Source organism: Monodelphis domestica, chromosome 5 (genome assembly GCF_027887165.1).
Source record: "Monodelphis domestica isolate mMonDom1 chromosome 5, mMonDom1.pri, whole genome shotgun sequence".
Classification (NCBI taxonomy): domain Eukaryota; kingdom Metazoa; phylum Chordata; class Mammalia; order Didelphimorphia; family Didelphidae; genus Monodelphis; species Monodelphis domestica.
The window spans coordinates 87172569-87459170 of record NC_077231.1 but is presented as its reverse complement, the minus strand read 5'-3'; the positions used below and the strand labels follow the sequence as shown (position 1 = coordinate 87459170).

The window sequence follows — 286602 nt, the reverse complement described above, 5'->3', positions numbered from 1 at the left end:
GATACACTGTGTTACAATCAAAGGTAATGGACTCCTCCACTCGGGACAATGCAATGTCTCTGAACAATCTGCAGGGGTCTAAAAAACACTATCCACAAGCAAAGGATAAACTGCTGGAGTAAAAACACTGATGAAAAGCAACTGCTTGACTACAGTAGCTGAGAGGAAATGACTGAGGGGAGACTCTAAATGAACACTCTAGTGCAAATATCAACAACATGGAAATGGGTTCCAACCAAGAACACATCTGAAACCCAGTGGAATTGTGAGCCGAATATGGGAGAAGTGGTGGGAAGGGGGCGGGGAGAGGAAAAGATAATGATCAGTGTTTCCATTGAATAATGTTTGTAAATAACCAAATAAAATAATATTTAAAAAAAAAAAGAACGCAGGAGTCACAATCATGATCTCTGACAAAGACAAAGAAAAACTATATCGAGTTAAAAGTCATAAGGAAGTTAATTACATCCTAATAAAAGGCAGTATAGATAATGAGGAAAATATCTGTACTCAACATGTATGCACGAAATGGCATAGCATCCAAATTTCTAAAGGAGAAACTAGTGAAGCTCAAGGATGAAATAGATAGAAAAAAATATATTGATGGGAGACCTGAAACTTCCTCTATCAGAACTAGATGAATTAAACCAAAAAATAAATAAGAAAGAGGTAAGAGAAGTGAAAGAAATTTTATAAAAATTAGAGTTAGTAGACATGTGAGAAAAATAAATAGGGACAAAAAGGAATACACCTTCTTTTCAACAGCACATGGTACATTCATAAAGACTGACCTTTTACTAGGGTATAAAAATATTACAAAAAACTGCAAAAGAGGAGAAATAATGAATGGAACTTTCTCAGGCACATTGCAATGAAAATTATAATTAGTAAAGATACATGGAGAGGCAGATGGAAAAAAATTAAATGGAAATTAAACAATACAATTCTCCAAAATCAGTTAGTTAAAGAACAAGTCATAGAAACAATAATTTCACTGAAGAAAATGACAATGAAGAAAACATTCTTTCAAAATCTATGGGATCCTGCCAAAGAGTTACTCAGGGGGAAATATATATCCTTAAATTCATATAGTAACAAATTAGTGAGGGCAGAGGTCAATAAATTGGGCATGCACATTAAAAAACTAGAAAGTGAACAAATTAAAAATCCTCAGATGAGGACTAAATTAAAGATTCTACAAAACAAAGGAGAAATTAATAAAATTGAAAGTCAAAAAACTGTTGATTTAATAAATAAGACTAGAAGCTGGTACTTTGAAAAAAGAAATAAAATACACAAAGTGCGAGTCAATCTAATTTAAAAAAGGAAAGAATAAAACCAAATTGACAGTGTCCAAGATGAAAAGGGAGACCTCACTTCTAATGAAAAGGAAATTAAGGCAAACATTAAAAATTATTATGCCCAATTATATGGCAATCTAGGTGACATGGATGAATATTTATAAAAATATAAATTGCCTTGACTAAATAGGGAAGAAACAGACTACCTAATACAACCCCATATCAGAAAAAGAAATTGTACAAGCCATCAAAGAATTCCCTAAGAAAAATTCCCTAGGAGCAGATGGATTCACAAATGAATTCTATCAAACATTCAAAGAACAAGTAATGCCAATATTAAACAAACTATTTGACAGAATAAACAAAGAAGGAATTCTACCAAATTCCTTTCATGACAGAAATATGGTACTGATTCCAAAGCCAGGCAGGTTAGAAACAGAGAATGAAAACTACAGACCAAAATCTCCTTAATGAATATTGATGCAAAAGTCTTAAATAGGATACGTGCAAAAAGACTCCAGCAAGTGATCACAAGGGTTATTCAATATGACCAGTTAGGATTTATACCTGGAATGCAAGGATGGTTCAATATTAAGAAAACCATCCATATAATTGACCATATTAACAAGAAAACCAACAAAAATCACTTGATCATTTCAAAAGATGGAGAAAAAGGCTTTGTCAAAATACAACACTCATTCCTATTGAAAACACTAGAAAGCATAGGAATGGAAGGGCCTTTCCTAAAAATAATAAACAGTATATATCTTAAACCATCAACAAATAAATATCATCTGCAATGGGGATAAACCAAAAGCCTTCCCAATAAGACCAGGAGTTAAACAAGGATGCCCTTTATCACCTCAATTATTTAACATTGTACTAGAAAAACTAGCAGTAGGAATTAAAGAAAAGGAAATTGAAGGTATTAAAATAGGCAATGAGGAGACCAAGCTATCATTCTTTGTTGATGATATGATGGTCTATTTAAAGAATCCTAGAGAATCAAATAAAAAGCTAGTTGAAATAATCAACAACTTTAGCAAAGTTGAAGAACATAAAATAAACCCACATAAGTCATCAGCATTTCTATATATTTCCAACATGTCTCTGCAGCAAGAATTAGAAAGAGAAATTCCATTTAAAATCATCCTAGACAATATAAAATACTTAGGAATCTATCTGCCTAGAAAAAAATAGGAACTATATGAACACAATTACAAAACACTCTCCACATAATTAAAACTAGATCTAAAGAATTCTAAAAATATGAATTGCTCATGGGAAGTATGAGCTAACATCATAAAAATGACCATCCTACCCAAATTAATTTACTTATTTAGTGCCATACCCATTGAACTAACAAAAAACTTTTTTCTGAACTATTTAAAAAAATAACAAAGTTCATTTGGAAGAACAAAAGATTAAAGCTATCCAGGGAAATCATGGGGTAAGTGACCTCAGCAAAACAGTCTATGATAAATGAAAAGATCCCAGCTTTTGTGATCAAAATCAACGACTTGATAAAATCTACCGGGAAAATTGGAAGACAGTATGGGTGAGATTATGTTTGGATCAACGTACCACACCTTACACGAAGATAAACTCAGAAATGGTGAAAGACTTCAGTATAAGGAAGGAAACTATAAGCAAATTAGGTGAACACCGAATAGCATACATGTCAGATCTATGGGAAAGGAAAAAATTTTAAAACCAAGCAAGATTTAGAAAAAAAATCACAAAATGTAAAATAAACAATTTTGATTACATCAAATTAAAAATGTTTTGTACCAACAAAACCAATGCAACCCAAATTAGAAGAGAAGCAAAAATTGGGAAACAATCTTCAAAACAAAAACCTCTGAAAAGGTCTAATTACTCAAATTTATGAAAAGCTAGCTAAATCAATTTTACAGAACATCAAGCCATTCTCTAATTGATAAATGGGCAAGGGACATGAATAGGCAGTGTTCAGCCAAAGAAATCAAAACTATTAATAAGCACATGAAAAAGTGTTCTAAATCTCTTATAATCATATTGATGCAAATCAAAACAACTCTGAGGTATCACCTCATACCTAGCATATTGGCTAATATAGCAATGGAAAGTAATGAATGCTGGAGGGGATGTGGCAAAGGGAGGGCATTAATGCACTGCTGGTGGAGTTGTGAATTGATTCAACCATTCTGGAGGGCAATTTGGAACTATACTCAAAGGGTGCTAAAAGACTGTCTTCCGTTTGATCCAGCCATGACACTGCTGGGTTGGTACTCCAAAGAGATAGTAAGGAAAGAGACCTCTACAAGAATATTCCTAGCTACATTCTTTGTGGTGGCAAAAAATTGTAAAATGAGGTAATGCTCTTCAATTGGGGAATGACTGAACAAATTCTGGTATACGTTGTTGATGGAATAACATAGTGCTCAAAGGTATAACAAACTGGAGGAATTCCAAGAGAACTGGAATGACCTCCAGGAACTGATGCAGAGTGAAAGTAGCAGAACCAGGAGAACTTTGTACACAGAGACTGACACAGTGTGGTACAATACAATTGAGGGTAATGGATTTATCCATTAGTGGCAATGCAGCCCGAGCCCCTGAGATATTTTAATTCCATCCATCCCATCGATAACTGGCTTAATGTCCCCAGAATCATCTTTAAGGCTGTTGTGTTTCCAGGTTGAGGGAACATAAGCGAGTCCATCATTTTCTTCGGAGGGAAGGTCAACTTTATCATTTTTATCCTCTACTTGAGGTTCTTCGGATGGCATCATCAAATCCATATGCCTTTTGCAGGTCCGTGGTACAAAAATATGACAACCTTTATGGACCAGTAATTTGCACTTGATACACTTGTAGCCTTGCCTTCCGAGACACCATATCCTTTCACTGCACTGGCCACAGTAGGCTCTTCTGTTAAAACGTTTGGATTGAAACAGATGCCCATTCATTTGGTAGACTTTCCTCCATCTTCTGGACCCATGGTGGTAGACTGATTCTAGAAAGGATATAAAGACAGAAAGGAGGATCAGTGGAATAGAGTAGGGGAAAATGACCTCAGCAAAACAATCTATGATAAGCCCAAAGATCCCAGTTTTGGGGACCAAAACACACTATTTGATAAAAACTACTGGGCAAATTGGAAGACAGTATGGGAGAGATTAGGTTTGGATCAACATCTCACACCCTACAACATTTGCCATAAGTGCCAAATTAATTTGGGTAGGATTGTCATTTTTATTATGTTAGTTCATCCCACCCATGAGCAATCAATGTTTTTCCAATTGTTTAGATCTAGTTTTAACTTTGTGGAAAGTGTTTTGTAGTTGTGTTCATATACTTCCTGTGTTTGTCTAATTACACAAATTTATAAAGAACTAAACCAATCATACAAAAAAAGCAAGCCATTCTCCAATTTGATAAATGGGCAAGGGATATGAATAGGCAATTTTCAGTTAAGGAAATCAAAACTATTAATAAGCATATGAAAAAGTGCTTTAAATTTCTAATAATCAGAGAAATACAAATCAAAACAACTCTAAGATATCACCTCACGCCTAGCAGATTGGTTAACATGACAGCTGGAAGAGGTGTTGGTAAAGACTGGACATTAATGCATTGCTGGTGAAGTTGTGAATTGATCCAACCATTCTGGAGGGAAATTTGGAACTATGCCCACAAAGGGCACTTTCTGTCCTTTGATCCAGCCATAGCACTGCTGGCTTTGTACCCCAAAGAGATAATAAGGAAAAATACATATACAAAAATATTCATAGCTGGCCTCATTGTGGTGGCAAAAAATTGGAAAATGAGGGGATGCCCTTCAATTGGGAAATGACTGAACAAATTATGGCATATGTTGGTGATGGAATACTATTGTGCTCAAAGGAATAACAATAAAGTTGAAGAATTCCATGGCGACTGGAACAACCTCCAGGAATTGAAGCAGAATGAGAGGAGCCGAAACAGGAAAATATTGTACACAGAGCCTGACACTGTGGTACAATCAAACGTAATGGACTACTCCATTAGTGTCAATGCAATGACCCTGAGCAACTCTGAGGAACCTACGAGGAAAACCAGTATCCAGATTCAGAGGAAACACTGTGGGAGTAAAAACATGAAAGAAAAAGAACTGCTTTAAATACATGGGTCGAAGGGATATGGTTAGGAATGTAGAATCTAAATGAACATCCTAATGCAAACAAGAACATGGAAATAGGTTCTGATCAAGGACACAAGTAATACTGAATGAAATTGCAATTTGGCTGCTGGAAAAGGGTGGTTGGAGGGGAGGGAGGGAAATAAAGTGAGTATTGCAACAACAAAAAAATTAAATTAAATTAAAAAAAAAAAAGAAAACCATTGGCCAACATTACTGAATGAAGATCATAGAGGACGGGCACAAGTCTCCCTGAAATCCTTGGAGATGCCTTCTTTGTACCAGGGTTACAAAGACCACAAGGTTTGACTAAATATTGAATGAGAAGGGGATAGGGGTAACCTGCTTTCCACGTCCTATGGGATTAATTTTTACCCTTTTGCACAATTTATATATGTTTTGAGTAGCAAAATAACCCCCATAGATATATGAGTAAAGAAGGGCTCTACATTGGCCATTTCTAACAGTACACTTCATTCTGAACCCCCCAAACCCATTTCCCCTCTTCCCTATTCCCCTCCTTCCAAAAAAAGGTCAAAATATAGAGAAATTAATAAATTGAAAACTCACCTTTTGTGTAGGGGGGTGGCATCATCCGAGGGTTATACCCTATAGTTGGGAAGGGGAGAAGAAAAAGAGGAGGAAGAAATTCAGAGGGAAGGAGAGAAGGAGAGATTCGGGGGAGGGAAGGGAAGAAGGGAGGGAAAGAAGGCAGGGAAACAGAGATGAAAGGAGGGGAGAGGAGAGGAGAAGGGAACAGAATTAAGAGAATTGGACAGAAGGGAAGTGAAGACAAGAGGAGAGGGGAAATAGAGAAAAGAGAAGAATAAAAAAAGGGAGAAAAGATGAAGGAGAAATGAAATGAGAAGGAAAAGTAATGGTTGAGGGAAGAGGAGAGAGAGGAGCAGGGAGGGTTGGAGAGAGAGAGTAAACATTAATGTTTCAGTAGGGTATCTGGGCAAACGTTGAAGGAAGCAATGGAGAGATGTTCTGGGGCCCACAGGGTTGGTAAAATGGCACTTTATCATTCAAGGCACTTCCTCAATCAAGAGGAAGGGAGATTGATGGCATATATCTTTGTTTAAGGAGCCTAAGAAAAATCCAGCCACTTATGATCTTTAGAAGTAAACCCCCATATCTCTATATTTTGTCACCACTTTGAGGGCCAGCATCCCAGGAGGGATAGAAAAAGAAAACCATGAAAGAAGTATTTGCGATAGGTGGGTTGTTTTCTGGAAATGGAATCACCTAGAGAAATAAAAATGTATGTCCCAATTTGGGCTACTCACCATCCACATAGAGGCTTTTCTTATCTAGAATATAATGTCCAAGCCTTGTTATTCCATTAGTCTCTTGACTCAGCTCTTGGTAAATCTTCTTCTTGTCCAAGACGGGGACAGAGAAAACTTCCTCATAAAAACATATAACCTCCACTCCTGTTGCTGCCCCATTTTTCATAGACCTAGAAATTGATGATTTAGACAAGAGATATCAAACATGGCCCTTCCTGAAAATCACTTGAACAAGACTATAGTGTAGTACTGTTCCTCTATAATTTTAAAGTGTTGATGATGGAATATATAAATATGCATAATTTTCTGAGTCAACATGCAGGGGACAGGGATGTTGTTTCCTTTTGAGTTTGACACCTTTGGTTTAATTAATGAAATTTAATTATTCAGAAAACACTCTTGAAAGAAGTGACCCACTTTGAACAATGGTTTGGACAGAATTATAGTTTGAGAGTTGAAAAGGACATTAGAAGGCATCAAAACCAACCTTATCATTTTAAAGATGAAGGAATTGAGGCTAAGACAAATGATGTGACTTGCTGAGGGTCACGCAGCTGCTAAGAGTCTCAGAGAGAATTTGAACTAAGGTGTTCCTGATTTCAAGCTCAGCACTCTGATCTGCTGCAATGAAATTGGCAGTGCTGTGTAAATTCACTCACATCTATGTTTACAAGTGTGTATGGGATCAGATTGTTTTCAGTAGTTTCTTTAGAGTAGTACAAAGACCACTGGATTTAAAATCAAATGGCCTGTGTTCAAAGTCTGGATCTGACAGTATCTTTGATCTTGGAAAAGTCACTGGAATCTCCTTGGGTCTTCATTTTTTCATCTGTAAATGAAGAGAGTGGTCCATATGGCCTCTACTATCTCTTTAAGCTTCCATTCTATAATCCTATGATTCTAGAGACAGTGAATGTTGATATGTTCTAATCAATTATTTTCTAAGCACTCTATTGGTGCCTCCTATGTTATTTCTTTCACATGGAGTTATAAAGTTCAAGTGATTAAAGTTACAACCTTGTCTTTGGAAGACTTGTGGAAAAAGAAGTTTTTCTCCACCAGGGAAAAGGTAGAAGGTGCCCACAATATTTCTAATGGCTTGTTGGTTGGGGGGGTGGGGGTGGGGGTGGTGGTGAATCCATTACAGCTTGTGAAAGAAGGAATTGCTATTGGGAAGCAGCAGCAGCCTGTGTGTGATCTTTGTCAAATGGGAATGTTATGGTCCCTGCTATTTGAGCTCATGGCTTTCAAGATTCTCACCTCAAGAAGATCACATTGCATCCACAATACTGAGAGCCAAGGCTGCTTCTTTCAAACAATACCTTGAACTGGAAACAAAAAGAGAGAAGGGAACTTCTGAGTACCTGGCTAGAGGAAGTCTGTATATCCAGGGATGAGGAAGGAAGCATGGATGCAAGGAGGAAGAGGGGTGTGGAGGGGTTGAGTCTCACCATGCGCTGCAGGAAACATTCAGGGAGACAGAATGTGCTGGAATCCCTTTGAGCCATCTTGGTTGTATAAAACATGTTGGTGATGGTGAAGTTAAGGGTGAAGCTCTTCCAGTTGTATCTCCCTGCTGCTGTACAGAAGGGAAAGATACCCAATTGTCTGAGCCTTACAAATGTTATTCAAATGAGAGAAAATGCTTTGTAAACCTTAAAGATCTCTCTAAATGCTAGTTACTGTGGTGACCATTATCATGATCATGACCATTATTCTAGGTGGCACTATTCTAGTCCTTCCTCAGAGGAAAACTGAGGATACCTCTACTATACTTTTTTCTGGCAGTATTAAAAATTGTGGACTTGGGAGTCAGAAGACCTGGATTCAAATCATGGTCCTGCCATATCCTATGTTTTTGCCTTAGTTTCCTCACACATAAAATGAGGAGGTTAATCCAGTTTCAAGAGTAAGAACTCATTACTTAACAAAAATTGCTTGTAATACTGAAAATTAGTCCAGGAGAACTAGGGATAGACCGATATTCTTGCTTGACATAACAAAGTAAACTCCAAATGGGTATATGAGCAAGCTACCTAAAAGTTGATGTAAAAAAATGAGTTATCAGGAAAATTGTATCTTTCATTTTAATGGACAGAGGGACAGTTCATGTGCACATGAGGGATAGATAGGACAGCAAGATAAGATGGAGAGTGTTGCTAACTTAAAATTGGGTTTTCCTCCAGAACAAGACCAATGTAGGTAAAATGAGAAGGGAATTGGCTAACTGGAGAGAAAAAAATCTTTGCTTCATATTCTTCTGATAAGGGTCTCATTTCCAATTTCCAATAATTCAAATGTATAAGAATAGAAGCCAAGGGCAGAGTCTCACCAAGTTGGTGGAGAAGATACACATCCCCCATCTGATCTCTATCAAATTACCACCCCAAAACCTGATACAATGTCCTAAAATGAATTCTGGAGGAGTATATCACAAAAAAAGACAAACAAATCATTTTCCAGCACAAAACGACTTTGAAGACCTGCAGGACAGATGATGTGTACAGAGGTGGAGGTGGAAGTAAAGCAGTGTACCAGGGCAGACCCCATCAAGCCAAAAGGACTTGTCCACAACTGAAGCAACAGGAAAGGCTTCTAGAGCATTCATCCCCAGTCAATAAGGGGTTGAGGGATCAGAGAGTGGCTCAGAAGGAGATTACAGGAATCCCTTTGCTGATAGTGAAGGCAATTCTCCTGCTGCATTGCTCATATTCAGAAAGGGACCCTAATCTGTGGGGGAGATCTCAAGGTGGAGGAGTGAGAGCAGACAGGAGTACTTGTAGCCACTGGGGTGGGGGGGTGGCAGCAGACTCTCCCTGGTCACATTTCAAAGTGGGGGGAAATGGCTGGGGTTACTCAGAAACCAGAATTTAGATCAGAAGGTATTAAAAACACCTTTGTTTGCATGATACCACATTTGAAGAACTGAAAGAAGATAGATCCCCAGAGAGTATACTGTAGTTGCACAAAGAATCTGAAACTGAGAACAGCGCTCCATTCACCACAGGTACAGATTCCAAGTTTAACTGTCTCTTTTTATTTTTTATATTTAATTTAATTAGTTAATTTAGAATATTTTTCCCTGGTTACATGAATCATGTTCTTTCCCTCACCTCCCTCACTCCTCCCCCTTCCCCCCCTTCCGCCGAGCCAGCGTGAAATTCCACTGGGTTTTACAGGTGTCCTTGATCAAAATCTATTTCCATATTATTGATGTTTATAATACTAGGGTGATAATTTAGAGTCTACATCCCCAATCATATTCCCATTGACCCATATGGTCAAATAATTGTTTTGCTTCTGTGTTTCTGCTCCCAGAGTTTTTCCTCTGAACGTGGATAGTGTTTTTTCTCATAAATCCCTCCAAATTCTTCTAGATCATTTCATTGCGACTAATAGAGTGGTCCATTATATTTGATTTTACCACAGTGTATCAGTCTCCTGGTTCTGTACAATGTTCTCCTGGTTCTGTTCCCATCCCTCTACATCAATCCTGGAGGCTGTACCAGTTCACATGGAATTCCTCCAGTTCACTATACCTTTGAGCACAATAGCTCATCTTCTTTGCCTTGTTTTCCAGCTGATTAATTTTGGCTTTCAAGACACTGTTTTCTGTTTCCAGATGACTTATCTTGCTATTAAAATTGTCATCAGCCTCTCTTAATTGTGTTTTGAATTGCATTTTGAGTTCTTCCAAAGCCTGTATCCAATTCACTGGGATTTCTGATTTATCGATTGTTGATCCCTCCCCCTCTGCTCCATTCGCTGTGTAGAAGCTGTCTACTGTAATTTCTTTCTTCTTTTTCTGTTCTTTGCTCATATTCACCCCTTCTTTGCTCCCTATATTTGTCTGTGATCTTGATCCTCTCATTTTGGGGGGATTTCGGGGCTTCTGTCAGTCTCCCCTCTTGGAGCTGTGACAGAAGATCTCTTGGTGCAGTCTGTTGGGGAGGGTTGTTGGGGGTTTGAGCTTCCCTGTCCTCTGGAGTCTTTTGATTGGATTAAAGTCCAGCAGTCAATGAGGAAGGGGTGTGGACCGTGGACTTCCCTGAGTTCTGAAGACTTTTGATGAGATTAAGTTCAGATTGGTTGGGCTGGGTGTGCTCTGAGGCCATCACCTCTTGTAAGGCTGGAGCAAATATGGAGGACCTACACAGCTCTGGCCAGGCAGCCAGCTTTATGTTCTCTCTCTACTTCCTTCTCTGATGTCTGTTCATATATTAACAAATTAAGAAGGGCAGAGGGTCAATGAATTGGGAATGCAAATTAAAAATCTAGAAAGCAAACAAATTAAAAATCCTCAGATGGAGACTAAATTAGAGATCCAAAAAATCAAAGCAGAAATCAATAAAATCGAAAGTCAAAGAACTATTGATTTAATAAGTAAGACTAGAAACTGGTACTTTGAAAGAAAAACAAATAAAATATACAAAATACTAGTCAGTCTAATTAAAAAAAGGAAAGAAAAAAATCTAATTGACAGTATCCAAGATGAATAGGGAGACCACCTCAAATGAAGAGGGAGGTAGGGAAATAATGTGATTATTGTAAACAAGTACTAATGTTCTAAATTGACTAAATAAACTAATTCAAATCGGGGTAAAATCACAATAGACAAAGTGGTAAGAGATGCATAAACATTCAAAGGAGAGAGGAACTCTTTTGAAAAGCAGAATTGGCCATATGGAACAAGATATACAAAAATGCACAGAAGAAGAACTTCTAGAACGGCAAAATTGGAGCTATATAAAAAAGTGGTATAAGAACTCACTGATGAAAAGAACACTTAATCTTGTATTTTCAAAATATATTTATATATTAATTTTTAAATGTTAATGTTAACATGCCTTTTATTTATTTTTTCCATTTGAATTAGTATATTTAGTCAATTTACAACATTATTCCTTGGTTACAATAATCACATTGTTTCCCTCCCTCCACTCCACCTACCCTTCCCACAGCCAACCCGCAATTTCATGAGGTATTACTTGTGTCCTTGATCAGAACCTATTTCCATGTTGTTGTTTACAGTAGGATATTCATTTAGAGTCTGCATCCCCAACCATATCCCTTCGACCCAGGCATTCAAGCAGTTCTTTTTCTTTGGTGTTTTTTCTCCCAAAGTGTTTCCTCTGGATGTGGATTCCAGTTTTTCTCGTAGATTCCTCTCCAGGTTGTTCGGGGTCATTGCATTGCCACTAATGGAGAAGTCCATTACGTTTGATTGTACCACAGTGTATCAGGCTCTGTGTATAGTGTTCTCCTGGTTCTGCTCCTCTCCCTCTGCATCATTTCTTGGAGGTTGTTCCAGCCGCCATGGAATTCTTCAACTTTATTGTTATTCCTTTGAGCACAATAGTATTCCATCACCAACATATACCACAATTTGTTCAGCCATTCCCCAATTGAAGGGCATCCCCTCATATTCCAATTTTTTGCCACCACAAAGAGCCCAGCTATGAATATTTTTGTACATGTCCTTTTCTATATTATCTCTTTGGGGTACAAACCCAGCAGTGCTATGGCTGGATCAAAGGGCAGACAGTCTTTTAGCACCTTTTGGGGGTATAGTTCCAAATTTCCTTGAAGAATGGATGGATCAATTCACAACTCCACCAGCAATGAATTAATGTCCAGACTTTGCCACACCCCCTCTAGCATTCATTACTTTCCTTTGCTATCATGTTAGCCAATCTGCTAGGTGTGAGGTGATAATGTCAGAGTTGTTTTGATTTGTATTTCTCTGATTATAAGAGATTTAGAACACTTTTTCATGTGCTTATTTACTAGTTTTGATTTCTTTAACTTAAAATTGCCTATTCATGTCCCTTGCACATTTATCAATTGGAGAATGGCTTGGTTTTTTGGTACAATTGGCTGTAGTTCTTTATAAATTTGGATGATTTGACCTTTGTCAGAGGTTTTGGTAATGAAGATTGTTTCCCAGTTTGTTGCTTCCCGTCTAATTTTGGATCCATTAGGTTTGTTTGTACAAAAGCTTTTGAATTTGATGTAATCAAAATGATTGATTTTACATTTGGTGATTGTTTTAGCTCTTCCTTGGTTTTAAAAGTCTTTCCTTTCCCAAAGATCTGACAAGTATACCATTCTGTATTCACATAATTTGCTTATACTTTCCTTCTTTCTATTCAGGTCATTCACCCATTCTGAGTTTATCTTGGTGTAGGGTGTCACACTACAAGAAATTACCAAAGAAACTCCTGAGATATCGTCAGACACAAAAATAAAATTGAAATTCAAAGAATTCACAGATCACCTCTAGAAAGAAATGCTCAAATGACAATTTCCAAGAATGTAATAGATTCAAGAGCCATCAAGATAAAAAGAAAATACTGTAATACTGTAAGCAGCCATAAAAACCAATTCAAATACCATGAAACTGAAAATCAGGATCACACAGGATCTAGCAGCTTCTACACTGAAGGATTGAGTGTTATGGAATAGGATATTCAGGAAGGAAAAAGATCTGGGTTTGTAAGCCAGAGTCACCTATCCAGCAAAACTGAGTACATTTTTTCAGGGGAGAAATGGAAATTCAATAATATAGAAGATTTCCAAGTATTCCTGTGGAATAAATCAGACCAAAATAAAACATTTTATGTCCAAACATGATACAGAAGAGAAGCCCAAAATGGTAAATCAAAAAGAGAAAATTGAATGGACTCATTAAAGAGTTAAAATGTTTATATATCGAAATGGAAAGAGGATATTTGTAATTGTCAAAAATTATTCTTTGGAGCAGAGAATATGGAAGAAACTTTGTTAGAAAGAGGATTAGGGAGTGTCCAGGGGTCCTTTGGGTTCCGCGGCCAGGGCCATGAGCAGGCCTGCTACAGCGCTCTGGGGGAAGCCATGCCGGTGGGTGGGGGAGCTTCAAGGCCATCGCCACCGCCGCTGCTGTTACTGATGCTCCCTCTGCCCTGCTTGTTTTTCTGGTGCTTGGCTCTACTCTTGGCATCAGCTGGACCCATCCTCTGCAAGGCCAGGTGGTAAGGAGCTGTGGCTGCTGAGGAGGCAAAGTCTCCATGCTGGTAGAGACAGTTCAGGTTGTGCCTCTATTGGGATTGCTCCCTCAAGAGGACTGAGTGGGCCTGAGCTAGTGGTCTGAGCAGCATTGCTGCTTTACCTAGGGCTTTTGGACTACCCAGACCCAGCTTTGGTCAGCCATCTCTCTCAGTACCCCTACTGGAGATATTTCACTAGAACTACCTGAAGAATCCCTAAACCTTTTTCTAGTATTGTTTCTAGATGCAATAGATTCAGAGGGTAAAGGAAATCACATCAATGAAATATCACCCGCTATCCCTGAAGGTTTATGGGCCACCAATTCTATAGATGTTGGGTAATTGAAATCAGCAGTCCCTGTTAAGATAAAGAACTAAAGAAGGTTCACCACAAGAAATCCCACAATACCCACTAAGCAAAGAAGCAATTGATGAGATAACCCCATAATAGAGTCCCTATTACAGCGAGGAATACTAGTACCCTGTATCTCCAAATAAAACACCCTCATATTCACTGTGAAAAAGCCCAAGTTAGATGCAAAGAGCAATGTGGTCTATATAATTGTTCAAGATCTGAGAGCAGTCAATGACCATATGATAAAAAACCACTGTGTTGTACCAAGTCCTGCAATGATAATTTATGCAATTCCCACTCATGCAAAATGTTTCACAGTAGTTGATTTATTTACTGCTTTTGTCTCCATCCCAATACACGAGGAATCCCAAAAGATTTTTGCATTCATATGAAAAGGAATCCAGCTGACCTCTTTCTGCCTGTCCCAAGGGTTCTGTGAAAAGTTCGTGATTATTTTCCCAAATTTTGATGAAAGACCTTACAAACATCCACTATAAGGAAAGTAGATTGATATATTTTGTGCATGATCAGCCATTGCAAAAAAAAAGTGCAGGTCAGGACTCCTCACTGAGTCATGAACTGAGGAGAGGCTTACAATTCTAAAAGACTGTGCCAATTAATTCTGGGGTAACCCTCTTATCTCTCAATAGGGGAAACCTTCCCCTAACTTACTTACACTACCACATCACCCAGGATCACCATTTCCCAGAGATATTCCTCAGCTATCATAGACCAGGAAAAGAGAGTGAGAGAGTACAACATGAGCCATTCCACCTTGACTACTACCTTTCCTCACTCATCTATCTATCTATCTATCTATCTATCTATCTATCTATCTATCTATCTATCTATCTATCTTTAACAGCTCTCTAGAGATCAATAATTACTAGGCAGACAATAACCATGACAAGACCAAACAAGAAACAGAGAGTATTATAAGATATAACATGAATAATTTTGAATTTAATTTAAAGGGGAGCATGCTTTGATCTGCATTTGATCAACTGTGAAAGTTGTAGCTACTCTCAGAAAGACAGCAATCTGGAACAGTTCTGAAGGACTTTTGACCAAGAATGTTTTACGCTTCTAGAGAAAGAAATGTGGGAGTCAGCTGCAGTTCAAAGCATACTCCCTTTCACATCATTTTATGTACAGTTTATGTGGCTCTGGTTTGATATGAGTGTTCTCTTATAAAAATGACCAATATGGAATTATGTTTTACATGATAATATATGTATAATCCATTTCAAATTACTTACCATCTCTCCAAGAGGGGGACCGAAGGAAAGGGGGAACAATATTTGGACCTAATAATTTCAGAAAACATATATTGAAAATTCTTACTAGATTTAATTAGCCAAATATCATATCTTTAAATAAAATTATTTTAATTAAAGTCAAATTTTAAAAGATAAAGAGCATCAGAGATTATTAAGCAACATGCTAATCAGATATGGCTTGATTTCTCAACAGCAATGCTGAATGACATACAGCTTCTCTAATAGCATAGGTGATTTTCTATTGGAAATAGATGTCTGAACAAGGATTATTAACAAAAGAAATAAATAAATTGAGAGGAATATCAGTCACAACTTAATAAGAGGATGCTTTAGGGATTTTATGGTACATGGGACACACTTCCCTTCCTTGAAGTTTCTTATCCAGAAAATGGCTTGATGGTCTGCCTCCAATCCTCACCTAAGATCACCTAGGGCAGTGGTTCTCCACCTTTCTAATGCCATGACCCCGCAATACAGTTCCTCATGTTGCAGTGACCCCAAACCAAAAAATTATTTTGGTGGCTACTTCAAAACTGTAATTTTGCTACAGTTATGATTAGGAATGCAAATACCTGATATGCATTATGTATTCTCATTGCTACATATTGAGACATTGAGAAACACTGATCTAGAGACACTTGTCTCCTCATCTTCATCTCCCACTGTGAACCTTAAAATTTCTCAGACCCTACTTCATAAGATTGGGTTAAGACCATACCCCATTTGGACCATTCACCATTTGGGCAGTGAAGGTACTTAAAACAGGAATGTGGGAACTCCACTTCACCATACTTAAGCATGCCTTAGGGGAAGATGAAGTTGTAAACTCTTTGCTGAAACAATGAAAGATACTTTTGATACAAGATACTTTTACATACAAAGTATGTCAACCCATACTTATAGTAAGACAAAAAGTTCTTAAGCCATGCCTATTTTTAGAACTAATACAAAGGGGTGCTAAGTACCTATAAAGGTCAGGCAGCTTGTGAATTTACAAGGAGCAAAGAGATGAAAACTTACTCAGAGATTCTACTCTACTCAGGTGTGAACTAAGAATGGTCTGTCCTTTGAAAAATGTCTACTGTGATTGGTAGATGTGAGAACTTAGGGGAGGAGACATAGTAGAAAATTCCCTTTAAATAGGAGCTCAGATTCATTCACAAGACATTCAGATTCAGGATTGAGCTGGTGGAATCAGCTGAGATGAAGCTGGCCGGGTGTCACTAGAATCCTTGCTTGGACAGATCTTGTGATGAGTGATTAAGGACTGACTGATCTTTCTCTTAAGGCTTAGGCCTAGGTTGGCCAGGGCTGCCCTGGGCCAGCCTATCCTTTTCTCATTATTCCACTTTTCTCTCTCTCTTTCTTAATTCCTCATTGTATTAATTAAAATCTCTATAAAACATAGTTTACTTGGGTATATTCTAATAATTGGGAATTTTTCCCTGGCGACCACCTTATATTTGATTTAAAACAAGACACTGTCTTAAAAACATATTTTCTGCGGTCACAACTTACTCATCCACTCTTTTATCTACTACAATTTAAGTCTTCCACTATTTTAATCACTACAGTTTAAGACAAACAACTATTTTAACTATTACATCATCACACCTAGAACTCCAAATTTGACCTTGTCCACCAGGCTGAAGGGCTGCCAGAAGCCATGTGGAGACAATGACATCAGAGAGGTCCAGTTTTTCAGTTCTGACCTCTGACCAATCTAGGATCTCCTGGCTACAGAAGTTCTTGGAAACACTCAGAGGCCATAGTAGAGTAGGACCAGGTCACAGGAATCACAGAGCTAATGTGTAGGAATCAATCCATAAACTAGTGACCAAGAGGCATCCCTGGTTCAAGAACTTCTCAGAAAGGACAAAACCTAGAGGCAAATTCTTGGGATTCAGTATTAAATGGGTGGGCCAAGTGCAATCAATCACCAAAGGTCCAAGTGAACTATTAAGCTAAGATGAGGGAGAAGGTCATGAAATCATACCTTAAAGGGAAGGTCCCAGAACCATTCTTTTCCTCTTTGGCAAGTCAAGGCTGATAGAAATAAAGTGATTTGCCCATATCTGCAGGATCCACCTTCCCCAAGTTCACTGCTAAAGAGCACAGCCTTTGGATCTGTCTCCATTCCTGACTCTTGACACCAGGAACTCTGTGGCTCAGACCATATAAGCAATTAGTTGGCACAGTGGAGATAGTGCTGAGCCTGGAGTCAGGAAGACCTGAGTTCAAATGTGACCTAAGAACTCATTAGCTGTATGACCCTGGGAAAGTCAAGCAGTCATTGCTTGCATCATTTTCTCATCTGAAAAATGGGGCTAACTATAAAGCCCAACACTTAGGGTTGTTCTGTGGATCAAATGAGATACTATTTCTATAAAAAATGCTTAGTCAAAGTGCCTGGCACATAGTAGGTGTTACATAATTGCTTATTCCATTCTCCTTCACTTTTCCATAGGCAAGTTCAGTTGGTAGGTGTATAAGATACATTTTGAAGACAAATTTTTTTAATAAACTGAATCTCACAAATCTACTCATTAGATCAAAGCAATCAATTAGTTTCCATTAATTAAGTATTTATCATGTGCCCAGCTCTATCCTAAATACTAAAGATGTAAATAAAAATGTTAAAACACATTCTCTGCTATGAACTTGGGAGAGTTCATAGAAGGAATCTTTCCCAAAGTGGAAGCCATTCAATGTGAGGTGTTAGGGCTGACTTCTCCTCTTGACCTTGAAATACAGCATAATAGAGTCCTAGGTTCAAATCTCACCTCTGATGCTTTCTACTTTTGTGTCATAGGGCATGTCACTTAACTTCTTTCCACCCCAATTTTCCAATATGTAAAAAGATGGGATCCAGCTAGATGACTTTTAAGGGTCCCTTCCAGTCATATCCGGTTACCCTGAGCTAATTACTTTACTTCTCTAAACCTCAGTATCCACATCAGTAAAATGAGAGGCTATCCATAATACCTGATGGTTCAAAGTTTCCTTCCAACTTTATACCTATGGTTGCTTATATAAAAGACCTTAGCAGTGGGAATCTCACTCCTACCTCTAAAACTTCTCTTCTCTAGGCTATACATAAAAAGGAATCAGAGGTTCAGAAGAGTTCTTGAGGATTTATCTCTAAAATAATTTCATGTTTCCTCTGTAAGATTGGGAAACAAGGTCCTAAAAAGGATAAACCTCCAACACAGAGACAGAGAGGAGGTACCTACTTACCTGAGGGAATAATAGTAGACACAGGGGTGAGGGAGCTCTTTATTGGTGCTACTGTGCTTCCTGGTGCATCATGGCCTTGGGCATGTGTGACTGGCACCACACCAGCATCACCTCCTACAGGATGAGAGGAGGGGAGAAACCAGAGCTCAGTCAAGTCTGTATTAGTGGACTCCCAAAGGAAAGTACATTGTTGCTACTAACTGCTGAGACCAAAAATACATGGCTTCTCTGACTTTTCCCCACAGGATAAATAATCAAATTTTCCCCTTCAAAGCATGGACTCACTGATGGACAATCCCCATCTATGTTAAATCATGAGGTTCCACTAAATCAAGTGGAATCAGAATCCCATCAATAAGAAGAGGAGAATCACTTTAGCACAGGGACTGTGAAACTATCCTTGCATGGAGTTGAGGAAGCCTGGAGAGATGACACTAATTCAACAGATATGGAACCAAGAAAATGTCCCTACAGTGGCTCAATGGAAGGCTAAAGAGAGGAAGGACCTGGGAGGAAGACCCTTCCCCTTAAAAAGGTACAAACTAACCCTCCCTGGACAGACACTCTCCATTCCCTCCAAGACCACATCCCAATTCCCTCCCTGGGAAGTTTATTTAAAATATGCTTACTTGGGAAGAGGCTGGAAGTGGAAGGCACTTGATCAGAAGCAGAGGCTGTCCCTGCCTGGACACTGCTGCCCTCTGTGTTTGTGTCAGGAGGACTGGGAGATGCTGTTGTGCAAACTTCCTGTGTGCTGGCTGGAGGCAGGGTGATAGCTGGAGTTGGTGTTGCCTGTGGGTTTCTCTCAGTTTCTGGAGTCAGGCCGGCTGGCCCTGGGTCCTCCAATGAAGTAGCAGGCTCAAGGGAAGCTGTTCTTGTGCAGGCTGTGGGAGTACTTAAGGCAGGAAAGGAGCCTGTTCTTGGGCTCAGAGACTGGTGGATGGCATTGTGAGGTTCTGTTCCCAGGGAGGGTCCATCTCCTGTGGTGGCAACCAGATTAGGAGGACTCACTTCTACTTGTGATGAGGAGCTGGCTGTCCAGGAAGCTAATCCTGACACCATTTCTGTGTCTATATCCATGCTGCTAGAAGCAATGGCGCTCAGTAGTGGAGAGTTAAAGGTCACAGCAGAGGCCAAGCTATTCTGTAAAAGTCCACTTTCCCTGCTGCTAAATTCAGTCACTGGTCCAACACAGAGTGAACCCTCAGCAGGGGTGGGCTTCTTGGGCTCTGGAGTGAGAGGTTCAGCTGGGCTTGTCCAGACTCCAATCATGGCAGTGGTTTTCCTCCTCTCTAAAGAGGGTGAGGGGACAGTTCTGGAGTAACTGGTCCCTTCACGTAAATTGGGCAGAGAAGTAGAGGCCCTACCAGGTGTGAATTTTAAAAGTCTCCATCTTGGTCTAGCACCCAAAAATTGTGCACACCCACACTACACGGGCATGTGCTAGTCAATGACAAATCAGAAATAACTAACTGCCCACCTGGGCTGTCCTAAGCCAAGCTAGAGCCAACCATTGGATTTTGTGAGACACAGGAAGTGAGGTAGGGAACAGCCTCTGGAATTCGCTCACTTCCTGTGGAGAGAGCTAGAAGGGAGTTGGTGTTAGGAGCTTGGAGAGAGAGGACGCCCGCAGACATCTTTCCTTCAGATCGGTCACGTGAATTAAGGACTGATTCTTTCCACCTGGGCCTTTGGGCCTAAAACTCCCTCTGCCTTGGTCAGAGGTTGAGTAGCCCCTTTCCCTTTTCTCTTCTCTCCTTCGCTCCCTATCCTTTTCCCTACTCCCAGTGTGATTAAACCTCCATAAACTCCATTCTGACTTGAGTGTTTCATTTTTAGGAATTTCATAAGTAAATTCCTTGGCGGCCATTGTTCAATATTACATAAATCCTGTAGCCACATTCTTAACCATTACAATATTATAACCTCTCCCAAAAGCCTAAAATTTCTACCATTACACAGGTTGAAAAGTTACTCCAGGACCTCTGAAGAAGTGCTCCCGTTGAGTGATACCAGGGGTGTCTGCATTTGCTGGGAAGGTGCTGGATACTGTTTTATCTTCTGTTGGTCCTTCTATAGACAACAATGGGGTGTTTGTGTCTTCTCCAGACGGTGTTGGAATGATGCGGGGAGCAGTGGAAGTTAGGGCAGCTGAGCCTGGCTCTAGTGTGGTAGGTCTCACTGACAAATCAGGATTTGGTATGGTTTCTGTGGTACTTGAGGCTCTTGGAATTTAAGATAGAAGCACTATGGAGGTGATTACAGCTCCTGGGGCTGAGACAGCAATAGTCAAAAAATCAACTGGAGTGGGCCATGGAGAAAGGGGGATACTGGAACTCTCTCCAATAGTTATTTCAGCTACAGGTATGTCTGCAAGGGGTATAAAAAAATTGTCCCCAAAAGGCTGATGTTTAAGGGAGCACTGGAGCCGGGCCTAGCTGTGATTTCTACTGGAGTCATGGAGAGTGAGGTCCTTGCAATGGCAATGGTGACTCCAGAGGATATCTCAGATGGAACTGAGGTTTCGGTGGGAGAGGACACCATTCTCCTGTGCATCCCAGGGATGAGGTCACCTGCTCCAGTGGGCATAGTGAGAAGTGGGTCTTGAGTGGCTGTGGCTCTTGGAGTTGTCTCCATGACAGTTATGTCCGTTTCAGTGTCAGCAATGGAATCTCTCCCGATAAAGCCAGTCATAGGGATACTGGTGGAGTTTGTTCGTTCTCTTCCCTGGTCAGATCCACTCACTTTCTTCAGTGTCCCTGAAGTCTCAGTAGAGAATCCTGTGACCAAAGCAGTTAGTTGAAGTATGCCTAAGGGTTGATGGGGGAAGTTTGGAGTCATTTGGACAGAGATCCCCAGAGCCTGTGAGGATTTTGAACTTCCTGAGAAGAGCAACCAATCCCCAACCCCTCACATTAGCACCTTCTCCCTGACAAGCCCTTTCAAAACAAAAAGACTGTGACAGGAATTAGGATCTACTTGTGCTCTAGGGTGCATGGCCACCATTAGAAAGTATTAAATAAGCTGAGACTGATATATAGATGGATCTGTCCTGTCATCTTGCCCTCAGATGAGATAAGGCGCATGGCTCAGACAAACTGCCTGATAGATATCTGCTCAGGTTAAATGGAAAATGAAGCAGTAATCATTTGTTAAGAATCAGGTACCCCATTCAGGGTTTTAGGTGCTGGGCATAGAAAAGCCTGTCCTCCAGTAGCTGACTTTTATCCTAGTAAATTATATCTATACACACAAACTAACACAAGAAATGGACAAAATCCTCCATGAGCTCTTCATCCAAAGGCTGCCATCACAGTATACATCTGGGCAGACAGTAATGGGACAGAGGAACTTGCCAGGTCTTACAACCTAATCACAAACTCCCCCATCAGTGAGCCTCCTGTTCTCAGACTATGAAGATGAGTCCATATCATATCTCAAACCTGGAAAATAAGGGCCCAGAGCAAGGATGAATACCAATATAATAGAAAAAGAAATCGTTTCTTACCCATGGCACATACAGTAGATTCACTGGTCACTGATGTCATGTCTCCTGGTGCTCCATGTTCTGGGATATGGGTGAAGGGCCCTACACCAATGTCACTCTCTAGAAGAATAGGTGAGAACATAAATCTCAGCCACAGGACTCGGGGTAGAAAGGACAATATGTTGTTCCCTTATATTTTGAAGGAAACTCCAAAATATGCTCTTTTTTCTTCATCATTCATCGAGCAGAGAATCTCTCTAGTACTTCCATATTCTCATTTTTTCAAACTCTTCTAATCTAATGACAGCTTTATTACTTCCCCATCTGGAAAAACCCTTCATTTTATCCACCTGTCCCTGAGAGCTATATTCTCCTGTCTCTCTTCTCTTTTCTGACTGAAATCCTTGAGGATGCTCATAAAAGGTGCTTCTACTTTCCTTCTTTCTATTCTCTTTTTAACTATACAGTCTGGTTTAGAAGCTGCTTTTTGAAGAAGAAACGTAAGACTAATAACAGAGACAAACATAATGCAGAAATAGATACAAGAAATCTACTTACTGTTCACACTGCAAGTTAAAGTCCTCACAGCAAGCTCCTGATTTGAGTGAAATACAAAATGCTATAACAACTGGAGCAAAGCCAAAGTATTCAGATGTGTTTAGAAGAGAATTATGAAGCCAGGCACATAGGGTGACACTTGGAGGTAGAAAAAGTAGTAATAATGAGGCTACAGATAAAAATAATAGAAAAAGCTTGGGAAATAGTGAAATTGGTATAAGAAAATGCTCTCTGAATGATAGCCATTTCAATAAAGCAAGAGAAAGGCAGAGCCAGATTAAAGAAAATGAGGCAGAGATTAATGAAATAACATCTCCAATTGCAAATGAGATGAGAGACTTTGATAAGACCTATAGTAACCACACAGGAAAAGTCTGTAAAGGAAATCAGATCGTTCCTTAAGAAATTTTTCCAGGGTAGAATAGATAATAGTATTGAATTATGCAAAAGAAAAAGAAAGAGTCACAAGAACTCAAGTTAAAGTTAGTGACTAATACCAAAAATCATAATATTTCAATTCCCTAAAGTTTACTGTTGCTAAATATGACAAGGCTCTAGAAACATTCACAGATGAAGTCCCATTTAACTTAGTTAATTCTCCCAAGAGCTTTATGGCAGATATACCCTCAGAAATGACATCTAATTGGAATAGAGAAGCTAGTAACTTTCATCCAGTACTGAGTGATTTAGTTAAGTAACAACTAACTGATAATGAAGCTGAAATTACTTTTGAAAATAATTATCATATTCAAAGTAGTGGAGGTGACATTTCAGTTAAATTTGAAAAGCAGGATGGAATGGAATTCTTCTCAATTGGAATAACCACCAAGAATTCAAAAGGCAGGCTTGAAGTCAGCATTCTACGTGGCAAAGGGATATCCAGCCAAAGCTACTGTGATGGTTTAGTTTCATGTACCATTGAAGACTACATTGGGAATGGATCAAATCAAAAATAATTAACTGAGTTACATATGCAGCTGGCAGAGGGTAGCAAAGACAGGAGTACTAATTCGGTGGCAATAAACTCTTTACCTACACACAGGCCAGAAGCATAGGTATGGATTAAGGTGGGGAAGAAAAACCTTAAGGCTCTCTTGGATACTGGTGCTTCAAAGTCTGTCCTAAAGACAAGTCCAGGGGATACCGACATAGGGGGTATGGCTTCTGTAGCTGGAGCAATGGGACAAAGACAATAGGTCCCTGAGCTCAAAAGCACTATGTTTAAACTAGGTCCTCTCACCATAGATCATAACTTCTTGTTGATTCCATCATGCCTAGCCAATCTTTTGGACGAGATGTTTTGTGCAAGATACAGGCAACATTACCATGTGAAAAATATGGGGTAATTTCTTTGCATCTACCCAAGAATTCACTGAAGCATTATCCGTTGTTACTAAGAACAACTTGAGGAAGAACCTGAAAAAATTCAAGTTGTGACTTCTAAATATGACATACCCACAGATATGCCACAGGGGGTGTTTGCAAAACACCAAAATGATGTGGGTCGGATTAAATCGATTACTCCTGTTAGGATTGAGGTCAGGGAAGGGATACCACCTAAGATACCACAATACAAGTTGAGTAGAGAAGCAAGAGAAGGGATAATACCCATTATAAATAGCTTGCTTCAGCAAGGTATATTGAGACCTACGGTATCTGAATACAATAACCGAATATTAGCCATTAAAAAGAATAAGCTGAATGAAGATGGCACTCCTGCATGGAGATTTCTGATGATTTGAGGGCTGTGAATAATTTCATTAGGAAGAGATATACTGTAACATCATCTCCAAATGATATTATAACTCAGATACCTGCAGAAGCTAGGAGGTGTACAGTGTTGGACCTGAGCAATGCTTACTTCACTATACCGTTGCACCCTGATTCTCAAAATATTTTTGCTTTCCAATGGCAACAAACCCAGCTGTGCTATCCTAGATTAGTGCAAGATTGTTGGGAGTCGGCTTCAATATTTTCTCAACTGTTGCAAAGAGATCAAACATAGCAAATTGATACACTGTGTGGATGATTTGTTGCTAGCATCTCCTGACCCTAAAATTTGTTTAGAAGATTGAAAGAAATTGTTAATAGAACTTTATCAAGGGGACATAAAGTTTCTAAAAAGAAGATTCAATGGGTCCTACCAATAGTTGAATATTAGGATTTGTCCTGGAGGGGGGCACCAGGAAAATTTCAAATAAAAAGATAGCAGATATACAGAAGCTAGGCATCCCTCGAACTAAGAAAGAACTGAGAGCTTTTCTGGGGGTTGCTGGTTTCTGGAGGCAGTACATAGTGGGTTATTCTCATATATCCAAGTACTTGACTGATTTGACAAAGAAAGACTTCAAAGAACCATTGCAAATGAATAAGGAACATTTGCATGCTTTGTCTCAGTTGAAGGGAGATATTCTATCAGCTCCAGCTTTGGGAATACCTAATTATAAGAAAGAATTCCACTTGTAAGTCCATCAAGCAAAAGGCATTGCTTCTGGAATGTTAGCACAGTATTTTCAGTTGAATCTGAGGGCTATTGTATTTTACAGTTCTATCCTCGACACGGTTGTACAGGGCATAGTACATTGCCTCAGGAGTGTAGTAGCTACAAGTCTAATGGTCAAGAAGTCCTATGACGTAGTACTGGGATGTAAATTGCAGGTGTATTCTGCACACGAAATTGAAAAACTGTTACGGTCACAGAGTACATATTCATTCACCAATGCAAGAATATCCCAGTATGAAGTCATTTTGTTAGGCGATGATAACATCACAATTCATAGATGTGCACCGGTGAACCCAGCAACTCTGGTCCCTGATTTGCCAATGGGTGGAGAAGTATTGCATGATTGTGATCAGATAGTAGAACTCATGCATAGGCCAAATGAACACCTGAAAGATACACCTCTTATCAATTCAGAAATGGAGTTATACACAGATGGGTCCTCCTATGTTCGTGATGGGAGAGACATTCTCAGGGGCAGCGGTTGTTGACAATGACAAAATGCTTTGGCATGTGTCGTTGCCAAGTCATGTCAGCATCCAGGGAGCCACGCTTAAGGCTATGCTCATGGCCCTGGAATTAGCTAGGGGGAAAAAAGCTAATATATTTCTGGATTCACACTACGCTTTCTCCACTGTGCATTGGTCATCATACATATGGCAAAACAAAGGTTATAAAACTTCAGCTGGGAAACCAATTGCATATGGCAATCTTATACAACATAGGATTGAAGAACTAAGGAAACTGGGTTTGCTTGTGCAAAGAATACCACCAGATTTTTCATTGCACAAGATAAAACCAGGTGATAAAGTTTATGTCAAGAACTTTAATAGAGAATCTCCTATAGAACCAAGATGGATTGGACCTACTATGGTCATAATGACAACCCCAATAGCTATAAAAGTTGATCAAAGAGATCCATGGTTCCATGCTTCACATGTGAAATTGCATCACACCCATAATATTGAGTAGCCCTAGGAAAATAATTGATAAGCAAATGCAGTCCCTACCAGAAACACAGGAAAGCACATGAATACTTGCCACCAGAATACAGTAGAGAGAGCCCTGCACAAGTTAAAATAATGAAAGGATAGAACCCTGAAAATATACAGACAGTAACACAGTAATATGAAAGTAAAACCTTGCATGAGAAAGATTAGCAGCCACAAAGCCTCAATATAAGATATAAAAGTCTCTGCCTGACATAGTAACAAAACAAAAAGAACTATCTCCAAATTCTACATACAGTAACCATCCTAGAACTACATGCAGTAACCATATGATAAACCTCCTTGAAAGAAAAAAAAATTGATGTCATTATTCTTACCAAAGACTTGAAAACCTATGCATAACGCTTACCCCCTTGCATGAGGAAAAACACAAGTTGACCTAACTTGTAAACACGAAGATGTACAAATGCAAAAAGCTTACCCCCATTCATGAAGAAAATCATGTTATCTTACTTGCACACACAAAAAATTGATACATTCTGTTACTGAAAAATTTCATCTCACTTCCATGCAAAAGTAACTTTTCACATTTACTTGCACACATATGTAAAAAACTAACTTGCACACATGTTCGTGGTTTGTTTGTGTGTTCCCAGGTTCCTGATTATTGCAGTGGATCCTGACTTGAAGAACACAAGTCTTCAATCAAGTGATGGAAGACAGAAGAGTGATATGTTGAGCAGAAAGGATGGAAGAGTTTCGACAGGCAACATGAATGGACATGGAAGGACTTTGGAACTTTGAAATTTTGGCCATGAATAAGTGTAAGACTGTGTCATACATGTAAACACCACATATATGCATGCACATCCTACATAGCAAAATAAGATATCCATGGAATGGGTAATTACATGACATGCATGATAACAAAGACACACTGATGAGAAATTTCTGTGGGAAATTCAAACAGAAAGTAATATCCTTTTCTGCATGAGTTTGCACAGAAATTTAGAATGATGTATATATTTAAATCTGTACTAAACTTACTAATTGACTAACGAGCTAACTTTTCAGAGTAAGTTTATTAATAGTCTAACTACTAACATTAGTAATAGCCTATTGAATTTGTTTAAGGCTTAAGAAAGTAGAGACATAGAAGTTCTGAAGCATGGAAGTTATATTTTTATGATTGTAGGTTAGCATTTATTAGTGATAGGAAATTTTACTTAGTGAATTTATAGACATTAGGAATTAGAATATTTGCATATTCTTAATGATAGGGGAATTGTTGAGATGATTTGGAAATTGTTATTTGCTTTGTTATGTGAAACTATGTTCATGTAACCATTTTCCTATAACCCATTCTTAGCTTAGCATTTCGATAGAACAGCTAAGATGAGTTTAGCATTTTGTAATGGGGGGGTTAGAGTATATTTCAGATAGCAAAGAGTTAAGATAGATAAAATTATTAAGGTAAGTATCATTGAAAAATGAAAGTTACATTTTTTGCTAATAAAAGGGGGGATTTGCGGTAGAGACATGGAGAGAGAGAGAGAGGACTTGTAAGCCAAGATGCAAGAAACAAGCTGGGGACCTAACCTGCCTGTCAATCAAGAGGAAGGTTCCAAATGGAATGTTCCCAGGAGTGGCAGTTGGGGGTTTCTGGCCACAGAGAGGAGAAGGAGAAACTTGGCTTTAACTTTGGCTCTCTGACTCAGGCAGTTAAGCTGGCCAGGAGAAACTATGACAGAGAGAGGAGAAGAAGGAGAAATTAGCTTTTGGAGTTGGTTGTCTCTTTGAGAGTTGAGCTGGCCACGAGAAACTGGGAGACTTTGGACTTTGTTTTCTGTCTGGGGTTAATTAAGCTTAGAGACCTTGCTGACTTTGTGAAGTAAAATAAGATTTTAAACAGCTGTTGTCCTTCATCTCTCTGTCTTAGAGTCACAGTTTGTGAATGGACTACTCTCTCAAACTCTCAAATTCTCCCTCATTATAGATGAGGGAAATCCTCATCCCTCTTACCTCAGTTTCCTATCCTGTTATCCCAATAAACCCCTTGACTTGAAAAAGGAAAAGAAAAGAGTATCTTTATACTTTATTCAAGGGAGGAGGGAAGAAGCCAAAAGCTTAAAGAAGAACTGGGAGGTGAGGGAGGCAGGAAGGAGAGTGTTGGAGTAGGGAGGGAGTGAAGGGGAGGAGGAAGTTAGAAACAGATACTGATCCACAAGCCATCAGTAGGGATCAGTAGGCAAACCTCAGAGCATTCCCCAGGGCAGTTCCCCTGTGTGGTAGCATCCCTGTACTAGCATCCCTCAGCATTTCTCATTACTACCTCCATTACTCCCAAGCAGTTTTCAAGTTTCCCTCTAGCAACTCTGTCTAGTCATAAGCCAGCCAGAGTAGTCATTGCAAAAGAAATAATTTCCTCAGTTTATATTTCTCTATTTCAGCATGTGTATCAGTCTATGATATTGGAATGATTTCCAAAAAAGAATGAAGGGATGATAAAGAGGGAAGCACTGGAAGAAGAGGGATGGAAGAGTTAGAATGGGGGAGATTTTTCACATAAGGAACAAAGAAAATATTTCTACATTGGAGGGGACAATTATAAATTTTATGTGTCCTATATAATATTTAATACACATTATGAATGTATATGTTTTATAAATTAACAAAATCATTTTTAAAAGAGTCATTTCCCAGTTGAGAAATGATCAAAGAAAAAGAATAGGCGATTATATGTATACACCCAAGCAAACAAAAGAAATAGCAAAATCCCCCATGAGATCTTCATCCAAAGGCTGCTATCACAGCAAATTTTAGGGCAGAAAGCAATAGGACAGAGGAAATTGTCAAATCTTACAACCTAATGACAAACTTCCCCCATAAGTGATTGTCCTGTTCTCAGACTATGAAGGTCACTCCATATCTAAAAATTGAAAACAAGTGCCCAAAGCAAAGATAAATGCCAGTATAAAAGAAAGAAAATATATTTTCTTACCTATAGCATTTACAGGGGATTCACAGATCAGGAGGCCACTAGTCAGTGATGTCATGATTTTTCCTGGTTCTCCATGGTCTGGGATATGGGTGACAGGTCCTACAGCAACCTCACTTCCTAGAACAACAGATGAGAACATATATCTCAACCACAGGAGTGGGTGTAGAAAGGACAATATGTTGTCCCCATATATTCTGAAGGAAATGCCAAAATATGTGCTCTCTTTACTTCATCCTTCACCCAGCAGAGAATCTCTCTAGTATTCCCATTGTTTCATTTTGTTTTCAAACTCTCCACATCTACTGGCAGCTTTCCTTCAACCCCAAATGAAAAACAGCCTTCATTTTATCCATCTATCCCTGATAGCTATCATTTCCTATCTCTCTCTTCCCTTTGGGATTGAAATTTTTGAAAATGCTATCTATGAAAGGTGCTTCTACTTCCCTTCTTCCTACTCTTTTTTTTTAACTACAGTCTGGTTTTCAACTTCATCATTCAAATGAAATTGCAAAAATCTCTTAATGGCCTTCTTCTTAATCCTCATTCTTCTTAAGCTCTCTGCACTCCTTGATACCCAAATTCTCTAATTTTCATAACAAAACTCTCCTGGTTGTCCTAGGACTTTTCTGATTATCCTGTTTTAGTCTCCTTTGCTGGATTCTTACTTAATTAAGTCCTTCCTGTAGATGCCCTACAAGGTTTTGAACTGGGCTCTTCTTCTCTTCTTCTATGGGATTTCACTCAAGTGCTCATAAACTCACATAAATTTATCTATCATCTCTTTTCTGATGAGTCTCAAATCTGAGAGCAACCGAGCAAGACACTGGTTTGAGAGAGTGTAGTTATTGAAGGAGCAGAGAATAAAAACATTATTAATGAAAACTATTGGGCAACTTTGGTGAATGAAGAATATAAGGGAGAGCCACAAGTCTCTCTGGAATGTTGGGAGATCCCCTCAATGTATCAGAAGATTACAAAGACCACAAGGTCTGACTCTTAATTTTGAACAAGAAAGAGATAGGGACAGCCTGCTTTCCCAGGCCCATGGGATAATTTTCCCTTTTGAACTATTTATATATATTTTGAGTAGCAAAAAGAGAATAGACAAATGAGTAAATGAAGTCTAAACTTTGGCCATATCTAATAGTGTATCTAATTCTAAGAATCCCTAACACCACTTTTAATCCTCTGCCCTACATTACTCCCAAAAAGATAAACAAAAATCTTTCATTGTAGTGTCTCATTAAAGAGAATGATATAAATATAGATACAGACAAAAAAGAAATCTAAAACTTACTCTTTGTGGATCTGATTCCTGGCAGCTTATGTTGATACCCTGTAGTTTGAGAAGGGAAAAGAAAAGAAGAAAGAAAAATTCAGAGGGAACAAGTTTTGGAGAGAAGATGAGGGCAGGGAAGGATGAGGCAAGGGACAGCAGATGAAAGGAGGGAAGACAAGAAGAGAATAGCAGAGGAAAAAAGAGAATGGGACAGAAGAGACATAAACACAAGATTTTGGGAAAGGTACAGAAAAGAAGGCCAAAAAAGAAAGAGAAAAGAGAGGGAGAAAAGATAGAAGAAATAAAGAAAGTTGAGAGACAGAGAGATAGAGAGAGACAGAGACAGAGACAGAGACAGAGAGAGAGAGAGAGAGAGAGAGAGAGAGAGAGAGAGAGAGAGAGAGAGAGAGAGAAGGAGAGAGAGAGTAAGAAGGAGAGAGAAGGAGAGAGGGAAGTAAAGATAGAGGGGGGAGAGAGGGAGGAAGAGAATTTGAGTAGGGTATCTCTTTGTGGGCAAAAAAGTTAAAGGAGTAATGGAGAGGAGTTGGTTTGGGGCCCATAGGGGAAAAATGGTGCTTCAGCATTCAAGAAGGCATTCAAGGCATACTTCTTTGTTGAAGGAGTCTAAAAATAATCCAGTCTCTTCTGATCTTGAGAAGTGAGCTCACCATGTCTTCATAGTTTGTCACCACTTTGAGGGCCAGTGCTCCCAGGAGTGAGAGAGAAACCATGAAAACAAAGGAGACCCGAAAGGAAAGAAGAATTTGGGGCAGGTGAGTTGTTTTCTGGAAAGGGAACCTACCCAGAGAAAGAGAGGCACATATCCCAAAAGTCAAGCTAGTTACCATTCACAATGAGGCTATCATTGTCTATAACCAGGTGTTTTAGCTCTCTTCTACAGAGCTGTTCAGTCAGCTCCCAGGAAACCACCTTTTTGTCCAGGACAAGGTTGGAGGAGTCCTTCTTGAAAGTGCAGAGTATATCTACTCCAGTTGCTATGCTGTTCTTCAGAGACCTGGAAATTAATGTTTCAGACAAGTGGTTTCAAACAGCCCTTCCTAGGAGTCACATGAGCTATATTAAGGGTAGTGCCAATCTAATTTTAATGTGTTAGCTTATTAATTTATAAAGTAATACATATATATATGTATATGTATATATATATATAAATGTATATGTTTTTCTGAGCCAAAATGCAGGCTATAGGGACCTTGCTGATGTATAATTTAGTGGCTTTAGAAATTTCCTTTTGAGTTTGACACCACTGGTTTAGTTTCTGAAATTTAGTTATTCAGAGAACACTCTTGAGAGAAGTGGCTGACTTGGAATAAAGGTTTAGAGATGATTGTAGATTTAAAGTTGAAAAGGACATTGGAAGCCATCAAATATAGCCCTCTCAGTTTATAGAGGAAAGAAATGGAGGCTAAGGCAGATTATGTGACTTGCATAGCATCACACATCTGGTAAGTGAGAGAAAATTTGAACTCTGTTCTTTCTGATTCCACACTTACCACCTTATCCACGACAACAGAATTGGCAGTGCTCTGTAACATCACTTATTTGTATGTTTACAAGTGTCTGTGGGGTCTGATTATTTTCAGTAGTTTCTTTAGAGTAGTGGAAAGAACAATGAATTTAAAATCAAAGATCAAGTGTTCAAACTCTGACTATTTTTGACCTGGGGAAAGTTATTGGGATCTCCTTGGGTCTTCATTTTTTCATCTGTAAATGAAGAGAATGGTCCAGGTTACCTCTACTGTCCCTTCCAGCTTGGAGCCTATATATGATTCTAGAGAAAGGTAATGTTGATATGTATTTATTAATCAATCATTTTCTAAGCACTCATTTGATGCCTCCTAGGTTATTCCTTTCATGTGGAGTTATAAAGTGAAAACAGTTGCAAACTTATCTTTGGAAAGAATAATGGGGAATGAATATTTTTCTACCTGAGAAAGAGAATAAGGAGTCTAAAATATTTTAATGGCTTCTTGGTTGGAAGATTTTATCCATTACAGCTTGGGAAAGAAGGAATTTCTATTAAGAAGCAGAAGAAACAGCCTGGGCAACATCTGAGTGAAATGGAAATTGCTGGTCCCTAATATCTGAGCTGATGATGTCTTGAAGGAATCTCACCTCAGTGAAAGGCCACTGCATCCACAATACTGAGAGCCAAGCTTGCTGCTTCCAAACAATACCTTGAGCTGGAAACAAAAAGAGAGAAGGGAACTTCTGTATACCTGGCTAGAGCATGCCTAAATACACAGGGCTATGGAAGGTAGCATGGGACAGAGGAGGTAGAAGGGAATGGGAGTAGAATCTCACCAAGATTTGTAGGATATGCTCAGCAGCCTTGAATGTTCTGGAGTCCTTTTGATTCATCTTTGTTGTGTAAAACATGTTGGTAATAGTGAAGCTGAGTTTGAAGGTTTTGTAGCAAGAGCTCCATGATACTGTACAAAAGGAAAGGTATCCCATTGGCTGAGACTTGCAAATGTCATTCAAATGAGAGGAAATGCTTTGTAAACCTTCAAGTTCTATCTAAAAGCTAGTTATTGTGATGATCATTACAATGATCATCATCATTATTCCAGGTGGCACTGTTCAAGTCCTTCCTCAGAGGAAATCTCAGCAGAATGAACCCACTAATGAAATTCTGAGGATCCCTCCAGCCATACACAATTTTTTTAGCAGTGTTAAAAATTGTGGACTTGGAGTTAGAAGACTGAGGGAAGCTGACAAATCCTTACTGTCTGGCAAAGTCACAGTTTGGGAGATGGGAGCCTGGCAAGGCAGCTCCCTGAAAATGAGGTTCCCACTGATCCCTCTCAGTGACTTCTCTATCTCTCCAACATCCCTTACTACAATGGTCTCGTTAAGATGATTGTCTCCTCCCCAATACAGGAGAAGTACTATGAGAGCAAATACTTATAGGATTAACACACATATACATCCCATACCTTAATCCTCCCAGATTATTACCCTAAAAGTTTACATTCACAGAATTAAACATAAAGATCATTATCCCCCTTCTTTTTCCTCTCCAGTGTTACATTCACTTTTTTTACAAGCCAGGGAAGCCAAGAACATCAATAACCTTCAAGACACACTCCACTGCAGATAGAAACCAGGCAACATTGCCAGGTGCTTTAAAGTAACACCAAAAAAAATTGAACATGTAAATTGAAGGAAATCTGGTCTGTCTCAAATTAACCTTCTAATCATGCACCTAGGTATAAAATGTTTTGTTATCCATATCCTAAGTAATTGTGATTGATTGTGAAAGCTTACCAAAAGTAACAATGACTATCCTAAGATCAGGGATAACTAACATCTAGATCACACTCTTGTTATGTCATTCATCTATAGCAACAATGTTTCATTGAGTATTTACTTAGGCTTGGTGTTTGCTGTTAAGTTGCATGGAAACATATATGTATAAAATTGACTGTGTGCCAAAGAAGTATGTGATCTCTAAACTATGTAATAAACAAGCCTCCATGCAATGGCAGACTGCTATGTGACTCCTAGGCATGTGGGACTGAGCACATAGCAGGTCTCAACTCTATTTCTCAACTGATTCATTACACAAAGGAGGAGTAACACCTCACATTGTGAGAGACCATGGAACATATCTTGAAAGAAGACCTGGGTTCAAATTGTGGCCCTGCTACGTCCTATGTTTTTGCCTTAGTTTCCTCACAAGTAAAATGAGGAAGTTAACCCATTTTCAATGTTAAGTACTGATTACATAACAAAAATTGCTGAAAATACTGAAAATTCGTTTTGCAGAATCTAGGAATGGACCAATATTCTTGCATCACATAACAAAATAAATTCCAAATGGGTTCATGATTTAGATACAAAAGTTGATATAAAGAAAAGAGAGTAACGGGGAAATTTTTGACTCACATATTAATGGACAGGGGAGAGTTCATGATCACATGAGGGATATATAGGACAGCAAGGTAAAATGGATAATGTTGCTTACATGAAATTAAATTGTTTTCCCCTCAAAACAAAACCAATGTAGTAAAATTAGAAGGGAATCAGGTATTTGAGGGGGAAAATATTTGCTTCAAATTCTTCTGATAGGGGTCTCATTTCTAATTCAAATTTATAAGAATAAAAGCCACGTGCAGAGTCAAATTGATAGAGAATATAGAGATCTCTCACCTGATCTCTATCAAATTACCCTTTAAAATCCTGATAAAATGTCTTACAATGAATTCTGGAGTAGTATTATGACACAAAAAAGACAACTGATTTTCCAGCACAAAACAACTTAGAAAAGCTAGCAGGACAGATGGAATGGACTGTGGTAGAGGTAGAAGTGGAACACATTGCACCAGGGCAGGACCACCAAGCCAGCAGGCCTTGACCACAACTGAAGTAACAGGAAAGGCTTCTAGAGCATTAAGCCCCAGATAATAAATGAGTGGGGGGATCAAACAATTGCTTAGAAGGAGATTACATGGGGTCCCTTCACTCACTCTTTTTTTTTTTTGAGGCTGACTGGTCTATCCACTGCATTTTTATTTATCATTTTTCTATTTTTGTTGTTGCAATAGTGTTTACAAGTCAAATAATCTGCTCATATCTAAGCTTCTATCACCTTCAAATGTCTCTATTTTACTGAATTGATTATTCTTTTATCATTGATGATTAGGCTAAGGCTTATAAGGTGTGTCCTTTTGAGTTGCATCTTGAGCTCCTTTGCTTTTTGGAATATATTATTCCATTTGCTCCTGAGATTTCTGGTGAATACAAAGTAGTCTTGTGCTGTTCTAATTTTCTTTTCTTTTTATTAGAAGGTTTTTCTCCTGGTCACTTGCAGCAGGTGTTTTTGCTAAGTTTAAGTACCTAAAATTGTTGAGTTTAACTACTATATATCTTGGAGTTTAAAACAAAATTTCCCCTTAAGATGTCAATTGGTGCATTTTTCCTGTGTTCAAAATTTCTGGGATGTTTTAGTAGATTATTTCTTGCAGTCAAGTATTTAGATGTTTGGTTACGTTTTGCTTGAAATGTTTTGAGAGGACTGTGGTTGTTCTAGACTCCACACATCCTGCTTTCAAGATGAGGGGATTTTGCTTCTATACAAAGAGACCATTTCTTTCAGACTATTCTTCACTTATATTTTATTTCTGGTCAGTTGTTGTTCTTCCTCTTCTCCTCCTCCTCCTTCACCTTCTTCCTTCTCCTCCTCTCTTCTTCCTCTCCTTCTTTCTCTTCCTCCTCTCCTCCTCCTTCTTCTGCTTTTTCTTCTCCTTCCTCTCCTCCTTCTGCTTCTTTTTCTTCTCCTTTCTCTCCTCTTTCTTCTTCCTTTTCTTGCTTTTTTCTTCTCCTTCCTTTTCCTCTCCTTTTTCTTCCTCCTCTCCTTTTTCTTCCTCCTCCTTCCTCTTCTTTCTTTTTTCTCCTCCCTCTTTCTCTTCATCCTCTTCTCCTCCTTCCTCTTCTTCTGCTTCTCTTTCTTCTCCTTCCTCTTCCTCTCCTTCTTCTCCCTCTTCTTCTTCCCAGGCCATCCTGCTCCCATGCTCTAGTTCCATTCTTTCGTCCTCTGACTGGGCTAAGTGAGGATGTGTGGCCTTAGAGGGGTTGGGCTACTGCCCTAAGCAGAATCTCTGCCTCTTTGGCCTTTGGCTAGGCAGAGCTGAGGTCGGTCTGGGCATGGGCAGGGGCAGGGGCGGAAGCTGCACCAGCAGGACTATTCTGGCGGGGTTGTGTGCAGTGCCCACAGCTATTCCTTTCTCGCCAGCTCTTTCCTCTGGGGAGAGCCTATGCTCAGGCCCAGTAGTCTGCAGAGAGGGAGAGGGAGGCCAGACAGATCAGGAAACTTGCCCAAAGCCACACCTGCAGGATTCAAATCCAGATGGGGAGGCTCTTCAGCGGGATGGAGTCTCGGGGGTCCCTCCAGGCCAAGCCAGGGTGACGGCCATGGCCCATCGGTGTCCCTCCGCTCTGCTCCCCTCAGAGAGAAGAGGCTCCAGCCGGTGAGCTGCCTAGCCCGCTTCGGAGCCTTCTTCACGGCACCGGTGGTGATCTTCCACCTGAACATCCTGTCCTACTTCACCTTCCTCTGGCTCTTCGCCTACGTGCTCATGGTCGACTTCCAGCCCCTGCCATCCTGGCGGGAGCTCGTCATCTACTTCTGGCTCTTCTCCCTGGTGTGCGAGGAGACGCGGCAGGTAGGGCCCAGGAGAGCCCCTTCCCTCAGGGCCTTCAGGGGGGCGGTCGCGAGCAGGCCGATGAGGGCTTCCGGAGGCCCAGGAGGGAGCTGGAGGCTGCCGGCTGCCAGGCGCCTCCACGTCGGCCCTCTTGAGCAGTGTTCGGCCTCAGCAATGGCCATAAGGGCCCCCCGAAGGGTTGGGAGCAGAAGGCGGAAGGAGGAAAAACTGTCCTTCCCGGCCCCCCCCCCCCCCCCGCCATGCCGAGGCCGAGGGGCGGGGCGAGGGCGGGGCAGGTGCTCCTTCCGGAAGCCCCTTCACTCACTCTTAAGGCAATTCTTGTTGCTTTACTCATATTCACATCCCAGTCTGTGGGAGAGATTCTCAGGGTGGAGAGGGCTAGCAGAGACCAGTGCTTGTAGCCACAGGAGAGAATCAGACTCTCCCTGGTCACAGTTCCAGGGGAGAAAAGGGTGCTTAAGGTTACTCACAAGGCAGATATAGACCAGAAGGGTATTGAAAACACCATTGCTTTCATGATTCCAAATTTGAAGGGCTGAAAGCAGATTGATCCCCAGATTTAACTCTGAGGGCAGCTGTACAAAGAACCTTAAACTTGGAGCAGTACTCAAGTCACCACAGGTACAGATTCAATTTTAACTGTCATTTCTAAATGGAAAGGAAAGGGCTGGAAATGAGCAAAAAGATGAAAAAGAAATTCAACACAGAGAGATATTTTGGTGACAGAGAAAACCAAAACACAAACTCAGTAGAAGACTACACAAAATCAATGCCGCTGCATGCAAACTTTGCAATAAAAATAAGAATTGCTCTCAAGCCTAAAAAAAAGAATTGATGAAAGAAGCTCAAAAAAGAGATTTAATGATCCAGTAGGAGAGGTAGAAGAAAATTCAGGAGAAGTGATGACAGTGATATAGGATATTCATGTAAAAAGTCAACACCTTATTAAAGAAGGCACAAACAATATTGAAGAATTGAACATCTTTCAAATCAGAATATACGAAATGGTAAAAGACATTTTATAAAAATTCAATGAAGAGATGAACTCTTTCAAAAAGTAGAATTGGCCATATGGAACAAGATACACAAAAATACACTGAAGAATTTCTTGAAAGGCAAAATTAACACGAGGAGAAAAAAAGAGGTATAAAAATTTGCCGAGGAAAACAACTTTAGATAGTACAATTGGCCAAAGGGAATATGAACTACAAAACCTCACTCAAGAAAATCATCTCCTGTTGTCCATCAATGGGAAAATTGCTGGAAAATGGTGGTATCTGATGGTGATGGAATAGTATTGTGTTGAAAGGATTGTTGAACTGAAGGAATTCCATGTGAATCAGTAAGACACCTTCAGAAAGATGCAGAGAGAAATGATCAGAAGTGGAACATGGTACACAGAGACTGATTCCTTGTGCCATAATCAAATGTAATGAACTTCTCTACTAGTAGCAATGCAAGGTTCTAGGACAATCTATAGGGACTTATAAGAGAATGCTACCTACATCCAGAGAAAGAGGGGTGATTGCAGAAATGCTTAAGAAAAACTTATGATTCATCATAAGGTCTGATTGGGAAAATGATTGGGGATTTTGACTTTTGGACATTATATTTTTTACATTGAAATGAAAAAAATTCATTTAATTAATTAATTTAGAAGATTTTCCCATGGTTACATGGTTCGTGTTCTTTCCCTCCTCTCCTCCTCCCCCATAGCCACCACACAATTCCACTGCATTTTACTTGTGTCATTGATTTATCAAGGAAAGATAAGGACTACAAAATGATTCTAAGTCACATGTATTAAGGAAATATATAGTGATGAATACCTGTTTCCAAATTTTGATTGCACTATGGTGATTATTCGGAGTCTACATCCCCAGTCATATCCCCAACAACCCATGTAATCAAACAGATGTTTTTCTTTTGTGTTTCTATTCCCACAGTTCTTCCTCTGAATGTGGATAGCTATCTTTCCCAAAAGTTCCTCAGAATTCTCTTGGATCATTGCATTACTGCTAATAGAGAAGTCCATTGCATTCAATTGAACCACAGTGTATCAGTTTCTGTGTATAATGTTCTCCTGGTTCTGCTCTTTTCACTCTGCATCACTTCCTGGAGGTTGTTCAGTTCACATGGAATCCTTCCAGTTCATAATTCTTTATAGCACAATACTATTCCATCAACAACAGATACCACAATTTGTTAAACCATTCCCCATTTGAAGGGAACACCTTTCATTTTTCACTTTTTTGCCACCACAATGAACACAGCTATAATTATTTTTGTACAAGTCTTTTTCCCTTTGATGTCTTTGGGGAATTATAAACCCAGCAGTTATATGGCTGGATCAAAGGGAAGACAGTCTTTAAAAACCTTTTGGGCATAGTTCCAAATTGCCATCCAAAATGGTTGGATCAATTCACAACTCTACCAGTAATGTATTAATGTCCCAATTTTACCACATCCCCTCCAACATTTGTTATTTTCCTTTGCTTTCATGTTAGCTAATCTGCTAGGTGTGAAGTGGTAAATAAGAGTTGTTATGATTTGCATTTCTCTCATTATGAGAGATTTAGAACATTTGTTCATGTGCTTATTGATAGTTGTGATTCCTTTATCTGAAAATTGTCTATTCATGTCCCATCCCTTGCCCATTTATCAATTGGGGAATGGCTTGATTTTTTGTACAATTGGTTAAGGTCTTTATATATTGGATTAGTTAGACCTTTCTCAGTGGTTTCTTATAAAAAATGTTTCCCAATTTTTGCTTCCCATCTAATTTTGGTTGCATTGGTTTGTTTGAACAACCCCTTTTTAATTTAATGTAATCAAAGTTATTTATTTTACATTTTGTGATTTTTTGCTTGGTCTTAAATTATTTCCTTTCCTAAATACTGGCAAGTATACTATTATGTGTTCACCAAATTTATTTATACTTTCCTTCTTTATATTCAAGTCATTCACCCATTCTTTGTTTATCTTGTTGTGGGGTGTGAGATACTGATCTAAACCTAATCTCTCCCATACTATTTTCCCATTTTCCCAGCAGTTTTTGTCAAATAGTGCATTTTTGTTCCAAAAGATGGGACCTTTGATTTTATCATAGACTGTCTTCCTGAGGTCACTTACCCCAAGCCTATTCTACTGATCCTCTCCTTCTGTCTGTTAGCCAGTACCATATTGTTTTGATGACCATTGCTTTATAGTATAAGTTTAAGATCTGGTACTGCTAGGCAACCTTCCTTCACATTTTTTTTCATTATTAACCTTGATATTCTTGATCTTTTGTGCTTCCAAATTAACTTTGTCATAGTTTTTTTTTTCTAATGCAGAAAAAAGTTTTCTTGGTAGGTTGATAGGCATGGCACTAAATAAGTAAATTAATGTGGGTAAGATGATCATTTTTATTAAGTTAGCTAATCCTATGATCAATTAATATTTTTCCAATTGTTTAGATCTACTTTTAGTTTGGTGGAAAGTATTCTGTAGTTGTGTTTGTATAATTCCTCTCTTTGTCTTTGCAAATAGATTCCTAATTATTTTATATTGTCTAGGGTGATTTTAAATGGAATTTCTCTTTCTAATATCTTCTTCCTGGATGTGTTGGAAATATATAGAAATGCTGATGATTTATGTGGGTTCCTTTTGTATGCTGCAACTTTTCTAATGTTGTTGATTTTTTCATCAGCTTTTTAGTGGATTCCCTAGGATTCTTTAAGTAGACCATCATATCTGCAAAGAGTGATAGCTTGTTCTCCCCACTGCCTATTTTAATAAATTTCTTTTTCTTCTTTAATTTCTATAGCTAGTGTTTCTAGTACAATGTTAAATAATAGAGGTTATAAAGGGCACATCCTTGTTTCACTGTTTTTATTATTGGGAATGATTCTAATTTATCCTCATTGCAGATGATACTTATAGATGGTTTTGGATATATTTATACTGTTCATTAGTTTTAGGAAAAGTCCTTCTAGTCCTATACGTTCTAGTGTTTTCAATAGGAATAACATTGTATTTTGTCAAAAGCTTTTTCTGCATCTATTGAGATCATCATGTTTTTCGTTGGTTTGCTTGTTGATATGGTCTATTATATGAATGGTTTTCCTAATACTGAAACATCCTTGCATTCCTGGTATAAATCCCACCTGATCATAATGAATAACCCTCATGATGACTTGCTGGATTCTTTTTTCTAATATTCTATTTAAGATTTTTCATTAGGGAGACTGGTCTGTAGATTTCTTTCTCTGTTTTTGATCTATGTGGCTTTGGAATCAGTAGCATGTTTGTGTCATAAAAGGAATTTGGTAGAAGTCTTTTTCTTTTCTCATTATTTTAAATATTTTCAATAGTATTGGGATTAGTTGTTCTTTGAATGATTGATAGAATTCATTTGTCAATCCATCTGGTCCTGTGGATTTTTTCTCAGGGAGTTCTTTGATTGCTTATTCAATTTCTTTTTCTGCTATGGGATTATTTAAGTGTTCTATGCTTTCTTTTGTTAATCTAGGCAATTGATATTTTTGTAAATATTCATCTATATCACCTAGATTTCCATATTTATATTGCCAGATAATTGAGCAAAATAGTTTTTAATGATTACCTGAATTGCCTCTTCATTAGAGGTGATATATCTCCCTGCTCTATCTCTGTACCCAAGGTACACAAACTTCAGTCTTCTGGAGTTCTAAAAGTTTAGCTGCTTTCTGGGGTAAGAAGTCCCTGGTGGTCTTAATTAGTTCCCAAGGAGCTAGAGTTGATTCAGATTATGATTCGCTGGCTCCGACTGTCATTTCAATGCTGAGTTCTACTGTGGTATCCCTTTTTTCATCTGAACTTGGTTTTTTGTCCTTTTGAGGTATTCTATATTGGTTGGTGGTTTGGAGAGTAAAAGTCCTGCTTAGACACAGCAGCCATCTTAACCCAGAAGTCCTGATTTTGACTTTTAAAAATCACTTTATTAGTAATTGGGAAATAGGTTTTGAAAAATAATAATTGTATAATGCAGTGGAATTGTTTTTCAGCTCTGGGAGGCAGGAGGTAGAAAGAACAGGAATCATGCAACAGTGGAAAAATATTCTTAATTAATTAATTAAAAAATAAAAATGGAAAAAAATCAGACATTAAAAATGAGAATTCTGAAAGTGGAAGATAATGACTCCAATGAGATATCAAGAAATAATCAAAGAAAATCAAAAGATGAAAAAAAAAGCATATGTGTGTGTATTAAAAATCTATTTACCCTGCATTACAGAAGGAAGTGAAGGGAGTAAGAGAAGGGGTTAAGAGAACTGATAGAAAAAGAGCAAAAATTGGGGGAAATGGAGGCCAGAACATAACCAGGAGTAAATAAGATGGAGACTGTCATATTCACTAATCATAATGAAGCAAAAAAAAAATTTACACATCTCTCTAATAAGAGACTTATTTCTCAAATACGTAGAGAAATGAGTAGAGTATACAAGAATACAAATCTTTCCCAAAATGAAAAATGGTCAAAGGAGATGAAGAGGGAATTCTCAAAGTAATTAATGTTCTCTACAGATGTGCAAAATATGTTCTAAACCACTATAATATAGAGTATTGCAAATTAAAACAACTCTAAGTTGTCACTCTACAACTCATCAGAGATTGGCTATTATGGAAGAAAAGGAAAATGACAAAACTTGGAGAGGATATGGAAAAGTTGAGACACTAATGCCCTGTAGTGGAATTTGTTAACTTATTCATCCAATCTGAATGCTGGAGGGGATGTGGCAAAGTTGGTACATTAATGCATTGCTGGTGGAGTTGTAAATTGATCCAACCATTCTGGAAGGCAATTTGGAACTATGACCAAGGGGCTTTAAAAGACTCTCTGCCCTTTGATCACTGCTGGGGTGTGTACACCAAAGAGATAAAAAGGAAAAATACTTGTACAAGAATATTCATAGCTGGGGCTCTTTATTGTGGCAAAAAAAATTGGAAAACGAAGGAATGCCCTTCATTTGGAGGAATGACTGAAGGAATTGTGGTATCTCTTGGTGATGGAATACTATTGTGCTCAAAGGAATAATGAACTGGAGGAATTCCATGGGGACTGGAATGACCTCCAGGAATTGATGCAGAGTGAAAAGAGCAGAACCAGGAGAACATTGTACACAGAGACCCATACACTGTGCTACAATCGAATCTAATGCACTTCTCCATTAGTGGCAAAGTAGTGATCCTGAACAACTTGGAGGGATCTATGAGAAAGAATACTATCCACATTCAGAGTAAAAAACTGTGGGAAAAGAATCACAGAAGAAAAACAATTGCTTGATTACATGGGTCGAGGCGATATGATTGGGGATGAAGATTCTAAATGAACATCCTAATGCAAACACTAACAACATGGAAATGGGGTTTTATCAAGGACTCATGTAATGCTCAGTGGAATTGCATGTCAGCTACTGGAAGGTTGGGGGGAGGGAAAGCAGGGAAAGAATATTATTCTTGTAACCAAGGAATAATGTTCAAAATAGATTAAATAAATTATTTACAATGAAAAAAATATTTCCTATGATGGAAGAAAAGGAAAATGACAAAACTTGGAGGGCAAATGGAAAAGTTGAGACACTAATGCCCTTTTATGGAATATGTGAACTTATTTATCCATTCTAGAGAGCAATTTGGACTTATGCCCAAAGGCAAAGGCCTATAACAGTACATACTCTTTGAGCCAGTAATACCATTATTAGGTTTCTTTACCAAAGAGATGAAAAGGGGGGGAGGGGCAAGACGTTATATGTGCAAAAAATATTTAAAGCAGCTCTTTTTGGGGGATATGAGGGGGATATGAGGGGTATATAATTGGCAAATGAAAGGATATCCATCAATTGGGGAATGACAAGGTTATAATATATGATTGTTATGGAATACTATTGTAATATAAGAAAAAAGAAGGAGGAACTCAGAAAAACCTGGAAAGATTTACAGGAATTAAAGCATAGGGTAATAAACAGAACCAGGAGGACATTGAAGACAGTGACAGTAATGCAGTAAAATGAACAACTGTGAATAACAGTTATTTCTCAGCAATATAATGATCCAAAACTTTCCCTCAGGACTCATGATTTTTTTAAATGCCATCTGCTTCCAGGGAAAAAGAACTGATGAATTCTAAATCCAGAAGAAAACAGGAGCATTTTCACTGTATAATTTTTTTAATTTCAGTTTCATTTCATAAAAGGTTTAATATGGGAAATTTTTATATATTTACATATGTAAAATCTACATCATATTTACTTACTATTTCAAAATGGGTGAGTGGGTGGGGGAATTTGTGTCTCAATGATCCTTAAAAAATTTAGAAACTGTTGTTACATATAACAGAAAAACTTAATTTTGAAAAAATCAAATTGATTCTCCAATACTAGTCAAAGATTATGAATACGGAGTCTCAATGAAGAAACTGTATCTATGTGAAGAAATTGTCCAAATAACTGATAATTATAGAATGAAAATTAAAATAATTTTGATGTTTCACATAAGCCGATAAGATTAGAAATGCTGGAAAAAAGGAAAAGGACCAATATGGGTAATAGAGAAAATGGTCTACTAATATACTATTGGTAGAGCAGTGCTGCACATTGGACTCAAATTTTAAGAAAGTAAACTAGAAATATGCCATGAAATTATGCGTATACCCTTTGATTGAAAAATTATCATTACTAGATTTATATCCCAAAGAGTTCAAAGAAAAAGAACCAGATATCCTAAGGAATATATTCTAAACATTTTTAATGTGGCAAAGATTGGAATGAATGGATACTAAAGAATAGAAGTTGAGGAGATATTCTCATCAGTTGGGGAATGACTGAACAAGTTCTGATGTTCATGAGTGTGATGAAATATTATTTTGCTATAAGAAATTATGGAAGAGGAGCAAAGAACTCCATGGATTGAGAGACACCTCTAGAGTTATGAGGTCCTGGGTTCAAGTGTGGCCTGAAATTCTTCTGGGCTGTGTGACTCTGGGTAAGTCACTTGACCCCAGTTGCCTAGCTTGTAACATTCTTTCTGCCTTGGAATGGATACTTACTACCAGTTTTCAGACAGAAAATCATGGCTTTCTTAAAAATAAATTTTGAGATATTTTCAGAAAAACCTGAGGAGACTTGTGAGTAGCACCAGAAGAACAATGTATACAATAACAACATCATAAAAATGAATAACTTTAAAAGATTTAAGTATTCTGATCACTACCATGACTAATCAGAAGAGAATCATTGATGAAGCATACTTTTGAACAGATTGGTGTTGGATTCAGGGGGCAGAATAGGATATATGCTTTTGAAATGGCTAATGAAATAATTTGTTTTATTAGATTATAAGTATTTCTTACAGTTATAGTTTAAGGGGAGGTAGAAAAGATAGCTTTTTTTCCATTGGAAATTTTTTATTTAATTTTATCATGAGTAGATTGAACGAGATAGCCTGGAAGTTCACTTATAGATGTAAGTCTGTCATCTTATGAGTCTAGGACCAGTAGCTAGCTTTCAACTTCATAAAAAATGCAGCAAAATTTACCAGCATTCATCAAAAATTCAAATGAATGCTACCTGCAGTGAGAGGAACTGAGGATGAAGTCAGAGAGAATGCTAAAGTGATGGTTTTTCTCTGAGGCACTGAGGAAGAAAGATCATGAATGAAAACTATGGACCAGATAAGCATGTATGATCATAGGGAGGGGCTATAAAATACAAGGGAAACTATTTCTGTTTCACATGGTCACAGGGTGACATGTGGGGATTGAAATATGAGAAAGGAACCAGGATTTTCTGTGTCTTTCTCTCTCTTTGGCCCTCCTATCCCAGCTTCTCTTTCCTAAGATGCTATTGGAACAAGGTCAGGATGCACAAACTGTATCCTCTGTTCAGTGCCAGGATAAGAATACTCACTGTTTGTGAAGCAAGGGAAGCTCATTTGATGTTTATAACCTGTAGGGAGAGAAAACATTATATTATGGAAACTTCCTGTAGTCTTGGCTACAAATGTCTAAGTGAAATCCTGTCCTACATACTTGTGGGATAGAAATTACTTTAAACTGGACCTATACAAGGCCTATTTTGAATTTTTCTTATGTTTTTGATTATTTTTCTATTCTTTTGATAATTGACACATACAACCCCATAACTGAACATTGCATTCTGAGCTAAACTTGATATATTTTTTAATACTTACTTCAGGGGGGATTGTATTTTAATTTAAAATCTAAGAATTTTTTTTTAATTTTTTAATTTTTTTTGTTTGTTTGAGATTGTATTTTTATAAAAATCCAAGAATTTTGTTTAAGATTTTACTGTTATAAAAATTCAAAGATTTTGATTCTGTTTGAGAAAAGATCTTCAAGAAAGAAGCTTGAAACTTTCATATCCAGAGAATGAACTGTTGCAGAAAGATGCTGAAAACCTCCACATCATCAAGAAGATCAAGAATGGGGGGCAGCTGGGTAGCTCAGTGGATTGAGAGCCAGGCCTAGAGATGGGAGGTCCTAGGTTCAAATCTGGCCTCAGACACTTCCCAGCTGTGTGACCCTGGGCAAGTCACTTGACCCCCATTGCCTAACCCTTACCACTCTTCTGCCTTGGAGCCAATACATAGTATTGACTCCAGGAAGGAAGGTAAGGGTTATTAAAACAAAAAAAAAAAGAAGATCAAGAATGAACTTTGGATATGATTTGATTGGACTGGACTTTTGATTGAATATTTATTGTAATTGTACACATTTATGCCAAAGGGGACTGCCCCTAATTTGGCTTTCTGTCAATAGGCCTAGCAAAACATTGGTTTTGCTTTCTTTTCTTTTCTATTTCCTCTCTCACTATTCTAATTTGTTTTAGAAAATTGAATATTGTGTATATCTTTAGTTAGAAGTGAATTTAGAACTACAAAATGATTATGTTAAATGATCAATGGGGAGACTAGTCTCCCAATAATCATCAGGGGGGGTTGTTGTAAACCTTAAAATTTCTTAGACTTATAAATGTTGGAAATTTCACCATTGGGAAATTTCATACTTGGAAAATTTCATACTGATAGTGGGAACTCTATTGGAATGTGAACCCCATTGGCAAGGGAGGTTCCTCCTCCTCCCTTCTTAAGATTACTTTAGGACAGGAACCTTTTGCTGAACAATGGAAAGGGCTGCAGCATAGATCAAAATTTAATTATTCCAATCTCCACCCTACTCAGGGTAACAGGATTTAGGAAGGGCTGAAGCAAAGGATCAAGATTTAATTATTTGAGAATATGACCTTCAACAGACATGTGCAAAGCCACAGACCTCTGGGTGGTCCTGGGTTAAGGTAGAGCCTCCATTGGCACAGGGAAGACATGGACAGTGATTGGTAAATGTGAGAACTGAGGGGAGGGAACTTGGATGGTTTCCTTAAAGATAGCGGGGTCTGAGGACTAGGGGTGGTTGGTTGGAGAGGTTGTGCTCTGAGAAGCTTGCTCTGAAGGAAGCTGGAGGTGGAGGCCCCTGAGACTGTTTCTCCATTTTGGTTACGTGAGTGATAGGGACTGATCTGTTTTCTTTGCCTCAGCTATCTAAGGGCTTGGGCCTTTGGCCCAGCCTAAACAGAAGGGGTATTTAAGCCCATTCCCTTCTCCCCTTTCTCTCTCCCTCTCTCTCTCTATCTCTAATTCCTTTCTTTCTCCTGTTTGTAATTAAACTCCTTAAAAGGTTGACTGCTGACTTGAGTTTTCATTTAGGAATTACATAGCTGAATTCCTTGGTGACCTTAAATTAATATATATGAGTCTTTTAAAGTGATTTCCTTGTCACAGTATCTACTAACCTGTATGGTTAAGGTCATGTTTTTAACCCTTACATTCTTCTGCCTTGGAAACAATACATACTATATGTACAAAAGAGTGGTAAGGACTAGGCGATGAGGGTTAAATGCCTTGTACAGGGTCACACGGTCAGGAGACATCTGAGGCCAGATTAGAACTGAGGGTGGCTGAGTGCTAGAAAGCTGTTTGTCAGTTGCTACAGGACCTTCTGCTGCTCTTGGGTTTAGCATTTGTGTGGTGCACACCACATCAGCTACTTTGTCTGCAGGAAGGAATGAGGGAGGGGTCCAGGGATCTCTCATGATTAACTCATAGTGTGCAAGGTAGCAAATGCATGGTACTCACTTCACAGCCTAAGATTGTATGCATTCTGTTATTAATATTTACTCTGACTCCAGGGAAAATCCCCTTACAAAACTATATCTCAGATTTGGATATCCCAGGACCAATAGGACTATTCCGTTTTCACCAACAAGCAGTGGAGCCACACAGACCACTTAGGCAGGCTACCCTCCTATAGAGTGATCTGAGGGAGACAAGACTGATTTAAGAGACATAACTTGGAAATCCAAGCTCCAAAGTAGCCCAAAATAGGCACCCAGAGAGGAAAAAGCCAGGGGAGAGATTTCACCCAGGAGACAACATGGTAAAATGGAAGGAGCTCAAGAAATAGAAGTTACTGTATACCTGGGTTCAATTCCTAACTTGGATACTTACTCCTGCTGTGACTTTGGGCAAACCACATCTGTAAAATGGGGTCTTTGAACTAAATAATCTTGATATTCCCCTCCAGACTTATATATTTTCTAACCCTCTGATGTTCTGCAATGCATTATCTCCTGAAGGGCATTACAGAGTTAATATATATTTTAATTATATTATATAGTAATATAATATACATATAAATTATATATATATATATAATATAGAGCTAATAATGATGTTTCAATAACACTGTATGACAACTACTGTGCTTTTAAAGACTACTATTACTTGATTATTTCATCTTATTTTTTCAGAAATTAACCCTAGGAAATATGTGCTATCCCCATATTATAGATGAGGAAACTGAGGCAGGCAGCAATTAAGGACCATTGATTTGATCAGGGTCATGCAGCTCTAATAAGAGTTTGAGGCTGAATGGAATACATTGCCTATAATAAGTAAATTTGTTTGTGCTCAAACTGATGCCAATAAACAGGTGGTATTCTGGTTGAAAACTCAAGTTATTATCCCAGGGGAAAATATAGAAAAGATATTCAATATTGATGTAATGGAAAAGAAATGGATACTCAAGGAATAGCAGGTAGATCCAACACACCAGTTGGAGAAGTAATCATCTATTCCGATGATCAAAAAACCCTTAGTGATGGATGAGCTACGATGTTGAATTCAAATATTAAGAGTCTTACTACAAAGCCTATACAGAGCATATACTGAAGAAGGCTTCTGAGAAAAACAAACTGTTTGTAATCTTCTTCCAGTGAACTCCGGTCCCTGTGATTAAAACTTTTAACAACCTTCTTCTTCTATCTATTTCATTCTAACATTTTGAAAAATAAAGAGACTTCAGACCACAAATTTTTCCTCCTACTATCTTCATTCAACTGTATCAACCATGTAATTAATATGAGATGAAGGAAAAGCAGTACAAATAATGGTGAAATGGAAAGCCCTTAAAAGAGGAAGGATGACCTGGGAGGAAAGAATTTCTGTCAAACAGAGAAGGCAAAAAGGAGGCTTCTACTGACCTGAAGTATTGTTGGCAGTCATTGTGGACACCGAGGAGTCATCTGATGGGGCGATGGTACCATCAGGCAAAGATGTGTCAAATTTTTTTCTTCCAGAAGCTAGTCTTCTGTTTAACTCTGTGGGAAAAGGAAGTCAGTCAGAAAGTCAATCAAATAACACTTATTAACATTTATTGACTTGAGTACCGTTATGAGGAAGGCAAAGTACAAAAATTACTTAGAAAGATTCAAAATTCAAAATATACTGCCTGTGTCTTCTCTCTCTCTCCTTTACTTCCTTATATTGGCCCCACAGGTCCTTCTTTCTCAAAGTCCATCGAATCACTTAAATCAATTGCCCAAAATAATGACAGTCAATTTGAGCCAATAGGAAGGGAGGAGTGCAGAAGGAGAAAAGATAAGACAAAAAAAGTAAGGAGGGGAAGAAGTTATGTTGAGTGCCAAATGACTCCCTTCCAGACAGTCTGAAAGGGAACTGGATCGACCATGACAGAATATCGTAAAACCCCTGAAGTCAGGTCCACCAATACAGATTATGAAAGGAGAGAGTCAGGAGTGATTCCCATGGACTAACAAAATCCCCAGCAGGAGTTGATGCTTCCTTGTGAATCCACTGGAGGTGGTGGGAACAAGACCTGTCTGCAATGTGCTCTTACTCCCTCCTGGGCTCTAAAGACCACTTCCTCAAATCCTCTTCCTTTGAATGACTCCCCTTGGCAGACTAGTAAATGTCATCTACTGACAAATGTTCACTCTCCTCAAATAGCTTCCTAGACAAGCAGCCGGCAAACTCTTGTTTCTCCTACATCTTCCAAAGGATAAAAAAGGCCATCTACTTTCAATCAAGAAAAATACTTAGGAGAAAGCTCCAAAGAGAGAAACTGAGGAAGAAAGAACAAAAATGTTCCCAGAAATGGAAATTCAAATGCAAATCACCAAGAACCAAGAATAGCACTGTAAATATCCATGAGATGGAGAACTCTCAGAAAGAGGAAACAGAAACTGGGTCCCATGTACATTTGTCCAGCAGAGTCAGCAGAGATTGACTCTTACAAACCTGAAGTACTAGCACTGGTAATGGGCACCAGGGACTCACTGGCTGGAGATATGGTATCTTCCTGTAAGGTTAGGTCTGCCAATGGCAGTGTTGAGACCTAGGCTGTTGCTCATACTTTTAAAAAAGAGAAGTCAGTCAAACCCTTATTCAGCACATACTTATTGAGAATTACTGTATACCAGGCAGAGCCCATTCAGATAAGGATGTTCTAAAGAAGTCCATACAAAAAATCTGAGTATAGTTGATCAATCTATCCCTTTTCTTAACTGCCCCAAGGCACTTACCACAGCCCAATTTTAACTCCTATGGAAAGGCTTTGACCAAAGTGAGGAAAGGAAGGATCATTTGAGACCCAAGGAAGACAAGACGACATTGAAGAAGAGAAGGAGAAACTAAAGTGACCATTAGAATCCAAAATTCTCCAGAGGAGGCTCTATCAGAGAATGGAATGTCTTCATGTTAAATATATATAGTTTCTTCCTACCTTAAAGCAGAAAGTAATCAACCTCCCCAACTCAAACATGACCCTGATCTTCCAGAGAAGAAAAAGAGTTCATGAAGGACCATGAACTGAACCAAAGACTTTACCTGCTTTTTTCTTTTTCCTATGCATATGGGTGCACATTGCACCCATTGTTCAGGGGAGAAAATGAAAAAGGTTAAGGGTTGATGGGGACCTTAGTCCAAGGTAGCCCAACTGAGCTGAGTAAATCTTTTTATAGGGGCCTTCATTGTGATGTCACAATCAACTGAATGTGATGCCTTTGAAATGGGAACATTGCTCATAGAGACTGAGTCAGATGAAAATAGTAAATGTTCAGCTAATGCCTTTCCCTGAAGAAGAGATCTTTTTGTGGAAGCAGTTGAATGGACTAGTTTCAGGATATCTGGTAGTGTTAGGTTCCCACCCTGAAGTTGTGGCTTCACTAGGGGTGCCCATGGGGGAAAGAAAAAAGAGATCCCTTTTGGGCTGATGTCTGAGGAAGGATCAGAGTCTAGCATACCATTAGACTCAACTGATGTGGAATGATGTGGGAGAAAGTTAGTGTCCATAGACTCTCTTGAAGAAGCTTCAGTAGTTCTGGGGATGGGGTGGTCCTTAAAGAAAAGAAATGATTGTTTGGGGGTGCCTCTGGACATTGTATCCCTGTAGCACAATTCATAGTGGGAATTGGTAGACTGAGCAGAGAGCATTGTCAAATGTGAAATGGGGGTAATTTTGAGTGCATTAATTTGAAAAGATTTGGTAGAAATAAAATAGATTCTGTCAATATTAGAAGGAAAGCAGAAAATTGGGAAGACATTTTTATACACTTAAAATGTCAAACATATAGAGATCTTTGCTGTGTTTGTAAGAAAAACAGCCATCCCCAAATTGATAAATGGCCCAAAGTTATAAATAGACAAGTTTTAGATGGAGAAATCAAAGCCATATATAGTTATATCAAAAAAGTGCTCCAAGTCACTAGTTATTAGAGAAATGCCAACTTCTGAGATATTCTTTCATACACATCAGATTGGCTAAACTGACCAAAGGGCAATTATTGGAGGGGATGTGGGAAAAAAGAACAACTACATTGTTGGTGGAACTGTAAACCAGCCAATCCATCCATTGTGAAGAGTTATTCAGACCTACACATATAGTCATAAAATTGTATAGACTCAGGAATCCCATAACTGTGTCTGTTTTCCAAGATGATCAGAGGAAAGGGAAAAGAACTCATATGTTCTAAAAGATTTAAAGTAGCTCACTTTGTGGGGTCAAAGAATTGGCAACTGAAGGGATGCCCATTAATTGGGAATTGGCTATACCAATTGTGGTACATGATTGTGGTTGAACAGTACTATGCTGTAAGTAGTGATGAACCGGGAAATTTTTAAGGAACTGGGAAAGAACTACACAGGCTAATGAATAGTGAAATGAGTAGAACCAAGAGAACACTATACACAATGACAGAATTAATACTAGAAGAATAAAATGTGAATGTTACCCCCAGCATGTAAACTGAAAGGTAAAAACATTAAAGATTTAAATTGTATAAACATACTGGTCTCCCATATAATACTTTCTTTGATGTAAATAGGGTGGGGAGGAGGAAGGATACTTGTGTTCAGAATTTATTATTTATATGTGAAGAAAAGTAAGTTAAACATAGCAGAGATTTGTAACTTCATTTATGTACAATCTTGTTCATTGTGTATAGATATGTTTGTTTTATTGAGTTTTTTAAACTATTGAATAAAATTTAAAAAAGAAAAGCAATGGGCAAAATATTGCTTCCCCTAATTCTTCCAAAGGAAGTTTCCGAATTCACAATCACAAAGAATAGAAATTGGAAAAGGTTTTAAATAGAGAAATCGAGGAAGATAGAATTAAATTTTGTGAGGAATAAAAGTCTCTAAGGCCCAAGAATTATCCATGAAATCTAGACCTTCCAAAAAGAAAGAAAGAGAAACCAAACATTCATGAAGATTTAGCCAGTACATGGGGGACAGGAGAGACTTTTCCTAACTTGAAACACTGACAGTAGTGGTGGACACTAGGGCTGTTTGGCTGTTAACTTGGTATGTTCCTGTAAGGTTGACCCTGTAATGGGGGTGCCAGCACCCAACTTCTCATTGATGCTCGCAAAAAAGGGAATTGCTCAATCTATCCATCAGTATATATTTTCTGACTATTTGCTGTATGCCAGGCAGGGAGTCCCCTCAGATATGAAGCATCATAAAAAGACCTATGATCTCCCATAGGTTCATGCATAATCTCTGTGTCTTTGGTTATTTTGAAGTAAAGGAAAAAGTGCACAGGACCTCCAACCCATCTGATAAATTGCAAACATTTCAGCAGATAGCTGACCGTAGGGTGTTTCAGGACTGTTACAACATTTCAGAGAAATAACTAGCCATAAAGAGCTCTAGGATTTAAACAATCATCCAGACTAAGTAATATTGTGAGGTATATATGTAGGGTCCCAACTCTGGGAGGACAGAACTGCTTTGCTGAGCTTTCCCCTAGCATGCTAGTGATAGTGTGCTAGTAATAAAGGCTTTTCCTTGCTTGAATTGCATTGTCTTTGTGTGTTCCTTGGGTGGTCTGCAACTTGGACCCTAACATTTGGGGGCTCATCCCGGTGACCCCCTGAGGACAAGGGAAGCTCTTTTTCCAGGCCCTGTGACAATTCTCAAGAGGTGAGACTGGGGAAGTGTGAATGGTTGTATGAATGTGTATAGGGAGATTTGGACTCTGGTTGGACATAAGGCTTAGTGGACAAGAGATCCCGTACCCCCGGATTGTAGGGGTTGTCCTATGCCAAGCCCCCAGGGAAAAAATCCTAATCCTCTTGTTTCTGAGTGTGTACCACCAAGTATATGAATTTCCTGTTTTTCCACGAGGAACCACATAGGGAACGGTGGGAAGTGATTGCGGTGAGATGGATGGGGAGAATTGTCAGGTGTCTTGAAATTTCATCCTGAACATAAGGGGGTTTGAGTCCCTCTGCCCTGACATTGTGTCGGGGGCACCAGGGTTCAAGTCTCTGGTGGTCCAGGGTGCAAGTCCCTGAGACTGGGGTTTGAGTCCCCAGCAAGGTAAGTCTCCTAGTGGACGCACTAGGGCACAGATTAAGTGAATGGGCACTGTGCACTGCAGGCACAGGACAAGTAAAAGGAGGGAGTTGAAAGAGAATTCTTCATTGCCTGTTTGTCTCTTTTTCTGTCTTGTTCTCTTTGTTACTGAGCCACAGAAAAATCCTCTGTTTGGCACTCTGCTTAACCTTCTCTGTCTTGTTCTCTTCCTCTTCTTTTTTTGCCCTTGATCCTTTCCTCCATCCCAGTCATGGGCCAGGGGCAGTTAGTCCCCCTGGACTTGGTTCTGAGCCATTATCTGGACTTCAAAGCCCTTGTCCATAAATTGGGAATGAAGGTAAGGTGGGGAATGTAGTGGCTGTTCCTCCACTTCCCACACCTGCATCTCAATGGGCTAGGTTATGGGGGAGGGGCTGTGCTTGCTCTGGCAGCAAGCTCCTAAGCAGGAGAGAGAATCTGAATAGGAGGGGATTTAAAAGTTCCTTCCTTGAGAAAATCAAGCAGACTCAGGAAACAGCTCACTTCCAGCTCAACTGGCCAGATACTCCAAGAGCATTTTGTTAAGAAATCTCAGTCAAAAAGAGTCAGTTTTTTTTTTATATAAGATCAGTTCAGAGAGAGAGAGGAAACAAGAAAGTCAGATCAGCCAATCAGATGGCTTAGCTCATCACAGCTTCCCCAAGTATGCTGAAACTGTTTTAATGAATTTTTCTCCCTGCAAATATTTTTTTCTTAAGAATGGATCGTAAAAAGGCCTATTTTTTCCTCTCAAAGCATGCTTGTCACACCTTTGTATGTTACTGTTTTTCTTTGTCTTTTTCACTGTCTCTTCTCTATGTGAAAAGAAGGGTGGAGTTGCATGCTTGAGCTTTCCACTGTCAAAATTCCTTAGCAGAGGACAAAAGCAAATACCTGTTCAATTATATTTCCCTCTTTCTTCCCTTGGATGGTCCCCCAAAGGAGTGAAAGAGAGAAATTCTGAGCAGAAAAGGGAGATTTTTTACTCCACAGTTAGCAATTTGCATTTAAAATCAATTCTCAACTTGGGAGGATTGCTAATGATTTTGATATGGTGCAAATATAGTGTATTGTGGTGTTTGTCAGTACATGTGAAATGTTAGCCACATTTTTTATTGAGCACAAAAAACTCATGGTTAGAGGGTTGTTTTGTTAGATATTGCAATGCATAATGGTTTCGGTGAATTTTTGAGGATTGTCCAAATGTGATTGCCTGACACAGAGAAGAAATGTTTTATTCTATGAGGACAGAAATCGTATGGCTACTTTATAGATGTAAAAGTCATCCAGAAGAAACTGTTATGTTGTTGAGAAGAACTTATTCTAGGATTTAAAATTGGGGATCTTTCAGATCAGTTTTATTTTAATGCATGTGCTGTAAGAACTAGAAATAATGTAACACAAGAAGTTTTCAAAGTGGGTAATCTGTGCTTAGGATGTAATAATACTAATACTGAGCTAAACAGTATTTTATTTGACTATGGTTATATGAATTATTTTAAAATGCATAGAAAGGAATTTGTGATCTAGAGATGAACATGTATTCATCAAAAATTATGTGTGCATTTGTACTATATTTGTTCCACCTAAAAAGTTAAGGGCTTATGATATGCAAACTGTATGTCCTTAACAAGACAAATTTAAGCAGCCCTGAAATTGAGAGGGCTTGTCATGAGGATTAAATACAGTCTAGTTTCTTTCCTCTACTTACAATAACGGTACAGAAGAGAAGCCAGAAGAAATAATGAAGTAGTCTCCCAATAAGAGAAGACAATTAAATTGAAGTAGAAAAAGTAGATCTATCCCTTCCTACATTCTTCTCAGGAAACAAACCCATTCCCCTTCCCCCCCACCCCCAGGAGGTCAAGCAGGTTAGGCAGGCCAGGGAATGGACTATAATTAGCCAAAGGATAAGAATTAGGAGGGTCGGGAAACAAAAGGAATTTCAGGAATATCAAAGAGGTCAGGCTGGAATGCCAGGTAACATGCAGCTAACTAGAGGAGAAGTGATTAAGTACATGTGAAAGTAACCAACCCCTGAGGACAAACCTAAGGATTGTCCACTCCTCACTGACCTCTAAGCATAACTACGTCTGTGATAAGGTTTGCTTGCCTGCCAAATAAGAACCTGTATGTGAAAGGAAATAACTTTATGTCTTATAACCTATCTATATAAGTTCATAATTGAATTTTGGGGGTGTCTGGATTCATTTTATGAAGTGCTCCACTTCAATAAGAGTAATGAATAGAGATACTAACTGATACTATGAATTCTGGAATGAAATAGATATAATTGGAATAATATTGATGGAATTTAATTAGGAATGCAGCAATATTTTGAGTTAAAAGAAAACTAAATTGAAGGTTCTATTCTACTTTGGACAGGTTTGAGAGAAGTACAGGAAAATGCTTCGCACTTCAGTTTGGTTACACTGAAACATCGCTAAAGGACATAATCAGAGTTATTTGGAAGTTGTGGGGTTCAAACTGAAATCTATTGAGAGTGAATCATTATGAAAAGGGGTTCAATGCATTCAAACTTTTAAATTATAGTGAGCTCACTGGCAAAGAAGGATGGGACAAGGTAGCTAAGTAATAAAATCTAAATCAAGCCAAACAGCCTTAGGATCAATTGCTCAGAAGCTATTAACCCCTTCCTTGCTCACAGGAAAGAGAAAGAGGTTCTTATAATAGTTCCACACTGATACTTAGGGCCTGAAATAGGGACGTCAAAAGGTTGACAATCACTGTGTGATAGAACTTGAAGATGAGTACATTTTAATTGTACATTTTGGAGGTTTTCAGGTGCTCCAGCAAGTGAATGTTGTCAGCCCTGTCTGACCAAGATGCTTGCTTGAAGCTGTGGGATGTTAATGCAAACATTCCATGTCCAGAGTGATAAAATGAGTTGGGTGATATGTAATTGGTGTTACCTCACACAAGTTTTGGGGATTTATTGGCTGACATCTTGATTACATTTTTGATCTGTATAAAGATATTTGTGGCACATAGTAGCCAAAGAGTGGATAGGAAGTTGAAAATGACATATATGTGAAAATGCTTGCTCAGAACTTTACAATTGTTATGGGAGTTGCTGCTAAAATATGTATTTTAAGTATTGTTTGGATGTTAACAAAAGCTCACTGTAAACCTGTGCCACAGATTTTGTTCAATACTCAGTGGTTACCTCAGTTTACCAATTTGTACTATGAACTGAAGTTTATAATGGATGAGCACTATGCTACGGACAGTGTTTCCATGATGTAATCCTTTAAATCAGAATTCGTTTGGGGTACTGATTAGAAATTGAAGTAATACCACCAATGTTTGTTTGATATGAGTTAGTCAGAGAAGGTGGGATAGTGTGTTGGATTTGAATTTGGAAGGAAGGGACTTTGATCTAAAGTCCATAAAGCTTCCTTAGAGAAATTCCTGACTGATCTTGTCTTAATTTCTTCAGATGGCCTAAGGTCAGGATTGGATCTGGCCCTGACTTGTGTTTACTGTAGAGCTCATGAGTTCAACATTCCTGTTCAGGTTTTGTGACTAAATTGTGATAAATTGATCATTGCCAAAATATACAAGAATAATTGCTATGTAGACTCATAGGCTTCAGGGAATCCTTAGAGAGGGCAAATGGTCAGAAAAGCTTGTTTGAAGGTATGGAAATTTGTTTCTGGACTGCAGATAAGCAGCAATTCTATGAAGCTGTATTGGGGTCAGACTTGTCCTTTAAGGAGAACAGAAGAAGGCTCCTGGGATCCAATGGCAAGTGCTCTAAGGAGAAAGACAGTCCTAGGATGGTTAGAGAAGGCAGCCCAAAGCTCACCTTGGACTGGACTTTCCTGACCATCTAGACTGCCAATTGAGTGAAACAATAATGGCAGTGACAGCCTTGCTTGGTACATGAAGTCACTCACTGTGTCCTTTGTGACATGAGGAGATATTTTCCCTTTTTGGGCCTTCTACCTTTGTGACATTCCCATAATCAGCACATAATACAAATTGGAAAATTAAAGTTTCTATTTCCCCAAACAACCTATTAGGTTAATAATTGAACATTCTCAAATTGTTAGGGAACATACTTTGAGAAGTAGGTGAAGTTTATTCATAGATGACTTGTATTTGCAGTCTTAATTTTACCACAGTTGAAGTTTGGATCTTGAGTTTGGAAATATAGCTCAAAGCTTCCTTGAATTTCCCCCGGAATCTGAGGTAAAGGAATACATCTGTAAAGTGTTGTTACTCAAGTGTTTATAGAGGTTATAGTTAATGAGTGTTTTGCAAAAGGATATTCTTTTAACAAAGACATCACATACAAGCTCTGCAAACAACTCAGGAATCCCATTTCCTAAAGGGATCGATTCCTGTCAGAAGATGATTTCTGAAAAAGTCTGTTGGCTAAGATCCGCAAAGACAAATGTGTAATCTGTGTTTCTCTCTGGTGTTCTAGTGTTTGCCCAGATTCCCATCTACCTAGGACCCAGGCACTCACTGAGGTCATGCCCCTAAGACCCTGTGCCCACAGCCTTTCCTTCCCTGCAATCTTAACCCCTTTTACTTTAGCCTTTAACTACGTGGCCATAACTATTTCTTTCCTTCAATTTTGGGTCTTTTTCTATGTTTTAAATCATGCATGCCCAGCCAGCTGGACATATAATTCTCTGATTCAGCTTGGAGAAGCAGCAGCCAAAGTGGGGCCCTCTAACTGTTGGGTCTCTATGTAGCACCCCCAAGGTGGAGAGAACCCCAGGCCTCTAGCCCAAGGTCTCAGTGCCTCTGAGGTATATTCAAGACCTGAGGCCTTAAGGAGATTAGCAACCACTCCATTTTTGACTCCTCCTCTGTGGGGACTGTGGACTTTGTATTTGTAACCCTGTCATCTCCCTAGTTGCTTCTAGGGTAAAAGCACTCATGGGAGTCACCCCAATGCCAGATGCCACCCTAACCAAGGCCACCATCCCAGCCTGAAGCTCTGGACGTGGCCTACAGTCAATACCTCTCTCTCTCCTAACATAGGCAGGGAATACTCTATGCCCATTCTCAGCTGTGAAGAAGTTACAGAAGACAGAGACCGCCATCCCTTTTCCCTTACATATTAGGAGAGGGCGGAGATGACATGGGCATTGTACCCCAAGAAACTCGGGCTGACTATTGTCAGGGAAATTCCTTTGCTCCCTTACATCCTCGTGACTCCTAGCAACACTAAATACCTTCTCCCACCCAAAGGCGCCCAATGGTTGTGCGCATCCTCAGGTTTGACCTCCTGTGTAGCTAAAGACTCCATACACTCAAAGGTCTTAACTGGAGAGGGCTAGATCTTCTATTCTCTGTGCTGCCCTTCGGGAGGGGTGTTGCTTCTACACAGACCATATTGGAGAGTTCCTGGCAGAACTTCAGAAGAGCCTAAGTTCCTGTGACCAGGCTCTGTTCGAATCTCAGGCGTGGTACCTGCAAGTTTTTGAGACATCCCCCAGGCTCACGACTTTGATCTCAGCATTTGTAGGCCCCCTCCTACTACTTCTCTTCCTCTTAACCTTTGGGCCCTGGATCTACCCATGGCTACAGAAGAGGGTTCCCCTGCGATGAGGCCTTTCCCATGAGGATGATTCCTCATGGCGGTCCCTGAAAAAAGTGAGGAATGAAGTAAAGGAAAAGGGACACAGGACCTCCAACCCATTTGATAAACACATCCTCCAGCTATGCTGCCCAGTTGCAAACATTTCAGCAGATAGCTGACGGTAGGGTGTTTCAGAACTGTTGCAACATTTCAGAGAAATAACTAGCCATAAAGTGCTCTAGGGTTTAAACAATCCTCCAGGTTAAGTAATATTGTGAGGTATATATGTAGGGTCCCAACTCTGGGAGGATGGAACTGCTTTGCTGAGCTGTGCCCTAGCATGGTAGTGATAGTGTACTAGTAATAAAGGCTTTTCCTTGCTTGAATTGCATTGTGTTCGCGTGCTCCTTGGGTGGTCTGCAACTCTGACCCTAACAATTTCATCCCTTCCTTAAAGAACCTTCAGGATTATACACATTGCACAGTCCAATTCTGTATCACATCAAAAGTATTTGATAAGAATGAAAAAGTGCAATTTTTACCCAATGGAGAGGGTCATTTTAACCCCAAAGACCGCAAGGCTACACTCATGACCAGTGTGGGGAACTAGAGGGCTCAACAGAGGTCAGGGATCTTGAGTGGATGGAAATAGAGAGCCTGAGGGGGAACTATCAAGGACATGGTTTCCTGTTAAAGACACAGGGATTCATCAAACATCAAGACACAAATGAATCCACCTCCCCCACCTCAAATCTGACCCTCCAGAAAGGAGGGGAGAGGGCACAAATACTCATGAATAGGGTTGCAATGAAAGCATCAAAGCCTGAAGCAGAGATGAGGGAGGGATATCTGCTTGTGAGTGTGGACCCTGAGGGGGAAGAGGCAGATGTCCACTGGGTCTCCTTGTCAATTGAGGATGATGTAAATAACTAATTTCCTTTGTTCTCCTATCTCCCTTGTTCTGCTATCTATCCTTTGTTCTGCTCTGAGACAGTGTGGGTAAAAAATGTTGTTGGGGCCCCAGAGAATGGGGTAATTCCAGGAGAAGAGGTGCTACTCTAGGATGTGGAGTGTGTGACAAGGAAATCACTGTAAAAGACTCTATTGGCACTATTCAGGTTTAGTCTGTGCTCCTTTTTTTTATCCCTTTTCCTGGAATCAGACACAAACATTAATCACAGTCCTATAATATTTTATCAATAAATGGCAGGTTCCCATAGTTTAAAGCTTTTAGGCATATATTGATATTATAGCAAGAGTATATATATATATATATATTAACTTATATTACTGCAGGGGAAAATAATATTAATATTAATTATGTGTACCTTCAGTAAAAAAAATGAGAAAAAAATCAAATATTCTGATCAAAAAAGAAAAGAAAAGAAATAATAAAAATAAGAGAAAAAAATCAGTAATTCAATATATTCTTGAAAAAAAAAACAGCATCCATTTGTCTATGGATCATTATCTCCAATTCATATGATAAGATAGAGTTACAATTTATATGATAGGATACAGTCAATCAGTCTCAGCAGAAGATGCTTTCTTCACATGTGAGCAGTGAATCCAAGAGTCCCTTTCTCCAATCTTTATAGATGTTGGAGTAGTTAATAATATTTGGAATGGTCCTTCCCATGAAGGTTGAGTTGCTCCAGTTCGCTTGAAATTCTTGATATAAACTTTATCTCCTGGGTTCAGGTCATGCAGAGAAAAGTCTAATGGTCCAGCTTGTACTGCAGCTCTGGATTCATGAAGTTCACATAGTTTGTGCTGTTACTCCTGTATATAGGAAGCAATAGTAATATCTCCCCCTAATAGCGATGTATAAGCCAGGGAGAAAGGCTTAGCCTGTATAGGCGGATGTCCAAAAAGCATCTCAAATGGTGAAATATGTAAGTCTCCTCTAGGCCTGCTTCTAAGATAAAATAGGGCCAGAGGGAGAATTTCAGGCCATTTTAAATGGGTCTCAGTGCATAATTTGCCAATCATAGTCTTAAGTTCTTTGTTCATTCTTTCTTACTATTTGGAGAGGAGAAAATAAAACTGAAAAAGGTTAATTAATATCAACAAAATCAATACAATCTAAGAAGAATCATCTTCATTATATTAGGAAGTTCCTTGGGCACCCTCCTGAAGGGCATCTCTCTGAGGGTCATTAGCACCTCGAGTATGTTTTGGACGAGCTCCATTTCTCATATATTGTTGTTGAGCATTATCATTTTCTTCATTTTGAGCATTGTCATTATTTTCCCAATTCCTATTTCTATAATTTTGGTTTCTAAAGTTCTGATTTCTATATTCATTATAGTTATTTCCATAGTCATTATTATAATTTCTAGAATTCTGGTTTCTATAACCATTATCATCATTTCTATAGTTATTATTTCTAAAGCTATTATTAAACTGTGTATTCCTTCCAATCATCTTAAGAAAGGTTCTACATTCCATCATTTTGTGGACCTTCTTCTCACAGAAGTGGCAAGTAATGGATTGATAATTGGATTTCTGGAGAGGGGCAATTGTCGTTGGTTCATTATCATGCACACTTTCTAATTTAGTCATCCTATCTATTAAATATCTCATTTTTTTCTTCATTTCCTCCATGTCATCATTATTTTCTTCCTCCTCTTCCTTGTTTCCCTTTAAAACATATATAGCTGTTTTTCGCAATTCTTCAACGTCCATATCTGACCATCTTGGGCATTGTGTTCTAAAATAATTCTTAATTACTTTGCAAGAGTTATTTACAAAGATTCTTCTAACTTGTCTTAACCTACTCTCTTTAGTTAAGTCCCAATCTAAGTATCTGTCGACAAACTCGATAATTCTATCCATAAATCTGGAGAGTGTTTCTTCTTCCTTTTGCTTAATTTTTTCCAGTTCCATCCACTTATCTGTAATGTCTGCACATTCCTTCATTGCCATGAGGATAGCCTCTCTACAAGGGTATAGTTGTAGATAATCCTCAGGATTGTTATAGTCCCATTCGGGATCCTGAGATGGCCAATGTGCTGCATTACGCCCCCGGGTTTTGTTGACATGAGCAATTATTTTATTTTTTTCACGTTCACTTAAAAAAGCCTGTAGTAAGTTCTCAATGTCCTTGTAAGACGAATTATACTGAAAAAATATGGCTCCCATCTTTTTTGTTACTAGAAAAGGATCTTGTTCATATGTGGGGATATTTTGTGTAAATTCATTTATTTCTTGGGGAGTAAACGGTATCCTATGTCTTAAAGTCACCACATCCCCATTCCGTCCTATTTCAGGTACTTCTCTTAGAGGAAACAGGCCTCTAGTTGAATTTTGTACCTGTGGGTCAGTTTGACAAGGACAGGTTTCTCTAGGAGGACAAGATCTCCTTTGTGTTGGAATTTGGTTTTCTGTAGGAGAGGGAACATGAGAAACTGGGATTGCAGGGGAAGGGTTTTGGGGATTAAATTCAGACAAGATTTGCACTACATGAGAGAAGCAGTCTATTAACTGGGCTATAGGGAAGGTGTTTTCCATCTCTATTTCAGGGAGGGAAATGTCCTCATTCAAAGGTTTAGAAACAGGTCTGTTTCTGGTAGATTGGGTGTTTGCCCATTGATCCTGTAAGAAACATTTTAGATCTTCTAATTGGGCTTGCATTTTATCCTCAATTTTTTCTATTTTATCCTCAATAATTTTTATTTTAGCATCTCTAAATATAGTATTGAGGAGTACAAAAATGACAGTACCTATTAATATAAAAATTTGGAGGTATCCTTCATTCCTCAATGCCCCTAATTCTTCAGCTGCCATATATATTGTAATTTCACAAAACACGTGGGGAGCAGGGCAAAGCAACAAGCTTTCCACAGGTATTTTTTTTCCCTAATCCAGGAAGTTGTTCCTTAAGGGAAAGGAAATTTAGAAACAACTCTTCCAGCCAGGACTTTAGGGTCCTATTGCTGAGATTTAAAACAGCTGTTTTCTGCCTATCAGAGTCACACAGCTGGGAAGTATCCGAGGTCTGATTTGAACCCAGGACCTTCTGTCTCTAGGCCTGGCTCTCAATCTGCTGAGCTACCCAGCTGTCCCTTAAGATTAAAGGGAAGAAAAAGAAAAACTGCTGATTCCAATTTAACTTAAGGAGAAATTAGAAGAGAGAAAAAGTTTTTTATACTCACATGTTCTAGCAGCTGTGTCTTTAAGCCAAGTTTTTTGTTAAAAGGGACTAAGTGGTGAGACGGTATAGAAAAAAGGCAAGGAATTTCAGAAGTTTATTGAGAGAATTCTTTAGACTCCTGTGTGGTCAGCCACAATGTGACAAGGAAATCACTTTAAAAGACTGATATATATTAATTTAAGGTCGCCAAGTAATTCAGCTATGGAATTCCTAAATGAAAACTCAAGTCAGCCGTCAATTACAAACAGGAGGAAGAAAGGAATTAGAGATAGAGAGAGAGAGAGGGAGAGAGAAAGGGGAGAGAAGGGAATAGGGCTTAAATACCCCTTCTGTTTAGGCTGGGCCAAAAGGCCCAAGCCCTTAGATAGCTGGGGCAAAGAAAGGAGATCAATCCCTATTACTCAAGTGACCAAAATGGAGAAACAGTCTCAGAGGCCTCCACCACCAGCTTCCTTCAGAGCAAGCTTCTCAGAGCACCTCTCCAACAACTCAGAGCCAAAACTCTCCAAACACTCCCCTTTAGTCCTCAGACCCCTCTATCTTTAAGGAAACCATCCAAGTTCCCTCCCCTCAGTTCTCACATCTACCAATCACTGTCCATTATTTTCCCTGTGCCAATGGTGGCTATAGTTTAACCCAGGACTGCCCAGAGGTCTGTGGCTTTGCACATGTCTGTTGAAGGTCATATTCTCAAATAATTAAATCTTGATCTTTTGCTACAGCCCTTCCTAAATCCTGTTACCCTGAGTAGGGTAGAGATTGGAATAATTAAATTTTGATCTATGCTGCAGCCCTTCCTAAATTCTGTTAGGACAAAGTAGGGTGGAGATTGCAATTTCCAAGACCTGGTTCTGTCATTCCAAGTATCTCCATTGTATCAATTCTAAAATCAATCATGACTCAAAGAAATCCCTGTTCTATGCTTAAGCATATGTCAAAGCCCTTTCCATTGTTCAGCAAAAGGTTTCTGTCCTAAAGTAATCTTAAGAAGGGAGGAGGAGGAACCTCCCATGCCAAAGGGGTTCACATTCCAATAGAGTTCCACTAACAATAGGAAATTTTTCAAGTATGAAATTTCCAATAGTGAAATTTCCAATAATTATAAGTCTCAGAAATATTAAGGTTTACAAGTGGTTGAACATAGAAGAAGAGTCTAAGGTGAGGTTGGACAGCAAATGCAGCTTGCCAGAGGTACATGACTCTGGGAATGAACAGAAAAAGTCTAGCTGCCTCAGTCAAGGTGGTGACCAGGGTGAGAATGTTGTTGTCTGATGTCATTAGATACCTGATCATAAATCTAGATAAACTTGTTCATGAGTCAGTATGTGTGCAGAAGAAAACTAGAGTCCCTTGTCAGGGGAGAGCTGAAGGGCAGGCCAGTCCCTGATGGTTGTGCCCTAGCCTTGGGGCGTCTGCCTCAGTAGCTGAGCTAATGAAGTTTGGCAGTCTGGTGGGCAGAGGGGCAGTTGACCTGGAATCAATTTCCCATTTGATTTTCCCTGGGAAGGTGAACACAACACTGAAATGGTGGCTGGCCTAGAGATTGAGACATCTGTCCTGAGATTCATGGGGCCTGGAGATATTGTCTTATGAGAAGATCCACTTTGCTCCTCAGATGTAAGCTTGGGGAAATGAAAGAAGAGCTGACCCCCATGACCAAGTATGAGGAAATGAAAGAGTTGACCCCCATGCCTGGGGAAAGAGTAGAATCTGACCTGGCATCTCCAATTCTGACTGTAGGAATTAAATTTTAATACTTTGAATAAAACACGTGAACAGTATAAATAATATGGTGGGCACCAATTTAAAGTAATACTACTCAAGTTGAAATGACTTTTTAATAGCTTTTATTTACAAAAGAGATTGATTGAAAGTAGAGAAATACAGAAAGGTAGAGAAGACATTTAGCCTTTCTATCTGAATATTACTCCAGTGTTTGACTCAGCCAGGACTTGTTGACGTTTAGCTGGGATGAAACCCTCTCCAGATGGCAGGAAAGGAAAGCCAGCTATTCACTCACCCAAGTTCCCTCCAAGAAGAGGGTCAAGACCAAGAAATGAACAAAATCTCCACTGTGGTACTAATTGTGTTTACTGCTGGTTCTAAGAAGACAGGAGACAGGGAGATCTTATTCTTCCTTGAGACGGTAAGTGGTCACATTTTTCCAAGTGTAATGTCACTTCTGACAGAGCCAAGACAATCTCAAGGCTCCATTAAGGGAGCTTGTATGCTACAAGGGCAGTACTCAAAAGGGAGAAAAGCTTTGAGGAGGCAGCAGACTGGGGGATTCCTGCTCATGGAGGAAGGTCAGGCTAGGCAGCATATGGACCTCCTTCTAATTCTTCCCATTCAGTTCCCATCTCAGAATGAGAGCCCAGATCTATATCCACAAGCAGAGAAGGTAGTTATATTAGGTCAAGTTAGGTGGTAAGAGGTTCAATTCTTTCCTTGGCTCTAGTGGGAAATGAACTCTTTGGGTTTAGAGCTGGAAGGGGCATTGTGGTTCATCTAGTTAAACTCTCTCATTTGATAGAATAAGAAACTAAGGATTTGAGTAAATAACTTTCCCAAGTTCACTTAGGTAGTAACAGAGTCAAGATATGAGTCCATTTCTTCTGATTCTAAATCCAACATTCCTTACACTCCCCTCGTAATTCCAGTTTCTCTACTCTACTGTCACAATGTTCAGAAGCAGTTTCATGGATGCTTAAGGACTTCCTTGAGTCCATCCCATAACAAGAGTCCTTTGCCCATCTTGTTCACTTATCACCATGTCCAGCTTTCTATGAGAGGAACCTGGTTGGAGACAACATCTACCTGGTTACTTTTCTTCTATTCCTGCCTTGTGCAAATTCATAACTAAATACAGTTCTTTAGCTCTAAAAATATGGTTCACTGTCTCATTCCATGTTAGACTATGGTCCAGCAGAACTGCACTTATGTCTGAAAGACGGGTTTTTAACATGGTCCATTGGGGTTAAGGGGTATATCGAACCTTATATAGATTTCAGGCAGGCGAGATCATGTAGTTAAGATGAAATTTAAAATACCCCTCTCCCAAACAAAACAGCTTAGGTAAAAGAATTAGAAGGAATGAGGTAATAGGGTGGACCTTTGCTTTCAATTCTTCTGAAACGTGTCTTCTTTCCAGGTTCCACTAATTCAGATTTGTAAGAGGAAATGCATAGCTTGGAGACAAGGTGTTGGAGAAGGTTCAAATTCTCATGTGATCTCTATCAAATTACCCTTCACAAAACTGATATAATACAAGTCATTTCCCAATTGAGGAATGGTCAAAGGATATGAAAAGGGAATTCTCAGGCAAAGTAATTAAAGCTCTCTTTAGACATGTAACTCTAGACATGCAAAAATACTCTAAATCACTATTATTTAGAGAAATTCAAAGTACAACAAACCTGAAGTACTACCTTACAACCTATGAGATTTGCTCTTATGATAGAAAAGTAAAATGACAAAACATGGAGAGGATATGGAAAAGTTGAGACATTAATGCCTCATTGTGGGAGTTGTGAACTGATTCAACCATTCCAAAGAGTAGCTTGGTCTACGTCCAAAGGCCTATAACAGCACATACTCTTTGAGCTAGTAATGCAATTATTTGGTTATTAAATCAAGGAGAAAAAAAAAGGGGGGAAGTATTTGCATATACAAAAAATTTTAAACAGCTCTTTTGTGGGGGAAGGCAAAGAATTAGGAAGTGAGGGAATGGGGAAGAGTAAAGTTGGTGTCTTAGAAGCAGCAAAAGTCAAATCCTCTATGAAAATCCATCCACAGCAATGAAAGACAAAGCTCTTTGAGGTGGTCAGAAAACCAAATACAACAACAGGACAGAGTTATGGTACCCTCCTACTTGATTCAACTTAAAAGGTACACAGAGAAGGTTGAATTCTTAGTTTAAGGAATAGAAAAAGGAAATTTCCAGGTCCCTTACACCACCTACTCTGCTGAGAAGGAGGTGGTTGCTGAGATCCCAGAGCAAGGGCTCCAGCTACCACTGCTACCCTAGGCTCAGGGTTATTACCACAGCTGGCAGAGAGGCAGTGCTGGAGGAGAAGGGCAGAGAGGAGGGAAGCCTGGTCATTGCCTTCCTTCACTCCTCCATCTGGGGCCCCTGCTTGACCTCAGAGCTCACTGAGCTCTGTAGGTCATCTAAACTGGCTTTATCCAATCTATAGATAATGAAGGAAAAAACTCCAGGAGACAGAAAAGCTCAACCTCCAACACTACTCCTCCACCACTCAGCACTTATTGTGCTGAGACCAGCAGTAAGAATCCTGCAGCTGGGGATCCCAAGGAGAAGGCTACAACCATGACAGAGTACCTTTGTACCACCACAGGAAGCTCAGAATTCTGACCAGGCAGCTGGAAGAAAGGAAGTGAGAAGGACAAGGATAACTACCTTCAGCCTCCACAGCTTCAATTTCACCTTCAGATTATGCTAGCAGCAGGGGAAGATCTGCTCTCAGGGATCATTAATACAACAGGTTAATTCCATCAGCCTAATCCAGTTAATCAGAAGATCAGAGAAGTCATCCCTTCATGGCAGAAAAGCCCAAACTCATAGATCCAGGAAATGAAGAGAGCAGCAAGAATATAGCCAATAAGGAGTCAGAAAGAAGGAAAAAATAGAAGTGAAAAAGAAAAAAGTAATTACAAACAACAACTTCTATTCAGGTAATGAAGAAAGAACAAATGGAACAGAGGAGGACAAAAGAACATCAAGCAAAACCTCAGGAACTCCAGCAAATTGGACTCATGCTTTCAAAGAACTCAAAAAATAATTAAGAGAGGCTGAAGAAAATTTGGGGAAAAACCTTAAAAAGCAGAATAGACCATCTGGAAACAGGCACATGAACTGAAACAAGAAAATAACAATCCTAAAAGCCATAATTAATCAGCTTGAAAAGAAGGCAAAGAAAGTGAAAGATGACCTATAAAAAATAGAAGAAACAGAAAAGGATGATAAAAAATTTAGGGATTAAATATAGTCTTTAAAAATAACCATTGAAAAACTGGAATCAAAATATTTCACAAGGCAGCAAGATTCTATAAAACAAAATCAAAAGAATGAAAAAAATTGAGGAAAATATGATACCATGCCTCATTGATAAAACAACAGACCAGGAAACAGATCCAGGAGAGACAATTTAAGAATTATTGGATTACTGGAAAATCAAGACAAAAGGAAAATTATCCAAGAAAACTTCCCTGATATTCTTAAACAAGAGAGTAAATTAGAGCCTGAAAATTGCACAGATCCACTCCTGCATTAAATCCTCAACTGACAACATCCAGAAATGGTATAGTCATGGAACATGATTTGCAGAAAGGTAATAGAGCTGGGTCTTCAACCAAGAATTAGCTATCCAGAAAAACTGACTCTATACTTCCAAGGGAAAGTATGGGCATTCAACAAAATAGAAGATTTCCAACTTTTTGCAAAGAAAAAACCAGAGCTCTTTGGAAAGTTCGATATTGAAAAACAAAGAGCATGGAATACCTGAAAAGGTAAATATGATGGAAAGGGAAAAGGAGAAAATTGTTATCTTTTCATTTATTCAAACTCTCTTCTATAAGGACTACATTTATATCAATCTATATATCTATATTAATATATGGAAAATGTAATGTGAAAATAGGGGGAAAAGAAAAATCAAATAGAATAAACTTTCTCACACAAAGATTCACACGGGAAGGGGAGGGGAAGAAAACTCCTATAAGAAGGAGAGGAAGAGAGTTTTTACTTAAACCTTACTCTCAGGGAAATCAACTCTGAGAGGGAAAAACATCCAGATCCATTGGGATCTTGAATTCTATCTTACCCAACAAGGGTAGGGAGAAGGGAAAACCAAGGGGGGGAGGGAAAACAAAAGGGGAGGGAAGGAGAGGGGAGAGGGGGAGGGAAGAAAAAGGGAGGGGCTAGAAAGGGAAACATATCAAGGGAGGTGACAAGGGGGACTGTTTTAAAGTAAATCACTGGATTAAAAGGTTAGAGCTAAAGAAGAAAGGTTAGAATTAGGGAAGGATATCAAAATGCCAGAGAATTCAAAATTCACAAGTATAACTTTGAATGTGAATGGGATGAACTCACCCATAAAACGTAGACAAATTGCAGAATGGGTTAGAATCCAAAACCCTACCATATGTTGTCTTCAAGAAACAGACATGAGGCGGGTAGACACCCACAAGGTCAGAATTAAAGGATGGAGTAAGACCTTCTGGGCCTCAACTGATAGAAAGAAGGCAGGAGTTGCAATCATGATATCTGATAAAGCCAAAGCAAAAATAGACCTGATTAAAAGGGATCGGGAAGGTAATTATATTTTGTTAAAAGAGACTTTAGATAATGAGGAAATATCACTAATCAACATGTATGCACCAAATAATATAGCACCCAAATTTCTAACGGAGAAACTAGGAGAATTGAAGGAAGAAATAGACAGCAAAACAATATTAGTGGGAGATTTGAACCAACCATTATCAAATTTAGATAAATCAAATCAAAAAATAAATAAGAAAGAGGTAAAAGAAGTGAATGGAATCTTACAAAAATTAGAGTTCATAGACATATGGAGAAAAATAAATAGGGACAAAAAGGAATACACCTTCTTCTCAGCACCATGTGGCACATTCACAAAGATTGACCATACAGTAGGTCACAGAAACATGGCATACAAATGCGGAAAAGCAGAAATAATGCAGACTTTTCAGATCACAAGGCAATAAAAATAATGATCAGTAATGGTACGTGGAAAACCAAATCAAAAATTAATTGGAAATTAAACAATATGATAATCTAAAATTGTTTAGTTAGAGAAGAAATCACAGAAAGAATTAATAATTTCATCTAGGAAAATGACAAAGGAGAGACAACCTTTCAAATTTTTTGGGATGCAGCCAAAGTGGTAATCAGAGGTAAATTCATATCCCTGAGTGCATATGTTGTTATAATTAAAATGTTTGGGAGCCAGGGAAATATATAACAATTATGACCGCTGAAATATGTTTCCTACAGTGTCTTGTTTTAATTAATATAAGATGGCCACCAGGGAATATATTCCCAAATTATGAATATGTCCAAGCCAACTGGGTTTTATAGAGAAATTTAATTCATAATACACTGATTAATTAATAGAAAAAGAGAGAAAGTAAGAAAGGAATAAGTATGAAGGGCCTCAAGCCAATAAGGCCTAGACCTCAGTCCTAAGAGAGAAATCAGTCAGTTTGTTTTATCACTCACCCAAGATCTGTCTAGGTAAAGGTTCTAATGACACCAGGCCAGTGTCCTTCCTCAAAGAGAGAGTCTCCCCAAATCTTTCTCCCAAGACCAACAGAGTCTCCTCCTGACCCCTCCTGAGTTCTCCTTCCAGCCTCTCAATTTCCAGCCTCTCTCCCTGAGTTCTCTGTCAAGCTCCTCCAGAGAAAGACTCCTTCAAGCCTCCCCCTCCTCGCTCAGACCCTGCTATCATTAAAGGAAAAATCTAAGTTCCCTCCCCTCAGTTCTCACATCTACTAATCACTGTAGATGTTTAAAAAAGACAGCCCATTTGAATTCACAGCTGAGTAGATTCAGTCTCTTCAATTGATCTAAACCCTAGAAAACATTCTTGGGTTGTCTTAATTTCATCAAGAGGAAGACTCTGATTAAATCTTTTCCTTTTTTGGTTTAAGCAAGTTTACATACAAGTTGCCCCACCTTTATAGATACTTAGTATCGCATTGTATCAATTTTAAAATCAATCATGACTCAAAGAACTTCCTATTCTATCCATAAGCATAGGTCAAAGCCCTTTCCATTGTTTAGCAAAAGGTTTCTGTCCTAAAGTAGTCTAAAGTAGGGAGGAGAAGGATCCTGCCATATCAAGGAGTTTCACATTCCAATAGAGTTCTTACTATATCAGTAGGTAATTTTTCAAGTATAAGATTCCCCAATGGGGGAAATTTCCAACATTCATAAATCTAAGAAATTTTAAGGTTTACAATATTAACAAACTAGGGAGAGCAGAAATCAATCAATTGGAAATGCAAATAAAAAAACTCGAAAGCGATCAAATTAAAAACCCCCAGCAGAAAACCAAACTAGAAATCCGAAAAATTAAGGGAGAAATTAATAAAATAGAAAGTGATAGAACTATTGATTTAATAAATAAGACTAGCAGCTGGTACTTTGAATAAACAAACAAAATCGACAAAGTACTGGTCAATCTAATTAAAAAAAGGAAAGAAGAAAAGCAAATTAAGAGCATCAAAGATGAAAAGGGGGACCTCACCTCCAATGAAGAGGAAATCAAGGCAATCATTAAAAATTACTTTACTCAATTATATGGCAATAAATACAGCAATCTAGGTGATATGGATGAATATATACAAAAATACAAACTGCCTAGACTAACAGAAGAAGAAATAGAATTCTTAAATAATCCCATATCAGAAAATGAAATCCAACAGGCCATCAAAGAACTCCCTAAGAAAAAATCCCCAGGGCCCGATGGATTCACAAGTGAATTCTATCAAACATTCAGAGAACAGTTAACCCCAATACTATACAAAGTATTTGACATAATAAGCAAAGAGGGAATTCTACTAAATTCCTTTTATGACACAAACATGGTACTGATTCCAAAACCAGGCAGATCAAAAACAGAGAAAGAAAATTATGGATCAATCTCCCTAATGAATATAGATGCAAAAATCTTAAAGAGGATACTAGTAAAAAGACTCCAGCAAGAGATCAGAAGGGTCATCCACCATGATCAAGTAGGATTTATACCAGGGATGCAGGGTTGGTTCAATATTAGGAAAACCATCCACATAATCGACCATATCAACAAGAAAACCAACAAAAATCACATGATTATTTCAATAGATGCAGAAATAGCCTTTGATAAAATCCAACATCCATTCCTATTGAAAACACTAGAAAGCATAGGAAAAGGAGGGTTGTTCCTAAAAATAATAAACAGTATATATCTAAAACCATCAGCCAATATCATCTGCAATGGGGATAAAATAAATGCATTCCCAATAAGATCAGGAGTGAAACAAGGATGCCCATAATCACCTCTACTATTTGACATTGTACTAGAAACACTAGCAGTAGTAATTAGAGAAGATAAAGAAATTGAAGGCATCAAAATAGGCAAGGAGGAGACTAAGCTATCACTCTTTGCAGATGACATGATGGTCTACATAAAGAATCCTAGAGATTCAACCAAAAAGCTAATTGAAATAATCAACAACTTTAGCAAAGTTGCAGGATACAAAATAAAACCGCATAAGTCATCAGCATTTCTATACATCTCCGAAATAGTTCAGCAGCAAAAACTAGAAAGAGAAATCCCATTCAAAATCACCTTAGACAAAATAAAATAGCTAGGAATCTATCTCCCGAGACAAACAGAGGAATGATAGGAACACAACTAGAAAACACTCTCCACACAACTAAAACTAGACTTGAGCAATTGGAAAAACATGAACTGCTCATGGGTAGAAGGAGCCAATATAGTAAAAATGACCATCCTACCCAAACTTATCCATCTATTTAGTGCCATACCCATAGAACTTCCAAAAAATTTCTTTACTGATTTAGAAAAAACCATAAGAAAGTTCATTTGGAAGAACAAAGGATCAACGATATCCAGGGAAATAATGAAAAAAAAAATACAAAGAAAGGGGGCCTTGCAGTCCCAGATCTCAAACTATATTACATAGCAGTAGTCATCAAAACAATTTGGTACTGGCTAAGAAACAGAAAGGAGGATCAGTGGAATAGACTTGGGGCAATTGACCTCAGCAAGACAATATATGATAAACCCAAAGATCCCAGCTTTTGGGTCAAAAATCCACTATTCGATAAAAACTGTTGGGAAAACTGGAAGACAGTGTGGGAGAGATTACGATTAGATCAACACCTCACATCCTACACCAAGATAAATTCAAAATGGGTGACTGACATGAACATAAAGGAGGACACTATGAGTAAATTAGGTAAATACAGAATAGTATACATGTCAGACCTTTGGGAAGGGAAAGACTTTAAAACCAAGAAAGACATAGAAAGAGTCACAAAATGTAAAATAAATAATTTTGACTACATCAAATTAAAAACCTTTTGTAAAAACAAAACCAATGTAACTAAAATTAGAAGGGTAGCAACAAAGTATGAAACAATCTTCATAAAAACCTCTGACAAAGGTTTAATTACTCAAATTTACAAAGAATTAAATCAATTGTACAAAATAATCAAGTCATTCTCCAATTGATAAATGGGCAAGGGATATGACCAGGCAGTTCTCAGCCAAAGAAATCAAAACTATTAATAAATACATGAAAAAGTGTTCTCCATCTCTTATAATCAGAGAATTGCAAATCAAAACAACTCTGAGGTATCAACTCACACCTAGCAGATTGGCTAACATGACAGCTATGGAAAGTAATGACTGCTGGAGGGGATGCGGCAAAGTAGGGTCATTAATTCATTGCTGGTGGAGTTGTGAACTGATCCAACCATTCTGGAGGGCAATTCGGAATTATGTCCAAAGGGTGATAAAAGACTTTCTGCCCTTTGATCCAGCCATAGCACTGCTGGGCTTGTACCCCAAAGAGATAATATGGAAAAAGACTTGTACAAGATTATTCATAGCTGCACTCTTTGTGGTAGCCAAAAATTTGAAAATGAGGGGATGCCTTCAATTGGGAAATGGCTGAACAAATTGTGGTCTATGTTGGTGATGGAATACTATTGTGCTAAAAGGAATAATAATGTGGAGGAATTCCACGGAGACTTGAACAACCTCCAGGAAATGATGCAGAATGAAAGAGCAGATCCAGGAAAATCTTGTACACAGAGACTGATACACTGTGTTACAATCAAAGGTAATGGACTCCTCCACTAGGGACAATGCAATGTCTCTGAACAATCTGCAGGGATCTAAAAAACACTATCCACAAGCAAAGGATAAACTGCTGGAGTAAAAACACTGATGAAAAGCAACTGCTTGACTACAGTAGCTGAGAGGAAATGACTGAGGGGAGACTCTAAATGAACACTCTAGTGCAAATATCAACAACATGGAAATGGGTTCGAACCAAGAACACATCTGAAACCCAGTGGAATTGTGAGCCGACTATGGGAGAAGTGGTGGGAAGGGGGCGGGGAGAGGAAAAGATAACGATCAGTGTTTACATTGAATAATGTTTGTAAATACCCAAATAAAATAATATTTTAAAAAAAAAGAAGGCAGGAGTCACAATCATGATCTCTGACAAAGCCAAAGAAAAACTATATCTAGTTAAAAGTCATAAGGAAGTTAATTACATCCTAATAAAAGGCAGTACAGATAATGAGGAAAATATCTGTATTCAACATGTATGCACCAAATGGCATAGCATCCAAATTTCTAAAGGAGAAACTAGTGAAGCTCAAGGATGAAATAGATAGAAAAAAATATATTGATGGGAGACCTGAAACTTCCTCTATCAGAACTAGATGAATTAAACCAAAAAATAAATAAGAAAGAGGTAAGAGAAGTGAAAGAAATTTTATAAAAATTAGAGTTAGTAGACATGTGGAGAAAAATAAATAGGGACAAAAAGGAATACACCTTCTTTTCAACAGCACATGGTACATTCATAAAGACTGACCTTTTACTAGGGTATAAAAATATTACAAAAAACTGCAAAAGAGGAGAAATAATGAATGGAACTTTCTCAGGCACAATGCAATGAAAATTATAATTAGTAAAGATACATGGAGAGGCAGAGGAAAAAACAAAATTAAATGGAAATTAAACAATACAATTCTCCAAAATCAGTTAGTTAAAGAACAAGTCATAGAAACAATAATTTTACTGAAGAAAATGACAATGAAGAAAACATTCTTTCAAAATCTATGGGATCCTGCCAAAGAGTTACTCAGGGGGAAATATATATCCTTAAATTCATATAGTAACAAATTAGCAAGGGCAGAGGTCAATAAATTGGGCATGCACATTAAAAAACTAGAAAGTGAACAAATTAAAAATCCTCAGATGAGGACTAAATTAAAGATTCTACAAAACAAAGGAGAAATTAATAAAATTGAAAGTCAAAAAACTGTTGATTTAATAAATAAGACTAGAAGCTGGTACTTTGAAAAAAGAAATAAAATACACAAAGTGCGAGTCAATCTAATTTAAAAAAGGAAAGAATAAAACCAAATTGACAGTATCCAAGATGAAAAGGGAGACCTCACTTCTAATGAAAAGGAAATTAAGGCAAACATTAAAAATTATTATGCCCAATTATATGGCAATCTAGGTGACATAGATGAATATTTATAAAAATATAAATTGCCTTGACTAAATAAGGAAGAAATAGACTACCTAATACAACCCCATATCAGAAAAAGAAATTGAACAAGCCATCAAAGAATTCCCTAAGAAAAATTCCCTAGGAGCAGATGGATTCACAAATAAATTCTATCAAACATTCAAAGAATAAGTAATGCCAATATTAAACAAACTATTTGACAGAATAAACAAAGAAGGAATTCTACCAAATTCCTTTCATGACAGAAATATGGTACTGATTCCAAAGCCAGGCAGGTTAGAAACAGAGAATGAAAACTACAGACCAAAATCTCCTTAATGAATATAGATGCAAAAGTCTTAAATAGGATACGAGCAAAAAGACTCCAGCAAGTGATCACAAGGGTTATTCAATATGACCAGTTAGGATTTATACCTGGAATGCAAGAATGGTTCAATATTAAGAAAACCATCCATATAATTGACCATATTAACAAGAAAACCAACAAAAATCACTTGATCATTTCAAAAGATGGAGAAAAAGGCTTTGTCAAAATACAACACTCATTCCTATTGAAAACACTAGAAAGCATAGGAATGGAAGGGCCTTTCCTAAAAATAATAAACAGTATATATCTTAAACCATCAACAAATAAATATCATCTGCAATGGGGATAAACCAAAAGCCTTCCCAATAAGAACAGGAGTTAAACAAGGATGCCCTTTATCACCTCAATTATTTAACATTGTACTAGAAAAACTAGCAGTAGGAATTAAAGAAAAGGAAATTGAAGGTATTAAAATAGGCAATGAGGAGACCAAGCTATCATTCTTTGTTGATGATATGATGATCTATTTAAAGAATCCTAGAGAATCAAATAAAAAGCTAGTTGAAATAATCAACAACTTTAGCAAAGTTGAAGAACATAAAATAAACCCACATAAGTCATCAGCATTTCTATATATTTCCAACATGTCTCTGCAGCAAGAATTAGAAAGAGAAATTCCATTTAAAATCATCCTAGACAATATAAAATACTTAGGAATCTATCTGCCTAGAAAAAAACAGGAACTATATGAACACAATTACAAAACACTCTCCACATAATTAAAACTAGATCTAAAGAATTCTAAAAATATGAATTGCTCATGGGAAGGATGAGCTAACATAATAAAAATGACCATCCTACCCAAATTAATTAACTTATTTAGTGCCATACCCATTGAACTAACAAAAAACTTTTTTCTGAACTATTTAAAAAAATAACAAAGTTCATTTGGAAGAACAAAAGATTAAAGATATCCAGGGAAATCATGGGGTAAGTGACCTCAGCAAAACAGTCTATGATAAACCCAAAGATCCTAGCTTTTGGGATCAAAATCAACGACTTGATAAAATCTACCGGGAAAATTGGAAGACAGTATGGGTGAGATTATGTTTGGATCAACGTATCACACCTTACACGAAGATAAACTCAGAAATGGTGAAAGACTTCAGTATAAGGAAGGAAACTATAAGCAAATTAGGTGAACACAGAATAGCATACATGTCAGATCTATGGGAAAGGAAAAAATTTTAAAACCAAGCAAGATTTAGAAAAAAAATCACAAAATGTAAAATAAACAATTTTGATTACATCAAATTAAAAATGTTTTGTACCAACAAAACCAATGCAACCCAAATTAGAAGAGAAGCAAAAATTGGGAAACAATCTTCAAAACAAAAACCTCTGAAAAGGTCTAATTACTCAAATTTATGAAAAGCTAGCTAAATCAATTTTACAGAACATCAAGCCATTCTCTAATTGATAAATGGGCAAGGGACATGAATAGGCAGTGTTCAGCCAAAGAAATCAAAACTATTAAGAAGCATATGAAAAAGTGTTCTAAATCTCTTATAATCATATTGATGCAAATCAAAACAACTCTGAGGTATCACCTCATACCTAGCATATTGGCTAATATAGCAATGGAAAGTAATGAATGCTGGAGGGGATGTGGCAAAGGGAGGGCATTAATGCACTGCTGGTGGAGTTGTGAATTGATTCAACCATTCTGGAGGGCAATTTGGAACTATACTCAAAGGGTGCTAAAAGACTGTCTTCCGTTTGATCCAGCCATGACACTGCTGGGTTGGTACTCCAAAGAGATAGTAAGGAAAAAGACCTCTACAAGTATATTCCTAGCTACATTCTTTGTGGTGGCAAAAAATTGTAAAATGAGGTAATGCTCTTCAATTGGGGAATGACTGAACAAATTCTGGTATACTTTGGTGATGGAATAACATAGTGCTCAAAGTTATAACAAACTGGAGGAATTCCAAGAGAACTGGAATGACCTCTAGGAACTGATGCAGAGTGAAAGTAGCAGAACCAGGAGAACATTGTACACAGAGACGGACACAGTGTGGTACAATACAATTGAGGGTAATGGATTTATCCATTAGTGGCAATGCAGCCCGAGCCCCTGAGATATTTTAATTCCATCCATCCCATCGATAACTGGCTTAATGTCCCCAGAATCATCTTTAAGGCTGTCCTGTTTCCAGGTTGAGGGAACTTAAGCGAGTCCATCATTTTCTTCGGAGGGAAGGTCAACTTTATCATTTTTATCCTCTACTTGAGTTTCTTGGGATGGCATCATCAAATCCATATGCCTTTTGCAGGTCCGTGGTACAAAAATATGACAACCTTTATGGACCAGTAATTTGCACTTGATACACTTGTAGCCTTGCCTTCCGAGACACCATATCCTTTCACTGCACTGGGCACAGTAGGCTCTTCTGTTAAAACGTTTGGATTGAAACAGATGGCCATTCATTCGGTAGACTTTCCTCCATCTTCTGGACCCATGGTGGTAGACTGATTCTAGAAAGGATATAAAGACAGAAAGGAGGATCAGTGGAATAGAGTAGGGGAAAATGACCTCAGCAAAACAATCTATGATAAGCCCAAAGATCCCAGTTTTGGGGACCAAAACACACTATTTGATAAAAACTACTGGGCAAATTGGAAGACAGTATGGGAGAGATTAGGTTTGGATCAACATCTCACACCCTACACCAAGATAAACTCAGAATGGGTGAATGACCTGAATGTAAAGAAGGAAACTATAAGCAAATTAGGTGAAGACAGAGTAGTATACTTCTCAGAACATTGGGAAAGGAAAGAATTTTAAAACCAAGCAAGAGCTAGAAAAAATCACAAAATGTAAAATCAATCATTTTGATTACATCAAATTAAAGTTTTTATGCAAACAAAGCTAATGCAACCAAAATTAGAAGGGAAGCAACAAACTGGGAAACAATCTTCATTACAAAAACCTCTGACAAAGGTCTAATTACACAAAGTTATTTTTTATTATTATTTAACATCATTTTATTTGGTTATTTCCAAACATTATTCATTGGAAACAAAGAACATTTTCTTTTCTTCCCTCCCCATCCCTCCCACCACCACTCCCATAGCCCACGCGTGATTCCACTGGGTATCACATGTGTTCTTGATTCAAACCCATTTCCATGTTGTTGGTATTTACTTTAGAGTGTTCATTTAGAGTCTCTCATCAGTCATATCCCCTCCACCACTATAGTCAAGCAGTTGCTTTTCATCGGTGTTTTTACTCCCACAGTTTATCCTCTGCTTGTGGGTAGTGTTTTTTAGATCCCTGCAGATTGTTCAGGGACATTGCATTGACACTAATGGAGAAGTCCATTACCTTCGATTGTACCACAGTGTATCAGTCTCTGTGTACAATGTTTTCCTGGTTCTGCTCCGTTCCCTCTGCATCACTTCCTGGAGGTTGTTCCAGTCCCCATGGAATTCCTCCACTTTATTATTCCTTTTAGCACAATAGCATTCCATCACCAACATATACCACAAATTGTTCAGCCATTCCCCAATTGAAGGGCATCGCCTCATTTTCCAATTTTGGCCACCACAAAGAGCGCTGCTATGAATATTCTTGTACAAGCCTTTTTCCTTATTATCTCTTTGGGGTACAAACCCAGCAGTGCCATGGCTGGATCCAAGGGCAGACAGACTTTTATCGCCCTTTGGGCATAGTTCCAAATTGCCCTCCAGAATGGTTGGATCAATTCACAACTCCAGCAGCAATGAATTAATGCCCCTACTTTGCCACATACCCTCCAGCATTCATTACTTTCCATAGCTGTTATGTGAGTCAATCTGCTAGGTGTGTGATGATACCTCAGAGTTGTTTTGATTTGCATCTCTCTGATTATAAGAGATGTAGAACACTTTTTCATGTGTTTATTAATACTTTTGATTTCTTTGGCTGAGAACTGCCTGTTCATGTCCCTTGCCCATTTATCAGTTGGAGAATGGCTTGATTTTTTGTACAATTGATTTAGCTCTTTGTAAATTTGAGTAATTAAACCTTTGTCAGAGGTTTTTATGAAGATTGTTTCCCAATATGTTGCTTCCCTTCTGATTTTAGTTACAGTGGTTTTGTTTGTACAAAACCTTTTTAATTTGATGTAGTCAAAATTATTTATTTTATATTTTGTGACTCTTTCTAAGTCTTGCTTGGTTTTAAAGTCTTTCCCTTCCCAAAGGTCTGACATGTATACTATTCTGTGTTCACCTAATTTACTTATAGTTTCCTTCTTAATGTTCAAGTCATTCACCCATTTTGAATATGAGGTGTTGATCCAAACCTAATCTCTCCCACACTCTCCCAATTTTCCCAGCAGTTTTTATCAAATAGTGGATTTTTGTCCCAAAAGCAGGGGTCTTTGGGTTTGTTATAAACTGTCTTGATGAGATCATTTACGCCAAGTCTATTCCACTGATCCCCTTTCGGTCTCTTAGTCAGTACCAAATTGTTTTTATAACCACTGCTTTATAGTATAGTTTGAGATCTGGGACTGCAAGTTCTCCTTCCTTTGAATTTTCTTTTCATGATTTCCCTGCATCTTTTGTTCTTCCAAATGAAATTAGTTGTTGTTTTTTCTAATTCAGTAAAGAAGTTTTTTGGTAGTTCAATGGGTATGGCACTAAATAAGTGCCATAAGTGCCAAATTAATTTGGGTAGGATTGTCATTTTTATTATGTTAGTTCATCCCACCCATGAGCAATCAATGTTTTTCCAATTGTTTAGATCTAGTTTTAACTTTGTGGAAAGTGTTTTGTAGTTGTGTTCATATACTTCCTGTGTTTGTCTAATTACACAAATTTATAAAGAGCTAAACCAATCATACAAAAAAGCAAGCCATTCTCCAATTGATAAATGGGCAAGGGATATAAATAGGCAATTTTCAGTTAAGGAAATCAAAACTATTAATAAGCATATGAAAAAGTGCTTTAAATCTCTAATAATCAGAGAAATGTAAATCAAAACAACTCTAAGATATCACCTCACACCTAGCAGATTGGTTAACATGACAGCCGGAAGAGGTGTTGGCAAAGACTGGACATTAATGCATTGCTGGTGAAGTTGTGAATTGATCCAACAATTCTGGAGGGAAATTTGGAACTATGACCACAAAGGGCACTTTCTGCCCTTTGATCCAGCCATAGCACTGCTGGCTTTGTACCCCAAAGAGATAATAAGGAAAAATACATATACAAAAATATTCATAGCTGGGCTCGTTGTGGTGGCAAAAAATTGGAAAATGAGATGATGCCCTTCAATTGGGGAATGACTGAACAAATTATGGCATATGTTGGTGATGGAATACTATTGTACTCAAAGGAATAACAATAAAGTTGAAGAATTCCATGGGGACTGGAACAACCTCCAGGAATTGAAGCAGAATGAGAGGAGCCTAAACAGGAAAATATTATACACAGAGCCTGACACTGTGGTACAATCAAACGTAATGGACTACTCCATTAGTGTCAATGCAATGACCCTGAGCAACTCTGAGGAACCTACGAGGAAAACCAGTATCCAGATTCAGAGGAAACACTGTGGGAGTAAAAACACGAAAGAAAAAGAACTGCTTTAAATACATGGGTCGAAGGGATATGGTTGAGGATGTAGAATCTAAATGAACATCCTAATGCAAACAAAAACATGGAAATAGGTTCTGATCAAGGACACAATTAATACCGAATGAAATTGCAATTTGGCTGCTGGAAAAGGGTGGTTGGAGGGGAGGGAGGGAAACAAAGTGAGTATTGCAACAACAAAAAAATTAAATTAAATTAAAAAAAAAAAGAAAAACATTGGCCAATATTACTGAATGAAGATCATAGAGGACGGGCACAAGTCTCCCTGAAATCCTTGGAGATGCCTTCTTTGAACCAGGGTTACAAAGACCACAAGGTTTGACTAAATATTGAATGAGAAGGGGATAGGGGTAACCTGCTTTCCACGTCCTATTGGATTAATTTTTACCCTTTTGAACAATTTGTATATGTTTTGAGTAGCAAAATAACCCCCATAGATATATGAGTAAAGAAGGGCTCTACATTGGCCATTTCTAACAGTACACTTCATTCTGAACCCCCCAAACCCATTTCCCCTCTTCCCTATTCCCCTCCTTCCAAAAAAAGGTCAAAATATAGAGAAATTAATAAATTGAAAACTCACCTTTTGTGTAGGGGGGTGGCATCATCTGAGGGTTATACCCTATAGTTGGGAAGGGGAGAAGAAAAAGAGGAGGAAGAAATTCAGAGGGAAGGAGAGAAGGAGAGATTCGGGGGAGGGAAGGGAAGAAGGGAGGGAAAGAAGGCAGGGAAACAGAGATGAAAGGAGGGGAGAGGAGAGGAGAAGGGAACAAAATGGAAGAGAATTGGACAGAAGGGAAGTGAAGACAAGAGGAGAGGGGAAATAGAGAAAAGAGAAGAATAAAAAAAGGGAGAAAAGATAAAGGAGAAATGAAATGAGAAGGAAAAGTAATGGTTGAGGGAAGAGGAGAGAGAGGAGCAGGGAGGGTGGGAGAGAGAGAGTAAACATTAATGTTTCAGTAGGGTATCTGGGCAAACGTTGAAGGAAGCAATGGAGAGATGTTCTGGGGCCCACAAGGTTGGTAAAATGGCACTTTATCATTCAAGGCACTTCCTCAATCAAGAGGAAGGGAGATTGATGGCATATATCTTTGTTTAAGGATCCTAAGAAAAATCCAGCCACTTATGATCTTTAGAAGTAAACCCCCATATCTCTATATTTTGTCACCACTTTGAGGGCCAGCATCCCAGGAGGGATAGAAAAAAAAACCCATGAAAATAAGGGTGGTCTAAAAAGGTAAGAAGAATTTGGGGTAGGTGGGTTGTTTTCTGGAAATGGAATCACCTAGAGAAATAAAAATGTATGTCCCAATTTGGGCTACTCACCATCCACATAGAGGCTTTTCTTATCTAGAATATAATGTCCAAGCCTTGTTATTCCATTTGTCTCTTGACTCAGCTCTTGGTAAATCTTCTTCTTGTCCAAGACGGGGACAGAGAAAACTTCCTTATAAAAACATATAACCTCCACTCCTGTTGCTGCCCCATTTTTCATAGACCTAGAAATTGATGATTTAGACAAGAGATATCAAACATGGCCCTTCCTGAAAATCACTTGAACAAGACTATAGTGTAGTACTGTTCCTCTATAATTTTAAAGTGTTCATGATGAAATATATAAATATGCATAATTTTCTGAGTCAACATGCAGGGGACAGGGATGTTGTTTCCTTTTGAGTTTGACACCTTTGGTTTAATTAATGAAATTTAATTATTCAGAAAACACTCTTGAAAGAAGTGACCCACTTTGAACAATGGTTTGGAGAGAATTATAATTTGAGAGTTGAAAAGGACATTGGAAGGCATCAAAACCAACCTTATCATTTTAAAGATGAAGGAATTGAGGCTAAGACAAATGATGTGACTTGCTGAGGGTCACGCAGCTGCTAAGAGTCTCAGAGAGAATTTGAACTAAGGTGTTCCTGATTTCAAGCTCAGCACTCTGATCTGCTGCAATGAAATTGGAAGTGCTGTGTAAATTCACTCACATCTATGTTTACAAGTGTGTATGGGATCAGATTATTTTCAGTAGTTTCTTTAGAGTACTACAAAGACCACTGGATTTAAAATCAAATGGCCTGTGTCCAAATTCTGGATCTGACAGTATCTTTGATCTTGGAAAAGTCACTGGAATGTCCTTGGCTCTTCATTTTTTCATCTGTAAATGAAGAGTGGTCCATATGGCCTCTACTATCTCTTTAAGCTTCCATTCTATAATCCTATGATTCTAGAGACAGTGAATGTTGATATGTTCTAATCAATTATTTTCTAAGCACTCTGGTGCCTCCTATGTTATTTCTTTCACATGGAGTTATAAAGTTCAAGTGATTAAACTTACAACCTTGTCTTTGGAAGACTTGTGGAAAAAGAAGTTTTTCTCCACCAGGGAAAAGGTAGAAGGTGCCCACAATATTTCTAATGGCTTGTTGGTTGGGAGGGGTGGGGGTGGTGGTGGTGGTGAATCCATTACAGCTTGTGAAAGAAGGAATTGCTATTGGGAAGCAGCAGCAGCCTGTGTGTGATCTTTGTCAAATGGGAATGTTATGGTCCCTGCTATTTGAGCTCATGGCTTTCAAGATTCTCACCTCAGCAAGATCACATTGCATCCACAATACTGAGAACCAAGGCTGCTTCTTTCAAACAATACCTTGAACTGGAAATAAAAAGAGAGAAGGGAACTTCTGAGTACCTGGCTAGAGGAAGTCTGTATACCCAGGGATGAGGAAGGAAGCATGGATGCAAGGAGGAAGAGGGGTGTGGAGGGGAAGAGTCTCACCATGCGCTGCAGGAAACATTCAGGAAGACGGAATGTGCTGGAATCCCTTTGAGCCATCTTGGTTGTATAAAACATGTTGGTGATGGTGAAGTTAAGGATGAAGCTCTTCCAGTTGTATCTCCCTGCTGCTGTACAGAAGGGAAAGATACCCAATTGTCTGAGCCTTACAAATGTTATTCAAATGAGAGAAAATGCTTAACCTTAAAGATCTCTCTAAATGCTAGTTACTGTGGTGACCATTATCATGATCATGACCATTATTCTAGGTGGCACTATTCTAGTCCTTCCTCAGAGGAAAACTGAGGATACCTCTACTATACTTTTTTCTGGCAGTATTAAAAATTGTGGACTTGGGAGTCAGAAGACCTGGATTCAAATCATGGTCCTGCCATATCCTATGTTTTTGCCTTAGTTTCCTCACACATAAAATGAGGAGGTTAATCCAGTTTCAAGAGTAAGAACTCATTACTTAACAAAAATTGCTGGTAATACTGAAAATTAGTCCAGGAGGACTAGGGATAGACCGATATTCTTGCTTGACATAACAAAGTAAACTCAAATGGGTATATGAGCAAGCTACCTAAAAGGTGATATAAAAAAATGAGTTATCAGGAAAATTGTATCTTTCATTTTAATGGACAGAGGGACAGTTCATGTGCACATGAGGGATAGATAGGACAACAAGATAAGATGGAGAGTGTTGCTAACTTAAAATTGGGTTTTCCTCCAGAACAAGACCAATGTAGGTAAAATGAGAAGGGAATTGGCTAACTGGAGAGAAAAAATCTTTGCTTCATATTCTTCTGATAAGGGTTCTCATTTCCAATTTCCAATAATTCAAATGTATAAGAATAGAAGCCAAGGGCAGAGTCTCACCAAGTTGGTGTAGAAGATACACATCCCCCATCTGATCTCTATCAAATTACCACCCCAAAACCTGATACAATGTCCTAAAATGAATTCTGGAGGAGTATATCACAAAAAAAGACAAACAAATCATTTTCCCGCACAAAACGACTTTGAAGACCTGCAGGACAGATGATGTGTACAGAGGTGGAGGTGGAAGTAAAGCAGTGTACCAGGGCAGACCCCATCAAGCCAAAAGGACTTGTCCACAACTGAAGCAACAGGAAAGGCTTCTGGAGCATTCATCCCCAGTCAATAAGGGGTTGAGGGATCAGAGAGTGGCTCAGAAGGAGATTACAGGAATCCCTTTGCTGACAGTGAAGGCAATTCTCCTGCTGCATTGCTCATATTCAGAATGAGACCCTAATCTGTGGGGGAGATCTCAAGGTGGAGGAGTGCGAGCAGACAGGAGTACTTGTAGCCACGGGGGTGGGGGGGTGGCAGCAGACTCTCCCTGGTCACATTTCAAAGTGGGGGGAAATGGCTGCAGTTACTCAGAAACCAGAATTTAGATCAGAAGGCTATTAAAAACACCTTTGTTTGCATGATACCACATTTGAAGAACTGAAAGAAGATAGATCCCCAGAGAGTATACTGTAGCTGCACAAAGAATCTGAAACTGAGAACAGCTCTCCATTCACCACAGGTACAGATTCCAAGTTTAACTGTCTCTTTTTATTTTTTATATTTAATTTAATTAGTTAATTTAGAATATTTTTCCCTGGTTACATGAATCACGTTCTTTCCCTCACCTCCCTCACTCTTCCCCCTCCCCCTCAACCCCCCCCCCCCCCGAGCCAGTGTGAAATTCCACTGGGTTTTACAGGTGTCCTTGATCAAAATCTATTTCCATATTATTGATGTTTATAATACTAGGGTGATAATTTAGAGTCTACATCCCCAATCATATTCCCATTGACCCATATGGTCAAATAATTGTTTTGCTTCTGTGTTTCTGCTCCCAGAGTTTTTCCTCTGAACGTGGATAGTGTTTTTTCTCATAAATCCCTCCGAATTGGTCTAGATCATTTCATTGCGACTGATAGAGAGGTCCATTATATTTGATTTTACCACAGTGTATCAGTCTCCTGGTTCTGTACAATGTTCTCCTGGTTCTGTTCCCATCCCTCTACATCAATCCTGGAGGCTGTACCAGTTCACATGGAATTCCTCCAGTTCACTATACCTTTGAGCACAATAGCTCATCTTCTTTGCCTTGTTTTCCAGCTGATTAATTTTGGCTTTCAAGACACTGTTTTCTGTTTCCAGATAACTTATCTTGCTATTAAAATTGTCATCAGCCTCTCTTAATTGTGTTTTGAATTGCATTTTGAGTTCTTCCAAAGCCTGTATCCAATTCGCTGGGATTTCTGATTTATCGATTGTTGATCCCTCCCCCTCTGCTCCATTCACTGTGTAGAAGCTGTCTACTGTAATTTCTTTCTTCTTTTTCTGTTCTTTGCTCATATTCACCCTTTCTTTGCTCCCTATATTTGTCTGTGATCTTGATCCTCTCATTTTGGGGGGATTTCGGGGCTTCTGTCAGTCTCCCCTCTTGGAGCTGTGACAGAAGATCTCTTGGTGCAGTCTGTTGGGGAGGGTTGTTGGGGGTTTGTGCTTCCCTGTCCTCTGGAGTCTTTTGATTGGATTAAAGTCCAGCAGTCAATGAGGAAGGGGTGTGGACCCTGGACTTCCCTGAGTTCTGAAGACTTTTGATGAGATTAAGTTCAGATTGGTTGGGCTGGGTGTGCTCTGAGGCCATCACCTCTTGTAAGGCTGGAGCAAATATGAAGGATCTACACAGCTCTGGCCTGGCAGCCAGCTTTATGTTCCCTCTCTAGTTCCTTCTCTGATGTCTGTTCATATATTAACAAATTAAGAAGGGCAGAGGGTCAATGAATTGGGAATGCAAATTAAAAATCTAGAAAGCAAACAAATTAAAAATCCTCAGATGGAGAATAAATTAGAGATCCAAAAAATCAAAGCAGAAATCAATAAAATCGAAAGTCAAAGAACTATTGATTTAATAAATAAGACTAGAAACTGGTACTTTGAAAAAAAACAAATAAAATATACAAAATACTAGTCAGTCTAATTAAAAAAAGGAAAGAAAAAAATCTAATTGACAGTATCCAAGATGAATAGGGAGACCACCTCAAATGAAGAGGGAGGTAGGGAAATAATGTGATTATTGTAAACAAGTACTAATGTTCTAAATTGACTAAATAACCTATTTCAAATGGGGGTAAAATCACAATAGACAAAGTGGTAAGAGATGCATAAACATTCAAAGGAGAGAGGAACTCTTTTGAAAAGCAGAATTGGCCATATGGAACAAGATATACAAAAATGCACAGAAGAAGAACATCTAGAACGGCAAAATTGGAGCTATATTAAAAAGTGGTATGAGAACTCACTAATGAAAAGAACACTTAATCTTGTATTTTCAAAATATATTTATATATTAATTTTTAAATGTTAATGTTAACATGCCTTTTATTTATTTTTTCCATTTGAATTATTATATTTAGTCAATTTACAACATTATTACTTGGTTACAATAATCACATTGTTTCCCTCCCTCCACTCCACCTACCCTTCCCACAGCCAACCCGCAATTTCATGAGGTATTACTTGTGTCCTTGATCAGGACCTATTTTCCATGTTGTTGTTTACACTAGGATATTCATTTAGAGTCTGCATCCCCAACCATATCCCTTCGACCCAGGCATTCAAGCAGTTCTTTTTCTTAGGTGTTTTTTCTCCCAAAGTGTTTCCTCTGGATGTGGATTCCAGTTTTTCTCGTAGATTCCTCCAGGTTGTTCGGGGTCATTGCATTGCCACTAATGGAGAAGTCCATTACGTTTGATTGTACCACAGTGTATCAGGCTCTGTGTATAGTGTTCTCCTGGTTCTGCTCCTCTCCCTCTGCATCATTTCTTGGAGGTTGTTCCAGTCACCATGGAATTCTTCAACTTTATTGTTATTCCTTTGAGCACAATAGTATTCCATCACCAACATATACCACAATTTGTTCAGCCATTCCCCAATTGAAGGGCATCCCCTCATATTCCAATTTTTTGCCACCACAAAGAGCCCAGCTATGAATATGTTTGTACATGTCCTTTTCTATATTATCTCTTTGGGGTACAAAGCCAGCAGTGCTATGGCTGGATCAAAGGGCAGACAGTCTTTTAGCACCTTTTGGGGGTATAGTTCCAAATTTCCTTGAAGAATGGATGGATCAATTCACAACTCCACCAGCAATGAATTAATGTCCAGACTTTGCCACACCCCCTCTAGCATTCATTACTTTCCTTTGCTATCATGTTAGCCAATCTGCTAGGTGTGAGGTGATAATGTCAGAGTTGTTTTGATTTGTATTTCTCTGATTATATGAGATTTAGAACACTTTTTCATGTCCTTATTTACTAGTTTTGATTTCTTTAACTGAAAATTGCCTATTCATGTCCCTTGCACATTTATCAATTGGAGAATGGCTTGGTTTTTTGGTACAATTGGCTGTAGTTCTTTATAAATTTGGATGATTTGACCTTTGTCAGAGGTTTTGGTAATGAAGATTGTTTCCCAGTTTGTTGCTTCCCGTCTAATTTTGGATCCATTAGGTTTGTTTGTACAAAAGCTTTTGAATTTGATGTAATCAAAATGATTGATTTTACATTTGGTGATTTTTTTAGCTCTTCCTTGGTTTTAAAAGTCTTTCCTTTCCCAAAGATCTGACAAGTATACCATTCTGTATTCACATAATTTGCTTATACTTTCCTTCTTTCTATTCAGGTCATTCACCCATTCTGAGTTTATCTTGGTGTAGGGTGTCACACTACAAGAAATTACCAAAGAAACTCCTGAGATATCGTCAGACACAAAAATAAAATTGAAATTCAAAGAATTCACAGATCACCTCTAGAAAGAAATGCTCAAATGACAATTTCCAAGAATGTAATAGATTCAAGAGCCATCAAGATAAAAAGAAAATACTGTAATACTGTAAGCAGCCATAAAAACCAATTCAAATACCATGAAACTGAAAATCAGGATCACACAGGATCTAGCAGCTTCTACACTGAAGGATTGAGTGTTATGGAATAGGATATTCAGGAAGGCAAAAGATATGTGTTTGCAAGCCAGAGTAACCTATCCAGCAAAACTGAGTACATTTTTTCAGGGGAGAAATGGAAATTCAATAATATAGAAGATTTCAAAGTATTCCTGAGGAATAAGTCAGACCAAAATAAAATATTTTATGTCCAAACATGATACAGAAGAGAAGCCCAAAATGGTAAATCAAAAAGAGAAAATTGAATGGACTCATTAAAGAGTTAAAATGTTTATATATCGAAATGGAAAGAGAATATTTGTAATTGTCAAAAATTATTCTTTGGAGCAGAGAATATGGAAGAAACTTAGTTAGAAAGAGGATTAGGGAGTGTCCAGGGGTCCTTTGGGTTCCGAGGCCAGGGCCATGAGCAGGCCTGCTACAGCGCTCTGGGGGGAAGCCATGCTGGTGGATGGGGGAGCTTCAAGGCCGCCGCCACAGCCGCTGCTGTTACTGATGCTCCCTCTGCCCTGCTTGTTTTTCTGGTGCTTGGCTCTACTTTTGGCATCAGCTGGACTCATCCTCTGCAAGGCCAGGTGGTAAGGAGCTGTGGCTGCTGAGGAGGCAAAGTCTCCATGCTGGTAGAGACAGTTCAGGTTGTGCCCCCATTGGGATTGCTCCCTCAAGAGGACTGAGTGGGCCTGAGCTAGTGGTCTGAGCAGCATTGCTGCTTTACCTAGGGCTTTTAGACTACCCAGACCCAGCTTTGGTCAGCCATCTCTCTCAGTACCCCTACTGGAGATATTTCACTAGAACTACCTGAAGAATCCCTAAATCTTTTTCTAGTACTGTTTCAAGATGCAATAGATTCAGAGGGTAATGGAAATCACATCAATGAAATATCACCCGATATCCCTGAAGGTTTATGGGCCACCAATTCTATAGATGTTGGGTAATTGAAATCAGCAGTCCCTGTTAAGATAAAGAACTAGAGAAGGTTCAGCACAAGAAATCCCACAATACCCACTAAGCAAAGAAGCAATTGATGACATAACCCCATAATAGAGTCCCTATTACAGCGAGGAATACTAGTACCCTGTATCTCCAAATAAAACACCCCCATATTCACTGTGAAAAAGCCCAAGTTAGATGCAAAGAGCAATGTGGTCTATATATTTGTTCAAGATCTGAGAGCAGTCAATGACCATATGATAAAAAACCACTGTGTTGTACCAAGTCCTGCAATGATAATTTATGCAATTCCCACTCATGCAAAATGTTTCACAGTAGTTGATTTATTTACTGCTTTTGTCTCCATCCCAATACACGAGGAATCCCAAAAGATTTTTGCATTCATATGAAAAGGAATCCAGCTGACCTCTTTCTGCCTGTCCCAAGGGTTCTGTGAAAGTTCGTGATTATTTTCCCAAATTTTGATGAAAGACCTTACAAACATCCACTATAAGGAAAGTAGATTGATATATTTTGTGCATGATCAGCCATTGCAAAAAAAAAGTGCAGGTCAGGACTCCTCACTGAGTCATGAACTGAGGAGAGGCTTACAATTCTAAAAGACTGTGCCAATTAATTCTGGGGTAACCCTCTTATCTCTCAATAGGGGAAACCTTCCCCTAACTTACTTACACTACCACATCACCCAGGATCACCATTTCCCAGAGATACTCCTCAGCTACCATAGACCAGGAAAAGAGAGTGAGAGAGTACAACATGAGCCATTCCACCTTGACTACTACCTTTCCTCACTCATCTATCTATCTATCTTTAACAGCTCTCTAGAGATCAATAATTACTAGGCAGACAATAACCATGACAAGACCAAACAAGAAACAGAGAGTATTATAAGATATAACATGAATAATTTTGAATTGAATTTAAAGGGGAGCATGCTTTGATCTGCATTTGATCAACTGTGAAAGTTGTAGCTACTCTCAGAAAGACAGCAATCTGGAACAGTTCTGAAGGACTTTTGACCAAGAATGTTTTACGCTTCTAGAGAAAGAAATGTGGGAGTCAGCTGCAGTTCAAAGCATACTCCCTTTCACATCATTTTACGTACAGTTTATGTGGCTCTGGTTTGATATGAGTGTTCTCTTATAAAAATGACCAATATGGAATTATGTTTTACATGATAATATATGTATAATCCATTTCAAATTACTTACCATCTCTCCAAGAGGGGGACCGAAGGAAAGGGGGAACAATATTTGGACCTAATAATTTCAGAAAACATATATTGAAAATTATTACTAGATTTAATTAGCCAAATATCATATCTTTAAATAAAATTATTTTAATTAAAGTCAAATTTTAAAAGATAAAGAGCATCAGAGATTATTAAGCAACATGCTAATCAGATATGGCTTGATTTCTCAACAGCAATGCTGAATGACATACAGCTTCTCTAATAGCATAGGTGATTTTCTATTGGAAATAGATGTCTGAACAAGGATTATTAACAAAAGCAATAAACAAATTGAGAGGAATATCAGTCACAACTTAATAAGAGGATGCTTTAGGGATTTTATAGTACATGGGACACACTTCCCTCCCTTGAAGTTTCTTATCCAGAAAATGGCTTGATGGTCTGCCTCCAATCCTCACCTAAGATCACCTAGAGCAGTGGTTCTCCACCTTTCTAATGCCATGACCCCGCAATACAGTTCCTCATGTTGCAGTGACCCCAAACCAAAAAATTATTTTGGTGGCTACTTCAAAACTGTAATTTTGCTACAGTTATGATTAGGAATGCAAATACCTGATATGCATTATGTATTCTCATTGCTACATATTGAGAGGTTGAGAACCACTGATCTAGAGACACTTGTCTCCTCATCTTCATCTCCCATTGTGAACCTTAAAATTTCTCAGACCCTACTTCATAAGGTTGGGTTAAGACCATACCCCATTTGGACCGTTCACCATTTGGGCAGTGAAGGTACTTAAAACAGGAATGTGGGAACTCCACTTCACCATACTTAAGCATGCCTTAGGGGAAGATGAAGTTGTAAACTCTTCCCTGAAACAATGAAAGATACTTTTAATACAAGATACTTTTACATACAAAGTATGTCAACCCATACTTATAGTAAGACAAAAAGTTCTTAAGCCATGCCTATTTTTAGAACTAATACAAAGGGGTGCTAAGTACCTATAAAGGTCAGGCAGCTTGTGAATTTACAAGGAGCAAAGAGATGAAAACTTACTCAGAGATTCTACTCTACTCAGGTGTGAACTAAGAATGGTCTGTCCTTTGAAAAATGTCTACTGTGATTGGTAGATGTGAGAACTTAGGGGAGGAGACATAGTAGAAAATTCCCTTTAAATAGGAGCTCAGATTCATTCACAAGACATTCAGATTCAGGATTGAGCTGGTGGAATCAGCTGAGATGAAGCTGGCTGGGTGTCACTAGAATCCTTGCTTGGACAGATCTTGTGATGAGTGATTAAGGACTGACTGATCTTTCTCTTAAGGCTTAGGCCTAGGTTGGCCAGGGCTGCCCTGGGCCAGCCTATCCTTTTCTCATTATTCCTCTTTTCTCTCTCTCTTTCTTAATTCCTCATTGTATTAATTAAAATCTCTATAAAACACAGTTTACTTGGGTATATTCTAATAATTGGGAATTTTTCCCTGGCGACCACCTTATATTTGATTTAAAATAAGACACTGTCTTAAAAACATATTTTCTGCAGTCACAACTTACTCATCCACTCTTTTATCTACTACAATTTAAGTCTTCCACTATTTTAATCACTAAGTTTAAGACAAACAACTATTTTAACTATTACATCATCACACCTAGAACTCCAAATTTGACCTTGTCCACCAGGCTGAAGGGCTGCCAGAAGCCATGTGGAGACAATGACATCAGAGAGGTCCAGTTTTTCAGTTCTGACCTCTGACCAATCTAGGATCTCCTGGCTACAGAAGTTCTTGGAAACACTCAGAGGCCATAGTAGAGTAGGACCAGGTCACAGGAATCACAGAGCTAATGTGTAGGAATCAATCCATAAACTAGTGACCAAGAGGCATCCCTGGTTCAAGAACTTCTCAGAAAGGACAAAACTTAGAGGCAAATTCTTGGGATTCAGTATTAAATGGGTGGGCCAAGTGCAATCAATCACCAAAGGTCCAAGTGAACTATTAAGCTAAGATGAGGGAGAAGGTCATGAAATCATACCTTAAAGGGAAGGTCCCAGAACCATTCTTTTCCTCTTTGGCAAGTCAAGGCTGATAGAAATAAAGTGATTTGCCCATATCTGCAGGATCCACCTTCCCCAAGTTCACTGCTAAAGAGCACAGCCTTTGGATCTGTCTCCATTCCTGACTCTTGACACCAGGAACTCTGTGGCTCAGACCATATAAGTAATTAGTTGGCACAGTAGAGATAGTGCTGAGCCTGGAGTCAGGAAGACCTGAGTTCGAATGTGACCTAAGAACTCATTAGCTGTATGACCCTGGGAAAGTCAAGCAGTCATTGCTTGCATCTTTTTCTCATCTGAAAAATGGGGCTAACTATAAAGCCCAACACTTAGGGTTGTTCTGTGGATCAAATGAGATACTATTTCTATAAAAAATGCTTAGTCAAAGTGCCTGGCACATAGTAGGTGTTACATAATTTCTTATTCCATTCTCCTTCACTTTTCCATAGGCAAGTTCAGTTGGTAGGTGTATAAGATACATTTTGAAGACAAATTTTTTTAATAAACTGAATCTCACAAATCTACTCATTAGATCAAATCAATCAATTAGTTTCCATTAATTAAGTATTTATCATGTGCCCAGCTCTATCCTAAATACTGAAGATGTAAATAAAAATGTAAAAACACATTCTCTGCTATGAACTTGGGAGAGTTCATAGAAGGAATCTTTCCCAAAGTGGAAGCCATTCAATGTGAGGTGTTAGGGCTGACTTCTCCTCTTGACCTTGAAATACAGCATAATAGAGTCCTAGGTTCATATCTCACCTCTGCTGCTTTCTACTTTTGTGTCATAGGGCATGTCACTTAACTTCTCTCCACCCCAATTTTCCAATATGTAAAAAGATGGGATCCAGCTAGATGACCTTTAAGGGTCCCTTCCAGTCATATCCGGTCACCCTGAGCTAATTACTTTACTTCTCTAAACCTCAGTATCCACATCAGTAAAATGAGAGGCTATCCATAATACCTGATGGTTCAAAGTTTCCTTCCAACTTTATACCTATGGTTGCTCATATAAAAGACCTTAGCAGTGGGAATCTCACTCCTACCTCTAAAACTTCTCTTCTCTAGGCTATACATAGAAAGGAATCAGAGGTTCAGAAGAGTTCTTGAGGATTGATCTCTAAAATAATTTCATGTTTCCTCTGTAAGATTGGGAAACAAGGCCCTAAAAAGGATAAACCTCCAACACAGAGACAGAGAGGAGGTACCTACTTACCTGAGGGAATAATAGTAGACACAGGGGTCAGGGGGCTACTTATTGGTGCAACTGTGCTTCCTGGTGCATTATGGCCTTGGGCATGTGTGTCTGGCACCACACCAGCATCACCTCCTACAGGATGAGAGGAGGGGAGAAACCAGAGCTCAGTCAAGTCTGTATTAGTGGACTCCCAAAGGAAAGTACATTGTTGCTACTAACTGCTGAGACCAAAAATACATGGCTTCTCTGACTTTTCCCCACAGGATAAATAATCAAATTTTCCCCTTCAAAGCATGGACTCATTGATGGACAATCCCCATATATGTTAAATCATGAGGTTCCACTAAATCAAGTGGAATCAGAATCCCATCAATAAGAAGAGGAGAATCACTTTAGCACAGGGACTGTGAAACTATCCTTGCATGGAGTTGAGGAAGCCTGGAGAGATGACACTAATTCAACAGATATGGAACCAAGAAAATGTCCCTACAGTGGCTCAATGGAAGGCTAAAGAGAGGAAGGACCTGGGAGGAAGACCCTTCCCCTTAGAAAGGCACAAACTAACCCTCCCTGGACAGACACTCTCCATTCCCTCCAAGACCACACCCCAATTTCCTCCCTGGGAAGTTTATTTAAAATATGCTTACTTGGGAAGAGGCTGGAAGTGGAAGGCACCTGATCAGAAACAGAGGCTGTCCCTGCCTGGACACTGCTGCCCTCTGTGGTTGTGTCAGGAGGACTGGGAGATGCTGTTGTGCAAACTTCCTGTGTGCTGGCTGGAGGCAGGGTGATAGCTGGAGTTGGTGTTGCCTGTGGGTTTCTCTCAGTTTCTGGAGGCAGGCCGGCTGGCCCTGGGTCCTCCAACGAAGTAGCAGGCTCAAGGGAAGCTGTTCTTGTGCTTAGGCTGATGTTTAAGGGAGCACTGGAGCCGGGGCTAGCTGTGATTTCTACTGGAGTCATGGAGAGTGAGGTCCTTGCAATGGCAATGGTGACTCCAGAGGATATCTCAGATGGAACTGAGGTTTCGGTGGGAGAGGACACAGTTCTCCTGTGCATCCCAGGGATGAGGTCACCTGCTCCAGTGCAAACAGTGAGAAGTGGGTCTTGAGTGGCTGTGGCTCTTGGAGTTGTCTCCATGACACGTATGTCCTTTTCAGTGTCAGCAATGGAATCTCTCCCGATAAAGCCAGTCATAGGGATACTGGTGGAGTTTGTTGGTTCTCTTCCCTGGTCAGATCCACTCACTTTCTTCAGTGTCCCTGAAGTCTCAGTAGAGAATCCTGTGACCAAAGCAGTTAGTTGAAGTATGCCTAAGAGTTGATGGGGGAAGTTTGGAGTCATTTGGACAGAGATCCCCGGAGCTTGTGAGGATTTTGATCTTCCTGAGAAGAGCAACCAATCCCCAACCCCTCACATTAGCACCTTCTCCCTGACAAGCCCTTTCAAAACAAAAAGACTGTGACAGGAATTAGGATCTCCTTGTGCTCTAGGGTGCATGGCCACCATGAGAAAGTATTAAATAAGCTGAGACTGATATATAGATGGATCTGTCCTGTCATTGTGCCCTCAGATTAGATAAGGCGAGTGGCTCAGAAAAACTGCTTGATAGATATCTGCTCAGGTTAAATGGAAAATGAAGCAGTAATCATTTGTTAAGAATCAGGTACCCCATTCAGGGTTTTAGGTGCTGGGCATAGAAAAGCCTGTCCTCCAGTAGCTGACTTTTATCCTAGTAAATTATATGTATACACACAAACTAACACAAGAAATGGACAAAATCCTCCATGAGCTCTTCATCCAAAGGCTGGCATCACAGTATACATCTGGGCAGACAGTAATGGGACAGAGGAAGTTGCCAGGTCTTACAACCTAATCACAAACTCCCCCATCAGTGAGCCTCCTGTTCTCAGACTATGAAGATGAGTCCATATCATATCTCAAACCTGGAAAACAAGGGCCCAGAGCAAGGATGAATACCAATATAATAGAAAAAGAAATCGTTTCTTACCCATGGCACATACAGTAGATTCACTGGTCACTGATGTCATGTCTCCTGGTGCTCCATGGTCTGGGATATGGGTGAAGGGCCCTATACCAATGTCACTCTCTAGAAGAATAAGTGAGAACATAAATCTCAGCCACAGGACTCGGGGTAGAAAGGACAATATGTTGTTCCCTTATATTTTGAAGGAAACTCCAAAATATGCTCTTTTTTCTTCATCGTTCATCGAGCAGAGAATCTCTCTAGTACTTCCATATTCTCATTTTTTCAAACTCTTCTAATCTAATGACAGCTTTATTACTTCCCCATCTGGAAAAAAACCCTTCATTTTATCCACCTGTCCCTGAGAGCTATAAACTCCTGTCTCTCTTCTCTTTTCTGACTGAAATATTTGAGGATGCTCATAAAAGGTGCTTCTACTTTCCTTCTTTCTATTCTCTTTTTAACTATACAGTCTGGTTTAGAAGCTGCTTTTTGAAGAAGAAACATAAGATTAATAACAGAGACAAACATAATGCAGAAACTAGATACAAGAAATCTACTTACTGTTCACACTGCAAGTTAAAGTCCTCATAGCAAGCTCCTGATTTGAGTGAAATACAAAATGCTATAACAACTGGAGCAAAGCCAAGTATTCAGATGCGGTTAGAAGAGAATTATGAAGCCAGGCACATAGGGTGACACTTGGAGGTAGAGAAAGTAGCAATAATGAGGCTACAGATAAAAATAATAGAAAAAGCTTGGGAAATAGTGAAATTGGTATAAGAAAATGCTCTCTGAATGATAGCCATTTCAATAAAGCAAGAGAAAGGCAGAGCCAGATTAAAGAAAATGAGGCAGAGATTAATGAAATAACATCTCCAATTGCAAATGAGATGAGAGACTTTGATAGGACCTATAGTAACCACAGAGGAAAAGTCTGTAAAGGAAATCAGATCGTTCCTTAAGAAATTTTTCCAGGGTAGAATAGATAATAGTATTGAATTATGCAAAAGAAAAAGAAAGAGTCACAAGAACTCAAGAAAAATTTAGTGACTAATACCAAAAATCATAATTTCAGTTCCCTAAAGTTTACTGTTCCTAAATATGACAAGGCTCTAGAAACATTCACAGATGAAGTCCCATTTAACTTAGTTAATTCTCCCAAGAGCTTTATGGCAGATATACCCTCAGAAATGACATCTAATTGGAATCGAGAAGCTAGTACCTTTCATCCAGTACTGAGTGATTTAGTTAAGTAAAAACTAACTGATAATGAAGCTGAAATTACTTTTGAAAATAATTATCATATTCAAAGTAGTGGAGGTGACATTTCAGTTAAATTTGAAAAGCAGGATGGAATGGAATTCTTCTCAATTGGAATAACCACCAAGAATTCAAAAGGCAGGCTTGAAGTCAGCATTCTACGTGGCAAAAGGATATCCAGCCAAAGCTACTGTGATGGTTTGGTTTCATGTACCATTGAAGACTTCATTGGGAATGGATCAAATCAAAAAGAATTAACTGAGTTACATATGCAGCTGGCAGAGGGTAGCAAAGACAGGAGTACTAATTCGGTGGCAATAAACTCTTTACCTACACACAGGCCAGAACCATAGGTATGGATTAAGGTGGGGAAGAAAAACCTTAAGGCTCTCTTGGATACTGGTGCTTCAAAGTCTGTCCTAAAGACAAGTCCAGGGGATACCGACATAGGGGGTATGGCTTTTGTAGCTGGAGCAATGGGACAAATACAATAGGTCCCTGAGCTCAAAAGCACTATGGTTAAACTAGGTCCTCTCACCATAGATCATAACTTCTTGTTGATTCCATCATGCCTAGCCAATCTTTAGGACGAGATGTTTTGTGCAAGATGCAGGCAACATTACCATGTGAAAAATATGGGGTAATTTCTTTAGATCTACCCAAGAATTCACTGAAGCATTATCCGTTGTTACTAAGAACAACTTGAGGAAGAACCTGAAAAAATTCAAGTTGTGACTTCTAAATATGACATACACACAGATATGCTACAGGGGGTGTTTGCAAAACACCAAAATGATGTGGGTCGGATTAAATCGATTACTCCTGTTAGGACTGAGGTCAGGGAAGGGATACCACCTAAGATACCACAATACAAGTTGAGTAGAGAAGCAAGAGAAGGGATAATACCCATTATAAATAGCTTGCTTGAGCAAGGTATATTGAGACCTAAGGTATCTAAATACAATAACCCAATATTAGCCATTAAAAAGAATAAGCTGAATGAAGATGGCACTCCTGCAGGGAGATTTGTGATGATTTGAGGGCTGTGAATAATTTCATTAGGAAGAGATATACTGTAACACCATCTCCAAATGATATTATAACTCAGATACCTGCAGAAGCTAGGAGGTATACAGTGTTGGACCTGAGCAATGCTTACTTCACTATACCATTGCACCCTTATTCTCAAAATATTTTTGCTTTCCAATGGCAACAAACCCAGCTGTGCTATCCTAGATTAGTGGAAGATTGTTGGGAGTCGGCTTCAATATTTTCTCAACTGTTGCAAAGAGATCAAACATAGCAAATTGATACACTGTGTGGATGATTTGTTGCTAGCATCTCCTGACCCTAAAACTTGTTTAGAAGATTGAAAGAAATTGTTCATAGAACTTTATCAGAGGGGACATAAAGTTTCTAAAAAGAAGATTCAATGGGTCCTACCAATAGTTGAATATTAGGATTTGTCCTGGAGGGGGGCACCAGGAAAATTTCAAATAAAAAGATAGCAGATATACAGAAGCTAGGCATCCCTCGAACTAAGAAAGAACTGAGAGCTTTTCTGGGGGTTGCTGGTTTCTGGAGGCAGTACATAGTGGGTTATTCTCATATATCCAAGTACTTGACTGATTTGACAAAGAAAGACTTCAAAGAACCATTGCAAATGAATAAGGAACATTTGCATGCTTTGTCACAGTTGAAGGGAGATATTCTATCAGCTCCAGCTTTGGGAATACCTAATTATAAGAAAGAATTCCACTTGTAAGTCCATGAAGAAAAAGGCAATGCTTCTGGAATGTTAGCACAGTATTTTCAGTTGAATCTGAGGGCTATTGTATTTTACAGTTCTATCCTCGACACGGTTGTACAGGGCATAGTACATTGCCTCAGGAGTGTAGTAGCTACAACTCTAATGGTCAAGAAGTCCTATGACGTAGTACTGGGATGTAAATTGCAGGTGTATTCTGCACACGAAATTGAAAAACTGTTACGGTCACAGAGTACATATTCATTCACCGATGCAAGAATATCCCAGTATGAAGTCATTTTGTTAGGCAATGATAACATCACAATTCATAGATGTGCACCGGTAAACCCAGCAACTCTGGTCCCTGATTTGCCAATGGGTGGAGAAGTATTGCATGATTGTGATCAGATAGTAGAACTCATGCATAGGCCAAATGAATGCCTGAAAGATGCACCTCTTATCAATTCAGAAATGGAGTTATACACAGATGGGTCCTCCTATGTTCGTGATGGGAGAGACATTCTCAGGGGCAGCGGTTGTTGACAATGACAAAATGCTTTGGTATGTGTCGTTGCCAAGTCATGTCAGCACCCAGGGAGCCATGCTTAAGGCTATGCTCATGGCCCTGGAATTAGCTAGGGTGAAAAAAGCTAATATATTTCTGGATTCACACTACGCTTTCTCCACTGTGCATTGGTCATCATACATATGGCAAAACAAAGGTTATAAAACTTCAGCTGGGAAACCAATTGCATATGGCAATCTTATACATAGTATTATTAATGTTGTAGACTTTCCTAAGGAGGTGGCCATAATTCATTGTAAGGTACACACTCATCCATAGGACAGGATATCCCTAACAATGAAAGAGCAGACATAACATCAAAGTATGCTGTTAGGTTCGGTTCCCACCATGTGCTGCATTTCTCTCTGATCAAAAGGAATAATCTCACTAAAGCCTATGACAGAGAAGAGATACATTCATGGAAAGAGCAGCTACTAAATTGATCAAAGAAAGGCATCTTTATTGCTAATGGGGGCAATCCTATTCTCCCTAAAAAGTTGTATCAACATCTATGCACCGTAATTCATGCAAAGGGACATTACGGAGTACAAGGGATTTTGGATAGCATAAAGAGATATTGGACAGCACCAGGAATGACTACAAATGCCATTAGAACTAGTCAAGGCACGTGAAACATGCAGGAGATAAAATGAAGGACATTTTAAGAGTGTTGCATTGGGAGGCAGACCACTCAGTTATATGCCTTTCCACTGTATTCAAATTGATGATATCAACATGCCTAAGGAAAGGGGATGCAAATATGCATTGGTTATATTGGATAGACTGACTAGATAGGTTGTAACATGTCTGTATAAGAAAAGTGACACTGCTACAGTAGTGAAATTTCTATTGAAGGAGATTATACCTAGACATGGCATTCCCAATACCATTGACTTGGACAAGGGGACCCACTTCACTTCCCGGGTTCTACAAGAAATCTATAAGAACTTGGGGATTAAGTGCAATTACCATTCAGTTTATCGGCCCCAAAGTTCCAGGCTGGTCGAACAGACGATCAAAGAGTTAAAAACACAAATAGGTAAACTCTGTTCAGAAACACATTTAAAATGGGCAGATGTTTTGTCCCTTGCTTTCTTCAACATTAGAACCAGGCCTAGGACTGACCTGCACCTATCACCTTTTGAAATTCTGTATGGTCAGCCCTCTTTGGCATCGTAGGACAGTAAAGCCACCTTACTTGTATCCATGTTAAGAGGTGAATGTGTTCTTCATGAATACTTAAAACAGATACAACATAGGATTGAAGAACTAAGGAAACTGGGTTTGCTTGTGCAAAGAATACCACTAGATTTTTCATTGCCCAAGATAAAACCAGGTGATAAAGTTTATGTCAAGAACTTTAATAGAGAATCTCCTACAAAACCAAGATGGATTGGACCTACTATGGTCATAATGACAACCCCAATAGCTATAAAAGTTGATCAAAGAGATCCATGGTTCCATGCTTCACATGTGAAATTGCATCACACCCATAATATTGAGTAGCCCTAGGAAAATAATTGATAAGCAAATGCAGTCCCTACCAGAAACACAGGAAAGCACATGAATACTTGCCACCAGAATAGAGTAGAGAGACCCCTGCACAAGTTAAAATAATGAAAGGATAGAACCCTGAAAATATACAGACAGTAACACAGTAATATGAAAGTAAAACCTTGCATGAGAAAGATTAGCAGCCACAAAGCCTCAATATAAGATATAAAATCTCTGCCTGACATAGTAACAAAACGAAAAGAACTATCTCCAAATTCTACATATAGTAACCATCCTAGAACTACATGCAGTAACCATATGATAAACCTCCTTGAAAGAAAAAAAAATTGATGTCATTATTCTTACCAAAGACTTGAAAACCTATGCATAACGCTTACCCCCCTGCATGTGGAAAAACACAAGTTGACCTAACTTGTAAACACGAAGATGTACAAATGCAAAAAGCTTACCCCCATTCATGAAGAAAATCATGTTATCTTACTTGCACACACAAAAAATTGATACATTCAGTTACTCAAAAATTTCATCTCACTTCCATGCAAAAGTAACTTTTCACATTTACTTGCACACATATGTAAAAAACTAACTTGCACACATGTTCGTGGTTTGTTTGTGTGTTCCCAGGTTCCTGATTATTGCAGTGGATCCTGACTTGAAGAACACAAGTCTTCAATCAAGTGATGGAAGACAGAAGAGTGATATGTTGAGCAGAAAGGATGGAAGAGTTTCTACAGGCAACATGAATGGACATGGAAGGACTTTGGAACTTTGAAATTTTGGCCATGAATAAGTGTAAGACTGTGTCATACATGTAAACACCACATGTATGCATGTACATCCTACATAGCAAAATAAGATATCCATGGAGTGGGTAATTACATGACATACATGATAACAAAGACACACTGATGAGAAATTTCTGTGGGAAATTCAAACAGAAAGTGATATCCTTTTCTGCATGAGTTTGCACAGAAATTTAGAATGATGTATATATTTAAATCTGTACTAAACTTACTAATTGACTAACGAGCTAACTTTTCAGAGTAAGTTTATTAATAGTCTAACTACTAACATTAGTAATAGCCTATTGAATTTGTTTAAGGCTTAAGAAAGTAGAGACATAGAAGTTCTGAAGCATGGAAGTTATATTGTATTATGATTGTAGGTTAGCATTTATTAGTGATAGGAAATTTTACTTAGTGAATTTATAGACATTAGGAATTAGAATATTTGCATATTCTTAATGATAGGGGAATTGTTGAGATGATTTGGAAATTGTTATTTGCTTTGTTATGTGAAACTATGTTCATGTAACCATTTTCCTATAACCCATTCTTAGCTTAGCATTTAGATAGAACAGCTAAGATGAGTTTAGCATTTTGTAATGGGGGGGGTAGAGTATATTTCAGATAGCAAAGAGTTAAGATAGATAGATAAAATTATTAAGGTAAGTATCATTGAAAAATGAAAGTTACATTTTTTGCTAATAAAAGGGGGGATTTGCGGTAGAGACATGGAGAGAGAGAGAGAGGACTTGTAAGCCAAGATGCAAGAAACAAGCTGGGGACCTAACCTGCCTGTCAATCAAGAGGAAGGTTCCAAATGGAATGTTCCCAGGAGTGGCAGTTGGGGGTTTCTGGCCACAGAGAGGAGAAGGAGAAACTTGGCTTTAACTTTGGCTCTCTGACTCAGGCAGTTAAGCTGGCCAGGAGAAACTATGACAGAGAGAGGAGAAGAAGGAGAAATTGGCTTTTGGAGTTGGTTGTCTCTTTGAGAGTTGAGCTGGCCAGGAGAAACTGGGAGACTTTGGACTTTGTTTTCTGTCTGGGGTTAATTAAGCTGAGAGACCTTGCTGACTTTGTGAAGTAAAAGAAGATTTTAAACAGCTGTTGTCCTTCATCTCTCTGTCTTAGAGTCACAGTTTGTGAATGGACTACTCTCTCAAACCCTCAAATTCTCCCTCATTATAGATGAGGGAAATCCTCATCCCTCTTACCTCAGTTTCCTATCCTGTTATCCCAATAAACCCCTTGACTTGAAAAAGGAAAAGAAAAGAGTATCTTTATACTTTACTCAAGGGAGGAGGGAAGAAGCCAAAAGCTTCAAGAAGAACTGGGAGGTGAGGGAGGCAGGAAGGAGAGTGTTGGAGAAGGGAGGGAGTGAAGGGGAGGAGGAAGTTAGAAACAGATAATGATCCATCAGCCATCAGGAGGGATCAGTAGGCAAACCTCAGAGCATTCCCCAGGGCAGTTCCCCTGTGTGGTAGCATTCCTGTACTAGCATCCCTCAGCATTTCTCATTACTACCTCCATTACTCCAAAGCAGTTTTCAAGTTTCCCTCTAGCAACTCTGTCTAGTCATAAGCCAGCCAGAGTAGTCATTGCAAAAGAAATAATTTCCTCAGTTTATATTTCTCTATTTCAGCATGTGTATCAGTCTATGATATTGGAATGATTTCCAAAAAAGAATGAAGGGATGATAAAGAGGGAAGCACTGGACGAAGAGGGATGGAAGAGTTAGAATGGGGGAGATTTTTCACATAAGGAACAAAGAAAATATTTCTACATTGGAGGGGACAATTATAAATTTTATGTGTCCTATATAATATTTAATACACATTATGAATGTATATGTTTTATAAATTAACAAAATCATTTTTAAAAGAGTCATTTCCCAGTTGAGAAATGATCAAAGAAAAAGAATAGGCGATTATATGTATACACCCAAGCAAACAAAAGAAATAGCAAAATCCCCCATGAGATCTTCATCCAAAGGCTGCTATCACAGCAAATTTTAGGGCAGAAAGCGATAGGACAGAGGAAATTGTCAAATCTTACAACCTAATGACAAACTTCCCCCATAAGTGATTGTCCTGTTCTCAGACTATGAAGGTGACTCCATATCTCAAAATTGAAAACAAGTGCCCAAAGCAAGAATAAATGCCAGTATAAAAGAAAGAAAATATATTTTCTTACCTATAGCATATACAGGGGATTCACGGATCAGGAGGCCACTAGTCAGTGATGTCATGATTTTTCCTGGTTCTCCATGGTCTGGGATATGGGTGACAGGTCCTACACCAACCTCACTTCCTAGAACAACAGATGAGAACATATATCTCAACCACAGGAGTGGGTGTAGAAAGGACAATATGTTGTCCCCATATATTCTGAAGGAAATGCCAAAATATGTGCTCTCTTTACTTCATCCTTCACCCAGCAGAGAATCTCTCTAGTATTCCCGTTGTTTCATTTTGTTTTCAAACTCTCCTCATCTACTGGCAGCTTTCCTTCAACCCCAAATGAAAAACAGCCTTCATTTTATCCATCTATCCCTGATAGCTATCATTTCCTATCTCTCTCTTCCCTTTGGGATTGAAATTTTTGAAAATGCTATCTATAAAAGGTGCTTCTACTTCCCTTCTTCCTACTCTTTTTTTTGAACTACAGTCTGGTTTTCAACTTCATCATTCAAATGAAATTGCAAAAATCTCTTAATGGCCTTCTTCTTAATCCTCATTCTTCTTAAGATCTCTGCACTCCTTGATACCCAAATTCTCTAATTTTCATAACAAAACTATCCTGGTTGTCCTAGGACTTCTCTGATTATCCTGTTTTAGTCTCCTTTGCTGGATTCTTAATTAAGTCCTTCATGTAGGTGCCCTTCAAGGTTTTGAACTGGGCTCTTCTTCTCTTCTTCTATGGGATTTCACTCAAGTGCTCATAAACTCACATAAATTTATCTATCATCTCTTTTCTGATGAGTCTCAAATCTGAGAGCAACCGAGCAAGACACTGGTTTGAGAGAGTGTAGTTATTGAAGGAGCAGAGAATAAAAACATTATTAATGAAAACTATTGGGTAACGTTGGTGAATGAAGAATATAAGGGAGAAACACAAGTCTCTCTGGAATGTTGGGAGATCCCCTCAATGTATCAGAAGATTACAAAGACTACAAGGTCTGACTCTTAATTTTGAACAAGAAAGAGATAGGGACAGCCTGCTTTCCCAGGCCCATGGGATAATTTTCCCTTTTGAACTATTTATATATATTTTGAGTAGCAAAAAGAGAATAGACAAATGAGTAAATGAAGTCTAAACTTTGGCCATATCTAATAGTGTATCTAATTCTAGGAATCCCTAACACCACTTTTAATCCTCTGCCCTACATTAATCCCTTCCAAAAAGATAAAAAAAAAATCTTTCATTGTAGTGTCTCATTAAAGAGAATGATATAAATATAGATACAAACAGACAATAAAGAAATCTAAAACTTACTCTTTGTGGATCTGATTCCTGGCAGCTTATGTTGATACCCTATAGTTTGAGAAGGGAAAAGAAAAGAAGAAAGAAAAATTCAGAGGGAACAAGTTTTGGAGAGAAGGTGAGGGCAGGGAAGGACGAGGCAAGGGACAGCAGATGAAAGGAGGGAAGACAAGAAGAGAATAGAGACTGGGAAGAGAAAAAGAAGAGAAAAGAGAATGGGACAGAAGAGACATAAACACAAGATTTTGGGAAAGGTACAGAAAAGAAGGCCAAAAAAGAAAGAGAAAAGAGAGGGAGAAAAGATAGAAGAAATAAAGAAAGTTGAGAGACAGAGAGATAGAGAGAGACAGAGACAGAGAGAGAGAGAGAGAGAGAGAGAGAGAGAGAGAGAGAGAGAGAGAGAGAGAGAGAGAAGGAGAGAGAGAGTAAGAAGGAGAGAGAAGGAGAGAGGGAAGTAAAGATAGAGGGGGGAGAGAGGGAGGAAGAGAATTTGAGTAGGGTATCTCTTTGTGGGCAAAAAAGTTAAAGGAGTAATGGAGAGGAGTTGGTTTGGGGCCCATAGGGGAAAAATGGTGCTTCAGCATTCAAGAAGGCATTCATGGCATACTTCTTTGTTGAAGGAGTCTAAAAACAATCCAGTCTCTTCTGATCTTGAGAAGTGAGCTCCCCATGTCTTCATAGTTTGTCACCACTTTGAGGGCCAGTGCTCCCAGGAGTGAGAGAGAAACCATGAAAACAAAGGAGACCCGAAAGGAAAGAAGAGTTTGGGGCAGGTGAGTTGTTTTCTGGAAAGGGAACCACCCAGAGAAAGAGAGGCAGATATCCCAAAAGTCAAGCTAGTTACCATTCACAATGACGCTATCATTGTCTATAACCAGGTGTTTTAGCTCTCTTCTACAGAGCTGTTCAGTCAGCTCCCAGGAAACCACCTTTTTGTCCAGGACAAGGTTGGAGGAGTCCTTCTTGAAAGTGCAGAGTATATCTACTCCAGTTGCTATGCTGTTCTTCAGAGACCTGGAAATTAATGTTTCAGACAAGTGGTTTCAAACAGCCCTTCCTAGGAGTCACATGAGCTATATTAAGGGTAGTTCCAATCTAATTTTAATGTGTTAGCTTATTAATTTATAAAGTAATACATATATATGTATATGTATATATATATAAATGTATATGTTTTTCTGAGCCAAAATGCAGGCTATAGGGACTTTGCTTATGTATACTTTAGTGGCTTCAGAAATTTCCTTTTGAGTTTGACACCACTGGTTTAGTTTCTGAAATTTAGTTATTCAGAGAACACTCTTGAGAGAAGTGGCTGACTTGGAATAAAGGTTTAGAGATGATTGTAGATTTAAAGTTGAAAAGGACATTGGAAGCCATCAAATATAGCCCTCTCAGTTTATAGAGGAAAGAAATGGAGGCCAAGGCAGATTATGTGACTTGCATAGCATCACACATCTGGTAAGTGAGAGAAAATTTGAACTCTGTTCTTTCTAATTCCACACTTAGCACCTTATCCACGACAATGAAATTGGCAGTGCTCTGTAACATCACTTATTTGTATGTTTACAAGTGTCTGTGGGGTCTGATTATTTTCAGTAGTTTCTTTAGAGTAGTGGAAAGAACAATGAATTTAAAATCAAAGATCAAGTGTTCAAACTCTGACTATTTTTGACCTGGGGAAAGTTATTGGGATCTCCTTGGGTCTTCATTTTTTCATCTGTAAATGAAGAGAATGGTCCAGGTTACCTCTACTGTCCCTTCCAGCTTGGAGCCTATATATGATTCTAGAGAAAGGTAATGTTGATATGTATTTATTAATCAATCATTTTCTAAGCACTCATTTGATGCCTCCTAGGTTATTCCTTTCATGTGGAGTTATAAAGTGAAAACAGTTGCAAACTTATCTTTGGAAAGAGTAATGGGGAATGAATATTTTTCTACCTGAGAAAGAGAATAAGGAGTCTAAAATATTTTAATGGCTTCTTGGTTGGAAGATTTTATCCATTACATCTTGGGAAAGAAGGAATTTCTATTAAGAAGCAGAAGAAACAGCCTGGGCATCATCTGAGTGAAATGGAAATTGCTGGTCCCTAATATCTGAGCTGATGATGTCTTGAAGGATTCTCACCTCAGTGAAAGGCCACTGCATCCACAATACTGAGAGCCAAGCTTGCTGCTTCCAAACAATACCTTGAGCTGGAAACAAAAAGAGAGAAGGGGACTTCTGTATACCTGGCTAGAGCAAGCCTGAATACACAGGGCTAAGGAAGGTAGCATGGGACAGAGGAGGTAGAAGGGAATGGGAGTAGAATCTCACCAAGATTTGTAGGATATGCTCAGCAGCCTTGAATGTTCTGGAGTCCTTTTGATTCATCTTTGTTGTGTAAAACATGTTGGTAATAGTGAAGCTGAGTTTGAAGGTTTTGTAGCAAGAGCTCCATGATACTGTACAAAAGGAAAGGTATCCCATTGGCTGAGACTTGCAAATGTCATTCAAATGAGAGGAAATGCTTTGTAAACCTTCAAGTTCTATCTAAAAGCTAGTTATTGTGATGATCATTACAATGATCATCATCATTATTCCAGGTGGCACTGTTCAAGTCCTTCCTCAGAGGAAATCTCAGCAGAATGAACCCACTAATGAAATTCTGAGGATCCCTCCAGCCATACACAATTTTTTTAGCAGTGTTAAAAATTGTGGACTTGGAGTTAGAAGACTGAGGGAAGCTGACAAATCCTTACTGTCTGGCAAAGTCACAGTTTGGGAGATGGGAGCCTGGCAAGGCAGCTCCCTGAAAATGAGGTTCCCACTGATCCCTCTCAGTGACTTCTCTCTCTCTCCAACATCCCTTACTACAATGGTCTCGTTAAGATGATTGTCTCCTCCCCAATACAGGAGAAGTACTATGAGAGCAAATACTTATAGGATTAACACACATATACATCCCATACCTTAATCCTCCCAGATTATTACCCTAAAAGTTTACATTCACAGAATTAAACATAAAGATCATTATCCCCCTTCTTTTTCATCTCCACAGTTACATTCATTTTTATTACAAGCCAGGGAAGCCAAGAACATCAATAACCTTCAAGACACACACCACTGCAGATAGAAACCAGGCAACATTGCCAGGTGCTTTAAAGTAACACCAAAAAAAATTGAACATGTAAATTGAAGGAAACCCCAAATCTGGTCTGTCTCAAATTAACCTTCTAATCACGCACCTAGGTATAAAATGTTTTGTTATCCATATCCTAAGTAATTGTGATTGATTGTGAAAGCTGACCAAAAGTAACAATGACTATCCTAAGATCAGGGATAACTAACATCTAGATCACACTCTTGTTATGTCATTCATCTATAGCAACAATGTTTCATTGAGTATTTACTTAGGCTTGGTGTTTGCTGTTAAGTTGCATGGAAACATATATGTATAAAATTGACTGTGTGCCAAAGAAGTATGTGATCTCTAAACTATGTAATAAACAAGCCTCCATGCAATGGCAGACTGCTATGTGACTCCTAGGCATTTGGGACTGAGCACATAGCAGGTCTCAACTCTATTTCTCAACTGATTCATTACACAAAGGAGGAGTAACACCTCACATTGTGAGAGACCATGGAACATATCTTGAAAGAAGACCTGGGTTCAAATTGTGGCCCTGCCACGTCCTCTGTTTTTGCCTTAGTTTCCTCACAAGTAAAATGAGGAAGTTAATCCACTTTCAATGTAAAGTACTGATTACATAACAAAAATTGCTGAAAATACTGAAAATTCGTTTTGCAGAATCTAGGAATGGACCAATATTCTTGCAACACATAACAAAAGAAATTCCAAATGGGTTCATGATTTAGATGCAAAAGTTGATATAAAAGAAATGAGAGTAACGGGGAAATTTTTGACTCACATATTAATGGACAGGGCAGAGTTCATGATCACATGAGGGATATATAGGACAGCAAGGTAAAATGGATAATGTTGCTTACATGAAATTAAATTGTTTTCCCCTCAAAACAAAACCAATGTAGTAAAATTAGAAGGGAATCAGGTATTTGAGGGGAAAAATATTTGCTTCAAATTCTTCTGATAGGGGTCTCATTTCTAATTCAAATTTATAAGAATAAAAGCCAAGTGCAGAGTCAAATTGATAGAGAATATAGAGATCTCTCACCTGATCTCTATCAAATTACCCTTTAAAATCCTGATAAAATGTCTTACAATGAATTCTGGAGCAGTATTATAACACAAAAAAGACAACTGATTTTCCAGCACAAAACAACTTAGAAAAGCTAGCAGGACAGATGGGATGGACTGTGGTAGAGGTAGAAGTGGAACACATTGCACCAGGGCAGGACCACCAAGTCAGCAGGCCTTGACCACAACTGAAGTAACAGGAAAGGCTTCTAGAGCATTAAGCCCCAGATAATAAATGAGTGGGGGGATCAGACAATTGCTTAGAAGGAGATTACATGGGGTCCCTTCACTCACTCTTTTTTTTTTTTTTGAGGCTGACTGGTCTATCCACTGCATTTTTATTTATCATTTTTCTATTTTTGTTGTTGCAATAGTGTTTACAAGTCAAATAATCTGCTCATATCTAAGCTTCTATCACCTTCAAATGTCTCTATTTTACTGAATTGATTATTCTTTTATCATTGATGATTAGGCTAAGGCTTATAAGGTGTGTCCTTTTGAGTTGCATCTTGAGCTCCTTTGCTTTTTGGAATATATTATTCCATTTGCTCCTGAGATTTCTGGTGAATACAAAGTAGTCTTGTGCTGTTCTAATTTTCTTTTCTTTTTATTAGGTTTTTCTCCTGGTCACTTGCAGCAGGTGTTTTTGCTAAGTTTAAGTACCTAAAATTGTTGAGTTTAACTACTATATATCTTGGAGTTTAAAACAAAATTTCCCCTTAAGATGTCAATTGGTGCATTTTTCCTGTGTTCAAAATTTCTGGGATGTTTTAGTAGATTATTTCTTGCAGTCAAGTATTTAGATGTTTGGTTACGTTTTGCTTGAAATGTTTTGAGAGGACTGTGGTTGTTCTAGACTCCACACATCCTGCTTTCAAGATGAGGGGATTTTGCTTCTATACAAAGAGACCATTTCTTTCAGACTATTCTTCACTTATATTTTATTTCTGGTCAGTTGTTGTTCTTCCTTTTCTCCTCCTCCTCCTTCAACTTCTTCCTCCTCCTCCTCTCTTCTTCCTCTCCTTCTTTCTCTTCCTCCTCTCCTCCTCCTTCTTCTGCTTTTTCTTCTCCTTCCTCTCCTCCTTCTGCTTCTTTTTCTTCTCCTTTCTCTCCTCTTTCTTCTTCCTTTTCTTGCTTTTTTCTTCTTCTCCTTCCTTTTCCTCTCCTTTTTCTTCCTCCTCTCCTTTTTCTTCCTCCTCCTTCCTCTTCTTTCTTTTTTCTCCTTCCTCTTCCTCTCCTCCCTCTTTCTCTTCATCCTCTTCTCCTCCTTCCTCTTCTTCTGCTTCTGCTTCTCTTTCTTCTCCTTCCTCTTCCTCTCCTTCTTCTCCCTCTTCTTCTTCCCAGGCCATCCCGCTCCCATGCTCTAGTTCCATTCTTTCGTCCTCTGACTGGGCTAAGCGAGGATGTGTGGCCTTAGAGGGGTTGGGCTACTGCCCTAAGCAGAATCTCTGCCTCTTTGGCCTTTGGCTAGGCAGAGCTGAGGTCGGTCTGGGCAGGGGCAGGGGCAGGGGCAGGGGCAGAAGCTGCACCAGCAGGACTATTCTGGCGGGGTTGTGTGCAGTGCCCACAGCTATTCCTTTCCCGCCAGCTCTTTCCTCAGGGGAGAGCCTATGCTCAGGCCCAGTAGTCTGCAGAGAGGTAGAGGGAGGCCAGACAGACCAGGAAACTTGCCCAAAGCCACACCTGCAGGATTCAAATCCAGATGGGGAGGCTCTTCAGCGGGATGGAGTCTCGGGGGTCCCTCCAGGCCAAGCCAGGGTGACGGCCATGGCCCGTCGGTGTCCCTCTGCTCTGCTCCCCTCAGAGAGAAGAGGCTCCAGCCGGTGAGCTGCCTAGCCCGCTTCCGAGCCTTCTTCACGGCGCCAGTGGTGATCTTCCACCTGAACATCCTGTCCTACTTCACCTTCCTCTGGCTCTTCGCCTACGTGCTCATGGTCGACTTCCAGCCCCTGCCATCCTGGCGGGAGCTCGTCATCTACTTCTGGCTCTTCTCCCTGGTGTGCGAGGAGACGCGGCAGGTAGGGCCCTGGAGAGCCCCTTCCCGCAGGGCCTTCAGGGGGGCGGTCGCGAGCAGGCCGATGAGGGCTTCCGGAGGCTCAGGAGGGAGCTGGAGGCTGCCGGCTGCCAGGCGCCTCCACGCCGGCCCTCTTGAGCAGCGTTCGGCCGCAGCAATGGCCATAAGGGCCCCCCGAAGGGTTGGGAGCAGAAGGCGGAAGGAGGAAAAACTGGCCTACCCGCCCCCCCGCCATGCCGCGGCCGAGGGGCGGGGCGAGGGCGGGGCCGGTGCTCCTTCTGGAAGCCCCTTCACTCACCTTAAGGCAATTCTTGTTGTTTTACTCATATTCAGATCCCAGTCTGTGGGAGAGATTCTCAGGGTGGAGAGGGCTAGCAGAGACCAGTGCTTGTAGCCACAGGAGAGAATCAGACTCTCCTTGGTCACAGTTCCAGGGGAGAAAAGGGTGCTTAAGGTTACTCACAAGGCAGAATATAGACCAGAAGAGTATTGAAAACACCATTGCTTTCATGATTCCAAATTTGAAGGGCTGAAAGCAGATTGATCCCCAGATTTAACTCTGAGGGCAGCTGTACAAAGAACCTTAAACTTGGAGCAGTACTCAACTCACCACAGGTACAGATTCAATTTTAACTGTCATTTTTAAATGGAAAGGAAAGGGCTGGAAATGAGCAAAACGATGAAAAAGAAATTCAACACAGAGAGCTATTTTGGTGACAGAGAAAACCAAAACACAAACTCAGTAGAAGACTACACAAAATCAATACCGCTGCATGCAAACTTTGCAATAAAAATAAGAATTGCTCTCAAGCCTAAAAAAGAATTGATGAAAGAAACTCAAAAAAGAGATTTAATGATCCAGTAGGAGAGGTAAAAGAAAATTCAGGAGAAGTGATGACAGTGATATAGGATATTCATGTAAAAAGTCAACACCTTATTAAAGAAGGCACAAACAATATTGAAGAAATGAACATCTTTCAAATCAGAATATACGAAATGGTAAAAGACATTTTATAAAAATTCAATAAAGAGATGAACTCTTTCAAAAAGTAGAATTGGCCATATGGAACAAGATACACAAAAATACACTGAAGAATTTCTTGAAAGGCAAAATTAACACGAGGAGAAAAAAAGAGGTATAAAAATTTGCCGAGGAAAACAACTTTAGATAGTACAATTGGCCAAAGGGAATATGAACTACAAAACCTCACTCAAGAAAATCATCTCCTGTTGTCCATCAATGGGAAAATTGCTGAAAAATGGTGGTATCTGATGGTGATGGAATAGTATTGTGTTGAAAGGATTGTTGAACTGAAGGAATTCCATGTGAATCAGAAAGACACCTTCAGAAAGATGCAGAGAGAAATGATCAGAAGTGGAACATGGTACACAGAGACTGATTCCTTGTGCCATAATCAAATGTAATGAACTTCTCTACTAGTAGCAATGCAAGGTTCTAGGACAATCTATAGGGACTTATAAGAGAATGCTACCTACATCCAGAGAAAGAGGAGTGGTTGCAGAAATGCTTAAGAAAAACTTATGATTCATCATATGGTCTGATTGGGAAAATGATTGGGGATTTTGACTTTTGGACATTATATTTTTTACATTGAAATGAAAAAAATTCATTTAATTAATTAATTTAGAAGATTTTCCCATGGTTACATGGTTCGTGTTCTTTCCCTCCCCTCCTCCTCCCCCATAGCCACCACACAATTCCACTGCGTTTTACTTGTGTCATTGATTTATCAAGGAAAGATAAGGACTACAAAATGATTCTAAGTCACATGTATTAAGGAAATATATAGTGATGAATACCTGTTTCCGAATTTTGATTGCACTATGGTGATTGTTCGGGGTCTACATCCCCAGTCATATCCCCAACAACCCATGTAATCAAGCAGATGTTTTTCTTTTGTGTTCCTATTCCCACAGTTCTTCCTCTGAATGTGGATAGCTATCTTTCCCAAAAGTTCCTCAGAATTGTCTTGGATCATTGCATTACTGCTAATAGAGAAGTCCATTGCATTCAATTGAACCACAGTGTATCAGTTTCTGTGTACAATGTTCTCCTGGTTCCGCTCTTTTCACTCTGCATCACTTCCTGGAGGTTGTTCAGTTCACATGGAATCCTTCCAGTTCATAATTCTTTATAGCACAATACTATTCCATCAACAATAGATACCACAATTCGTTAAACCATTCCCCATTTGAAGGGAACACCTTTCATTTTTCACTTTTTTGCCACCACAATGAACACAGCTATAATTATTTTTGTACAAGTCTTTTTCCCTTTGATGTCTTTGGGGAATTATAAACCCAGCAGTTATATGGCTGGATCAAAGGGAAGACAGTCTTTAAAAACCTTTCGGGCATAGTTCCAAATTGCCATCCAAAATGGTTGGATCAATTCACAACTCTACCAGTAATGTATTAATGTCCCAATTTTACCACATCCCCTCCAACATTTGTTATTTTCCTTTGCTTTCATGTTACCTAATCTGCTAGGTGTGAAGTGGTAAATAAGAGTTGTTATGATTTGCATTTCTCTCAATATGAGAGATTTAGAACATTTGTTCATGTGCTTATTGATAGTTGTGATTCCTTTATCTGAAAATTGTCTATTCATGTCCCATCCCTTGCCCATTTATCAATTGGGGAATGGCTTGATTTTTTGTACAATTGATTAAGGTCTTCATATATTGGATTAGTTAGACCTTTGTCAGTGGTTTCTTATAAAAAATGTTTCCCAATTTTTGCTTCCCATCTAATTTTGGTTGCATTGGTTTGTTTGAACAAACCCTTTTTAATTTAATGTAATCAAAGTTATTTATTTTACATTTTGTGATTTTATGCTTGGTCTTAAATTATTTCCTTTCCTAAAGACTGGCAAGTATACTATTATGTGTTCACCAAATTTATTTATACTTTCCTTCTTTATATTCAAGTCATTCACCCATTCTTTGTTTATCTTGTTGTGGGGTGTGAGATACTGATCTAAACCTAATGTCTCCCATACTATTTTCCCATTTTCCCAGCAGTTTTTGTCAAATAGTGCATTTTTGTTCCAAAAGCTGGGACCTTTGAGTTTATCATAGACTGTCTTCCTGAGGTCACTTACCCCAAGCCTATTCTACTGATCCTCTCCTTCTGTCTGTTTGCCAGTACCATATTGTTTTGATGACCATTGCTTTATAGTATAAGTTTAAGATGTGGTACTGCTAGGCAACCTTCCTTCACATTTTTTTCATTATTAACCTTGATATTCTTGATATTTTGTGCTTCCAAATTAATTTTGTCATAGTTTTTTTTTTTCTAATGCAGAAAAAAGTTTTCTTGGTAGGTTGATAGGCATGGCACTAAATAAGTAAATTAATGGGGGTAAGATGATCATTTTTATTAAGTTAGCTAATCCTATGATCAATTAATATTTTTCCAATTGTTTAGATCTAATTTTAGTTTGGTAGAAAGTATTTTGTAGTTGTGTTTGTATAATTCCTCTTTTTGTCTTTGCAAATAGATTCCTAATTAATTTATATTGTCTAGGGTGATTTTAAATGGAATTTCTCTTTCTAACATCTGCTGCCTGGGTGTGTTGGAAATATATAGAAATGCTGATGATTTATGTGGGTTCCTTTTGTATGCTGCAACTTTTCTAAAGTTGTTGATTTTTTCATCAGCTTTTTAGTGGATTCCCTAGGATTCTTTAAGTACACCATCATATCATCTGCAAAGAGTGATAGCTTGTTCTCCCCACTGCCTATTTTAATAAATTTCTTTTTCTTCTTTAATTTCTATAGCTAGTGTTTCTAGTACAATGTTAAATAATAGAGGTTATAAAGGGCACATCCTTGTTTCACTATTTTTATTATTGGGAATGATTCTAATTTATCCTCATTGCAGATGATGCTTACTGATGGTTTTGGATATATTTATACTGTTCATTAGTTTTAGGAAAAGTCCTTCTAGTCCTATACGTTCTAGTGTTTTCAATAGGAATAACTGTTGTATTTTGTCAAAAGCTTTTTCTGCATCTATTGAGATAATCATGTTACTTCGTTGGTTTGCTTGTTGATATGGTCTATTATATGAATGGTTTTCCTAATACTGAAACATCCTTGCATTCCTGGTATAAATCCCACCTGATCATAATGAATAACCCTCATGATGACTTGCTGGATTCTTTTTTCTAATATTCTATTTAAGATTTTTCATTAGGGAGACTGGTCTGTAGATTTCTTTCTCTGTTTTTGATCTATGTGGCTTTGGAATCAGTACCATGTTTGTGTTATAAAAGGAATTTGGTAGAACTCTTTTTCTTTTCTCATTATTTTAAATATTTTCAATAGTATTGGGATTAGTTGTTCTTTGAATGATTGATAGAATTCATTTGTCAATCCATCTGGTCCTGTGGATTTTTTTTCAGGGAGTTCTTTGATTGCTTATTCAATTTCTTTTACTGATATGGGATTATTTAAGTATTCTATGCTTTCTTTTGTTAATCTAGGCAATTGATATTTTTGTAAATATTCATCTATATCACCTAGATTTCCATATTTATATTGCCAGATAATTGAGCAAAATAGTTTTTAATGATTACCTGAATTGCCTCTTCATTAGAGGTGATATATCTCCCTGCTCTATCTCTGTACCCAAGGTACACAAACTTCAGTCTTCTGGAGTTCTAAAAGTTTAGCTGCTTTCTGGGGTAAGAAGTCCCTGGTGATCTTAATTAGTTCCCAAGGAGCTAGAGTTGATTCAGATTATGATTTGCTGGCTCCGACTGTCATTTCAATGCTGAGTTCTACTGTGGTATCCCTTTTTTCATCTGAACTTGGTTTTTTGTCCTTTTGAGGTATTCTATATTGGTTGGTGGTTTGGAGAGTAAAAGTCCTGCTTAGACACAGCAGCCATCTTAACCCAAAAGTCCTGATTTTGACTTTTAAAAATCACTTTATTAGTAATTGGGAAATAGGTTTTGAACAATAATAATTGTATAATGCAGTGGAATTGTTTTTCAGCTCTGGGAGGCAGGAGGTAGAAAGAACAGGAATCATGCAACAGTGGAAAAATATTCTTAATTAATTAATTAAAAAATAAAAATGGAAAAAAATCAGACATTAAAAATGAGAATTCTGAAAGTGGAAGATAATGAGTCCAATGAGATCTCAAGAAATAATCAAAGAAAATCAAAAGATGAAAAAAAAAAGCATATGTGTGTGTATTAAAAATCTATTTACCCTGCATTACAGAAGGAAGTGAAGGGAGTAAGAGAAGGGGTTAAGAGAACTGATAGAAAAAGAGCGCAAATTGGGGGAAATGGAGGCCAGAACATAACCAGGAGTAAATAAGATGGAGACTGTCATATTCACTAATCATAATGAAGCAAAAAAAAAAATTTACACATCTCTCTAATAAGAGACTTATTTCTCAAATACGTAGAGAAATGAGTAGAATATACAAGAATAAAAATCTTTCCCAAAATGAAAAATGGTCAAAGGAGATGAAGAGGGAATTCTCAAAGTAATTAATGTTCTCTACAGATGTGCAAAATATGTTCTAAACCACTATAATGTAGAGTATTGCAAATTAAAACAACTCTAAGTTGTCACTCTACAACTCATCAGAGATTGGCTATTATGGAAGAAAAGGAAAATGACAAAACTTGGAGAGGATATGGAAAAGTTGAGACACTAATGCCCTGTAGTGGAATTTGTTAACTTATTCATCCAATCTGAATGCTGGAGGGGATGTGGCAAAGTTGGTACATTAATGCATTGCTGGTGGAGTTGTAAATTGATCCAACCATTCTGGAAGGCAATTTGGAACTATGACCAAGGGGCTTTAAAAGACTCTCTGCCCTTTGATCACTGCTGGGGTGTGTACACCAAAGAGATAAAAAGGAAAAATACTTGTACAAGAATATTCATAGCTGGGGCTCTTTATTGTGGCAAAAAAATTGGAAAACGAAGGAATGCCCTTCATTTGGGGGAATGACTGAAGGAATTGTGGTATCTCTTAGTGATGGAATACTATTGTGCTCAAAGGAATAATGAACTGGAGGAATTCCATGGGGACTGGAATGACCTCCAGGAATTGATGCAGAGTGAAAAGAGCAGAACCAGGAGAACATTGTACACAGAGACCCATACACTGTGCTACAATCGAATCTAATGCACTTCTCCATTAGTGGCAAAGTAGTGATCCTGAACAACTTGGAGGGATCTATGAGAAAGAATACTATCCACATTCAGAGTAAAATACTGTGGGAAAAGAATCACAGAAGAAAAACAATTGCTTGATTACATGGGTCGAGGCAATATGATTGGGGATGAAGATTCTAAATGAACATCCTAATGCAAACACCAACAACATGGAAATGGGGTTTTATCAAGGACTCATGTAATGCTCAGTGGAATTGCATGTCAGCTACTGGAAGGTTGGGGGGAGGGAAAGCAGGGAAAGAATATTATTCTTGTAACCAAGGAATAATGTTCAAAATTGATTAAATAAATAATTTACAATGAAAAAAATATTTCCTATGATGGAAGAAAAGGAAAATGACAAAACTTGGAGGGCAAATGGAAAAGTTGAGACACTAATGCCCTTTTATGGAATATGTGAACTTATTTATCCATTCTAGAGAGCAATTTGGACTTATGCCCAAAGGCAAAGACCTATAACAGTACATACTCTTTGAGCCAGTAATACCATTATTAGGTTTCTTTACCAAAGAGATGAAAAGGGGGGGAGGGGCAAGACATTATATGTGCAAAAAATATTTAAAGCAGCTCTTTTTGGGGGATATGAGGGGGATATGAGGGGTATATAATTGGCAAATGAAAGGATATCCATCAATTGGGGAATGACAAAGTTATAATATATGATTGTTATGGAATACTATTGTGATATAAGAAAAAAGAAGGAGGAACTCAGAAAAACCTGGAAAGATTTACAGGAATTAAATCATAGGGTAATAAACAGAACCAGGAGGACATTGAAGACAGTGACAGTAATGCAGTAAAATGAACAACTGTGAATAACAGTTATTTCTCAGCAATATAATGATCCAAAACTTTCCCTCAGGACTCATGATTTTTTTAAATGCCATCTGCTTCCAGGGAAAAAGAACTGATGAATTCTAAATCCAGAAGAAAACAGGAGCATTTTCAGCTTATAATTTTTTTAATTTCAGTTTCATTTCATAAAAGGTTTAATATGGGAAATTTTTATATATTTACATATGTAAAATCTACATAATATTTACTTACTATTTCAAAATGGGTGAGTGGGTGGGGGAATTTGTGTCTCAATGATCCTTAAAAAATTTAGAAACTGTTGTTACATATAACAGAAAAACTTAATTTTGAAAAAATCAAATTGATTCTCCAATACTAGTCAAAGATTATGAATAGGGAGTCTCAATGAAGAAACTGTGCCTATGTGAAGAAATTGTCCAAATAACTGATAATTATAGAATGAAAATTAAAATAATTTAGATGTTTCACATAAGCCGATAAGATTAGAAATGCTCGAAAAAAGGAAAAGGACCAATATGGGTAATAGAGAAAATGGTCTACTAATATACTATTAGTAGAGCAGTGCTGCACATTGGACTCAAATTTTAAGAAAGTAAACTAGAAATATGCCATGAAACTATGCGTATACCCTTTGACTGAAAAATTATCATTACTAGATTTATATCCCAAAGAGTTCAAAGAAAAAGAACCAGATATCCTAAGGAATATATTCCAAACATTTTTAATGTGGCAAAGATTGGAATGAATGGATACTAAAGAATAGAAGTTGAGGAGAAATTCTCATCAGTTGGGGAATGACTGAACAAGTTCTGATGTTCATGAGTGTGATGAAATATTATTTTGCTATAAGAAATTATGGAAGAGGAGCAAAGAACTCCATGGATTGAGAGACACCTCTAGAGTTATGAGGTCCTGGGTTCAAGTGTGGCCTGAAATTCTTCTGGGCTGTGTGACTCTGGGTAAGTTACTTGACCCCAGTTGCCTAGCTTGTAACATTCTTTCTGCCTTGGAATGGATACTTACTACCAGTTTTCAGACAGAAAATCATGGCTTTCTTAAAAATAAATTTTGAGGTATTTTCAGAAAAACCTGAGGAGACTTGTGAGTAGCACCAGAAAAACAATGTATACAATAACAACATCATAAAAATGAATAACTTTAAAAGATTTAAGTATTCTGATTACTACCATGACTAATCAGAATACCAGAGAATCATTGATGAAGCATACTTTTGAACAGATTGGTGTTGGATTCAGGGGGCAGAATAGGATATATGTTTATGAAATGGCTAATGAAATAATTTGTTTTATTAGATTATAAGTATTTCTTACAGTAATAGTTTAAGGGGAGGTAGAAAAGATAGCTTTTTTTCCATTGGAAATTTTTTATTTAATTTTATCATGAGTAGATTGAACTAGATAGCCTGGAAGTTCACTTATAGATGTAAGTCTGTCATCTTATGAGTCTAGGACCAGTAGCTAGCTTTCAACTTCATAAACAAATGCAGCAAAATTTACCAGCATTCATCAAAAATTCAAATGAATGCTACCTGCAGTGAGAGGAACTGAGGATGAAGTCAGAGAAAATGCTAAAGTGATGGTTTTTCTCTGAGGCACTGAGGAAGAAAGATCATGAATGAAAACTATGGACTATCGATAAGCATGTATGATCATAGGGAGGGGCTATAAAATACAAGGGAAACTATTTCTGTTTCACATGGTCACAGGGTGACATGTGGGGATTGAAATATGAGAAAGGAACCAGGATTTTCTGTGTCTTTCTCTCTCTTTGGCCCTCCTATCCCAGCTTCTCTTTCCTAAGATGCTATTGGAACAAGGTCAGGATGCACAAACTGTATCCTCTGTTCAGTGCCAGGATAAGAATACTCACTGTTTGTGAAGCAAGGGAAGCTCATTTGATGTTTATAACCTGTAGGGAGAGAAAACATTATATTATGGAAACTTCCTGTAGTCTTGGCTACAAATGTCTAAGTGAAATATTACTGCATCCTGTCCTACATACTTGTGGGATAGAACTTACTTTAAACTGGACCTATACAAGGCCTATTTTGAATTTTTCTTATGTTTTTGATTATTTTTCTATTCTTTTGATAATTGACACATACAACCCCATAACTGAACATTGCATTCTGAGCTAAACTTGATATATTTTTTAATACTTACTTCAGGGGGGATTGTATTTTAATTTAAAATCTAAGAATTTTTTTTTAATTTTTGAATTTTTTTTGTTTGTTTGAGATTGTATTTTTATAAAAATCCAAGAATTTTGTTTAAGATTTTACTGTTATAAAAATTCAAAGATTTTGATTCTGTTTGAGAAAAGATCTTCAAGAAAGAAGCTTGAAACTTTCATATCCAGAGAATGAACTGTTGCAGAAAGATGCTGAAAACCTCCACTTCATCAAGAAGATCAAGAATGGGGGGCAGCTGGGTAGCTCAGTGGATTGAGAGCCAGGCCTAGAGATGGGAGGTCCTAGGTTCAAATCTGGCCTCAGACACTTCCCAGCTGTGTTACCCTGGGCAAGTCACTTGACCCCCATTGCCTAACCCTTACCACTCTTCTGCCTTGGAGCCAATACATAGTATTGACTCCAGGAAGGAAGGTAAGGGTTATTAAAACAAAAAAAAAAAGAAGATCAAGAATTAACTTTGGATATGATTTGATTGGACTGGACTTTTGATTGAATATTTATTGTAATTGTACACATTTATGCCAAAGGGGACTGCCCCTAATTTGGCTTTCTGTCAATAGGCCTAGCAAAACATTGGTTTTGCTTTCTTTTCTTTTCTATTTCCTCTCTCACTATTCTAATTTGTTTTAGAAAATTGAATATTGTGTATATCTTTAGTTAGAAGTGAATTTAGAACTACAAAATGATTATGTTAAATGATCAATGGGGAGACTAGTCTCCCAATAATCATCAGGGGGGGGGGTTGTAAACCTTAAAATTTCTTAGACTTATAAATGTTGGAAATTTCACCATTGGGAAATTTCATACTTGGAAAATTTCATACTGATAGTGGGAACTCTATTGGAATGTGAACCCCATTGGCAAGGGAGGTTCCTCCTCCTCCCTTCTTAAGATTACTTTAGGACAGGAACCTTTTGCTGAACAATGGAAAGGGCTGCAGCATAGATCAAAATTTAATTATTCCAATCTCCACCCTACTCAGGGTAACAGGATTTAGGAAGGGCTGCAGCAAAGGATCAAGATTTAATTATTTGAGAATATGACCTTCCAAAGACATGTGCAAAGCCACAGACCTCTGGGTGGTCCTGGGTTAAGGTAGAGCCTCCATTGGCACAGGGAAGACATGGACAGTGATTGGTAAATGTGAGAACTGAGGGGAGGGAACTTGGATGGTTTCCTTAAAGATAGCGGGGTCTGAGGACTAGGGGTGGTTGGTTGGAGAGGTTGTGCTCTGAGAAGCTTGCTCTGAAGGAAGCTGGAGGTGGAGGCCCCTGAGACTCTTTCTCCATTTTGGTTACGTGAGTGATAGGGACTGATCTCTTTTCTTAGCCTCAGCTATCTAAGGGCTTGGGCCTTTGGCCCAGCCTAAACAGAAGGGGTATTTAAGCCCATTCCCTTCTCCCCTTTCTCTCTCCCTCTCTCTCTCTATCTCTAATTCCTTTCTTTCTCCTGTTTGTAATTAAACTCCTTAAAAGGTTGACTGCTGACTTGAGTTTTCATTTAGGAATTACATAGCTGAATTCCTTGGTGACCTAAAATTAATATATATGAGTCTTTTAAAGTGATTTCCTTGTCACAGTATCTACTAACCTGTATGGTTAAGGTCATGTTTTTAACCCTTACATTCTTCTGCCTTGGAAACAATACATACTATATGTATAAAAGAGTGGTAAGGACTAGGCGATGAGGGTTAAATGCCTTGTACAGGGTCACACAGTCAGGAGACATCTGAGGCCAGATTAGAACTGAGGGTGGCTGAGTGTTAGAAAGCTGTTTGTCAGTTGCTACAGGACCTTCTGCTGCTCTTGGGTTTAGCATTTGTGTGGTGCACACCACATCAGCTACTTTGTCTGCAGGAAGGAATGAGGGAGGGGTCTAGGGATCTCTCATGATTAACTCATAGTGTGCAAGGTAGCAAATGCATGGTACTCACTTCACAGCCTAAGATTGTATGCATTCTGTTATTAATATTTACTCTGACTCCAGGGAAAATACAATTACAAAACTATATCTCAGATTTGGATATCCCAGGACCAATAGGACTATTCCGTTTTCACCAACAAGCAGTGGAGCCACACAGACCACTTAGGCAGGCTACCCTCCTATATAGTGATCTGAGGGAGACAAGACTGATTTAAGAGACATAACTTGGAAATCCAAGCTCCAAAGTAGCCCAAAATAGGCACCCAGAGAGGAAAAAGCCAGGGGAGAGATTTCACCCAGGAGACAACATGGTAAAATGGAAGGAGCTCAAGAAATAGAAGGTACTGTATACCTGGGTTCAATTCCTAACTTGGATACTTACTCCTGCTGTGACTTTGGGCAAACCTCATCTGTAAAATGGGGTCTTTGAACTAAATAATCTTGATATTCCCCTCCAGACTTATATATTTTCTAACCCTCTGATGTTCTGCAATGTATTATCTCCTGAAGGGCATTACAGAGTTAATATATATTTTAATTATATTATATAGTAATATAATATACATATAAATTATATATATATATAATATAGAGCTAATAATGATGTTTCAATAACACTGTATGACAACTACTGTGCTTTTAAAGACTACTATTACTTGATTATTTCATCTTATTTTTTCAGAAATTAACCCTAGGAAATATGTGCTATCCCCATATTATAGATGAGGAAACTGAGGCAGGCAGCAATTAAGGACCATTGATTTGATCAGGGTCATGCAGCTCTAATAAGAGTTTGAGGCTGAATGGAATACATTGCCTATAATAAGTAAATTTGTTTGTGCTCAAACTGATGCCAATAAACAGGTGGTATTCTGGTTGAAAACTCAAGTTATTATCCCAGGGGAAAATATAGAAAAGATATTCAATATTGATGTAATGGAAAAGAAATGGATACTCAAGGAATAGCAGGTAGATCCAACACACCAGTTGGAGAAGTAATCATCTATTCCGATGATCAAAAAACCCTTAGTGATGGATGAGCTACGATGTTGAATTCAAATATTAAGAGTCTTACTACAAAGCCTATACAGAGCATATACTGAAGAAGGCTTCTGAGAAAAACAAACTGTTTGTAATCTTCTTCCAGTGAACTCCGGTCCCTGTGATTAAAACTTTTAACAACCTTCTTCTTCTATCTATTTCATTCTAACATTTTGAAAAATAAAGAGACTTCAGACCACAAATTTTTCCTCCTACTATCTTCATTCAACTGTATCAACCATGTAATTAATATGAGATGAAGGAAAAGCAGTACAAATAATGGTGAAATGGAAAGCCCTTAAAAGAGGAAGGATGACCTGGGAGGAAAGAATTTCTGTCAAACAGAGAAGGCAAAAAGGAGGCTTCTACTGACCTGAAGTATTGTTGGCAGTCATTGTGGACACCGAGGAGTCATCTGATGGGGCGATGGTACCATCAGGCAAAGATGTGTCCAATTTTTTTCTTCCAGAAGCTAGTCTTCTGTTTAACTCTGTGGGAAAAGGAAGTCAGTCAGAAAGTCAATCAAATAACACTTATTAACATTTATTGACTTGAGTACCGTTATGAGGAAGGCAAAGTACAAAAATTACTTAGAAAGATTCAAAATTCAAAATATACTGCCTGTGTCTTCTCTCTCTCTCCTTTACTTCCTTATATTGGCCCCACAGGTCCTTCTTTCTCAAAGTCCATCGAATCACTTAAATCAATTGCCCAAAATAATGACAGTCAATTTGAGCCAATAGGAAGGGAGGAGTGCAGAAGGAGAAAAGATAAGACAAAAAAAGTAAGGAGGGGAAGAAGTTATTTTGAGTGCCAAATGACTCCCTTCCAGACAGTCTGAAAGGGAACTGGAGTGACCATGACAGAATATCGTAAAACCCCTGAAGTCAGGTCCACCAATACAGATTATGAAAGGAGAGAGTCAGGAGTGATTCCCATGGACTAACAAAATCCCCAGCAGGAGTTGATGCTTCCTTGTGAATCCACTGGAGGTGGTGGGAACAAGACCTGTCTGCAATGTGCTCTTACTCCCTCCTGGGCTCTAAAGACCACTTCCTCAAATCCTCTTCCTTTGAATGACTCCCCTTGGCAGACTAGTAAATGTCATCTACTGACAAATGTTCACTCTCCTCAAATAGCTTCCTAGACAAGCAGCCGGCAAACTCTTGTTTCTCCTACATCTTCCAAAGGATAAAAAAGGCCATCTACTTTCAATCAAGAAAAATACTTAGGAGAAAGCTCCAAAGAGAGAAACTGAGGAAGAAAGAACAAAAATGTTCCCAGAAATGAAAATTCAAATGCAAATCACCAAGAACCAAGAATAGCACTGTAAATATCCATGAGATGGAGAACTCTCAGAAAGAGGAAACAGAAACTGGGTCCCATGTACATTTGTCCAGCAGAGTCAGCAGAGATTGACTCTTACAAACCTGAAGTACTAGCACTGGTAATGGGCACCAGGGACTCACTGGCTGGAGATATGGTATCTTCCTGTAAGGTTAGGTCTGCCAATGGCAGTGTTGAGACCTAGGCTGTTGCTCATACTTTTAAAAAAGAGAAGTCAGTCAAACCCTTATTCAGCACATACTTATTGAGAATTACTGTATACCAGGCAGAGCCCATTCAGATAAGGATGTTCTAAAGAAGTCCATACAAAAAATCTGAGTATAGTTGATCAATCTATCCCTTTCCTTAACTGCCCCAAGGCACTTACCACAGCCCAATTTTAACTCCTATGGAAAGGCTTTGACCAAAGTGAGGAAAGGAAGGATCATTTGAGGCTCAAGGAAGACAAGATGACATTGAAGAAGAGTAGGAGAAACTAAAGTGACCATTAGAATCCAAAATTCTCCAGGGGAGGCTCTATCAGAGAATGGAATGTCTTCATGTTAAATATATATAGTTTCTTCCTACCTTAAAGCAGAAAGTAATCAACCTCCCCAACTCAAACATGACCCTGATCTTCCAGAGAAGAAAAAGAGTTCATGAAGGACCATGAACTGAACCAAAGACGTTACCTGCTTTTTTCTTTTTCCTATGCATATGGGTGCAATGTGCACCCATTGTTCAGGGGAGAAAATGAAAAAGGTTAAGGGTTGATGGGGACCTTAGTCCAAGGTAGCCCAACTGAGCTGAGTAAATCTTTTTATAGGGGCCTTCATTGTGATGTCACAATCAACTGAATGTGATGCCTTTGAAATGGGAACATTGCTCATAGAGACTGAGTCAGATGAAAATAGTAAATGTTCAGCTAATGCCTTTCCCTGAAGAAGAGATCTTTTTGTGGAAGCAGTTGAATGGACTAGTTTCAGGATATCTGGTAGTGTTAGGTTCCCACCCTGAAGTTGTGGCTTCACTAGGGGTGCCCATGGGGGAAAGAAAAAAGAGATCCCTTTTGGGCTGATGTCTGAGGAAGGATCAGAGTCTAGCATACCATTAGACTCAACTGATTTGGAATGATGTGGGAGAAAGTTAGTGTCCATAGACTCTCTTGAAGAAGCTTCAGTAGTTCTGGGGATGGGGTGGTCCTTAAAGAAAAGAAATGATTGTTTGGGGGTGCCTCTGGACATTGTATCCCTGTAGCACAATTCATAGTGGGAATTGGTAGACTGAGCAGAGAGCATTGTGAAATGTGAAATGGGGGTAGTTTTCAGTGCATTAATTTGAAAAGATTTGGTAGAAATAAAATAAATTCTGTCAATATTAGAAGGAAAGCAGAAAATTGGGAAGACATTTTTATACACTTAAAATGTCAAACATATAGAGATCTTTGCTGTGTTTGTAAGAAAAACAGCCATCCCCAAATTGATAAATGGCCCAAAGTTATAAATAGACAAGTTTTAGATGGAGAAATCAAAGCCATATATAGTTATATCAAAAAAGTGCTCCAAGTCACTAGTTATTAGAGAAATGCCAACTTCTGAGATATTCATTCATACACATCAGATTGGCTAAACTGACCAAAGGGCAATTATTGGAGGGGATGTGGGAGAAAAGAACAACTACATTGTTGGTGGAACTGTAAACCAGCCAATCCATCCATTGTGAAGAGTTATTCAGACCTACACATATAGTCATAAAATTGTATAGACTCAGGAATCCCATAACTGTGTCTGTTTTCCAAGATGATCAGAGGAAAGGGAAAAGAACTCATATGTTCTAAAAGATTTAAAGTAGCTCACTTTGTGGGGTCAAAGAATTGGCAACTGAAGGGATGCCCATTAATTGGGAATTGGCTATACCAATTGTGGTACATGATTGTGGTTGAACAGTACTATGCTGTAAGTAGTGATGAACCGGGAAATTTTTAAGGAACTGGGAAAGAACTACACAGGCTAATGAATAGTGAAATGAGTAGAACCAAGAGAACACTCTACACAATGACAGAATTAATACTAGAAGAATAAAATGTGAATGTTACCTCCAGCATGTAAACTGAAAGGTAAAAACATTAAAGATTTAAATTGTATAAACATACTGGTCTCCCATATAATACTTTCTTTGATGTAAATAGGGTGGGGAGGAGGAAGGATACTTGTGTTCAGAATTTATTATTTATATGTGAAGAAAAGTAAGTTAAACATAGCAGAGATTTGTAACTTCATTTATGTACAATCTTGTTCATTGTGTATAGATATGTTTGTTTTATTGAGTTTTTTAAACTATTGAATAAAATTTAAAAAAGAAAAGCAATGGGCAAAATATTGCTTCCCCTAATTCTTCCAAAGGAAGTTTCCGAATTCACAATCACAAAGAATAGAAATTGGAAAAGGTTTTAAATAGAGAAATCGAGGAAGATAGAATTAAATTTTGTGAGGAATAAAAGTCTCTAAGGCCCAAGAATTATCCATGAAATCTAGACCTTCCAAAAAGAAAGAAAGAGAAACCAAACATTCATGAAGATTTAGCCAGTACATGGGGGACAGGAGAGACTTTTCCTAACTTGAAACACTGACAGTAGTGGTGGACACTAGGGCTGGCTGGCTGTTAACTTGGTATGTTCCTGTAAGGTTGACCCTGTAATGGGGGTGCCAGCACCCAAATTCTCATTGATGCTCGCAAAAAAGGGAATTGCTCAATCTATCCATCAGTATATATTTTCTGACTATTTGCTGTATGCCAGGCAGGGAGTCCCCTCAGATATGAAGCATCATAAAAAGACCTATGATCTCCCATAGGTTCATGCATAATCTCTGTGTCTTTGGTTATTTTGAAGTAAAGGAAAAAGTGCACAGGACCTCCAACCAATCTGATAAATTGCAAACATTTCAGCAGATAGCTGACAGTAGGGTGTTTCAGGACTGTTACAATATTTCAGAGAAATAACTAGCCATAAAGAGCTCTAGGATTTAAACAATCATCCAGGCTAAGTAATATTGTGAGGTATATATGTAGGGTCCCAACTCTGGGAGGACAGAACTGCTTTGCTGAGCTTTCCCCTAGCATGCTAGTGATAGTGTGCTAGTAATAAAGGCTTTTCCTTGCTTGAATTGCATTGTCTTTGTGTGTTCCTTGGGTGGTCTGCAACTTGGACCCTAACATTTGGGGGCTCATCCCGGTGACCCCCTGAGGACCACCGTGACAAGGGAAGCTCTTTTTCCAGGCCCTGTGAAAATTCTCAAGAGGTGAGACTGGGGAAGTGTGAATGGTTGTATGAATGTGTATAGGGGGATTTGGACTCTGGTTGGACATAAGGCTTAGTGGACAAGAGATCCTGTACCCCCGGATTGTAGGGGTTGTCCTATGCCAAGCCCCCAGGGAAAAAAATCCTAATCCTCTTGTTTCTGAGTGTGTACCACCAAGTATATGAATTTCCTGTTTTTCCACGAGGAACCACATAGGGAACGGTGGGAAGTGATTGCGGTGAGATGGATGGGGAGAATTGTCCGGTGTCTTGAAATCTCATCCTGAACATAAGGGGGTTTGAGTCCCTCTGCCCTGACATTGTGTCGGGGCACCAGGGTTCAAGTCTCTGGTGGTCCAGGGTGCAAGTCCCTGAGACTGGGGTTTGAGTCCCCAGCAAGGTAAGTCTCCTAGTGGACGCACTAGGGCACAGATTAAGTGAATGGGCACTGTGCACTGCAGGCACAGGACAAGTAAAAGGAGGGAGTTGAAAGAGAATTCTTCATTGCCTGTTTGTCTCTTTTTCTGTCTTGTTCTCTTTGTTACTGAGCCACAGAAAAATCCTCTGTTTGGCACTCTGCTTAAGGCTTCTCTGTCTTGTTCTCTTCCTCTTCTTTTTTTGCCCTTGATCCTTTCCTCCATCCCAGTCATGGGCCAGGGGCAGTCAGTCCCCCTGGACTTGGTTCTGAGCCATTATCTGGACTTCAAAGCCCTTGTCCATAAATTGGGAATGAAGGTAAGGTGGGGAATGTAGTGGCTGTTCCTCCACTTCCCACACCTGCATCTCAATGGGCTAGGTTATGGGGGAGGGGCTGTGCTTGCTCTGGCAGCAAGCTCCTAAGCAGGAGAGAGAATCTGAATAGGAGGGGATTTAAAAGTTCCTTCCTTGAGAAAATCAAGCAGACTCAGGAAACAGCTCACTTCCAGCTCAACTGGCCAGATACTCCAAGAGCATTTTGTTAAGAAATCTCAGTCAAAAAGAGTCAGTTTTTTTTTTATATAAGATCAGTTCAGAGAGAGAGAGGAAACAAGAAAGTCAGATCAGCCAATCAGATGGCTTAGCTCATCACAGCTTCCCCAAGTATGCTGAAACTATTTTAATGAATTTTTCTCCCTGCAAATATTTTTTTCTTAAGAATGGATCGTAAAAAGGCCTATTTTTTCCTCTCAAAGCATGCTTGTCACACCTTTGTATGTTACTGTTTTTCTTTGTCTTTTTCACTGTCTCTTCTCTATGTGAAAAGAAGGGTGGAGTTGCATGCTTGAGCTTTCCACTGTCAAAATTCCTTAGCAGAGGACAAAAGCAAATACATGTTCAATTATATTTCCCTCTTTCTTCCCTTGGATGGTCCCCCAAAGGTGCGAAAGAGAGAAATTCTGAGCAGAAAAGGGAGATTTTTTACTCCACAGTTAGCAATTTGCATTTAAAATCAATTCTCAACTTGGGAGGATTGCTAATGATTTTGATATGGTGCAAATATAGTGTATTGTGGTGTTTGTCAGTACATGTGAAATGTTAGCCAGATTTTTTATTGAGCACAAAAAACTCATAGTTAGAGGGTTGTTTTGTTAGATATTGCAATGCATAATGGTTTCGGTGAATTTTTGAGGATTGTCCAAATGTGATTGCCTGACACAGAGAAGAAATGTTTTATTCTATGAGGACAGAAATCGTATGGCTACTTTATAGATGTAAAAGTCATCCAGAAGAAACTGTTATGTTGTTGAGAAGAACTTATTCTAGGATTTAAAATTGGGGATCTTTCAGATCAGTTTTATTTTAATGCTTGTGCTGTAAGAACTAGAAATCATGTAACACAAGAAGTTTTCAAAGTGGGTAATCTGTGCTTAGGATTTCATAATACTAATACTGAGCTAAACAGTATTTTATTTGACTACGGTCATAGGAATTATTTTAAAATGCATAGAAAGGAATTTGTGATCTAGAGATGAACATGTATTCAGCAAAAATTATGTGTGCATTTGTACTGTATTTGTTCCACCTAAAAAAGTTAAGGGCTTATGATATGCAAACTGTATGTCCTTAACAAGACAAATTTAAGCAGCCCTGAAATTGAGAGGGCTTGTCATGAGGATTAAATACAGTCTAGTGCCTTTCCTCTACTTACAATAATGGTACAGAAGAGAAGCCAGAAGAAATAATGAAGTAGTCTCCCAATAAGAGAAGACAATTAAATTGAAGTAGAAAAAGTAGATCTATCCCTTCCTACATTCTTCTCAGGAAACAAACCTATTCCCCTTCCCCTCCACCCCCAGGAGGTCAAGCAGTTTAGGCAGGCCAGGGAATGGACTATAATTAGCCAAAGGATAAGAATTAGGAGGGTCGGGAAACAAAAGGAATTTCAGGAATATCAAAGAGGTCAGGCTGGAATGCCAGGTAACATGCAGCTAACTAGAGGAGAAGTGATTAAGTACATGTGAAAGTAACCAACCCCTGAGGACAAACCTAAGGACTGTCCACTCCTCACTTACCTCTAAGCATAACTACGTCTGTGATAAGGTTTGCTTGCCTGCCAAATAAGAACCTGTATGTGAAAGGAAATAACTTTATGTCTTATAACCTATCTATATAAGTTCATAATTGAATTTTTGGGGTGTCTGGATTCATTTTATGAAGTGCTCCACTTCAATAAGAGTAATGAATAGAGATACTAACTGATACTATGAATTCTGGTATGAAATAGATATAATTGGAATAATATTGATGGAATTTAATTAGGAATGCAGCAATATTTTGAGTTAAAAGAAAACTAAATTGAAGGTTCTATTCTACTTTGGACAGGTTTGAGAGTAGTACAGGAAAATGCTTCGCACTTCAGTTTGGTTACACTGAAACATCGCTAAAGGACATAATCAGAGTTATTTGGAAGTTGTGGGGTTCAAACTGAAATCTATTGAGAGTGAATCATTATGAAAAGGGGTTCAATGCATTCAAACTTTTAAATTATAGTGAGCTCACTGGCAAAGAAGGATGGGACAAGGTAGCTAAGTAATAAAATCTAAATCAAGCCAAACAGCCTTAGGATCAATTGCTCAGAAGCTATTAACCCCTTCCTTGCTCACAGGAAAGAGAAAGAGGTTCTTATAATAGTTCCACACTGATACTTAGGGCCTGAAATAGGGACGTCAAAAGGTTGACAATCACTGTGTGATAGAACTTGAAGATGAGTACATTTTAATTGTACATTTTGGAGGTTTTCAGGTGCTCCAGCAAGTGAATGTTGTCAGCCCTGTCTGACCAAGATGCTTGCTTGAAGCTGTGGGATGTTAATGCAAACATTCCATGTCCAGAGTGATAAAATGAGTTGGGTGATATGTAATTGGTGTTACCTCACACAAGTTTTGGGGATTTATTGGCTGACATCTTGATTACATTTTTGATCTGTATAAAGACATTTGTGGCACATAGTAGCCAAAGAGTGGATAGGATGTTGAAAATGACATATATGTGAAAATGCTTGCTCAGAATTTTACAATTGTTATGGGAGTTGCTGCTAAAATATGTATTTTAAGTATTGTTTGGATGTAAACAAAAGCTCATTGTAAACCTGTGCCACAGATTTTGTTCAATACTCAGTGGTTACCTCAGTTTACCAATTTGTACTATGAACTGAAGTTTATAATGGATGAGCACTATGCTACAGACAGTGTTTCCATGATGTAATCCTTTAAATCAGAATTCGTTTGGGTTACTTATTAGAAATTGAAGTAATACCACCAATGTTTGTTTGATATGAGTTAGTCAGAGAAGGTGGGATAGTGTGTTGGATTTGAATTTGGAAGGAAGGGACTTTGATCTAAAGTCCATAAAGCTTCCTTAGAGAAATTCCTGACTGATCTTGTCTTAATTTCTTCAGATGGCCTAAGGTCAGGATTGGATCTGGCCCTGACTTGTGTTTACTGTAGAGCTCATGAGTTCAACATTCCTGTTCAGGTTTTGTGACTAAATTGTGATAAATTAATCATTGCCAAAATATACAAGAATAATTGCTATGTAGACTCATAGGCTTCAGGGAATCCTTAGAGAGGGCAAATGGTCAGAAAAGCTTGTTTGAAGGTATGGAAATTTGTTTCTGGACTGCGGATAAGCAGCAATTCTATGAAGCTGTAATGGGGTCAGACTTGTCCTTTAAGGAGAACAGAAGAAGGCTCCTGGGATCCAATGGCAAGTGCTCTAAGGAGAAAGACAGTCCTAGGATGGTTAGAGAAGGCAGCCCAAAGCTCACCTTGGACTGGACTTTCCTGACCATCTAGACTGCCAATTGAGTGAAACAATAATGGCAGTGACAGCCTTGCTTGGTACATGAAGTCACTCACTGTGTCCTTTGTGACATGAGGAGATATTTTCCCTTTTTGGGCCTTCTACCTTTGTGACATTCCCATAATCAGCACATAATACAAATTGGAAAATTAAAGTTTCCATTTCCCCAAACAACCTATTAGGTTAATAATTGAACATTCTCAAATTGATAGGGAACATACTTTGAGAAGTAGGTGAAGTTTATTCATAGATGACTTGTATTTGCAGTCTTAATTTTACCACAGTTGAGGTTTGGATCTTGAGTTTGGAAATATAGCTCAAAGCTTTCTTGAATTTCCCCCGGAATCTGAGGTAAAGGAATACATCTGTAAAGTGTTGTTACTCAAGTGTTTATAGAGGTTATAGTTAAGGAGTGTTTTGCAAAAGGATATTCTTTTAACAAAGACATCACATACAAGCTCTGCAAACAACTCAGGAATCCCATTTCCTAAAGGGATCTATTCCTGTCAGAAGATGATTTCTGAAAAAGTCTGTTGGCTAAGATCCGCAAAGACAAATGTGTAATCTCTGTTTCTCTCTGGTGTTCTAGTGTTTGCCCAGATTCCCATCTACCTAGGACCCAGGCACTCACTGAGGACATGTCCCTAAGACCCTGTGCCCACAGCCTTTCCCTCTCTGCAATCTTAACCCCTTTTACTTTAGCCTTTAACTTCGTGGCCATAACTATTTCTTTCCTTAAATTTTGGGTCTTCTTCTATGTTTTAAATCATGCATGCCCAGCCAGCTGGACATATAATTCTCTGATTCAGCTTGGAGAAGCAGCAGCCAAAGTGGGGCCCTCTAACTGTTGGGTCTCTATGTAGCACCCCCAAGGTGGAGAGAACCCCAGGCCTCTAGCCCAAGGTCTCAGTGCCTCTGAGGTATATTCAAGACCTGAGGCCTTAAGGAGATTAGCAACCACTCCATTTTTGACTCCTCCTCTGTGGGGACTGTGGACTTTGTATTTGTAACCCTGTCATCTCCCTAGTTGCTTCTAGGGTAAAAGCACTCATGAGAGTCACCCCATTGCCAGATGCCACCCTAACCAAGGCCACCATCCCAGCCTGAAGCTCTGGACGTGGCCTACAGTCAATACCTCTCTCTCTCCTAACATAGGCAGGGAATACTCTATGCCCATTCTCAGCTGTGAAGAAGTTACAGAAGACAGAGACCGCCATCCCTTTTCCCTTACATATTAGGAGAGGGGGGAGATGACATGGGCATTGTACCCCAAGAAACTCGGGCTGACTATTGTCAGGGAAATTCCTTTTCTCCCTTACATCCTCGTGACTCCTAGCAACAGTAAATACCTTCTCCCACCCAAAGGCGCCCAATGGTTGTGCGCATCCTCAGGTTTGACCTCCTGTGTAGCTAAAGACTCCATACACTCAAAGGTCTTAACTGGAGAGGGCTAGATCTTCATTCTCTGTGCTGCCCTTTGGGAGGGGTGTTGCTTCTACACAGACCATATTGGAGAGTTCCTGGCAGAACTTCAGAAGAGCCTAAGTTCCTGCGACCAGGCTCTGTCCGAATCTCAGGCGTGGTACCTGCAAGTTTTTCAGACATCCCCCAGACTCACGACTTTGATCTCAGCATTTGTAGGCCCCCTCCTAGTACTTCTCTTCCTCTTAACCTTTGGGCCCTGGATCTACCTATGGCTACAGAAGAGGGTTCCCCTGGGATGAGGCCTTTCCCATGAGGATGATTCCTCATGGCGGTCCCTGAAAAAAGTGAGGAATGAAGTAAAGGAAAAGGGACACAGGACCTCCAACCCATTTGATAAACACATCCTCCAGCTATGCTGCCCAGTTGCAAACATTTCAGCAGATAGCTGACGGTAGGGTGTTTCAGGACTGTTGCAACATTTCAGAGAAATAACTAGCCATAAAGTGCTCTAGGGTTTAAACAATCCTCCAGGTTAAGTAATATTGTGAGGTATATATGTAGGGTCCCAACACTGGGAGGATGGAACTGCTTTGCTGAGCTGTGCCCTAGCATGGTAGTGATAGTGTACTAGTAATAAAGGCTTTTCCTTGCTTGAATTGCATTGTGTTCGCGTGCTCCTTGGGTGGTCTGCATCTCTGACCCTAACAATTTCATCCCTTCCTTAAAGAACCTTCAGGATTATACACATTGCACAGTCCAATTCTGTATCACATCAAAAGTATTTGATAAGAATGAAAAAGTGCAATTTTTACCCAATGGAGAGGGTCATTTTAACCCCAAAGACCGCAAGGCTACCCTCATGACCAGTGTAGGGAACTAGAGGGCTCAACAGAGGTCAGAGATCTTGAGTGGATGGAAATAGAGAGCCTGAGGGGGAACTATCAAGGAAGGACATGGTTTCCTGTTAAAGACACTGGGATTCATCAAACATCAAGACACAAATGAATCCACCTCCCCCACCTCAAATCTGACCCTCCAGAAAGGAGGGGAGAGGGCACAAATACTCATGAATAGGGTTGAAATGAAAGCATCAAAGCCTGAAGCAGAGATGAGGGAGGGATGTCTGCTTGTGAGTGTGGACCCTGAGGGGGAAGAGGCAGATGTCCACTGGGTCTCCTTGTCAATTGAGGATGATGTAAATAACTAATTTCCTTTGTTCTCCTATCTCCCTTGTTCTACTATCTATCCTTTGTTCTGCTCTGAGACAGTGTAGGTAAAAAATGTTGTTGGGGCCCCAGAGAATGGGGTAATTCCAGGAGAAGAGGTGCTACTCTAGGATGTGGAGTGTGTGACAAGGAAATCACTTTAAAAGACTCTATTGGCACTATTCAGGTTTAGTCTGTGCTCCTTTTTTTTATCCCTTTTCCTGGAATCAGACACAAACATTAATCACAGTCCTATAATATTTTATCAATAAATGGCAGGTTCCCATAGTTTAAAGCTTTTAGGCATATATTGACATTATAGCAAGAGTATATATATATATATATATATATATATATATATATATATTAACTTATATTACTGCAGGGAAAAATAATATTAATATTAATTATGTGTACCTTCAGTAAAAAAAATGAGAAAAAAATCAAATATTCTGATCAAAAAATAATAGAAAAGAAATAATAAAAATAAGAGAAAAAAATCAGTAATTCAATATATTCTTGAAAAAAAAACAGCATCCATTTGTCTATGGATCATTATCTCCAATTCATATGATAAGATAGAGTCACAATTTATATGATAGGATACAGTCAATCAGTCTCAGCAGAAGATGCTTTCTTCACATGTGAGCAGTGAATCCAAGAGTCCCTTTCTCCAATCTTTATAGATGTTGGAGTAGTTAATAATATTTGGAATGGTCCTTCCCATGAAGGTTGAGTTGCTCCAGATCGCTTGAAATTCTTGATATAAACTTTATCTCCTGGGTTCAGGTCATGCAGAGAAAAGTCTAATGGTCCAGCTTGTACTGCAGCTCTTGATTCAGGAAGTTCACGTAGTTTGTGCTGTTACTCCTGTATATAGGAAGCAATAGTAATATCTCCCCCAATAGCGATGTATAAGCCGGGGAGAAAGGCTTAGCCTGTATAGGTGGATGTCCAAAAAGCATCTCAAATGGTGAAATATGTAAGTCTCCTCTAGGCCTGCTTCTAAGATAAAATAGGGCCAGAGGGAGAATTTCAGGCCATTTTAAATGGGTCTCAGTGCATAATTTGCCAATCATAGTTCTTTGTTCATTCTTTCCTACTATTTGGAGAGGAGAAAAAAAAAACTGAAAAAGGTTAATTAATATCAACAAAATCAATACAATCTGAGAAGAATCATCTTCATTATATTAGGAAGTTCCTTGGGCACCCTCCTGAAGGGCACCTCTCTGAGGGTCATTAGCACCTCGAGTATGTTTTGGACGAGCTCCATTTCTCATATATTGTTGTTGAGCATTATCATTTTCTTCATTTTGAGCATTGTCATTATTTTCCCAATTCCTATTTCTATAATTCTGGTTTCTAAAGTTCTGATTTCTATATTCATTATAGTTATTTCCATAGTCATTATTATAATTTCTAGAATTCTGGTTTCTATAACCATTATCATCATTTCTATAGTTATTATTTCTAAAGCTATTATTAATCTGTGTATTCCTTCCAATCATCTTAAGAAAGGTTCTACATTCCATCATTTTGTGGACCTTCTCACAGAAGTGGCAAGTAATGGATTGATAATTGGATTGCTGGAGAGGGGCAATTGTCGTTGGTTCATTATCATGCACACTTTCTAATTTAGTCATCCTATCTATTAAATATCTCATTTTTTTCTTCATTTCCTCCATGTCATCATTATTTTCTTCCTCCTCTTCCTTGTTTCCCTTTAAAACATTTATAACTGTTTTTCGCAATTCTTCAAGGTCCATATCTGACCATCTTGGGCATTGTGTTCTAAAATAATTCTTAATTACTTTGCAAGAGTTATTTACAAAGATTCTTCTAACTTGTCTTAAACTACTCTCTTTAGTTAAGTCCCAATCTAAGTATCTGTCCCCAAACTCGATAATTCTATCCATAAATCTGGAGGGTGTTTCTTCTTCCTTTTGCTTAATTTTTTCCAGTTCCATCCACTTATCTGTAATGTCTGCACATTCCTTCATTGCCATGAGGATAGCCTCTCTACAAGGGTATAGTTGTAGATAATCCTCAGGATTGTTATAGTCCCATTCGGGATCCTGAGATGGCCAATGTGCTGCATTAAGCCCCCGGGTTTTGTTGACATGAGCAATTATTTTATTTTTTTCACGTTCACTTAAAAAAGCCTGTAGTAAGTTCTCAATGTCTTTGTAAGACGAATTATACTGAAAAAATATGTCTCCCATCTTTTTTGTTACTAGAAAAGGATCTTGTTCATATGTGGGGATATTTTGTGTAAATTCATTTATTTCTTGGGGAGTAAACGGTATCCTATGTCTTAAAGTCACCACATCCCCATTCCGTCCTATTTCAGGTACTTCTCTTAGAGGAAACAGGCCTCTAGTTGAATTTTGTACCTCTGGGTCAGTTTGACAAGGACAGGTTTCTCTAGGAGGACAAGATCTCCTTTGTGTTGGAATTTGGTTTTCTGTAGGAGAGGGAACATGAGAAACTGGGATTGCAGGGGAAGGTTTTTGGGGATTAAATTCAGACAAGATTTGCACTACACGAGAGAAGCAGTCTATTAACTGGGCTATAGGGAAGGTGTTTTCCATCTCTATTTCAGGGAGGGAAATATCCTCATTCAAAGGTTCAGAAACAGGTCTGTTTCTGGTAGATTGGGTGTTTGCCCATTGATCCTGTAAGAAACATTTTAGATCTTCTAATTGGGCTTGCATTTTATCCTCAATTTTTTCTATTTTATCCTCAATAATTTTTATTTTAGCATCTCTAAATATAGTATTGAGGAGTACAAAAATGACAGTACCTATTAATATAAAAATTTGGAGGTATCCTTCATTCCTCAATGCCCCTAATTCTTCAGCTGCCATATAATTGTCAAAGAATGTAGTACTCATTTATATATATATATATATATATATATATATATATATATATATATATATATATATATATTGTAATTTCACAAAACACGTGGGGAGCAGGGCAAAGCAACAAGCTTTCCACAGGTTTTTTTTTCCCTAATCCAGGAAGTTGTTCCTTAAGGGAAAGGAAATTTAGAAACAACTCTTCCAGCCAGGACTTTAGGGTCCTATTGCTGAGATTTAAAACAGCTGTTTTCTGCCTATCAGAGTCACACAGCTGGGAAGTATCCGAGGTCTGATTTGAACCCAGGACCTTCTGTCTCTAGGCCTGGCTCTCAATCTGCTGAGCTACCCAGCTGTCCCTTAAGATTAAAGGGAAGAAAAAGAAAAACTGCTGATTCCAATTTAACTTAAGGAGAAATTAGAAGAGAGAAAAAGTTTTTTATACTCACATGTTCTAGCAGCTGTGTCTTTAAGCCAAGTTTTTTGTTAAAAGGGACTAAGTGGTGAGACGGTATAGAAAAAAGGCAAGGAATTTCAGAAGTTTATTGAGAGAATTCTTTAGACTCCTGTGTGGTCTGCCACAATGTGACAAGGAAATCACTTTAAAAGACTGATATATATTAATTTAAGGTCACCAAGTAATTCAGCTATGTAATTCCTAAATGAAAACTCAAGTCAGCCGTCAATTACAAACAGGAGGAAGAAAGGAATTAGAGATAGAGAGAGAGAGGGAGAGAGAAAGGGGAGAGAAGGGAATAGGGCTTAAATACCCCTTCTGTTTAGGCTGGGCCAAAAGGCCCAAGCCCTTAGATAGCTGGGGCAAAGAAAGGAGATCAATCCCTATTACTCAAGTGACCAAAATGGAGAAACAGTCTCAGAGGCCTCCACCACCAGCTTCCTTCAGAGCAAGCTTCTCAGAGCACCTCTCCAACAACTCAGAGCCAAAACTCTCCAAACACTCCCCTTTAGTCCTCAGACCCCTCTATCTTTAAGGAAACCATCCAAGTTCCCTCCCCTCAGTTCTCACATCTACCAATCACTGTCCATTATTTTCCCTGTGCCAATGGTGGCTATAGTTTAACCCAGGACTGCCCAGAGGTCTGTGGCTTTGCACATGTCTGTTGAAGGTCATATTCTCAAATAATTAAATCTTGATCTTTTGGTACAGCCCTTCCTAAATCCTGTTACCCTGAGTAGGGTAGAGATTGGAATAATTAAATTTTGATCTATGCTGCAGCCCTTCCTAAATCCTGTTAGGACAGAGTAGGGTGGAGATTGCAATTTCCAAGACCTGGTTCTGTCATTCCAAGTATCTCCATTGTATCAATTCTAAAATCAATCATGACTCAAAGAAATCCCTGTTCTATGCTTAAGCATAGGTCAAAGCCCTTTCCATTGTTCAGCAAAAGGTTTCTGTCCTAAAGTAATCTTAAGAAGGGAGGAGGAGGAACCTCCCATGCCAATGGGGTTCACATTCCAATAGAGTTCCACTATCAATAGGAAATTTTTCAAGTATGAAATTTCCCAATAGTGAAATTTCCAATAATTATAAGTCTCAGAAATATTAAGGTTTACAAGTGGTTGAACATAGAAGAAGAGTCTAAGGTGAGGTTGGACAGCAAATGCAGCTTGCCAGAGGTACATGCCTCTGGGAATGAACAGAAAAAGTCTAGCTGCCTCAGTCAAGGTGGTGACCAGGGTGAGAATGTTGTTGTCTGATGTCATTAGATACCTGATCATAAATCTAGATAAACTTGTTCATGAGTCAGTATGTGTGCAGAAGAAAACTAGAGTCCCTTGTCAGGGGAGAGCTGAAGGGCAGGCCAGTCCCTGATGGTTGTGCCCTAGCCTTGGGGTGTCTGCCTCAGTAGCTGAGCTAATGAAGTTTGGCAGTCTGGTGGGCAGAGGGGCAGTTGACCTGGAATCAATTTCCCATTTGATTTTCCCTGGGAAGGTGAATACAACCCTGAAATGGTGGCTGGCCTAGAGATTGAGACATCTGTCCTGAGATTCATGGGGCCTGGAGATATTGTCTTATGAGAAGATCCACTTTGCTCCTCAGATGTAAGCTTGGGGAAATGAAAGAAGAGCTGACCCCCATGACCAAGCATGAGGAAATGAAAGAAGAGTTGACCCCATGCCTGGGGAAAGAGTAGAATCTGACCTGGCATCTCCAATTCTGACTGTAGGAATTAAATTTTAATACTTTGAATAAAACACGTGAACAGTATAAATAATATGGTGGGCACCAATTTAAAGTAATACTTACTCAAAGTTGAAATGACTTTTTAATAGCTTTTATTTACAAAAGAGATTGATTGAAAGTACAGAAATACAGAAAGGTAGAGAAGACATTTAGCCTTTCTATCTGAATATTACTCCAGTGTTTGACTCAGCCAGGACTTGTTGACCTTTGGCTGGGATGAAACCCTCTCCAGATGGCAGGAAAGGAAAGCCAGCTATTCACTCACCCAAGTTCCCTCCAAGAAGAAGGTCAAGACCAAGAAATGAACAAAATCTCCACTGTGGTACTAATTGTGTTTACTGCTGGTTCTAAGAAGACAGTAGACAGGGAGATCTTATTCTTCCTTGAGACGGTGAGTGGTCACATTTTTCCAAGTGTAATGTCACTTCTGAGAGAGCCAAGACAATCTCAAGGCTCCATTAAGGGAGCTTGTATGCTACAAGGGCAGTACTCAAAAGGGAGAAAAGCTTTGAGGAGGCAGCAGACTGGGGGATTCCTGCTCATGGAGGAAGGTCAGGCTAGGCAGCATATGGACCCCCTTCTAATTCTTCCCATTCAGTTCCCATCTCAGAATGAGAGCCCAGATCTATATCCACAAGCAGAGAAGGTAGTTATGTTAGGTCAAGTTAGGTGGTAAGAGGTTCAATTCTTTCCTTGGCTCTAGTGGGAAATGAACTCTTTGGGTTTATAGCTAGAAGGGGCATTGTGGTTCATCTAGTTAAACTCTCTCATTTGATAGAATAAGAAACTAAGGATTTGAGTAAATAACTTTCCCAAGTTCACTTAGGTAGTAACAGAGTCAAGATATGAGTCCATTTCTTCTGATTCTAAATCCAACATTCCTTATACTCCCCTCGTAATTCCAGTTTCTCTACTCTACTGTCACAATGTTCAGAAGCAGTTTCATGGATGCTTAAGGACTTCCTTGAGTCCATCCCATAACAAGAGTCCTTTGCCCATCTTGTTCACTTATCACCATGTCCAGCTTTCTATGAGAGGGACCTGGTTGGAGACATCATCTACCTGGTTACTTTTCTTCTATTCCTGCCTTGTGCAAATTCATAACTAAATACAGTTCTTTAGCTCTAAAAATATGGTTCACTGTCTCATTCCATGTTAGACTATGGTCCAGCAGAACTGCACTTATGTCTGAAAGACGGGTTTTTAACATGGTCCATTGGGGTTAAGGGGTATATCGAACCTTATATAGATTTCAGGCAGGCGAGATCATATAGTTAAGATGAAATTTAAAATACCCCTCTCCCAAACAAAACAGCTTAGGTAAAAGAATTAGAAGGAATGAGGTAATAGGGTGGACCTTTGCTTTCAATTCTTCTGAAAAGTGTCTTCTTTCCAGGTTCCACTAATTCAGATTTGTAAGAGTAAAAGCATAGCTTGGAGACAAGGTGTTTGAGAAGGTTCAAATTCTCATGTGATCTCTATCAAATTACCCTTCACAAAACTGATATAATACAAGTCATTTCCCAATTGAGGAATGGTCAAAGGATATGAAAAGGGAATTCTCAGGCAAAGTAATTAAAGCTCTCTTTAGACATGTAACTCTAGACATGCAAAAATACTCTAAATCAATATTATTTAGAGAAATTCAAAGTACAACAAACCTGAAGTACTACCTTACAACCTATGAGATTTGCTCTTATGATAGAAAAGTAAAATGACAAAACATGGAGAGGATATGGAAAAGTTGAGACATTAATGCCTCATTGTGGGAGTTGTGAACTGATTCAACCATTCCAAAGAGTAGCTTGGTCTACGTCCAAAGGCCTATAACAGCACATACTCTTTGAGCTAGTAATGCAATTATTTGGTTATTAAATCAAGGAGAAAAAAAAGGGGGGGAAGTATTTGCATATACAAAAAACTTTAAACAGCTCTTTTGTGGGGGAAGGCAAAGAATTAGGAAGTGAGGGAATGGGGAAGAGTAAAGTTGGTGTCTTAGAAGCAGCAAAAGTCAAATCCTCTATGAAAATCCATCCACAGCAATGAAAGACAAAGCTCTTTGAGGTGGTCAGAAAACCAAATACAACAACAGGACAGAGTTATGGTACCCTCCTACTTGATTCAACTTAAAAGGTACACAGAGAAGGTTGAATTCTTAGTTTAAGGAATAGAAAAAGGAAATTTCCAGTTCCCTTACACCACCTACTCTGCTGAGAAGGAGGTGGTTGCTGAGATCCCAGAGCAAGGGCTCCAGCTACCACTGCTACCCTAGGCTCAGGGTTATTACCACAGCTGGCAGAGAGGCAGTGCTGGAGGAGAAGGGCAGAGAGGAGGGAAGCCTGGTCATTGCCTTCCTTCACTCCTCCATCTGGGGCCCCTGCTTGACCTCAGAGCTCACTGAGCTCTGTAGGTCATCTAAACTGGCTTTATCCAATCTATAGATAATGAAGGAAAAAACTCCAGGAGACAGAAAAGCTCAACCTCCAACACTACAGCAGTAAGAATCCTGCAGCTGGGGATCCCAAGGAGAAGGCTACAACCATGACAGAGTACCTTTGTACCACCACAGGAAGCTCAGGATTCTGACCAGGCAGCTGGAAGAAAGGAAGTGAGAAGGATAAGGATAACTACCTTCAGCCTCCACAGCTTCAATTTCACCTTCAGATTATGCTAGCAGCAGGGGAAGATCTGCTCTCAGGGATCATTAATACAACAGGTTAATTCCATCAGCCTAATCCAGTTAATCAGAAGATCAGAGAAGTCATCCCTTCATGGCAGAAAAGCCCAAACTCATAGATCCAGGAAATGAAGAGAGCAGCAAGAATATAGCCAATAAGGAGTCAGAAAGAAGGAAAAAATAGAAGTGAAAAAGAAAAAAGTAATTACAAACAACAACTTCTATTCAGGTAATGAAGAAAGAACAAATGGAACAGAGGAGGACAAAAGAACATCAAGCAAAACCTCAGGAACTCCAGCAAATTGGACTCATGCTTTCAAAGAACTCAAAAAATAATTAAGAGAGGCTGAAGAAAATTTGGGGAAAAACCTTAAAAAGCAGAATAGACCATCTGGAAAGAGGCACATGAACTGAAACAAGAAAATAACAATCCTCAAAGCCATAATTAATCAGCTTGAAAAGAAGGCAAAGAAAGTGAAAGATGACCTATAAAAAATACAAGAAACAGAAAAGGATGATAAAAAATTTAGGGATTAAATATAGTCTTTAAAAATAACCATTGAAAAACTGGAATCAAAATATTTCACAAGGCAGCAAGATTCTATAAAACAAAATCAAAAGAATGAAAAAAATTGAGGAAAATATGATACCATGCCTCATTGATAAAACAACAGACCAGGAAACAGATCCAGGAGAGACAATTTAAGAATTATTGGATTACTGGAAAATCAAGACAAAAGGAAAATTATCCAAGAAAACTTCCCTAATATTCTTAAACAAGTGAGTAAATTAGAGCCTGAAAATTCCACAGATCCACTCCTGCATTAAATCCTCAACTGACAACATCCAGAAATGGTATAGTCATGGAACATGATTTGCAGAAAGGTAATAGAGCTGGGTCTTCAACCAAGAATCAGCTATCCAGCAAAACTGACTATATACTTCCAAGGGAAAGTATGGGCATTCAACAAAATAGAAGATTTCCAACTTTTTGCAAAGAAAAGACCAGAGCTCTTTGGAAAGTTCGATATTGAAAAACAAAGAGCATGGAATACCTGAAAAGGTAAATATGATGGAAAGGGAAAAGGAGAAAATTATTAACTTTTCATTTATTCAAACTCTCTTCTATTAGGACTACATTTATATGAATCTATATATATATATATATTAATATATGGAAAATGTAATGTGAAAATAGGGGGAAAAGAAAAATCAAATAGAATAAACTTTCTCACACAAAGATTCACACGGGAAGGGGAGGGGAAGAAAACTCCTATAAGAAGGAGAGGAAGAGAGTTTTTACTTAAACCTTACTCTCAGGGAAATCAACTCTGAGAGGGAAAAACATCCAGATCCATTGGGATCTTGAATTCTATCTTACCCAACAAGAGTAGGGAGAAGGGAAAACCAAGGGGGGGGAGGGAAAACAAAAGGGGAGGGAAAGAGAGGGGAGAGGGGGAGGGAATAAAAAGGGAGGGGCTAGAAAGGAAAACATATCAAGGGAGGTGACAAGGGGGACTCTTTTAAAGTAAATCACTGGATTAAAAGGTTAGAGCTAAAGAAGACAGGTTAGAATTAGGGAAGGCAATCAAAATGCCAGAGAATTCAAAATTCAAAAGTATAACTTTGAATGTGAATGGGATGAACTCACCCATAAAATGTAGACAAATTGCAGAATGGGTTAGAATCCAAAACCCTACCATATGTTGTCTTCAAGAAACACACATGAGGCGGGTAGACACCCACAAGGTCAGAATTAAAGGATGGAGTAAGACCCTCTGGGCCTCAACTGATAGAAAGAAGGCAGGAGTTGCAATCATGATATCTGATAAAGCCAAAGCAAAAATAGACCTGATTAAAAGGGATCGGGAAGGTAATTATATTTTGTTAAAAGAGACTTTAGATAATGAGGAAATATCACTAATCAACATGTATGCACCAAATAATATAGCACCCAAATTTCTAACGGAGAAACTAGGAGAATTGAAGGAAGAAATAGACAGCAAAACAATATTAGTGGGAGATTTGAACCAACCATTATCAAATTTAGATAAATCAAATCAAAAAATAAATAAGAAAGAGGTAAAAGAAGTGAATGGAATCTTACAAAAATTAGAGTTCATAGACATATGGAGAAAAATAAATAGGGACAAAAAGGAATACACCTTCTTCTCAGCACCATGTGGCACATTCACAAAGATTGACCATACAGTAGGTCACAGAAACATGGCATACAAATGCGTAAAAGCAGAAATAATGCAGACTTTTCAGATCACAAGGCAATAAAAATGATGATCAGTAATGGTACGTGGAAAACCAAATCAAAAATTAATTGGAAATTAAACAATATGATAATCTAAAATTGTTTAGTTAGAGAAGAAATCACAGAAAGAATTAATAATTTCATCTAGGAAAATGACAAAGGCGAGACATCCTTTCAAATTTTTTGGGATGCAGCCAAAGTGGTAATCAGAGGTAAATTCATATCCCTGAGTGCATATGTTGTTATAATTAAAATGTTTGGGAGCCAGGGAAATATATAACAATTATGACCGCTGAAATATGTTTCCTACAGAGTCTTGTTTTAATTAATATAAGATGGCCGCCAGGGAATATATTCCCAAATTATGAATATGTCCAAGCCAACTGGGTTTTATAGAGAAATTTAATTCATAATACACTGATTAATCAATAGAAAAAGAGAGAAAGTAAGAAAGGAATAAGTATGAAGGGCCTCAAGCCAATAAGGCCTAGACCTCAGTCCTAAGAAAGAAATCAGTCAGTTTGTTTTATCACTCACCCAAGATCTGTCTAGGTAAAGGTTCTAATGACACCAGGCCAGTGTCCTTCCTCAAAGAGAGAGTCTCCCCAAATCCTTCTCCCAAGACCAACAGAGTCTCCTCCTGACCCCTCCTGAGTTCTCCTTCCAGCCTCTCTCCTTCCAGCCTCTCTCCCCGAGTTCTCTGTCAAGCTCCTCCAGAGAAAGACTCCTTCAAGCCTCCCCCTCCTTGCTCAGACCCTGCTATCTTTAAAGGAAAAATCTAAGTTCCCTCCCCTCAGTTCTCACATCTACTAATCACTGTAGATGTTTAAAAAAGACAGCCCATTTGAATTCACAGCTGAGTAGATTCAGTCTCTTCAATTGATCTGAACCCTAGAAAACATTCTTGGGTTGTCTTAATTTCATCAAGAGGAAGACTCTGATTAAATCTTTTCCTTTTTTGGTTTAAGCAAGTTTACATACAAGTTGCCCGACCTTTATAGATACTTAGTATCCCATTGTATCAATTTTAAAATCAATCATGACTCAAAGAACTTCCTGTTCTATCCATAAGCATAGGTCAAAGCCCTTTCCATTGTTTAGCAAAAGGTTTCTGTCCTAAAGTAGTCTAAAGTAGGGAGGAGAAGGATCCTCCCATATCAAGGAGTTTCACATTCCAATAGAGTTCTTACTATATCAGTAGGTAATTTTTCAAGTATAAGATTCCCCAATGGGGGAAATTTCCAACATTCATAAGTCTAAGAAATTTTAAGGTTTACAATATTAACAAACTAGGGAGAGCAGAAATCAATCAATTGGAAATGCAAATAAAAAAACTCGAAAGCGATCAAATTAAAAACCCCCAGCAGAAAACCAAACTAGAAATCCAAAAAATTAAGGGAGAAATTAATAAAATAGAAAGTGATAGAACTATTGATTTAATAAATAAGACTAGAAGCTGGTACTTTGAATAAACAAACAAAATCGACAAAGTAATGGTCAATCTAATTTAAAAAAGGAAAGAAGAAAAGCAAATTAACAGCATCAAAGATGAAAAGGGGGACCTCACCTCCAATGAAGAGGAAATCAAGGCAATCATTAAAAATTACTTTACTCAATTATATGGCAATAAATACAGCAATCTAGGTGATATGGATGAATATATACAAAAATACAAACTGCCTAGACTAACAGAAGAAGAAATAGAATTCTTAAATAATCCCATATCAGAAAATGAAATCCAACAGGCCATCAAAGAACTCCCTAAGAAAAAATCCCCAGGGCCCGATGGATTCACAAGTGAATTCTATCAAACATTCAGAGAACAGTTAACCCCAATACTATACAAACTATTTGGCATAATAAGCAAAGAGGGAATTCTCCTAAATTCCTTTTATGACACAAACATGGTACTGATTCCAAAACCAGGCAGATCAAAAACAGAGAAAGAAAATTATAGATCAATCTCCCTAATGAATATAGATGCAAAAATCTTAAAGAGGATACTAGTAAAAAGACTCCAGCAAGAGATCAGAAGGGTCATCCACCATGATCAAGTAGGATTTATACCAGGGATGCAGGGCTGGTTCAATATTAGGAAAACCATCCACATAATCGACCATATCAACAAGCAAACCAACAAAAATCACATGATTATTTCAATAGACGCAGAAAAAGCCTTTGATAAAATCCAACATCCATTCCTATTGAAAACACTAGAAAGCATAGGAAAAGGAGGGTTGTTCCTAAAAATAATAAACAGTATATATCTAAAACCATCAGCCAATATCATCTGCAATGGGGATAAACTAAATGCATTCCCAATAAGATCAGGAGTGAAACAAGGATGCCCATAATCACCTCTACTATTTGACATTGTACTAGAAACACTAGCAGTAGTAATTAGAGAAGATAAAGAAATTGAAGGCATCAAAATAGGCAAGGAGGAGACTAAGCTTTCGCTCTTTGCAGATGACATGATGGTCTACATAAAGAATCCTAGAGATTCAACCAAAAAGCTAATTGAAATAATCAACACTTTTAGCAAATTTGCAGGATACAAAATAAAACCGCATAAGTCATCAGCATTTCTATACATCTCCGAAATAGTTCAGCAGCAAAAACTAGAAAGAGAAATCCCATTCAAAATCACCTTAGACAAAATAAAATAGCTAGGAATCTATCTCCCAAGACAAACACAGGAACTATATGAACACAACTACAAAACACTCGCCACACAACTAAAACTAGACCTGAACAAATGGAAAAACATGAACTGCTCATGGATAGGACGAGCCAATATAATAAAAATGACCATCCTACCCAAACTTATCCATCTATTTATTGCCATACCCATAGAACTTCCAAAAAATTTCTTAACTGATTTAGAAAAAACCATAACAAAGTTCATTTGGAAGAACAAAGGATCAACGATATCCAGGGAAATAATGAAAAAAAAATACAAAGAAAGGAGGCCTTGCAGTCCCAGATCTCAAACTATATTACATAGCAGTAGTCATCAAAACAATTTGGTACTGGCTAAGAAACAGAAAGGAGGATCAGTGGAACAGACTTGGGGCAACTGACCTCAGCAAGACAATATATGATAAACCCAAAGATCCCAGCTTTTGGGTCAAAAATCCACTATTCGATAAAAACTGTTGGGAAAACTGGAAGACAGTGTGGGAGAGATTACGATTAGATCAACACCTCACACCCTACACCAAGATAAATTCAAAATGGGTAACTGACATGAACATAAAGGAGGACACTATAAGTAAATTAGGTAAATACAGAATAGTATACATGTCAGACCTTTGGGAAGGGAAAGACTTTAAAACCAAGAAAGACAAAGAAAGAGTCACAAAATGTAAAATAAATAATTTTGACTACATCAAATTAAAAACCTTTTGTAAAAACAAAACCAATGTAACTAGAATTAGAAGGGTAGCAACAAAGTATGAAACAATCTTCATAAAAACCTCTGACAAAGGTTTACTTACTCAAATTCAAAGAATTAAATCAATTGTACAAAATAATCAAGTCATTCTCCAATTGATAAATGGGCAAGGGATATGACCAGGCAGTTCTCAGCCAAAGAAATCAAAACTATTAATAAATACATGAAAAAGTGTTCTCCATCTCTTATAATCAGAGAGATGCAAATCAAAACAACTCTGAGGTATCACCTCACACCTAGCAGATTGGCTAACATGACAGCTATGGAAAGTAATGACTGCTAGAGGGGATGCGGCAAAGTAGGGGCATTAATTCATTGCTGGTGGAGTTGTGAACTGATCCAACCATTCTGGAGGGCAATTTGGAATTATGTCCAAAGGGTGATAAAAGACTTTCTGCCCTTTGATCCAGCCATAGCACTGCTGGGCTTGTACCCCAAAGAGATAATATGGAAAAAGACTTGTACAAGAATATTCATAGCTGCACTCTTTGTGGTAGCCAAAATTGGAAAATGAGGCGATGCCCTTCAATTGGGAAATGGCTGAACAATTTGTCGTCTATGTTGGTGATGGAATACTATTGTGCTAAAAGGAATAATAACATGGAGGAATTCCACGGAGACTTGAACAACCTCCAGGAAATGATGCAGAGTGAAAGAGCAGATCCAGGAAAATCTTGTACACAGAGACTGATACACTGTGTTACAATCAAAGGTAATGGACTCCTCCACTAGGGACAATGCAATGTCTCTGAACAATCTCCAGGGATCTAAAAAACACTATCCACAAGCAAAGGATAAATTACTGGAGTAAAAACACTGATGAAAGGCAACTGCTTGACTACAGTAGCTGAGAGGAAATGACTGAGGGGAGACTCTAAATGAACACTCTAGTGCAAATATCAACAACATGGAAATGGGTTCGAACCAAGAACACATCTGAAACCCAGTGGAATTGTGAGCCGACTATGGGAGAAGTGGTGGGAAGGGGGCGGGGAGAGGAAAAGATAACGATCAGTGTTTCCATTGAATAATGTTTGTAAATACCCAAATAAAATAATATTTAAAAAAAAAGAAGGCAGGAGTCACAATCATGATCTCTGACAAAGCCAAAGAAAAACTATATCTAGTTAAAAGTCATAAGGAAGTTAATTACATCCTAATAAAAGGCAGTACAGATAATGAGGAAAATATCTGTTCTCAACATGTATGCACCAAATGGCATAGCATCCAAATTTCTAAAGGAGAAAGTATGAAGCTCAAGGATGAAATAGATAGAAAAAAATATATTGATAGGAGACCTGAAACTTCCTCTATCAGAACTAGATGAATTAAACCAAAAAATAAATAAGAAAGAGGTAAGAAGTGAAAGAAATTTTATAAAAATTAGAGTTAGTAGATATGTGGAGAAAAATAAATAGGGACAAAAAGGAATACACCTTCTTTTCAACAGCACATGGTACATTCATAAAGACTGACCTTTTACTAGGGTATAAAAATATTACAAAAAACTGCAAAAGAGGAGAAATAATGAATGGAACTTTCTCAGGCACAATGCAATGAAAATTATAATTAGTAAAGATACATGGAGAGGCAGAGGGAAAAAAAATTAAATGGAAATTAAACAATACAATTCTCCAAAATCAGTTAGTTAAAGAACAAGTCATAGAAACAATAATTTCACTGAAGAAAATGACAATGAAGAAAACATTCTTTCAAAATCTATGGGATCCCGCCAAAGAGTTACTCAGGGGGAAATATATATCCTTAAATTCATATAGTAACAAATTAGCGAGGGCAGAGGTCAATAAATTGGGCATGCACATTAAAAAACTAGAAAGTGAACAAATTAAAAATCCTCAGATGAGGACTAAATTAAAGATTCTACAAAACAAAGGAGAAATTAATAAAATTGAAAGTCAAAAAACTGTTGATTTAATAAATAAGACTAGAAGCTGGTACTTTGAAAAAAGAAATAAAATACACAAAGTGCGAGTCAATCTAATTTAAAAAAGGAAAGAATAAAACCAAATTGACAGTATCCAAGATGAAAAGGGAGACCTCACTTCTAATGAAAAGGAAATTAAGGCAAACATTAAAAATTATTATGCCCAATTATATGGCAATCTAGGTGACATGGGTGAATATTTATAAAAATATAAATTGCCTTGACTAAATAAGGAAGAAATAGACTACCTAATACAACCCCATATCAGAAAAAGAAATTGAACAAGCCATCAAAGAATTCCCTAAGAAAAATTCCCTAGGAGCAGATGGATTCACAAATAAATTCTATCAAACATTCAAAGAATAAGTAATGCCAATATTAAACAAACTATTTGACAGAATAAACAAAGAAGGAATTCTACCAAATTCCTTTCATGACAGAAATATGGTACTGATTCCAAAGCCAGTCAGGTTAGAAACAGAGAATGAAAACTACAGACCAAAATCTCCTTAATGAATATAGATGCAAAAGTCTTAAATAGGATACGAGCAAAAAGACTCCAGCAAGTGATCACAAGGGTTATTCAATATGACCAGTTAGGATTTATACCTGGAATGCAAGAATGGTTCAATATTAAGAAAACCATCCATATAATTGACCATATTAACAAGAAAACCAACAAAAATCACTTGATCATTTCAAAAGATGGAGAAAAAAGCTTTGTCAAAATACAACACTCATTCTTATTGAAAACACTAGAAAGCATAGGAATGGAAGGGCCTTTCCTAAAAATAATAAACAGTATATATCTTAAACCATCAACAAATAAATATCATCTGCAATGGGGATAAACCAAAAGCCTTCCCAATAAGAACAGGAGTTAAACAAGGATGCCCTTTATCATCTCAATTATTTAACATTGTACTAGAAAAACTAGCAGTAGGAATTAAAGAAAAGGAAATTGAAGGTATTAAAATAGGCAATGAGGAGACCAAGCTATCATTCTTTGTTGATGATATGATGGTCTATTTAAAGAATCCTAGAGAATCAAATAAAAAGCTAGTTGAAATAATCAACAACTTTAGCAAAGTTGAAGAACATAAAATAAACCCACATAAGTCATCAGCATTTCTATATATTTCCGACATGTCTCTGCAGCAAGAATTAGAAAGAGAAATTCCATTTAAAATCATCCTAGACAATATAAAATACTTAGGAATCTATCTGCCTAGAAAAAAACAGGAACTATATGAACACAATTACAAAACACTCTCCACATAATTAAAACTAGATCTAAAGAATTCTAAAAATATGAATTGCTCATGGGAAGGATGAGCTAACATAATAAAAATGACCATCCTACCCAAATTACTTTACTTATTTAGTGCCATACCCATTGAACTAACAAAAACTTCTTTCTGAACTATTTAAAAAAATAACAAAGTTCATTTGAAGAACAAAAGATTAAAGATATCCAGGGAAATCATGGGGTAAGTGACCTCAGCAAAACAGTCTATGATAAAGTCAAAGATCCCAGCTTTTGTGATCAAAATCAACGTCTTGATAAAATCTACCGGGAAAATTGGAAGACAGTATGGGTAAGATTATGTTTGGATCAACGTATCACACCTTACACGAAGATAAACTCAGAAATGGTGAAAGACTTCACTATAAGGAAGGAAACTATAAGCAAATTAGGTGAACACAGAATAGCATACATGTCAGATCTATGGGAAAGGAAAAAAATTTAAAACCAAGCAAGACTTAGAAAAAAAATCACAAAATGTAAAATAAACAATTTTGATTACATCAAATTAAAAATGTTTTGTACCAACAAAACCAATACAACCCAAATTAGAAGAGAAGCAAAAATTGGGAAACAATGTTCAAAACAAAAACCTCTGAAAAGGTTTAATTAGTCTAATTACTCAAATTTATGAAAAGCTAGCTAAATCAATTTTACAGAACATCAAGCCATTCTCTAATTGATAAATGGGCAAGGGACATGAATAGGCAGTGTTCAGCCAAAGAAATCAAAACTATTAATAAGCATATGAAAAAGTGTTCTAAATCTCTTATAATCATATTGATGCAAATCAAAACAACTCTGAGGTATCACCTCATACCTAGCATATTGGCTAATATAGGAATGGAAAGTAATGAATGCTGGAGGGGATGTGGCAAAGTGAGGGCATTAATGCACTGCTGGTGGAGTTGTGAATTGATTCAACCATTCTGGAGGGCAATTTGGAACTATACTCAAAGGGTGCTAAAAGACTGTCTTCCGTTTGATCCAGCCATGACACTGCTGGGTTGGTACTCCAAAGAGATAGTAAAGAAAAAGACCTCTACAAGAATATTCCTAGCTACATTCTTTGTGGTGGCAAAAAATTGTAAAATGAGGTAATGCTCTTCAATTGGGGAATGACTGAACAAATTCTGGTATACTTTGGTGATGGAATAACATAGTGCTCAAAGTTATAACAAACTGGAGGAATTCCAAGTGAACTGGAATGACCTCTAGGAACTGATGCAAAGTGAAAGTAGCAGAACCAGGAGAACATTGTACACAGAGACTGACACAGTGTGGTACAATACAATTGAGGGTAATGGATTTATCCATTAGTGGCAATGCAGCCCGAGCCCCTGAGATATTTTAATTCCATCCATCCCATCGATAACTGGCTTAATGTCCCCAGAATCATCTTTAAGGCTGTCGTGTTTCCAGGTTGAGAGAACTTAAGCGAGTCCATCATTTTCTTCGGAGGGAAGGTCAACATTATCATTTTTATCCTCTACTTGAGTTTCTTGGGATGGCATCATCAAATCCATATGCCTTTTGCAGGTCCGTGGTACAAAAATATGACAACCTTTATGGACCAGTAATTTGCACTTGATACACTTGTAGCCTTGCCTTCCGAGACACCATATCCTTTCACTGCACTGGGCACAGTAGGCTCTTCTGTTAAAACGTTTGGATTGAAACAGATGCCCATTCATTCGGTAGACTTTCCTCCATCTTCTGGACCCATGGTGGTAGACTGATTCTAGAAAGGATATAAAGACAGAAAGGAGGATCAGTGGAATAGAGTAGGGGAAAATGACCTCAGCAAAACAATCTATGATAAGCCCAAAGATCCCAGTTTTGGGGACCAAAACACACTATTTGATAAAAACTACTGGGCAAATTGGAAGACAGTATGGGAGAGATTAGGTTTGGATCAACATCTCACACCCTACACCAAGATAAACTCAGAATGGGTGAATGACCTGAATGTAAAGAAGGAAACTATAAGCAAATTAGGTGAAGACAGAGTAGTATACTTCTCAGAACTTTGGGAAAGGAAAGACTTTTAAAACCAAGCAAGAGCTAGAAAAAATCACAAAATGTAAAATTAATCATTTTGATTACATCAAATTAAAGTTTTTATGCAAACAAAGCTAATGCAACCAAAATTAGAAGGGAAGCAACAAACTGGGAAACAATCTTCATTACAAAAACCTCTGACAAAGGTCTAATTACACAAAGTTATTTTTTATTATTTTTTAACATCATTTTATTTGGTTATTTCCAAACATTATTCATTGGAAACAAAGAACATTTTCTTTTCTTCCCTCCCCATCCCTCCCACCACCACTCCCATAGCCGACGCGTGATTCCACTGGGTATCACATGTGTTCTTGATTCGAACCCATTTCCATGTTGTTGGTATTTACATTAGAGTGTTCATTTAGAGTCTCTCATCAGTCATATCCCCTCCACCACTATAGTCAAGCAGTTGCTTTTCATCGGTGTTTTTACTCCCACAGTTTATCCTCTGCTTGTGGGTAGTGTTTTTTAGATCCCTGCAGATTGTTCAGGGACATTGCATTGACACTAATGGAGAAGTCCATTACCTTCGATGGTACCACAGTGTATCAGTCTCTGTGTACAATGTTTTCCTGGTTCTGCTCCTTTTGCTCTGCATCACTTTCTGGAGGTTGTTCCAGTCCCCATGGAATTCCTCCACTTTATTATTCCTTTTAGCACAATAGCATTCCATCACGAACATATACCACAAATTGTTCAGCCATTCCCCAATTGAAGGGCATCGCCTCATTTTCCAATTTTGGCCACCACAAAGAGCGCTGCTATGAATATTCTTGTACAAGCCTTTTTCCTTATTATCTCTTTGGGGTACAAACCCAGCAGTGCCATAGATGGATCCAAGGGCAGACAGACTTTTATCGCCCTTTGGGCATAGTTCCAAATTGCCCTCCAGAATGGTTGGATCAATTCACAACTCCACCAGCAATGAATTAATGCCCCTACTTTGCCACATACCCTCCAGCATTCATTACTTTCCATAGCTGTTATGTTAGTCAATCTGCTAGGTGTGTGATGATACCTCAGAGTTGTTTTGATTTGCATCTCTCTGATCATAAGAGATGTAGAACACTTTTTCATGTGTTTATTAATACTTTTGATTTCTTTGGCTGAGAACTGCCTGTTCATGTCCCTTGCCCATTTATCAGTTGGAGAATGGCTTGATTTTTTGTACAATTGATTTAGCTCTTTGTAAATTTGAGTAATTAAACCTTTGTCAGAGGTTTTTATGAAGATTGTTTCCCAATTTGTTGCTTCCCTTCTGATTTTAGTTACACTGGTTTTGTTTGTACAAAACCTTTTTAATTTGATGTAGTCAAAATTATTTATTTTATATTTTGTGATTCTTTCTAAGTCTTGCTTGGTTTTAAAGTCTTTCCCTTCCCAAAGGTCTGACATGTATACTATTCTGTGTTCACCTAATTTACTTATAGTTTCCTTCTTAATGTTCAAGTCATTCACCCATTTTGAATATGAGGTGTTGATCCAAACCTAATCTCTCCCACACTCTCCCAATTTTCCCAGCACTTTTTATCAAATAGTGGATTTTTGTCCCAAAAGCTGGGGTCTTTGGGTTTGTTATAAACTGTCTTGATGAGATCATTTACGCCAAGTCTATTCCACTGATCTCCTTTCGGTCTCTTAGTCAGTACCAAATTGTTTTTATAACCACTGCTTTATAGTATAGTTTGAGATCTGGGACTGCAAGTTCTCCTTCCTTTGCATTTTCTTTTCATGATTTCCCTGCATCTTTTGTTCTTCCAAATGAAATTAGTTGTTGTTTTTTCTAATTCAGTAAAGAAGTTTTTTGGTAGTTCAATGGGTATGGCACTAAATAAGTGCCATAAGTGCCAAATTAATTTGGGTAGGATTGTCATTTTTATTATGTTAGTTCATCCCACCCATGAGCAATCAATGTTTTTCCAATTGTTTAGATCTAGTTTTAACTTTGTGGAAAGTGTTTTGTAGTTGTGTTCATATACTTCCTGTGTTTGTCTAATTACACAAATTTATAAAGAGCTAAACCAATCATACAAAAAAGCAAGCCATTCTCCAATTGATAAATGGGCAAGGGATATGAATAGGCAATTTTCAGTTAAGGAAATCAAAACTATTAATAAGCATATGAAAAAGTGCTTTAAATCTCTAATAATCAGAGAAATGCAAATCAAAACAACTCTAAGATATCACCTCACGCCTAGCAGATTGGTTAACATGACAGCTGGAAGAGGTGTTGGCAAAGACTGGACATTAATGCATTGCTGGTGAAGTTGTGAATTGATCCAACCATTCTGGAGGGAAATTTGGAACTATGCCCACAAAGGGCACTTTCTGTCCTTTGATCCAGCCATAGCACTGCTGGCTTTGTACCCCAAAGAGATAATAAGGAAAAATACATATACAAAAATATTCATAGCTGGGCTCGTTGTGGTGGCAAAAAATTGGAAAATGAGATGATGCCCTTCAATTAGGGAATGACTGAACAAATTATGGCATATGTTGGTGATGGAATACTATTGTGCTCAAAGGAATAACAATAAAATTGAAGAATTCCATGGGGACTGGAACAACCTCCAGGAATTGAAGCAGAATGAGAGGAGCCGAAACAGGAAAGTATTATACACAGAGCCTGACACTGTGGTACAATCAAACGTAATGGACTACTCCATTAGTGTCAATGCAATGACCCTGAGCAACTCTGAGGAACCTACAAGGAAAACCAATATCCAGATTCAGAGGAAACACTGTGGGAGTAAAAACACGAAAGAAAAAGAACTGCTTTAAATATATGGGTCGAAGGGATATGGTTGGGGATGTAGAATCTAAATGAACATCCTAATGCAAACAAGAACATGGAAATAAGTTCTGATCAAGGACACAAGTAATACCGAATGAAATTGCAATTTGGCTGCTGGAAAAGGGTGGTTGGAGGGGAGGGAGGGAAATAAAGTGAGTATTGGAACAACAAAAAAATTAAATTAAATTAAAAAAAAAAAGAAAACCATTGGCCAATATTACTGAATGAAGATCATAGAGGACAGGCACAAGTCTCCCTGAAATCCTTGGAGATGCCTTCTTTGTACCAGGGTTACAAAGACCACAAGGTTTGACTAAATATTGAATGAGAAGGGGATAGGGGTAACCTGCTTTCCACGTCCTATTGGATTAATTTTTACCCTTTTGAACAATTTATATATGTTTTGAGTAGCAAAATAACCCCCATAGATATATGAGTAAAGAAGGGCTCTACATTGGCCATTTGTAACAGTACACTTCATTCTGAACCCCCCAAACCCATTTCCCCTCTTCCCTATTCCCCTCCTTCCAAAAAAAGGTCAAAATATAGAGAAATCAATAAATTGAAAACTCACCTTTTGTGTAGGGGGGTGGCATCATCTGAGGGTTATACCCTATAGTTGGGAAGGGGAGAAGAAAAAGAGGAGGAAGAAATTCAGAGGGAAGGAGAGAAGGAGAGATTCGGGGGAGGGAAGGCAAGAAGGGAGGGAAAGAAGGCAGGGAAACAGAGATGAAAGGAGGGGAGAGGAGAGGAGAAGGGAACAAAATGGAAGAGAATTGGACAGAAGGGAAGTGAAGACAAGAGGAGAGGGGAAATAGAAAAAAGAGAAGAATAAAAAAAGGGAGAAAAGATGAAGGAGAAATGAAATGAGAAGGAAAAGTAATGGTTGAGGGAAGAGGAGAGAGAGGAGCAGGGAGGGTGGGAGAGAGAGAGTAAACATTAATATTTCAGTAGGGTATCTGGGCAAACGTTGAAGGAAGCAATGGAGAGATGTTCTGGGGCCCACAAGGTTGGTAAAATGGCACTTTATCATTCAAGGCACTTCCTCAATCAAGAGGAAGGGAGATTGATGGCATATATCTTTGTTTAAGGAGCCTAAGAAAAATCCAGCCACTTATGATCTTTAGAAGTAAACCCCCATATCTCTATATTTTGTCACCACTTTGAGGGCCAGCATCCCAGGAGGGATAGAAAAAAAAACCCATGAAAATAAGGGTGGTCTAAAAAGGTAAGAAGAATTTGGGGTAGGTGGGTTGTTTTCTGGAAATGGAATCACCTAGAGAAATAAAAATGTATGTCCCAATTTGGGCTACTCACCATCCACATAGAGGCTTTTCTTATCTAGAATATAATGTCCAAGCCTTGTTATTCCATTAGTCTCTTGACTCAGCTCTTGGTAAATCTTCTTCTTGTCCAAGACGGGGACAGAGAAAACTTCCTTATAAAAACATATAACCTCCACTCCTGTTGCTGCCCCATTTTTCATAGACCTAGAAATTGATGATTTACACAAGAGATATCAAACATGGCCCTTCCTGAAAATCACTTGAACAAGACTATAGTGTAGTACTGTTCCTCTATAATTTTAAAGTGTTCATGATGAAATATATAAATATGCATAATTTTCTGAGTCAACATGCAGGGGACAGGGATGTTGTTTCCTTTTGAGTTTGACACCTTTGGTTTAATTAATGAAATTTAATTATTCAGAAAACACTCTTGAAAGAAGTGACCCACTTTGAACAATGGTTTGGAGAGAATTATAGTTTGAGAGTTGAAAAGGACATCAAAAGGCATCAAAACCAACCTTATCATTTTAAAGATGAAGGAATTGAGGCTAAGACAAATGATGTGACTTGTTGAGGGTCACGCAGCTGCTAAGAGTCTCAGAGAGAATTTGAACTAAGGTGTTCCTGATTTCAAGCTCAGCACTCTGATCTGCTGCAATGAAATTGGCAGTGCTGTGTAAATTCACTCACATCTATGTTTACAAGTGTGTATGGGATCAGATTATTTTCAGTAGTTTCTTTAGAGTAGTACAAAGACCACTGGATTTCAAATCAAATGGCCTGTGTTCAAATTCTGGATCTGACAGTATCTTTGATCTTGGAAAAGTCACTGGAATGTCCTTGGCTCTTCATTTTTTCATCTGTAAATGAAGAGTGGTCCATATGGCCTCTACTATCTCTTTAAGCTTCCATTCTATAATCCTATGATTCTAGAGACAGTGAATGTTGATATGTTCTAATCAATTATTTTCTAAGCACTCTGTTGCCTCCTATGTTATTTCTTTCACATGGAGTTATAAAGTTCAAGTGATTAAACTTACAACCTTGTCTTTGGAAGACTTGTGGAAAAAGAAGTTTTTCTCCACCAAGGAAAAGGTAGAAGGTGCCCACAATATTTCTAATGGCTTGTTGGTTGGGGGGAGTGGGGGTGGTTGTGGTGGTGAATCCATTACAGCTTGTGAAAGAAGGAATTGCTATTGGGAAGCAGCAGCAGCCTGTGTGTGATCTTTGTCAAATGGGAATGTTATGGTCCCTGCTATTTGAGCTCATGGCTTTCAAGATTCTCACCTCAGCAAGATCACATTGCATCCACAATACTGAAAGCCAAGGCTGCTTCTTTCAAACAATACCTTGAACTGGAAACAAAAAGAGAGAAGGGAACTTCTGAGTACCTGGCTAGAGGAAGTCTGTATATCCAGGGATGAGGAAGGAAGCATGGATGCAAGGAGGAAGAGGGGTGTGGAGGGGAAGAGTCTCACCATGCGCTGCAGGAAACATTCAGGAAGACGGAATGTGCTGGAATCCCTTTGAGCCATCTTGGTTGTATAAAACATGTTGGTGATGGTGAAGTTAAGGGTGAAGCTCTTCCAGTTGTATCTCCCTGCTGCTGTACAGAAGGGAAAGATACCCAATTGTCTGAGCCTTACAAATGTTATTCAAATGAGAGAAAATGCTTTGTAAACCTTAAAGATCTCTCTAAATGCTAGTTACTGTGGTGACCATTATCATGATCATGACCATTATTCTAGGTGGCACTATTCTAGTCCTTCCTCAGAGGAAAACTGAGGATACCTCTACTATACTTTTTTCTGGCAGTATTAAAAATTGTGGACTTGGGAGTCAGAAGACCTGGATTCAAATCATGGTTCTGCCATATCCTATGTTTTTGCCTTCGTTTCCTCACACATAAAATGAGGAGGTTAATCCAGTTTCAAGAGTAAGAACTCATTACTTAACAAAAATTGCTGGTAATACTGAAAATTAGTCCAGGAGAACTAGGGATAGACCGATATTCTTGCTTGACATAACAAAGTAAACTCAAATGGGTATATGAGCAAGCTACCTAAAAGGTGATGTAAAAAAATGAGTTATCTGGAAAATTGTATCTTTCATTTTAATGGACAGAGGGACAGTTCATGTGCACATGAGGGATAGATAGGACAGCAAGATAAGATGGAGAGTGTTGCTAACTTAAAATTGGGTTTTCCTCCAGAACAAGACCAATGTAGGTAAAATGAGAAGGGAATTGGCTAACTGGAGAGAAAAAATCTTTGCTTCATATTCTTCTGATAAGGGTCTCATTTCCAATTTCCAATAATTCAAATGTATAAGAATAGAAGCCAAGGGCAGAGTCTCACCAAGTTGGTGTAGAAGATACACATCCCCCATCTGATCTCTATCAAATTACCACCCCAAAACCTGATACAATGTCCTAAAATGAATTCTGGAGGAGTATATCACAAAAAAAGACAAGCAAATCATTTTCCAGCACAAAACGACTTTGAAGACCTGCAGGACAGATGATGTGTACAGAGGTGGAGGTGGAAGTAAAGCAGTGTACCAGGGCAGACCCCATCAAGCCAAAAGGACTTGTCCACAACTGAAGCAACAGGAAAGGCTTCTGGAGCATTCATCCCCAGTCAATAAGGGGTTGAGGGATCAGAGAGTGGCTGAGAGGAGATTACAGGAATCCCTTTGCTGACAGTGAAGGCAATTCTCCTGCTGCATTGCTCATATTCAGAATGAGACCCTAATCTGTGGGGGAGATATCAAGGTGGAGGAGTGCGAGCAGACAGGAGTACTTGTAGCCACGGGGGTGGGGGGATGGCAGCAGACTCTCCCTGGTCACATTTCAAAGTGGGGGGAAATGGCTGGGGTTACTCAGAAACCAGAATTTAGATCAGAAGGCTATTAAAAACACCTTTGTTTGCATGATACCACATTTGAAGAACTGAAAGAAGATAGATCCCCAGAGAGTATACTGTAGCTGCACAAAGAATCTGAAACTGAGAACAGCGCTCCATTCACCACAGGTACAGATTCCAAGTTTAACTGTCTCTTTTTATTTTTTATATTTAATTTAATTAGTTAATTTAGAATATTTTTCCCTGGTTACATGAATCACGTTCTTTCCCTCACCTCCCTCACTCCTCCCCCTCCACCCCCCTCCACCCCCCAGAGCCAGTGTGAAATTCCACTGGGTTTTACAGGTGTCCTTGATCAAAATCTATTTCCATATTATTGATGTTTATAATACTAGGGTGATAATTTAGAGTCTACATCCCCAATCATATTCCCATTGACCCATATGGTCAAATAATTGTTTTCATTCTGTGTTTCTGCTCCCAGAGTTTTTCCTCTGAACGTGGATAGTGTTTTTTCTCATAAATCCCTCCGAATTGTTCTAGATCATTTCATTGCGACTAATAGAGAGGTCCATTATATTTGATTTTACCACAGTGTATCAGTCTCCTGGTTCTGTACAATGTTCTCCTGGTTCTGTTCCCATCCCTCTACATCAATCCTGGAGGCTGTACCAGTTCACATGGAATTCCTCCAGTTCACTATACCTTTGAGCACAATAGCTCATCTTCTTTGCCTTGTTTTCCAGCTGATTAATTTTGGCTTTCAAGACACTGTTTTCTGTTTCCAGATGACTTATCTTGCTATTAAAATTGTCATCAGCCTCTCTTAATTGTGTTTTGAATTGCATTTTGAGTTCTTCCAAAGCCTGTATCCAATTCGCTGGGATTTCTGATTTATCGATTGTTGATCCCTCCCCCTCTGCTCCATTCGCTGTGTAGAAGCTGTCTACTGTAATTTCTTTCTTCTTTTTCTGTTCTTTGCTCATATTCACCACTTCTTTGCTCCCTATATTTGTCTGTGATCTTGATCCTCTCATTTTGGGGGGATTTCGGGGCTTCTGTCAGTCTCCCCTCTTGGAGCTGTGACAGAAGATCTCTTGGTGCAGTCTGTTGGGGAGGGTTGTTGGGGGTTTGAGCTTCCCTGTCCTCTGGAGTCTTTTGATTGCATTAAAGTCCAGCAGTCAATGAGGAAGGGGTGTGGACCCTGGACTTCCCTGAGTTCTGAAGACTTTTGATGAGATTAAGTTCAGATTGGTTGGGCTGGGTGTGCTCTGAGGCCATCACCTCTTGTAAGGCTGGAGCAAATATGGAGGATCTACACAGCTCTGGCCAGTCAGCCAGCTTTATGTTCCCTCTCTAGTTCCTTCTCTGATGTCTGTTCATATATTAACAAATTAAGAAGGGCAGAGGGTCAATGAATTGGGAATGCAAATTAAAAATCTAGAAAGCAAACAAATTAAAACTCCTCAGATGAAGACTAAATTAGAGATCCAAAAAATCAAAGCAGAAATTAATAAAATCGAAAGTCAAAGAACTATTGATTTAATAAATAAGACTAGAAACTGGTACTTTGAAAAAAAACAAATAAAATATACAAAATACTAATCAGTCTAATTAAAAAAAGGAAAGAAAAAAATCTAATTGACAGTATCCAAGATGAATAGGGAGACCACCTCAAATGAAGAGGGAGGTAGGGAAATAATGTGATTATTGTAAACAAGTACTAATGTTCTAAATTGACTAAATAAACTAATTCAAATGGGGGTAAAATCACAATAGACAAAGTGGTAAGAGATGCATAAACATTCAAAGGAGAGAGGAACTCTTTTGAAAAGCAGAATTGGCCATATGGAACAAGATATACAAAAATGCACAGAAGAAGAACTTCTAGAATGGCAAAATTGGAGCTATATTAAAAAGTGGTATGAGAACTCACTGATGAAAAGAACACTTAATCTTGTATTTTCAAAATATATTTATATATTAATTTTTAAATGTTAATGTTAACATGCCTTTTATTTATTTTTTCAATTTGAATTAGTATATTTAGTCAATTTACAACATTATTCCTTGGTTACAATAATCACATTGTTTCCCTCCCTCCACTCCACCTACCCTTCCCACAGCCAACCCGCAATTTCATGAGGTATTACTTGTGTCGTTGATCAGGACCTATTTCCATGTTGTTGTTTACACTAGGATATTCATTTAGAGTCTGCATCCCCAACCATATCCCTTTGACCCAGGCATTCAAGCAGTTCTTTTTCTTTGGTGTTTTTTCTCCCAAAGTGTTTCCTCTGGATGTGAATTCCAGTTTTTCTCGTAGATTCCTCCAGGTTGTTCGGGGTCATTGCATTGCCACTAATGGAGAAGTCCATTACATTTGATTGTACCACAGTGTATCAGGCTCTGTGTATAGTGTTCTCCTGGTTCTGCTCCTCTCCCTCTGCATCATTTCTTGGAGGTTGTTCCAGTCGCCATGGAATTCTTCAACTTTATTGTTATTCCTTTGAGCACAATAGTATTCCATCACCAACATATACCACAATTTGTTCAGCCATTCCCCAATTGAAGGGCATCCCCTCATATTCCAATTTTTTGCCACCACAAAGAGCCCAGCTATGAATATTTTTGTACATGTCCTTTTCTATATTATCTCTCAGGGGTACAAATCCAGCAGTGCTATGGCTGGATCAAAGGGCAGACAGTCTTTTAGCACCCTTTGGGGGCATAGTTCCAAATTGCCTTGAAGAATGGATGGATTAATTCACAACTCCACCTGCAAAGAATTAATGTCCAGACTTTGCCACACCGCCTCTAGCATTCATTACTTTCCTTTGCTATCATGTTAGCCAATCTGCTAGGTGTGAGGTGATAACCTCAGAGTTGTTTTGATTTGTATTTCTCTGATTATAAGAGGTTTAGAACAATTTTTCATGTGCTTATTTACTAGTTTTGATTTCTTTAACTGAAAATTGCCTATTCATGTCCCTTGCACATTTATCAATTAGAGAATGGCTTGGTTTTTTGGTACAATTGGCTGTAGTTCTTTATAAATTTGGATGATTTGACCTTTGTCAGAGGTTTTTGTAATGAAGATTGTTTCCCAGTTTGTTGCTTCCCGTCTAATTTTGGATCCATTAGGTTTGTTTGTACAAAAGCTTTTGAATTTAATGTAATCAAAATGATTGATTTTACATTTGGTGATTGTTTTAGCTCTTCCTTGGTTTTAAAAGTCTTTCCTTTCCCAAAGATCTGACAAGTATACCATTTTGTATTCACATAATTTGCTTATACTTTCCTTCTTTCTATTCAGGTCATTCACCCATTCTGAGTGTAGGCTGTCACACTACAGGAAATTACCAAAGAAATTCCTGAGATATCGTCAGACACAAAAATAGAATTGAAATTCAAAGAATTCACAGATCACCTCTAGAAAGAAATGCTCAAATGACAATTTTCAAGAATGTAATAGATTCAAGAGCCATCAAGATAAAAAGAAAATACTGTAATACTGTAAGCAGCCATAAAAACCAATTCAAATACCATGAAACTGAAAATCAGGATCACACAGGATCTAGCAGCTTCTACACTGAAGGATTGAGTGTTATGGAATAGGATATTCAGGAAGGCAAAAGATCTGGGTTTGTAAGCCAGAGTCACCTATCCAGCAAAACTGAGTACATTTTTTCAGGGGAGAAATGGAAATTCAATAATATAGAAGATTTCCAAGTATTCCTGAGGAATAAATCAGACCAAAATAAAACATTTTATGTCCAAACATGATACAGAAGAGAAGCCCAAAATGGTAAATCAAAAAGAGAAAATTGAATGGACTCATTAAAGAGTTAAAATGTTTATATATCGAAATGGAAAGAGGATATTTGTAATTGTCAAAAATTATTCTTTGGAGCAGAGAATATGGAAGAAATTTTGTTAGAAAGAGGATTAGGGAGTGTCCAGGGGTCCTTTGGGTTCCGCGGCCAGGGCCATGAGCAGGCCTGCTACAGTGCTCTGGGGGAAGCCATGCCGGTGGGTGGGGGAGCTTCAAGGCCATCGCCACCGCCGCTGCTGTTACTGATGCTCCCTCTGCCCTGCTTGTTTTCCTGGTGCTTGGCTCTGCTCTTGGCATCAGCTGGACCCATCCTCTGCAAGGCCAGGTGGTAAGGAGCTGTGGCTGCTGAGGAGGCAAAGTCTCCATGCTGGTAGAGACAGTTCAGGTTGTGCCTCCATTGGGATTGCTCCCTCAAGAGGACTGAGTGGGCCTGAGCTAGTGGTCTGAGCAGCATTGCTACTTTACCTAGGGCTTTTGGACTACCCAGACCCAGCTTTGGTCAGCCATCTCTCTCAGTACCCCTACTGGAGATATTTCACTAGAACTACCTGAAGAATCCCTAAATCTTTTTCTAGTATTGTTTCTAGATGCAATAGATTCAGAGGGTAAAGGAAATCACATCAATGAAATATCACCCGCTATCCCTGAAGGTTTATGGGCCACCAATTCTATAGATGTTGGGTAATTGAAATCAGCAGTCCCTGTTAAGATAAAGAACTAAAGAAGGTTCACCACAAGAAATCCCACAATACCCACTAAGCAAAGAAGCAATTGATGAGATAACCCCATAATAGAGTCCCTATTACAGCGAGGAATACTAGTACCCTGTATCTCCAAATAAAACACCCTCATATTCACTGTGAAAAAGCCCAAGTTAGATGCAAAGAGCAATGTGGTCTATATAATTGTTCAAGATCTGAGAGCAGTCAATGACCATATGATAAAAAACCACTGTGTTGTACCAAGTCCTGCAATGATAATTTATGCAATTCCCACTCATGCAAAATGTTTCACAGTAGTTGATTTATTTACTGCTTTTGTCTCCATCCCAATACACGAGGAATCCCAAAAGATTTTTGCATTCATATGAAAAGGAATCCAGCTGACCTCTTTCTGCCTGTCCCAAGGGTTCTGTGAAAGTTCGTGATTATTTTCCCAAATTTTGATGAAAGACCTTACAAACATCCACTATAAGGAAAGTAGATTGATATATTTTGTGCATGATCAGCCATTGCAAAAAAAAAGTGCAGGTCAGGACTCCTCACTGAGTCATGAACTGAGGAGAGGCTTACAATTCTAAAAGACTGTGCCAATTAATTCTGGGGTAACCCTCTTATCTCTCAATAGGGGAAACCTTCCCCTAACTTACTTACACTACCACATCACCCAGGATCACCATTTCCCAGAGATATTCCTCAGCTATCATAGACCAGGAAAAGAGAGTGAGAGAGTACAACATGAGCCATTCCACCTTGACTACTACCTTTCCTCACTCATCTATCTCTCTATCTATCTATCTATCTATCTATCTTTAACAGCTCTCTAGAGATCAATAATTACTAGGCAGACAATAACCATGACAAGACCAAACAAGAAACAGAGAGTATTATAAGATATAACATGAATAATTTTGAATTGAATTTAAAGGGGAGCATGCTTTGATCTGCATTTGATCAACTGTGAAAGTTGTAGCTACTCTCAGAAAGACAGCAATCTGGAACAGTTCTGAAGGACTTTTGACCAAGAATGTTTTACGCTTCTAGAGAAAGAAATGTGGGAGTCAGCTGCAGTTCAAAGCATACTCCCTTTCACATCATTTTATGTACAGTTTATGTGGCTCTGGTTTGATATGAGTGTTCTCTTATAAAAATGACCAATATGGAATTATGTTTTACATGATAATATATGTATAATCCATTTCAAATTACTTACCATCTCTCCAAGAGGGGGACCGAAGGAAAGGGGGAACAATATTTGGACCTAATAATTTCAGAAAACATATATTGAAAATTATTACTAGATTTAATTAGCCAAATATCATATCTTTAAATAAAATTATTTTAATTAAAGTCAAATTTTAAAAGATAAAGAGCATCAGAGATTATTAAGCAACATGCTAATCAGATATGGCTTGATTTCTCAACAGCAATGCTGAATGACATACAGCTTCTCTAATAGCATAGGTGATTTTCTATTGGAAATAGATGTCTGAACAAGGATTATTAACAAAAGCAATAAACAAATTGAGAGGAATATCAGTCACAACTTAATAAGAGGATGCTTTAGGGATTTTATGGTACATGGGACACACTTCCCTTCCTTGAAGTTTCTTATCCAGAAAATGGCTTGATGGTCTGCCTCCAATCCTCACCTAAGATCACCTAGGGCAGTGGTTCTCCACCTTTCTAATGCCATGACCCCGCAATACAGTTCCTCATGTTGCAGTGACCCCAAACCAAAAAATTATTTTGGTGGCTACTTCAAAACTGTAATTTTGCTACAGTTATGATTAGGAATGCAAATACCTGATATGCATTATGTATTCTCATTGCTACATATTGAGAGGTTGAGAACCACTGATCTAGAGACACTTGTCTCCTCATCTTCATCTCCCATTGTGAACCTTAAAATTTCTCAGACTCTACTTCATGAGGTTGGGTTAAGACCATTCCCCATTTGGACCATTCACCATTTGGGCAGTGAAGGTACTTAAAACAGGAATGTGAGAACTCCACTTCACCATACTTAAGCATGCCTTAGGGGAAGATGAAGTTGTAAAGTCTTTGCTGAAACATTGAAAGATACTTTTGATACAAGATACTTTTACATACAAAGTATGTCAACCCATAGTTATAGTAAGACAAAAAGTTCTTAAGCCATGCCTATTTTTAGAACTAATACAAAGGGGTGCTAAGTACCTATAAAGGTCAGGCAGCTTGTGAATTTTACAAGGAGCAAAGAGATGAAAACTTACTCAGAGATTCTACTCTAATCAGGTGTGAACTAAGAATGGTCTGTCCTTTGAAAAATGTCTACTGTGATTGGTAGATGTGAGAACTTAGGGGAGGAGACATAGTAGAAAATTCCCTTTAAATAGGAGCTCAGATTCATTCAGATGACATTCAGATTCAGGATTGAGCTGGTGGAATCAGCTGAGATGAAGCTGGCCGGGTGTCACTAGAATCCTTGCTTGGACAGATCTTGTGATGAGTGATTAAGGACTGACTGATCTTTCTCTTAAGGCTTAGGCCTAGGTTGGCCAGGGCTGCCCTGGGCCAGCCTATCCTTTTCTCATTATTCCCCTTTTCTCTCTCTCGTTCTTAATTCCTCATTGTATTAATTAAAATCTCTATAAAACCCAATTTACTTGGGTATATTCTAATAATTGGGAATTTTTCCCTGGCGACCACCTTATATTTGATTGAAAACAAGACACTGTCTTAAAAACATATTTTCTGCGGTCACAACTTACTCATCCACTCTTTTATCTACTACAATTTAAGTCTTCCACTATTTTAATCACTACAGTTTAAGACAAACAACTATTTTAACTATTACATCATCACACCTAGAACTCCAAATTTGACCTTGTCCACCAGGCTGAAGGGCTGCCAGGAGCCATGTGGAGACAATGACATCAGAGAGGTCCAGTTTTTCAGTTCTGACCTCTGACCAATCTAGGATCTCCTGGCTACAGAAGTTCTTGGAAACACTCAGAGGCCATAGTAGAGTAGGACCAGGACACAGGAATCACAGAGCTAATGTGTAGGAATCAATCCATAAACTAGTGACCAAGAGGCATCCCTGGTTCAAGAACTTCTCAGAAAGGACAAAACCTAGAGGCAAATTCTTGGGATTCAGTATTAAATGGGTGTGCCAAGTGCAATCAATCACCAAAGGTCCAAGTGAACTATTAAGCTAAGATGAGGGAGAAGGTCATGAAATCATACCTTAAAGGGAAGGTCCCAGAACCATTCTTTTCCTCTTTGGCAAGTCAAGGCTGATAGAAATAAAGTGATTTGCCCATATCTGCAGGATCCACCTTCCCCAAGTTCACTGCTAAAGAGCACAGCCTTTGGATCTGTCTCCATTCCTGACTCTTGACACCAGGAACTCTGTGGCTCAGACCATATAAGTAATTAGTTGGCACAGTGGAGATAGTGCTGAGCCTGGAGTCAGGAAGACCTGAGTTCAAATGTGACCTAAGAACTCATTAGCTGTATGACCCTGGGAAAGTCAAGCAGTCATTGCTTGCATCTTTTTCTCATCTGAAAAATGGGGCTAACTATAAAGCCCAACACTTAGGGTTGTTCTGTGGATCAAATGAGATACTATTTCTATAAAAAATGCTTAGTCAAAGTGCCTGGCACATAGTAGGTGTTACGTAATTGCTTATTCCATTCTCCTTCACTTTTCCATAGGCAAGTTCAGTTTGTAGGTGTATAAGATACATTTTTAAGACAAATTTTTTTAATAAACTGAATCTCACAAATCTACTCATTAGATCAAAGCAATCAATTAGTTTCCATTAATTAAGTATTTATCATGTGCCCAGCTCTATCCTAAATACTGAAGATGTAAATAAGAATGTAAAAACACATTCTCTGCTATGAACTTGGGAGAGTTCATAGAAGGAATCTTTCCCAAAGTGGAAGCCATTCAATGTGAGGTGTTAGGGCTGACTTCTCCTCTTGACCTTGAAATACAGCATAATAGAGTCCTAGGTTCAAATCTCACGTCTGCTGCTTTCTACTTTTGTGTCATAGGGCATGTCATTTAACTTCTCTCCACCCCAATTTTCCAATATGTAAAAAGATGGGATCCAGCTAGATGACCTTTAAGGGTCCTTTCCAGTCATATCCGGTCACCCTGAGCTAATTACTTTACTTCTCTAAACCTCAGTATCCACATCAGTAAAATGAGAGGCTATCCATAATACCTGATGGTTTAAAGTTTCCTTCCAACTTTATACCTATGGTTGCTTATATAAAAGACCTTAGCAGTGGGAATCTCACTCCTACCTCTAAAACTTCTCTTCTCCAGGCTATACATAGAAAGGAATCAGAGGTTCAGAAGAGTTCTTGAGGATTGATCTCTAAAATAATTTCATGTTTCCTCTGTAAGATTGGGAAACAAGGCCCTAAAAAGGATAAACCTCCAACACAGAGACAGAGAGGAGGTACCTACTTACCTGTGGGAATAATAGTAGACACAGGGGTGAGGGAGCTCCTTATTGGTGCTACTGTGCTTCCTGGTGCATCATGGCCTTGGGCATGTGTGTCTGGCACCACACCAGCATCACCTCCTACAGGATGAGAGGAGGGGAGAAACCAGAGCTCAGTCAAGTCTTTATTGGTGGACTCCCAAAGGAAAGTACATTGTTGCTACTAACTGCTGAGACCAAAAATACATGGCTTCTCTGACTTTTCCCCACAGGATAAATAATCAAATTTTCCCCTTCAAAGCATGGACTCACTGATGGACAATCCCCATATATGTTAAATCATGAGGTTCCACTAAATCAAGTGGAATCAGAATCCCATCAATAAGAAGAGGAGAATCACTTTAGCACAGGGACTGTGAAACTATCCTTGCATGGAGTTGAGGAAGCCTGGAGAGATGACACTAATTCAACAGATATGGAACCAAGAAAATGTCCCTACAGTGGCTCAATGGAAGGCTAAAGAGAGGAAAGACCTGGGAAGAAGACCCTTCCCCTTAGAAAGGCACAAACTAACCCTCCCTGGACAGACACTCTCCATTCCCTCCAAGACCACACCCCAATTCCCTCCCTGGGAAGTTTATTTAAAATATGCTTACTTGGGAAGAGGCTGGAAGTGGAAGGCACCTGATCAGAAACAGAGGCTGTCCCTGCCTGGACACTGCTGCCCTCTGTGGTTGTGTCAGGAGGACTGGGAGATGCTGTTGTGCAAACTTCCTGTGTGCTGGCTGGAGGCAGGGTGATAGCTGGAGTTGGTGTTGCCTGTGGGTTTCTCTCAGTTTCTGGAGTCAGGCCGGCTGGCCCTGGGTCCTCCAACGAAGTAGCAGGCTCAAGGGAAGCTGTTCTTGTGCTTAGGCTGATGTTTAAAGGAGCACTGGAGCCGGGGCTAGCTGTGATTTCTACTGGAGTCATGGAGAGTGAGGTCCTTGCAATGGCAATGGTGACTCCAGAGGATATCTCAGATGGAACTGAGGTTTCGGTGGGAGAGGACACAGTTCTCCTGTGCATCCCAGGGATGAGGTCACCTGCTCCAGTGGGCACAGTGAGAAGTGGGTCTTGAGTGGCTGTGGCTCTTGGAGTTGTCTCCATGACACGTATGTCCGTTTCAGTGTAAGCAATGGAATCTCTCCCGATAAAGTCAGTCATAGGGATACTGGTGGAGTTCGTTGGTTCTCTTCCCTGGTCAGATCCACTCACATTCTTCAGTGTCCCTGAAGTCTCAGTAGAGAATCCTGTGACCAAAGCAGTTAGTTGAAGTATGCCTAAGGGTTGATGGGGGAAGTTTGGATTCATTTGGACAGAGATCCCCAGAGCCTGTGAGGATTTTGAACTTCCTGAGAAGAGCAACCAATCCCCAACCCCTCACATTAGCACCTTCTCCCTGACAAGCACTTTCAAAACAAAAAGACTGTGACAGGAATTAGGATCTCCTTGTGCTCTAGGGTGCATGGCCACCATGAGAAAGTATTAAATAAGCTGAGACTGATATATAGATGGATCTGTCCTGTCTTCTTGCCCTCAGATGAGACAAGGCACGTGGCTCAGACAAACTGCCTGAAAGATATCTGCTCAGGTTAAATGGAAAATGAAGCAGTAATCATTTGTTAAGAATCAGGTACCCCATTCAGGGTTTTAGGTGCTGGGCATAGAAAAGCCTGTCCTCCAGTAGCTGACTTTTATCCTAGTAAATTATATGTATACACACAAACTAACACAAGAAATGGACAAAATCCTCCATGAGCTCTTCATCCAAAGGCTGGCATCACAGTATACATCTGGGCAGACAGTAATGGGACAGAGGAAGTTGCCAGGTCTTACAACCTAATCACAAACTCCCCCATCAGTGAGCCTCCTGTTCTCAGACTATGAAGATGAGTCCATATCATATCTCAAACCTGGAAAACAAGGGCCCAGAGCAAGGATGAATACCAATATAATAGAAAAAGAAATATTTTCTTACCCATGGCACATACAGTAGATTCACTGGTCACTGATGTCATGTCTCCTGGTGCTCCATGTTCTGGGATATGGGTGAAGGGCCCTACACCAATGTCACTCTCTAGAAGAATAAGTGAGAACATAAATCTCAGCCACAGGACTCGGGGTAGAAAGGACAATATGTTGTTCCCTTATATTTTGAAGGAACCTCCAAAATATGTGCTCTTTTTTCTTCATCATTCATCGAGCAGAGAATCTCTCTAGTACTCCTATATTCTCATTTTTTCAAACTCTTCTAATCTAATGACAGCTTTATTACTTCCCCATCTGGAAAAAAACCCTTCATTTTATCCACCTGTCTCTCTTCTCTTTTCTGACTGAAATCCTTCAGGATGCTCATAAAAGGTGCTTCTACTTTCCTTCTTTCTATTCTCTTTTTAACTATACAGTCTGGTTTAGAAGCTGCTTTTTGAAGAAGAAACATAAGATTAATAACAGAGACAAACATAATGCCGAAACTAGATACAAGAAAATTACTTACTGTTCACACTGCAAGTTAAAGTCCTCACAGCAAGCTCCTGATTTGAGTGAAATACAAAATGCTATAACAACTGGAGCAAAGCCAAAGTATTCAGATGTGGTTAGAAGAGAATTATGAAGCCAGGCACATAGGGTGACACTTGGAGGTAGAAAAAGTAGTAATAATGAGCCTACAGATAAAAATAATAGAAAAAGCTTGGGAAATAGTGAAATTGGTATAAGAAAATGCTCTATGAATGATAGCCATTTCAATAAAGCAAGAGAAAGGCCGAGCCAGATTAAAGAAAATGAGGCAGAGATTAATGAAATAACATCTCCAATTGCAAATGAGATGAGAGACTTTGATAAGACCTATAGTAACCACACAGGAAAAGTCTGTAAAGGAAATCAGATCGTTCCTTAAGAAATTTTTCCAGGGTAGAATAGATAATAGTATTGAATTATGCAAAAGAAAAAGAAAGAGTCACAAGAACTCAAGAAAAAGTTAGTGACTAATACCAAAAATCATAGTTTCAATTCCCTAAAGTTTACTGTTGCTAAATATGACAAGGCTCTAGAAACATTCACAGATGAAGTCCCATTTAACTTAGTTAATTCTCCCAAGAGCTTTATGGCAGATATACCCTCAGAAATGACATCTAATTGGAATCGAGAAGCTAGTACCTTTCATCCAGTACTGAGTGATTTAGTTAAGTAAAAACTAACTGATAATGAAGCTGAAATTACTTTTGAAAATAATTATCATATTCCAAGTAGTGGAGGTGACATTTCAGTTAAATTTGAAAAGCAGGATGGAATGGAATTCTTCTCAATTGGAATAACCACCAAGAATTCAAAAGGCAGGCTTGAAGTCAGCATTCTAAGTGGCAAAGGGATATCCAGCCAAAGCTACTGTGATGGTTTAGCTTCATGTACCATTGAAGACTTCATTGGGAATGGATCAAATCAAAAAGAATTAACTGAGTTACATATGCAGCTGGCAGAGGGTAGCAAAGACACGAGTACTAATTCGGTGGCAATAAACTCTTTACCTACAAACAGGCCAGAAACATAGGTATGGATTAAGGTGGGGAAGAAAAACCTTAAGGCTCTCTTGGATACTGGTGCTTCAAAGTCTGTCCTAAATACAAGTCCAGGGGATACCTACATAGGGGGTATGGCTTCTGTAGCTGGAGCAATGGGACAAAGACAATAGGTCCCTGAGCTCAAAAGCACTATGGTTAAACTAGGTCCTCTCACCATAGATCATAACTTCTTGTTGATTCCATCATGCCTAGCCAATCTTTAGGACAAGATGTTTTGTGCAAGATGCAGGCAACATTACAATGTGAAAAATATGGGGTAATTTCTTTGCATCTACCCAAGAATTCACTGAAGCACTATCCATTGTTACTTAGAGCAACTTGAGGAAGAACCTGAAAAAATTCAAGTTGTGACTTCTAAATATGACATACCCACAGATATGCCACAGGGGGTGCTTGCAAAACACCAAAATGATGTGGGTCGGATTAAATCGATTACTCCTGTTAGGATTGAGGTCAGGGAAGGGATACCACCTAAGATACCACAATACAAGTTGAGTAGAGAAGCAAGAGAAGGGATAATACCCATTATAAATAGCTTGCTTGAGCAAGGTATATTGAGACCTATGGTATCTGAATACAATAACCCAATATTAGCCATTAAAAAGAATAAGCTGAATGAAGATGGCACTCCTGCATGGAGATTTGTGATGATTTGAGGGCTGTGAATAATTTCATTAGGAAGAGATATACTGTAACACCATCTCCAAATGATATTATAACTCAGATACCTGCAGAAGCTAGGAGGTGTACAGTGTTGGACCTGAGCAATGCTTACTTCACTATACCGTTGCACCCTGATTCTCAAAATATTTTTGCTTTCCAATGGCAACAAACCCAGCTGTGCTATACTAGATTAGTGCAAGATTGTTGGGAGTCGGCTTCAATATTTTCTCAACTGTTGCAAAGAGATCAAACATAGCAAATTGATACACTGTGTGGATGATTTGTTGCTAGCATCTCCTGACCCTAAAACTTGTTTAGAACATTGAAAGAAATTGTTAATAGAACTTTATCAGAGGGGACATAAAGTTTCTAAAAAGAAGATTCAAAGGGTCCTACCAATAGTTGAATATTAGGATTTGTCCTGGAGGGGGGCACCAGGAAAATTTCAAATAAAAAGGTAGCAGATATACAGATATACAGCTAGGCATCCCTCGAACTAAGAAAGAACTGAGAGCTTTTCTGGGGGTTGCTGGTTTCTGGAGGCAGTACATAGTGGGTTATTCTCATATATCCAAGTACTTGACTGATTTGACAAAGAAAGACTTCAAAGAACCATTGCAAATGAATAAGGAACATTTGCATGCTTTGTCACAGTTGAAGGGAGATATTCTATCAGCTCCAGCTTTGGGAATACCTAAATATAAGAAAGAATTCCACTTGGAAGTCCATGAAGCAAAAGGCAATGCTTCTGCAATGTTAGCACAGTATTTTCAGTTGAATCTAAGGGCTATTGTATTTTACAGTTCTATCCTTGACACGGTTGTACAGGGCATAGTACATTGCCTCAGGAGTGTAGTAGCTACAACTCTAATGGTCAAGAAGTCCTATGACATAGTACTGGGATGTAAATTGCAGGTGTATTCTGCACACGAAATTGAAAATCTGTTACGGTCACAGAGTACATATTCATTCACCGATGCAAGAATATCCCAGTATGAAGTCATTTTGTTAGGCAATGATAACATCACAATTCATAGATGTGCACTGGTGAACCCAGCAACTCTGGTCCCTGATTTGCCAATGGGTGGAGAAGTATTGCATGATTGTGATCAGATAGTAGAACTCATGCATAGGCCAAATGAACGCCTGAAAGATACACCTCTTATAAATTCAGAAATGGAGTTATACACAGATGGGTCCTCCTATGTTCGTGATGGGAGAGACATTCTCAGGGTCAGCGGTTGTTGACATTGACAAAATGCTTTGGCATGTATCGTTGCCAAGTCATGTGAGCACCCAGGGAGCCACGCTTAAGGCTATGCTCATGGCCCTGGAATTAGCTAGGGGGAAAAAAGCTAATATATTTCTGGATTCACACTACGCTTTCTCCACTGTGCTTTGGTCATCATACATATGGAAAAACAAAGGTTATAAAACTTCAGCTGGGAAACCAATTGCATATGGCAATCTTATAGATAGTATTATTAATGTTGTAGACTTTCCTAAGGAGGTGGCCATAATTCATTGTAAGGTACACACTCATGGATAGGACAGGATATCCCTAACAATGAAAGAGCAGACATAACATCAAAGTGTGCTGTTAGGTTCGGTTCCCACCATGTGCTGCATTTCTCTCTGATCAAAAGGAATAATCTCACTAAAGCCTATGACAGAGAAGAGATACATTCATGGAAAGAGCAGCTACTGAACTGATCAAAGGCATCTGTATTGCTCATGGGGGTAATCCTATTCTCCCTAAAAAGTTGTATCAACATCTATGCACCGTAATTCATGCAAAGGGACATTACGGAGTACAAGGGATTTTGGATAGCATAAAGAGATATTGGACAGCACCAGGAATGACTACAAATGCCATTAGAACTAGTCAAGGCACGTGAAACATGCAGGAGATAAAATCAAGGACATTTCAAGAGTGTTGCATTGGGAGGCAGACCACTCAGTTATATGCCTTTCCACTGTATTCAAATTGATGATATCAACATGCCTAAGGAAAGGGGATGCAAATATGCATTGGTTAATTTGGATAGACTGACTAGATGGGTTGTAACATGTCCGTATAAGAAAAGTGACACTGCTACAGTAGTGAAATTTCTATTGAAGGAGATTATACCTAGACATGGCATTCCCAATACCATTGACTCGGACAAGGGGACCCACTTCACTTCCCGGGTTCTACAAGAAATCTACAAGAACTTGGGGATTAAGTGCAATTACCATTCAGTTTATCGGCCCCAAAGTTCCAGGCTGGTCGAACAGACGATCAAAGAGTTAAAAACACCAATAGGTAAACTCTGTTCAGAAACACATTCAAAATGGGCAGATGTTTTGTCCCTTGCTTTCTTCAACATTAGAACCAGGCCTAGGACTGACCTGCACCTATCACCTTTTGAAATTCTGTATGGTCAGCCCTCTTTGGCATCGTAGGACAGTAAAGCCACCTTACTTGTATCCATGTTAAGAGGTGAATGTGTTCTTCATGAATACTTAAAACAGATACAACATAGGATTGAAGAACTAAGGAAACTGGGTTTGCTTGTGCAAAGAACACCACTAGATTTTTCATTGCCCAAGATAAAACCAGGTGATAAAGTTTATGTCAAGAACTTTAATAGAGAATCTCCTACAGAACCAAGATGGATTGGACCTACTACGGTCATAATGACAACCCCAATAGCTATAAAAGTTGATCAAAGAGATCCATGGTTCCATGCTTCACATGTGAAATTGCATCACACCCATAATATTGAGTAGCCCTAGGAAAATAATTGATAAGCAAATGCAGTCCCTACCAGAAACACAGGAAAGCACATGAATACTTGCCACCAGAATAGAGTAGAGAGACCCCTGCACAAGTTAAAATAATGAAAGGATAGAACCCTGAAAATATACAGACAGTAACACAGTAATATGAAAGTAAAACCTTGCATGAGAAAGATTAGCAGCCACAAAGCCTCAATATAAGATATAAAAGTCTCTGCCTGACATAGTAACAAAACGAAAAAAACTATCTCCAAATTCTACATATAGTAACCATCCAAGAACTACATACAGTAACCATATGATAAACCTCCTTGAAAGAAAAAAAATTGATGTCATTATTCTTACCAAAGACTTGAAAACCTATGCATAACGCTTACCCCCTTGCATGAGGAAAAACACAAGTTGACCTAACTTGTAAACACGAAGATGTACAAATGCAAAAAGCTTACCCCCATTCATGAAGAAAATCATGTTATCTTACTTGCACACACAAAAAATTGATACATTCTGTTACTCAAAAATTTCATCTCACTTCCATGCAAAAGTAACTTTTCACATTTACTTGCACACATATGTAAAAAACTAACTTGCACACATGTGCGTGGTTTGTTTGTGTGTTCCCAGGTTCCTGATTATTGCAGTGGATCCTGACTTGAAGAACACAAGTCTTCAATCAAGTGATGGTAGACAGAAGAGTGATATGTTGAGCAGAAAGGATGGAAGAGTTTCGACAGGCAACATGAATGGACATGGAAGGACTTTGGAACTTTGAAATTTTGGCCATGAATAAGTGTAAGACTGTGTCATACATGTAAACAGCACATATATGCATGCACATCCTACATAGCAAAATAAGATATTCATGGAATGGGTAATTACATGACATGCATGATAACAAAGACACACTGATGAGAAATTTCTGTGGGAAATTCAAACAGAAAATAATATCCTTTTCTGCATGAGTTTGCACAGAAATTTAGAATGATGTATATATTTAAATCTGTACTAAACTTACTAATTGACTAACGAGCTAACTTTTTAGAGTAAGTTTATTAATAGTCTAACTACTAACATTAGTAATAGCCTATTGAATTTGTTTAAGGCTTAAGAAAGTAGAGACATAGAAGTTCTGAAGCATGGAAGTTATATTGTATTATGATTGTAGGTTAGCATTTATTAGTGATAGGAAATTTTACTTAGTGAATTTATAGACATTAGGAATTAGAATATTTGCATATTCTTAATGATAGGGGAATTGTTGAGATGATTTGGAAATTGTTATTTGCTTTGTTATGTGAAACTATGTTCATGTAACCATTTTCCTATAACCCATTCTTAGCTTAGCATTTCGATAGAACAGCTAAGATGTGTTTAGCATTTTGTAAAGGGGGGGGGTAGAGTATATTTCAGATAGCAAAGAGTTAAGATAGATAGAATTATTAAGGTAAGTATCATTGAAAAATGAAAGTTACATTTTTTGCTAATAAAAGGGGGGATTTGCGGTAGAGACATGGAGAGAGAGAGAGAGGACTTGTAAGCCAAGATGCAAGAAACAAGCTGGGGACCTAACCTGCCTGTCAATCAAGAGGAAGGTTCCAAATGGAATGTTCCCAGGAGTGGCAGTTGGGGGTTTCTGGCCACAGAGAGGAGAAGGAGAAACTTGGCTTTAACTTTGGCTCTCTGACTCAGGCAGTTAAGCTGGCCAGGAGAAACTATGACAGAGAAAGGAGAAGAAGGAGAAATTGGCTTTTGGAGTTGGTTGTCTCTTTGAGAGTTGAGCTGGCCAGGAGAAACTGGGAGACTTTGGACTTTGTTTTCTGTCTGGGGTTAATTAAGCTGAGAGACCTTGCTGACTTTGTGAAGTAAAAGAAGATTTTAAACAGCTGTTGTCCTTCATCTCTCTGTCTTAGAGTCACCGTTTGTGAATGGACTACTCTCTCAAACCCTCAAATTCTCCCTCATTATAGATGAGGGAAATCCTCATCCCTCTTACCTCAGTTTCCTATCCTGTTATCCCAATAAACCCCTTGACTTGAAAAAGGAAAAGAAAAGAGTATCTTTATACTTTACTCAAGGGAGGAGGGAAGAAGCCAAAAGCTTCAAGAAGAACTGGGAGGTGAGGGAGGCAGGAAGGAAAGTGTTGGAGAAGGGAGGGAGTGAAGGGGAGGAGGAAGTTAGAAACAGATACTGATCCATCAGCCATCAGTAGGGATCAGTAGGCAAACCTCAGAGCATTCCCCAGGGTAGTTCCCCTGTGTGGTAGCATCCCTCTCCTAGCATCCCTCAGCATTTCTCATTACTACCTCCATTACTCCCAAACAGTTTTCAAGTTTCCCTCTAGCAACTCTCTCTAGTCATAAGCCAGCCAGAGTAGTCATTGCAAAAGAAATAATTTCCTCAGTTTATATTTCTCTATTTCAGCATGTGTATCAGTCTATGATATTGGAATGATTTCCAAAAAAGAATGAAGGGATGATAAAGAGGGAAGCACTGGACGAAGAGGGATGGAAGAGTTAGAATGGGGGAATTTTTCACATAAGGAACAAAGAAAATATTTCTACATTGGAGGGGACAATTATAAATTTTATGTGTCATATATAATATTTAACAAACATTAAGAATGTATATGTTTTATAAATTAACAAAATTATTTTTAAAAGAGTCATTCCACAGTTGAGAAATGATCAAAGAAAAAGAATAGGCTATTATATGTATACACCCAAGCAAACAAAAGAAATAGCAAAATCCCCCATGAGATCTTCATCCAAAGGCTACTATCACAGCAAATTTTAGGGCAGAAAGCAATAGGACAGAGGAAATTGTCAAATCTTACAACCTAATGACAAACTTCCCCCATAAGTGACTGTCCTGTTCTCAGACTATGAAGGTGACTCCATATCTCAAAATTGAAAACAAGTGCCCAAAGCAAGAATAAATGCCAGTATAAAAGAAAGAAAATATATTTTCTTACCTATAGCATATACAGGGGATTCACGGATCAGGAGGCCACTAGTCAGTGATGTCATGATTTTTCCTGGTTCTCCATGGTCTGGGATATGGGTGACAGGTCCTACACCAACCTCACTTCCTAGAACAATAGATGAGAACATATATCTCAACCACAGGAGTGGGTGTAGAAAGGACAATATGTTGTCCCCATATATTCTGAAGGAAATGCCAAAATATGTGCTCTCTTTACTTCATCCTTCACCCAGCAGAGAATCTCTCTAGTATTCCCATTGTTTCACTTTGTTTTCAAACTCTACTCATCTACTGGCAGCTTTCCTTCAACCCCAAATGAAAAACAGCCTTCATTTTATCCATCTATCCCTGATAGCTATCATTTCCTATCTCTCTCTTCCCTTTGGGATTGAAATTTTTGAAAATGCTATCTATGAAAGGTACTTCTACTTCCCTTCTTCTTCCTCTTTTTTTTTAACTACAGTCTGGTTTTCAACTTCATCATTAAAATGAAATTGCAAAAATCTCTTAATGGCCTTCTTCTTAATCCTCATTCTTCTTAAGCTCTCTGCACTCGTTGATACCCAAATTCTCTAATTTTCATAACAAAACTATCCTGGTTGTCCTAGGACTTCTCTGATTATCCTGTTTTAGTCTCCTTTGCTGGATTCTTACTTAATTAAGTCCTTCATGTAGGTGCCCTACAAGGTTTTGAACTGGGCTCTTCTTCTCTTCTTCTATGGGATTTCACTCAGTGCTCATAAACTCACATAAATTTATCTATCATCTCTTTTCTGATGAGTCTCAAATCTGAGTGCAACAGAGCAAGACACTGGTTTGAGAGAGTGTAGTTATTGAAAGAGCAGAGAATAAAAACATTATTAATGAAAACTATTGGGCAACGTTGGTGAATGAAGAATATAAGGGAGAGCAACAAGTCTCTCTGGAATGTTGGGAGATCCCCTCAATGTATCAGAAGATTACAAAGACCACAAGGTCTGACTCTTAATTTTGAACAAGAAAGAGATAGGGACAGCCTGCTTTCCCAGGCCCATGGGATAATTTTCCCTTTTGAACTATTTATATATATTTTGAGTAGCAAAAAGAGAATAGACAAATGAGTAAATGAAGTCTAAACTTTGGCCATATCTAATAGTGTATCTAATTCTAAGAATCCCTAACACCACTTTTAATCCTCTGCCCTACATTAATCCCTTCCAAAAATATAAAAAAAATCTTTCATTGTAGTGTCTCATTAAAGAGAGTGGATATAAATATAGATACAAACAGACAATAAAGAAATCTAAAACTTACTCTTTGTGGATCTGATTCCTGGCAGCTTATGTTGATACCCTGTAGTTTGAGAAGGGAAAAGAAAAGAAGAAAGAAAAATTCAGAGGGAACAAGTTTTGGAGAGAAGGTGAGGGCAGGGAAGGACAAGGCAAGGGACAGCAGATGAAAGGAGGGAAGACAAGAAGAGAATAGCAGAGGAAAAAAAGAGAATGGGACAGAAGAGACATAAACACAAGATTTTGGGAAAGGTACAGAAAAGAAGGCCAAAATAGAAAGAGAAAAGAGAGGGAGAAAAGATAGAAGAAATAAAGAAAGTTGAGAGACAGAGAGATAGAGAGAGACAGAGACAGAGAGAGAGAGAGAGAGAGAGAGAGAGAGAGAGAGAGAGAGAGAGAGAGAGAGAGAGAGAGAGAGAAGGAGAGAGAGAGTAAGAAGGAGAGAGAAGGAGAGAGGGAAGTAAAGATAGAGGGGGGAGAGAGGGAGGAAGAGAATTTGAGTAGGGTATCTCTTTGTGGGCAAAAAAGTTAAAGGAGTAATGGAGAGGAGTTGGTTTGGGGCCCATAGGGGAAAAATGGTGCTTCAGCATTCAAGAAGGCATTCAAGGCATACTTCTTTGTTGAAGGAGTCTAAAAACAATCCAGTCTCTTCTGATCTTGAGAAGTGAGCTCCCCATGTCTTCATAGTTTGTCACCACTTTGAGGGCCAGTGCTCCCAGGAGTGAGAGAGAAACCATGAAAACAAAGGAGACCCGAAAGGAAAGAAGAGTTTGGGGCAGGTGAGTTGTTTTCTGGAAAGGGAACCACCCAGAGAAAGAGAGGCACATATCCCAAAAGTCAAGCTAGTTACCATTCACAATGAGGCTATCATTGTCTATAACCAGGTGTTTTAGCTCTCTTCTACAGAGCTGTTCAGTCAGCTCCCAGGAAACCACCTTTTTGTCCAGGACAAGGTTGGAGGAGTCCTTCTTGAAAGTGCAGAGTATATCTACTCCAGTTGCTATGCTGTTCTTCAGAGACCTGGAAATTAATGTTTCAGACAAGTGGTTTCAAACAGCCCTTCCTAGGAGTCACATGAGCTATATTAAGGGTAGTTCCAATCTAATTTTAATGTGTTAGCTTATTAATTTATAAAGTAATACATATATATATATGTATATGTATATATATAAATGTATATGCTTTTCTGAGCCAAAATGCAGGCTATAGGGACCTTGCTGATGTATACTTTAGTGGCTTCAGAAATTTCCTTTTGAGTTTGACACCACTGGTTTAGTTTCTGAAATTTAGTTATTCAGAGAACACTCTTGAGAGAAGTGGCTGTCCTGGAATAAAGGTTTAGAGATGATTGTAGATTTAAAGTTGAAAAGGGCATTGGAAGCCATCAAATATAGCCCTCTCAGTTTATAGAGGAAAGAAATGGAGGCCAAGGCAGATTATGTGACTTGCATAGCATCACACATCTGGTAAGTGAGAGAAAATTTGAACTCTGTTCTTTCTGATTCCACACTTAGCACCTTATCCACGACAATGAAATTGGCAGTGCTCTGTAACATCACTTATTTGTATGTTTACAAGTGTCTGTGGGGTCTGATTATTTTCAGTAGTTTCTTTAGAGTAGTGGAAAGAACAATGAATTTAAAATCAAAGATCAAGTGTTCAAACTCTGACTATTTTTGACCTGGGGAAAGTTATTGGGATCTCCTTGGGTCTTCATTTTTTCATCTGTAAATGAAGAGAATGGTCCAGGTTACCTCTACTGTCCCTTCCAGCTTGGAGCCTATATATGATTCTAGAGAAAGGTAATGTTGATATGTATTTATTAATCAATCATTTTCTAAGCACTCATTTGATGCCTCCTAGGTTATTCCTTTCATGTGGAGTTATAAAGTGAAAACAGTTGCAAACTTATCTTTGGAAAGAATAATGGGGAATGAATATTTTTCTACCTGAGAAAGAGAATAAGGAGTCTAAAATATTTTAATGGCTTCTTGGTTGGAAGATTTTATCCATTACAGCTTGGGAAAGAAGGAATTTCTATTAAGAAGCAGAAGAAACAGCCTGGGCATCATCTGAGTGAAATGGAAATTGCTGGTCCCTAATATCTGAGCTGATGATGTCTTGAAGGATTCTCACCTCAGTGAAAGGCCACTGCATCCACAATATTGAGAGCCAAGCTTGCTGCTTCCAAACAATACCTTGAGCTGGAAACAAAAAGAGAGAAGGGGACTTCTGTATACCTGGCTAGAGCAAGCCTGAATACACAGGGCTATGGAAGGTAGCATGGGACAGAGGAGGTAGAAGGGAATGGGAGTAGAATCTCACCAAGATTTGTAGGATATGCTCAGCAGCCTTGAATGTTCTGGAGTCCTTTTGATTCATCTTTGTTGTGTAAAACATGTTGGTAATAGTGAAGCTGAGTTTGAAGGTTTTGTAGCAAGAGCTCCATGATACTGTACAAAAGGAAAGGTATCCCATTGGCTGAGACTTGCAAGTGTCATTCAAATGAGAGGAAATGCTTTGTAAACCTTCAAGTTCTATCTAAAAGCTAGTTATTGTGATGATCATTACAATGATCATCATCATTATTCCAGGTGGCACTGTTCAAGTCCTTCCTCAGAGGAAATCTCAGCAGAATGAACCCACTAATGAAATTCTGAGGATCCCTCCAGCCATACACAATTTTTTTAGCAGTGTTAAAAATTGTGGACTTGGAGTTAGAAGACTGAGGGAAGCTGACAAATCCTTACTGTCTGGCAAAGTCACAGTTTGGGAGATGGGAGCCAGGCAAGGCAGCTCCCTGAAAATGAGGTTCCCACTGATCCCTCTCAGTGACTTCTCTCTCTCTCCAACATCCCTTACTACAATGGTCTCGTTAAGATGATTGTCTCCTCCCCAATACAGGAGAAGTACTATGAGAGCAAGTACTTATAGGATTAACACACATATACATCCCATAACTTAATCCTCCCAGATTATTACCCTAAAAGTTTACATTCACAGAATTAAACATAAAGATCATTATCCCCCTTCTTTTTTTATCTCCACAGTTACATTCACTTTTATTACAAGCCAGGGAAGCCAAGAACATCAATAACCTTCAATGCAGATAGAAACCAGGCAACATTGCCAGGTGCTTTAAAGTAACACACAAAAAAATTGAACATGTAAATTGAAGGAAATCTGGTCTGTCTCAAATTAACCTTCTAATCATGTTTTGTTATCCATATCCTAAGTAATTGTGATTGATTGTGAAAGCTGACCAAAAGTAACAATGACTATCCTAAGATCAGGGATAACTAACATCTAGATCACACTGTTGTTATGTCATTCATCTATAGCAACAATGTTTCATTGAGTATTTACTTAGGCTTGGTGTTTGCTGTTAAGTTGCATGGAAACATATATGTATAAAATTGACTGTGTGCCAAAGAAGTATGTGATCTCTAAACTATGTAATAAACAAGCCTCCATGCAATGGCAGACTGCTATGTGACTCCTAGGCATTTGGGACTGAGCACATAGCAGGTCTCAACTCTATTTCTCAACTGATTCATTACACAAAGGAGGAGTAACACCTCACATTGTGAGAGACCATGGAACATATCTTGAAAGAAGACCTGGGTTCAAATTGTGGCCCTGCCACGTCCTCTGTTTTTGCCTTAGTTTCCTCACAAGTAAAATGAGGAGGTTAATCCATTTTCAATGTTAAGTACTGATTACATAACAAAAATTGCTGAAAATACTGAAAATTCGTTTTGCAGAATCTAGGAATGGACCAATATTCTTGCATCACATAACAAAATAAATTCCAAATGGGTTCATGATTTAGATACAAAAGTTGATATAAAAGAAATGAGAGTAACGGGGAAATTTTTGACTCACATATTAATGGACAGGGGAGAGTTCATGATCACATGAGGGATATATAGGACAGCAAGGTAAAATGGATAAAGTTGCTTACATGAAATTAAATTGTTTTCCCCTCAAAACAAAACCAATGTAGTAAAATTAGAAGGGAATCAGGTATTTGAGGGGTAAAATATTTGCTTCAAATTCTTCTGCTAGGGGTCTCATTTCTAATTCAAATTTATAAGAATAAAAGCCACGTGCAGAGTCAAATTGATAGAGAATATAGAGATCTCTCACCTGATCTCTATCAAATTACCCTTTAAAATCCTGATAAAATGTCTTACAATGAATTCTGGAGCAGTATTATAACACAAAAAAGACATCTGATTTTCCAGCACAAAACAACTTAGAAAAGCTAGCAGGACAGATGGAATGGACTGTGGTAGAGGTAGAAGTGGAACACATTGCACCAGGGCAGGACCACCAAGCCAGCAGGTCTTGACCACAACTGAAGTAACAGGAAAGGCTTCTAGAGCATTAAGCCCCAGATAATAAATGAGTGGGGGGATCAGACAACTGCTTAGAAGGAGATTACATGGGGTCCCTTCACTCACTCTTTTTTTTTTTTTTGAGGCTGACTGATCTACCCATTGCATTTTTTTAAATATATTTTATTTGATCATTTCCAACCATTATTCGTTAAAGACATAGATCAATTTCTTTTCCTCCACCCCACCCCCCATAGCCGACGCGTAAGTCCACTGGGCATTAGATGTTTTCTTGATTTGAACCCATTGCTTTGTTGATAGTATTTGCATTAGAGTGTTCATTTAGAGTCTATCTTCTGTCATGTCCCCTCAACCTCTGTATTCAGGCAGTTGCTTTTTCTCGGTGTTTCCACTCCCATAGTTTATCCTTTGCTTATGAATGGTGTTTTTTTCTCCTGGATCCCTGCAAGTTGTTCAGGGACATTACACCGCCACTAATGGAGAAGTCCATTACGTTCGATTATACCACAGTGTATTAGTCTCTGTGTACAATGTTCTCCTGGTTCTGCTCCTCTCGCTCTGCATCACTTCCTGGAGGTTGTTCCAGTCTCCATGGAACTTCTCCACTTTATTATTCCTTTTAGCACAATAGTACTCCATCACCAACATATACCACAGTTTGTTCAGCCATTCCCCAATTGATGGGCATCCCCTCGTTTTCCAGTTTTGGGCCACCACAAAGAGCACAGCTATGAATATTTTTGTACAAGTCTTTTTGTCCATTATCTCTTTGGGGTACAGACCCAGCAGTGCTATGGCTGGGTCAAAGGGTAGATATTCTTTTGTTGCCCTTTGGGCATAGTTCCAAATGGCCCTCCAGAATGGTTGGATCAATTCACAACTCCACCAGCAATGAATTAATGTCCCTACTTTGCCACATCCCCTCCAGCATTCATTACTTTCCTTTGCTGTCATGTTAGCCAATCTGCTAGGTGTGAGGTGATACCTCAGAGTTGTTTTGATTTGTATCTCTCTGATTATAAGAGATGTAGAGCACTTCTTCATGTGCTTGTTAATAGTTTTGATTTCTTTGGCTGAGAACTGCCTGTTCATGTCCCTTGCCCATTTGTCAATTGGAGAATGGATTGATTTTTTGTACAATTGATTTAGCTCATTATAAATATGAGTAATTAAACCTTTGTCAGAGGTTTCTATGAAGATTTTTTCCCAATTTGTTATTTCCCTTCTGATTTTAGTTATATTGGTTTTGTTTGTACAAAAGCTTTTTAGTTTGATGTAGTCAAAATTATTTATTTTACATTTTGTGATTCTTTCTATATCTTGCTTGGTTTTAAAGCCTTTCCCCTCCCAAAGGTCTGACATGTATACTATTCTGTGTTTACCATATTTACTTATGGTTTCCTTCTTTATGTTTAAGTCACTCACCCATTTTGAATTTATCTTGGTGTAGGGTGTGAGGTGTTGATCTATTCCTAGTCTCTCCCACACTGTCTTCCAATTTTCCCAGCAGTTTTTATCGAATAGTGGATTTTTGTCCCAAAAGCTGGGATCTTTGGGTTTATCGTATACTGTCTTGCTGAGGTCTCTTTCCCCCAGTCTATTCCACTGATCTTCCTTTCTGTTTCTTAGCCAGTACCAAATTGTTTTGATGACTGCTGCTTTGTAATATAGTTTTAGGTCAGGGACTGCAAGGCCCCCATCGTATGTGTTTTTTTTCATTATTTCCCTGGATATCCTTGATCTTTTGTTCTTCCAAATGAACTTTGTTATGTTTTTTTTTCTAAATCAGTGAAGAAGTATTTTGGTAGTTCAATGGGTATGGCACTAAATAGATAAATAAGTTTGGGTAGGATGGTCATTTTTATTATATTGGCTCATCCTATCCATGAGCAGTTAATGTTTTTCCATTTGTTCAGGTCTAGTTTTAGTTGTGTGGCGAGTATTTTGTAGTTGTGTTCATATAGTTCCTGTGTTTGTCTTGGGAGATAGATTCCTAGGTATTTTATTTTGTCTAAGGTGATTTTGAATGGGATTTCTCTTTCTAGTTCTTGCTGCTGAGCTGTGTTGGAGATATATAGAAAAGCTGATGATTTATGTGGGTTTATTTTGTATCCTGCAACTTTGCTAAAGTTGTTGATTATTTCAATTAGCTTTTTGGTTGAATCTCTAGGATTCTTTAAGTAGACCATCATGTCGTCCGCAAAGAGTGATAACTTGGTCTCCTCCTTGCCTATTTTGATGCCTTCAATTCCTTTATCTTCTCTAATTGCTACTGCTAGTGTTTCTAGTACAATGTCAAATAGTAGAGGTGATAATGGGCATCCTTGTTTCACTCCTGATCTTATTGGGAATGCATCTAGTTTATCCCCATTGCAGATGATATTAGCTGTTGGTTTTAGATATATACTGTTTATTATTTTTAGGAATGACCCTTCTATTCCTATGCTTTCTAGTGTTTTTAATAGGAATGGGTGTTGTATTTTATCAAAGGCTTTTTCTGCATCTATTGAGATAATCATGTGGTTCTTGCTAGTTTGCTTGTTGATGTGGTCAATTATGTGGATGGTTTTCCTAATGTTGAACCAGCCCTGCATCCCTGGTATGAATCCTACTTGATCATGGTGAATGATCCTTCAGATCACTTGCTGGAGTCTTTTTGCTAGTATCCTATTTAAGATTTTTGCATCTATATTCATTAGGGAGATTGGCCTATAGTTTTCTTTCTCTGTTTTTGACCTGCCTGGTTTTGGAATCAGTACCATGTTTGTGTCGTAAAAGGAGTTTGGGAGAACTCCCTCTTTGCTTATTATGTCAAATAGTTTGTATAGTATTGGGATTAACTGTTCTCTGAATGTCTGATAGAATTCACAGGTGAATCCATCAGGCCCTGGGGATTTTTTCTTAGGAAGTTCTTTGATGGCTTGATGGATTTCAATTTCTGATATGGGATTATTTAAGAATTCTATTTCCTCTTCTGTTAGTCTAGGCGTTTTGTATTTTTGTATATATTCATCCATTTCTCCTAAATTGGTGTATTTATTGCCATATAATTGGGCAAAGTAATTTCTAATGATTGCCTTAATTTCCTCCTCATTGGAGGTGCTGTCCCCCTTTTCATCTTTAATGCTGTGAATTTGCTTTTCTTTCTTCCTTTTTTTAATTAGATTGACCAGTACTTTGTCTATTTTGTTTGTTTTTTCAAAGTACCAGCTCCTTGTCTTATTTATTAAATCAATAGTTCTATCACTTTTGATTTTATTAATTTCTCTACCCACTGCATTTTTATTTATCATTTTTCTATTTTTGTTGTTGCAATAGTGTTTACAAGTCAAATAATCTGCTCATATCTAAGCTTCTATCACCTTCAAAAATGCTTCAAATGTCTCTATTTTACTGAATTGATTATTCTTTTATCATTGATGATTAGGCTAAGGCTTATAAGGTGTGTCCTTTTGAGTTGCATCTTGAGCTCCTTTGCTTTTTGGAATATATTATTCCATTTGCTCCTGAGATTTCTGGTGAATACAAAGTAGTCTTGTGCTGTTCTAATTTTCTTTTCTTTTTATTAGAAGGTTTTTCTCCTGGTCACTTGCAGCAGGTGTTTTTGCTAAGTTTAAGTACCTAAAATTGTTGAGTTTAACTACTATATATCTTGGAGTTTAAAACAAAATTTCCCCTTAAGATGTCAATTGGTGCATTTTTCCTGTGTTCAAAATTTCTGGGATGTTTTAGTAGATTATTTCTTGCAGTCAAGTATTTAGATGTTTGGTTACGGTTTGCTTGAAATGTTTTGAGAGGACTGTGGTTGTTCTAGACTCCACACATCCTGCTTTCAAGATGAGGGGATTTTGCTTCTATACAAAGAGACCATTTCTTTCAGACTATTCTTCACTTATATTTTATTTCTGGTCAGTTGTTCTTCCTCTCCTCCTCCTCCGCCTTCAACTTCTTCCTCCTCCTCCTCTCTTCTTCCTCTCCTTCTTCTTTCTCTTCCTCCTCTCCTCCTCCTTCTTCTGCTTTTTCTTCTCCTTCCTCTCCTCCTTCTGCTTCTTTTTCTTCTCCTTTCTCTCCTCTTTCTTCTTCCTTTTCTTGCTTTTTTCTTCTTCTCCTTCCTTTTCCTCTCCTTTTTCTTCCTCCTCTCCTTTTTCTTCCTCCTCCTTCCTCTTCTTTCTTTTTTCTCCTTCCTCTTCCTCTCCTCCCTCTTTCTCTTCATCCTCTTCTCCTCCTTCCTCTTCTGCTTCTGCTTCTCTTTCTTCTCCATCCTCTTCCTCTCCTTCTTCTCCCTCTTCTTCTTCCCAGGCCATCCCGCTCCCATGCTCTAGTTCCATTCTTTTGTCCTCTGACTGGGCTAAGCGAGGATGTGTGGCCTTAGAGGGGTTGGGCTACTGCCCTAAGCAGAATCTCTGCCTCTTTGGCCTTTGGCTAGGCAGAGCTGAGGTCGGTCTGGGCAGGGGCAGGGGCAGGGGCGGAAGCTGCACCAGCAGGACCATTCTGGTAGGGTTGTGTGCAGTGCCCACAGCTATTCCTTTCCCGCCAGCTCTTTCCTCGGGGGGAGAGCCTATGCTCAGGCCCGGTAGTCTGCAGAGAGGGAGAGGGAGGCCAGACAGACCAGGAAACTTGCCCAAAGCCACACCTGCAGGATTCAAATCCAGATTGGGAGGCTCTTCAGCGGGATGGAGTCTCGGGGTCCCTCCAGGCCAAGCCAGGGTGACGGCCATGGCCCATCGGTGTCCCTCCGCTCTGCTCCCCTCAGAGAGAATACGCTCCAGCTGGTGAGCTGCCTAGCCCGCTTCCGAGCCTTCTTCACGGCGCCAGTGGTGATCTTCCACCTGAACATCCTGTCCTACTTCACCTTCCTCTGGCTCTTCGCCTACGTGCTCATGGTCGACTTCCAGCCCCTGCCATCCTGGCGGGAGCTCGTCATCTACTTCTGGCTCTTCTCCCTGGTGTGCGAGGAGACGCGGCAGGTAGGGCCCAGGAGAGCCCCTTCCCGCAGGGCCTTCAGGGGGGCGGTCGCGAGCAGGCCAATGAGGGCTTCCTGAGGCCCAGGAGGGAGTTGGAGGCTGCCGGCTGCCAGGCGCCTCCACGTCGGCCCACTTGAGCAGCGTTTGGGCGCAGCAATGGCCATAAGGGCCCCCCGAAGGGTTGGGAGCATAAGGCGGAAGGAGGAAAAACTGGCCTCCCCGCCCCCCGCCATGCCGCGGCCGAGGGGCGGGGCGAGGGCGGGGCAGGTGCTCCTTCTGGAAGTCCCTTCACTCACTCTTAAGGCAATTCTTGTTGCTTTACTCATATTCACATCCCAGTCTGTGGGAGAGATTCTCAGGGTGGAGAGGGCTAGCAGAGACCAGTGCTTGTAGCCACAGGAGAGAATCAGACTCTCCCTGGTCACAGTTCCAGGGGAGAAAAGGGTGCTTAAGGTTACTCACAAGGCAGATATAGACCAGAAGGGTATTGAAAACACCATTGCTTTCATGATTCCAAATTTGAAGGGCTGAAAGCAGATTGATCCCCAGATTTAACTCTGAGGGCAGCTGTACAAAGAACCTTAAACTTGGAGCTGTACTCAACTCACCACAGGTACAGATTCAATTTTAACTGTCTTTTTTAAATGGAAAGGAAAGGGCTGGAAATGAGCAAAAAGATGAAAAAGAAATTCAACACAGAGAGCTATTATGGTGACAGAGAAAACCAAAACACAAACTCAGTAGAAGTCTACACAAAATCAATGCCGCTGCATGCAAACTTTGCAATAAAAATAAGAATTGCTCTCAAGCCTAAAAAAGAATTGATGAAAGAAGCTCAAAAAAGAGATTTAATGATCCAGGAGGAGAGGTAGAAGAAAATTCAGGAGAAGTGATGACAGTGATATAGGATATTCATGTAAAAAGTCAACACCTTAATTAAAGAAGGCACAAACAATATTGAAGAAATGAACATCTTTCAAATCAGAATATACGAAATGGTAAAAGACATTTTATAAAAATTCAATGAAGAGATGAACTCTTTCAAAAAGTAGAATTAGCCATATGGAAGACGATACACAAAAATACACTGAAGAATTTCTTGAAAGGCAAAATTAACACTAGGAGAAAAAAAAGAGGTATAAAAATTTGCCGAGGAAAACAACTTTAGATAGTAAATTGGCCAAAGGGAATATGAACTACAAAACCTCACTCAAGAAAATCATCTCCTGTTGTCCATCAATGGGAAAATTGCTGAAAAATTGTGGTATCTGATGGTGATGGAATAGTATTGTGTTGAAAGGATTGTTGAACTGAAGGAATTCCATGTGAATCAGAAACACACCTTCAGAAAGATGCAGAGAGAAATGATCAGAAGTAGAACATGGTACACAGTGACTGATTCCTTGTGCCATAATCAAATGTAATGAACTTCTCTACTAGTAGCAATGCAAGGTTCTAGGACAATCTATAGGGACTTATAAGAGAATGCTACCTACATCCAGAGAAAGAGGGGTGATTGCAGAAATGCTTAAGGAAAACTTATGATTCATCATACGGTCTGATTGGGAAAATGATTGGGGATTTTGACTTTTGGACATTATATTTTTTACATTGAAATGAAAAAAATTCATTTAATTAATTAATTTAGAAGATTTTCCCATGGTTACATGGTTCGTGTTCTTTCCCTCCTCTCCTCCTCCCCCATAGCCACCACACAATTCCACTGCGTTTTACTTGTGTCATTGATTTATCAAGGAAAGATAAGGACTACAAAATGATTCTAAGTCACATGTATTAAGGAAATATATAGTGATGAATACCTGTTTCCAAATTTTGATTGCACTATGGTGATTGTTCGGAGTCTACATCCCCAGTCATATCCCCAACAACCCATGTAATCAAGCAGATGTTTTTCTTTTGTGTTTCTATTCCCACAGTTCTTCCTCTGAATGTGGATAGCTATCTTTCCCAAAAGTTCCTCAGAATTGTCTTGGATCATTGCATTACTGCTAATAGAGAAGTCCATTGCATTCAATTGAACCACAGTGTATCAGTTTCTGTGTATAATGTTCTCCTGGTTCTGCTCTTTTCACTCTGCATCACTTCCTGGTGGTTGTTCAGTTCACATGGAATCCTTCCAGTTCATAATTCTTTATAGCACAATACTATTCCATCAACAACAGATACCACAATTTGTTAAACCATTCCCCATTTGAAGGGAACACCTTTCTTTTTTCACTTTTTTGCCACCACAATGAACACAGCTATAATTATTTTTGTACAAGTCTTTTTCCCTTTGATGTCTTTGGGGAATTATAAACCCAGCAGTTATATGGCTGGATCAAAGGGAAGACAGTCTTTAAAAACCTTTTGGGCATAGTTCCAAATTGCCATCCAAAATGGTTGGATCAATTCACAACTCTACCAGTAATGTATTAATGTCCCAATTTTACCACATCCCCTCCAACATTTGTTATTTTCCTTTGCTTTCATGTTAGCTAATCTGCTAGGTGTGAAGTGGTAAATAAGAGTTGTTATGATTTGCATTTCTCTCATTATGAGAGATTTAGAACATTTGTTCATGTGCTTATTGATAGTTGTGATTCCTTTATCTGAAAATTGTCTATTCATGTCCCATCCCTTGCCCATTTATCAATTGGGGAATGGCTTGATTTTTTGTACAATTGGTTAAGGCCTTTATATATTGGATTAGTTAGACCTTTGTCAGTGGTTTCTTATAAAAAATGTTTCCCAATTTTTGCTTCCCATCTAATTTTGGTTGCATTGGTTTGTTTGAACAACCCCTTTTTAATTTAAAGTAATCAAAGTTATTTATTTTACATTTTGTGATTTTTTGCTTGGTCTTAAATTATTTCCTTTCCTAAAGACTGGCAAGTATACTATTATGTGTTTACCAAATTTATTTATAGTTTCCTTCTTTATATTCAATTCATTCACCCATTCTTTGTTTATCTTGTTGTGGGGTGTGAGATACTGATCTAAACCTAATGTCTCCCATACTATTTTCCAATTTTCCCAGCAGTTTTTGTCAAATAGTGCATTTTTGTTCGAAAAGCTGGGACCTTTGAGTTTATCATAGACTGTCTTCCTGAGGTCACTTACCCCAAGCCTATTCTACTGATCCTCTCCTTCTGTCTGTTAGCCAGTACCATATTGTTTTGATGACCATTGCTTTATATTATAATGTTAAGATCTGGTACTGCTAGGCAACCTTCCTTCACATTTTTTTTTCATTATTAACCTTGATATTCTTGATCTTTTGTGCTTCCAAATTAACTTTGTCATAGTTTTTTTTTCTAATGCAGAAAAACGTTTTCTTGGTAGTTTGATAGGCATGGCACTAAATAAGTAAATTAATGTGGGTAAGATGATCATTTTTATTAAGTTAGCTAATCCTATGATCAATTAATATTTTTCCAATTGTTTAGATCTAGTTTTAGTTTGGTGGAAAGTATTTTGTAGTTGTGTTTGTATAATTCCTCTCTTTGTCTTTGCAAATAGATTCCTAATTATTTTATATTGTCTAGGGTGCTTTTAAATGGAATTTCTCTTTCTAACATCTGCTGCCTGGGTGTGTTGGAAATATATAGAAATGCTGATGATTTATGTGGGTTCCTTTTGTATGCTGCAACTTTTCTAATGTTGTTGATTTTTTCATCAGCTTTTTAGTGGATTCCCTAGGATTCTTTAAGTAGACCATCATATCATCTGCAAAGAGTGATAGCTTATTCTCCCCACTGCCTATTTTAATAAATTTCTTTTTCTTCTTTAATTTCAATAGCTAGTGTTTCTAGTACAATGTTAAACAATAGAGGTTATAAAGGGCCCATCCTTGTTTCACTATTTTTATTATTGGGAATGATTCTAATTTACCCTCATTGCAGATGATGCTTACTGATGGTTTTGGATATATTTATACTGTTCATTAGTTTTAGGAAAAGTCCTTCTAGTCCTATACGTTCTAGTGTTTTCAATAGGAATAACTGTTGTATTTTGTCAAAAGCTTTTTCTGCATCTATTGAGATAATCATGTTACTTCGTTGGTTTGCTTGTTGATATGGTCTATTATATGAATGGTTTTCCTAATACTGAAACATCCTTGCATTCCTGGTATAAATCCCACCTGATCACAATGAATAACCCTTATGATGACTTGCTGGATTCTTTTTTCTAATATTGTATTTAAGATTTTTCATTAGGGAGACTGTCTGTAGATATCTTTCTCTGTTTTTGATCTATGTGGCTTTGGAATCAGTAGCATGTTTGTGTCATAAAAGGAATTTGGTAGAACTCTTTTTCTTTTCTCATTATTTTAAATATTTTCAATAGTTTTGGGATTAGTTGTTCTTTGAATGATTGTTAGAATTCATTTGTCAATCCATCTGGTCCTGTGGATTTTTTCTCAGGGAGTTCTTTGATTGCTTATTCAATTTCTTTTTCTGATATGGGATTATTTAAGTGTTCTATGCTTTCTTTTGTTAATCTAGGCAATTGATATTTTTGTAAATATTCATCTATATCACCTAGATTTCCATATTTATATTGCCAGATAATTGAGCAAAATAGTTTTTAATGATTACCTTAATTGCCTCATCATTAGAGGTGATATATCTCCCTGCTCTATCTCTCTACCCAAGGTACACAAACTTCAGTCTTCTGGAGTTCTAAAAGTTTAGCTGATTTCTGGGGTAAGAAGTCCCTGGTGGTCTTAATTAGTTCCCAAGGAGCTAGAGTTGATTCAGATTATGATTCGCTGGCTCCAACTGTCATTTCAATGCTGAGTTCTACTGTGGTATCCCTTTTTTCATCTGAACTTGGTTTTTTGTCCTTTTGAGGTATTCTATATTGGTTGGTGGTTTGGAGAGTAAAAGTCCTGCTTAGACACAGCAGCCATCTTAACCCAGAAGTCCTGATATTGACTTTTAAAAATCACTTTATTAGTAATTGGGAAATAGGTTCTGAACAATAATAATTGTATAATGCAGTGGAATTGTTTTTCAGCTCTGGGAGGCAGGAGGTAGAAAGAACAGGAATCATGCAACAGTGGAAAAATATTCTTAATTAATTAATTAAAAATAAAAATGGAAAAAAATCAGACATTAAAAATGATAATTCTGAAAGTGGAAGATAATGACTCCATGAGATATCAAGAAATAATCAAAGAAAATCAAAAGATGAAAAAAAGCATATGTGTGTGTATTCAAAATCTATTTACCCTGCATTACAGAAGGAAGTGAAGGGAAAAGAGAAGGGGTTAAGAGAACTGATAGAAAAAGAGCGCAAATTGGGGGAAATGGAGGCCAGAACATAACCGGGAGTAAATAAGATGGAGACTGTCATATTCACTAATCATAATGAAGCAAAAAAAAAATTTACACATCTATCTAATAAGAGACTTATTTCTCAAATACGTAGAGAAATGAGTAGAATATACAAGAATACACATCTTTCCCAAAATGAAAAAATGGTCAAAGGAGATGAAGAGGGAATTCTTAAAGTAATTAATGTTCTCTTCAGATGTGCAAAATATGTTCTAAACCACTATAATATAGAGTATTGCAAATTAAAACAACTCTAAGTTGTCACTCTACAACTCATCAGAGATTGGCTATTATGGAAGAAAAGGAAAATGACAAAACTTGGAGAGGATATGGAAAAGTTGAGACACTAATGCCCTGTAGTGGAATTTGTTAACTTATTCATCCAATCTGAATGCTGGAGGGGATGTGGCAAAGTTGGGACATTAATGCATTGCTGGTGGAGTTGTAAATTGATCCAACCATTCTGGAAGGCAATTTGGAACTATGACCAAGGGGCTTTAAAAGACTCTCTGCCCTTTGATCACTGCTGGGGTGTGTACACCAAAGAGATAAAAAGGAAAAATACTTGTACAAGAATATACATAGCTGGGGCTCTTTATTGTGGAAAAAAAATTGGAAAACGAAGGAATGCCCTTCATTTGGAGGAATGACTGAAGGAATTGTGGTATCTCTTGGTGATGGAATACTATTGTGCTCAAAGTGATAATTAACTGGGGGAATTCCATGGGGACTGGAATGACCTCCAGGAATTGATGCAGAGTGAAAAGAGCAGAACCAGGAGAACATTGTACACAGAGACCCATACACTGTGCTACAATCGAATCTAATGCACTTCTCCATTAGTGGCAAAGTAGTGATCCTGAACAACTTGGAGGGATCTATGAGAAAGAATACTATCCACATTCAGAGTAAAAAACTGTGGGAAAAGAATCACAGAAGAAAAACAATTGCTTGATTACATGGGTCGAGGCGATATGATTGGGGATGAAGATTCTAAATGAACATCTTAATGCAAACACCAACAACATGGAAATGGGGTTTTATCAAGGACTCATGTAATGCTCAGTGGAATTGCATGTCAGCTACTGGAAGGTTGGGGGGAGGGAAAGCAGGGAAAGAATATTATTCTTGTAACCAAGGAATAATGTTCAAAATTGATTAAATAAATAATTTACAATGAAAAAAATATTTCCTATGATGGAAGAAAAGGAAAATGACAAAACTTGGAGGGCAAATGGAAAAGTTGAGACACTAATGCCCTTTTATGGAATATGTGAACTTATTTATCCATTCTAGAGAGCAATTTGGACTTATGCCCAAAGGCAAAGGCCTATAACAGTACATACTCTTTGAGCCAGTAATACCATTATTAGGTTTCTTTACCAAAGAGATGAAAAGGGGGGGAGGGGCAAGACATTATATGTGCAAAAAATATTTTAAGCAGCTCTTTTGGGGGGATATGAGGGGGATATGAGGTGTATATAATTGGCAAATGAAAGGATATCCATCAATTGGGGAATGACAAGGTTATAATATATGATTGTTATGGAATACTATTGTAATATAAGAAAAAAGAAGGAGGAACTCAGAAAAACCTGGAAAGATTTACAGGAATTAAAGCATAGGGTAATGAACAGAACCAGGAGGACATTGAAGACAGTGACAGTAATGCAGTAAAATGAACAACTGTGAATAACAGTTATTTCTCAGCAATATAATGATCCAAAACTTTCCTTCAGGACTCATGATTTTTTTAAATGCCATCTGCTTCCAGGGAAAAAGAACTGATGAATTCTAAATCCAGAAGAAAACAGGAGCATTTTCACCTTATAATTTTTTTAATTTCAGTTTCATTTCATAAAAGGTTTAATATGGGAAATTTTTATATATTTACATATGTAAAATCTACATAATATTTACTTACTATTTCAAAATGGGTGAGTGGGTGGGGGAATTTGTGTCTCAATGATCCTTAAAAAATTTAGAAACTGTTGTTACATATAACAGAAAAACTTAATTTTGAAAAAATCAAATTGATTCTCCAATACTAGTCAAAGATTATGAATAGGGAGTCTCAATGAAGAAACTGTGCCTATGTGAAGAAATTGTCCAAATAACTGATAATTATAGAATGAAAATTAAAATAATTTTGATGTTTCACATAAGCCGATAAGATTAGAAATGCTCGAAAAAAGGAAAAGGACCAATATGGGTAATAGAGAAAATGGTCTACTAATATACTATTGTTACAGCAGTGCTGCACATTGGACTCAAATTTTAAGAAAGTAAACTAGAAATATGCCATGAAACTATGCGTATACCCTTTGACTGAAAAATTATCATTACTAGATTTATATCACAAAGAGTTCAAAGAAAAAGAACCAGATATCCTAAGGAATATATTCCAAACATTTTTAATGTGGCAAAGATTGGAATGAATGGATACTAAAGAATAGAAGTTGAGGAGATATTCTCATCAGTTGGGGAATGACTGAACAAGTTCTGATGTTCATGAGTGTGATGAAATATTATTTTGCTATAAGAAATTATGGAAGAGGAGCAAAGAACTCCATGGATTGAGAGACACCTCTAGAGTTATGAGGTCCTGGGTTCAAGTGTGGCCTGAAATTCTTCTGGGCTGTGTGACTCTGGGTAAGTCACTTGACCCCAGTTGCCTAGCTTGTAACATTCTTTCTGCCTTGGAATGGATACTTACTACCAGTTTTCAGACAGAAAATCATGGCTTTCTTAAAAATAAATTTTGAGATATTTTCAGAAAAACCTGAGGAGACTTGTGAGTAGCACCAGAAGAACAATGTATACAATAACAACATCATAAAAATAAATAACTTTAAAAGATTTAAGTATTCTGATCACTACCATGACTAATCAGAATACCAGAGAATCATTGATGAAGCATACTTTTGAACAGATTGGTGTTGGATTCAGGGGGCAGAATAGGATATGTGTTTATGAAATGGCTAATGAAATAATGTTTTATTAGATTATAAGTATTTCTTACAGTAATAGTTTAAGGGGAGGTAGAAAAGATAGCTTTTTTTTCCATTGGAAATTTTTTATTTAATTTTATCATGAGTAGATTGAACTAGATAGCCTGGAAGTTCACTTATAGATGTAAGTCTGTCATCTTATGAGTCTAGGACCAGTAGCTAGCTTTCAACTTCATAAACAAATGCAGCAAAATTTACCAGCATTCCTCAAAAATTCAAATGAATGCTACCTGCAGTGAGAGGAACTGAGGATGAAGTCAGAGAGAATGCTAAAGTGATGGTTTTTCTCTGAGGCACTGAGGAAGAAAGATCATGAATGAAAACTATGGACTATCGATAAGCATGTATGATCATAGGGAGGGGCTATAAAATAAAAGGGAAACTATTTCTGTTTCACATGGTCACAGGGTGACATGTGGGGATTGAAATATGAGAAAGGAACCAGGATTTTCTGTGTCTTTCTCTCTCTTTGGCCCTCCTATCCCAGCTTCTCTTTCCTAAGATGCTATTGGAACACGGTCAGGATGCACAAACTGTATCCTCTGTTCAGTGCCAGGATAAGAATACTCACTGTTTGTGAAGCAAGGGAAGCTCATTTGATGTTTATAACCTGTAGGGAGAGAAAACATTATATTATGGAAACTTCCTGTAGTCTTGGCTACAAATGTCTAAGTGAAATATTACTGCATCCTGTCCTACATACTTGTGGGATAGAAATTACTTTAAACTGGACCTATACAAGGCCTATTTTGAATTTTTCTTATGTTTTTGATTATTTTTCTATTTTTTTGATAATTGACACATACAACCCCATAACTGAACATTGCATTCTGAGCTAAACTTGATATATTTTTTAATACTTACTTCAGGGGGGATTGTATTTTAATTTAAAATCTAAGAATTTTTTTTTAATTTTTTAATTTTTTTTGTTTGTTTGAGATTGTATTTTTATAAAAATCCAAGAATTTTGTTTAAGATTTTACTGTTATAAAAATTCAAAGATTTTGATTCTGTTTGAGAAGAAAAGATCATCAAGAAAGAAGCTTGAAACTTTTATATCCAGAGAATGAACTGTTGCAGAAAGATGCTGAAAACCTACACTTCATCAAGAAGATCAAGAATGAACTTTGGATATGATTTGATTGGACTGGACTTATGATTGAACATTTATTGTAATTGTACACATTTATGCCAAAGGGGACTGCCCCTAATTTGGCTTTCTGTCAATAGGCCTAGCAAAACATTGGTTTTGCTTTCTTTTCTTTTTTATTTCCTCTCTCACTATTCTAATTTGTCTTAGAAAATTGAATATTGTGTATATCTTTAGTTAGAAGTGAATTTAGAACTACAAAATGATTATGTTAAATGATCAATGGGGAGACTAGTCTCCCAATAATCATCAGGGGGGGTTGTAAACCTTAAAATTTCTTAGACTTATAAATGTTGGAAATTTCACCATTGGGAAATTTCATACTTGGAAAATTTCATACTGATAGTGGGAACTCTATTGGAATGTGAACCCCATTGGCAAGGGAGGTTCCTCCTCCTCCCTTCTTAAGATTACTTTAGGACAGGAACCTTTTGCTGAACAATGGAAAGGGCTGCAGCATAGATCAAAATTTAATTATTCCAATCTCCACCCTACTCAGGGTAACAGGATTTAGGAAGGGCTGCAGCAAAGGATCAAGATTTAATTATTTGAGAATATGATCTTCAACAGACATGTGCAAAGCCACAGACCTCTGGGTGGTCCTGGGTTAAGGTAGAGCCTCCATTGGCACAGGGAAGACATGGACAGTGATTGGTAAATGTGAGAACTGAGGGGAGGGAACTTGGATGGTTTCCTTAAAGATAGCGGGGTCTGAGGACTAGGGGTGGTTGGTTGGAGAGGTTGTGCTCGGAGAAGCTTGCTCTGAAGGAAGCTGGAGGTGGAGGCCCCTGAGACTGTTTCTTCATTTTGGTCACGTGAGTGATAGGGACTGATCTCTTTTCATTGCCTCAGCTATCTAAGGGCTTGGGCCTTTTGGCCCAGCCTAAACAGAAGGGGTATTTAAGCCCTATTCCCTTCTCTCCCCTTTCTCTCTCCCTCTCTCTCTCTATCTCTAATTCCTTTCTTCCTCCTGTTTGTAATTAAACTCCTTAAAAGGTTGACTGCTGACTTGAGTTTTCATTTAGGAATTACATAGCTGAATTCCTTGGTGACCTAAAATTAATATATATGAGTCTTTTAAAGTGATTTCCTTGTCACAACATCTACTAACCTGTATAGTTAAGGGCATGTTTTTAAGAAATTGAAGGCATCAAAATAGGCAAGGAGGAGACCAAATTATCACTCTTTACAGATGACATGATGGTCTACTTAAAGAATCCTAGAGATTCAACCAAAAAGCTAATTGAAATAATCAACAACTTTAGCAAAGTTGCAGGATACAAAATAAACCCACATAAGTCATCAGCATTTCTATATAATTCCAACACAGCTCAGCAGCAAGAACTAGAAAGAGAAATCCCATTCAAAATTACCCAAGACAAAATAAAATACTTAGGAATCTATCTCCCGAGACAAACACAGGATCTATATGAACACAACTACAAAACACTTTCCACACAACTAAAACTAGACTTGAACAATTGGAAGAACATTAACTGCTCATGGGTAGGACGAGCCAATATAATAAAAATGACCATCCTACCCAAACTCATCTATCTATTTAGTGCCATACCCATGGAACTCCCAAAAATTTTTTTTACTGATTTAGAAAAAAACATAACAAAGTTCATTTGGAAAAACAAAAGATCAAGGATACCCAGGGAATTAATGAAAAAAAATACAAAGGAAGGGGGTCTTGCAGTCCCAGATCTCAGACTATATTATAAAGCAGCGGTCATCAAAACAATTTGGTACTGGCTAAGAGACAGAAAGGAGGATCAGTGGAATAGACTGGGGGCAAGCAACCTCAGCAAGACAGTATATGACAAACCCAAAGATCCCAGCTTTTGGGATAAAAATCCACTATTTCATAAAAACTGTTGGGAAAATTGGAGGACAGTGTGGGAAAGATTAGGCTTAGATCAACACCTCACACCCTACACCAAGATAAATTCAAAATGGATGAATGACTTGAACATAAAGAAGGAAACTATAAGAAAATTAGGCGGACACAGAATAGTATACATGTCAGACCTTTGGGAAGGGAAATACTTCAAAACCAAGCAAGAATTAGAAAGAATTACAAAATGCAAAATAAATAATCTGGATTACATCAAATTAAAAAGTTTTTGTACAAACAAAACCAATGTAACCAAAATCAGAAGGGTAGCAACAAATTGGGAAACAATCTTCATAAAAACCTCTGACAAGGGTTTAATTACTAAAATTTATAAAGAACTAAATCAATTGTACAAAAAATCAAGCCATTCTCCAATTGAGAAATGGGCAAGGGACATGAACAGGCAATTCTCAGCCAAAGAAATCAAAACTATTAATAAGCACATGAAAAAGTGCTCTACATCTCTTATAATCAGAGAGATGCAAATCAAAACAACTCTGAGGTATCATCTCACACCTAGCAGATTGGCTAACATGACAGCTATGCAAAGTAATGAATGCTGGAGGGGATGTGGCAAAGTGGGGACATTAATTCATTGCTGGTGGAGTTGTGAATTGATCCAACCATTCTGGAGGGCAATTTGGAACTATGCCCAAAGGGCGATAAAAGACTGTCTGCCCTTTGATCCAGCCATAGCACTGCTGGGCTTGTACCCCAAAGAGATAATGGACAAAAAGACTTGTACAAAAATATTCATAGCTGCGCTCTTTGTGGTGGCCAAAAATTGGAAAATGAGGGGATGCCCCTCAATTGGGGAATGGCTAAACAAATTGTGGTATATGTTGGTGATGGAATATTATTGTGCTAAAAGGAATAATAAAGTGGAGGAATTCCATGTGAACTGGAACAACCTCCAGGAAGTGATGCAGAGCGAAAGGAGCAGAACCAGGAAAACATTATACACAGAGACTGATACATTGTGGTACAATCGAAGGTGATGGACTTCTCCATAAGTATCAATGCAATTTCCCTGAACAATCTGCAGGGATCTAAAAAAAAATACTACCCACAAGCAGAGGATAAACTGTGGGAGTAAAAACACCGCTGAAAAGCAACTGCTCGACCACAGGGTTGGAGGAGATAAGACTGAGGAGAGACTCTAAATGAACACTATAATGCAAACTCCAACAACAGGGAAATGGGTTCGAGTCAAGAACACATGTGATAACCAGTGGAATCATGCGTCGGCTATGGGAGAGGGAAAGGCGGGGGGGGGGGGGGAGGGGAGGAAAAGAAAACGATCTTTGTTTCCAGTGAATAATGTATGAAAACGACCAAATAAAATAATATTAAAATTTAAAAAAAAAAAAAAGCAAGGTCCCTAATGAGAACCTTAGCTGCATCTTCATGAGGGATATGTCTGCGGACTTCTGTACTGAGCCTATCCACAAAGTCAGCAAAAGATTCGTTTTGCTTTTGGATAATCTCTGTGTACAGGCTCTCTGAATCCTTCCCGGGTAGGGCTCTCCATGCCTTAGTGGCAGCGCTGGCTATCTGGCTAAAAACCTGCTCTGTTGCTGCGATTTGCCTAGCAATAGGTTCGAATTCTCCTTGCCCTACCAATTGTTCAAAGGGCACATTGATACCTGCCTGCCTGTTCTCTGAGGCCTGTAGGGAACATAGATCATGGAATTTCAGTTTCCAGGTCAAATAGTCACCTCCGCTGAGGGCGGACTCGGCTGCCAGGTACCAGTCAGCCGGTGTGAGTGTCTGTTGAGTCAGATTACTGAGGAGCGCTAATGGGAATGGCGCGATTGCCCCGTTTTTCAATACGCTGCTTCTGAGCATTTTCAAGACCTTACAGTCTATGGGCTTATGCTGAGCAATGTGTCTGTTGGCATCCTCACGGTCCTCTATATACCTGACTGGGAAAGCAGAAATGTCCTCCTTGCCTTTTTGAGTAGGCGAGATTGGCTCATTCCTGAGTGAATCAGGCTTAGAAACTTCAGGCGAGCAAGGTGGGGGTGGGGTGGCCACGAGAGAGGCTCGTGAAGCCAACCCATAGTCTGGGGGAGGGGTGGGAGGGGGAGGGGTCAGAGTGTTTAAAGAAGGATACAGCTTTGGAGTTGTAAATGACGCTTTTGTTTTACTCTCCTTTGAATTATAGCCTGGGGCCTCTGGAGGATCCCCAGACCATCCTGAACACTCTCCTTCCCTTCCCCCATCAGTCACCTCAGGAGCAGTGGATTTGAGATCCTGCTTTTTTAATTCCTGAGTCTGTGGAGATTCCTTCTCCCCTGCATTAGAGGTTTGAATAGCTAAATCCTCTAGAATAGTTCTGATAATTGACCAGGTGTTAAATACCGTTTTCCTGACTCTGTTACCTTCCTTTTGATAGTCCGTTAAGGATTGACGTATATGGTCCCATTGAGCAACTTCTAGCGTCCCCATGGATGGGAAGGCTGGGAAAGCCTTTTTAATTACCTGTAGCAAGGCTTTGATCTGCGCTTTAGAGACCTTCCTACCTCCCTGTTCAATTAACAACATGAGGAGTCGTATATAACCTGCATGGGAGGAAATAGTCAAACCCATCTCTGAGAACAACTCACCTTCCGTTGGGCAGACCCAAAGGGATCGTCCTCTGGCTCCGTTCCGCCAAGCCTGAGAAATCCTTCGCGTCTTGGGGCGCGCCCTCCCTACTGCCGTGAGAAATAAAGGTAGAATGCCACGAGAAAGGGCCAGGTGTGGGTCCTAGGCACGTGGGCGCCAGATATGGCCTCCCGGCCTGCGAGAGGCTGCAAGGGTGAGAAAGAGAGGATAGAGATAGAGTAGAAGTTTTGATCCCGAGAAGGGCGTGAACGAACCGACTTTAGAGATGTGAGTAATTGAGTCAGTAGACAAATATTATTTGTATGAGCCCACAGCTAAGCTCTGACCACTGAGTGTTATTCAGCCTAAACCACCCAATGATCTCAATTTAACACTATACTGGTCAGAGGATAATGCTACCTCAGATGGAATGGAGATCAGAAACAACAGGAGATAGATAATGCTAGGTAGCATTAGGAGAAAGAGAGGAAGTAAGGCAGGCCTGGCCTAAAGACCAGGCCTTAGTGAGAAAGATAGAGAAGAGAGAGAGACAGGGGAGAAGATGCTCCTTATCAAACCTGTGGATGCTCTTCAAGTGGGCGGAGCTTACTGTGGCTCGTTTATTTATAGTCTTGACAGCTCAATACATATTGAATAGTTATATGATACCTCAGTACATATGGATGAGTTACCTGGGGTATTCCCATTGGATAATGCAACTTATGACAAGGTGAAGGTGGGGTTATTATGCCCGGGAGAGTGAGACAAAGGAAAGCAAGGTTTCGTGCCTAAACTTCAGCCACGCTGGCAATAAAATTTATTGCCATGCACAGGATGGCCATGTGCTCACTCACATTCCTTGTCTCCCCATAATGTCTATGGGCTGGACTGCTACAATTTCTAATGGAGAAAGTAGGAGAATTAAAGGAAGAAATAGACAGCAAAACAATATTAGTGGGAGATTTGAACCAACCATTATCAAATTTAGATAAATCAAATCAAAAAATAAATGAGAAAGAGGTAAAAGAAGTGAATGCAATCTTAGAAAAATTAGAGTTCATAGACATATGGAGAAAAATAAATAGGGACAAAAAGGAATACACCTTCTTCTCAGCACCATGTGGCACATTCACAAAGATTGACCATACAGTAGGTCACAGAAACATGGCATACAAATGCGGAAGAGCAGAAATAATAAATGCAGCCTTTTCAGATCACAAGGCAATAAAAATAATGATCAGTAACAGTACGTGGAAAACCAAATCAAAAATTAATTGGAAATTAAACAATATGATACTCTAAAATTGTTTAGTTAGAGAAGAAATCACAGAAACAATTAATAATTTCATCTAGGAAAATGACAAAGGCGAGACATCCTTTCAAATTTTTAAGGGATGCAGCCAAAGTAGTAATCAGAGGTAAATTCATATCCCTGAGGGCATATGTTGTTATAATTAAAATGTTTGTGAGCCAGGGAAATATATAACAATTATGACCGCTGAAATATGTTTCCTACAGTGTCTTGTTTTAATTAATATAAGATGGTCGCCAGGGAATATATTCCCAAATTATGAATATGTCCAAGCCAACTGGGTTTTATAGAGAAATTTAATTCATAATACACTGATTAATCAATAGAAAAAGAGAGAAAGTAAGAAAGGAATAAGTATGAAGGGCCTTAAGCCAATAAGGCCTAGACCTCAGTCCTAAGAGAGAAATCAGTCAGTTTGTTTTATCACTCACCCAAGATCTGTCTAGGTAAAGGTTCTAATGACACCAGGCCAGTGTCCTTCCTCAAAGAGAGAGTCTCCCCAAATCCTGCTCCCAAGACCAACAGAGTCTCCAAGAGCTCCTCCAAGAACCTTCAAGCGAGCCTCCATCCAGAGAATGTCCTCCTGACTCATCCCGAGTTCTCCTTCCAGCCTCTCTCCTTCCAGCCTCTCTCCCTGAGTTCTCCGTCAAGTTCCTCCAGAGAAAGACTCCTTCAAGCCTCCCCCTCCTGGCTCAGACCCTGCTATCTTTAAAGGAAAAATCTAAGTTCCCTCCCCTCAGTTCTCACATCTACTAATCACTGTAGATGTTTAAGAAAGACAGCCCATTTGAATTCACAGCTGAGTAGATTCAGTCTCTTTAATTCATCTGAACCCTAGAAAACATTCTTGGGTTGTCTTAATTTCATCAAGAGGAAGACTCTGATTAAATCTTTTCCTTTTTTGGTTTAAGCAAGTTTACAAGTTGCCCCACCTTTATAGATACTTAGTATCCCATTGTATCAATCATGACTCAAAGAACTTCCTGTTCTATCCATAAGCATAGGTCAAGCCCTTTCCATTGTTTAGCAAAAGGTTTCTGTCCTAAAGTAGTCTAAAGTAGGGAGGAGAAGGATCCTCCCATATCAAGGAGTTTCACATTCCAATAGAGTTCTTACTATCACTAGGTAATTTTTCAAGTATAAAATTCCCCAATGGGGGAAATTTCCAACATTCATAAGTCTAAGAAATTTTAAGGTTTACAATATTAACAAACTAGGGAGAGCAGAAATCAATCAATTGGATATGCAAATAAAAAAAAACTCGAAAGCGATCACATTAAAACCCCCCAGCAGAAAACCAAACTAGAAATCTGAAAAATTAAGGGAGAAATTAATAAAATAGAAAGTGATAGAACTATTGATTTAATAAATAAGAATAGAAGCTGGTACTTTGAATAAACAAACAAAATCGACAAAGTACTGGTCAATCTAATTAAAAAAAGGAAAGAAGAAAAGCAAATTAACAGCATCAAAGATGAAAAGGGGGACCTCACCTCCAATGAAGAGGAAATCAAGGCAATCATTAAAAATTACTTTACTCAATTATATGGCAATAAATACAGCAATCTAGGTGATACGGATGAATATATACAAAAATACAAACTGCCTAGACTAACAGAAGAAGAAATAGAATTCTTAAATAATCCTATATCAGAAAATGAAATCCAACAGGCCATCAAAGAACTCACTAAGAAAAAATCCCCAGGGCCCGATGGATTCACAAGTGAATTCTATCAAACATTCAGAGAACAGTTAACCCCAATACTATACAAACTATTTGACATAATAAGCAAAGAGGAAATTTTACTAAATTCCTTTTGTGACACAAACATGGTACTGATTCCAAAACCAGGCAGATCAAAAACAGAGAAAGAAAATTATAGATAAATCTCCCTAATGAATATAGATGCAAAAATCTTAAAGAGGATACTAGTAAAAAGACTACAGCAAGAGATCAGAAGGGTCATTCACCATGATCAAGTAGGATTTATACCAGGGATGCAGGGCTGGTTCAATATTAGGAAAACCATCCACATAATTGACCACATCAACAAGCAAACCAACAAAAATCACATGATTATTTCAATAGACGCAGAAAAAGCCTTTGATAAAATCCAACATCCATTCCTATTGAAAACACTAGAAAGCATAGGAAAAGGAGGGTTGTTCCTAAAAATAATAAACAGTATATATCTAAAACCATTAGCCAATATCATCTGCAATGGGGATAAACTAAATGCATTCCCAATAAGATCAGGAGTGAAACAAGGATGCCCATTATCACCTCTACTATTTGACATTGTACTAGAAACACTAGCAGTAGTAATTAGAGAAGAAAAAGAAATTGAAGGCATCAAAATAGGCAAGGAGGAGACTAAGCTATGGCTCTTTGCAGATGACATGATGGTCTACATAAAGAATCCTAGAGATTCAACCAAAAAGCTAATTGAAATAATCAACACTTTTAGCAAATTTGCAGGATACAAAATAAACCCACATAAGTCATCAGCATTTCTATACATCTCCAACATAGTTCAGCAGCAAAAACTAGAAAGAGAAATCCCATTCAAAATCACATTAGACAAAATAAAATACCTAGGAATCATTCTCCCGAGACAAACAGAGGAATGATAGGAACACAACTACAAAACACTCTCCACACAATTAAAACTAGACTTGAGCAATTGGAAAAACATGAACTGCTCATGGGTAGGAGGAGTGAATATAGTAAAAATGACCATCCTACCCAAACTTATCCATGTATTTAGTGCCATACCCATAGAAATTCCAAAAAATTTCTTTCCTGATTTAGAAAAAACCATAACAAAGTTCATTTGGAAGAACAAAGGATCAACGATATCCAGGGTAATAATGAAAAAAAATACAAAGAAAGGGGGCCTTGCAGTCCCAGATCTCAAAGTATATTACATAGCAGTAGTCATCAAAACAATTTGGTACTGGCTAAGAGACAGAAAGGAGGATCAGTGGAATAGACTTGGGGCAAGTGACCTCAGCAAGACAATATATGATAAACCCAAAGATCCCAGCTTCTGGGTCAAAAATCCACTATTTGATAAAAACTGTTGGAAAACTGGAAGACAGTGTGGGAGAGATTATGATTAGATCAACACCTCACACCCTACACCAAGATAAATTCAAAATGGTTGACTGATATGAACATAAAGGAGGAAACTATAAGTAAATTAGGTAAATACAGAATAGTATACATGTCAGACCTTTGGGAAGGGAAAGACTTTAAAACCAAGAAAGACATAGAAAGAGTCACAAAATGTAAAATAAATAATTTTGACTACATCAAATTAAAAACCTTTTGTAAAAACAAAACCAATGTAACTAAAATTAGAAGGGTAGCAACAAAGTGTGAAACAATCTTCATAAAAACCTCTGACAAAGGTTTAATTACTCAAATTTACAAAGAATTAAATCAATTGTACAAAACATCAAGCCATTCTCCAATTGATAAATGGGCAAGGGACATGAACAGGCAGTTCTCAGCCAGAGAAATCAAAACTATTAATAAACATATGAAAAAATGTTCTACATCTCTTATAATCAGATTGATGCAAATCAAAACAACTCTGAGGTATCACCTCACACCTAGCAGATTGGCTAACATGACAGCTATGGAAATTAATGACTGCTGGAGGGGCTGCGGCAAAGTGGATGCATTAATTCATTACTGGTGGAGTTGTGAACTGATCCAACCATTCTGGAGGGCAATTTGGAATTATGTCCAAAGGGCGATAAAAGACTTTCTACCTTTTGATCCAGCCATAGCACTGCTGGGTTTGTACCCCAAAGAGATAATATGGAAAAAGATTTGTACAAGAATATTCATAGCTGCGCTCTTTGTGGTAGCCAAAAATTGGAAAATGAGGGGATACCCTTCAATTGGGAAATGGCTAAACAAATTGTGGTATATGTTGGTGATGGAATACTATTGTGCTAAAAGGAATAATAACGTGGAGGAATTCCACGGAGATGGAACAATCTCCAGGAAATGATGCAGAGTGAAAGGAGCAGAACCAGGAAAACATTGTACACAGAGACTGATACACTGTGGTACAATCAAAGGTAATGGACTCCTCCATTAGGTACAATGCAATGTCTCTGAACAATCTGCAGGGATCTAAAAAACACTATCCACAAGCAAAGGATAAACTACTGGAGTAAAAACACTGATGAAAAGCAACTGCTTGACTACAGTAGCTGAGAGGAAATGACTGAGGGGAGACTCTAAATGAACACTTTAGTGCAAATATCAACAACATGGAAATGGGTTCGAACCAAGAACACATCTGAAACCCAGTGGAATTGTGAGCCGACTATGGGAGAAGTGGTGGGAAGGGGGCGGGGAGAGGAAAAGATAATGATCAGTGTTTCCATTGAATAATGTTTGTAAATAACCAAATAAAATTATTTTTTAAAAAAAAAAGAAGGCAGGAGTCACAATCATGATCTCTGTCAAAGCCAAAGAAAAACTATATCGAGTTAAATGTCATAAGGAAGTTAATTACATCCTAATAAAAGGCAGTATAGATAATGAGGAAAATATCTGTACTCAACATGTATGCACGAAATGGCATAGCATCCAAATTTCTAAAGGAGAAACTAGTGAAGCTCAAGGATGAAATAGATAGAAAAAAATATATTGATGGGAGACCTGAAACTTCCTCTATCAGAACTAGATGAATCAAAGAAAAAAATAAATAAGAAAGAGGTAAGAGAAGGGAAAGAAATCTTATAAAATATAGAGTTAGTAGACATGTGGAGAAAAATAAATAGGGACAAAAGGGAATACACCTTCCTTTCAACAGCACATGGCACATTCATAAAGACTGAGCATTTACTAGGGTATAAAAATATTACAAAAAAACTGCAAAAGAGGAGAAATAATGAATGGAACTTTCTCAAGCACAATGCAATGAAAATTATAATTAGTAAAGATACATGGAGAGGCAGATGAAAAAAATTAAATGGAAATTAAACAATACAATTCTCCAAAATCAGTTAGTTAAAGAACAAGTCATAGAAACAATAATTTCACTGAAGAAAATGACAATGAAGAAAACATTCTTTCAAAATCTATGGGATCCTGCCAAAGAGTTACTCAGGGGGAAATATATATCCTTAAATTCATATAGTAACAAATTAGCGAGGGCAGAGGTCAATAAATTGGGCATGCACATTAAAAAACTAGAAAGTGAACAAATTAAAAATCCTCAGATGAAGACTAAATTAAAGATTCTACAAAACAAAGGAGAAATTAATAAAATTGAAAGTCAAAAAACTGTTGATTTAATAAATAAGACTAGAAGCTAGTACTTTGAAAAAAGAAATAAAATACACAAAGTGCGAATCAATCTAATTTAAAAAAGGAAAGAATAAAACCAAATTGACAGTATCCAAGATGAAAAGGGAGACCTCACCTCTAATGAAAAGGAAATTAAGGCAAACATTAAAAATTATTATGCCCAATTATATGGCAATCTCAGTGACATGGATGAATATATATATAAATAAATATAAATTGCCTTGACTAAATAAGGAAGAAACAGACTACCTAATACAACCCCATATCAGAAAAAGAAATTGAACAAGCCATCAAAGAATTCCCTAAGAAAAATTCCCTAGGGGCAGATGGATTCACAAATTAATTCTATCAAACATTCAAAGAACAAGTAATGCCAATATTAAACAAACTATTTGACAGAAAAAACAAAGAAGGAATTCTACCAAATTCCTTTCATGACAGAAATATGGTACTGATTCCAAAGCCAGGCAGGTTAGAAACAGAGAATGAAAACTACAGACCAAAATCTCCTTAATGAATGCTAAAATCTTAAATAGGATACGAGCAAAAAGACTCCAGCAAGTGATCACAATGGTTATTCAATATGACCAGTTAGGATTTATACCTGGAATGCAAGAATGGTTCAATATTAGGAAAACCATCCATATAATTGACCATATTAACAAGAAACCCAACAAAAATCACTTGATCATTTCAAAAGATGGAGAAAAAGGCTTTGTCAAAATACAACACTCATTCCTATTGAAAACACTAGAAAGCATAGGAATAGAAGGGCCTTTCCTAAAAATAATAAAGAGTATATATCTTAAACCATCAACAAATAAATATCATCTGCAATGGGGATAAACCAAAAGCCTTCCCAATAAGACCAGGAGTTAAACCAGGATGCCCTTTATCACCTCAATTATTTAACATTGTACTAGAAAAACTAGCAGTAGGAATTAAAGAAAAGGAAATTGAAGGTATTAAAATAGGCAATGAGGAGACCAAGCTATCATTCTTTGTTGATGATATGATGGTCTATTTAAAGAATCCTAGAGAATCAAATAAAAAGCTAGTTGAAATAATCAACAACTTTAGCAAAGTTGAAGAACATAAAATAAACCTACATAAGTCATCAGCATTTCTGTATATTTCCGACATGTCTCTGCAGCAAGAATTAGAAAGAGAAATTCCATTTAAAATCATCCTAGACAATATAAAATACTTAGGAATCTATCTGCCTAGAAAAAAACAGGAACTATATGAACACAATTACAAAAAACTCTCCGCATAATTAAAACTAGATCTAAAGAATTGGAAAAATATAAATTGCTCATGGTTAGGATGAGCTAACATAATAAAAATGGCCATCCTACCCAAATTAATTTACTTATTTAGTGCCATACCCATTGAACTAACAAAAAACTTTTTTCTGTACTATTTAAAATAATAAGAAAGTTCATTTGGAAGAACAAAAGATTAAAGATATCCAGGGAAATCATGGGGTAAGTGACCTCAGCAAAACAGTCTATGATAAACCCAAAGATCCCAGCTTTTGTGATCAAAATCAATGACTTGATAAAATCTACCTGGAAAATTGGAAGACAGTATGGGTGAGATTATGTTTGGATCAACGTACCTCACCTTACCCGAAGATAAACTCAGAAAGGGTGAAAGACTTGAATATAAAGAAGGAAACTATAAGCAAATTAGGTGAACACAGAATAGCATACATGTCAGATCTATGGGAAAGGAAAAATTTTAAAACCAAGCAAGATTTAGAAAAAAATCACAAAATGTAAAATAAACAATTTTGATTACATCAAATTAAAAATATTTTGTATCAACAAAACCAATGCAACCCAAATTAGAAGAGAAGCAAAAATTGGGAAACAATCTTCATAACAAAAACCTCTGAAAAGGTCTAATTATTCAAATTTATAAAAAGCTAGCTAAATCAATTTTACAGAACATCAAGCCATTCTCTAATTTATAAATGGGCAAGGGACATGAATAGGCAGTTTTCAGCCAAAGAAATCAAAACTATTAATAAGCACATGAAAAAGTGTTCTAAATCTCTTATAATCATATTGATGCAAATCAAAACAACTCTGAGGTATCACCTCATACCTAGCATATTGCCTAACAATATAGCAATGGAAAGTAATGAATGCTGGAGGGGATATGGCAAAGTGAGGACATTAATGCACTGCTGGTGGAGTTGTGAATTGATCCAACCATTCTGGAAGGCAATTTGGAACTATGCTCAAAGGGTGCTAAAAGACTGTCTTCCGTTTGATCCAGCCATAGCACTGCTGGGTTGGTACTCCAAAGAGATAGTAAGGAAAAAGACCTCTACAAGAATATTCCTAGCTACATTCTTTGTGGTGGCAAAAAATTGTAAAATGAGGTAATGCTCTTCAATTGGGGAATGACTGAACAAATTCTGGTATACGTTGGTGATGGAATAACATAGTGCTCAAAGGTATAACAAACTGGAGGAATTCCAGAGAACTGGAATGACCTCCAGGAATTGATGCAGAGTGAAAGTAGCAGAACCAGGAGAACATTGTACACAGAGACTGACACAGTGTGGTACAATACAATTGAATGTAATGGACTTATCCATTAGTGGCAATGCAGTGATTCTGAACATCTTGGAGGGATCTACAAGAAAACACAATCCACATTCAAAGGAATAACTGTGGGAGTAGAAATGTAGAAAGAAAACAATTGCTTGATTACATGGGTTGAGGGGATATGATTCAGGATATAGACTCTAAATGAACATCCTAATGCAAACATCAACAACATGGAAATAGGTTTTGATGAAGGACACATGTACTACCCAGTGGAACTGTGTGTAAGCTACGGTAAGGGTGAGGGGAGGGAAGGGAAAGAAAGAATATGATTTTTATAACCAAGGAATAATGTTCTAAATTGACTAAATAAATAAATACATAAATTGAAAAAAGAAGTATACTTAGAGGGTACAGTGTATAGGATTATATATCAAAAAATATTAAAAACTAGTAAAAAAGAGGTTAATACTAAGAGAAATGTGAAAAGAGAAAAACATTGGCAAACACAAAGTTCATAAAGAAACACATGGGGGAAAAGGGGAGAAGATCAATGTAATGGAAGGGCTGAAGAGGTCGGTGACAGATAAATTTACCCTCATTGGAATTGACTCAGAGGAAGAACAATCAGATCCCCTGGGGAAGAGAATTGTTTCCTTCCCTATAAAGAAGTAGAAGGGTAATAAATGCGCTGGTGGAGAGGGGAGCAATACAAGCAAGAGAGAGGTTCTGGGGTCATTTAAAAGGCACTATAGAGAGAAGAGAATAATAAGAGGGAAGTGGGTGGGAAGGGAAGTAATAAAAGGGAGGTGAAATGGGGGAAACTGACTAAAAGAAAAGTTTAAAAGAGGGGAGGGGATAAGAGAAAAGGCACAATCAACGGAGGAAATCAAAATGGAGGGGAATATACAGACAAACAGTAATCATAATCATGAATGTGAATGGGATGAACTCACCAATAAAATGGAAGTGGATAACACAATGGATTAAAAATTATAATCCTACCTTATGTTCTCTATAAGAAACACACTTGAGGCAGGTAGACATAAACAGGTTAAAGGTAAGAGGGTACAGCAGAATTTACTTGGTTGCAATTGAGACAAATAAGGCAAGAGAAACAATTATGATTTCAGACAAAGCTAACCCCAAAATAGATTTCATTAAAAGAGGAAAAGAAGGTAATTACATTCTGATGAAATGCAGAAGAAATGAAGAAATATTAGTTTTCACCATATATGAACCAAAAGGTATAGCATTCAGATTTCTAAAGGAGATAAGGGAGGAAATAGAAACAAAAACCATGCAAGTGGGGGAATTTGACCTTCTCTTTTCAGAACTAGATAAATCAAACCAAAAAATAAATAAGAAAGAAGTAAGGGAAATCAATGAAATGTTTGAAAAATTAAAGCTAATAGATCTGGAGAAAAGTAAATAGGGAAAAAAGGAATATAGCATCTTTTCAACAGCACATAGTACATATACAATCACTGACCAGATACTAAGGCATGAAAACAGTGCAAACAAATGTAGAAAAACAGAAGGGATGCAATTTTTCAGACCCTATTTCAATAAAAATAATGAGGGCTTGTTGAAAGGCAGATTTAAAATTAATTGGAAATTAAATAATCTCATTCCTCAAAAGTGGTGGGTCAAAGAACAAATCAAAGAAACAATTACAGACTTCATTGTAGAGAATGACAATGAGGTAACAACATATCAAAACCAGTGGGATGTAACCAAAGGAGTGCTCTGAGGAAAATTTATATCCCTGAGTGCATAAAACAACATATCAGAGATGGAAGTGTTCAATGAATTGGGCATGCAACTTAAAAAAACTAGAAATAGAATGAATTTAAAATACCCAGATAAAACTAAATTGGAAATTCTAAAAATCAAAAAAGAAATTAATAATACTGAAAGTAAAAGAACTATCGAACTAATAAAAAGACTAGGAGCTTTTACTTAAAAAGACACACTAACTAGATAAATTAATGAAAGTAATGATTAATCTAATAAAAAAGTACAAAGAAAATCAAATTAATAATATTAAAGGTGAAAAGGAAGACCTCACATCTAATGAAGAGGAAATTTAGGCAATTACTCAGAACATTATTTCCCAATATATGATAATAAATATGACAATCTAAGTGAAAAGGGTGCATCTCTACAAAAATATAAATATCCTAGATTAACAAGAGGATATAGAATACTTAAACAATCCCATTTCAGAAAACAAAATTGAACAAGTCAGCAGGGAACTCCCTTAGTAAAAATCTCCAGGGCCAGATGAATTCACAAATGAATTCTATCAAACATTGAAAGAACAAGTAATCCAAATGCTATACAAATTAGTTGACAAAGTAAGCAAAGAAGGAGTTTTATCAAAATCTTTTAATGACACAAATATTGTCGTTGTCTCTTGGTGACCGAGAATAACAATTGTCTTTGTGTGTTTTCATCTACGATATACCCTCATATGGCTTTGAAGTCCAAAGACTGAGGGGCAAACTTTGTGGCACATGGGGCATGGAACGCCAGTTGTTAGGGGAGGTGCAGTTGTGGCCTGGTGTCGGCGTTCATGCGCAGCAGCAAGATGTCGACAACACTCATCTTCAAAGGTGGTGGCGGCATGGTTAATGTGGGTATGCCAGCTGCTTCTGTCAGAGGCAGCAAGTTCTAGTTGCTTTGGTGTAATGCCAGCCCACTTCAAGTTTGACTTTAGCTGATCCTTGTATCTTTTCTTTGGTCGGCCTTATTTCCTGAGTTCAGCTGACAGTTCACCATAGAATACCTGTCTTGGTATTCGCTGTGGGTCCATGCGGATGACGTGTACAGATCATCGTAGCTGGGTTTTGAGGATCATGGCTTCAATACTGGTGGAGTTGGCTCTGTCGAGGACTTCCTGGTTGGTGATTCGGTCCTGCCATCGGATCCTCATGATTGACCGGAGAGAGTGTTGGTGGAATTGCTCCAGCTGTTTCATGTGCTTCCTGTACAGTGTCCATGTCTCGCAACCATACAGGAAATGCAAATAAAAAAAAACTCGAAAGCGATCAAATTTAAACCCCCCAGCAGAAAACCAAACTAGAAATCTGAAAAATTAAGGGAGAAATTAATAAAATAGAAAGTGATAGAACTATTGATTTAATAAATAAGACTAGAAGCTGGTATTTTGAAAAAAAACAAACAAAATCGACAAAGTACTGGTCAATCTAATTTAAAAAAGGAAAGAAGAAAAGCAAATTAACAGGATCAAAGATGAAAAGGGGGACCTCACCTCCAATGAAGAGGAAATCAAGGCAATCATTAAAAATTACCTTACTCAATTATATGGCAATAAATACAGCAATCTAGGTGATATGGATGAATATATACAAAAATACAAACTGCCTAGACTAACAGAAGAAGAAATAGAATTCTTAAATAATCCCATATCAGAAAATGAAATCCAACAGGCCATCAAAGAACTCCCTAAGAAAAAATCCTGAGGGCCCGACGGATTCACAAGTGAATTCTATCAAACATTCAGAGAACAGTTAACCCCAATACTATACAAACTATTTGACATAATAAGCAAAGAGGAAATTCTACTAAATTCCTTTTGTGACACAAACATGGGACTGATTCCAAAACCAGGCAGGTCAAAAACAGAGAAAGAAAATTATAGATCAATCTCCCTAATGAATATAGATGCAAAAATCTTAAAGAGGATACTAGTAAAAAGACTCCAGCAAGAGATCAGAAGGGTCATCCACCATGATCAAGTAGGATTTATACCAGGGATGCAGGGCTGGTTCAATATTAGGAAAACCATCCACATAATTGACCATATCAACAAGCAAACCAACAAAAATCACATGATTATTTCAATAGACGCAGAAAAAGCCTTTGATAAAATCCAACATCCATTCCTATTGAAAACACTAGAAAGCATAGGAAAAGGAGGGTTGTTCCTAAAAATAATAAACAGTATATATCTAAAACCATCAGCCAATATCATATGCAATGGGGATAAACTAAATGCATTCCCAATAAGATCAGGAGTGAAACAAGGATGCCCATTATCACCTCTACTATTTGACATTGTACTAGAAACACTAGCAGAAGTAATTAGAGAAGGTAAAGAAATTGAAGGCATCAAAATAGGCAAGGAGGAGACTAAGCTATTGCTCTTTGCAGATGACATGATGGTCTACATAAAGAATCCTAGAGATTCAACCAAAAAGCTAATTGAAATAATCAACACTTTTAGCAAATTTGCAGGATACAAAATAAACCCACATAAGTCATCAGCATTTCTATACATCTCCAACATAGTTCAGCAGCAAAAACTAGAAAGAGAAATCCCATTCAAAATCACATTAGACAAAATAAAATACCTAGGAATCATTCTCCCGAGACAAACAGAGGAATGATAGGAACACAACTACAAAACACTCTCCACACAATTAAAACTAGACTTGAGCAATTGGAAAAACATGAACTGCTCATGGGTAGGAGGAGCGAATATAGTAAAAATGACCATCCTACCCAAACTTATCTATCTATTTAGTGCCATACCCATAGAACTTCCAAAAAATTTCTTTCCTGATTTAGAAAAAACCATAATAAAGTTCATTTGGAAGAACAAAGGATCAACGATATCCAGGGAAATAATGAAAAAAAAAATACAAAGAAAAGGGGCCTTGCAGTCCCAGATCTCAAAGTATATTACATAGCAGTAGTCATCAAAACAATTTGGTACCGGCTAAGAGACAGAAAGGAGGATCAGTGGAATAGACTTGGGGAAAGTGACCTCAGCAAGACAATATATGATAAACCCAAAGATCCCAGCTTTTGGGTCAAAAATCCACTACTCGATAAAAACTGTTGGGAAAACTGGAAGACAGTGTGGGAGAGATTACGATTAGATCAACACCTCACACCCTACACCAAGATAAATTCAAAATGGGTGACTGACATGAACATAAAGGAGGACACTATAAGTAAATTAGGTAAATACAGAATAGTATAAATGTCAGACCTTTGGGAAGGGAAAGACTTTAAAACCAAGAAAGACATAGAAAGAGTCACAAAATGTAAAATAAATAATTTTGACTACATCAAATTAAAAACCTTTTGTAAAACCAAAACCAATGTAACTAAAATTAGAAGGGTAGCAACAAAGTGTGAAACAATCTTCATAAAAACCTCTGACAAAGGTTTAATTACTCAAATTTACAAAGAATTAAATCAATTGTAAAAAACATCAAGCCATTCTCCAATTGATAAATGGGCAAGGGACATGAACAGGCAGTTCTCAGCCAGAGAAATCAAAACTATTAATAAACATATGAAAAAATGTTCTACATCTCTTATAATCAGAGAGATGCAAATCAAAACAACTCTGAGGTATCACCTCACTCCTAGCAGATTGGCTAACATGACAGCTATGGGAAGTAATGACTGCTGGACGGGATGCGGCAAAGTAGGTGCATTAATTCATTACTGGTGGAGTTGTGAACTGATCCAACCATTCTGGAGGGCAATTTGGAATTATGTCCAAAGGGCGATAAAAGACTTTCTGCCCATGACCTTCGGTTGGTGTGATTGGCACCACAACAGCATCACCACTTACAGGAAGAGAAGAGGGGACAATACAGAGTTCAGTCAAATCATTATTAGTGGACTCTCAAAGGAAAGTACATTGTTACCACTAACTGCTGAGACCAAAAATACATGGCTTCTCTGACTTTCCCCCACAGGATGAGTAAAATTCCCTAATTCTCTAATTCTAACCTTTTCTTCTTCGGCTCTACCTTTTAGTCCAGTGATTTACTTTGAATCAGTCCCCCTTGTCCCCTCCCTTGATGTTTCCCTTTTTAGTCCCTCCCTTTTTCTTCCCTCCCCCTCCCCCCATTGCTTTTCCCTTCTCCTTATCCTTGTTGGGTAAGATAGAATTCAAGATCCCAATGGATCTGGATGTTTTCCCTCTCAGAGTTGATTTCCCTGAGATTGAGGTTTAAGTAACCCCCCCCCCTCTTCCTCTCCTTCTTATAGGAGTTTTCTTCCCCTCCCCTTCCCATGTGAATCTTTGTGTGAGAATGATTATTCTATTTGGTCTTTCTTTACCCCCTATTTATTCATTACATTTTCCCCACATATTAGTATACGTAGATAGATATAAATGTAGTCCTTATAGAAGAGAGTTTGAGTAAAAGAAGATAACATTTTCCCCCTTTCCTTAATATTTACCTTTTCAGGTATTCCTTGCTCTTTGATTTTCGGTATCAAACTTTCCACAGAGCTCTGGTCTTTTCTTTGCAAAAAGTTGGAAGTCTTCTATTTTGTTGAATGCCCATACTTTCCCTTGGAAGTATATAGTCAGTTTTGCTGGGTAGCTGATTCTTGGTTGGAGACCCAGCTCTCTTGCCTTTCTGAAGATCATGTTCCATGCCTTACGATCATTCAGAGTAGAACTTGCAAGGTCTTGTGTGACCCTGATTGGCATTCCTTTATATCTAAATTGTCTTTTTCTGGCTTCCTGTAGGATTTTTTCTTTTGTTTGATAGCTTTGGAATTTGGCAATTACATTCCTGGGAGTTGTCTTTTGGGGTTTAGTGTAGAAGGTGTTCTGTGAGCTCTGTCAGTGGCTGTATTGCCCCCTTGTTCTAGAATCTCTGGGCAATTTTCTTTGATTATATCTTGTATCACCATGTCCAGTTTGGTGTTTATTTCTGGCTTTTCTGGGAGTCCAATTATTCTTAAATTATCCCTTCTCCCTCTATTTTCCAGATCTATCACCTTGTCGGTGAGATATTTTATGTTCACTTCTAATTTCTTGGTGTTTTGACTTTGCTTTATTAATTCTTGCTCTTTTACACGATCGTTGTCTTCCAGCTGCCTGATTCTGGCCTTTAAAGCCTGGTTTTCCTTTTCAGTTTCATCATACCGGTTTTGTAGATGCGTGAATTTCTTTTGCATTATTTCCAACTTTTCCTCCCAGAAGGCTTCCATCTTTTTGGTCATTTCTGATTCAAATTCTTCATAGGTTTGTGGAGAGTTTCCATTTCCTTTGGAAGGTTTTGGAGCATTTTCTTGTATATTATCTTCTATCTGCTGTATTTTGTATTTTGGCTCCATAGAATGTGTCCAAAGTTGCCCCTTTCTTCTTATTTTTCTTGGTATTTTGGGGCTTCTGTGCTTCTGTGGAGTTTGCCATCTCTGAATGTGGAGGATTAGCTTTTCTTATCTCTGTCTGGTGTTCAGAGGCTTTAGTCCTGGGCAGATGGTTCTATGAGCTTTCCCTGGGTTAAACTGAATATGCCTCACTGGAACTAGAATGGAAGGGTCGGACCACGTTGCTTTCCGGAAGTTGCCTTCAGAATCGCTGGCCATGAGGCTGTTTTGTTGGCCTGCGGGGGGATGGGCTGCAGCTTCCCCAAGCTTCGAGGGCAGGGACTTTTACTGAGACTTTGATAGCAGGATCCAGCCCCTGAGGCTGTCTTGCTCCAGGCAGTGACTTTCACTGGGACTCGGATAGAGGGCCCTGAGGGTTGTTGTTCCGAGGACCCTGCTCTCTGAGCCGGGCCAGGCTGCGGCTTCCCGGAGCCTTGGACTCTGCGCTCCTACCCCTGAGGTCCGAGTGATCTCGGGTTCTGGCTTTTGAGGGGGGCCGTACCATTTGAACCGGGTCCAGGTCCAGGAGGAGGGTTCCCAGGGTCTATGCTGTTGATCGTTTTGAATTTCGGCGCCTTAGGAGCTTATCGTTTGAGATCGGTCGGGAAGGGTTTTCCGGAGATCTGAACTTTAGCTTTCTCTAAGCCGCCATCTTAACCGGAATTTCCCTGGGGCCTAATCAGGGTACTTCTTATCAGTCCTACTGTGCATCTTGGTGCTCCATGACCTTGGGTTGGTGTGATTGGCACCACAACAGCATCACCACTTACAGGAAGAGAAGAGGGGAGAATATAGAGTTCAGTCAAATCATTATTAGTGGACTCTCAAAGGAAAGCACATTGTTACTACTAACTGCTGAGACCAAAAATACATGGCTTCTCTGACTTTCCCCCACAGGATGAATAAAAAAAAAATTCCCCTTCAAAGCACTGACTCAGTGATGGATAATCCCTACATAAGTTAGACTGAGTGGAATCAGAATCCCATCAATAAGAAGAAGAGAATCACTTTAACACAAGGATTGTGAATCTGCCCTTTCAGGGAGAAAAAAAAAGCCTAGAGAGAGGACACTAATTCAATAGATATGGCAGTAATGATAGGTCCCTCCAGTAGTTCAATGGAAGGTAAAAGAGAGGAAGGACCTGGGAAGGAGACCCTTCACCTTAGAAAGACACAAACCAATCCTCCCTGGACAGATATTCCCCATTTCCTCCAATGCCATACCCCAATTCCCTCCCTGGGAAGCTTATTTAAAATATGCTTACTTGGGAAGAGGCTGGAAGTGGAAGGTACTCGATCAGAAAAAGAGGCTGTCCCCGCCTTGACACTGCTGCCCTCTGTGGTTGTGTCAGTAGCACTGGGAGATGCTGTTGTGCAAACTTCTTGTGTGCTGGCTGGAGGCAGGATGATAGCTGGAGTTGGTGTTTCCTCTGAGTTTCTCTATGACTCTGGAGTGTAACAGTTAAAATTTAGGAATTTGAGGCAGGTAGAAATTAGTTTTTCTCTCTGCAAGGAGTATTATATTTTATGAGGTTTATTAAAGATTAAGGATTAAAAAAAATACAGGATAAGAAAACACATGTCTAGGCCTCTTGCCTAGACACCTCACCTACATTATGAAAAGAGCCACCTCTGCTCCAAAAAGGAAGTCCAAAAGACCCCTCAGTAGGCAGAGAACTCCTTTAAATAATCAATTGTATTCTCAACAAGGTGATAATTCAGTGTGATTACAAAGCACTCTGGGGAAGTCGAGCAAAGGATTCTAGGGAAAGGAGTCCTGAATTTGAGTCTATTTTTACATACCCCCATTTGATCGTCATTGGGGAGAGAAGTTTCCCCAAAAAGGATCATGAAAACATAATCAACTTAAACATTACAGTAATTTGAGGATAAGAGAAAAAAAACAAAATCAATAATTGCTGGATGCATTGCCAATGAGGGGGCAGTCGAGTTAGTTAGGGGACAGTCCCCTTTGGCATGAAAGTATACATACAAATAAATGTTCAATCAACCACACCCAAAGTTCAATTTTGTGCAGTTTGTGGTCTGGAGGCTTCTTCATTGTGTTTTCTCCAATAGTTCAGTTCTGGATTCAGAGAGGTAGCATCTTTCCTTACCTAAAATTCTTCTCAAAAGGAATTTAAACTTTGCAATTTAAATAATGATTTTTTTTTACATTCCCCCCATTAAGAGGGTGATTAAAAAAACAGGATCACTTAGGGATGCATGGTTGAGGTATCAGGTATATGAACCAATTGGTAAGAGATATTAAAAAGATATCAGAAAATCCAAATTAAAAAGAAAAAATTCTGGGTGAAAATATAGATTATCAAAGTCTTATGTGAAAAAATTCTACGTAAAAGAAAAATAAATCTATAACAGTTCCTTGAATCAGGGCCCAATCAAAATGATCTAAGCAATGATGCATTTACCCAGTCAGTAGCCAGGACTACAGAAAGGTACCACACTATGAGAGGCAGAAAAGGGCACCAGATTATCAGAGCCAAGGTTTTGAGGATACTTGTCTGTGAGTATCTTCAGAGTGAGTGTGGACACAAGGAAGGCCTACATCTTAACATGAGTCAAGTGTCGCACCCCCAAGTATCACACTAGGTTCAAAACCTTTGTATTGGCCTAGAAGTGCATCTATCCATCCTGGATTGGCTTTTCTTTGGCCCTGTGCAATGGCTCTCGTGTGTATCTCTTTTCCTGGAATCAGACAGAATCATTAAGCAAAGTCCCATCATTTATTTAAATAATTAGTGGCATTGTTTTTATAGTCACAAGCTTTTTAAGGCATGCATTAGCTAATGTATCTTAAACTTATAGTACTGAAAAATCAAAAGGTTAAAGAAAATCTTAATACTGGTGACATGTGCTTCAAATATAAAGAAGAGAGAAAAAAATAAAAAAAAACTGAAAAAATAAAAGAGCTTTAAAAAAATTCAAAAATGTAGCTTATAATCATTGACACGGTGTCAGAAAAGAAAATATATAATACAAGGCTTTCTCACCAAAAATGAGATCAATTTCCTCTTTATATCTGGCCATGTTCCACTGTGAGTATAAGGCAAATGAATTGAACAAGGTAACATTTTTTTAAAATAAAGAATAGTAGTATAAGTATGTAGATATCAATATCCCCAAAATTCTCAATAGCCCAATTAATTACAATAGTAAACAAACACACTTTCCTATTTCACATAAGTTGCTGTATGGCATTTTAAAACCTATGAACTGATGGATATTTGTCACAAGTTTTTACAAAAGCAGCAATCTTTCAACCTTGGTAATAAACATATTTTAAAAGAAAGTAAAACTCATCTTGGGTTAAGAACATAATCAAGAAATCTATATATCATTCTGGTGGAAGTAAAGTAGTGAGCTGAAGAGTATAAATGAGAGGTGCTCCTTTTTTGGAGGCTTTTTTAGGGGTACAAATTCCCTGAGATTAACTGCCCCTACTTCCATTCACATATTTAGAAATGCGGAAAGATTGGGGGTTATAAAATGTATTTCACTTCAGCTACTAGAAGGGGCCTTACCTCATGGTAGGGGCAGGCAAAAATGACCAGAGATTGTTAAGAAAAATTCCAAAAATCATGTTTAAAAAATCCCTTGAAATCAGTTGAGATATTTAGCACATTAAATTTTCCAAAGGTTCTTATACAATTATAACCAGTTCTGCTGAAGTCTATCTATCCTCTATATGACAATTTGCAAAGGGAAAAATAGGAAAAAACTTTTTTTCACATATCGGCTTATTCAATAATATTTGTTTAGCACAGTTATAGGGGGAAAACAACAGAATATAACAGTAGTCAAAACTCAGTACATTAAATGAACAGTATAACAATAATATTGACTCCAGTAATATATGAACTTAAAATCACCAAGTTAAACCTTAAACAAAAAATGCAATAGAATAGAGATTTTTATAAATCATTGGAGAGTCTGAAATGCCTTAAAACATAGCCTTTAGTCTCTTCAAAGTTCTTTGGTATTTAGTCGGTATTTGATGTAGACACCCAGGTCTAGATACATCACAGCATGTTGTAATACTTGGGTGAAAAATAGGTTGAATAGTACTGGAGCAAGGACACAGCCTTGTTTCACGCCATTGGAGATGTTGAAGCGATTGGAAGTCTCTCCACCAGATAGGACTTCCCCTGTCATGTAGACATGAAAGAGCTGGATCAGTTTGACGAATTTTGCTGGGCAACTGAGCTTGCTAAGGATCACCCACAATGCTTCCCTGAAAACACCCAGGAATGTTATAGCCAAATTCAAAAACTATCATACCAAAGACAGTATATTACAAGCTGCCAAGAAGAAGTCATTCAGATACCATGGAACCACAGTGAGGATAACGCAGGATCTGGCTGCATCTACACTGAAGTACCGAAAGGCATGGAATATGATATTCTGGACAGCAAGGGAACTAGGTCTACAACCAAGAATCAATTACCCAGCAAAACTGACTATATTCTTACAGGGGAAAGTATCATCATTCAAAAAAATAGAAGAATTCCAAGAATTTTCAAAGGAAAGCCCAGACCTGAACAGAAAATTTGATGTCCAAGCACAGAACTCAAGAGAATCATCAAAATATAATTTAAAAAGAGGGAAAAAGAAAAACAAAACAGAATAACAACAAAAAAACCCTGTTTTAAGAGTCAATGAGTTAAAATGATATATATATCCCTATAAGACAAGAGGTCATTGGTAATCTTAAAAAGTGTTGTTATCTACTTGGAAGCTAGATGAACTACACTTTGAGGGAACAGTGACAAACTGTATAGGATGAAATAACAAGATATAAATAGGTATATATATATATATATATATATACATAAATACATATACATGTGTGTATATATATATATACAAAATTATAGCTAAAAAGAGATTAATAATAAAAAAATGGGAAAAGAAACAAAAGGGAATAAACTTATTTGTCACAAAGAAGCTCATGGTGGGAGAAGGGAAAACATCAACACACTGGAAAGGTAAAAATGTTGGTGATAGAAAATACTCAAATCTCACGTGCATTGAAATTGACCTAAAGAGGGAAGAACAATCCAATCCATTGGGCCAGAGAATAGATTCGTGCCCTATAGGGGCATAGAAGGGCAACAAATGGACTGGTTGGGAGGGAAGCAGTATAAGGAAGGGAGAGGGTGAGAGATTATTTTAAAAATACTGTAATGAAAATAAGGGGGGAATAAGAAGGGAGGGGGGTAGAAAGGGAAGTATATTAAGGGTGGGAACTAATGGGACTAATTAAAAAAAAAGATTGGTGTAGAAGGAAATAGTGAATGAAGAAAAGGCAGAGCTAGAAGTAGAAATCAAAATGCTGGGAAATACACAGCTGATTATCATACCTCTGAATGTGAATGGAATGAACTCACCCATAAAACACAAGCTAATAGCAGAGTGGATAATAATCCAAAACCCTACCATATGCTGTCTCCAAGAAATACTCATGAAGAAAGTAGATACACATAGGGTGAAAGTAAGAGGATGGATCCAAATCTATTGGGCATCAACTGATAAAAAGAAGGCAGGAGTCGCAATCATGATATCTGACAAAGCCAAAGTAAGAATAAATTAAATCTAGTTAAAAGAGATAGGGAAGGTACTTACTTTCTGATAAAGGGAATGTAGATAATGAGGAAAATATCAATACTCAACATGTATGCACCAAATTGCACAGTATCCAAATTTCTAAAGGAGAAACTAGTGGAGCTCAAGGATGAAATAGATAGAAAAACTATACTAGTGGGAGACCTGAACCATCCTCTATCAGAACTAGATGAATCAAACCAAAAAATAAATAAGAAAGAGGTAAGAGAAATAAATGAAATCTTGGAAAAATTAGAGTTAGTAGATGTGTGGAGAAAAATAAATAGGGACAAAAAATACACCTTCTTTTCAGCAGCACATGGTACATTAACAAAAATTGACCATGTATTAGGGAATAAAAACATTGTAAACAAGTGCAAAAGAGCAGAAATAATAAATGGAACCTTCTCAGATCACAATGCAATGAAGATAATAATTAGTAAGGGTACATGGAGAGGTAAATAAAAAATTAATTGGAAATTAAACAATATGATTCTCCAAAACTGATTAGTCAAAGAACAAATCATAGAAACAATAATTTCAGTGAAGAAAATGACAATGATGAGACATCCTTTCAAAACCTATGGGATGCAGCCAAAGCAGTACTCAGGGGGAAATGTATATCCTTGAGTTCATACATTAACAAATTAGTAAGAGCAGAGATCAATGAATTGGACATGCAAATTAAAATTAATTTTTTTTGAGGTTCAACACCACTGTAACATTTTATTCTTCAGGATATTACACAAATTTTCTTGAAATTGTTGGCCATTGCATCAAGTTTTGTTCTGCAGAAAGTTTGCACCTTCAAAGTCGTTTGAACATTCCTTTCCCGAGGATGTAACAAACATGAGATTTTTCGGGGAAGCAAGCACATGTGCACATTCCCTCAGAAAAGAAGCCAATCATGTCAGTGCCCCAAACTGAAAACTAGTATTACGTAGAGGAAGATACCCACCAAAATCTATTCTCTTCTTTGATTTTCAGCAGCAATTTTTTAAAAAATCATTGGTCTCCACTCAAAACCTTACAGTTCCCCAGCCTTGCATGCATATACTGTAGTTATGGATAAATTTAATAGTTCATTCACATTATTTATCCACAGTGGAGATGCCATTTCTTCACACTGACTCTTCTGTAGAAAGCAACAGAGGATTGATGTATTCAAATCCTTCAAATTCTGACTGGTCTATTCTTTTTATTACATTCTCATCATCTGGGGTTAGCTGCACAGGTTCGCTGGTGAACTGTGTATCGAAGTTATCCAGACCATAATCATCAGTTATCTGAGGCTGAAATGGAGGGAGGGCTTGCTTCTTCTCCAGCAGATCCCAGTCTATGCTACGGAAGAACGTATGAGATTTGATATCTGAAAATCCCGTTTGTGGTTGGCAACCAAGCCTCCCTTTGGGATCCTTATTTAAAAATCCTTTTAAAACACGGGAAGCTTTGACAGAGAGAAATCTGGGGATTTGAATAGGCTTCTCAAGGATAACTTGGAAGAGGTCATCTTCAGTGGCCATGTCCAATTTGTCTGTGATTATATCAAATGGCGATCTTCCTACCATCATCTCAAACATCAGGACACCAAGAGCCCACCAGTCCACACTGAACCCGTATTCTTCTCCCCTTAGGATTTCAGGGGCAATATAATTTGGTGTCCCACAGAAAGTCCTTGTTGTGTCACCTGGGCCCAAACCTTCCTTGCAAATGCCATAATCTGTTAATTTGATGTGACCTTCAGTATCTAGGAGGATATTATCTAGTTTTAAGTCCCTGTAGATAATTCCTCGTTCGTGGAGAAAGTTTAGAGCAATACATATTTCAGCAGCATAAAACCTGGTGTGTTCCTCCGGAAGCTTATTTTTCCTTTGCATATGAAACAGAAGATCCCCTCCATTCACATACTCGATGACAAGGAATAAGTGACTTCTTGTTTGGAAGCAGGAGTGCAGGCCAACAAGGAAAGGGTTACTGGAGGCCTGTTCAAATACATGCTTCTCTGTCTGCACCCAGTTGGTGTTTTCATGATCATGGACGAACTTCTTTTTGACTACCTTCATGGCATAAATCTGGTCATTCTTTTTCAATCGCACTAAGAGAACTTTGGCATAACTCCCCCGTCCAATAACTCTGATTAAATCAAAGTCCTGTAGCCCGAGCCCCTGAGATATTTTAATTCCATCCATCCCATCGATAACTGGCTTAATGTCCCCAGAATCATCTTTAAGGCTGTCATGTTTCCAGGTTGAGGGAACATAAGCGAGTCCATCATTTTCTTCGGAGGGAAGGTCATCTTTATCATTTTTATCCTCTACTTGAGGTTCTTGGGATGGCATCACCAAATCCATATGCCTTTTGCAGGTCTGTGATACAAGAATATGACAACCTTTATGGACCAGTAATTTGCAGTCGATACACTTGTAGCCTTGCCTTCCGAGACACCATAACCTTTCACTGCACTGGCCACAGTAGGCTCTTCTGTTAAAACGTTTGGATTGAAACAGATGCCCATTCATTCGGTAGAGTTTCCTCCATCTTCTGGTCCCATGGTGGTAGACTGATTCTAGAAAGGATATAAAGACAGAAAGGAGGATCAGTGGAATAGAGTAGGGGAAAATAACCTCAGCAAAACAATCTATGATAAGCCCAAAGATCCCAGTTTTGGGGACGAAAACCCACTATTTGATAAAACTACTGGGCAAATTGGAAGACAGTATGGGAGAGATTAGGTTTGGATCAACATCTCACACCCTACACCAAGATAAACTCAGAATGGGTGAATGACCTGAATGTAAAGAAGGAAACTATAAGCAAATTAGGTGAAGACAGAGTAGTATACTTCTCAGAACTTTGGGAAAGGAAAGACTTTTAAAACCAAGCAAGAGCTAGAAAAAATCACAAAATGTAAAATCAATCATTTTGATTACCTCAAATTACAGTTTTTATGCAAACAAAGTGAATGCAACCAAAATTAGAAGGGAAGCAACTAATTAGGAAACAATCTTCATTACAAAAACCTCTGACAAAGGTCTAATTACACAAAGTTATTTTTTATTATTTTTAACATCATTTTATTTGGTCATTTCCAAACATTATTCATTGGAAACAAAGATCATTTTCTTTTCTTCCCTCCCCCTCCCTCCCACCACCTCTCCCATAGCCGATGCATGATTCCACTGGGTATTACATGTGTTCTTGATTCGAACCCATTTCCATGTTGTTGGTATTTGCATTAGAGTGTTCATTTAGAGTCTCTCCTCAGTCATATCCCCTCCACCACTATAGTCAAGCAGTTGCTTTTCATCAGTGTTTTTACTCCCACAGATTATCCTCTGCTTGAGGATAGTGTTTTTTAGATCCCTGCAGATTGTTCAGGGACATTGCATTGACACTAATGGAGAAGTCCATTACCTTCGATTGTACCACAGTGTATCAGTCTCTGTGTACAATGTTTTCCTGGTTCTGCTCCTTTCGCTCTGCATCACTACCTTGAGGTTGTTCCAGTCACCGTAGAATTCCTGCACTTTATTATTCCTTTTAGCACAATAGCATTCCATCACCAACATATACCACAATTTGTTCAGCCATTCCCCAATTGAAGGGCATCCCCTCATTTTCCAATTTTGGCCCCCACAAAGAGTGCTGCTATGAATATTCTTGTACAAGCCTTTTTCCTTATTATCTCTTTGGGGTACAAACCCAGCAGTGCCATGGCTGGATCCAAGGGCAGACAGACTTTTATCGCCCTTTGAGCATAGTTCCAAAATGCCCTCCAGAATGGTTGGATCAATTCAGAACTCCACCAGCAATGAATTAGTGTCCCTACTTTGCCACATACCCTCCAGCATTCATTACTTTCCATAGCTGTCATGTTAGCCAATCTGCTAGGTGTGAGATGATACCTCAGAGTTGTTTTGATTTGCATCTCTCTGATTATAAGAGATGTAGAACACTTTTTAATGTGTTTATTAATAGTTTTGATTTCTTTGGCTGAGAACTACCTGTTCATGTCCCTTGCCCATTTATCAGTTGGAGAATGGCTTGATTTTTTTTTTACAATTGATTTAGCTCTTTGTAAATTTGAGTAATTAAACCTTTGTCAGAGGTTTTTATGAAGATTGTTTCCCAATTTGTTGCTTCCCTTCTGAATTTAGTTACACTGGTTTTGTTTGTACAAAAGCTTTTTAATTTGATATAGTCAAAATTATTTATTTTATATTTTGTGACTCTTTCGAAGTCTTGCTTGGTTTTAAAGTCTTTCCCTTCCCAAAGGTCTGACATGTATACTATTCTGTGTTCACCTAATTTACTTATAGTTTCCTTCTTTATGTTCAAGTCATTCACCCATTCTGAATATGAGATGTTGATCCAAACCTAATCTCTCCCAATCCGAAACCCAAAACTCTCCCAACACTGTCTCCCAATTTTCCCAGCAGTTTTTATCAAATAGTGGATTTTTGTCCCAAAAGCTGGGGTCTTTGGGTTTGTTATAAACTGTCTTGATGAGATCATTTACGCCAAGTCTATTCCACTGATCCTCCTTTCTGTCTCTTAGCCAGTACCAAATTGTTTTGATAACCACTGCTTTATAGTATAGTTTGAGATCTGGGACTGCAAGTCCTCCTTCCTTTGCATTTTCTTTTCATGATTTCCCTGCATCTTTTGTTCTTCCAAATGAAATTAGTTATGGTTTTTTCTAATTCAGTAAAGAAGTTTTTTGGTAGTTCAATGGGTATGGCACTAAATAAGTGCCATAAGTGCCAAATTAATTTGGGTAGGATTGTCATTTTTATTATGTTAGTTCATCCCACCCATGAGCAATCAATGTTTTTCCAAGTGTTTAGATATAGTTTTAACTTTGTGGAAAGTGTTTTGTAGTTGTGTTCATATAGTTCCTGTGTTTGTCTAATTACACAAATTTATAAAGAGCTAAACCAATCATACAAAACATCAAGCCATTCTCCAATTGATAAATGGGCAAGGGATATGAATAGGCAGTTCTCAGCCAAAGAAATCAAAACTATTAATAAACACATGAAAAAGTGCTTTAAATCTCTAATAATCAGAGAAATGCAAATCAAAACAACTCTAAGGTATCACCTCACACCTAGCAGATTGGCTAACATGACAGCTGGAGGAGGTGTTGGCAATGACTGGACATTATTGCATTGCTGGTGAAGTTCTGAATTGATCCAACCATTCTGGAGGGCAATTTGGAACTATGCCCCCAAAGGTCATTTTCTGCCCTTGGATCCAGCCATAGCACTGCTGGGTTTATATCCCAAAGTGATAATAAGGAAAAAGGCTTGTAGAAGAATATTCATAGCAGCGCTCTTTGTGTTGGCCAAAATTGGAAAATGAGGGGATGCCCTTCAATTGGGGAAAGGCTGAAGAAATTATGGCATATGTTGGTGATGGAATACTATTGTGCTCAAAGGAATAACAATAAAGTTGAAGAATTCCATGGGGACTGGAACAACCTCCAGGAATTGATGCAGAATGAGAGGAGCAGAAACAGGAAAATATTGTACACAGAGACTGACACTGTGGTACAATCAAATGTAATGGACTACTCCATTAGTGTCAATGCAATGACCCTGAACAACTCTGAGGAACCTACGAGGAAAACCAGTATCCAGATTCAGAGGAAACACTGTGGGAGTAAAAACACGAAAGAAAAAGAACTGCTTTAAATACATGGGTCGAAGGGATATGGTTGAGGATGTAGAATCTAAATGAACATCCTAATGCAAACAAAAACATGGAAATAGGTTCTGATCAAGGACACAATTAATACCGAATGAAATTGCAATTCGGCTGCTGGAAAAGGGTGGTTGGAGGGAGGGAGGGAAATAAAGTGAGTATTACAACAACAAAAAAATTAAATTAAAAAAAAAAAAAAGAAAACCATTGGCCAACATTACTGAATGAAGATCATAGAGGACGGGCACAAGTCTCCCTGAAATCCTTGGAGATGCCTTTTTTGTACCAGGGTTACAAAGACCACAAGGTTTGACTAAATATTGAATGAGAAGCGGATGGGGTAACCTGCTTTCCATGTCCTATTGGATTAATTTTTACCCTTTTGAACAATTTGTATATGTTTTGAGTAGCAAAATAACCCACATAGATATATGAAGTAATGAAGGGCTCTACATTGGCCATTTCTAACAGTACACTTCATTCTGAACCCCCCAAACCCATTTCCCCTCTTCCCTATTCCCCTCCTTCCAAAAAAAGGTCAAAATATAGAGAAAGTAACAAATTTTAAACTCACCTTTTGTGGAGCGGGGTGGCATCTGAGGGTTATACCCTATAGTTGGGAAGGGGAGAAGAAAAAGAGGAGGAAGAAATTCAGAGGGAAGGAGAGAAGGAGAGATTCGGGGGAGGGAAGGGAAGAAGGGAGGGAAAGAAGGCAGGGAAACAGAGATGAAAGGAGGGGAGAGGAGAGGAGAAGGGAACAGAATGGAAGAGAATTGGACAGAAGGGAAGTGAAGACAAGAGGAGAGGGGAAATAGAGAAAAGAGAAGAATAAAAAAAGGGAGAAAAGATGAAGGAGAAATGAAATGAGGAGGAAAAGTAATGGTTGAGGGAAGAGGAGAGAGAGGAGCAGGGAGGGTGGGAGAGAGAGAGTAAACATTAATGTTTCAGTAGGGTATCTGGGCAAACGTTGAAGGAAGCAATGGAGAGATGTTCTGGGGCCCACAGGGTTGGTAAAATGGCACTTTATCATTCAAGGCACTTCCTCAATCACAAGGAAGGGAGATTGATGGCATACACCTTTGTTAAAGGAGCCTAAGAAAAATCCAGCCACTTATGATCTTTAGAAGTAAACCCCCATATCTCTATATTTTGTCACCACTTTGAGGGCCAGCATCCCAGGAGGGATAGAAAAAAAACCATGAAAATAAAGGTGGTCTAAAAAGGTAAGAAGAATTTGGGGTAGGTGGGTTGTTTTCTGGAAATGGAATCACCTAGAGAAATAAAAATGTATGTCCCAATTTGGGCTACTCACCATCCACATAGAGGCTTTTCTTATCTAGAATATAATGTCCAAGCCTTGTTATTCCATTAGTCTCTTGACTCAGCTCTTGGTAAATCTTCTTCTTGTCCAAGATGGGGACAGAGAAAACTTCCTTATAAAAACATATAACCTCCACTCCTGTTGCTGCCCCATTTTTCATAGACCTAGAAATTGATGATTTAGACAAGAGATATCAAACATGGCCCTTCCTGAAAATCACTTGAACAAGACTATAGTGTAGTACTGTTCCTCTATAATTTTAAAGTGTTGATGATGGAATATATAAATATGCATAATTTTCTGAGTCAACATGCAGGGGACAGTGATGTTGTTTCCTTTTGAGTTTGACACCTTTGGTTTAATTAATGAAATTTAATTATTCAGAAAACACTCTTGAAAGAAGTGACCCACTTTGAACAATGGTTTGGAGAGAATAATAGTTTGAGAGTTGAAAAGGACATTGGAAGGCATCAAAACCAACCTTATCATTTTAAAGATGAAGGAATTGAGGCTAAGACAAATGATGTTACTTGCTGACGGTCACGCAGCTGCTAAGAGTCTCAGAGAGAATTTGAACTAAGGTCTTCCTGATTTCAAGCTCAGCACTCTGATCTGCTGCAATGAAATTGGCAGTGCTGTGTAAATTCACTCACATCTATGTTTACAAGTGTGTATGGGATCAGATTATTTTCAGTAGTTTCTTTATAGTAGTACAAAGACCACTGGATTTAAAATCAAATGGCCTGTGTTCAAATTCTGGATCTGACAATATCTTTGATCTTGGAAAAGTCACTGGAATGTCCTTGGGTCTTCATTTTTTCATCTGTAAATGAAGAGAGTGGTCCATATGGCCTCTACTATCTCTTTAAGCTTCCATTCTATAATCCTATGATTCTAGAGACAGTGAATGTTGATATGTTCTAATCAATTATTTTCTAAGCACTCTATTGGTGCCTCCTATGTTATTTCTTTCACATGGAGTTATAAAGTTCAAGTGATTAAACTTACAACCTTGTCTTTGGAAGACTTGTGGAAAAAGAAGTTTTTCTCCACCAGGGAAAAGGTAGAAGGTGCCCACAATATTTCTAATGGCTTGTTGGTTGGGGGGGTGGGGGTGGTGGTGGTGGTGAATCCATTACAGCTTGTGAAAGAAGGAATTGCTATTGGGAAGCAGCAGCAGCCTGTGTGTGATCTTTGTCAAATGGGAATGTTATGGTCCCTGCTATTTGAGCTCATGGCTTTCAAGATTCTCACCTCAGCAAGGTCACATTGCATCCACAATACTGAGAGCCAAGGCTGCTTCTTTCAAACAATACCTTGAACTGGAAACAAAAAGAGAGAAGGGAACTTCTGAGTACCTGGCTAGAGGAAGTCTGTATACCCAGGGATGAGGAAGGAAGCATGGATGCAAGGAGGAAGAGGGGTGTGGAGGGGTTGAGTCTCACCAGGCGCTGCAGGAAAAATTCAGGAAGACGGAATGTGCTGGAATCCCTTTGAGCCATCTTGGTTGTATAAAACATGTTGGTGATGGTGAAGTTAAGGGTGAAGCTCTTCCAGTTGTATCTCCCTGCTGCTGTAAAGAAGGGAAAGATACCCAATTGTCTGAGCCTTACAAATGTTATTCAAATGAGAGAAAATGCTTTGTAAATCTTAAAGATCTCTCTAAATGCTAGTTATTGTGGTGACCATTATCATGATCATGACCATTATTCTAGGTGGCACTATTCTAGTCCTTCCTCAGAGGAAAACTGAGGATACCTCTACTATACTTTTTTCTGGCAGTATTAAAAATTGTGGACTTGGGAGTCAGAAGACCTGGATTCAAATCATGGTCCTGCCATATCCTATGTTTTTGCCTTTAGTTTCCTCACACGTAAAATGAGGAGGTTAATCCAGTTTCAAGAGTAAGAACTCATTACTTAACAAAAATTGCTTGTAATACTGAAAATTAGTCCAGGAGAACTAGGGATAGACCGATATTCTTGCTTTACATAACAAAGTAAACTCCAAATGGGAATATGAGCAAGCTACCTAAAAGTTGATGTAAAAAAATGAGTTATCTGGAAAATTGTATCTTTCATTTTAATGGACAGAGGGACAGTTCATGTGCACATGAGGGATAGATAGGACAGCAAGATAAGATGGAGAGTGTTGCTAACTTAAAATTGGGTTTTCTTCCAGAACAAGACCAATGTAGGTAAAATGAGAAGGGAATTGGCTAACTGGAGAGAAAAAATCTTTGCTTCATATTCTTCTGATAAGGGTCTCATTTCCAATTTCCAATAATTCAAATGTATAAGAATAGAAGCCAAGGGCAGAGTCTCACCAAGTTGGTGTAGAAGATACACATCCCCCATCTGATCTCTATCAAATTACCACCCCAAAACCTGATACAATGTCCTAAAATGAATTCTGGAGGAGTATATCACAAAAAAAGACAAACAAATCATTTTCGAGAACAAAACGACTTTGAAGACCTGCAGGACAGATGATGTGTAGAGAGGTGGAGGTGGAAGTAAAGCAGTGTACCAGGGCAGACCCCATCATGCCAAAATGACTTGTCCACAACTGAAGCAACAGGAAAAGCTTCTGGAGCATTCATCCCCAGTCAATAAGGGGTTGAGGGATCAGAGAGTGGCTCAGAAGGAGATTACAGGAATCCCTTTGCTGACAGTGAAGGCAATTCTCCTGCTGCATTGCTCATATTCAGAAACAGATCCTAATCTGTGGGGGAGATCTCAAGGTGGAGGAGTGTGAGCAGACAGGAGTACTTGTAGCCACGGGGGTGGGGGGGTGGCAGCAGACTCTCCCTGGTCACATTTCAAAGTGGGGGGAAATGGCTGGGGTTACTCAGAAACCAGAATTTAGATCAGAAGGCTATTAAAAACACCTTTGTTTGCATGATATCACATTTGAAGAACTGAAAGAAGATAGATCCCCAGAGAGTATACTGTAGCTGCACAAAGAATCTGAAACTGAGAACAGCGCTCCATTCACCACAGGTACAGATTCCAAGTTTAACTGTCTCTTTTTATTTTTTATATTTAATTTAATTAGTTAATTTAGAATATTTTTCCCTGGTTACATGAATCACGTTCTTTCCCTCACCTCCCTCACTCCTCCCCCTCCCACCCCTCCACCCCCCAGAGCCAGTGTGAAATTCCACTGGGTTTTACAGGTGTCCTTGATCAAAATCTATTTCCATATTATTGATGTTTATAATACTAGGGTGATAATTTAGAGTCTACATCCCCAATCATATTCCCATTGACCCATATGGTCAAATAATTGTTTTGCTTCTGTGTTTCTGCTCCCAGAGTTTTTCCTCTGAACGTGGATAGTGTTTTTTCTCATTAATCCCTCCGAATTGTTCTAGATCATTTCATTGTGACTAATAGAGAGGTCCATTATATTTGATTTTACCACAGTGTATCAGTCTCCTGGTTCTGTACAATGTTCTCCTGGTTCTGTTCCCATCCCTCTACATCAATCCTGGAGGCTGTACCAGTTCACATGGAATTCCTCCAGTTCACTATACCTTTGAGCACAATGGCTCATCTTCTTTGCCTTGTTTTCCAGCTGATTAATTTTGGCTTTCAAGACACTGTTTTCTGTTTCCAGATGACTTATCTTGCTATTAAAATTGTCATCAGCCTCTCTTAATTGTGTTTTGAATTGCATTTTGAGTTCTTCCAAAGCCTGTATCCAATTCGCTGGGATTTCTGATTTATCGATTGTTGATCCCTCCCCCTCTGCTCCATTCACTGTGTAGAAGCTGTCTACTGTAATTTCTTTCTTCTTTTTCTGTTCTTTGCTCATATTCACCCCTTCTTTGCTCCCTATATTTGTCTGTGATCTTGATCCTCTCATTTTGGGGGGATTTCGGGGCTTCTGTCAGTCTCCCCTCTTGGAGCTGTGACAGAAGATCTCTTGGTGCAGTCTGTTGGGGAGGGTTGTTGGGGGTTTGAGCTTCCCTGTCCTCTGGAGTCTTTTGATTGGATTAAAGTCCAGCAGTCAATGAGGAAGGGGTGTGGACCCTGGACTTCCCTGAGTTCTGAAGACTTTTGATGAGATTAAGTTCAGATTGGTTGGGCTGGGTGTGCTCTGAGGCCATCACCTCTTGTAAGGCTGGAGCAAATATGGAGGATCTACACAGCTCTGGCCAGGCAGCCAGCTTTATGTTCCCTCTCTAGTTACTTCTCTGATGTCTGTTCATATATTAACAAATTAAGAAGGGCAGAGGGTCAATGAATTGGGAATGCAAATTAAAAATCTAGAAAGCAAACAAATTAAAACTCCTCAGATGAAGACTAAATTAGAGATCCAAAAAATCAAAGCAGAAATTAATAAAATTGAAAGTCAAAGAACTATTGATTTAATAAATAAGACTAGAAACTGGTACTTTGAAAAAAAACAAATAAAATATACAAAATACTAGACAGTCTAATTAAAAAAAGGAAAGAAAAAAATCTAATTGACAGTATCCAAGATGAATAGGGAGACCACCTCAAATGAAGAGGGAGGTAGGGAAATAATGTGATTATTGTAAACAAGTACTAATGTTCTAAATTGACTAAATAAACTAATTCAAATGGGGGTAAAATCACAATAGACAAAGTGGTAAGAGATGCATAAACATTCAAAGGAGAGAGGAACTCTTTTGAAAAGCAGAATTGGCCATATGGAACAAGATATACAAAAATGCACAGAAGAAGAACTTCTAGAACGGCAAAATTGGAGCTATATTAAAAAGTGGTATAAGAACTCACTGATGAAAAGAACACTTAATCTTGTATTTTCAAAATATATTTATATATTAATTTTTAAATGTTAATGTTAACATGCCTTTTATTTATTTTTTCCATTTGAATTAGTATATTTAGTCAATTTACAACATTATTCCTTGGTTACAGTAATCACATTGTTTCCCTCCCTCCACTCCACCTACCCTTCCCACAGCCAACCCGCAATTTCATGAGGTATTACTTGTGTCCTTGATCAGAACCTATTTCCATGTTGTTGTTTACACTAGGATATTCATTTAGAGTCTGCATCCCCAACCATATCCCTTCGACCCAGGCATTCAAGCAGTTCTTTTTCTTTGGTGTTTTTTCTCCCAAAGTGTTTCCTCTGGATGTGAATTCCAGTTTTTCTCGTAGATTCCTCCAGGTTGTTCGGGGTCATTGCATTGCCACTAATGGAGAAGTCCATTACGTTTGATTGTACCACAGTGTATCAGGCTCTGTGTATAGTGTTCTCCTGGTTCTGCTCCTCTCCCTCTGCATCATTTCTTGGAGGTTGTTCCAGTCCAGTCCAGAGTTCCATGGAATTCTTCAACTTTATTGTTATTCCTTTGAGCACAATAGTATTCCATCACCAACATATACCACAATTTGTTCAGCCATTCCCCAATTGAAGGGCAACCCCTCATATTCCAATTTTTTGCCACCACAAAGAGCCCAGCTATGAATATTTTTGTACATGTCCTTTTCTATATTATCTCTTTGGGGTACAAACAAAGCAGTGCTATGGCTGGATCAAAGGGCAGTCTTTTAGCACCCTTTGGGGGCATAGTTCCAAATTGCCTTGAAGAATGGTTGGATCAATTCACAACTCCACCAGCAATGAATTAATGTCCAGACTTTGCCACACCCCCTCTAGCATTCATTATTTCCTTTGCTATCATGTTAGCCAATCTGCTAGGTGTGAGGTGATAACCTCAGAGTTGTTTTGATTTGTATTTCTCTGATTATAAGAGATTTAGAACACTTTTTCATGTGCTTATTTACTAGTTTTGATTTCTCTAACTGAAAATTGCCTATTCATGACCCTTGCACATTTATCAATTGGAGAATGGCTTGGTTTTTTGGTACAATTGGCTGTAGTTCTTTATAAATTTGGATGATTTGACCTTTGTCAGAGGTTTTTGTAATGAAGATTGTTTCCCAGTTTGTTGCTTCCCTTCTAATTTTGGATCCATTAGGTTTGTTTGTACAAAAGCTTTTGAATTTGATGTAATCAAAATGATTGATTTTACATTTGGTGATTTTTTTAGCTCTTGCTTAGTTTTAAAAGTCTTTCCTTTCCCAAAGATCTGACAAGTATACCATTCTGTATTCACATAATTTGCTTATACTTTCCTTCTTTCTATTCAGGTCATTCACCCATTCTGAGTTTATCTTGGTGTAGGGTGTCACACTACAGGAAATTACCAAAGAAACTCCTGAGATATTGTCAGACACAAAAATAAAATTGAAATTCAAAGAATTCACAGATCACCTCTAGAAAGAAATGCTCAAATGACAATTTTCAAGAATGTAATAGATTCAAGAGCCATCAAGATAAAAAGAAAATACTGTAATACTGTAAGCAGCCATAAAAACCAATTCAAATACCATGAAACTGAAAATCAGGATCACACAGGATCTAGCAGCTTCTACACTGAAGGATTGAGTGTTATAGAATAGGATATTCAGGAAGGCAAAAGATCTGGGTTTGTAAGCCAGAGTCACCTATCCAGCAAAACTGAGTACATTTTTTCAGGGGAGAAATGGAAATTCAATAATATAGAAGATTTCCAAGTATTCCTGAGGAATAAGTCAGACCAAAATAAAACATTTTATGTCCAAACATGATACAGAAGAGAAGCCCAAAATGGTAAATCAAAAAGAGAAAATTGAATGGACTCATTAAAGAGTTAAAATGTTTAAATATATCGAAATGGAAAGAGGATATTTGTAATTATTAAAAATTATTCTTTGGAAGCCATGCCGGTGTGTGGGGGCACTTCAAGGCCACCGCCACCACCGCTGCTGTTACTGATGCTCCCTCTGCCCTGCTTGTTTTTCTGGTGCTTGGCTCTGCTATTGGCATCAGCTGGACTCATCCTCTGCAAGGCCAGGTGGTAAGGAGTCACTGATCTAGAGACACTTGTCTCCTCATCTTCATCTCCCATTGTGAACCTTAAAATTTCTCAGACTCTACTTCATGAGGTTGGGTTAAGACCATTCCCCATTTGGACCATTCACCATTTGGGCAGTGAAGGTACTTAAAACAGGAATGTGAGAACTCCACTTCACCATACTTAAGCATGCCTTAGGGGAAGATGAAGTTGTAAAGTCTTTGCTGAAACATTGAAAGATACTTTTGATACAAGATACTTTTACATACAAAGTATGTCAACCCATAGTTATAGTAAGACAAAAAGTTCTTAAGCCATGCCTATTTTTAGAACTAATACAAAGGGGTGCTAAGTACCTATAAAGGTCAGGCAGCTTGTGAATTTTACAAGGAGCAAAGAGATGAAAACTTACTCAGAGATTCTACTCTAATCAGGTGTGAACTAAGAATGGTCTGTCCTTTGAAAAATGTCTACTGTGATTGGTATGTGAGAACTTAGGGGAGGAGACATAGTAGAAAATTCCCTTTAAATAGGAGCTCAGATTCATTCAGATGACATTCAGATTCAGGATTGAGCTGGTGGAATCAGCTGAGATGAAGCTGGCCGGGTGTCACTAGAATCCTTGCTTGGACAGATCTTGTGATGAGTGATTAAGGACTGACTAATCTTTCTCTTAAGGCTTAGGCCTAGGTTGGCCAGGGCTGCCCTGGGCCAGCCTATCCTTTTCTCATTATTCCCCTTTTCTCTCTCTCTTTCTTAATTCCTCGTTGTATTAATTAAAATCTCTATAAAACCCAGTTTACTTGGGTATATTCTAATAATTGGGAATTTTTCCCTGGCGACCACCTTATATTTGATTTAAAACAAGACACTGTCTTAAAAACATATTTTCTGTGGTCACAACTTACTCATCCACTCTTTTATTTACTACAATTTAAGTCTTCCACTATTTTAATCAGTACAGTTTAAGACAAACAACTATTTTAACTATGACATCATCACACCTAGAACTCCAAATTTGACCTTGTCCACCAGGCTGAAGGGCTGCCAGGAGCCATGTGGAGACAATGACATCAGAGAGGTCCAGTTTTTCAGTTCTGACCTCTGACCAATCTAGGATCTCCTGGCTACAGAAGTTCTTGGAAACACTCAGAGGCCATAGTAGAGTAGGACCAGGTCACAGGAATCACAGAGCTAATGTGTAGGAATCAATCCATAAACTAGTGACCAAGAGGCATCCCTGGTTCAAGAACTTCTCAGAAAGGAAAAAACCTAGAGGCAAATTCTTGGGATTCAGTATTAAATGGGTGTGCCAAGTGCAATCAATCACCAAAGGTCCAAGTGAACTATTAAGCTAAGATGAGGGAGAAGGTCATGAAATCATACCTTAAAGGGAAGGTCCCAGAACCATTCTTTTCCTCTTTGGCAAGTCAAGGCTGATAGAAATAAAGTGATTTGCCCATATCTGCAGCATCCACCTTCCCCAAGTTCACTGCTAAAGAGCACAGCCTTTGGATCTGTCTCCATTCCTGACTCTTGACACCAGGAACTCTGTGGCTCAGACCATATAAGCAATTAGTTGGCACAGTAGAGATAGTGCTGAGCCTGGAGTCAGGAAGACCTGAGTTCAAATGTGACCTAAGAACTCATTAGCTGTATGACCCTGGGAAAGTCAAGCAGTCATTGCTTGCATCTTTTTCTCATCTGAAAAATGGGGCTAACTATAAAGCCCAACACTTAGGGTTGTTCTGTGGATCAAATGAGATACTATTTCTATAAAAAATGCTTAGTCAAAGTGCCTGGCACATAGTAGGTGTTACGTAATTGCTTATTCCATTCTCCTTCACTTTTCCATAGGCAAGTTCATTTGGTAGGTGTATAAGTTTTTTTAATACACTGAATCTCACAAATCTACTCATTAGATCAAAGCAATCAATTAGTTTCCATTAATTAAGTATTTATCATGTGCCCAGCTCTATCCTAAATACTGAAGATGTAAATAAAAATGTAAAAACACATTCTCTGCTATGAACTTGGGAGAGTTCATAGAAGGAATCTTTCCCAAAGTGGAAGCCATTCAATGTGAGGTGTTAGGGCTGACTTCTCCTCTTGACCTTGAAATACAGCATAATAGAGTCCTAGGTTCAAATCTCACGTCTGCTGCTTTCTACTTTTGTGTCATAGGGAATGTCACTTAACTTCTCTCCACCCCAATTTTCCAATATGTAAAAAGATGGGATCCAGCTAGATGACCTTTAAGGGTCCCTTCCAGTCATATCCGGTCACCCTGAGCTAATTACTTTACTTCTCTAAACCTCAGTATCCACATCAGTAAAATGAGAGGCTATCTATAATACCTGATGGTTCAAAGTTTCCTTCCAACTTTATACCTATGGTTGCTTATATAAAAGACCTTAGCAGTGGGAATCTCACTCCTACCTCTAAAACTTCTCTTCTCTAGGCTATACATAGAAAGGAATCAGAGGTTCAGAAGAGTTCTTGAGGATTGATCTCTAAAATAATTTCATGTTTCCTCTGTAAGATTGGGAAACAAGGCCCTATAAAGGATAAACCTCCAACACAGAGACAGAGAGGAGGTACCTACTTACCTGAGGGAATAATAGTAGACACAGGGGTCAGGGGGCTACTTATTGGTGCTACTGTGCTTCCTGGTGCATCATGGCCTTGGGCATGTGTGACTGGCAACACACCAGCATCACCTCCTACAGGATGAGAGGAGGGGAGAAACCAGAGCTCAGTCAAGTCTTTATTAGTGGACTCCCAAAGGAAAGTACATTGTTGCTACTAACTGCTGAGACCAAAAATACATGGCTTCTCTGACTTTTCCCCACAGGATAAATAATCAAATTTTCCCCTTCAAAGCATGGACTCACTGATGGACAATCCCCATATATGTTAAATCATGAGGTTCCACTAAATCAAGTGGAATCAGAATCCCATCAATAAGAAGAGGAGAATCACTTTAGCACAGGGACTGTGAAACTATCCTTGCATGGAGTTGAGGAAGCCTGGAGAGATGACACTAATTCAACAGATATGGAACCAAGAAAATGTCCCTACAGTGGCTCAATGGAAGGCTAAAGAGAGGAAGGACCTGGGAAGAAGACCCTTCCCCTTAGAAAGGCACAAACTAACCCTCCCTGGACAGACACTCTCCATTCCCTCCAAGACCACACCCCAATTCCCTCCCTGGGAAGTTTATTTAAAATATGCTTACTTGGGAAGAGGCTGGAAGTGGAAGGCACCTGATCAGAAACAGAGGCTGTCCCTGCCTGGACACTGCTGCCCTCTGTGGTTGTGTCAGGAGGACTGGGAGATGCTGTTGTGCAAACTTCCTGTGTGCTGGCTGGAGGCAGGGTGATAGCTGGAGTTGGTGTTGCCTGTGGGTTTCTCTCAGTTTCTGGAGTCAGGCCGGCTGGCCTTGGGTCCTCCAACGAAGTAGCAGGCTCAAGGGAAGCTGTTCTTCTGCTTAGGCTGATGTTTAAGGGAGCACTGTAGCCGGACCTAGCTGTGATTTCTACTGGAGTCATGGAGAGTGAGGTCCTTGCAATGGCAATGGTGACTCCAGAGGATATCTCAGATGGAACTGAGGTTTCGGTGGGAGAGGACACAGTTCTCCTGTGCATCCCAGGGATGAGGTCACCTTCTCCAGTGGGCACAGTGAGAAGTAGGTCTTGAGTGGCTGTGGCTCTTGGAGTTGTCTCCATGACACGTATGTCCTTTTCAGTGTCATCAATGGAATCTCTCCCGATAAAGCCAGTCATAGGGATACTGGTGGAGTTTGTTGGTTCTCTTCCCTGGTCAGATCCACTCACTTTCTTCAGTGTCCCTGAAGTCTCAGTAGAGAATCCTGTGACCAAAGCAGTTAGTTGAAGTATGCCTAAGAGTTGATGGGGGAAGTTTGGAGTCATTTGGACAGAGATCCCCAGAGCCTGTGAGGATTTTGAACTTTCTGAGAAGAGCAACCAATCCCCAACCCCTCACATTAGCACCTTCTCCCTGACAAGCCCTTTCAAAACAAAAAGACTGTGACAGGAATTAGGATCTCCTTGTGCTCTAGGGTGAATGGCCACCATGAGAAAGTATTAAATAAGCTGAGACTGATATATAGATGGATCTGTCCTGTCATCTTGCCCTCAGATGAGATAAGGCGTGTGGCTCAGACAAACTGCTGGATAGATATCTGCTCAGGTTAAATGGAAAATGAAGCAGTAATCATTTGTTAAGAATCAGGTACCCCATTCAGGGTTTTAGGTGCTGGGCATAGAAAAGCCTGTCCTCCAGTAGCTGACTTTTATCTTAGTAAATTATATGTATACACACAAACTAACACAAGAAATGGACAAAATCCTCCATGAGCTCTTCATCCAAAGGCTGCCATCACAGTATACATCTGGGCAGAAAGTAATGGGACAGAGGAAGTTGCCAGGTCTTACAACCTAATCACAAACTCCCCCATCAGTGAGCCTCCTGTTCTCAGACTATGAAGATGAGTCCATATCATATCTCAAACCTGGAAAACAAGGGCCCAGAGCAAGGATGAATACCAATATAATAGAAAAAGAAATATTTTCTTACCCATGGCACATACAGTAGATTCACTGGTCACTGATGTCATGTCTCCTGGTGCTCCATGTTCTGGGATATGGGTGAAGGGCCCTACACCAATGTCACTCTCTAGAAGAATAAGTGAGAACATAAATCTCAGCCACAGGACTCGGGGTAGAAAGGACAATATGTTGTGCCCTTATATTTTGAAGGAAACTCCAAAATATGCTCTTTTTCTTCATCGTTCATCGAGCAGAGAATCTCTCTAGTACTCCCATATTCTCATTTTTTCAAACTCTTCTAATCTAATGACAGCTTTATTACTTCCCCATCTGGAAAAAAACCCTTCATTTTATCCACCTGTCCCTGAAAGCTATATTCTCCTGTCTCTCTTCTATTTTCTGACTGAAATCCTTGAGGATGCTCATAAAAGGTGCTTCTACTTTCCTTCTTTCTATTCTCTTTTTAACTATACAGTCTGGTTTAGAAGCTGCTTTTTGAAGAAGAAACATAAGATTAATAACAGAGACAAACATAATGCCGAAACTAGATACAAGAAATCTACTTACTGTTCACACTGCAAGTTAAAGTCCTCAGAGCAAGCTCCTGATTTGAGAGAAATACAAAATGCTATAACAACTGGAGCAAAGTCAAAGTATTCAGATGTGGTTAGAAGAGAATTATGAAGCCAGGCACATAGGGTGACACTTGGAGGTAGAAAAAGTAGTAATAATGAGGCTACAGATAAAAATAATAGAAAAAGCTTGGGAAATAGTGAAATTGGTATAAGAAAATGCTCTCTGAATGATAGCCATTTCAATAAAGCAAGAGAAAGGCAGAGCCAGATTAAAGAAAATGAGGCAGAGATTAATGAAATAACATCTCCAATTGCAAATGAGATGAGAGACTTTGATAAGACCTATAGTACCCACACAGGAAAAGTCTGTAAGGGAAATCAGATTGTTCCTTAAGAAATTTTTCCAGGGTAGAATAGATAATAGTATTGAATTATGCAAAAGAAAAAGAAAGAGTCACAAGAACTCAAGAAAAAGTTAGTGACTAATACCAAAAATCATAATTTCAATTCCCTAAAGTTTACTGTTGCTAAATATGACAAGACTCTAGAAACATTCACAGATGAAGTCCCATTTAACTTAGTTAATTCTCCCAAGAGCTTTATGGCAGATATACCCTCAGAAATGACATCTAATTGGAATCGAGAAGCTAGTACCTTTCATCCAGTACTGAGTGATTTAGTTAAGTAAAAACTAACTGATAATGAAGCTGAAATTACTTTTGAAAATAATTATCATATTCCAAGTAGTGGAGGTGACATTTCAGTTAAATTTGAAAATCAGGATGGAATGGAATTCTTCTCAATTGGAATAACCACCAAGAATTCAAAAGGCAGGCTTGAAGTCAGCATTCTAAGTGGCAAAGGGATATCCAGCCAAAGCTACTGTGATGGTTTAGCTTCATGTACCATTGAAGACTTCATTGGGAATGGATCAAATCAAAAATAATTAACTGAGTTACATATGCAGCTGGCAGAGGGTAGCAAAGACACGAGTACTAATTCGGTGGCAATAAACTCTTTACCTACACACAGGCCAGAACCATAGGTATGGATTAAGGTGGGGAAGAAAAACCTTAAGGCTCTCTTGGATACTGGTGCTTCAAAGTCTGTCCTAAAGACAAGTCCAGGGGATACCTACATAGGGGGTATGGCTTCTGTAGCTGGAGCAATGGGACAAAGACAATAGGTCCCTGAGCTCAAAAGCACTATGGTTAAACTAGGTCCTCTCACCATAGATCATAACTTCTTGTTGATTTCATCATGCCTAGCCAATCTTTAGGACAAGATGTTTTGTGCAAGATGTAGGCAACATTACAATGTGAAAAATATGGGGTAATTTCTTTGCATCTACCCAAGAATTCACTGAAGCACTATCCGTTGTTACTTGGAGCAACTTGAGGAAGAACCTGAAAAAATTCAAGTTGTGACTTCTAAATATGACATACCCACAGATATGTGTATTCTGGTGTATTCTGCACACGAAATTGAAAAACTGTTAAGGTCACAGAGTACATATTCATTCACCGATGCAAGAATATCCCAGTATGAAGTCATTTTGTTAGGCAATGATAACATCACAATTCATAGATTTGTACAGGTGAACCCAGCAACTCTGGTCCCTGATTTGCCAATGGGTGGAGTAGTATTGCATGATTGTGATCAGATAGTAGAACTCATGCATAGGCCAAATGAACACCTGAAAGATACACCTCTTATCAATTCAGAAATGGAGTTATACACAGATGGGTCCTCCTATGTTCGTGATGGGAGAGACATTCTCAGGGTCAGCGGTTGTTGACAATGACAAAATGCTTTGGCATGTATCGTTGCCAATTCATGTCAGCACCCAGGGAGCCACGCTTAAGGCTATGCTCATGGCCCTGGAATTAGCTAGGGGGAAAAAAGCTAATATATTTCTGGATTCACACTACGCTTTCTCCACTGTGCATTGGTCATCATACATATGGAAAAACAAAGGTTATAAAACTTCAGCTGGGAAACCAATTGCATATGGCAATCTTATAGATAGTATTATTAATGTTGTAGACTTTCCTAAGGAGGTGGCCATAATTCATTGTAAGGTACACACTCATGGATAGGACAGGATATCCCTAACAATGAAAGAGCAGACATAACATCAAAGTATGCTGTTAGGTTCGGTTCCCACCATGTGCTGCATTTCTCTCTGATCAAAAGGAATAATCTTACTAAAGCCTATGACAGAGAAGAGATACATTCATGGAAAGAGCAGCTACTAAACTGATCAAAGGCATCTGTATTGCTCATGGGGGTAATCCTATTCTCCCTAAAAAGTTCTATCAACATCTATGCACCGTAATTCATGCAAAGGGACATTACGGAGTACAAGGCATTTTGGATAGCATAAAGAGATATTGGACAGCACCAGGAATGACTACAAATGCCATTAGAACTAGTCAAGGCACGTGAAACATGCAGGAGATAAAATCAAGGACATTTTAAGTGTGTTGCATTGGGAGGCAGACCACTCAGTTATATGCCTTTCCACTGTATTCAAATTGATGATATCAACATGCCTAAGGAAAGGGGATGCAAATATGCATTGGTTATATTGGATAGACTGACTAGATGGGTTGTAACATGTCCGTATAAGAAAAGTGACACAGCTACAGTAGTGAAATTTCTATTGAAGGAGATTATACCTAGACATGGCATTCCCAATACCATTGACTCGGACAAGGGGACCCACTTCACTTCCCGGGTTCTACAAGAAATCTATAAGAACTTGGGGATTAAGTGCAGTTACCATTCAGTTTATCGGCCCCAAAGTTCCAGGCTGGTCGAACAGACGATCAAAGAGTTAAAAACACAAATAGGTAAACTCTGTTCAGAAACACATTTAAAATGGGCAGATGTTTTGTCCCTTGCTTTCTTCAACATTAGAACCAGGCCTAGGACTGACCTGCACCTATCACCTTTTGAAATTCTGTATGGGCAGCCCTCTTTGGCATCTTAGGACAGTAAAGCCACCTTACTTGTATCCATGTTAAGAGGTGAATGTGTTCTTCATGAATACTTAAAACAGATACAACATAGGATTGAAGAACTAAGGAAACTGGGTTTGCTTGTGCAAAGAATACCACTAGATTTTTCATTGCCCAAGATAAAACCAGGTGATAAAGTTTATGTCAAGAACTTTAATAGAGAATCTCCTACAGAACCAAGATGGATTGGACCTACTACAGTCATAATGACAACCCCAATAGCTATAAAAGTTGATCAAAGAGATCCATGGTTCCATGCTTCACATGTGAAATTGCATCACAACCATAATATTGAGTAGCCCTAGGAAAATAATTGATAAGCAAATGCAGTCCCTACCAGAAACACAGGAAAGCACATGAATACTTGCCACCAGAATAGAGTAGAGAGACCCCTGCACAAGTTAAAATAATGAAAGGATAGAACCCTGAAAATATACAGACAGTAACACAGTAATATGAAAGTAAAACCTTGCATGAGAAAGATTAGCAGCCACAAAGCCTCAATATAAGATATAAAAGTCTCTGCCTGACATAGTAACAAAACAAAAAGAACTATCTCCAAATTCTACATATAGTAACCATCCAAGAACTACATACAGTAACCATATGATCAACCTCCTTGAAAGAAAAAAAAATTGATGTCATTATTCTTACCAAAGACTTGAAAACCTATGCATAACGCTAACCCCCTTGCATGAGGAAAAACACAAGTTGACCTAACTTGTAAACACGAAGATGTACAAATGCAAAAAGCTTACCCCCATTCATGAAGAAAATCATGTTATCTTACTTGCACACACAAAAAATTGATACATTCTGTTACTGAAAAATTTCATCTCACTTCCATGCAAAAGTAACTTTTCACATTTACTTGCACACATATGTAAAAAACTAACTTGCACACATGTTCGTGGTTTGTTTGTGTGTTCCCAGGTTCCTGATTATTGCAGTGGATCCTGACTTGAAGAACACAAGTCTTCAATCAAGTGATGGAAGACAGAAGAGTGATATGTTGAGCAGAAAGGATGGAAGAGTTTCTACAGGCAACATGAATGGACATGGAAGGACTTTGGAACTTTGAAATTTTGGCCATGAATAAGTGTAAGACTGTGTCATACATGTAAACACCACATGTATGCATGTACATCCTACATAGCAAAATAAGATATCCATGGAATGGGTAATTACATGACATGCATGATAACAAAGACACACTGATGAGAAATTTTTGTGGGAAATTCAAACAGAAAGTAATATCCTTTTCTGCATGAGTTTGCACAGAAATTTAGAATGATGTATATATTTAAATCTGTACTAAACTTACTAATTGACTAACGAGCTAACTTTTTAGAGTAAGTTTATTAATAGTCTAACTACTAACATTAGTAATAGCCTATTGAATTTGTTTAAGGCTTAAGAAAGTAGAGACATAGAAGTTCTGAAGCATGGAAGTTATATTGTATTATGATTGTAGGTTAGCATTTATTAGTGATAGGAAATTTTACTTAGTGAATTTATAGACATTAGGAATTAGAATATTTGCATATTCTTAATGATAGGGGAATTGTTGAGATGATTTGGAAATTGTTATTTGCTTTGTTATGTGAAACTATGTTCATGTAACCATTTTCCTATAACCCATTCTTAGCTTAGCATTTCGATAGAACAGCTAAGATGAGTTTAGCATTTTGTAATGGGGGGGGGTAGAGTATATTTCAGATAGCAAAGAGTTAAGATAGATAAAATTATTAAGGTAAGTATCATTGAAAAATGAAAGTTACATTTTTTGCTAATAAAAGGGGGGCTTTGCGGTAGAGACATGGAGAGAGAGAGAGAGGACTTGTAAGCCAAGATGCAAGAAACAAGCTGGGGACCTAACCTGCCTGTCAATCAAGAGGAAGGTTCCAAATGGAATGTTCCCAGGAGTGGCAGTTGGGGGTTTCTGGCCACAGAGAGGAGAAGGAGAAACTTGGCTTTAACTTTGGCTCTCTGACTCAGGCAGTTAAGCTGGCCAGGAGAAACTATGACAGAGAGAGGAGAAGAAGGAGAAATTGGCTTTTGGAGTTGGTTGTCTCTTTGAGAGTTGAGCTGGACAGGAGAAACTGGGAGACTTTGGACTTTGTTTTCTGTCTGGGGTTAATTAAGCTGAGAGACCTTGCTGACTTTGTGAAGTAAAAGAAGATTTTAAACAGCTGTTGTCCTTCATCTCTCTGTCTTAGAGTCACAGTTTGTGAATGGACTACTCTCTCAAACCCTCAAATTCTCCCTTCATTATAGATGAGGGAAATCCTCATCCCTCTTACCTCAGTTTCCTATCCTGTTATCCCAATAAACCCCTTGACTTGAAAAAGGAAAAGAAAAGAGTATCTTTATACTTTACTCAAGGGAGGAGGGAAGAAGCCAAAAGCTTCAAGAAGAAGTGGGAGGTGAGGGAGGCAGGAAGGAGAGTGTTGGAGAAGGGAGGGAGTGAAGGGGAGGAGGAAGTTAGAAACAGATACTGATCCATCAGCCATCAGTAGGGATCAGTAGGCAAATCTCAGAGCATTCCCCAGGGCAGTTCCCCTGTGTGGTAGCATCCCTGTAATAGCATCCCTCAGCATTTCTCATTACTACCTCCATTACTCCCAAACAGTTTTCAAGTTTCCCTCTAGCAACTCTCTATAGTCATAAGCCAGCCAGAGTAGTCATTGCTAAAGAAATAATTTCCTCAGTTTATATTTCTCTATTTCAGCATGTGTATCAGTCTATGATATTGGAATGATTTCCAAAAAAGAATGAAGGGATGATAAAGAGGGAAGCACTGGACGAAGAGGGATGGAAGAGTTAGAATGGGGGAATTTTTCACATAAGGAACAAAGAAAATATTTCTACATTGGAGGGGACAATTATAAATTTTATATGTCCTATATAATATTTAATACACATTATGAATGTATATGTTTTATAAATTAACAAAATTATTTTTAAAAGAGTCATTCCACAGTTGAGAAATGATCAAAGAAAAAGAATAGGCTATTATATGTATACACCCAAGCAAACAAAAGAAATAGCAAAATCCCCCATGAGATCTTCATCCAAAGGCTACTATCACAGCAAATTTTAGGGCAGAAAGCAATAGGACAGAGGAAATTGTCAAATCTTACAACCTAATGACAAACTTCGCCCATAAGTGATTGTCCTGTTCTCAGACTATGAAGGTCACTCCATATCTCAAAATTGAAAACAAGTGCCCAAAGCAAAGATAAATGCCAGTATAAAAGAAAGAAAATATATTTTCTTACCTATAGCATTTACAGGGGATTCACGGATCAGGAGGCCACTAGTCAGTGATGTCATGATTTTTCCTGGTTCTCCATGGTCTGGGATATGGGTGACAGGTCCTATACCAACCTCACTTCCTAGAACAATAGATGAAAACATATATCTCAGCCACAGGAGTGGGTGTAGAAAGGACAATATGTTGTCCCCATATATTCTGAAGGAAATGCCAAAATATGTGCTCTCTTTACTTCATCCTTCACCCAGCAGAGAATCTCTCTAGTATTCCCATTGTTTCATTTTGTTTTCAAACTCTCCACATCTACTGGCAGCTTTCCTTCAACCCCAAATGAAAAACAGCCTTCATTTTATCCATCTATCCCTGATAGCTATCATTTCCTATCTCTCTCTTCCCTTTGGGATTGAAATTTTTGAAAATGCTATCTATGAAAGGTGCTTCTACTTCCCTTCTTCCTACTCTTTTTTTTTAACTACAGTCTGGTTTTCAACTTCATCATTCAAATGAAATTGCAAAAATCTCTTAATGGCCTTCTTCTTAATCCTCATTCTTCTTAAGCTCTCTGCACTCCTTGATACCCAAATTCTCTAATTTTCATAACAAAACTCTCCTGGTTGTCCTAGGACTTTTCTGATTATCCTGTTTTAGTCTCCTTTGCTGGATTCTTACTTAATTAAGTCCTTCCTGTAGGTGCCCTACAAGGTTTTGAACAGTGCTCATAAACTCACATAAATTTATCTATCATCTCTTTTCTGATGAGTCTCAAATCTGAGAGCAACCGAGCAAGACACTGGTTTGAGAGAGTGTAGTTATTGAAGGTGCAGAGAATAAAAACATTATTAATGAAAACTATTGGGCAACTTTGGTGAATGAAGAATATAAGGGAGAGCCACAAGTCTCTCTGGAATGTTGGGAGATCCCCTCAATGTATCAGAAGATTACAAAGACCACAAGGTCTGACTCTTAATTTTGAACAAGAAAGAGATAGGGACAGCCTGCTTTCCCAGGCCCATGGGATAATTTTCCCTTTTGAACTATTTATATATATTTTGAGTAGCAAAAAGAGAATAGACAAATGAGTAAATGAAGTCTAAACTTTGGCCATATCTAATAGTGTATCTAATTCTAAGAATCCCTAACACCACTTTTAATCCTCTGCCCTACATTAATCCCTTCCAAAAAAATAAAAAAAATCTTTCATTGTAGGGTCTCATTAAAGAGAATGATATAAATATAGATACAGACAATAAAGAAATCTAAAACTTACTCTTTGTGGATCTGATTCCTGGCAGCTTATGTTGATACCCTGTAGTTTGAGAAGGGAAAAGAAAAGAAGAAAGAAAAATTCAGAGGGAACAAGTTTTGGAGAGAAGATGAGGGCAGGGAAGGACGAGGCAAGGGACAGCAGATGAAAGGAGGGAAGACAAGAAGAGAATAGCAGAGGAAAAAAAGAGAATGGGACAGAAGAGACATAAACACAAGATTTTGGGAAAGGTACAGAAAAGAAGGCCAAAAAAGAAAGAGAAAAGAGAGGGAGAAAAGATAGAAGAAATAAAGAAAGTTGAGAGACAGAGAGAGAGACAGAGAGAGAGAGAGAGAGAGAGAGAGAGAGAGAAGGAGAGAGAGAGTAAGAAGGAGAGAGAAGGAGAGAGGGAAGTAAAGATAGAGGGGGGAGAGAGGGAGGAAGAGAATTTGAGTAGGGTATCTCTTTGTGGGCAAAAAAGTTAAAGGAGTAATGGAGAGGAGTTGGTTTGGGGCCCATAGGGGAAAAATGGTGCTTCAGCATTCAAGAAGGCATTCATGGCATACTTCTTTGTTGAAGGAGTCTAAAAATAATCCAGTCTCTTCTGATCTTGAGAAGTGAGCTCCCCATGTCTTCATAGTTTGTCACCACTTTGAGGGCCAGTGCTCCCAGGAGTGAGAGAGAAACCATGAAAACAAAGGAGACCCGAAAGGAAAGAAGAATTTGGGGCAGGTGAGTTGTTTTCTGGAAAGGGAACCTACCCAGAGAAAGAGAGGCACATATCCCAAAAGTCAAGCTAGTTACCATTCACAATAAGGCTATCATTGTCTATAACCAGGTGTTTTAGCTCTCTTCTACAGAGCTGTTCAGTCAGCTCCCAGGAAACCACCTTTTTGTCCAGGACAAGGTTGGAGGAGTCCTTCTTGAAAGTGCAGAGTATATCTACTCCAGTTGCTATGCTGTTCTTCAGAGACCTGGAAATTAATGTTTCAGACAAGTGGTTTCAAACAGACCTTCCTAGGAGTCACATGAGCTATATTAAGGGTAGTGCCAATCTAATTTTAATGTGTTAGCTTATTAATTTATAAAGTAATACATATATATATGTATATGTATATATATAAATGTATATGTTTTTCTGAGCCAAAATGCAGGCTATAGGGACCTTGCTGATGTATAATTTAGTGGCTTTAGAAATTTCCTTTTGAGTTTGACACCACTGGTTTAGTTTCTGAAATTTAGTTATTCAGAGAACACTCTTGAGAGAAGTGGCTGACTTGGAATAAAGGTTTAGAGATGATTGTAGATTTAAAGTTGAAAAGGACATTGGAAGCCATCAAATATAGCCCTCTCAGTTTATAGAGGAAAGAAATGGAGGCTAAGGCAGATTATGTGACTTGCATAGCATCACACATCTGGTAAGTGAGAGAAAATTTGAACTCTGTTCTTTCTGATTCCACACTTACCACCTTATCCACGACAACGGAATTGGCAGTGCTCTGTAACATCACTTATTTGTATGTTTACAAGTGTCTGTGGGGTCTGATTATTTTCAGTAGTTTCTTTAGAGTAGTGGAAAGAACAATGAATTTAAAATCAAAGATCAAGTGTTCAAACTCTGACTATTTTTGACCTGGGGAAAGTTATTGGGATCTCCTTGGGTCTTCATTTTTTCATCTGTAAATGAAGAGAATGGTCCAGGTTACCTCTACTGTCCCTTCCAGCTTGGAGCCTATATATGATTCTAGAGAAAGGTAATGTTGATATGTATTTATTAATCAATCATTTTCTAAGCACTCATTTGATGCCTCCTAGGTTATTCCTTTCATGTGGAGTTATAAAGTGAAAACAGTTGCAAACTTATCTTTGGAAAGAGTAATGGGGAATGAATATTTTTCTACCTGAGAAAGAGAATAAGGAGTCTAAAATATTTTAATGGCTTCTTGGTTGGAAGATTTTATCCATTACAGCTTGGGAAAGAAGGAATTTCTATTAAGAAGCAGAAGAAACAGCCTGGGCAACATCTGAGTGAAATGGAAATTGCTGGTCCCTAATATCTGAGCTAATGATGTCTTGAAGGAATCTCACCTCAGTGAAAGGCCACTGCATCCACAATACTGAGAGCCAAGCTTGCTGCTTCCAAACAATACCTTGAGCTGGAAACAAAAAGAGAGAAGGGGACTTCTGTATACCTGGCTAGAACAAGCCTGAATACACAGGGCTAAGGAAGGTAGCATGGGACAGAGGAGGTAGAAGGGAATGGGAGTAGAATCTCACCAAGATTTGTAGGATATGCTCAGCAGCCTTGAATGTTCTGGTGTCCTTTTGATTCATCTTTGTTGTGTAAAACATGTTGGTAATAGTGAAGCTGAGTTTGAAGGTTTTGTAGCAAGAGCTCCATGATACTGTACAAAAGGAAAGGTATCCCATTGGCTGAGACTTGCAAATGTCATTCAAATGAGAGGAAATGCTTTGTAAACCTTCAAGTTCTATCTAAAAGTTAGTTATTGTGATGATCATTACAATGATCATCATCATTGTTCCAGGTGGCACTGTTCAAGTCCTTCCTCAGAGGAAATCTCAGCAGAATGAACCCACTAATGAAATTCTGAGGATCCCTCCAGCCATACACAATTTTTTTAGCAGTGTTAAAAATTGTGGACTTGGAGTTAGAAGACTGAGGGAAGCTGACAAATCCTTACTGTCTGGCAAAGTCACAGTTTGGGAGATGGGAGCCTGGCAAGGCAGCTCCTTGAAAATGAGGTTCCCACTGATCCCTCTCAGTGACTTCTCTCTCTCTCCAACATCCCTTACTACAATGGTCTCGTTAAGATGATTGTCTCCTCCCCAATACAGGAGAAGTACTATGAGAGCAAATACTTATAGGATTAACACACATATACATACCATACCTTAATCCTCCCAGATTATTACCCTAAAAGTTTACATTCACAGAAATAAACATAAAGATCATTATCCCCCTTCTTTTTCATCTCCACTGTTACATTCACTTTTATTACAAGCCAGGGAAGCCAAGAACATCAATAACCTTCAAGACACACTCCACTGCAGATAGAAACCAGGCAACATTGCCAGGTGCTTTAAAGTAACACCAAAAAAAATTGAACATGTAAATTGAAGGAAACCCCAAATCTGGTCTGTCTCAAATTAACCTTCTAATCATGCACCTAGGTATGAAATGTTTTGTTATCCATATCCTAAGTAATTGTGATTGATTGTGAAAGCTGACCAAAAGTAACAATGACTATCCTAAGATCAGGGATAACTAACATCTAGATCACACTGTTGTTATGTCATTCATCTATAGCAACAATGTTTCATTGAGTATTTACTTAGGCTTGGTGTTTGCTGTTAAGTTGCATGGAAACATATATGTATAAAATTGACTGTGTGCCAAAGAAGTATGTGATCACTAAACTATGTAATAAACAAGCCTCCATGCAATGGCAGACTGCTATGTGACTCCTAGGCATGTGGGACTGAGCACATAGCAGGTCTCAACTCTATTTCTCAACTGATTCATTACACAAAGGAGGAGTAACACCTCACATTGTGAGAGACCATGGAACATATCTTGAAAGAAGACCTGGGTTCAAATTGTGGCCCTGCCACGTCCTATGTTTTTGCCTTAGTTTCCTCACAAGTAAAATGAGGAGGTTAATCCATTTTCAATGTTAAGTACTGATTACATAACAAAAATTCCTGAAAATACTGAAAATTCATTTTGCAGAAATTAGGAATGGACCAATATTCTTGCATCACATAACAAAATAAATTCCAAATGGGTTCATGATTTAGATACAAAAGTTGATATAAAAGAAATGAGAGTAACGGGGAAATTTTTGACTCACATATTAATGGACAGGGGAGAGTTCATGGTCACATGAGGGATATATAGGACAGCAAGGTAAAATGGATAATGTTGCTTACATGAAATTAAATTGTTTTCCCCTCAAAACAATACCAATGTAGTAAAATTAGAAGGGAATCAGGTATTTGAGGGGAAAAATATTTGCTTCAAATTCTTCTGCTAGGGGTCTCATTTCTAATTCAAATTTATAAGAATAAAAGCCAAGTGCAGAGTCAAATTGATAGAGAATATAGTGATCTCTCACCTGATCTCTATCAAATTACCCTTTAAAATCCTGATAAAATGTCTTACAATGAATTCTGGAGCAGTATTATAACACAAAAAAGACAACTGATTTTCCAGCACAAAACAACTTAGAAAAGCTAGCAGGACAGATGGGATGGACTGTGGTAGAGGTAGAAGTGGAACACATTGCACCAGGGCAGGACCACCAAGCCAGCAGGCCTTGACCACAACTGAAGTAACAGGAAAGGCTTCTAGAGCATTAAGCCCCAGATAATAAATGAGTGGGGGATCAGACAATTGCTTAGAAGGAGATTACATGGGGTCCCTTCACTCACTCTTAAGGCAATTCTTGTTGCATTGCTTATATTCAGATCCCAGTCTGTGGGAGAGATTCTCAGGGTGGAGAGGGCTAGCAGAGACCAGTGCTTGTAGCCACAGGAGAGAATCAGACTCTCCCTGGTCACTGTTCCAGGGGAGAAAAGGGTGCTTAAGGTTACTCACAAGGCAGAATATAGAGCAGAAGGGTATTGAAAACACCATTGCTTTCATGATTCCAAATTTGAAGGGCCGTAAGCAGATTGATCCCCAGATTTAACTCTGAGGGCAGCTGTACAAAGAACCTTAAACTTGGAGCAGTACTCACATCACCACAGGTACAGATTCAATTTTAACTGTCTTTTTTAAATGGAAAGGAAAGGGCTGGAAATGAGCAAAAAGATGAAAAAGAAATTCAACACAGAGAGCTATTTTGGTGACAGAGAAAACCAAAACACAAACTCAGTAGAAGTCTACACAAAATCAATGCCTCTGCATGCAAACTTTGCAATAAAAATAAGAATTGCTCTCAAGCCTAAAAAAGAATTGATGGAAGAAGCTCAAAAAAGAGATTTAATGATCCAGTAGGAGAGGTAGAAGAAAATTCAGGAGAAGTGATGACAGTGATATAGGATATTCATGTAAAAAGTCAACACCTTATTAAAGAAGGCACAAACAATATTGAAGAAATGAACATCTTTCAAATCAGAATATACGAAATGGTAAAAGACATTTTATAAAAATTCAAAGAAGAGATGAACTCTTTCAAAAAGTAGAATTGGCTATATGGAACAAGATACACAAAAATACACTGAAGAATTTCTTGAAAGGCAAAATTAACACTAGGAGAAAAAAAGAGGTATAAAAACTTGCTGAGGAAAACAACTTTAGATAGTACAATTGGCCAAAGGGAATATGAACTACAAAACCTCACTCAAGAAAATCATCTGTTGTCCATCAATGGGAAAATTGCTGAAAAATTGTGGTATCTGATGGTGATGGAATAGTATTGTGTTGAAAGGATTGTTGAACTGAAGGAATTCCATGTGAATCAGAAAGATACCTTCAGAAAGATGCAGAGAGAATGATCAGAAGTAGAACATGGTACACAGAGACTGATTCATTGTGTCATAATCAAATGTAATGAACTTCTCTACTAGTAGCAATGCAAGGTTCTAGGACAATTTATAGGGACTTATAAGAGAATGCTACCTACATCCAGAGAAAGAGGGGTGATTGCAGAAATGCTTAAGAAAAACTTATGATTCATCATATGATCTGATTGGGATAATGATTGGGGATTTTGACTTTTGGACATTATATTTTTTACATTGAAATGAAAAAAATTCATTTAATTAATTAATTTAGAAGATTTTCCCATGGTTACATGGTTCGTGTTCTTTCCCTCCCCTCCTCCTCCCCCATAGCCACCACACAATTCCACTGCGTTTTACTTGTGTCATTGATTTATCAAGGAAAGATAAGGACTACAAAATGATTCTAAGTCACATGTATTAAGGAAATATATAGTGATGAATACCTGTTTCCAAATTTTGATTGCACTATGGTGATTGTTCGGAGTCTACATCCCAATCATATCCCCAACAACCCATGTAATCAAGCAGATGTTTTTCTTTTGTGTTTCTATTCCCACAGTTCTTCCTCTGAATGTGGATAGCTATCTTTCCCAAAAGTTCCTCAGAATTCTCTTGGATCATTGCATTACTGCTAATAGAGAAGTCCATTGCATTCAATTGAACCACAGTGTATCAGTTTCTGTGTATAATGTTCTCCTGGTTCTGCTCTTTTCACTCTGCATCACTTCCTGGAGGTTGTTCAGTTCACATGGAATCCTTCCAGTTCATAATTCTTTATAGCACAATACTATTCCATCAACAACAGATACCACAATTTGTTAAACCATTCCCCATTTGAAGGGAACACCTTTCATTTTTCACTTTTTTGCCACCACAATGAACACAGCTATAATTATTTTTGTACAAGTCTTTTTCCCTTTGATGTCTTTGGGGAATTATAAACCCAGCAGTTATATGGCTGGATCAAAGGGAAGACAGTCTTTAAAAACCTTTTGGGCATAGTTCCAAATTGCCATCCAAAATGGTTGGATCAATTCACAACTCTACCAGTAATGTATTAATGTCCCAATTTTACCACATCCCCTCCAACATTTGTTATTTTCCTTTGCTTTTATGTTAGCTAATCTGCTAGGTGTGAAGTGGTAAATAATAGTTGTTATGATTTGCATTTCTCTCATTATGAGAGATTTAGAACATTTGTTCATGTGCTTATTGATAGTTGTGATTCCTTTATCTGAAAATTGTCTATTCATGTCCCATCCCTTGCCCATTTATCAATTGGGGAATGGCTTGATTTTTTATACAATTGATTAAGGTCTATATATTGGATTAGTTAGACCTTTGTCAGTGGTTTCTTATAAAAAATATTTCCCAATTTTTGCTTCCCATCTGATTTTGGTTGCATTGGTTTGTTTGAACAAACCCTTTTTAATTTAATGTAATCAAAGTTATTTATTTTACATTTTGTGATTTTTTGCTTGGTCTTAAATTATTTCCTTTCCTAAAGACTGGCAAGTATACTATTATGTGTTCACTAAATTTATTTATAGTTTCCTTCTTTATATTCAAGTCATTCACCCATTCTTTGTTTATCTTGTTGTGGGGTGTGAGATACTGATCTAAACCTAATCTCTCCCATACTATTTTCCCATTTTCCCAGCAGTTTTTGTCAAATAGTGCATTTTTGTTCCAAAAGCTGGGACCTTTGAGTTTATCATAGACTGTCTTCCTGAGGTCACTTACCCCAAGCCTATTCTACTGATCCTCTCCTTCTGTCTGTTTGCCAGTACCATATTGTTTTGATGACCATTGCTTTATAGTATAAGTTTAAGATCTGGTACTGCTAGGCAACCTTCCTTCACATTTTTTTTCATTATTAACCTTGATATTCTTGATCTTTTGTGCTTCCAAATTAACTTTGTCATAGTTTTTTTTTTCAAATGCAGAAAAAAGTTTTCTTGGTAGTTTCATAGGCATGGCACTAAATAAGTAAATTAATGTGGGTAAGATGATCATTTTTATTAAGTTAGCTAATCCTATGATCAATTAATATTTTTCCAATTGTTTAGATCTAGTTTTAGTTTGGTAGAAAGTATTTTGTAGTTGTGTTTGTATAATTCCTCTCTTTGTCTTTGCAAATAGATTCCTAATTAATTTATATTGTCTAGGGTGCTTTTAAATGGAATTTCTCTTTCTAACATCTGCTGCCTGTGTGTGTTGGAAATATATAGAAATGCTGATGATTTATGTGGGTTCCTTTTGTATGCTGCAACTTTTCTAAAGTTGTTGATTTTTTCATCAGCTTTTTAGTGGATTCCCTAGGATTCTTTAAGTAGACCATCATATCATCTGCAAAGAGTGATAGCTTGTTCTCCCCACTGCCTATTTTAATAAATTTCTTTTTCTTCTTTAATTTCTATAGCTAGTGTTACTAGTACAATGTTAAATAATAGAGGTTATATAGGGCCCATCCTTGTTTCACTCTTTTTATTATTGCGAATGATTCTAATTTATCCTCATTGCAGATGATGCTTACTGATGGTTTTGGATATATTTATACTGTTCATTAGTTTTAGGAAAAGTCCTTCTAGTCCTATGCATTCTAGTGTTTTCAATAGGAATAACTGTTGTATTTTGTCAAAAGCTTTTTCTGCATCTATTGAGATAATAATGTTACTTCGTTGGTTTGCTTGTTGATATGGTCTATTATATGAATGGTTTTCCTAATACTGAAACATCCTTGCATTCCTGGTATAAATCCCACCTGATCATAATGAATAACCCTCATGATGACTTGCTGGATTCTTTTTTCTAATATTCTATTTAAAATTTTTCATTAGGGAGACTGGTCTGTAGATTTCTTTCTCTGTTTTTGATCTATGTGGCTTTGGAATCAGTAGCATGTTTGTGTCATAAAAGGAATTTGGTAGAAGTCTTTTTCTTTTCTCATTATTTTAAATATTTTCAATAGTATTGGGATTAGTTGTTCTTTGAATGATTGATAGAATTCATTTGTCAATCCATCTGGTCTTGTGGATTTTTTCTCAGGGAGTTCTTTGATTGCTTATTCAATTTCTTTTTCTGATATGGGATTATTTAAGTATTCTATGCTTTCTTTTGTTAATCTAGGCAATTGATATTTTTGTAAATATTCATCTATATCACCTAGATTTCCATATTTATATTGCCAGATAATTGAGCAAAATAGTTTTTAATGATTACCTGAATTGCCTCTTAATTAGAGGTGATATATCTCCCTGCTCTATCTCTGTACCCAAGGTTTACAAACTTCAGTCTTCTGGAGTTCTAAAAGTTTAGCTGCTTTCTGGGGTAAGAAGTCCCTGGTGGTCTTAATTAGTTCCCAAGGAGCTAGAGTTGATTCAGATTATGATTCGCTGGCTCCGACTGTCATTTCAATGCTGAGTTCTACTGTGGTATTCCTTTTTTCATCTGAACTTGGTTTTTTGTCCTTTTGAGGTATTCTATATTGGTTGGTGGTTTGGAGAGTAAAAGTCCTGCTTAGACACAGCAGCCATCTTAACCCAGAAGTCCTGATTTTGACTTTTAAAAATCACTTTATTAGTAATTGGGAAATAGGTTTTGAAAAATAATAATTGTATAATGCAGTGGAATTGTTTTTCAGCTCTGGGAGGCAGGAGGTAGAAAGAACAGGAATCACGCAACAGTGGAAAAATATTCTTAATTAATTAATTAAAAAATAAAAATGGAAAAAAATCAGACATTAAAAATGACAATTCTGAAAGTGGAAGATAATGACTCCATGAGATATCAAGAAATAATCAAAGAAAATCAAAAGATGAAGAAAAAAAAGCATATGTGTGTGTATTAAAAATCTATTTACCCTGCATTACAGAAGGAAGTGAAGGGAGTAAGAGAAGGGGTTAAAAGAACTGATAAGAAAAGAGCGCAAATTGGGGGAAATGGAGGCCAGAACATAACCAGGAGTAAATAAGATGGAGACTCTCATATTCACTAATCAAAATGAAGCAAAAAAAAAAATTTACACATCTCTCTAATAAGAGACTTATTTCTCAAATACGTAGAGAAATGAGTAGAATATACAAGAATACAAATCTTTCCCAAAATGAAAATTGGTCAAAGGAGATGAAGAGGGAATTCTTAAAGTAATTAATGTTCTCTTCAGATGTGCAAAATATGTTCTAAACCACTATAATATAGAGTATTGCAAATTAAAACAACTCTAAGTTGTCACTCTACAACTCATCAGAGATTGGCTATTATGGAAGAAAAGGAAAATGACAAAACTGGGAGAGGATATGGAAAAGTTGAGACACTAATGCCCTGTAGTGGAATTTGTTAACTTATTCATCCAATCTGAATGCTGGAGGGGATGTGGCAAAGTTGGGACATTAATGCATTGCTGGTGGAGTTGTAAATTGATCCAACCATTCTGGAAGGCAATTTGGAACTATGACCAAGGGGCTTTAAAAGACTCTCTGCCCTTTGATCACTGCTGGGGTGTGTACACCAAAGAGATAAAAAGGAAAAATACTTGTACAAGAATATTCAGAGCTGGGGCTCTTTATTGTGGCAAAAAAATTGGAAAAGGAAGGAATGCCATTCATTTGGAGGAATGACTGAAGGAATTGTGGTATCTCTTGGTGATGGAATACTATTGTGCTCAAAGGAATAATGAAGTGGAGGAATTCCATGGGGACTGGAATGACCTCCAGGAATTGATGCAGAGTGAAAAGAGCAGAACCAGGAGAACATTGTACACAGAGACCGATACACTGTGGTATAATCGAATGTAATGGACTTCTCCATTAGTGGCAATGCAGTGATCCTCAACAAATCGGAGGGATCTATGAGAAAGAACACTATCCACATTCAGAGTAAAAAACTGTGGGAAAAGAATCACAGAAGAAAAACAATTGCTTGATTACATGGGTCGAGGCGATATGATTGGGGATGAAGATTCTAAATGAACATCCTAATGCAAACACCAACAACATGGAAATGGGGTTTTATCAAGGACACAGGTAATACTCAGTGGAATTGCATGTCAGCTACTAGAAGGTTGGGGGGACGGAAAGCAGGGAAAGAATATTATTCTTGTAACCAAGGAATAATGTTCAAAATTGATTAAATAAATAATTTACAATGAAAAAAATATTTCCTATGATGGAAGAAAAGAAAATGACAAAACTTGGAGGGCAAATGGAAAAGTTGAGACACTAATGCCCTTTTATGGAATATGTGAACTTATTTATCCATTCTAGAGTGCAATTTGGAATTATGCCCAAAGGCAAAGGCCTATAACAGTACATACTCTTTGAGCCAGTAATACCATTATTAGGTTTCTTTACCAAAGAGATGAAAAGGGGGGGAGGGGCAAGAAGTTATATGTGCAAAAAATATTTTAAGCAGCTCTTTTTGGGGGATATGAGGGGGATATGAGGGGTATATAATTGGCAAATGAAAGGATATCCATCAATTGGGGAATGACAAAGTTATATTATATGATTGTTATGGAATACTATTGTGATATTAGAAAAAAAAAGGAGGAACTCAGAAAAACCTGGAAAGATTTACAGGAATTAAAGCATAGGGTAATAAACAGAACCAGGAGGACATTGAAGACAGTGACAGTAATGCAGTAAAATGAACAACTGTGAATAACAGTTATTTCTCAGCAATATAATGATCCAAAACTTTCCCTCAGGACTCGTGATTTTTTAAAATGCCATCTGCTTCCAGGGAAAAAGAACTGATGAATTCTAAATCCAGAAGAAAACAGGAGCATTTTCACCTTATAATTTTTTTAAATTTCAGTTTCATTTCATAAAAGGTTTAATATGCAAAATTTTTATATATTTACATATGTAAAATCTACATATTATTTACTTACTATTTCAAAATTGGGGAGTGGGTGGGGGAATTTGTGTCTCAATGATCCTTAAAAAATTTAGAAACTGGGGACTTCCGGTTAAGATGGCGGCTTAGAGAAAGCTAAAGCTCAGATCTCTGGAAAACCCTTCCCGACCGATCTCAAACTATAAGCTCCTAAGGCGCCGAAATTCAAAACGATCAACAGCCCAGACCCTGGGAACCCTCCTCCTGGACCTGGACCCGGTTCAAAAGGTACGGCTCCCCTCAAAAGCCAGAACCCGAGATCACTCGGACCTCAGGGGTAGGAGCACAGAGTCCAAGGCTCCGGGAAGCCGCAGCCCGGCCCGGCTCAGAGAGCAGGGTCCTCGGAACAACAACCCTCAGGGCCCTCTATCCGAGTCCCAGTGAAAGTCACTGCCTGGAGCAAGACAGCCTCAGGGGCTGGATCCTGCTATCAAAGTCTCAGTGAAAGTCCCTGCCCTCGGAGCTTGGGGAAGCTGCAGCCCATCCCCCCGCAGGCCAACAAAACAGCCTCATGGCCAGCGATTCTGAAGGCAACTTCCGGAAAGCAACGTGGTCTGACCCTTCCATTCTAGTTCCAGTGAGGCATATTCAGTTTAACCCAGGGAAAGCTCATAGAACCATCTGCCCAGGACTAAAGCTTCTGAACACCAGACAGAGATAAGAAAAGCTAATCCTCCACATTCAGAGATGGCAAACTCCACAGAAGCACAGAAGCCCCAAAATACCAAGAAAAATAAGAAGAAAGGGGCAACTTTGGACACATTCTATGGAGCCAAAATACAAAATACAGAGCAGATAGAAGATAATATACAAGAAAATGCTCCAAAACCTTCCAAAGGAAATGGAAACTCTCCACAAACCTATGAAGAATTTGAATCAGAAATGACCAAAAAGATGGAAGCCTTCTGGGAGGAAAAGTTGGAAATAATGCAAAAGAAATTCATGCATCTACAAAACCGGTATGATGAAACTGAAAAGGAAAACCAGGCTTTAAAGGCCAGAATCAGGCAGCTGGAAGACAACGATCGTGTAAAAGAGCAAGAATTAATAAAGCAAAGCCAAAACACCAAGAAATTAGAAGAGAACATAAAATATCTCACCGACAAGGTGATAGATCTGGAAAATAGAGGGAGAAGGGATAATTTAAGAATAATTGGACTCCCAGAAAAGCCAGAAATAAACACCAAACTGGACATGGTGATACAAGATATAATCAAAGAAAATTGCCCAGAGATTCTAGAACAAGGGGGCAATACAGCCACTGACAGAGCTCACAGAACACCTTCTACACTAAACCCCCAAAAGACAACTCCCAGGAATGTAATTGCCAAATTCCAAAGGTATCAAACAAAAGAAAAAATCCTACAGGAAGCCAGAAAAAGACAATTTAGATATAAAGGAATGCCAATCAGGGTCACACAAGACCTTGCAAGTTCTACTCTGAATGATCGTAAGGCATGGAACATGATCTTCAGAAAGGCAAGAGAGCTGGGTCTCCAACCAAGAATCAGCTACCCAGCAAAACTGACTATATACTTCCAAGGGAAAGTATAGGCATTCAACAAAATAGAAGACTTCCAACTTTTTGCAAAGAAAAGACCAGAGCTCTGTGGAAAGTTTGATACTGAAAATCAAAGAGCAAGGAATACCTGAAAAGGTAAATATTAAGGGAAGGGGAAAAATGTTATCTTCTTCTTTTACTCAAACTCTCTTCTATAAGGACTACATTTATATCAATCTACGTATACTAATATGTGGGGGAAATGTAATGTATAAATAGGGGGTAAAGAAAGACCAAATAGAATAATCATTCTCACACAAAGATTCACATGGGAAGGGGAGGGGAAGAAAACTCCTATAAGAAGGAGAGGAAGAGAGGGGGGGGTTACTTAAACCTCAATCTCAGGGAAATCAACTCTGAGAGGGAAAAACATCCAGATCCATTGGGATCTTGAATTCTATCTTACCAAACAAGGGTAAGGAGAAGGGAAAACCAAGGGGGGAGGGGGAGAGGGAGAACAAAAAGGGAGTTAAAGAGAGGGGGGAGGGGGAGGGAAGAAAAAGGGAGGGACTAAAAAGGGAAACATCAAGGGAGGGGACAAGGGGACTGATTCAAAGTAAATCACTGGACTAAAAGGTAGAGCCGAAGAAGAAAAGGTTAGAATTAGGGAAGGCAATCAAAATGCCAGGGAGTCCACAAATGACAATCATTACTTTGAACGTGAATGGGATGAACTCACCCATAAAAAGTAGACGAATAGCAGAATGGATTAGAATCCAAAACCCTACCATATGTTGTCTTCAAGAAACACACATGAGGCGGGTTGACCCCCACAAGGTCAGAATTAAAGGATGGAGTAAGACCTTCTGGGCCTCAACTGATAGAAAGAAGGCAGGAGTGGTAATCATGATATCTGATAAAGCCAATGCAAAAATAGACCTGATCAAAAGGGATAGGGAAGTTAATTATATTTTGTTAAAAGGGACTCTAGACAACGAGGAAATATCATTAATCAACATGTATGCACCAAGTAATATAGCACCCAAATTTCTAATGGAGAAACTAGGAGAATTGAAGGAAGAAATAGACAATAAAACCATACTAGTGGGAGACTTAAACCAACCATTATCAAATTTAGATAAATCAAATCAAAAAATAAATAAGAAAGAGGTAAAAGAAGTGAATGGAATCTTAGAAAAATTAGAATTAATAGACATATGGAGAAAAATAAATAGGGATAAAAAGGAATACACCTTCTTCTCAGCACCACATGGCACATTCACAAAAATTAACCATACATTAGGTCACAGAAACATAGCACACAAATGCAAAAAAGCAGAAATAATGAATGCAGCCTTCTCAGATCACAAGGCAATAAAAATAATGATTAGTAATGGTACATGGAAAGCCAAATCTAAAACCAATTGGAAATTAAACAATATGATACTCCAAAACTGTTAAGTTAAAGAAGAAATCATAGAAACAATTAATAATTTCATCAAGGAAAATGACAATGGCGAAACATCCTTTCAAACCTTTTGGGATGCAGCCAAAGCGGTAATCAGAGGCAAATTCATATCCCTGAAAGCTTATATTAACAAACAAGGGAGAGCAGAGATCAATCAATTGGAAATGCAATTGAAAAAACTCGAAAGCGATCAAATTAAAAACCCCCAGCAGAAAACCAAATTAGAAATCCTAAAAATTAAGGGAGAAATTAATAAAATCGAAAGTGATAGAACTATTGATTTAATAAATAAGACAAGAAGCTGGTACTTTGAAAAAACAAACAAAATAGACAAAGTACTGGTCAATCTAATTAAAAAAAGGAAGGAAGAAAAGCAAATTCACAGCATTAAAGATGAAAAGGGGGACAGCACTCTAATGCAATTACTATCAACAAAGCAATGGGTTCAAATCAAGAATACATCTAATGCCCAGTGGACTTACGCGTCGGCTATGGGGGGTGGGGGGGGAGGAAAAGAAAATGATCTATGTCTTTAACGAATAATGCTTGGAAATGATCAAATAAAATATATTTTAAAAAAAAATTAGAAACTGTTGTTACATATAACAGAAAAACTTAATTTTGAAAAAATCAAATTGATTCTCCAATACTAGTCAAAGATTATGAATAGGGAGTCTCAATGAAGAAACTGTATCTATGTGAAGAAATTGTCCAAATAACTGATAATTATAGAATGAAAATTAAAATAATTTAGATGTTTCACATAAGCCGATAAGATTAGAAATGCTGGAAAAAAGGAAAAGGACCAATATGGGTAATAGAGAAAATGGTCTACTAATATACTATTGTTAGAGCAGTGCTGTACATTGGAGTCAAATTTTAAGAAAGTAAACTAGAAATATGCCAGGAAACTATGCGTATGCCCTTTGACTGAAAAAGTATCATTACTAGATCTATATCCCAAAGAGTTCAAAGAAAAAGAACCAGATATCCTAAGGAATATATTCCAAACATTTTTAATGTGGCAAAGATTGGAATGAATGGATACTAAAGAATAGAAGTTGAGGAGATATTCTCATCAGTTGGGGAATGACTGAACAAGTTCTGATGTTCATGAGTGTGATGAAATATTATTTTGCTATAAGAAATTATGGAAGAGGAACAAAGAACTCCATGGACTGAGAGACACCTCTAGAGTTATGAGGTCCTGGGTTCAAGTGTGGCCTGAAATTCTTCTGGGCTGTGTGACTCTGGGTAAGTCACTTGACCCCAGTTGCCTAGCTTGTAACATTCTTTCTGCCTTGGAATGGATACTTACTACCAGTTTTCAGACAGAAAATCATGGCTTTCTTAAAAATAAATTTTGAGATATTTTCAGAAAAACCTGAGGAGACTTGTGAGTAGCACCAGAAGAACAATGTATACAATAACAACATCATAAAAATGAATAACTTTAAAAGATTTAAGTATTCTGATCACTACCATGACTAATCAGAATACCAGAGAATCATTGATGAAGCATACTTTTGAACAGATTGGTGTTGGATTCAGGGGGCAGAATAGGATATATGTTTATGAAATGGCTAATGAAATAATTTGTTTTATTAGATTATAAGTATTTCTTACAGTTATAGTTTAAGGGGAGGTAGAAAAGATAGCTTTTTTTCCATTGGAAATTTTTTATTTAATTTTATCATGAGTAGATTGAACGAGATAGCCTGGAAGTTCACTTATAGATGTAAGTCTGTCATCTTATGAGTCTAGGACCAGTAGCTAGCTTCAACTTCATAAAAAATGCTGCAAAATTTACCAGCATTCATCAAAAATTCAAATGAATGCTACCTGCAGTGAGAGGAACTGAGGATGAAGTCAGAGAGAATGCTAAAGTGATGGTTTTTCTCTGAGGCACTGAGGAAGAAAGATCATGAATGAAAACTATGGACCAGATAAGCATGTATGATCATAGGGAGGGGCTATAAAATACAAGGGAAACTATTTCTGTTTCACATGGTCACAGGGTGACATGTGGGGATTGAAATATGAGAAAGGAACCAGGATTTTCTGTGTCTTTCTCTCTCTTTGGCCCTCCTATCCCAGCTTCTCTTTCCTAAGATGCTATTGGAACAAGGTCAGGATGCACAAACTGTATCCTCTGTTCAGTGCCAGGATAAGAATACTCACTGTTTGTGAAGCAAGGGAAGCTCATTTGATGTTTATAACCTGTAGGGAGAGAAAACAGCCATGAGAGGAGAGACTATGTTTAGGAGAGAAACAGAAGAAAATAAATCTACCTATGATCCAATAGTTAAGTAGTGCAGTGGACAGAGAACTGGACTTAGAGTCAGAAAGACCTGAGTTCAAAATTAGCCTCAGACATTACTAGTTCTGGTACTCTGGGCAAATCACTTGACTCTGACTGCTTCAAGTTCTTCATCCTAAAAATAGGGGTTATAAGAGCACCTACCTTCAAAGGTTGTTGCGAGGATTGAATGAGATGTTTGCCAAGCACTTGGCATAGGGACTGGTTCAAAGTAAGCATTATATAGATGTTAGTTATTATTTTTAGAGCTGCAAGAGACCTCCTAGATGATTAAATCCAAGTCCAAGAGCTTAGAAAGCTAGGTGTCAGGTTTTAAAAGAGATCACTTCATGGGACACATGTCTGAGGTCCAACCTCTGTTTCCTTGGCCTGTTTTCCTGAGACCCCAGTGTCTCCTTGTCAAACAAATCCACAAATATTCAGTGCTTAAATCTATAGATGCAAAGAGGAAAATGACACAACCCTTGGCCTCAAAGACTACTTTCCATTGAGGGTGACAATGTCCACAGCACACTCATATGTTTGTGCTGCATAAATACGAGGATATGAGATTGCACAGTTAATGGCTGGCCTCTGTGCCTATGTTACCCATAGACTATTGGCTGTCCCCTAGTCCTGGCATCAAATTGGAAGCTGATATTGAATTAGTTCCACTGGACTAAAGTATAGGATGAAAAAATAATACGGATTCTATGTCCCTCCCTTGTGAGTTTTGGTGACTAATGGAATTTGAGTTATACATAGCTCCACCCTGGTTCCCAGCAGCTGGATTTGAACCTGAATCAGCATTGGCAGTGGTCACTGTGTTTAGCATAATGTAAAAATAGACTTGAATCCAGGACTTCATTCCCCAGAAATCCTTGCTCCACTTCCCCAGAATGCCCTCGAATCTCACTGAATTCTCACCTGGGCCGAGAGTGAGATGGGGTATTTAAACCTGGTTGTGAATAGGCTCAGCCTTCTTTTTTACTTCCTTTTCAGAGCACATGCGGCTCTCCACCTAGCAGGCAAGATGTGAGTGGTCGGCTCTCCACCTAGCAGGCAAGATGTGAGTGGTCGTGTATAGGCTCTCTGGGCCTAGACACGTGCTTTTCTTACTTGTGTTTTCTTTATATTTTATTCTTCAATAAACCTCATAAAAATATAATATTCCTTGCAGAGATAAACTAATTTCTATCTTGCTTCAGTCTCCCCAAAATTTTAATCTTTACAGTAGTCCACCTGTCTCTCCAGAGTCATGACCTTAAACTCTTTGGGATATCCCCTGGAATTGTACTAGGAGGCAGAACTGAATTCACTTCAGGTGTTGAGCTGAGCAATGAAATTGCTGAGGATAGGTACTGTTTGTCACCTTGACAGTAAAAGTTCTGGCTGTGATCCCTGTGGGTAAGGGGATTAGAGAGATTTTCTCTGATTCTGTATGTTGGCCGCCATGGGCTGTGATTGTCAAGGGATGCTATTTAATAGAGGTGACTAATCAGGATTTTTCTGCAGAAACAGTGGTTAAGGACACCTTGGGGTCTTCAGAAAAAGAATTGGTCAAGGGGTGACTTGTGCTGCTTTCTGACTCAGTGCTTGGAGCTCGAGTGACAGTGCTCATAGAAGAAAGGATTATGTCTGACTTTGCTGCTAAGAGACAGAGTTGTCTGTTTGTTACTAGTAGCGGTTTCAGCAGATCTCCTGTTCTTTTGCCATGGGTATAACTGGAAGAGGCTACAGGAATAACTGGAATAGGAGTTGGAGGGAAAAGAGTGTCATGTGCCAAGTCGGGCTGAAGTTGTGAGAGACTTGTGACTTCTGAGCCTTAGGGCCATAGAGTGCCCATTCTTCCTTCAGAAAAAGCTGGGGAGCTGCTTCTGGTGGACATAGCTGGTATTTCACTGGTTGATGTCAAGTTTGAGACACACTCTATGATCCTAGTTCTTGTAGTAATTGAGATTTGGATGAAAGCAGTATAAATATCTGGCTCTGGGTTGGACCCTTTCACAGGACTTGCCATGAAGACAGCCAGTCAAGCTCCTCTGAGGGAAACTGTCCAGATGTGAGTGTACTGAGCTATGAAACAGTTAAACTACCAACTCTATGGCCTCCCATTCTGGGGAACTGGGGGAGAAGGAGGAAACACCACTGAGCTGTCCATTGTCCTGGTTCTGAATTCAGTCACTGGTGCAACAGAGGGAGGACCCCTCTTAGGAAGTGGGGACTCAGTGGGTTCCTTTGAAAAAGGTACAATTGGGCTAATCTGAGCTCCAATCATGGCAGTGTTCATCATACTCCTAACAAAGGGTGAAGGGACAGTCCTGGACTACTTGGTTCCTTTGTTTAGGCTAGGCAAAGAAGTGGAGCCCCTGTCTGACTGTGGGGCTGTGGAATACATGCATTCTGAGTGATTCCAGGAGCATCTGTGTTCTCTGAAAAAAAGGCTGAACACTGTTTCTACCATCACTTGGTCCTTCTGTAGACAGAAATGAGCTTGTTTCTCCACCAGCAGATGTTGAGATAAGCCTGACTCTGTTACTGTCTGGGCATCCTGCTTCTCTGGAGTGGTTTACCAAGGTCCATCCTCAGACTCAGTTTCCTTTACATTGAAATAAGACATTAGCACAAGATAAATCCAAGGCCCTTTCAAGTTCTAGATAACTGATCCTATGAGGGTAACCAGAATGAAAAAACATCTCAACACCATATCCACTAAGTATCTGTTGAAGTAACTGTGGAACTTTAACTCAGAGAAGTAATGGCTCAAAGGGAACATGATGGTTGTTTTCTAAGTATTTGAATGGTTTTCCTTTGGAAGTGTTTTCTTGGAAACACTATTTTGGTTTGTTACCCAGAGGAAGAACAAAAGCAATAGATGCAAAAGAACAAAGAGAAATTAAGGTTGAGTGTCAGGAAATCACTTTCTACCACTGAGCACTGCCCCAAAATGAGAGGCTGCCCCAGAAAGTAGTGGGTTCTCCTCTATGTAAAATCTTACTGAAAAAGTTAGAAATGCTGCACTGGGGATGCTTGTTGGCTACTCTGGAGTGGGGATTCTGCAGTTATGGGTGGGACTCAGTCCAGTCTCTTTCTCAAGTATAACCTGCTTTTCATTCAATAATCCTTGGGGACTTGAAAGCTATGGCCAAACCAATTCTCAAGAAGCCTGTTCCTCTGAGATTCTAAAGATGAACCAGTGAATTACTGCCACAAAGCAGAAAATGAAACCTCAGGAATGGTAAACCCTCGGCAGAGGAGGGATAGAGGAGTTCTCTAATGCAACATGGACAGTAGACTCAGGGGCTAGAAGTCCATTTGTCTAGGCTGGGACAGACTCTACCCAAAACTCCTGATGGTGGCTTGCTAGGTCCCATAGAAAAACAGGCCATTATCTTTGGCAGGTGGCTACCTGCCTCCAATTCTGATTAGAAATTTACCAATCATAGAAAAGTTTCTGAAGGGATCCATGTTTTATTTTTACCAATATCCTTGTTTCATCCCAAATGAAGTCTAAAGAAGGCACAGATGAGAACAGGGAATGCAATAGATGGTCAGGCTTAATTAAGGGCTCTTATCCTGGCCTACATTGGTTGGTCAAACCGAAAATATTTCTCCCAGGGGAAAGAGGAAGCCCTATATAATATGCCTAGGAAGAGAGATCAAAAGAGCATTATTGCCACAAAGGCTTGAAGCCAAGTGCCCTTCACAAAGGTATCTTCACTGCAGTCTCTGGAGGTGATTTCACTGGGTTTTCTGCAAAGAGTAGGAAGGAATCACTCTCCAGGAGAGGAAGCAAAGAGGAGGCATTGTAAACTTTAAAATTTCTTAGACTTATAAATGTTGGAAATTTCACCATTGGGAAATTTCATACTTGGAAAATTTCATACTGATAGTGGGAACTCTATTGGAATGTGAACCCCATTGGCAAGGGAGGTTCCTCCTCCTCCCTTCTTACAATTACTTTAGGACAGAAACATTTTGCTGAACAATGGAAAAGGCTGCAGCATAGATCAAAATTTAATTATTCCAATCTCCACCATACTCAGGGTAACAGGATTTAGGAAGGGCTGCAGCAAAGGATCAAGATTTAATTATTTGAGAATATGACCTTCAACAGACATGTGCAAAGCCACAGACCTCTGGGCTGTCCTGGGATAAGGTAGAGCCACCATTGGCACAGGGAAGACATGGACAGTGATTGGTAAATGTGAGAACTAAGGGGAGGGAACTTGGATGGTTTCCTTAAAGATAGCGGGGTCTGAGGACTAGGGGTGGTTGGTTGGAGAGGTTGTGCTCCGAGAAGCTTGCTCTGAAGGAAGCTGGAGGTGGAGGCCCCTGAGACTGTTTCTCCATTTTGGTCACGTGAGTGATATGGACTGATCTCTTTTCTTTGCCTCAGCTATCTAAGGGCTTGGGCCTTTTGGCCCAGCCTAAACAGAAGGGGTATTTAAGCCCTATTCCCTTCACTCCCCTTTCTCTCTCCCTCTCTCTCTCTATCTCTAATACCTTTCTTCCTCCTGTTTGTAATTAAACTCCATAAAAGGTTGACTGCTGACTTGAGTTTTCATTTAGGAATTACATAGCTGAATTCTTTGGTGACCTTAATTTAATATATATCAGTCTTTTAAAGTGATTTCCTTGTCACATTTGTGGCTGACCACACGGGAGTCTAAAGAATTCTCTCAATAAACTTCTGAAATTCCTTGCCTTTTTACTCTACCGTCTCACCACTTAGTCCCTTTTAACAAAAAACTTGGCTTAAAGACACAGCTACTAGAACACATGAGTATAAAAAACTTTTTCTCTCCTCTCTTTTCTCCTTAAGTTAAATTGGAATCAGCAGTTTTTCTTTTTCTTCCCTTTAATCTTAAGGGACAGCTGGGTGGCTCAGTGGATTGAGAGCCAGGCCTAGAGACAGAAGGTCCTGGGTTCAACAACAAGATTACAACAAGCCATACTTTATATGTGCATGAGCGAAGAGGACTAGCCTCTGGTGTGTTAACCCAGACTTTGGGACCTTCTCAGGACCCAATTGTTTATTATTCTGCCCAACTAGACCAAGTAGCAGCAGGAGCACCACCATGCCTTAGAGGAGTCGCTGCTACAGCCTTACTAGTAACAAAATCCGTTGATTTAGCATTGGGATGTCCATTAACAATAATGTGCCCACATGAGATAGAAGCATTATTGATAAAACATAGAACACAGGCATTCTCGGATCAGAGAATTACAAGGTATGAAATAACCTCATTAAATAGTGAAAATATTACCTTGAAAAGCTGTTCAACTCTTAACCCTGCCACCTTGCTTCCAGATTTACCCACTTCTGGAGAACCATTACATAACTGTGAAACATTAGTGTCCATGGCAGAAAAGCCTTGAGATAATCTCTTGGATACTCCCTTAGACAATGCAGATCTGATTTTATTTACCAATGGTTCCTCTTTTATGAGGGATGGCATACGTTACACTGGAGCTGCCTTAGTCTCAGAATTTGCCACTGAATGATCAGCTTCACTACCTTCTAACTTTAATGCTCAAGGAGCAGAACTCATAGCTCTAAAACAAGCTTGTATAATTGCCAAGGATAAAAAGGCAACAATTTATACGGATTCTAGGTATGCTTTTGGCATTTGTCACTCAGTCGGGATGCTATGGCTCCAAAGAGGATTTTTAACCTCAGCTGGAAAATCCATAGCTAATGCAGTAATTATTAATAAAGTTCTTTCTGCTCTCAAACTGCCTAAAGACCTAGCTGTAGTTCATTGCTCTTCCCATACAGGTGGCTCTGACCCTGTCTCTAGAGGAAATGACCGAGCAGATGCCGCTGCAAAACTAGCAGCCATAGAAGGACCTGGATTAATTTTAACATTAACAACCACTGATAATTTAAATTTATCACTTTCCTATAATGAAAAGGAAGTGGAAAAATAGAAACAAAAATTTAAAGCAAAACAGTTTAATGGAGTATGGGTGTCATCTGAAGGAAAACCCCTGCTCCCTAGAAGTTTCTATAACCAAATTTGCCAATCTATTCATAAAAATGGTCATTATGGCACCCAGGGCATCGTGGACTCTGTCAAGAGAGTATGGATAGCCCCTGGTATAACTACTATAGCCTCTAAAGTATGTTCAGCCTGCCCTATCTGCCATGCATATAACCAACATGCATATTGTGGAAAAGCCTTTGGGGGATGTCCTCTGGCTTACACACCTTTTGAACATCTACAGATAGATTTCATAACGATGCCAAAGGCTGGACATTATAAATTTTGTCTAGTAATTGTAGATCAACTAACCAGATGGCCGGAAGCATTTCCTACAACTCAAGCCACAGCAGATTTTGTTGCAAAGATACTTTTAAAAGAAATCATTCCTCATTTTGGCCTGCCAGCACATATTGACTCCAATAGAGGGAGTCATTTTACCAATTCTGTCTTAAACCAAATATATTCTTGCTTGGGGATAACTCTAAAATGCCATGTTCCATATCACCCCCAGAGCTCAGGCCAAGTGGAGAGGATGAATAAAGAACTTAAGACTATGATTGGCAAATTATACACTGAGACCCATTTAAAATGGCCTGAAATTCTCCCTCTGGCCCTATTTTATCTTAGAAGCAGGCCTAGAGGAGACTTACATATTTCACCATTTGAGATGCTTTTTGGACATCCACCTATACAGGCTAAGCCTTTCTCCCTGGCTTATACATCGCTATTAGGGAGAGATATTACTATTGCTTCCTATATACAGGAGTTACAGAACAAACTACGTGAACTTCATGAATCCGGAGTTGCAGAACAACTGGACCATTAGGCTTTTCTCTGCATGACCTGAACCCAGGAGATAAAGTTTATATCAAGAATTTCAAGCCAACTGGAGCAACTCAACCTTCATGGGAAGGACCATTCCAAATATTATTAACTACTCCAACATCTATAAAGATTGGAGAAAGGGACTCTTGGATTCACGGCTCACATGTGAAGAAAGCATCTTCTGCTGAGACTGATTGACTCTATCCTATTATATGAATGGTGACTCTACCTTATCATATGAATTAGAGATAATAATCCATAGACAAATGGATGCTGTTTTTTCAAGAATATATTGAATTACTGATTTTTTTCTTATTATTCTTATTTCTTTTCTTTTTTGATCAGAATATTTGATTTTTTTCTCATTATTTGTACTGAAGGTACACATAATTAATATTAATATTATTTTTTTCCTGCAGTAATACAAGTTAATATATATATACTCTTGCTATAATATCAATATGTGCCTCAAAGCTTTAAACTATGGGAACCTGCCATTTATTGATAAAATATTATAGGACTGTGATTAATGTTTGTTTCTGATTCCAGGAAAAGGGATAAAAATAAGGAGTAGAGACTAAACCTGAATAGTGCCAGAAATATTTTTTAATATATTTTATTTGATCATTTCCAAGCATTATTCGTTAAAGACATAGATCATTTTCTTTTCCTCCTCCCCACCCCCCAGAGCCGACGCGTGAGTCCACTGGGCATTAGATGTTTTCTTGATTTGAACCCATTGCTTTGTTGATAGTATTTGCATTAGAGTGTTCATTTAGAGTCTATCCTCTGTCATGTCCCCTCAACCTCTGTATTCAGGCAGTTGCTTTTTCTCGGTGTTTCCACTCCCATAGTTTATCCTCAGAGTTGTTTTGATTTGCATCTCTCTGATTATTAGAGATGTAGAACACTTCTTCATGTGCTTGTTGATAGTTTTGATTTCTTTATCTGAGAACTGCCTATCCATTTCCCTTGCCCATTTATCAATTGGAGAATGGCTTGATTTTTTGTACAATTGATTTAGCTCATTATAAATATGAGTAATTAAACCTTTGTCAGAGGTTTCTATGAAGATTTTTTCCCAATTTGTTGTTTACCTTCTGATTTTAGTTACATTGGTTTTGTTTGTACAAAAGCTTTTTAGTTTGATGTAGTCAAAATTATTTATTTTACATTTTGTGATTCTTTCTATATCTTGCTTGGTTTTAAAGCCTTTCCCCTCCCAAAGGTCTGACATGTATACTATTCTGTGTTTACCCAATTTACTTATGGTTTCCTTCTTTATGTTTAAGTCACTCACCCATTTTGAATTTATCTTGGTGTAGGGTGTGAGGTGTTGATCTATTCCTAGTCTCTCCCACACTGTCTTCCAATTTTCCCAGCAGTTTTTATCGAATAGTGGATTTTTGTCCCAAAAGCTGGGATCTTTGGGTTTATCGTATACTGTCTTGCTGAGGTCACTTTCCCCCAGTCTATTCCACTGATCTTCCTTTCTGTTTCTTAGCCAGTACCAAATTTACATCTAATTATATATATTAATATGTGGGGAAAATGTTTTGTGTAACTCTCATAAATTGTATCATCATGAAGTACTCAAACAATTACAAAGCTTGACTATCATGAAGGCTTCCTATATCCCTGAGGGAAAAAAAAATCAGACGAGTGAATGACATTTCCCCATCAAAATAGAATTCTAATTCTTTTCTTCTTATATTTTGGAAACTTCCTGTAGTCTTGGCTACAAATGTCTAAGTGAAATATTACTGCATCCTGTCCTACATACTTGTGGGATAGAACTTACTTTAAACTGGATCTATACAAGGCCCATTTTGAATTTTTCTTATGTTTTTGATTATTTTTCTATTCTTTTGATAATTGACACATACAAGCCCATAACTGAAAATTGCATTCTGAGCTAAACTTGATGTATTTATTAATACTTACTTCAGGGGGGATTGTATTTTAATTTAAAATCTAAGAATATTTTTTTGAATTTTTTTTGTTTGTTTGAGATTGTATTTTTATAAAAATCCAAGAATTTTGTTTAAGATTTTACTGTTATAAAAAATTCAAAGATTTTAATTCTGTTTGAGAAAAGATCTTCAAGAAAGAAGCTTGAAACTTTTATATCCAGAGAATGAACTGTTGCAGAAAGATGCTGAAAACCTACACTTCATCAAGAAGATCAAGAATGAACTTTGGATATGATTTGATTGGACTGAACTTTTGATTGAACATTTATTGTAATTGTACACATTTATGCCAAAGGGGACTGCCCCTAATTTGGCTTTCTGACAATAGGCCTAGCAAAACATTGGTTTTGCTTTCTTTTCTTTTCTATTTCCTCTCTCACTATTCTAATTTGTTTTAGAAAATTGAATATTGTGTATATCTTTAGTTAGAAGTGAATTTAGAACTACAAAATGATTATGTTAAATGATCAATGGGGAGACTAGTCCCCAATAATCATCAGGGGCTTTGTAAACCTTAAAATTTCTTAGACTTATAAATGTTGGAAATTTCACCATTGGGAAATTTCATACTTGGAAAATTTCATACTGATAGTGGGAACTCTATTGGAATGTGAACCCCATTGGCAAGGGAGGTTCCTCCTCCTCCCTTCTTAAGATTACTTTAGGACAGGAACCTTTTGCTGAACAATGGAAAGGGCTGCAGCATAGATCAAAATTTAATTATTCCAATCTCCACCCTACTCAGGGTAACAGGATTTAGGAAGGGCTGCAGCAAAGGATCAAGATTTAATTATTTGAGAATATGACCTTCAACAGACATGTGCAAAGCCACAGACCTCTGGGCTGTCCTGGGATAAGGTAGAGCCTCCATTGGCACAGGGAAGACATGGACAGTGATTGGTAAATGTGAGAACTGAGGGGAGGGAACTTGGATGGTTTCCTTAAAGATAGCGGGGTCTGAGGACTAGGGGTGGTTGGTTGGAGAGGTTGTGCTCGGAGAAGCTTTCTCTGAAGGAAGCTGGAGGTGGAGGCCCCTGAGACTCTTTCTCCATTTTGGTCACGTGAGTGATATGGACTGATCTCTTTTCTTTGCCTCAGCTATCTAAGGGCTTGGGCCTTTTGGCCCAGCCTAAACAGAAGGGGTATTTAAGCCCTATTCCCTTCACTCCCCTTTCTCTCTCCCTCTCTCTCTCTATCTCTAATACCTTTCTTCCTCCTGTTTGTAATTAAACTCCATAAAAGGTTGACTGCTGACTTGAGTTTTCATTTAGGAATTACATAGCTGAATTCCTTGGTGAACTTAAATTAATATATATCAGTCTTTTAAAGTGATTTCCTTGTCACAGCATCTACTAACCTGTATAGTTAAGGGCATGTTTTAAACCCTTACATTCTTCTGCCTTGGAAACAATACATACTATATGTACAAAAGAGTGGTAAGGACTAGGCGATGAGGGTTAAATGCCTTGTACAGGGTTACACAGTCAGGAGACATCTGAGGCCAGATTAGAACTGAGGGTGGCTGAGTGCTAGAAAGCTGTTTGTCAGTTGCTACAGGACCTTCTGCTGCTCTTGGGTTTAGCATTTGTGTGGTGCACACCACATCAGCTACTTTGTCTGCAGGAAGGAATGAGGGAGGGGTCCAGGGATCTGTCATGATTAACTCATAGTGTGCAAGGTAGCAAATGCATGGTACTCACTTCACAGCCTAAGATTGTATGCATTCTGTTATTAATATTTACTCTGACTCCAGGGAAAATCCAATTACAAAACTATATCTCAGATTTGGATATCCCAGGACCAATAGGACTATTCCGTTTTCACCAACAAGCAGTGGAGCCACACAGACCACTTAGGCAGGCTACCCTCCTATATAGTGATCTGAGGGAGACAAGACTGATTTAAGAGACATAACTTGGAAATCCAAGCTCCAAAGTAGCCCAAAATAGGCACCCAGAGAGGAAAAAGCCAGGGGAGAGATTTCACCCAGGAGACAACATGGTAAAATGGAAGGAGCTCAAGAAATAGAAGGCACTGTATACCTGGGTTCAATTCCTAACTTGGATACTTACTCCTGCTGTGACTTTGGGCAAACCTCATCTGTAAAATGGGGTCTTTGTACTAAATAAACTTGATGTTCCCCTCCAGACTTATATATTTTCTAACCCTCTGATGTTCTGCAATGTATTCTCTCCTGAAGGGCATTACAGAGGAAATATATATTATAATTATATTATATAGTAATATAATATATATAAAAATTATATATATATATAAATAATATAGAGCTAATAATAATGTTTCAATAACACTGTATGACAACCACTGTGCTTATAAAGGCTACTATTATTTGATTATTTCATCTTAAATTCACCATATTATAGATGAGGAAACTGATGCAGGCAGCAATTAAGGGCCACTGATTTGATCACGGTCATGCAGCTCTAATAAGAGTTTGAGGCTGAATTGAATACATTGCCTATCATAAGTAAATTTGTTTGTGCTCAAACTGATGCCAATAAACAGGTGGTATTTTGGTTGAAAACTCAAGTTATTATCCTAGGGGAAAATATAGAAAAGATATTCAATATTGATGTAATGGAAAAGAAATGGATACTCAAGGAATAGCAGGTAGATCCAACACACGAGTTGGAGAAGTAATCATCTATTCTGATGATCAAAAAACCCTTAGTGATAGATGAGCTTCGATGTTTAATTCAAATATTAAGAGTCTTACTACAAAGCCTATACAGAGCATATACTGAAGAAGGCTTCTGAGAAAAACAAACTGTTTGTAATCTTCTTCCAGTGAACTCTGGTCCCTGTGATTAAAACTTTTAACAACCTTCTTCTTCTACCTATTTCATTCTAACATTTTGAAAAATAAAGAGACTTCAGACCACAAATTTTTCCTCCTACTATCTTCATTCAACTGTATCAACCACGTAATTAATATGAGATGAAGGAAAAGCAGTACAAATAATGGTGAAATGGAAAGCCCTTAAAAGAGGAAGGATGACCTGGGAGGAAAGAATTTCTGTCAAACAGAGAAGGCAAAAAGGAGGCTTCTACTGACCTGAAGTATTGTTGGCAGTCATTGTGGACACCGAGGAGTCATCTGATGGGGCGATGGTACCATCAGGCAAAGATGTGTCAAATTTTTTTCTTCCAGAAGCTAGTCTTCTGTTTAACTCTATGGGAAAAGGAAGTCAGTCAGAAAGTCAATCAAATAACACTTATTAACATTTATTGGCTTGAGTACCATCATGAGGAAGGCAAAGTACAAAAATTGTTTAGAAAGATTCAACATTCAAAATATACTGCCTGTGTCTTCTCTCTCTCTCTCCTTTACTTCCTTGTATTGGCCCCACAGGTCCCTCTTTCTCAAAGTCCATTGAATCACTTAAATCAATTGCCCAAAATAATGACAGTCAATTTGAGCCAATAGGAAGGTAGGAGTGGAGAAGGAGAAAAGATAAGACAAAAAAAGTAAGGAGGGGAAGAAGTTATTTTGAGTGCCAAATGACTCCCTTCCAGACAGTCTGAAAGGGAACTGGAGTGACCATGACAGAATATCGTAAAACCCCTGAAGTCAGGTCCACCAATACAGATTGTGAAAGGAGAGAGTCAGGAGTGATTCCCATGGACTAACAAGATCCCCAGCAGGAGTTGATGCTTCCTTGTGAATCCACTGGAGGTGGTGGGAACAAGACCTGTCTGCAATGTGCTCTTACTCCCTCCTGGGCTGCAAAGACCACTTCCTCAAATCCTCTTCCTTTGAATGACTCCCCTTGGCAGACTAGTACATGTCATCTACTGACAAATGTTCACTCTCCTCAAATAGCCTCCTAGAGAAGCAGCCGGCAAACTCTCGCTTCTCCTACATCTTCCAAAGGATAAAAAGGGCCATCTACTTTCAATCAAGAAAAATAGATACTTAGGAGAAAGCTCCAAAGAGAGAAACTGAGGAAGAAAGAACAAAAATGTTCCCAGAAATGGAAATTCAAATGCAAATCACCAAGAACCAAGAATAGCACTTTAATATCCATGAGATGGAGAACTCTCAGAAAGAGGAAACAGAAACTGGGTCCCATGTACATTTGTCCAGCAGAGTCAGCAGACATTGACTCTTACAAACCTGAAGTACTAGCACTGGTAATGGACACCAGGGACTCACTGGCTGGAGATATGGTATCTTCCTGTAACGTTAGGTCTGCCAGTGGCAGTGTTGAGACCTAGGCTGTTGCTCATACTTTTAAAAAAGAGATTTCAGTCAATCCCTTATTCAGCACATACTTATTGAGAATTACTGTATACCAGGCAGAGCCCATTCAGATAAGGATGTTCTACAGAAGTCCATACAAAAAATCTGAGTATCCTTGATCAATCTATCCCTTTTCTTAACTGCCCCAAGGCACTTACCACAGCCCAATTTTAACTCCTATGTAAAGGCTTTGACCAAAGTGAGGAAAGGAAGGATCATTCGAGGCTCAAGGAAGACAAGATGACATTGAAGAAGAGTAGGAGAAACTAAAGTGACCATTAGAATCCAAAATTCTCCAGGGGAGGCTCTATCAGAGAATGGAATGTCTTCATGTTAAATATATATAGTTTCTTCCAACCTTAAAGCAGAAAGTAATCAACCTCCCCAACTCAAACATGACCCTGATCTTCCAGAGAAGAAACAGAGTTCATGAAGGACCATGAACTGAACCAAAGACTTTACCTGCTTTTTTCTTTTTCCTATGCATATGGGTGCACATTGCACCCATTGTTCAGGGGAGAAAATGAAAAAGGTAAGGGTTGATGGGGACCTTAGTCCAAGGTAGCCCAACTGAGCTGAGTAAATTTTTTTATAGGGGCCTTCATTGTGATGTCAGAATCAACTGCATGTGATGCCTTTGAAATGGGAACATTGCTCATAGAGACTGAGTCAGATGAAAATAGTAAATGTTCAGCTAATGCCTTTCCCTGAAGAAGAGATCTTTTTGTGGAAGCAGTTGAATGGACTAGTTTCAGGATATCTGCTAGTGATAGGTTCCCACCCTGAAGTTGTGGCTTCACTAGGGGTGCCCATGGGGGGAAAGAGAAAAGAGATCCCTTTTGGGCTGATGTCTGAGGAAGGATCAGAGTCTAGCATACCTTTAGACTCAACTGATGTGGAATGATGTGGGAGAAAGTTAGTGTCCATAGACTCTCTTGAAGAAGCTTCAGTAGTTCTGGGGATGGGATGGTCCTTAAAGAAAAGAAATGATTGTTTGGGGGTGTCTCTGGACATTGTATCCCTGTAGCACAATTCATAGTGGGAATTGGTAGACTGAGCAGAGAGCATTGTGAAATGTGAAATGGGGGTAATTTTGAGTGCATTAATTTGAAAAGATTTGGTAGAAATAAAATAAATTCTGTCAAGATTAGAAGGAAAGCAGAAAATTGGGAAGACATTTTTATACACTCAAATGTCAAACATATAGAGATCTTTGTGGTGTTTGTAAGAAAAACAGCCATCCCCAAATTGATAAATGGCCCAAAGTTATAAATAGACAAGTTTTAGATGGAGAAATCAAAGCCATATATAGTTATAGGAAAAAAGTGCTCCAAGTCACTAGTGATTAGAGAAATGCCAACTTCTGAGATATTCTTTCATACACATCAGATTGGCTAAACTGACCAAAGGGCAATTATTGGAGGGGATGTGGAAAAAAAGAACAAATACATTGTTGGTGGAACTGTAAACCAGCCAATCCATCCATTGTGAAGAGTTATTCAGACCTACGCATATAGTCATAAAATTGTATAGACTCAGGAATCCCATAACTGTGTCTGTTTTCCAAGATGATCAGAGGAAAGGGAAAAGAACTCATATGTTCTAAAAGATTTAAAGTAACTCACTTTGTGGGGTCAAAGAATTGGCAACTGAAGGGATGCCCATTAATTGGGAATTGGCTATACCAATTGTGGTACATGATTGTGGTTGAACAGTACTATGCTGTAAGTAGTGATGAACCGGGAAATTTTTAAGGAACTGGGAAAGAACTACACAGGCTAATGAATAGTGAAATGAGTAGAACCAAGAGAACACTATACACAATGACAGAATTAATACTAGAAGAATAAATTGTGAATGTTACCTCCAGCATGTAAACTGAAAGGTAAAAACATTAAAGATTTAAATTGTATAAACATACTGGTCTCCCATATAATACTTTCTTTGATGCAGATAGGGTGGGGAGGAGGAAGGATACTTGTGTTCAGAATTTATTATTTATATGTGAAGAAAAGTAAGTTAAACATAGCAGAGATTTGTAACTTCATTTATGTACAATCTTGTTCATTGTGTATAGATATGTTTGTTTTATTGAGTTTTTTAAACTATTGAATAAAATTTAAAAAAGAAAAGCAATAGGCAAAATATTGCTTCCCCTAATTCTTCCAAAGGAAGTGTCCGAATTCACAATCCCAAAGGAATAGAAATTGGAAAAGGTTTTAAATAGAGAAATCGAGGAAGATAGAATTAAATTTTGTGAGGAATAAAGGATTCTAGGGCCCAAGAATTATCCATGAAATCGAGACCTTCCAAAAAGGAAGAAAGAGAAATCAAGCATTCCTGAAGATTTAGCCAGTACAGGGGGGACAGGAGAGACTTTTCCTAACGTGAAACACTGACAGTAGTGGTGGGCACTAGGGCTGGCTGGCTGTTAACTTGGTATGTTCCTGTAAGGTTGAGCTTGTAATGGGGGTGCCAGCACCCAATTTCTCATTGATGCTCGCAAAAAAGGGAATTGTTCAATCTATCCATTAGTATATATTTTCTGATTATTTGCTGTATGCCAGGCAAGGAG

The 286602-nt window shown here is 38.4% G+C and overlaps 7 protein-coding genes and 2 long non-coding RNA genes across 14 annotated transcripts; 4 read left to right on the top strand and 5 right to left on the bottom strand.

The window, feature by feature from the left end:
* Window positions 1–3842: 3842 nt before the first annotated feature.
* LOC130453539 (mucin-16-like) lies at window positions 3843–19924 on the bottom strand. The gene is made up of 8 exons (XM_056798734.1): window positions 19282–19924; window positions 18653–18766; window positions 15395–15442; window positions 8207–8331; window positions 8016–8083; window positions 6753–6925; window positions 6034–6072; window positions 3843–4299 (listed from the first exon to the last, which is right to left on the bottom strand). The coding sequence occupies exons 1-8, from the start codon at window positions 19922–19924 to the stop codon at window positions 3875–3877; spliced, it is 1635 nt and encodes a 544-aa protein (XP_056654712.1). The 3' UTR covers window positions 3843–3874.
* On the top strand, window positions 7678–13473 carry LOC130454527 (uncharacterized). The gene is made up of 3 exons (XR_008912137.1): window positions 7678–7824; window positions 9679–9762; window positions 12909–13473. It is a non-coding gene; the product is annotated as an uncharacterized LOC130454527 (long non-coding RNA).
* A 1079-nt stretch (window positions 19925–21003) lies between the features above and the next one.
* LOC103098913 (mucin-16-like) lies at window positions 21004–51075 on the bottom strand. 2 transcript variants are annotated; one of them, XM_056798735.1, is made up of 10 exons: window positions 50836–51075; window positions 49191–49307; window positions 45540–45578; window positions 32750–32877; window positions 32561–32628; window positions 31273–31442; window positions 30446–30484; window positions 29149–29265; window positions 22161–22259; window positions 21004–21432 (listed from the first exon to the last, which is right to left on the bottom strand). In XM_056798735.1, the coding sequence occupies exons 1-10, from the start codon at window positions 50879–50881 to the stop codon at window positions 21011–21013; spliced, it is 1245 nt and encodes a 414-aa protein (XP_056654713.1). In that variant the 5' UTR covers window positions 50882–51075; the 3' UTR covers window positions 21004–21010. The 2 variants fall into 2 exon arrangements, with proteins under 2 accessions (XP_056654713.1, XP_056654714.1); XM_056798736.1 differs by lacking the exons at window positions 45540–45578; window positions 49191–49307; window positions 50836–51075 and adding an exon at window positions 34918–35078.
* LOC130454526 (transient receptor potential cation channel subfamily M member 2-like) lies at window positions 36205–104232 on the top strand. The gene is made up of 2 exons (XM_056798737.1): window positions 36205–36612; window positions 102706–104232. Exons 1-2 carry the CDS (start codon window positions 36205–36207, stop codon window positions 102730–102732), a joined length of 435 nt encoding a protein of 144 aa, XP_056654715.1. The 3' UTR covers window positions 102733–104232.
* Window positions 78282–126880, bottom strand: LOC107650527 (mucin-16-like). Of its 3 annotated transcripts, XM_056798733.1 has the most exons (15): window positions 125152–126880; window positions 121493–121531; window positions 108664–108791; window positions 108475–108542; window positions 106359–107360; window positions 105057–105173; window positions 97016–97114; window positions 95655–96287; window positions 95026–95139; window positions 91769–91816; window positions 84623–84750; window positions 84432–84499; window positions 83173–83345; window positions 82430–82468; window positions 78282–78738 (listed from the first exon to the last, which is right to left on the bottom strand). In XM_056798733.1, the coding sequence occupies exons 6-15, from the start codon at window positions 105109–105111 to the stop codon at window positions 78431–78433; spliced, it is 1665 nt and encodes a 554-aa protein (XP_056654711.1). In that variant the 5' UTR covers window positions 105112–105173; window positions 106359–107360; window positions 108475–108542; window positions 108664–108791; window positions 121493–121531; window positions 125152–126880; the 3' UTR covers window positions 78282–78430. The 3 variants fall into 3 exon arrangements, with proteins under 3 accessions (XP_056654711.1, XP_056654709.1, XP_056654710.1); XM_056798731.1 differs by lacking the exons at window positions 106359–107360; window positions 108475–108542; window positions 108664–108791; window positions 121493–121531; window positions 125152–126880 and having other exon boundaries at window positions 105057–106276; XM_056798732.1 differs by lacking the exons at window positions 106359–107360; window positions 108475–108542; window positions 108664–108791; window positions 121493–121531; window positions 125152–126880 and having other exon boundaries at window positions 84623–84747; window positions 105057–106276.
* A 27435-nt stretch (window positions 126881–154315) lies between these two features.
* On the bottom strand, window positions 154316–200811 carry LOC100618305 (mucin-16-like). The gene is made up of 15 exons (XM_056798729.1): window positions 200605–200811; window positions 184681–184808; window positions 184492–184559; window positions 183206–183375; window positions 182381–182419; window positions 181077–181193; window positions 173059–173157; window positions 171698–172330; window positions 171069–171182; window positions 167810–167857; window positions 160657–160781; window positions 160466–160533; window positions 159207–159379; window positions 158464–158502; window positions 154316–154772 (listed from the first exon to the last, which is right to left on the bottom strand). The coding sequence occupies exons 1-15, from the start codon at window positions 200660–200662 to the stop codon at window positions 154465–154467; spliced, it is 2187 nt and encodes a 728-aa protein (XP_056654707.1). The 5' UTR covers window positions 200663–200811; the 3' UTR covers window positions 154316–154464.
* LOC130454525 (uncharacterized) lies at window positions 160116–165915 on the top strand. Of its 2 annotated transcripts, none has more exons than XR_008912135.1 (3): window positions 160116–160273; window positions 162127–162210; window positions 165359–165915. It is a non-coding gene; the product is annotated as an uncharacterized LOC130454525 (long non-coding RNA). The 2 variants fall into 2 exon arrangements; XR_008912136.1 differs by having other exon boundaries at window positions 160116–160280.
* On the top strand, window positions 191381–252118 carry LOC130454524 (transient receptor potential cation channel subfamily M member 2-like). The gene is made up of 2 exons (XM_056798730.1): window positions 191381–191683; window positions 250694–252118. The coding sequence occupies exons 1-2, from the start codon at window positions 191390–191392 to the stop codon at window positions 250718–250720; spliced, it is 321 nt and encodes a 106-aa protein (XP_056654708.1). The 5' UTR covers window positions 191381–191389; the 3' UTR covers window positions 250721–252118.
* On the bottom strand, window positions 228354–284596 carry LOC130454523 (mucin-16-like). Of its 2 annotated transcripts, none has more exons than XM_056798727.1 (16): window positions 284490–284596; window positions 282840–282956; window positions 270858–270896; window positions 256558–256685; window positions 256369–256436; window positions 255085–255254; window positions 254305–254343; window positions 253042–253158; window positions 246191–246289; window positions 244830–245462; window positions 244201–244314; window positions 236136–236263; window positions 235945–236012; window positions 234682–234854; window positions 233944–233979; window positions 228354–230229 (listed from the first exon to the last, which is right to left on the bottom strand). In XM_056798727.1, the coding sequence occupies exons 1-16, from the start codon at window positions 284533–284535 to the stop codon at window positions 228785–228787; spliced, it is 3420 nt and encodes a 1139-aa protein (XP_056654705.1). In that variant the 5' UTR covers window positions 284536–284596; the 3' UTR covers window positions 228354–228784. The 2 variants fall into 2 exon arrangements, with proteins under 2 accessions (XP_056654705.1, XP_056654706.1); XM_056798728.1 differs by having other exon boundaries at window positions 236136–236260.
* Between the last annotated feature and the right edge of the window lie 2006 nt (window positions 284597–286602).

Excerpts from the sequence above, each read along its gene's own strand:
- LOC130453539 (XM_056798734.1), bottom strand. The coding sequence starts at position 19,924 with ATGATTGGAGTCTGGACAAGCCCAGCTGAACCTCTCACTCCAGAGCCC. Across the intron at positions 18,767-19,281 it reads CACTTCCAGCCTCTTCCCAA|GAGGTGATGCTGGTGTGGTG; the intron begins GTAAGCATATTT and ends CTCATCCTGTAG. Across the intron at positions 15,443-18,652 it reads GTCTACTATTATTCCCTCAG|GTCCAAATATTGTTCCCCCT; the intron begins GTAAGTAGGTAC and ends TGAAATTATTAG.
- LOC130454526 (XM_056798737.1), top strand. The coding sequence starts at position 36,205 with ATGCTCAGGCCCAGTAGTCTGCAGAGAGGGAGAGGGAGGCCAGACAGA. Across the intron at positions 36,613-102,705 it reads TGTGCGAGGAGACGCGGCAG|GTTCCTGATTATTGCAGTGG; the intron begins GTAGGGCCCAGG and ends GTGTGTTCCCAG.
- LOC103098913 (XM_056798735.1), bottom strand. The coding sequence starts at position 50,881 with ATGGGTGCAATGTGCACCCATATGCATAGGAAAAAGAAAAAAGCAG. Across the intron at positions 29,266-30,445 it reads AGGAATCAGATCCACAAAGA|GAAGTGAGGTTGCTGTAGGA; the intron begins GTAAGTTTTAGA and ends CTGTTGTTCTAG. Across the intron at positions 22,260-29,148 it reads ATCCCCTGTAAATGCTATAG|AGAGTGACATTGGTGTAGGG; the intron begins GTAAGAAAATAT and ends CTATTCTTCTAG.
- LOC107650527 (XM_056798731.1), bottom strand. The coding sequence starts at position 105,195 with ATGTTCTCATCTGTTGTTCTAGGAAGTGAGGTTGGTGTAGGACCTGTC. Across the intron at positions 95,140-95,654 it reads CACTTCCAGCCTCTTCCCAA|GAGGTGATGCTGGTGTGGTG; the intron begins GTAAGCATATTT and ends CTCATCCTGTAG. Across the intron at positions 83,346-84,431 it reads TGCAATGTGATCTTGCTGAG|GTCTATGAAAAATGGGGCAG; the intron begins GTGAGAATCTTG and ends ATCAATTTCTAG.
- LOC130454524 (XM_056798730.1), top strand. The coding sequence starts at position 191,390 with ATGGAGTCTCGGGGTCCCTCCAGGCCAAGCCAGGGTGACGGCCATGGC. Across the intron at positions 191,684-250,693 it reads TGTGCGAGGAGACGCGGCAG|GTTCCTGATTATTGCAGTGG; the intron begins GTAGGGCCCAGG and ends GTGTGTTCCCAG.
- LOC100618305 (XM_056798729.1), bottom strand. The coding sequence starts at position 200,662 with ATGTTTTCTCTCCCTACAGGTTATAAACATCAAATGAGCTTCCCTTGC. Across the intron at positions 167,858-171,068 it reads GTCTACTATTATTCCCACAG|GTCCAAATATTGTTCCCCCT; the intron begins GTAAGTAGGTAC and ends TGAAATTATTAG. Across the intron at positions 160,534-160,656 it reads AATGTTTCCTGCAGCGCATG|TTCAAGGTATTGTTTGAAAG; the intron begins GTGAGACTCTTC and ends TTTTGTTTCCAG.
- LOC130454523 (XM_056798727.1), bottom strand. The coding sequence starts at position 284,535 with ATGGGTGCAATGTGCACCCATATGCATAGGAAAAAGAAAAAAGCAG. Across the intron at positions 256,686-270,857 it reads CTTCCCTTGCTTCACAAACA|TATCATGGAGCTCTTGCTAC; the intron begins GTGAGTATTCTT and ends CCTTTTGTACAG. Across the intron at positions 245,463-246,190 it reads ATCTACTGTATGTGCCATGG|GATTCTCTACTGAGACTTCA; the intron begins GTAAGAAAATAT and ends CTTTGGTCACAG.